At 44.3% G+C, this 288,358-nt stretch overlaps 1 protein-coding gene and 1 long non-coding RNA gene across 3 annotated transcripts; one reads left to right on the top strand and one right to left on the bottom strand.

Annotated features, from left to right (window-relative positions):
* Positions 1-78,535: 78,535 nt before the first annotated feature.
* On the bottom strand, positions 78,536-253,566 carry LOC102561001 (vascular endothelial growth factor receptor kdr-like). Of its 2 annotated transcripts, none has more exons than XM_014607206.3 (30): positions 252,740-253,566; positions 199,350-199,446; positions 194,983-195,203; positions 179,613-179,740; positions 174,535-174,697; positions 172,875-173,011; positions 171,206-171,389; positions 170,299-170,416; positions 167,181-167,356; positions 153,073-153,223; positions 148,594-148,714; positions 138,459-138,567; positions 127,950-128,243; positions 125,960-126,106; positions 123,999-124,124; positions 123,153-123,259; positions 121,637-121,772; positions 120,577-120,681; positions 118,554-118,670; positions 113,197-113,285; positions 112,178-112,343; positions 111,638-111,735; positions 110,466-110,588; positions 110,251-110,362; positions 102,059-102,158; positions 101,369-101,474; positions 99,258-99,382; positions 98,467-98,545; positions 93,395-93,495; positions 78,536-83,777 (listed from the first exon to the last, which is right to left on the bottom strand). In XM_014607206.3, the coding sequence occupies exons 1-30, from the start codon at positions 252,801-252,803 to the stop codon at positions 83,567-83,569; spliced, it is 4,011 nt and encodes a 1,336-aa protein (XP_014462692.2). In that variant the 5' UTR covers positions 252,804-253,566; the 3' UTR covers positions 78,536-83,566. The 2 variants fall into 2 exon arrangements, with proteins under 2 accessions (XP_014462692.2, XP_059588780.1); XM_059732797.1 differs by having other exon boundaries at positions 118,554-118,667; positions 252,740-253,564.
* LOC109283249 (uncharacterized) lies at positions 253,496-287,929 on the top strand. The gene is made up of 3 exons (XR_009463990.1): positions 253,496-253,583; positions 256,736-256,811; positions 283,709-287,929. It is a non-coding gene; the product is annotated as an uncharacterized LOC109283249 (long non-coding RNA).
* The last annotated feature ends 429 nt before the right edge of the window (positions 287,930-288,358 follow it).

Raw genomic sequence — 288,358 nt, 5'->3', positions numbered from 1 at the left:
AACTGGCCCCAGGACCATCCCCTGGGGCAATATATAAAATATAACTAGAAAAATAAAACAAAACTAGAATATAACTAGAAGGAACTAAATATAAACTAAAATATAAAATATATCTAGAAGAAACGAGTGTTTGGAGTGGTATCATAACCTATGTAGAATAAAAGACAATGACTTTGCCAAAAACTTAGAACGGCAGATTAAGATAGATACATGTATATATCAATTCCAAGTTTATGGAATAGAAGGCAAAGTCATTGTCGATGTCTCTATTTTATTCTATTCTGCATAGGTTCAATTACCACTCTGATCGCATAGTAACTGGCTCCTTGTTACATGATTCTAAATGATGTGACTAATATCTGTCATATCTTTGCATGTATGAAACTGTAGAATGAGACAGATAGATGTATGTATGTATCAGCTCCATGTCTATGGAATAGAATAATATATATGTATATAAAGAGAATATACATATCATTATAGTCCATAGTCTTGGAACTGATACATATATCTCTCTCATTCTACAGCTACCTACACTCAAGCACCTGACAGATTAATCACGTTGTTTCAAATCACAGAACTAGGAACCGTTGCTATGTGATCAGAGTGGTAACAGAACCTATGCAGAATAGAACAGGATAGAATGACCTTGCCAAGAACTTGGAAGTGTAGACTAGGATCGATGGATGGATGGATGTCCTTTGCGCTGCTACTTTGCAGTGTGGGTTTTTTTTTTAACCCTGGGAGATCCTGGGGTCAAAAAAATTCTATGCCTAAAAAAAAAAGGGGCAGTCCGCGCCACAGAAAACTGGAGCCTCACCAGTGGGAGCCATGTTCTGGCTGCTGACCAGGGTCCTTGCTGCAGGATTGCCATGGCTGCAGTTCCTAGAGGCCTCAGGACCCCAGGTAAGGCTGCTAGGGCAAGCACAGTTGGTGGCCTCAGTCTCCCCTACCCCACCCAGGGCAACATGCAGTGTGCCAGAATGCGCGTGGCATGGGTGTTCCCCAGGGACAAGTAGCAGTGGCACACATTATGCCACTGCTGTTTGTCCCCAGGGAAGCACACATTCCTGCTTGTGGGGACATGCCCAGTGTGGTCATTCACACCAGAGCAAACAAGGGCGCTAGCATTTTATCCCCATTATGCTCTGGTATTGTCACAACCCAAGGGTGTGATTTTGTGTGTGTGCGCTTCGGCACTGCTAAATTATTTCCCACCATGAGGAACTTTCTTTGCAAGGTGCATTTCTCAGTTGCAAAGAGAAAACCCTGGTGCAAAGGAGTTCCCGCCACCCGCATGCAAATTTGTGTCCCACTATTGGCCAGTTCTAAATTATTCCCATGTGGCGGCTAGTGATTGGCTTGCTAGCCGTATAAGAGGCTTGAGCGGTTTCCGCCCAAGTTGGAGAACTCCAAGGGGAACCCTGCAAGGGAGGACTCCACAACCATCTGGAGGAGGAGGACTTCACGTCTCGTGAAGAACTCTTAAGTGCTGCGGAGCCTAACGGACCCAGCGTGTACCTTAAGAAGGCTATAGGGGTCTGATCAACCTCTGGCCTCTCCCCGTCGCCGAACAATCCCTCAATGAACCCCTTCCCTGCACGCAAGTTCCACAGAGCCTAGCAAACTTTGTGTGAGTGTATCCAGAGTTCTTCTCCGAGTTGTTTTCTTTGGTTGACATGACGGGCTCGTGGTTTTAGAGCCTTCAGTCAGATTGGGCTAGAGTTCGCGAGATTAGAACTCTTGTCCGCTCTTCTTTCCTATCTGTAACTGCAACTCAAGCAAGTTTTCCTGCCTGCACCGCGACCATCTACGGTGTAAGTAAAATAATCTTTAATCAACCGCTAAGTGTCCATGCCTAATTCTAGTCTGCCGGCCTGCATTCCCCGACCCGCGTGCCAGGGCTGCTGGCCACAGCCTGCTGCGTGCCCCCGAGAACCTCAGACCACTCCCGGCCCACACAAGTATAAGTAAGAGGGCAGAGCCATGGAGGGCAAGGAGCACAGTCCTTATGCACTGATGTTTCTTTAACATGCAGTTCTGCTTTTAACATGCCTCCTATTAAGCGGTATGAACAGTTCTACTGCTGCTATATGAATGATGCAGGCTTTCAGGATTATCGTTCTAGCTCTCCATTTTATCAAGAGAAAGCTGAAATCTCTGAGAGGATGACCAACATGGTGGAATCCATTCAAGACACAAATGAGTATCATGATTCCTGGGTTTTCTTTTATCCATCTCTGCCAATGATGTGTTCTGTGATCTTGAGCTGCTCATTTAATTTCCATTGCTCAAACTAGTCATCTGTAGTTTGGTGGTTAGACTGGCATTTCTGAGGGATGTGGTATGGTACAAGGAGTATTTGTAAAGACCTTGTTGATCCTTGGATGAAAAGTGGTGTAGAAGTATTAGGGTTAGCAATTCCTTTTTTTACTACTTGTGAAAACAGTACTATTTAGACAACAAAAATATTTTCTGCTGTTGCAGACAGGATAGAGAAGTTAAAAAAAAAATCAACCATGTAACAACATACATCATGTCACCATTTCCTTAAGGGAAAATCTCTTTCCTTAACTGCTATTTTCAGGACACTCTATTCCTTGCATTTTTAACACCCCACAATGAGCTAGATCTCCTCAGGCTGCGTGAGTCATGCTACTTACTTCTGTGATGTGATTGAAAGTGACAAAAAGTCAGGCAACCGAACATGATAAATCACTACCCAGTGCAACACGAAAACAAAGGGCTGTGACTGGCAAAGTTTCCAGAACAAAGTACAGACGGATTCTTGATCAGTGCTCTGTGTGTCTTGTTTGTGCATCTCCAGGCCTTCAAGCCCTCAGCCAATCCATTGGTTGCCCAGAGGAAAAGGAGGAAAAGCCAAGCCTACGGGCAAGAATCCCATTGAGGTCACTTCGTATCCAATGTGCCAACAGTTCTGACGCAAAAAGGAAGAGTTTTCATCTCTGCCAAGAATCCACTTGAGTTGTGGTGGATTTGTGAATGAACTGCATGACCATAGGAGCTGGGGAAAATATAAGCTCTCATTATGATGAACTGACGTGAGTGCATAATGCTTCTCTCCACCAGCTGGGATGTCTCCTGCCTCCATCTCCAATTTCACCAGTTTGTCAAATTGGTATAAAGCCAACTTTTCTTTCTGTATAGCACAAAGAAACCTCTTTACCTTTCATTCTTTTTCTGGTGGTTGAAATTCTTTCTACTCCAAAGAGATCTCTATTGACCAGGATGCTCTTCAGCTGTGAATGTTGTTCTGTGGGCACATATGCCAATAGGCAGTGTTTGTGGTGTTGCCCAGGGATCATTAGATCCTTGTTCCCAGAGATCATTCCCATCACACTTGCTGTGGGCCCATATTATTTTTGCAGGGGGCTAGGAGGGTGTCCCAGAACAGGAGAATCTGATTAGAGGACAAACTGCAAATAAGTTCCATGTCACAGAGTAATTAATGAATTAAATAAAGGGCACTCACAGAAACAACCTTGCCTGAATCTGAAGTTCTCCACTAGATGGCACTTTTAGTACACAGCACAGGCAACTTCTGCACTTATTAGGGCCTCAAATCACCTGCTATTAGAATTAAGTTGATTACAGTCAGCAAGTGACCAAAATAAAGGAAGGTCAATTCACTGCTGCTCTGCAGCAGCTTTTGCCTTCCTGGCATCTTTTATATAAATCACCAGTTAAACCTCTGCACCCGCCTTTGCATAAAGGCGAACTGGTCCAAAATTTACATTAAAAACCATCCTGAAGGGGGAAAAAAACAATTGGTACCTACCCTCCCCCACATTGTTATAACGTTGTTTAAAGAACAGACTCTCTGCTCAAAGTGTCCAAGCAGTAACCAGGAGGGAGTTCTGAGATTCTTCATAGATGGTGGGTTCCTGAACTGTGATGGATCAAGCTTCCTTTTTGAAGTACTAAAGTACAGCACAGTGCTTTAATACTTCCTTTTGGACATACTAAAGCATGGTGCAATAAGTGCCTGTACTGCGCTATGTGTGCAGTGCACGGTTAGTTTTCACTGCTACTTTGCCGTAGCAGCGGGCTAAAATGGGGGAGTGCGTCACTACAGTGAAGTAGTTGCCAAACATGTACAGACTCACATAAGCATTGTACAGTGTTGTAGCACATCACTACGGTGGCATAGGGTGATGTGTAGACATCCCTGATAGGTAGGAAACCCACAGTAATAACAACAGCCATACTGAGAAAATACTATTTTGCTCTTTACTAATGGATTCACTCTGCAAAGCACTTTAGTTATGAAAGAGACATATATTATATACCTTCAATGCATGGGCAGAACTGTGAAATAGGCTAATTCAACCCAAGACACATGCCAGAGAACCCAATAATCTTAAAAGTCCAGTTCTCTGTCTCCTATAGCCACTGGAACTACACTGGTGGGAAATTTTAAGAGGGAGATCAATGTAAACATGGTTCAAACTGGACAAAACACTGAGCTTCCATCTCTGATTGAGAACTGGGTTGCATTGAGGTGGGTTTAGCTGTCACCTCAAGTGAGTCAGTAAATATGCTACCTCACTACTGTAAGAATGAGTCTCAGGACCCAAAAATCCTTATTTCACTGGGGTAATAGTGAGGACAAGGTGGTCTTCTGGTGCTTAAGGCACTGAATAGCAATTCAAATGAACTGGGTTCTGGTTCCAAGGGTCCTCCCACAGACTTCAGTTTGATTTTGGTAAAGACCTTGACCTCCCCTTTGTCTCAGTTCCCCATCAGTATGGTAGGGACAGTAAATTGCTACTTTGAAGTGGTGTTGTGAGAATACAATCCAGCTTGAGATGCCCAGTGACTACAGTGGTGAGGCCAGTGAAGTATCCAGACAGATAAACTCTACCCAGACCACTACACAATAGTCAAAGAAGACTAAGCTTTGTTATAGCTCTTCTAACAAGCCCCAGTTACAAGGAGAAAACACATTATCTGCTTAAACTTTCAGGCTTTTTTGATCCTAAAGCTTTGCTCATGTTCTTCTTCCTGAGCAGTCCATTTTAGGGGCCAAAAATTTGGTTAAACCCACAAAAAGCCTTTAAGCTATTTAGCTTGACAGTGTCTTATTTGCAGGAAGCCATTCAAAGTTAGTAGGCTAATAATTAGCAGGGTTTAAAATTCACTTTGAATGGGATAGGGTGATTAAAAATATATCAGATGCTTTTGCTTCATTTGTTCTGATCCGTTGAATATACTACTGCCAATCCCACTGTAAATCCATGAGCTGGTGGCATATGCAAGTTTAGTGCTGCAGTGAAAACCACAGTCACCTTGAAAGAAGCTCTGAAGTGTCTTGTGTAGGTGGTTTGTAAATGTACAGCTGTTGCTTAAAGCACACAGCATCTGCAAAATGAAGTAAAAGCCTGATTTAAAAATAGAAATGTGTGGGTAGTGAAACAAAAATCTGCCTCTCATGGAAAGTACCATACCCTTCTGCAGTCAGCAGTGAATGTCTATTTTGTTGTGGTCTCAGGTTAGTAATTTACTAGTAGCTGGTAGTTAGTTATTCAGGTAACCAGCATCTGTTCCTCACATCATTAGGGATGAGATGGAAGCCAAAAAAATATACAGTTGTAATACCTTGTGGTTTCTGGGGAAGACGTCTTTTCAGAAGGCTCTCTGCTTTGTTTCAAAGGGGCTCTGGCTTTTATATATAGGGGCACTTACCATGTGAAACCCTGCTATAAGCATTCATCTGACCAAACAGCTGTGAAGGATTCAGAAAATGATTTGATAGTTATAATATTCAAAGTTACATTACATAGGATAACAAGGGCATATGGGATGGAAGTCCCTCAGTCTTTAGGGTATAAGTTGCCTGGGGTTAGGAAGAACAGGTTTTCCCATAACTTTCTGGTGTATGACTTATTGCACCTTCTTCTGAAGCATCTGGTTCTGGGTCTTGCCTAGCCTGAAGGGTGGGGTGCTTGACATGGGCTACCAGTGATCTGGTTTTGAAAGGCAGTCCTATTTGTAGTCTATGCAATAATATGTCACACTTTTTTAGCACCTGACATTCAAGTATACAAAACTATATTATACATATTTCTGTTCTTACACTTCTATCACTCATGTAAGTATTTTGCTCAACCCTAATTTGTTACCCAACCATTACCAGGGCTGGTGAATTAAGCATGTGGTTTACACAGTTACCTGCACAAACATATCTACCGGCAGTCTATATAAATGACTTGGCATAGACATAGGGAACAACGGTACGTTGGATGTACTCAGCACTGTCTAGTGACTTACATGGCTCCCATTACTGAAGTAGATGCACATCTTAAAAACAAATTATTTTTTCTTCACAATGCCTCTCCCAGTTATGAAGATATTATTAATTTTTCATGGCTAGAGACCTTATGCTCAGTGAAACTCACTAGCAAGAAGTCAGTGACCGAGTAGGGAATGGAACTAAATGTCTTGAGTCCCAGTCCAGCGTCTTCATCACAGCAACATCCTTCTTCCTCCCTTGTAGTGGGTAACAGTCGATCCTCTGGATAGTGGTCTACAGGTAAGAGGTCTTGTTAGATGCCAGATGAATCCATTTGTACAGATTCCTGGGACCATCATACCAAGACCTTTGACACGTATGCCTAGGGAAGAGTATGGAGGAGTGGAGGCTGCCCAAGACCTACCATCCTCTCTTTAGACCACTGAGGCAGAATCCAAAGGCCAGACCGAATCCAGCTTAAAGCTTGCTTCTGAGCAAGCATGCTTCTGTCAGAGAGCAATAGATAAGAAGTGCTGTTGGCTGCCTAATGCCTCAGAGAGGGTGGGTTTCTGTCAGGGTGATGTCCCTTAGCTTTTCTCCAACCAAGGAGTACCCACAAGGCAGTGGGGGCTAGGGTTTTGAGGCACCCTATACTTGTCATCTTACTCTGGAGTTTGCAATATTGTGGCATTTTGTAGGAGCTACCCCACCATGAGTAGCCCCACTCCCTTGTATTTCTTTGCTAAGTCAGTAATGGGCACATGGCCATGATGTGCAGGGAAGAAAACCATCAGTGGCAGCATCAGCATTGTAAGAAGAAAGATAATGTGAGAATGGCTCCATTGTGTTCAGTCTTTATTTTGCTGCTAACCCTTTTGATTGAGTGGACATCACAATCCTGGTGTATGTATGCTTAGATTCCAGAACTGTGGAATTATGCTTTGAAAGCAGATGGTTTACCCTTGGCAGTGCACAAATGGAGAGATTTCCAGAAGATATAGAGATCAAAATCATGGGCCAGGCTAAATTGGCGTCAATTTTCTCTCAGCCCCTTTCGGTATGTAAATGGTATCAGTTTAGATGCCTTTAGACTCAGTGGGTTCAGCTTGGTCTTTGGAAGTTTGAGAAAAACTAAGTTGGCATAATATATATGGAAAGCCTGGTGGATAAAAATGTAGAATACAAATGGATGTAATGTTGCACACCAGTTTAGATGTACATCTAGATAAAGGTTTTTGAAGGTGCTTTTTAGGCATCACAGAAGCTAGCTAGACAGCACAAAGTGACCTTGCAGTAGGTTCATTTTTTCCTGGTGTATGTGTCTGCTCTGATGCTTCCTTGCCACAAAAGGTTTAAAATTAAACAGTATAGCCCCAACCTAGCTCAGTCCTTTGTCACATAATAGATGTTTCAAGTCTGTAACCAGCATAATATAGCTATTGCCACTGTGGCAGTAAATCAGAAGGCATTGTGTGACTTCTTCATTGCGTCTCCAATCCAATCTTTCTATATGGTCTGTTCCCAATATTTTGCACAGGCCACCGCTTCTGCTGTTGGTGTTGTCAGATCTTGTGGAGTACATTGTGGTGCTACAGGGCATCTCAGAAGATGATCCATGGTTTGCTTCTCCTGACAAACACATCGGTCAGTTGCATAGAGGCCCCATGATTTAATGAGAAAGTTGCATCTTCCGAGACCCACACATTGTCTGGTCACGCTGTGCCATCTATGCCATTTGTGGCTGGAGCCACACTCAACTAAGCTGCGCTCAATGCTGCTATGGCAGCCATTTCTCAAGAGCCATCATTATCTGGAGGAAATGCCATGACTACCATGGAGTAAAAAGAGTTATTGTGCCAGCACTGTTAGTTCTATGCAGTGTCTGGGGTGAAAGGGCTGCTTCTGGTGGATAGTGGTTTCAATTCATGAGTTACCCTCTGTGATACACTTAGCAATGAGCCATTTACGTTAGAGCAGGAGTGGGCAATTATTTTAGGTGGAGGGCCATTTAATGAGTTTTGGGGACCTGTTGAGGACCATATCCATCTTTGTCTCTCCCCTCTCCTCTCCCTCCAGAACCTGGCCAAAGCTGTAGTTTGCCAGGAACTCCGACACTCAACTATGTATCCAGATGAGGACTCCCTGCCCACAGCATCCACAGCTGATGCTGCCGCATGACCACTGCAGCGAAATCCCTGCCTGGGCCCACAGCTGCTGCCTGAATCAGTCTTGCCTGCCTGGCACCACATGGTGGCTCTGGCTGCGGGCCACCTGTGGGCCAGATCCAGTGAGTTGGTGGCTGCCCATCTGTGGGCCAGATCAAATCTCAGTCTGTGTTAGATGGTGAGGAGTCATCCCAGCTCAGAATGGAGGTAGGGTTAAAAGCTGGTTGTCAGTAAACCCGTATAGCTTTCCCAAAACAAACTTGGAGATTCCAATGAAGACCTCTGGCTGTTCCAATCATAATTTTTTCTCCAGATGTGTTCTTGGCTGTTTATGGATGTTAGCCCTTGGTGGTAAGTACAGAAACCAGAGCATGAACGTAGATAATAGCACAGTGGTTTGAACACAAACATGTAATTCTATGTTAGTTTTATAAATACAGATCATGCATCAGGAAGACTCTAGTGCTTTCCTGTACTGGGTCAGATATTTGCATGTATAAAACAATACATATGCATCTGAAGGCTCGCAAGGGTTAACTGCACAGGTAATACTGCTTATACTTTGCACTCCTTATAGCACCTTAAATCCAGGCACCATGAAGTACTTTACAAGCATGTGAAAGAGGCCATGTGCATATTGTCAGCCTCCCAAAGTGTTAAATACACAACACAATCAACTCTCAGACTCTTCCATAGTATCTTGGATCCAAGAACCTCCATAGAGATTTCCAGGCATGAGTAAGTCTAGCATTACAACACGGGACTTTGCAAATGGGAAAGCTGAGGCCTATGGATTTACATAAGGTCACAGAGTTAATTGGTACCTGTGCCAGGAGTGTAACTCAGGAGTTATGACCCTCTGCTCTCTACCCACTAGGTTCTGTTTCTGTGTTCTATCTTACACAGCTATTCAGATATTAAGCAACTATTAAAGGGTCTTCCATTCCCATCTGATGGATATCATAGCTAGTTCTCTCAGAAGTTTTTAGGACCCAGCTTGTGAATATCACCCAGTTGTTTTGTTGTTTTGTATTAGGAAACCAGCATATTGCAGTCCACAATCGTTTAATCTGACATAGCCAAAAGTCATTCCTTTTCTGGCAAGAATATTCTGAATCTGTACAGTGATCCAGCCCAGACTAAAAAGCTGCTTGAGGCATGTTTAAGACCTAAACGGGCTGGATGAATTGACAGTGTGGGAAGGGTCACATTTTCAGAGTGTTCATTCCTAACACATTACAATGAATTGTGCATTTTTTTCCTTTCTTTGTCTCAGACTAAACTGCTTCAGTTAATGACGAGATGTAATTTAATATCTTCTCTCTGTCTCTCACAGATAGCTTCTGCTTCCAGCCTTCACACACAATTTTTTGAGCTAGGGTTGGGGTTGGAAGGACAGTGAACATTGACAAGTGTGTGATGGAATACTGGAATTCAGCTGCCCAGGTAAACAGACTCTTTTTAAGAACACCTTCCTTCTCATTGCACACGTCTGTACATGCATTTAGGTGTGACTAGATTTACTGTGCAGTAAATGATATTTGCTAGGTGTCTACACGTGCAGAGATGTGGCAGCAAATTTGCCATCGGGTCTCTCCAGCCCTGCCATGCGCTCCAGTGGCCACCGGAGGAAGCTTCAGGCTCTGGTCGAAGCTGCCAGCACCTGGAAGCCATTTTTGAGCCCAGCTCCAGCTTCCAGCACTTGGAAGCCATCTTTGAAACCCAACCCCGCTCTGTGCTTTCTGGGTAGCCAGTTCCTGAGCACAGAGGACCGGCGTGGCACATACAGAGGGAGCACATGGCAGCTGTGTTTGTGCCTGCTCTGTGTCCCTGCACTATGGCTCCCCCCGACCCTGACCCTCACAGTGAGGAACAGGGTCCCTCAATCCTGCTGGTTGCCTCGCTCACCCTGCTGGCCCACCATTCTGACCAATGGCTCACCCCACCAGTTTCCCCCTCACGCAGTGACTGCCTGCCTGCCTGCTGCATGCCCTCCCAGAGCCCCCACCATTAGTGCACTGCCAGTGATGCCAACAAGGTGCTCCAGGAGGCCATTGCTTGGCCATCATCACCCTCCAGGGTCTCTTGCCCCACCGCTTCTGGGCCTACCATGCCAGTCAGCAATGGTGGCAGCACCTGGTGCACCATAACTGAAATGATGAGCAGTGAATTGATGCCTTTAGAATGAGGATTGAGGCCTTTGCAGACCTGCTTCACCAGCTCTGGCCCCACCTGGAGCACCAGGACACTGGCATGCACCTGGCCCTTCCTGCTGACACCTGCCTGGTCCTGGTGCTGCTCAAGCTTGCCATGCCTGCCAGCCTGTGGTATGTGGGGCACTTGTTTGGCATGGGCAAGGCCATCCTGAAGGTGTGCGGCACTCTCCAGGACATGCTGGTGGACACTATCCTCCATGCTTGCGACCCCCAGGTGGTGGTGGCAGGGTTCCATGCACTAGGGGTTCCCCCAGTATATCAGGGTCCTGGATGGCACCCACATACCGGTGACATGCCCGCCCCATGGAGACTGGCCCTATTTTAGCTGCAGGGGGTTCCACTCCATGGTTCTGTAGGTGGTCGTGGTCCACTGGGGTATGTTCATGCACATCAGTGCTGGCTGGGTGGACAGTGCATATGACACCTGGATGTTCCAAAACTGGACTGGCTGCACTAGTATAGAGCGGATGCTTCACACCAGAAGTGACAGATGTATAGCTGGGTGTCCCACCCCTGTTCATCAGGGATCCTCCGTACCTACTCCTACTCTGGCTGATGAGGCCCTACACTGGCCCCCTGGACCCTCACCAGGGCCTCTTTAATCAGTGCCTGGGCTGGACCTGTGTGCTAGTTGAATACACCTCTGGCTGTCTCAGGGGCCGTTGGCACTCCCTTACTGCCCGCCTTGAAGTGGTCAAGAACAACCTCCTCCAGCTTATCATCACAGCCTGTGTACTGTACAATATATGCGAGGCCCAGGGACAGTTGTTTTGCAAGGTCTGGGCAAAGGAGGCATGGTGGGTGGAGGTGGCCTGGCAGTATGAGCATGAGCTGTGGCAGCAGTGGCAGCAGTGGATCCATCCCACTGTGTGGATCCAGGCAAGCTATGCACCTGCCAGTGGGGGCCAGGGCACTGGGTGCAGGAAGCTCTGGTGGACCACCTCCTGCAGCACTCCCTCCTCTAGCCCACTGCCCACAAAGCCCCTACCCTCTGCCCACTGCCGGCACCACTCTCGTGCCAGGCATAGATCCAAAGAACACCTTCACAGTTTGCACCACTCATTCTTCTCCCTTCAACACATTAAGTCCCACTTTACCCCTCCCTTCCCAACAAAGAGTCCCTCCACCACCCTCCCCATCCACCAACAATAAAAACCTCTCTTTCCAGTTTCAAAAATATTTACAAGAGTCTGTGTTTTTGTGTCCCAGAATGGGAGGCTGTGAGGTTGGGGCACCTAGGGAGCAGAGCCCAGGGGTAGGCGGCCCTCTTGCCATTCCTCTGGCCTCTTGCCATTCCTCTATGGGTCTGGGGCCCGCGGTCACCATGGAGGGTGGGGGTTTGCCCAAGAGCAATGGCAACTGATGCTCCCCCGGGCTGGACAGCTCCCTCTCTGGCTGGAGTCCAGACCCAGCAGGGCCAGTGTCCAGTCCCAGCACTGCTCCAGGCACCCCTGGCTCCACATCCATATGGAGCTAGGATGAGAGATGGGGCTGGGTCCAGGCAGGTGGCAGTGGGCCCAGGGCAGGGGCTGGGCTGGGGGCTCCAGACAGTCTTTGGGGCTAAGAGTAGGAGCCAGGCAGTAGGCGGCACACACGAGACTGCCAGGCCCAGGACAGTGTCTAGGGACTGGTGGTTATCATGTGTGGCCTCCACTGCCTGGCCCAGGATGGCATTTTGCTCCCACAACACCTGGATGCGCTTACACTCCAGGGCTAGGAGCTCAGCCTGGTACTTGCACTCTTCCTGGTCCCACGCCTCCTCCCAGGCAGTCTCTTAGGCAATGTACTCCTGGTGCCACCTCTCCTGGAGAGTCAGTTTCTCTTGGCACCAGACCTGTACATCCACCACTCTCTCTGCAGGCACCTCCACCAGCTGCTGGAGGAGGGGGGCCTGGTCTTGAGTGAACATCTGGTGCAGATGGCATATCTGGTGCAGCTGGCACATCCGGAGGGCCCTGATGCCCTGCGGCGGTATCCCTGATCCAGCATCCCCACTGTCTGCTGCAGCATTTCCCCCATGTTCAGATGCAGACCCTGCAGAGCAGGAGATGGAAGTCTTTTGTGAGAGTTTGGAAAATTTCAGAGATAAGATGCTCTGCACCAGGGCCCGTGTGCTGTCCAGCCTCAGATCTGGGGTTGGTCATGCATGGGTGCCTAGGGACCATGGTAAGTGGGGCCAGGCAGCTGCCGGGTAAGCCCCCACCCCTGCATGCTCCCTTGGGCTGGTGGCCTGCTGGGTGCCTGCGTCAGGAAGCCTGCCTCCCCAGAACTGTTCCCAGGGTGGGACAGGCCAGGCTTCCAGCAGCACCTGCTGCTGTGGCTCCAGACCCTGCTCCCTCCCTCTGCAATTGCAAGTCATCCACCCTCCTGTGCTGCTGCTAGCCTATAGTGCCTGGGCTCAGGGCATGCAGGGCTCCTGGACAACTGGAATGAGGAACTGGCTGTGCCCCTGCCCTCCCTGCAGAGGTCTTCTCTGAGGAGGTGCCCCAGGGCTGGCTCCCTCCTTTGCCACTGCTGCTCCCTGAGTGTGCTCCTGCTGTGTGTGCCCCAGCCGGTGCTAAATGAGCTGTTTGGGCAGGCTGAGGGGTGCCCAACCCACTGTGCTCTGCTGCTGCTGATCCTCCTGGTACCCCAGGTGAACCTGCACACCTAGTATGGGACCATGAACTATGACAGCATGGGGAGCAAGCTCAGGCTGTCCCACAACCTCTGCTACCACCTGAAGGGCTACCTGTGGCAGCACTACATGTCCCTGCCCCCTGCTGCTGAGGAAGATATCACCACTGACATTGATGCCTTCCTTGGGGTGTGAGATGCCTGTGGCCACCCAACTGCAAGGGCACGGACTGCACAATAAAATTTTGCATTGTGTCCCGACACTGCATGCTGTGGGGGGGAACCCAGGGCTGGGGGAGTACGGACAGGCCAGGCAGGGAGTGGGGACAGAGGCAGGGTTGGGGAGGGGAGGGCCCCCCTGCTAATGTGGGGCTTACCACATGTCAAGGGCTAGTGAGGCTGGTGGCTCGGCGCAGTCCTCCCCCTTGCTGAAGATGTCCAGCTGCACCCGGTGTCCTTGGCCTGAGGTTCACACAGTGCAGGTGACTGGCCAGGGCCCCCCCCAGGGAGGAGCTGGTCTGCTGATGGCCAGCGGTGTCATAGCTGGCCATTTGTGGTGTGGTCTGGGGCTGCAGAGCTGGTGAGGAAGCCATTGGCCAGGGCTCCCCAAGCTGCTAGTGGATCAAGCAGCCAGAGAGCTGAGTGGGGCAGGATATTCAATGCCCAAGGAAGGGTCCCTCCTCTGGTGATGTGTCACCGGAGGGGTCAGGGCAGGGCGAGGGCTTGGGCCAGTCGCCCATGTTGGTGTAAATCGCACAGCTGTGGCCTGGGTCCCAAGGTTCCAAAATATTGGTCAACTGCTGCATAAAGGACATGGTCTTATGGGCACAGCTGGACTGATGATTGTGGTCAGTCATGGCCACCCACTGTGTCCGCAAGGCCTTCACATGGCACTGCCACACCAGTCGGGAGTGCCCACACTCCAGCATCCTGCTGGATAAGACCTCATAAATGTGGGCATTCGAGTGCCCACCCTTCTCAAACTGCCTCTGCACCTCCATGTTGCCTCAGAGCACCACGTGGTCACAAACCTCTTCCTGGGTCCAGTTTGGGTGGATGGCACAGACGTGCACATGCAGGTGGGGGCAGGCCTGGACAAGGAGGACGAGGAAGACATGGTGGGTCCTGTGCTGGCTCTCTGGTGCCTTGCGTGGCTGTCCCACTGCTGCTGGCTATGGGCAGCTGCCAGTAGCACCCAGCACAGGGGCACGGCATGGGACTGGGAGCCACATGGCTGAGGCTATGCCTTGCAGCAGGGAGGTGACCTGCATTGACCTGGCTGCAGGTGGCCCTGGGGGCTGGCAGGCCTGACCAGAGGCTGCTGCAAGCTGCAGCCAGCAGTCACAGGCTGAGCAGCACCTCTGGGGTGATGGGAGGAAGGTTTAGCAGGGCTGTGGCCTGCCCAGGGGGACACACAAGGCCTGCAGCACCCTCAGACTCCTGTGGTGTGTACCTCAGGGCAGAAAATGGCTGCTGGCTTTTATAGCCTGCAGACGGGGACTGCCAGAGAGGCAGTCCGGCCCTGGAGCAGGGGAGACTCCCTGCCACTAGCCTTGGAGCTGGCCTCTGACTGGCCCCCTAATGACTGGGCAGATCCGGCAGCAAACTTGTTGCTGGGTTGTGTCTACATGTGTGTTACTGCACATTAGCTAATCATGCTTAAATTTGCTACATGCATTTGCAGGCAATGAATTTAAATGTGATTAAGGGAATTTACTGTGCCGTAACTGCACTCACATGCAGAGGCACGTGCTTACTGCACAGCAAATTAGGCAACCGTGCAGTAATGTATCTTGTGTAGATGTGCTCAGCGAGTTAAAGAATTTTTTTGTCAACTCCAAAGGTTTTTTCTGCCGTCTGGCTCCACTTCATATACCAAACTCCTTCTTGAACATCCAGGGCAGAAGCCTTAGCAGAGCCTGATATTACAACCTGCTGTCCCCAGGTTGCAACCTTCAAGTATAGTTTTTGCACTGAGTCCATGGACACATAAACAAGATACCACAAGGCAAACAAGGGTGAGGATTTACAGCACATCAGCTACTCCACAGTAACTGCTTTTATACAGCCAAATTACATTTCACTCATTGCAGGATGAGCTAGTACAAGTTTGCTTTCATTTACTTAATTTATGTATTTCCTCAAAGATCAGAAAGCCCACAAGTCAAACATGTCTCTAATATTTATGGCTTTCTGTTCTGTGTACCTTCTCCCTCATCTGCCTCTTTCTCCCCACTTTATGTTCTGTCCCTATTTACACTGCAAGCTCTTTGAGGCAGAGAAAGTATTTTTTGTGTGTGCAGTGCCTTGCACAATGGGGTCCTAATTTTAATGGGCACCCTGGTGTATTCTGAAAACTTCACCTGCACCAGATGTGATCCATAGGTGAATCAATGTGGAGCTGAAGAGGTGGAACCGTTGGTCTAATCTGAGAATAGAGGGATTCCATAGATACAACTAAGGAGCTTATTTTTCCTTCAGAATTTCCATTGCTGGTGATGATAGAGTAAGAAGACAATTACCCCATTTCCTTTATGAGTGAAGCCTAAGTTTGCAGGGCTGCCAGTCAGAAAAAAAAATCTCTTTTTAGTAGTGTCTGAGTGATGTTGTAGCTGTGATGGTCCAGAAAATATGCTAGATTTTTGTGGGTGATATCTTTTATTGGCTAACGACATACTTGAGGTGGACTTAAACACTACATGCACTACATGCAAAAGCTTGTATAAGTCTATACCAACCATGCAGTTGGTCCCCCCCTAAAAAATCACCAAAACCCATAAAGATCTTTGCCTCACATCTTTCTGTCTTTTTTTAAAACTAACCACATCTAATATGGAAAACGTTGAGAGATGTACATAGCATCTGTAGTGCCATTTTCTGAAGATATTTTGAGAGAATTCTTCTTTTAGCCTTTCTTTTCTGGTCTCAAGACTTATTAGACTTCTCACTCAGAAACTACTACTTGTAGACTATTAAAATCTAGTGACATATGGCAATTTCGCAATAATTTAAAATTTAGAGTTTCTTGTGACACCATGCTTAAAAGACACCTATCTGGGAAGGTCACCATTAGGGATCAGTATATTTTTCATATTTTAAAAGTTTTTAAAAAATTATGTAAGGGAAATGGAGTAAGAACGTATTTTCATTCTGTGTTTATACAGTTCCCAGCACAATGGGTTCCTGGTCTCTGACTGAGACTGAGTGCTACAGTACTCAGAATAGGTCTAGTAAAATAGGTCTAACATTGAAAAGGTGCTCTTACATGAAGTACTTGGAAACTTCCCTTTAAAAAAATAACACGTACTATTCTTTTTCAAGAACTGCATTGACCTTTACTTTTAAACATTTTTTTCCTGCCATATTTCCTTCTTTACTTAGAACAGTTTTTTTTATTTCATCGAGGAGACAGGAAGTAGCATTTGAGGTCCCAGTCTCTGTGTGGGTCTTATTTTTTTTTTAAGTCTTCAAACAGGATATCCCATCTTTCAAAATAAATATAACATTTTGTTTTTGGAAAACAGGAAGGGCAGACCATGGAATGGATGGCAATAAAGATAGTTGCTCAGATTTCCAAACCTGGATCCGAAATGTTAGCAAGCACTGGATGTAACAAAACTGTAAGCCTTCTCTTTTGAAGGTCTGTAAGAAAAGGAAGCCCTAGCAGGAAACATTGAATGGAATTTGCTCTCAGTCCTTTGTCTATGGATTTATCTTATCATTCACAAACAGTGCCACTTCAAATAACAGTTCTAAGCATCACAAAAAATCTTTTATAAACACAGTTTTTGTATATTAGCTCTGCTGACTGATGCACAAATACAAACAAAAGTTTTCATTACACAGCAAGCAATCCATATGTCTTGATCCTGATTCACAAGATAAATAAATCTTATTTAAAAAAAAATCTACTGCAGAATCAGTGCAAAAATGCAATGAGCCATTTCTAGCTCATAGTATCAGCGGTTGGCAGGTCTGTCAAGTCGCAGGCATATGCTAAAGAACAGTTCTTCTCTGAAAACTGATTGTAAAAAAAGCAGCTTCTTACTCAAGAGAGTTGCTCCCTGTATGTGTTCAGGGTCATATCTGCTCATGTTGCTGACATGAATCAGGTTGTACTACTTTTTTCCCTTCAGCTTTGCACAACCATTGAGAAAAGGGTCTGGATTCCATTCTCTCCTTTGCAGCTGATGGAATTGCTAACAAGGTCCCAATTACAGGGACACACTCTGCCTTCAGCCATACCTGTGCAGCCCTGCCAGTGTCACAGGGTTTCATGGGTCTAGTGAAGGGCAGAATGTAGCTGCAAAATCCTTGTTAGTGGTGGATGTTTAAGTACTGGCTAAAGAACTCAGCTTGACTTTCAGGTCTCAGGATAGGAGCTGTTATAGAAGACTTTCGCTCCTAAGATGAGAACATGTGGGCTAATGCTGTTTTAATAGAATCACTTTTCAGAGCAGAATTTCACTTTTAAGATTTAAGGGCAAATGAAACAAGTGATGTCAGAATAAGTCCTTGTCTGACTCTAGGTTTCCATTGGGAGTTTCACCAAGGGAAGGACTGCAAGGTTGGGCCTTATAAGGAAACGTTTTCAAACGTGTTGCATTGGATTTTAGCAGCACATTCAATTTACTTAATGGTTTCACATAGTTAGAGTCCTCAGTCAGCTAAAGGCAAAAGTGACACGCACACTGCCAAGCGGTACTTGCTTCCTTTCTCACCAGCATAGACATATCACAGTTCTGATGCATTCACAGACTGGAAGCAGACAGGAACAATTATATTTGACTGTGATATTGTAGTAGAATCAGTTGCATTAGTTCAAGCATTTTTTCACCTGGCAGTAGTAGAGATTTGTGCGGATATCCCTTGTCATTCTTATTTCGCAGGAGGTTTATAACTCTGATAAAAACTACTCCATCTCATCCACTTATTTTTATACAGTAGTATCTCGATGATCTCCTGAGGTCCCTTCCAGCCCTAATGGCTATAAAGTCTATGAATACCTTCATTTGTAGCTGGCACGTGGCACATAAAGCCTTGTTTTATGAAAGTTGTGTGCACAAAATATTTTTAAGAACCATTTCCAACTCCTAGAACTTTCCCAGTAGCTCTTCCAAAAACATGTCTTGTATTAATCATTTTTTAACTTCCAATCCCCTCCAGACCTCCAGGGTCAGTTTTCTGAGTGTCAAATAAGGAGAATACAAGAGGAGGCTACTCAAGGATAACAGTCTGTTTTCTGCACAGGGGACATTCTGAGGAGAGGCCTGGAGAAGAAGCACTAAGTGGATCGGGCAGTACACAGATCCAGAGGATGAAGTTATCTTTGGACCCAGTTTCATTCCCATGCCAGTAGAGCACATGCCCAGATACTCTGCACAAGATTGTAGGTATGGGTAGATGGTATTTTATTCTCCTCCCCTGAAGTGTTCCTGCCCAACCCCATTTACAGTACTTAGATCTTGCACAAGACTGAGGAGTGGAGTTTGCCTACCTGCCTGTCTACATATCTGTCTTTATGGTTGACTAATCTAATCTAGTCTAATCTTTTGGCAGCACTAACACAAATCCAAATGATACCAGGAGGCTTGATTGTGAAAGCTGAGATTGAAGATATGTGCCCTTACAGGAGACGGCCTAGTATGATTTCCATCAAGGGCAAAATACCCTGGGCTTTATCCTTGGTGAAAAATAATATTTGGGGGGAGAGGAAAGGTCTTTCCTTGAAAAACATCAGCATAATCCAGATGAGCAATTGGTGAGGAGTCTTTACAAGACTCAGACTGAAGTACATTATTCACAAATATCATAGTTTTTGAGATGCAATCTTTTCATACTATTGTTAGGCATTCCCTATCTGAGTTTTAGGCTAAACTCTCTAATTTTTATTCTCTGGGCACAACATATCACACATTTCCACTGAGGAGAGTTTTCCTCTGGTCAAAAAACTAATGAAAAGACAACAGCAAAGATGCTTTGGAAAGACTGGGAAATCATGAGGAATCCTAATGAAAAAGTGCAGCTGCTTTGTTTGTGGATCAATGCAACAAATATATTGATCCTAGCAAAAATAAATGCGACTGAAGTATGAAGTCTTTCTCCTGTTCCTAAAGACCGACTGATTTATTAACACATGGATAAGAATGGATGTAGTTACATTGCAGGACATGCCAGAGTGATGTTCCGAGATTGCTGAAAGCATTTTGGATTTGCCTGATGAATAAGTGACAAAAAACCACCAGTCGTTCCAGCTGGCAACCTTTGCTGCTTTTTCAGCAGACAATCCTGCCACTGTGAGAGACATTAGGGAATCTGTGCTCATCACATTGACACAATTCAATCAAAATTCAGAAGAGTAGGTTTGTCCTTGCAATTTGGCACCCCCCAAGAGTACAGCAGGTGTCAGAGTGCTGACAGCACCTGTTGAAGACTTATTGCTGTAATTTTTCTTCCACTGCAGTCTTGGTGGAAATGGAAAGAACAGGCCTTACCTGTCAATGTGAAAGCATGAAAAAAGACATATACTTGTGAATGACAGAATAAAGGATTCTCTTGAAAGTGACTGAGCAAACTGTGCGCAGCAGAGTGTCCCAAGGAGCAGAGACAGCTCTACCTGCATACTTCATGATGCTGAGTTAAAGGAGTCTGAGTGCAAGACCTTAGAGTCATGAACCAAAGAGATTTTCTGGTATTTCTAAAGGACTCCATGGAAACCCTGTATGTGACATAAAAAAACAAAGAAATCTCATGTTGTTCATCTTATCTCCAACTCTGGCCAGTGATGGATGCTTTGGAGAAAAGTATAATTGCTCCATAGGCACCATATTGACCTGTCCTGATAGAACAGGTGGCTGAGAATTTAATCTTCCAGCTTTTCATCCACAGTCGCTGCAACTGCATACATTCTGACACATGTTGTCTGATCTTCTTTGTGAGTTATTGGAGTTGGTATTCACTAGGGCTGTGAAAAGCTTCGGTCCCTGATTCAATTAGGCAGAGATTCGGCCTGATTCAGTGGCTGAGTCTCTGAATCTGAATCGAATCAGGAGACCCTTTCATCTCTCTGAATCAAATCGGAACCCTCCGAATTGATTTGGAGAGATTCGGAAAGATTTGGCGGTTTGGACATAGACACAGTTTTAAATGTTTTTCTACGTACCTCAAGGTAGCAGGCAGCTCGTGAATGCTGAGATGCTGGGGCAGATGGAGCATCCCACAGGAGAGCAGGGGGCTCCCCAGACTGCTTGGCAGTGGACCCAGAAGTGGACCAGAAGCACTTCCGGTCCACTTCTGGGTCCGCCGGAGAGCACGCAGGCCCCCTCCCCCTCGCTCTGCAACTGGTGTCTCCTGGGTTTGGGGGAGCACCCAGGGTCCCTCTGTGGTCGATTGCTGATCCAGGGAGATGTGGGAGGCCCCTCAGTGCATTCAGCAGTGGACACGGAAGTGGACTGGAAGCACTTCTGGTCCACTTCTGGGTTTGCCTCTGAGCACGTGGAGGAGCCCACTGCACTCCTGTGGGATGATCCATCTGCCCCAGCATTGAAGCGTTCATGAGCCATGCCTGGTACCTTGAGGTATGTAGATAAAACATTTAAAGCTGTGTCTATGGCTGAATCACTGATTCTCTGAATCAGCATCGATTCTTCAGATTTGGATTTGGTCGAATCGAATTGGGGACAGTGATCCGAATCAACTAATCGAATCACTGTCCCCAATTTGGGCTGAATCTGAGTCCGAATTGAATATGGCCCATTTTGCACACCACTAGTATTCACTGACATTCTAGTCTCGTTTTATTTTCCAATGTTTTGACAGTAGCTCCCATGACACTAGACATTAGCCATTTTTCTTATTACATTATCTGGATGGGACTTGGTAATGGTCTTGCTTGTGTTTTTCATTTTGTTTTTTTGTTCAGGTCTCATGTACAATCACTTGCCCACTGTTGCCCACTGTTGGATAAATTACCTTCAAGATTACCAGTAGCAGTTTGGATCTGATTCAGATGAATTGAATCAGGACAGTGATTCAAATCTCTGAATTGAATCACTGTCGTCCAAATAGGCCGAATCTGAAGTGAATACTTGCCACTTCACGCAGGCCTACTGCCCAGCTATGTTTCTGCAGATTACCACTGATTTTTCCAGTCTCAAAACTACACTCAGCATTTGATCTTAGAGCAACTGGGATTTGCTGTGGGATGTGTACTGTGAGCTCCACCAGCCAGTCTACTTTATTCTTATATTCCCAAGAAAGATGCTTTCATCCACAAAATGTATCTTTACATTGTCTCATTATTCCCTTCCTGCCTTAGCAAGTGTTAGTGTCATTAAGAGCTGGAACATTTCCTGTTGTCATTATTAGTTTGATCAACTGGCTATCCAAGCGAACAGCAAGACTGACTTGTGCTTCTGTGCTAACAATGTAGAATTTTATGCTGCATCCTTATTAAGCCCTCTACAATACAGTGTTTGTACTTTCTGCATTCTCACCTCCATAATAGTGGTTGTAAGGGGTTTGGGACATTGTGTTTGAAATATCATCTCTATACAGTTTTGTGGATGTTACATTGGTCTGTGCAGCATCGTGAACAAATCAGAATGAATAAATGTTGTGCAATGGCTAGTTCTATGGGTAAAATGTACATTATGGAGAAACAACTGATGACAGCATCACTAAATAGTAAACTTGGGTCTGTTTAGCCTTCCCCCCTTCCATACCAACTTCATTTGAACTACAGAAAGTACCAACGATGCATTATTTCTAATCAGGGGAGGTTCAAACACCAAAGAAAGTTGGCTGATCAGATTCAGCCCTTGCAACTAGGTTTCATTATGTGAATTGAAACGTTATCATGAAATTGAAAAAAGACATCAATACAGGAGGGTATTTTAAAAATAGGCCATTCTCCTGTAAACATATAGGAGTGGTTCTCGATTTTTTAGAACCAAGTTAGCCCTTGTTAGACTCAAGGCTCTTGGAAAATGCTAGTTTTTAGCTTTTACTTGTTTCTTGCCTACAGGAAAAAAAAAGGGCAAATCTGCTGCTGCAAAAAAGTCAGAAAGACCTAGCAAGTCATTATCTTTTTGAGAAAAGGGATTCCTACTTGAAATCTCTGGGTTTATCCTGTGAACCATATTTAAATGTTTCCACACCTAATATTGTGTAGCAACACCCTGCAACACCCTTAAAAGGATACCATGGTTGAGAATCACTAGTAGACAGCCTGTGTAGGCCACTCAACTCAATATGGAAGCAGATTAGGAACAAAAGTAAAACTAACTAGTGAACTCTTCTAAAGACAGTGCAGTTGGGGGCTGGTAAATCTGATTTTAACAGTCTTTCATTGTTAATCACTTAAATGGAACAGCCAATGCAAAGAGTTTTACAATCAATTTTTAAAAAACTTGATGGCCTTCCCCTTAAAAAAATCAAATCAAATCATTGGAGATGCTTTAAGCTGCACATTTCCTTTTTTTAGCTGATACAGATGGTGTTTGGGAAGTGAGAGAAAGGAAGAAAAACTTCATCATGTGAACAGACTATTTTTTAATCTTGATGCTTTTACCTTGTCTATTTTTGGTTGGGATGCATGTGTGGCAATCTGCAAAGAAGAAACATTCTCAAAATTCTTTGGACTAGAACTTAGTCTTAAGATCATCAACGACAGCAGAGGCAAGCTCTCATGCCCTTTTGGAAAGGCCCCCAGCCTCCGTAGCGAAAGGAATTTAGTAGTGGGGTGAGGATAAGCTAGAATTTATTTCCTTGCATACTTGATATATCATGTAAGATACAGAAGTTATTTTTGCTTTTCTCTAGTGATAATATGAGGAATGAGACTGAATTTCTGTACGTAGGAAGGCATGCCCTTGTCAGTCTCTGATAGTGACTATAAAATACAGAAGCAGCAGGTTCTGGCTCTGAGCATGCCTATGCTTTAGAGTTTATCAGTGTTGTTATCCTGGAAAATCTCTGCAGCACATACATGACTTATGGAAGTGGTGCAGCTTGAACCAGGTCCCCAAATGGAAGAAGCTATACCAGAAAAAGGATTGTTTTGCTGATAAAAACTACATTTACATTAGAGTTTTTGCCAGTGCTGCATTGTTGGTTAGGAAGTGACTTTTTCACGCTCCTGACCAGCAAAGAGACTTGGCCTTAGACTGACCTGGTGTAGGTCTTCCGACACAGATTCTGCCTGTATGAGAGGGATCACACTAGGTTCATTACAATAAGAACTTAAGAAGTGCCGTACTGGATCAGCCCAATCTAGCCCAGTGTCCTGTCTCTGACCATGGCAGGAGTGGATGCTTCAGAGGGGCAGCAGTGAGCTGGGTGTATTTAGAGTGATCTATTCCCTATTCATTACCCACCCTGGTATCCACCATCATTAGTCCTGAGATGCCAGAGAATACATCTGTGACTTTTCTGCTTAACAGTTATTCATAGATCTGTTGTCCATGAATTTGCCAAGTCCCTTTCTGAACCTGGCTATAATATCTGCCTCTGCAACCTCCTGAGGTCCACAAGTTAACTATGTGCTATGAAAAAAGTACTTTCTCTCATTACTTTTAACCCTGTCTTCTGCTAACTTCTAGTAATCTAGTTTTAGTATTCTGGGGCTTGTATAAATAACAATTCCCTATTCATCTTTTCCACATCTTCATGATTCTATAGATATGTATCATATCCCGCCTCAGCCGTCTCCTTTCCAAACTGTAGTCCTAGCTTTGTTAGCCTCTCCTAGAGAGTGTCTACACATGAGGTTACATTACTGTAGTGATGTGCTACAATGACATAGCATCCATGGGTGTCTACATGTGACCAGAAGCTACTTTGCTATAGTGGTGTTCTCCCCCCATTAAAGTACTCCACTATGGCGAGGTAGCTGCTAAAAATAACCATTTGCCGTGCATATGGCACAGTATGGGTGGTTACTGCACTGTGTAGTAAAGCACAGCTCAGTAGCAATGTTGCCTTAAGCAGGGGTCAGCAACCCCTGGCACGTGTGCCGAGCATGGCACACAAGGCCATTTTGCTTGGCACACCACCGCCAGCCCGGGCTCTAGGCAGCTGCTGCCAGCCACGGAGCCCAGGCTGCTCCCAGCAGGCGGCTGGGAGGCTGCAAGCCCTGCTGCAAGCAGGCTGGGCTCCATGGGCCGGCTGCAGCTGGGAGGCTGCAAACAGCTACTCTGGGCTCCGGCATGTTGGCACTCCAGCACCTTCCAAGGTAGACATTGTGTTTTTTTCGGTACTCTGTCCAAAAAACATTGCCTACCCGTGCTTTAGGGCAATGTGTAGATGCACCCCTAGTATGGCAATTGTTTTATGCTCCTGGTCAATTTGCTACCTTTGGGTTACCATATAGTAAGTGGCTACAACTTGGCTAGTAGCAGTGAGATCAAAAAGTCCGTTTTGTTGGCTTTCAGGTAATAGAAAGTTTAGTGGTCAAAATCAGGGGAATAAAGCCAGGGCCCTTGTTGGGCATTTCATTTTTTTTCAGCAGGTGGGGCAGATATTTTCCCTCCTCTGTACAACTCATTGAGATCTTTGAATGACAAGGGTTATATAAGTTCAAACAGTTTGCATTATTAGTGTGTCTAAGAAAAAAGTAGAATATTAACAAAAAAAAAGAATTCAGACTACACCCATGAAATATATTTTTTACTGCCACATCTTTGCTAAAGATGTAGCAGCTGCAAAAAACATGTTGTTCCTTGAAGGTGGAGAAGGGAAAGAACACCCCAATTTAATGATTTCCAAAACAGGACTGTAAGCTCATCCACACACTGGTGAGCTAGGAGCAAACAAGATTTCCTTCCACAAGCACCACCACTAAGAACAAACCAATGTCCCTAAATGGGAAAAGACAAACTCTGGCTTGCAGACTCATTTAAGCTTCCAAAGCAATACCTTGAAGGCTGTGGTTTAAACCTAGGAATGGCCCTTTAAAGAAAAATAGGTCTCCTCCAACATTGCTATTTTGGCAGTTTCAGCCGAAACTGCTCACTCTCCCCCTCAGCTCTGAGTCACCTCCATATCCTTTCCTCCTCTCTCCACAGCTGGGTGGCAGATGGTTGTTACTGGAATTAGCTAGGTGGTGCCTGTACCACCTGCTGCAAAGTTTCTACACTCCTGCTAGCTTTACTGTCATCCTTTAGCAAAGGAGGAGGAAGGGCTTATAATGAGCCTTGGGAATTCCTTTGTACTACTTCTCTACCTGGGGATGTCACTGAGGAAAGTTGACCCCACCATGCTTGCTAGGCATCAAGCTTTCCCCAAGCCAGTCATGTTGTAACATTAACGTTGCAAAATTTTTATTAAAGGCAGGTCTAGAAGAAGCAGATACAACACCTCTGAAGAGAGTAGAAAACAGAGTTCACATGCATAGCTAAAGGGCTCCTTCTGTCCCACTGGGATATATAACCCACTGCATAAGTTCCAATATTGTTATTCAGACCAGAGCAAATGAAGACAGTCCAGAGCCCCGGTCATGCCAGACCACAGGGCTGCTTGTAGTGTCAACCCTGAAGCTCATTGGCATGGTGTGGGGATCTCTTAGTCCCCAAGAGCAGCAGAAAGATCCCTTCCAATCTCCAGAGAGGTGAGAAGCAGCAGCATGACCACAATATTTATCCTAGTAGTTAGGCTGTATCTCTTTGAGTAACTAGGCAGCATTTGTAACCCTGCTGCTATAGGAAGTCCTTTGTTGTAGAGGTGTGGACAGTGTCCCCTAGAGCTGTGGGTTTGGGAGTTAACAGGCTAGTTAAATGAATGAGGCAGTTCTCTTCTCAGAGCTATTGTTTCAGGCTGCCTGCAGACTCAGGCAGATGGCACTCCATCAGTTATGTCATGTTCATATTTTCATGATTATCGTCTCAAAAGATCACAGCACCATACAGTCAGTCTTCACCTTCTTTATGTTCCTCCCTTGTCAGGCACAGGCAGGTCTTGTTCCTATTTCATATCTAATGAGGACTTAGATACTGAAGGGTTCCTTGCATCAAAGAGGTTTGTAGTCTATTGACAAGGCAGGGAAAGAGTGGAAGAAGAAAAATCTACTTTTTAAGAGGAAGTGACACATCCAGTATTGCATAACATGGCAGTAGTAGAATTGGGAATGGAGCCAAAGTTGTTATTGCCTCTACTGTAGGCCATTATTGCCCCCAGTCACAGGATGGGGGGTGAAGTGTGTTGTTCTTCTAAGTAGAGCTCAGAATACAAGATCCAGCTGCAGAGATACCAAAGGTGGCTTTAACTCTCGTTTATGCATCCTCTGACCCTGGGCAGGTCTGCAGGCCAGAGTGATCCTTGACATACTGTGACAGTCTTGGGGAGGGCTGGGGGGTGTCTGAATTACAGCAGCTTTTCTTTAGTTGCCTTTCAGCAGAAATGCTGAACAGAGTCTCTGTAGCTTGTAGCTCTGGTCCTACTTTGAGCACGCACCTCCAACGCCCGCTGCTTTTCAAACCACACTTGATCATCCAGGTCAGTCCAAGGCCAGAAAAGGTGTGAAAGGAAGCCAAATAAGGCTTTAACTTTTAAAGTAGCATTGCTATCAAGGAGATGGTACAAATCCGCTCTTTAAGTCTTCTTTCTTGTACTTCGGCATATAGGATATAGATTTGCTATATCATGTGGGGCTTTCTACACAAAGGAGAGTCTAACCTCCCACAGCTACACATGCCACCCCCATTCTGTGTGGGAAAGTCTGTATCTATAGAGAGAGGACTATCTTTCTTTGCAGACCTAGGAGAAAGAATCTTCTTCATAGTGATTAATAGAACAGAGTCAGAGAACAGCTGAGGCTTTGGTGAGAAGGCTTGCAACTACCGCATTTAGCCAACTGTACCATCCCTGCTTTGGGAGGTAACGTGCTATCCCTCAGAGTATGGCTTTGTGTCCGGCACTGTGAGATGCCCAAGGGGCTTGCTGCTCTGCACAGAGCACTAACAGTGTTATCTGAGGGTGGAGGGGTGTGGTATGGAGCACATCTTCTGTTGAGACCAGGAGCAAAGTTAATGACCAGCCTTCCAGGAAGAGGAGACATAGCAAACAACTCATTTTAAGATGAGCTTGATAAATTTATGGACAGGATTATGAGAGATGACTCCAGAAGTCCTTTCCAACATAAATGTCCCTAAATCATGAAGTGTGTCACCAGCAGTAGCCCCAGCGCTTACAGAGGGCTTGTAAAAATAAACTCATGGTGGCATCCAGATTACATAATGGATGTTTGTATGTCAGGGGTTGTAAAGGCCCATGTCACTCATGACTCCTCCTGTTTATGATCAGCTGCATAATAGCAGCATGATAACATTCAGGGTCAAAAAAAACCCATAGCCATGAATGTTGTGTTTGGAGAGTTAGGCGTTTATATTTTTATGCAGTTTGACAAGACCTCAGTTCCCTTTTTCTTTTCCTTTTTGAATTTCCTCAGTGAGAAAAGCTCCATGGTATCCAAGCCCAGGAGCTGACCTCCCGAGACCATTTACTACATTCACAAATAATTTCACTGCAACTCCAGGAAAATGGCTTGTAGAGACTGACAGGAAGTGTTTGGCTGTGCTTCAGCCATTTTATTCTGGTAGAGCAGCAAAGTGGCAGCAAAGCCAATTCAAGGCTCCTGTAAAGAGTCCCATGGGTAGGTTAATCTCAGCTTTACCTGAGGAAGTATTATACCCGGTTTATTTCTCAGCAGTGCAATGGTCCATAAGGGTCAGCAGAGGACTCTGGAGATGAAGCGGGCCCAAAATAGGAAGGTAGGTAAAAGCCATCTTTCCTCACTGCCTGCACTATTCTTAGCACCATTCCAGGGCTTAACCCCTTCAGATCAGAAATTGCTCTTTCTCTTGCAATGTGGATTTTTTCTTTCAAATACCTTCATATCCATGCAGCTCCTCCAACAGCAGACAGGCTGCCAGCATTTTTTACTGACTGGCTCTGAGCATGTCTAGACAACGTAGTGGTTCAAATGCCAGGTTATAGCTTCCATGGGCATACCTAGTCCTGCACTGGAACATATGTAATGACTACTATCAAGCATCCAACCAGGGAGATGAGCTGGACCAGGAATTCTCAGGTCAGCTTGTGGAGGTGGTTAGGTCAAGGGACGTGGTCATCATGGGTGACCTAAACTACTCGGACATCTGCTGGGAGGAGCAGTCAGCCACATCTGATCGCTCACATAGGTTCCTAGCCGAGATACAGGACCTCCACCTAACCCAGGAGGTGCACAGTCCCACCAGGGGAAATGCCTTGCTGGATCTGGTCCTGGCCACGGGTGATGAGCTGGTGAGGAGACTGCAGGTTCTTGACCCCCTGGGCGATAGCGGTCATTGCCTACTGGAATTCACTATCCAGTGCAAGGTGTCAAAGGCCTGCAGCAAGGCAGCAGCCTTTGACTTCAGGAGGGCAGATTTCAATGAGTTAAGGAAATTAGTCAGGGAGGCACTGAGGTCCTGGAGGGTACGGGAGTTGGGAGTCCAAGATGAATGGTCGTTCTTTAAGGAGATGATCCTCCGAGCCCAAAGGGTGACAGTCCCAACACGAGTCAAAGGGGGCAAGAGTGCTCAAAAGCCCCTATGGCTCACCAAAGGCATTCAGGAATGTCTGAAAGCTAAAAAGGAGCCTACACCCGATGGAAGGGAGGGGCCATCACCAAGGAGGATTATACCTCCATTGCTTGGGACTGTAGGGGGGCTGTTAGGAAGGCTAAGGCAGAGGCAGAACTAGGACTAGTGACCAGGTTCAAAGATAACAAGAAGTCCTTTTTTAAATACATAGGGAGTAAAAACAAAGCACCGGGTAATGTGGGGCCCCTGCAGGACATGCTTGGCAATCTGGTGGTTGCACCAGATGATAAAGCTGACCTCTTTAATAAATTATTTGCCTCCATTTTTCTGAGCAGGGACAGGGACATCCCCCCCACTGGGATCCTGGATGGACTCAGAGGCCCCACCAGGCCTAGGGTCAATGAGGACCTAGTTAGGGAACTTCTGGTGGGGCTGGACGTGTTCAGGTCAGCAGGTCCAGATGATCTCCATCCCAGGGTGCTGAGGGAATTGGCAGAGGTCATTGTGGGACCCCTGGCGTGGCTTTACGAGCACTCATGGTGCTCTGGCCAGGTGCTGGATGACTGGAAGAGGGCCAATGTGGTCCCCACTTTTAAAAAGGGGAGGAAGGAGGACCCAGGTAAATATAGGCCTGTTAGTCTTACCTCAGTCCTGGGGAAGCTCTTTGAGAAAATATCCAGGAACACATCTGAGAGGGACCAGCAGGGGAGATTGCGCTTAGTGGCAACCAACATGGGTTCATTAGGGGCAGGTCCTGCCAGACCAACCTGGTAGCCTTCTATGACCAGGCCACAAAATCCTAAGATGCAGGTGTTGCGGTGGATGTAGTCTTTCTGGACTTTGGAAAGGCTTTCAACACTGTTTCTCACCCCATTCTCATTAAAAAATTAGGCGACTGTGGTGTCGATGCCTACACGGTCAGATGGGTCGCAAATTGGCTGGAGGGCAGCACCCAGGGAGTGGTGGTGGACGGGTCATTTTTGACCTGGAGGGATGTGGGCAGTGGGGTCCCCCAGGGCTCAGTACTCGGGCCCGCACTGTTTAACATCTTCATCATAGGCTTGCACGAGAAGGTGAAAAGCACCTTGTTCAAATTCGCAGATGACACTAAGTTGTGGGGAGAGGTGGGCATGCTAGAAGGGAGGGACAGGCTACAACTAGATCTGGACAGGTTACAGGGATGGGCGGATGAGAATAAGATGGGATTCAATACTGACAAGTGCAAGGTGCTGCACCTGGGGAGGAAGAACCAGCAGCATACCTACAGGGAGGGGAACTCCCTTCTCATCAGCACAGAGGCAGAAAAGGATCTTGGTGTTGTTATTGATGCCAAAATTAACATGGGTTGCCAGTGTGGGGATGCGGTCAGTAAGGCTAACTGCACCTTGTCATGCATCCACAGATGCATCATGAGCAGGTCCAAGGAGGTGATCCTCCCCCTCTACGCAACACTGGTGAGGCTGCAGTTGGAGTACTGCGTCCAGTTCTGGGCACCGCACTTCAGGAGGGATGTGGACAGCATTGAGAGGGTCCAGAGGAGGGCCACCCGCATGATCAGGAGGCAGCAAGGCAGGCCCTATGAGGAGAGGCTACAGGACCTGAACCAGTTCAGCCTCCACAAGAGAAGGCTGAGAGGGGATTTGGTAGCCATCTATAAACTTACCAGGGGGATCAGCAGGGAATGGGAGAGTCCCTGTTCTCCCGAGCACTACCAGGAGTAATGAGGAATAATGGCCACAAGTTGACTGAGAGTAGATTCAGACTAGACATCAGGAGGCGCTACTTCACAGTCAGGGCGGCTAGGATCTGGGACCAACTTCCAAGAGAAGTGGTGCTCACTCCTACCCTGGGAGTCTTCAAAAGGAGGCTAGATAATCACCTCGCCGGGTTCGTTTGACCCCAGCATCCTTTCCTGCCCATGGCAGGGGGTCGGACTAGATGATCTGATTAAGTCCCTTCCGACTCTATGAACTATGAAACTATGAAACTGGAAATCTGAAGAAACATTGCCAGTGCACACATAGCCTGTTTGTGCACGTGTTTATGTAGATATGACATAGATACAGGACATCTCACCAATAAAGGTGACACTAAATTTCCATTCTAGGTCCTCCTCTTCCCTCTCTTCATTGGTATCAAACTGATACATCTCAGTTTATATGCGAAATAGCCAGGCGTAGAGGCAATTTTTTCTTTCTTTTTTGGGGAATTTTTTTCACAGATAGGACAGCACATATTAACAGTGAGGTGCTTTAACATTATATTTATTTATGTGGAAGAGACTCAAGTGGATGCACAGAAATACTGGTCTGACAGGCAGCTTGGCTTTCAAAGCCCCTCACTCCACCCAGTGCTGCAGAGAAAGTGCCTTCTTTACAATCTTTCAAGCATCATGCTTCATGGGAAAACTTGGTTCAGCCAGCAAGGCGTAATTAATTTTGATACTTGTGTAAAGGAACAAGAACATCTGAAGTGTCGATGAGCAGTCATCAGTGAGAATGCATGTTCCCACGAGGATTCTGTCAATTCTCCAGAAATGTACATTCGGTGCTCAGGTATATTCAGTGTAGCAATGACCAACAGCATTTCCAGCACAGATGAAGGGTTTTGCTTCATCCTTCCACAGCAGGAGGTTAATGCCAAGGAAGTATTTGATTTGGAGCTTCCCTTTCCTTTAGCTGCTGAGTCCTTGGTTCCTGGATTAGAAAAAGGATATAAGATTACCCAGACCTAAGCTAGGAGCTTTACTGGTACTGCTTATAGATGTCTGACCAGCGAAGAAACCTGGTAAATCTTTCTTCAAGAGAAGCACTTTCACTAAACTTGATTGACCAGTGTTTTGAACTACTCACTTCTGCAGTCCACGTGCGTTACGTGACCAATCTTGGACCATGAGTTTAACTCTGGGACAGAAGAGAGGACATTATGGTGGCAAGGAAGTTTCATCCCTGCATGTGGCTGGCGTCTGCTAACAGATTTTTCTGTTTGCTTCCTTGCTTGTATTACTTTGTGGGACAACATTAAAGCTCATTAAGGTATATTTTGGTTAGTAAATTTCCTCTGTTTTAGCTATCCACTAAGCAAGAGGAAGAAGATAAACTGTACATTTCAGAATGACGTAATCCTTGTTTACTCCATTTTTATGGCTTATCTGATGAAACCATATTTAGGTCCCGGGACCAGATAGGCAGATGGCATAATACGCATCAGGCAGCTTGGTGAATGCAACTTGCAGTACATACAAACATTTGGCTGATTCCTCCAAAGCATGTTGCCTGTTTTAGACTTAAACAAATTGGAAGTAGCATTGACTAACTGTTGTTTTGGGTTTTTTTTCCTTACAAAATAAATACTGTAGTAACAGTCCAGTGGCAATGTTATAGGACTATCAGTGATATTGTAGTATCTTCATCATGCCATATTTTTAATATTCATTTTGGTATCTTTAAGGCTATATACAACTACATCCCAATACACACCTTGGGTTTATGTTCTCATTGCATGCTCCTTTTGTACCCACTGCTCATTCAACCCTCCCAGCTTCATTCTGTCATGCTTCTGCCTTCTCTTGTAGTACTTGTTTGCATGAGCTCTCAATTCATGTTCTTCCTAAAGAGCCACTTGTTTCTCACTGTCCAAAAACGTTAATCTATTTTGGCCCACACAAACAAACACCAGGTCTAACTGTGGTACATGTGGCTGGTAACATGGGGCTCTCTTTTTTTGACTTCCTGCAGTTTTACCTTAGGGAGTTTTTGTATTTGCAGCTACTGTGTTGCCTGAAGAGTTAACACAGCATGCTACAGAAGGGGGACTCTGTGTTCCCTCTTGGGGGGGGACTCCTTTTATTCTTGTTTTATTGTTTCCTTTAGTCATTCACTTTGAAAGGATGTAGCTGTTTTTTTATGCACAGCAGGCACCCCTTCTGTTGGGTCACCTAGTTGCTTCGGCATTATGAGTTTGTTTCTTAGGCAGCAGTAGTACACATAGACACCTATATACTTTGCTGATTTTTAATATAGGGATCCACCTACATATTATTGTAGAATTGGGGCCCTGGAACCTGAACATCTCAAGACAAGGACTTGTCTTTCCTTAGTGCTCTGTACAGCACAGACCACACACTTGGGCTTAATGAACTGAACAAGCTGCTAGTAATGCAGCACTTATGAAGCCAACTTTTTGGTTTGTAGAAACACTGAAAGACTGAAAATCCACACAGTTTTTATCGGTATCTTTGAAGTCTGCTATATTGAAAACCAGGACCATGTTTCTCTGCAGAATTCTGATGGCCTTACAAATACAGGCTCAGCCACAGCACTGAAAACCCAAGCACGATGAAAGAAAAAGGTTGTATTTTGCAGCATCAGGCAAATCTATTTTAAGGGACAAGTGAAAATTTTACCTCTAAATATATTTGACCCAAGTCAGGCTTATGTCACACGTATCACCATGTCTGCCTTTGATTTGAAGACTGAAATGTACAGCTAGGTCCTAGGGAAGTGTTACTTACGGCAACTGACAGGTAATTTTTTAAGCAGGCCTTTATCAATATGCTTCTCTGAGCTCACTGTACTACTGATGCATCAGCACAGAACACACTTTGGGTAGTGGCAAGTCTACTGAGGGATGTACAAAAAGAAGGGAGCATGCCGCAGGATGCACACAATTCAGATTCCCAGGTCTAGCTGTGCAACCTGAGCAACAACTAGGACTGACTTATTTTCCAGTGGGTTCTGGAGGGTCTGATTCTGAATAAATTAAATGGAGTAGCTTCAGTTTACCTTCAGGTAGCCCCAGTCTAATTATGGCTGCATCTCTTTTTCAGTAGCATATGGTTTCCTCTCAGGTTGAACAACATATTGGGGTAGTTTCTAGCCTTACTGGCATCTGTGCAAATGTACTCTTTTATAGCTATGTATGTGATGAAGACTTATACGTGTTTATATAAGTATGTTTAAAATTATGTGAATTGTCCAGTTTCCCCTTAAGTGAGAAACCATGCTGGAAGAATACTGTCCTGAAACACAGGAAGAACATAGGATAGTTTAGGAAGCTCTCAGGAGAAGCTCACTCAGTTTTATTATGGATTGCAAACAGAGGGCACAAAACATAACAAGGGCAGTGAAAGGAGAGTTCACTCTCTTCTTTTAAAATGGACCTTACAAAATCTGTGTCTTATAGAAATGGTTTTGGTGAAACCAGCTCTGGCTGAATACCAACCCCGGTCAAGCATGTGACTTCCAAAGCCTGGTGCAATTTATCTGTCTCACTTGTGTCAGGGCCACTACTTGGAGTGTTCTGGACCAAATTCTCTCCCACTTGTCTGAAAGATGGGAATCCCATTTGTGAGGGCTGCTTACTGTCTGCCTTTAAACTTCATTTTACCAGGACCACGCAGACATTGGTCACAAGCAGAGAAGTCACAAGTCAGTCCTTTGGAATCTGTCTGCCATCCTTCCTAAAGTGGAGTAGCTTGTGTGAGGTACTTGTCCCAAGGAAACGTTTTGCCTGGGAACTTCGTAGCTGCAACAATATTGTACATGGTGGGCACTTGGAATTTCGCTGCGAGAACAAGGGTAACGTGACCTTTTTGCTTCAAAAGCACAGGATCCATCACGGGAATAGCAGGACAATGGCAATATAGGGCATAGCACTCTGGAGTTACAGTATTTTGACATGCCAGAAGGAGTCAAAGGTTAACATACACACAGACACTAATAAGCACATGACAATAGCACAGGCAGCCATAGGGACAGATACATTAGACAGTGAAGACATTTTTCTTGAGTGTGGTCCCAGTCTCCTAAGGATGAAGTGCTGGTTTCAAGATCCCAGTCTGGCTTGGCAATATCTCCCTCCTAACCAGTTTTGGTTTTTTTTTAATTTAATTTCTCCAGTTCCCTGAGGCAATACCCACTGGGAAGTCCCACAGAGAGGGTTCCTACCCTCAGGCCCTTTAGAGCTATGTCCTTCAGCTGCAGGCCTGCTACTCGGTGGCTGGCTGAGAGTTCAGTGCTTTTTTCTCCCATGCCTTGCCAGGAGGAAGTATTAGCTTGGTTCTGCAGCTGACCACTCAGCTGAGCTATTGGCTGTGGTCTTGTGGGGGCAGCTTGCTAGTTTCCGAAGAGCGAGGTCCTGGGTTTTGGCTTCTCTGTGTCTCCTCCCTGGCTGATAGTGCCTTTTTTGGTTTTTTGGAAACCTATCTCCAGCTTCTTTGGGCATTAAAAATCAAGGAGTTGCTAACAGAGTAGGCTCCCAGGCCCAGCAGTGGTATGCTCTTTTTTTTAAATTTAATTACCCCAACCCCCGTGGGCACTACCCCAAGCTGAGCAGTGGCACCTAGCCCCTGAGTCTGCCAAACTACTGCCACGGCCAGAACGCCTGGCCTCAGGGCACTGATGGGGAGCTGGATGGGGTGCAGGCGGCTTGTCCTGTGGGTGGGGGTGATGGGGCCAGCTCCCTGCCACTGCATGCACTCCCAGGGGGTGTATGGGGGAGCTGTGTCTCCCAGATCTGTGCGTGGGGCAGGGGCAGGCTGCCTGCTGTGGGCTCAGAGGTCCCTGCCCTGCCGCCTTCCCCTGGGTGTAGCAGGAAAGAGCAGGGCTGGGCAGGAAAGCTCTTTGCTACTTTGAGCCCCATGTCACCCTGGTGGGTGCCCCTGTCTGCCCAGCAGCAAAGGATGTGGTAGCATGGGGTTGTGCCCCTCGCTGCTTGGGGCGGGCAGATGGCAGGCACATCACCAGGGCAACGTGGAGCTCACAGTGGCAAGGAGCTTCCCTACCTGGCCCTGCTCTGCCCTGCCATGCCAGGCCGCAGAAGCCCCAGGGGAAGGCAGCAGGGAGGGGAGCCCCAGGGGAAGCCAGCTCTGTGCTCTGCTCCATTGCAGCAGCCACAGCCTCCTGTGGGTGGCAGCTGGGGCTCAGGTGCTACTGTGGGGGGCGGGGGGCTTCAGACCTGGGTCCCTGGCAGCTGGAGGCCCCTTCCAGCAGGGCTGGGGGAGTTGGGGGCTGTAGGTGGAGGGGTGAGGAGCACCAGCAGGGCTAGGAAGATCTGGGCGGGGGAGTGAGGGGCACCAGCAGGGCTGGGGAGCTGTGGGGGGTGGTGGTGGTAGAGGGAAGTGAGAGGCCTGGACCTAAATGGGGACAGAAGAAGCTGTGATTTTCCATGATAAAAAACCTAAAATGAAATGCCAACATTTATACGTATTTAGAATTAATTTTATTATAGTGATTAAGGCACTGGTAGGCTTCAAAACTGCTTTAAAGTTGTAAATATATCAATAAACCATTGTGTTTAATTGATATATATATATATATATATATATATATATATATATATATATATATATATATTTATAGTGGCCTTTCATTTTAATCGTGGATTTGGGGGGTTTTATCAGATAATTTGTGTTTTTATCAGAGAATCTGTGATTTTTCTTTTATCAGAGAAAACCAGGATCCCTGCTGATCAGGTATGTAAGTGGCTCAGCTTGGGAAGAGAGCTGCCGAGAAGTCTAGTGGTCAGGAGTTATAAGGAACAACAACATGTTCTGGGACAAGGTGGCACAGGCAAGCAGCTGCTTGAAAAAGACCTTGGGTCAGGGTTTATATATTGAACTGTTGGATTGTGAATACTGGTAATAAAGCCCTGATTCAGACTTTGGACCAGTCCTTTCTGGGGGCCAGCCAGTAGTCTCTAGCTCAGTGGTTCTCAATAGAGGTGCACTGATACATTGATCCATATCATATCGGCACTGATAAAAGGAAAATTGACAATATCAGCAATTAGATGTTTTGTCTAATGTGGCTAATAATGTCACCAGTAAATGCTGTGTACATGGGTAAAGCCACAGCGTGCACACAGACAATGTGGAGAGCAGTTTCCAGCTGGTAAGGCTGTTGGGGGGAAGGGGCATGTGGGTGCATATCGAGGCCCCAGCGGTGAGGGAGGGAGTGGGGCTGGGGCTGGGGCTGGGGCAGGGGCAGGTGCTGCCCAGTCGGGCCAGGATGTGGGATGGCTCCAAGCAGCTCATCCGAGGGCGGGTGCAGGAAGGAGCGGGGGGTGGGTCCCATTGTGTGCACCCCCAGGGGAGGCATGTGCCCCCTGATCTGTGTGTGGGGTGAGGGTAGGCTGCCACTGCAGGCTGGGGTGGGGGGTGGAACTGGGTTCTTCCTAACAGGGGGCTGGTTCGGGGCTGTGCTTGGGGTGGGTGGTGGTAGTGCTGGGAGGAGGGGCTGGGGGGGCTATGGTGAATTTTTGGGTGGCTGTAGCCCACCCCAAAGCCCCTCACACTCTCACCGCTGCCACTACCCACCCTGAGGGCAGCACTAGCCCAGCTCCTCCACCAGGAAGAACCTGGTGCTGCCTCCAGTCCCAGCCCGCAGTGGCAGCCTGCCCTTGCCCTACACACAGATTGGGGGCACGTGCCCCACCATGCTTCCCCTGGAGAAACTGCCCTCCCTCCTCTCTGCACACCCCTGAATGAGCTGCTTGGAGCCATCCTGCACCTCACCCCTCTCTGCTCCACCCCCGCTGGGTAATGCCTGCTCCTGCCCCTGTCCTAGCCCCGCTCCCTGCCTCACTGCATGGGCCTTGATATGCCACCCCCTCCCCCCAATGCCCCTTCCTCCCAACAGACTTACCAGCTGGACGCTGCTCTCTATGCTGCTGGGCTGCATATCAGCAGTTGGATCAGTATTGGCTGATATGGCTTATTAATAATCAGCAATTGGTATTGGCCCAAAATATCTTTATTGATGCACCCCTAGTTCTCAACCTATTTTCCATACTGGGCCACATTTGCTGCTTGCAATGTGTCATGTGGGCTGCACCCACACAACTTACTTCCTGTGTATCCATTTAAAAAAATGTTTTAACAGGATGTCACATGGGCCCATTGAACCCTTTGCTGTTCAGCCTGAAACATTTACAACTGCTCCTTTACAATGAAGTAATGAAGCTGAAACAAAGGAGTTGTTTTAAAACACCAAGCAAAGGGGAAAACTTGTCTGACCTTCTCAAACATGCATTTTTCATGTAAATGCATCCAGACATACAACAGGGACATAGACTTGGGCTAATAATAGGACTTGAGAAAATGCCCTGCTCTACTCCTAATGCTGAATGAGCACAGGAAGGGACTGCAGCGCCTCCCAGGGATGTTGAAGTTGTTCTGTCTAATTTTGGACATGCTTGGTTTCCTGTGGTTACTGTTAGCAAGGGGCAGCTTAGTGTGGAAGTTGGAGCAATGCATGGGAGCAACGTTTGTTTCTATTGCTGGCAGGTCAACTAGAGAAGCCTGCTGTGCTGCACGTCACCTAGCACCTCTAGAGATGTTGTACAGGTGATCAGGTGTGCCAGCTGGAGTCTGTTCAATAGGAAACTCCTGTAAAGTTTACTAGGAGGAACCTTTAAATAACTTTCCCTTATCCTGTTTTGCCTGGAGTGTTTAGATGACGCAGGGACAATCTGCTTTTTCTCTATACTCCTTGTGCCCTTTAGATATCTCATTTTATCCTGGTGAGTAATGTGCAAACTGCTAGAAGGGGCTGCAAAGCCTTTTGACCCTTTGTCATGCTTTTAAATGTAGCCCAAGTAAGTAACTGTAGAATGCATTGGGATCCAGTCTGCTGATTGGAAGATAGGTGCCTCCACAATAAGTTGTCATCCTCCAGTTAGTTGCAAGTCAGAGCAGAGCTGTTGCAAAGTGGACAGGGATAGAGAATTGAGACTCAGTCTCAAGTTAGTATATACTGACAGGTCTCATGGGGAGCCGGAGGGAGGGGAAGCTTGCACTGTTTATCAAACCAGTTCAGCAGATCCAAACAAGGCGTCAGTCACGGGCCTTCCTGGTCTTGCCGTACAAGAAGATTAGGCTTGATTGTTAACACACACTATTCCTCATTCCCAGGAAAGGAGGTCAGGTTGTCTGGATTTTTAAATTTTCTGTAGATATTTCATTGCAGGGAAGAAGCTTTCTTGAAAATCAGATGTAAAATGTGTAAATCATATTTTCTAGTAGTTCTGGACCCAAATACGGGTTTTAAGAGTTCATATAAACAACATAAATTGAAAAAAAAGAAGAAATGGGAAAAAATTTAAGGCAGATATTGTAATGCTTGGCAGCGCTGGGCTAGGGCAGGTGCCAGGAAAGACTGCAAGAAAGAAGCCAAGTTGTCCATCTTAATTTTTTACATACAAATTCCTCTTGCATCTGACCCACAGCATAACATTGTAAAAGTATTAAATTATACTTGTAATTTGTTTTGATAAGATTATCTTTAGTAGCACAGGTAAGCACACATTTTGTTAATCTGGCAATGTGCTTCACACTGTGGTTAAAAATAACAGTCCCTGTTTTTATTCCTTACCTGTGTGATTTAACAGCACTTAAGACTACTTTTAGAGAATTGTCCCTCTAGGTGTTTTAATCAGTCAGTTTGGTGTGAAAGCAGCACATATAGTCACTGGTCCTGTGTGTATATTGAGGCAGTCTGAGGTGACAATAACAAAAGAAAGCCACCAGCACAGTCACTGTCTGAAAGTGTTGTCACATTCAGAAGAGCGCCTGTGTGAAAATGAGATCTTCTTACCCAACAGATGCACTCCTTGCATGTACTTTAATAAGCAGGTCCTTCTTTGAATCCAACAGACAAAGTGTGTTTTTAACACAGCCCTGGGAAGGGGAGTGGGATTCGTTAGCTGGCTCACACATTAGTAGAGTTGTTAAGTTCCAGCTGTTACGCCAAAGACTGCCCTCAACTTGTATCCCTCTCTTGACAATGATGGAGAAACACAAGTGTACATGTCAAACTTTATTTGGTTTCAAAATCTGTTTCTCATCTTGAGGAATGCTGCTTGACTGAGATCCCAGGTTGAGTTTGAAGAGCTAGCACTGCACCTTAGGTTGCTTTCATTTTGAATGCTTCTTTCTGTTTTCAGATCACATTCATTGTATATTGTACCCAGCCCAATCTGCAATTTCCAGAGTGGTATCACCCTTCTTGTGTTTTTAAAATAATCTGTATTTATGATACAGAAATCAAATGGCAAAAAGTCTGATAACCTTTTGTACCTAGCTGGAAAGGTTATACCCTAAATCAAATGCACAGATTTCCCACAAAGGACATTTAAGAGAAGGTACATCACCTGACTTGTGATAGCCTCTCAATCCGGGCACTGGCTCAGGAGAGTTCCAGGTTGTGCTCGATTCAGAGTAGGATTTTTTCATCATAATTCTCTTATCATCAAATAACTCTCAGTCAGGCAACACAGGGAGTTGAATCTAGAGCTCTTCCCAACCTAAGTGCAGCGATGGTGAAAAACCCTGGCCTAGAGCACCATTTTTCAACCTGGGCCACAAGAATCTCAAAGTGAGATGAAAAGGAATAGATGAAAAGGTTGCAAACAAACTTTAAAAATGGATTCTCCTTTAAAGGAGAAAAAACATGGGAAACCATAATTTTCCCTTGTGGGCTGGCAGAGTTCTAGCCTGTGAGGGGCTGCTTGGGGTCCCCCATTCCCCTCACACACTGGGGGGCTCAGGCCTGTGGGGGGCATCAGGTTGGGGGTGAGGGACACTGGGTCGGGACTGGCCATTGATGTTTACAGATGGGTCCTGGTACAAAAAAGGTTGAGAACCACTAGCCTAGAGGACCATCACCTGTGAATGCCTGTATCTTGAAAGAGACAAACGGCAATATTTTGTCAGTTGCATGGAAGTAATGCTCATAAAAACCTCGCTGAACCCTAACTTTGCACTGAAGAGCATTTAGCAGCTACACAGGTGACCTACTTTGATTTCAGTGGAGAAGGAAGCTGCTTCCTAGTTAAGCTAAAGTCTCCTTTAAATATTAGTTGTCCATAACATACATCATTGGAGAAGGACAGAAAGAGCGAGACTTGGGAATACTGTTAAACAGTCTGCACGTACTCAGCTGAGGTTCTCTCTTGCTCTCTGTCTGGAGGATTTTGAGCCAACCTGCCTGTTTTCCCCATTTAAAATGTAGTACGGTAGCTTGAAATAAAAGATAACACACGTCCTGTATAGTATGTGCATAGTACAGTGGTCCATAACTTTCTGCAGTCAGACCAGGTTCGCTCTTTAATAAAAGGGTGTCCACCCATCAAAGTGCATAAGGTGCTATCTTGTGACTTGAAGTCCTCAACCCTTTAAATTCAACATGGGTGAATTCCATTGAATGGTACCAAGTTTCTGTACAGAAGACCCTTCCTGCAGGATGGGCAAAATGGTAAGGTACTGAGATGGTAGTTTCCTCTTGGTTCACTGTAAAATGCCAGTTTCTGGGGGGGGGTGGAAAACCATCCACAACATAAAGCTGCCATCACAGCTGTCACTAATTGGCACTATCAGCTGAGGTATAAATGATGTAACATAGATAGAGAATCAGCCTTTCTTCTCACCCTCAGACATGCATGGAGAGTGGTTGAGGCACCTTGACAGAAATAAATACTGCCCATTTTATGTATTCCATGGCAAGGTAATTCGATGCTTAGTGCTTTTGATCAGATATCATTTACCAGCTGTAAATAAAATACTGTGTCCTAAAAGCACCATCTTGTACTTGACCCTAAGGGTTTATGTTAGGAGACCTAGTTTTTTCCATTGCTGTCTCTGTTTCTCTGTGAAGGATTAATGACTAAGACTGCAGACATATTGGGTGCATTCATGTTTTACAGCCTAGATGCAGTTTTTCATGATGCTGATCCTCCAAATCTGCCAAAAAATAAGTAAGGCACTTGTGTATATGTATACAGTCACCGTGAATCTATCTCAAATGAAACCACAGTTACCACTGGGTGTGTTACAGACCCCACACGCTAACAACTAAAGATTCTCCTTATTTGTTAGGAAGTTATGCTTTTGTAACAGAAGTATCTGAAGCCCTGGGTGCCATAGGGAAGAGTACAATGACAAATGTCATGTCCAGGATTATTCAGTGCTATTGGAGCATCATAGCCAATACAGAAAATGAATTCAGTCTCCATGCATAGAGCACTGATTAAGAAGTTGGCAAGTGATGGATGACCTTGTAAATACTCATGTTTGTTTACACTATAGCAAACTAATAAACTGAGTTTACTAGCTGGTTTATAAAGATTGTAGTGATATGGTTTAACAGTGTTGGTATAAATTGGTACTCCCATTCTGTATCTTCTGCCCTATTTGCTCACATACCCTAAGCAGGGGTAGATCATCTTGTACTAGATTGCCAAATATGTGCTAACATTCCTCATTAAAACATAAGAAGTCCTGCTACCACATGTCCTCTGTTGCCTCTTAGCATACAAAAGACTTCAAATTCTCTCTGAGGGGTAAGGCAGCCTGGAATATCACAGGCCACTTACTAAGAAGGAAGACTAAGAGGAATTGATCTCAACAGGCAAGGTAACGCAATCTTCCTAACAGGTCTTTCACCTCTAGGAACATGGTTCACTTAACACAATGTAGCACTAAGTGAAAGGAGCTCTAAGGAGATCACGTCAGCTCCACTTTGGTAGATTAGCAGGAAATTTGACAAACCTTTCACAGTTTGTGTTTTAAGAAAGGTCAAAGATAAAAGTCAGAATGAGAACTACAGCACTTGAATCTAAACCTGAAGGAAGTTGGATAGCAATCAATTCAGGTGTATTAGGTGGGATCTTATCTGGATGGTGATGTGGAGGAAACTGATAGTTTGTGTTGGCTGCCACTTTGGCAGACACCTGAGATTTAAGGCAGGATCTTCCAGAGAAGGATGCTCATTGCTTTTACAGCTTGAGCTAAAAATCACTCTAGCTAGGAGCTGGAAGATACTCATCACATCCAAATGAGCTTATTTCTACCCTCTGGGCAGAGAGAGCTCATTTCAAATGTCAGAGATCCACAGTGGTTCAAAATCCCAGACAAACCCCCACACAACTCAGGGGCTCAGATTTCCAGTAGAGGCAGAGGATTCTTTATTAAGCGAGGCTATAATTGAGAAAGTCCTATAGAATTAAACAGGGATGATAGACTTTAATGGACATATTGCAATTATTCTAAATATTTATAGACTGCCATAGAAAATATAAGATCCTCTAACAGGTTTTTTTTAAGCCATTCTGCAAAGAGGTATTGTCACCTTCCTCTGTCCCCCTCTCCAAATCAACCAAAAGTATAAGTTCAGGCTTTACTTTGTGGAAAGACACCACAAAGACTAGAGGACCAGCAAAACAGTCCATTCTAAGAGCCAAGAAAGTGAAAGCTGAGCTATTAAGAAGGAAAGAGATTTATAGTTATATTGCTTTTAAGATGTGTAGCCTTTCATTGTTAACACCGCTAACTTTAGTGGCTAATTAACATCTAGATGAAAGAATTCAGCTAAAAATTCATTCCTCTGTATGGAATTACCACTTACCATAAACAGCCCTAAGACCTCCTCTCCCAGGCTTTATCTAGTCTAGGATTTAAATGTGCAAGACATACTGTTATTTCACTCTAACACACCACTTTCTATAACTGTATTCAAGTCAAGGCACATGGCAAATTGTAATTTGATATGTGCTAAACGGAGGTTCTAACTCAATTAGCTTAGCAGGTGTTAAAGTACAACTTGCCTTGATTAGACTAACATCCTTAGTTAGATCAAACTCCCTAGCACAATATTACACTTTAAGTCCTAATCTACACAATGTTCCAGAGCTCAAAGGGACAGGAATTGATGTATAAAGTGTTTGAGGCTAAAAAGGCATAACATAATTTTAAAATCTTCCAGGCCTCTGGCATGAATACAGAATGGAGTGGGGAGGGGGTGGACACCCCAACAAGTTTAGAATTACAAAAGCTGTTTGTACATAAACTTGAATAAGGTTTTCTGAGCTCCATTCTTCTTGCCACAGCAGTTGTGCTGGTATTGCAAAGCTAAGGAAGCTAAAGGATGTGGTGTGCAATTTTATTTTTCCCTCTGCATGTGCTAGAGCAGGGGTAGGCAACCCCTGGCACAAGTGCCAGAGCATGGCATGTGAAGGCATTTTGCTTGGCATGTGCACCTTGGGATGGATGGTGGGGAAGGGGCTGGAGCTGCACTGCCACAACAAGGACTGGGACTCTTGTGGCTCCCCTGCCATCTGCCCCTGGCACTCCAACATCTTACAAGTCAAGGTTGTGGGTGTTTTTGGCACGCTGCCCAAAAAACGTAGCAAATGCTAAGGTAGAGGGTTTTTTTCTTAACTTTAGATCAAGAGACTTAAAAGTAAATAGTGAGTGTCAATAAGTCAGTTTTCTGTTGCCTAAATTGAAACAATTTACAGGGGCCTGATTTTGAGAAAGGGATGACTACTGTCCCTCTGAAAATCTGGATCTTTTCAGATGCTTTATGTTTAACAGCCCAACCTACAGACACACAACATCAGCAAGCAGTCACCCTTTCTATGAGAAAGAGGAGTGAGAACCCCAAAGATTAACAGATGTTTGACAAGATGATTTCTGAGACTCCTCTTTTTCAGTTACATAATAATTAAGCTTCTTCTAAGCTGGCTATGATGTTAGGTAGAAAAGGGGGTGCTCGAATTAACTACACACTGAAGAAAGCATTCACTTAGCTTTCTTGAGAATTCCTGAGCCAAGTCCGGCTGTGTTTGGGAACTGTCCCCTGAATGTCCTAAAGAAGCCTACTTACTGGATGCCCTTGCTTTTAAGGCCAGCCAGCTGAAGTGTGCTTATTAAGGGGGTGGGGGAAAGTTGCTGACTCAGCTGAAAATGGAAAGGGGGATTTGTACCCAGTCCCCCTTCTTCTTTACTGCCAATTTTGAGAAGAATAGTTATCGTGCGGGAAATTAGAAAGAGAATAAATCCTTCTGGTTAAAAAATAATGCATATATAGTTATATCATTTGCTTGCCTGTGCTATAAAGCCTGATGGGAGGTGGTAATTATAAAAGCTCCTGCATCAGGTGGGTTGGAGATAGGATGAGATGAGGTGATGAGCAGGGAAGGACTGAGGAAAGGGAAGGACCTTTTGATGCTGTATTGCTATTGCTGAGCATAGAGACAAAGAAGTCTTTTTTTTTTTTGTTTCTTTTTGTCTTTTACTTAGCAGTATCCTTGCCAATGATAACTTAAAGTAGTTTTCTGGTAGCTGGGGAGAGGAGATGGATAACTTGCTAGCCTTTTTTCTATGACTCCTCTGGTATCTTTCTCATTTAGTTAACAAGCTTTTTTCCCTGACTAAGGGTCTTTAACTCCTAAGTTTCTCCTTTGAAATGTCAAGCACTGAGCTCTGTTCTACAGTACACTGACTCATGGTGAGGGATTAAATATCACTTTTGTGTAGTTTGCCTAAACAGCAACCAAGTTGGGTAGAAGAACAGTATTACCTTGTTGAGGAGCAAGCCTGAAGTAAAATATTTAAGGTGGTCTAAGGGATTAATGAAATTAAACTAGCACATCTAGACCTAGTGACAGGTAAATGGCATCTGGTGTGCTTGGGAGGCACTGGCCCATCCAGTGGAAATGCTGTTTGTTTCATTGGTTAGGAATGAACACCTCTTCTAAAACCTACCATAAAAGCACTTCTGCAGTGGCTGGGATGTGGTTGCATCATAATAGGATTTTTGTTTTGCCCGGCTAATATCGATGAAACGGAGTTCCCACCCAAACAGTCTGAAAAGGGCTGTAACTCTCTATGTGCTGTCTTAGAGCAGTGAGGTAAAGCCAATATTAGGAGGTGAGCTCTGTTTTTAATTGCAGACCTCTTGTCTTCAAGATAGCCCTACTAGGTGAAATGAAGAAATCCTGTTACTTCCCTAACTTCACCATTAGGTGTCTCTGTTACACGGTCTTACTGATCATGGCTTTACTTGGTGAGGAGGTTTGAGCTAATCATTGCATTGGCACATATTCCTTTTAGTAGCATAGCTGCACACAGCACTGCGGGGCATACATTTCAGAAATGATGAGAGGGTAGATGGCTCTCTGTAGAATGGGCCAAGGCAGGTGGATTTTTTAAGTGTTTCCTTCCCTAACTTATGATGGGAGAGGCAGAGTGCAGCTCAGGAGACTGGCAAACAAGTCTGTCAATCCCAAATGCTACCAAATACTGCTCTTGAGAAACTGCTTTTGGTCTCCCTTTGCTGATGGGTGAATGTCTGCACAGTACTTTGAACTCATCAAGTAACGACTCTGCTGATGATTGAAGACAATTGTCCATCTGCCTCTAAAATCCCAATACGTTTTGGCTAACTTTGCTGCGTTTTGTCATTACCTTGTGTACAGGATAGTGAAGACCTTCCTTCTCTTTAGGAAAATTCTGAGAGGGATTATACCCCAGAAATTATATTATTACATCTATCGTTTCCCCTTGTAACATTCAGTTACATTAGTATCCATCTTTTATCCTTGAGGCAGCAACATTTCAATGAGAGATAACTAATAAGGATGTTAATACTCATATATTCCTATACATACCCCACCCCAACAGTCTAAAAGTACTATAAATATAGGAATTTCAACTCCACCATATGCCTGTAAGGTATGTTTCATAATACTCAGGGCAGAGTTGGCAATACAACTCCAAATTCATGATTCTTACATCGCAGGTTTTAATCTTATACAACTACTCAATGGTAGCAACAACAGTAGTATGTGACATCTTGACTCCTGTGAATGTCTCATGCATACAAATACATGTATATGGTAAACCAGTTAGTGTATAAAGGCAGCTGGATCCCTTCTAAATGAAAACTACTCTCTAATATATTAGTTATATGGCACTGCAATGAAGTAAAAGGTAAATTAAAACAAGCATGATCCTAGTGCTTATGTACATATTTACCAATTTGCATTTTTAAGTAGTATCCTATCAGTTATATAGTCACATATAGATCAATGACAACATGTTTGCTATGAATATACATCCATCCCAATAGTGGCATGTCAGTTCCAGAATTTGTGCATTGATACTGAGTTAACAACAATGTCAGTCAGTCATGTATTTGCAGCACATTTTTATTCTATGACCAGATGCAAAAAACAAATTCACATTTATTTTAAATAAGGGACATTTTGAGAAACAGCTAAAAAGTTACCAAAATAATTAAATAAGGCTGATAAATTTTAATCTTACTGTAACCTTACTTGTGCTCCTTAATAACTATGGTTATATTTTCTTTGCTCTTTATTTTCTTGCTTTCATGTATTTTCATTGAAACCTGGCTGTTTAGATAAGATGGCATATGTTTGCATTCATGCATTTGTATATATACTCATATGCATACACAGTATTTTATAGAATAATTTGAAAAAAAGATTCGCTGTATAGAAAATGAGGTCTTTTGTTCAGCTGATGCAATAACACGATAGCATAGTCCAAAAGAGGCAAATTTATTTTGTACCATATGCTGTTGTGTCATGCACTTTGGAGAAATAAAATAGAAGACTTTGGTGGTATAAAAATAGCATAGAGCTAGGGATTACTCTGGTTAGAATTTAAATTTAGGACACTGTAATTTGAGCCTATTGTATTTTTTTATCCAGTCTTCCTCCCTAAACTGCAGTGCAAGTCAGTTCAAAATAGCTCAAATGGTTTATCAATGAAGTCATTGCCAGAATGGTCGCTCCATGGAATTTATGGCTAATGAAATTATTAAGCCTGTATTTGCTCAGTGGACTCTGAAACATGGAGGTAAACTTACACATTGTTATTTTGTTGCCAAGAATGTGTCTGAAGTTCATTTTCTCTTCTGAGATTTTAAATCCAATATAGTAGGGCTCCCAAAAATGTACAGGCATGGCTATATGATATATGATCTCTATTGCTAAAAGAGCTTGACTTTTTGAGTAGGGTTTTTATTGTGCCCTGGGAAAAATAGCCTTCACTAAATTGCCAGCCAAGCGGGAGCTTCATAATACATAGATTGGTCCAAACCAAACCCTTGCAATAGAATATTCCCAACCTTTGGAATAACTTGGTTCCTGAACTAAAAGTAGCAGGTCAAACCTTTGTCTGATAAAGTAATCAATAATCTGTTTTTCTCTTTCCACTGAAATCTCACCCAGGAGTATACTCTCTTTTTTGTGCCAATGTCATCATTACACAACCAGACATTAAGTAGAAATGTCAGCTGCAGTTTCGTTTTGACATAGCTCTAATTTTTATAAGGCGTAGGGAGTTTTAACTTCACAGATTTTTTTTTACCGTGAGGAGTAATTTTATCCACTACTGAAGTAAGGCCATCTATAGATGAAAGGGCTATGTGAGAACTGCTTATTATTATGAAGTAGAACATAGAAGCTTTTGAAAATGTTACAGTGACACTATTCAGCAGGTTGCACTAGGAAGTGAGGAAGGAAGTTTGAGGAAGTCAAATCCTATTATGCAAGTAGGAGCTTGGTCAAGACAGAAAGTCTAGCACCCTCTTCTACCCAAAACTGCTATATCATTTTTGCTGCAACAGATCAAACCTTGATTTTTAAATCTTATTTGAAACATAACACTGCTTAACACTGTAGGGGATATAAGTATGTCTATACCAGATCAGAGCAATGGTTCACCTGTTCAACATCTTGTCAGTGAAGAGGACTAGAGCAGATACTTCAGAAGGGCAGGGAAAAAATTAGTATGTGCCGATGTACTCATAAAAGGAGTGGTATTATTAATTGCAGACAGTTAGTGGGTAGTTTATATCATTGAGTATAAGGTTTTATATTCTTACTTAAATAACTGCAGAAAGTCACATAAATGTCCTCTTTGATTCCTACTAAGTTTTAGCTCTCAATAATATGATGAGACATTGGTTTTTGAAGGTTATAGTTGCATTGTTTGGAAAACATATTTCCTTTCCTAGTGCTAGATTTGTTGTGTGCAGCTTCATTTCATTATGAGAAGAGTAAATCAAAGTAACAAATTTTTCTTATTACTATTATTCATTCTTTTATATCCCTCTATAATGTTCTACTTCCATTTATCTCCTCTGTAAATCACATGGTCATATCCTAATCTTTTTTTAATGAAGAGTGCTGGTTCCAAGGAGAGTGCTTCCTACTGAACTACCCATACTACTTTATACAACTTTTTTTCTTGAGAGATTGTTTAAAATATACATATGTATATGTGTGCGTGCGCGCGCGCACACACACACACACACACACACACACACACACACACACACACACAGTTCAAAGAATTACAGAGTAATTTCATTGTCTGTACAGCAAATCAGAATTGCTAGATTGCACGTCATGACAGATTTATTCTGCCCTCCATGTAGCTGGGTCATGTTGTAGCCAGGACTGCTTTGGTCCAACAGATATTGATTTGTTTGGCTGAGTATTTCCTCATGAGATTATTCTTCACTGGTGATGGAAGATGAGATTGTTTGGCTACCATGAATTTAGTCTGTAGGCCAATTTATTCTTTTTTGAGGTGTAGAAGCATTCTGAATTAAATAAACTTTATCTCAGAAGAGCTAAAATATCTAAAGCTTTGTTAGAAAACCAAATTTGCATTCAAACAAAACCAGAGATTACTTAAATGTTTGAGTTGTCCCAGATCTGATTACACAGACAGCAAAGCCAGGGGAGCTCTTTGGCGTGATATGACTGTCAAGCAACAACTCAGGGTGGAATCAGTATCTCATTATAGACAGTGGGACAAAACTGGTACTTACTTTAAGTAAGGTTTTTATAAGGCGTAAATTAAAGGAAAACATGCTTTTCAACACAGTATGCCATTACTGTTGTTCAGCTAAAAACTAGCTTTGTATCGCCTATATAATTGTTTTATCTAAGAAAGAACTCAGAAGTGATTTTTTTACATTTTTTTTACTGAACGGTCCCTAGTGGATATTTCTTTCTTTCTTTTATACATAGAGTTTAATTGTGGTGATGCAAAGGCAGAGAAGGAGAGATAATAATGGATAACATGTTTTCATAAACTCTTCAGGCAAGCATTATTGAATCCCCTTACCACAGGAAGGCCATATGAAATGACTGCTCAGAAAATCGGAGAGGAAACAGAACATCTAATCTGGTTCAATGGATTTTTTTCTATGAGTATAAAAATATCAATGGTGTGGGCTATTTAATTCTGGAAAACACTTGACCTGACATTGGCCTATAAGCAGTACTCCTCAATAGACTGATGTGTGGAACAACTAAACCTACTGTATAATTTTTAATTTACCCAGGTGAGGATGTTGAAATGACTCTGTGCTTAACCTTTATGGCTGCATGCACACGAGCAAGCATGTGTCTGTTGTGGTATCTCAAAGCAGTATGAGATGCTGCAGGAGGTACGCCATGAACTAAAAAATTTTCCCTGCACTGCATATTTGCAGTGCGGACTCTAAGTTTGATACCGGGGAATCCTGGTATCAAAAGAAAACATGCCAGAAAAAAATGGTGCAGGGTGCACTCCTGGAGCATGCCCTGAAGCAACTGGAGGCTGGGGTTTCCTCCAAGGAGATGCTCAAGCACCTGGCCAGTGTCTCTATGCCTGCCACATGCCCCTGCTGCTCTAGCATGCTGCCTCAGTGTGCTGGAGGAAAGACAAGCAGGTTATGCCTGACAGCAGTGGCTCGCATCTAGGCTCTGTCCCTGATAAGCAGGGATGTGGGGCTGGGAGGAACTGTGTGGGAGGGTGGGTCCCAGCTTGGTGCCCTCCCACAATGCACAGTCCTTGCCAGCGGTGGCAGCAGTCAGAAGCGGGCCCTCAAGATGCTTATGGCCTGAGCTCCCGGCACTGAAGGCAGGAGCCATGCACCATTGGGCTAGGCCAGCTCCTGCCTCCATGTGGCGGGCACCGGGATTGGTGGCCCCCTGCCACAAACCCCACACCCACAAACCCTCCCACGAGCCTCCCCACAATCCACCCACAACCCCCCCATGAACACACCCACAAAACATCCCCCCACAAACCCCATAAATGTGAAGGAGGCTGCTACAGATTTATCGGGAGTGTATGTACAGATTTATTGGGAGGGGTAACTACCACACTGCAGCCCTGCCCTGTGCCCACACTGGTCCTGGGACATATGACCCCAGCCTGGGGGTGCCTCTGGTCCCAGAAACCATTGGGGGGGTGATGGGATGGGAGGAGGGGTGGAGGTGGCAGCAGGGGTGGGTGGTGGGCGGGGGGGGAATTGAGGTGGCAGCAGGGGTGTGTGTGTGTGTGTGTGTGTGTGTGTGTGTGTGTGTGTGTGTGTGTGTGTGTGTGAGAGAGAGTTGTGGGTGAGGGATGGAGGAGTGCTTTGGGTAGAAGAGGCTGCCAGAGCCAGGCTTGGAGCCCCCCTGTCCCCCGAGGGCAGCCTGTGCAGAGGGAGGCCAGCCTGGAAGGGAAGGGGCTTGTCCAGCCCTGTCCCCGAGCCCCAGTCAAGGGCTTCCCAGGAACGGCTTAGGGATCATGGGGGCCTGAGCACAGGCACAGGGAGCAGAACAGTAAGAACGCAGATTTTGGGTACTTTAGTGAAAGAATTTGGGGGTATTTTTATTAAAAAATTTACAATTTTTAAACAGGGAACATGAGGATCCCTGCGGGTGAGGCAAATGGCAGGACCCAGACAGAAAAGCCTGCCCATAGCCAGCACTGGGGACCCAGCTGGAGGGCAGATGAGGTGGCTGACCTCCTGGCCATTTGGGGCCAGGAGGACATGCTTCGACGGTTCAAAGTGGGCCACTGCAATGACGACATCTTCCAGGTGATAGTTGCCCAGATGGCAGAGCTGTGGCACCAGGAGACATGACAGCCCTCAAAGACCAACTGTGCAACCACGGCCCATTAGCAGCTGGCCCATATCACAGCCCAGGTAGCCATGTGGTCCCTGTCCGGGTCTGGCAGGTGTGCAGCCATGGGGCTACAGGTCTAAGGGGGTGGATGCTGCCACAGGTGGCATCAGGTCACAGCCAGGCAGACTGCTGCAGCGGGAAGAGGGTGCAGGGGCCAGTCTAGGCTAGGGCTGCTTCAGCAGTCCAGCTGGCACAAGGGGCTAGTGTTCCCAGATACCAACTGGCTGAGCCTCAGAAGCTCCTGAGGGCAAGTAGCCTTGAGCTGTTCACTAAGGCAGCTTTTTATACTGCTGGCCCCAGCCTCTAGCTCCCCCTGACTGAAGATCTGGGAGGAGCTGGGTGGGGTCAATTTGCCCCAAGGGGCACAATTTGCCCCACACCAAAGTGCATGTTCAGGCACATGTGCTGAGGCACAAATTTGTGCTGTTGACACTTTAGTTGCTGCAAGTGCACGTGCCTGTATGTGTGCACATGCCCCATGAGGGGATAAAGGTTGCATATTTCTTGGCAGTGATTGCTCCATCTTATTAAAGGACTTAGAAGGATTCCAAAGAGTTCTACTGAGCTTCCTTTGTCAGGCTGGATAAAATCTACACTGTAGACGCATCTAGGATAGAAAGAGGGTGAAAGCAGGACGGAGTAGCATATTCAGAATTCCAACAGGAGGACATTTCTCTGCAATGAACACTGACTTCTGGGGAGCTATTCCTGATTTACACTGGTAAATCTGAAAGGAGAATTAGGGCTTGGTTTTGGCTGATTGCAACTAACCGTTAACTCTATTTTAAATGAATAAATTTAATCAATTAAATGATACTTTATACTTTGTTTTCAGAAAAAGAAGAAAGAAACCAGGGAAACACTCTTTGCTGGAGGGGATATGAGAATTTATGAAAGATGAATTATTTACCTTATGCTCTACAAGACACTGACACAGCTCCATTTGAAAAGCATCTACATTCCCAAATGAACTGGTGAATAAAACTCCTTTTACAACTCTATAACACCTTCCATCTAGTGATCTCAAGGTTCTTTCCAATGCTAATGAAATAAATCCCAAAACATGCCAGTGAGGTAGGGAAGTATTAATATCCCTTTTTAAAAAAAAACAAAAATGCAATTATCCCTATTTTTAAATGTGTGATACAAACTGCAGTTAAGTTCTACACAGCAGTTCTTGCATAAATAAGAATCATTGCTCTCTTTAAAGATTTTTTTGAGAATATATTCTGAGGCTAGAAAAAATGTAAAGGCAACATTTTCAAACTAGGGTACCTGAAGTTGGGCATCAAAATCCATATCTGGGCACCTCAAAAATGATCTGTCAGAAAACCAACCTACCCTTCAAATTGCCTAAATTCAAAGAGAACCTTTTATCTTGAAAAGTCCTGAAACACTTTATTTTTTTTGGACTAAAAATTTAGGCCATAGGTTTAACTCTTGGGAACAAGAGTACCGTGTGATCAGTAATTACCACAATGCTCTTAATTTTATATTTCAGGCCAAAGAAATGGGATGAACACATAAAGAAGTATCAAAGAAGATGGAAATGGAAATCTTTAGAAAACTATTAATCACATTTTTAAATTATATACATGTGTGTGAATAGAAACACACATGCATACACATATATGGATAGACAGAATATTATTATGGATGAAAATTCTGTTTATACCAAATAAATCAGAATATAGCCTTTTTCTTATGAAAATCAGAAGAAGAATCATGGCATAATAGTTATTCAGCTTATTATCTAATATGCCATCAAGAATATTGTCACTATTAGGCATTTTGCTGTGATGGACTCAACAAGACAGTTTCACTCCCTTCTTTTTCAAAATAATCTAATCTATAAGAAGGGTGGAAAAATCACATAATTTACAATATGGAGATGGAGGTAACAAACATGCCATAGTTTGCAGCTATTGTATTTTTGCCCACTACAGGATATTTTAATTTTTATCCGTCACAAGAATGATAGGGAATGTGATGTCATTCCATCTTGTGATGTCATTCCATCACAAGAATGATTAGGGAACAGGAGGAAAACAAATGGAAGCATAGGGCCATTGCTTAACAACTCAGGACAACTGGTTACCAACACTCAGGAGAAAACTGAACTCCTGAATGACTACTTTGCTTTAGTATTTCACTGGACTAAGGGGAAAATCATACTAGATAAGGTTCAGAATGGGCATGGTGGGAATGACCACCTTCCTACTGTTGACGTTGAGCTGGTGTGCAATCAGAAATTAATAAGTCAGCAGGACTGGATGAACTTCATCCGAGAGAGCTGAAGGAAGTGGCTGAAGTCATCACAGGACCTCTGGCAAAACTATTCCAAAATTCATGGAACTCAGGAGAGGTCCCTGAAGACTGGAAGTGAGCCAATGTTGTGCCCATCTTCAAGAAGGGGAGGAGAAAGAACACAGGCAACTATACGCCAATTAGCTTAAGTTCTATCCCAAAGAAAATCCTGGAAAAATTCATCAAGGAGTCTGTGTGTGATATGCTTGAAGAGGTAGGATTATGAATTACAGCCAGCATGGCTTTGTTGCGGGCAGGTCTTGTCGTACCAGTCTCATCTCCTTCTATGACCAGGTAACTCACCACCTGGATAAGAGAGTATACCTAGACTTCCAAAAGGTCTTTGATCTGGTATTCCATGATGTTTCATGGGAAAATTGGAGGATTGCAGGCTTAACTGCTTTTCAGTTAGATGGGTAAGAAGCTGGCTGTGGGGTAGGACCCAGAGAGTTCTCACCCTGGCAAGAAGTGGCCAGTGGTGTCCATCAGGGGTCTGTGCTTAGTCCAGTGCTTTTCAAAATCTTTATCAATGATTTGGATGTAGGAGTGAAGAGCTCATTGGACAATGAGTCCTAGTGGGGTCTTACTTATGCTGGTGATTCAAACATAGTTCCTTGCTGCTCCCACACCCACAGCATTGTCTGCCCACTCTAGTTGCTGCTCTAATGCTAATATTGTGGCCTTTGTGTACCTGAGTGCTGCTGCAGCAACAGCAACTCTGTAGGGCTGCTTCTGTTGCTGGGCTGCAGACTCCCCAGGGGCAAGGGTAGATTCTGGCACCCCTCCTCAGTTGGCATCCAGCACTAATGTCCCTAGTAACACTACTGCCTGCTCTCATTCTTGTGTGGCTAGCCTGAAAAGAAAGATGAGGAGAGAGAGGAACATCAAGATCTAGTTTTCACTATAGAATGCCCTTTGCTGCCAGGTGGGCGTCATATTGTAAGGAAATTGTTGAGGACGAATTGCTGCTGCCAGTGCTGTATTTCCTGTGTGGTAGAAAAGGGCTTGAGTCTTGAAGGCTTTCAGTTGGATCATTTTTAAGCAGTGCTAAATTTGCTTGGAAAACAGGAAGGCCTGCATGTCTGCTCAGCCCCAAGGAAGCAAGAGCAAAGGTTGTCTATGACTGTTCAAAAAGAGGGTTCATCTGGCCCATGCCCCTTCAATACCCCAGGCCCATGACAAATGAGAAGATATCCCAAGTACTGTGCTTCAGATCCTAGAGAAACTACTATGGAGACTATAGGGGTCTTACCAAAGATTCATTTCCTTTGAATCAGTTTGTGTAGGTGAGGTACCTGCTAATCCTCATTAGAATGTCAGTGCTGGAATAACTCGTATGCGTAGGAGCCCCAGATTTCCTCTCTGGAACGGACCACTGGCTTCTCTAGTAATGAATGGTAGCTCATGCCAATTATTTCAAAGGAAGGGCAAAAAACCCACCAGAGTGGGCAGTGATGTAATAACTTGTCTTAAGGAAACTTTCGTCCTATGCTCTATCTTATGGCTCATGCTTTGAAGTGCATGAAATTAACATCCCTTTTAGTTATCCTATTGTAGTCATTTCCCCTGTCTAATATAATTGTGGATGTTCTAATTATCCATTGAAACCTCTTATTCTCTTTTGACTTGTACTGTGCTCGCGCAGGTTGCCAGCTATGGCTCATCCTTTCATGAGTCACTGGTGAACATAATCAAACGCCTGTGGTTGGAACCAAACTTCTTAAGTTTCCAGACCAGGAATGTTCCATTAATTCCTGAGCGATGACTTCATGGGAATATCCATAAAGAACAGGGTTTGAAATGTATCAACCTTATATTTGACATTCTAAGCATGTTTTCTTTTTGCTAACGTATTTGGTAAGGAAGTGAATATCTTTCTGGAGTGATGGCAACTGAACAGGCATAACTGCAGGCAGCAATAGGTGGTACATGCTTATCCTGAATCGCCCTGTAACAAAGGACTTCTGAAGAGCAGAGGGGTTAGCATCTCTGCTCAGATTGCCAACCAGGGTGTCAGTTCATGTTAACTCCCGAGATGATGTTTGTGATGTGCTGGTGTGCGAGGGAAGCTTGAACTGCTGCTGTCTGCTGTACTGTGGACAAAAAAAAAGACAGTTTTAGTTTAATCTTTGATAGCTAGATGTTGCTCACATGCTTTTTGTTCTCAAGGATCTTTCTTTATAACTATACATGTATCAGTTGCTAAATGCTGGGATGCAGCCACTTTTGGGGGGCTGGGGAGGAAACTCATCCACTAACACTGTGTGGCAGATATTTAAGGAAAGGAGTTGAAGGGAAATGTTTCTAATTGACAGGGCAGAGGGAGTTTTAGACAGAATGTAGTCTCTTGTATCTTGATCCTACAATGGGCTGACAGGAAGGTCTTTCAAGTCAACAGACTTCCATGATTATTCTTAGATTTTGAAGGCCAAAAGGGACCGTTCAATCATCTAACCCGACTTCCTGCATAATACAGATCATAGAATTTGCAGGTGTGGTGGTCTGCCATGTGCAATTAATTGTAGGATTGGAAGCTAAACCTGGAAATTGTCAGGACTAGAGAGTTATAATCCTTTAAGCAAAGCAGCATGCAAGGAAACCGGTCCCTTGAGAACCTGTCACCCACACTCCTGAAGGAGGAGTTGCTATGAAAGTTGTGTGGCCTTCCTTCTGCTGTAGACTCAACCAGTGACAACCAAGTTCACTGTTGACACACTCGTTCTGTAGGCAGTCTGAGGTTTGGTGGGAGTAAGTCCCATCTGTGGCAGTAATATTTTTGTTGTTGCTGTTGTGGCCATGATAAGGATAGATTGGAGGGTTAGTTGGGATTTATTTTCCTTGGCATTTTATGAGCTAATAACCTCAGCACATCTGTAGGAGCTGCATATTTGCCGAGGGAGATAATTTTATCATTTGTAGACTTAATATATTTTTAAAAATGTTCTTTTAGTCCCCTCCTACTTTCTTCCTTTTCATACTCTGTTCAGGGTGATTAGTTTTTCCCTCCTGCTTCTCTGCTGTAGTTTATGAACCTGCCAACTCAACTAATAAAATTTCAGGAAAACCTAATTCTATTGAAAAGTTTGATTCAATTTTTTTAAAATAGGAATTTTATTTGAACACCTTGTTTTAATGTAGCTGCCAGCAACATGAGCAGTATTAGGGTTTGCTGCAGAATACATTTCATTTCTCATTCAAAAGAAGTGTTGGATTTTAATAATCTGAAAAGACAGGAGTCAATGCTAAAATGACATGCTGCTGCTGCTGCTGTTTCGTGCCCAGAGGCTTCTAGACAGTCTAACATAAATACTGGAAATGTGATTGCAAACAAGGAGCACGCTTTTGAACTTTGAATATAACAAAGAATATAAGCACCCTACATACACTCTCGATAAATCTGTAGCAGCCTCCTTCACATTTATGAAGGGGGTGGGGTTCTCTGCTGCATTTGACCTGGGGGTACCAAAGCAGCTCTCAGGGGATAACCATTAGCATAAGGGGGTTCTAGCATTTGCAGGGAGTAGCACTAATAGTCCTACCTCACATTTGCTGTCATGCTGGAGAGGGGTGAGATGGTGGACATGTCAGGTTCTGTTCTCAGGTATTCTAGGCAAAGGAATGGCCTTCAGGCACCATTAGAATGAGCATGTAGTGACTTTGAGCCTTTGTTAACTTATCTTAGAGCCAAAGAGACCATTGGATAGCCTATGAATATGGAGTATGTATAGGTGACCTTTCCTTCACTCTGTGCCTATTCCTTTTCAGGAACAGAGAATGGAGCCCATTGCCAATTACGGAGTTAATAAAAGGTTCAGGAGCTAACCCTGATTCTGAGAATTTCTGCACTGAGTATTCTCTGCAAAGTGCTGTCAATGGACTCAGCCTGACAGCTTGTGATGTACTGAATTTTGCTATTCAGTGCTTGATATTCATGTTGCATGGCTCGTTGCCTAAGACATGTGCCATTGTTCCTGATCCTTGGAGAGATGACTGCATGATCCAACAGAAGGTGATAACAAATGATAGATAATGAACTTTCACTATGAATGTTCATTCTTACCCTTCCTACCTGAGGGCTGCTATGAGGTTAAATTAGTTACTGTGTTAAAAATGCTTTGAGATCCTTTGGGTTTGGGATGCTATAAAAACATAAAATGTTTTCTGTACTCTCTGTATGCTGTTTAAGGTTGTTTTTTTCATTCTCCTTAAATTATGAAGCCACTTGCCTCCTCCTTACCTCCTTCCTTTTTACATCCTTTTCAGGTCTCCGAATGAGCCTAGCTGGATGGCAGGCAGATCTGCTTTGCCTTGATAGCTAATCTCAAGTTTTGAGTATGTGAGAGAGGCAGTGAAAGCCCCTCTAAGGGGCCCTGGACCCCCATCCCATGCATCCCGGGACTCACCCTAGGGATCCTGGAGAGCGGCAGCCAGGAGGAAGCGTGAGCAGCGGCCCCATGGTTCTGGAGCTGCCTGCAACTGCGGATCAGCGAGGGAAGGGGACGGAGCCTCTGAAAACTGCAAACTGCTCAAATGGCAGCCAGAAAAACAGCTGGGTGGCAAACGGAGGAAGAAGAGGTCACCGATCCAGAGATGCTGGGGAAGGGAGAAGAAGACACTGACCCAGAGACGCTGGGGAAGGAAGAAGAGGACGCTGACCCAGAGATGCTGGGGAAGGAGGAAGAGGAGGATGCCAACCTAGAGACGCTGCTGGAGGAAGAAGAGAGCACCAATCCAGGGATGCCGGCGGAGGGAAGAATGGATGGTGACCCGGAGACGCAAGCAGCCAGAAGGAAGATTACCCAGTTGCAGGCAAGGGATGTGAAGCCAAGGACCCAGGCACAGGAGGCAGGAGGCACCAGCAGGAGCAGGTACCCCACACAGCAGGCATGGCAGGGGGGGCACGAGCAACTCAGCGTGGGAACCACGCACTCTCCCAAGCCGAGGAAAACCGGGAGTGACTCCAGGTTAGCCGGGGGCCAGTGCTGGCCAAACTGAGGAGCTGGACCAGAGTGGGGCACGGGACGGCAGTCCACCCCCATAATCACCCGGGGCGCAGGGATGTGTGGGTCCTTCATCCACTCCTCCAAGTTCCTCCTTTACTTTGGATTCTGAAAAGGGCACTGGGAGGCGAGATCCCAGGGGGTACCGTCCAGTGAAAACCTGGATGTTAAGTTTGGTTGAAGGCCCTGGCTAGCCTGAGACAGGGCCAGCTTAGATACACTAGTTGGCCTGAAGCCAAGGAACTGGCTACAATGAAGGGCAGACTCACCAAGAAGACCTGACCCAGATTAGGGGCAGGCAAGCTGGGCGAGGAGGAAAAGCTGTCCAAGAGGATGCCGGCAGAAGATAATATTCATCCTGACTGTGGATGTGGTAAGGATGGGGCAAAGGGGAGGTTTGGAGCGCCACAAAACAAGAACAGTTACTGAAGCGTCTTCATCCTCGGGGAGGAGCCACTTGATGGGAACTGCCTCCCCAACTACAGCATCGAAGTCATGGCAGGCGAGTAAGGGCAGCACCCATACCACCCAGGTGGCATCCGCGTTCAAACACTACCCTGATGTCACTTGGGGGCAAGGCACCCAGTAAGAGAAGGCTGAAGCCGTACAACAGCTTCAAGTGACAGAGTAAAACAGCTCTTTGTTGTTGTAGTTGATTGATAGTAGATCTTGGCTGGGTCTGGTTGATTTTTCTATCATTGCATGACATCATTAGAATTTGAATAGGGTTGTTCTAGGAACTTCAGAGGATATCTTCTGTGATGTTGGTGAGCTAGACCATACTCATTCCTTTAATGGAATAAATCACTGCAGGTTTTGTCTCTTTACTTGGGATGTGGCAACAATCGAGGCTTCTCGCTGTAGTATCTGTGCATATGGGAGCTAAAAGATGTCTTGGCATTAAAAAAAATTGTAGGGAATATTTCCAGTGTCCTGTGTCATAAAGGAAGTTGTGCATAAACTGTGGCTGAGCTGTACATGTCCACACAATCATTATATTATCTAATACTCCTGCCTTGTGTTTCCTCTTTGGTGAATAGGGTGCTTTACAGATTATATATCAGTCTCATGTCCATCATTGCTTTGCTTTCTAAAAATGCTATGAGAGTTGTGAAATAGGAGTTAGGAATCTCTTCTGTGTTTCTGCATTCTGATCAGCTCCCTTTCCACCTCCAGTATCAATGAAATCTCCAGCAGTCTCTTCCATATTGATTTTTGGCACTGTATCAATGTGTTCCCGCAGGTGGCTGGATAGCTCTCTGTTAGCCTTATTCTTGGCTGGTGTGCGGGGTGCACAGACGTCAGTTTACCAGAGCTCCTCAGAGGGAGACTGAAATGAGCCTTAGCATTGACTGGATCGCATCCCAGTGGGATATTACTGTATCCTAATGCAGACTAAATGTGCCCCTTTTCTCAGCTCTTTGCTCTTCCTCTCACATCTGGAGTGGTGAAGTTAGTAGCTTCCTGTGCGCACCACTAAACCTCAGCAGGCTGTGGTTGCTATGTCCTTTGGACTGTGCAATCTCAGCTGGAGGCTGTGCTTCACCTTTCCAGGGAATGGTGTTCAAAGTCATCTGGTAGCCTCAAACTGTATTTTTTCCTTTAAGCATGTCATCCTGAAGGGTTTGGAATTGTGCCTTCTTCCTGGTCTGTTTTCTTCAAAGTCATTACTGATTCTTCCTTGTTGGCAAGGAGATCCCAATTCAAGACCTGAGAACTCATTTTGTATTACCGCTGATGTTGCAGGTTACTGAGAACTCCATGAAATAAAGCCCTAAGTCTTGCCAGGGTGGCATCTAACTTTGAGCCTTATTAAACATGTGTCAGCAAGTTTCCAGTGTAAAATCTGGAAGAATTCCCTGTGGAAGGATATTTCTTCCTTTAAAAAAAAAAACTTGCCTGGGAGATTACACTTGGCATGTATATTTACCTTGAATGTTTATAGCAGCGCATACCTGTCTTCACCAGTGGCAATGGGGAAGCAGATATTTGAAGCATCTCCATTTTTTGTTGCCCCCCTCTACACATTATAGGTGTTGTGCAATTAAACTGAAATCAGCTACATGTGCAAAGTATACACTATAAAAGGGTCTGACCAGGTATAAAGCTAGACCTCAAAAATGTGTATTAACTTTATAGCTGGTTACATCCAGCCTTAATTTGCATATGTAGCAGGGTCTCCCTGCAGCTGGGAGCCCTGTCAGCTGACCAGGCTCCCCGCCACAGTGGTGCACCATGCCCAGCTGGGGCTGGGAGTCTTGCAGCTGAGAAGACTCTCAGCCCCTGCAATGCCTGGCAGGTGCAGGACTTTGGGTCCTGGAAGCTGTGGGGCACAGCTGTGATCTCTCAGCCCTGGGGAGTTGTGGTGTAGTAGCTGTGATCTTCTAGCCTACCACACTCCCCACGGCTGGGAGATGGCAGTCCCACAACTGCTACGGCTCACAGTCCTGGCTGCATGTGGGGTGCAGCCAGGGCTGCAAGTCCCCTATTTGCTGGTGCAGGGGTACTGCCAATAAGGTGTGATAGTCATACGCTGAATCCCATAATCACACCTCCTGCCATTCAGGTGTGGCATGAAAGGAGGCATGACTTGTGGATCATGCGTTAGATCCTATCACACTTTTATCTGCACATGTAGAGGGGCCGTTTATTCCCCATGTTTTTGTTTTGTAATGTACTGAGGTTCAGTTTGGGTAAACTATATAAACCCATGCCTTCCCCCTAAGATTGATGCCCAGTGGCAGTGCCCTTGTGGTACACATGTGTGTAGGAAATCCAAGTTCAGGTCCTCACTCTAGTGTCAGCAGGGCGTGAGTGTGCTGTGTAGATAGAATTGGGGTGTCCTCAGCTGGATGACTGGGCACCATGATGTGGGGGCCTTGAAATGGGATGGAGGAAAGTAGGAGAAGCTGAGGAACCCGCGAGTCTAAGAATCTTTCCCACGTGAGGGAGACACAGCTGCTTCCACTTGCTGCTCTTCCCTTCTCATATTCCTCTTGGTCCTTTCCAAATCTTTTTGCCAAATCTGTTGTAGGGAGGTCTGATGTATATGAAGGTAGATGGCGATCCAGAGCAGGGGCCAGATTTCTTTAGTGTACACTGACTTTGGACTTTTTAGCTGCTGAACACTGCAGTGACCAGCACTCTGGTTTATACGTCAGAGCACTGTATGACAACCAGGGAAGTAAATAATGATCTAGTCAAAACACCAAGCAACTAGTTGTGTATGCTGAGGTAGTATGACAATGACTTCACTCATGAGATACTCATATTCAACCTGTAGTGCAGCTTTCATACATTTAATCTGCTAAGGTGATTTTGACTTTTTGCTAATTTATGCATTCAGTCCTTTTTAGGCCACAAAATCCGTACAAATGTTAAGGAAGAAATAAGTAAGGTGAGGACAGTGTTGGGCATGTGATACTATTCTGGATAAAAGCATTATGACTAGATGAAGTATGTACATAACCTTGAATGTAGTCTCTCTCTTGTCCTCCTCATAAATCTTTAATCCTGGCTTCCCCTCTAGTTCACAGTTAAAATCAACATCACTTGCACTGATGACTACCAGCTTTTTGCCTTGTCTGTGATCTCATTTTGCAGCATTGTACTAACTTTCTCTTGTTTTCTATGCTAGGGCAGCCACTCTTTTTGCCACATGTCTGAATAGAAACACAAATGTATCCCATGTGCCACATTTATTTATTAAAATGTTTGCAAAGATAACAAGACTTAAATCTGTATTCATTATAATTAACACAGAATTAAAACTGGCTGTAATCAGGGCATTGTGATGGCAATCTAAGGGGATTTCTGAAAGTCCTGTTTCTCCATGTTTTCATCAATGCTTGGATTGCTTTGCCGATGCCAGTAGAACTAAGCGAGCTCCCAGGAGAACTGGTGACCTTGGGATGATATTTATTTTTAATGAAGTGCAGAATTGGGAATGACTGTTTGTAAATATATGTTGATCCAAATCAGTGCACTCATTTTAAGGAGAAAGTCATATATCACAGGAAAATGACCCAAAATACATTTCCAGAAGATGCTAGGTCCTAGTTCCCTGGAAATGCATAGTTATCTGAGTGTACTCTCAAGTGCAGAATGAATGAAGTTTTTAAGCTCTAACTATAAATTCAGAAGATAATTGTTAACAGCAGTATCAGAAACAGTGAAAGGATTAGTAAAAAGGGCCAGAGTGCTCTTTTCTGCCTTGTAGTCTTCAAATCAACACTCAAATGAGCTTAACAATGAAGAAATTGTATTGTGATTTTTCTCATTCTTTGTATCCCTCTCATTATCACATGTGAGCTGTTTTTTAAGTGAATGAAATGGTCCAAACTATTAGGTTACAAACTGTTTTAAAAGAGTTTCAGTTTTGACATGAGAGACAATTAAATTAAACAGTGTAGCAGAGGCAGTCTTTCCCCTGTAGACAAGTATTGAGGTTGCTGAGATGACATGAAACGTCTGTAAGGAAAGCCAGGTCACTTACCCAATCCTTGTCTTTAAACAGCTTATAGTCATCCATGAACCATAGCACTGATTCCTCCAGTTTCAAAATCCCTTTGTTGAGGGCCATTCCCTCTGACAGCCAACAAATTATAGCAGCAAAGAACTCCTGCTCTTTATTTTCACCTAATAAATTATGAAATGCTCAGTGGTTTAGAGCAGGTATGTGTCTTTTGTTGATACAGTGGACAAGAGATTGTAGAAGAGCTCTCTCTGGCATAAACCTAGGAAAGCAACAGAACCATTCTTCTTTACTCGTACTACCAGGCACCCCTGTCTGTATAAATCAGGGGTGGGCAATTATTTGGACCTGAGGGCCACTTAGGGAGTTTTGGTGGGCTGTCATGGGCCAGAGCCCCCAACTGTCCCCACCACACCAGGTCAGCAAGCCCACCCTCCACAACAGTTCACCAGAACTCCCCAAGTGGCTCTGCTCCATGCTTGGCCGGGCAGCTGGGATGGGGCTGTGGGTGGGCAGGGAGTGGCATCTGTGAGCAGGACAGGTGGGCAGGGCTGGGGCTGGGATCATGGGGCTGTGACAGTGGGGGCCAGGGCCCAGAACAGAGCATGTTCTGCTCCCTGTGCGCCCCTGCAATGGGCACCAGTTCTGTGAGCAGGGGTCTGCAGGGAGTGGATTGTGGCTCTGCCCTGGCCCTGTGCTGTCACCGTCCCACAAACTTGGGGTCTCCATTGAGACTGGCCAGGACTTGCATGGACAGGGCATGCGGCCAGGTGGATGGGACGGAGCCACAGGTGGGCAGGGAGCAGCATCTGGGAGCAGGATAGGTGGGCAGGGCTGGGCCCAGGATCTTGGAACCGGTGCCCGTTGTAGGGACATATGGACAGCAGATTGTGGCTTTGCTCTGGGTCCTGGCCATACACTATTACCACCCTGCTCCTAGATGCTGCTCCTTGCCCACCTGCAGCCCGATCCCATCCACTGCGTGTCCTGCCTGTTCAGGTCTTGTCGCCAGCAGTGAGTGCAGGTTGAATGGGCTGGGGTGCCCTGGCAGTGGGGCTGGATTTGGTGGTGGTGGCAGCTGGAAGCAAGTCTGGCTGCCATGCTGCCCCAGCCCTGCTGTGTGCCTGGGGTGGTGGGACTGGGTGCACACTCCATGGCCCAGACTGTCCCCTGTGCCTGGGCCAGGTAGGACCGACGGACCTGCTGCTACACACAAAATCCCCTAGTGGGCTGGATCTTGCCTGTGGGCCATATTTTTCCCATCCCTGGTATAAATGCTGTCTAAGTCAAACATACTGAGTTTACCATTTTTATTGTTGCAGTTCCCTTAATTCTTTGGGCAACTAAGAGTCAGTGGCCATAAAATGAAGTAGGCAGAAGTCAACCAGTTCCAATTATACCAACATTCCCATTCATACAATGAACAACAATATTTAACCATGTAGCATCAGTCATGGAAAAAAATTCATATGCAGCAGTTGAAAATGTAATCTGTGCTGACGCATCACTGGACACCTCCTAAATCCTTCTCATTATTGTATTATGTGAAGTTTCCACTCTATCAATACTTTTGCAGTTTTTTTGGAGCACATTATGCAACAGATTCCCTCACTATTTTATTCACTATGTGAAAAAGGCTTTCCTTGTGAGAAGCAAGAATTCTTGTTGTTGAAATCTTTTATTGGACCAACTGCAATAGGTTGGGATAGGCATAAACAAGCGTCCGGGTAGCACAGTACCTTTCCTCAACCCTCACTTGTGTCCTGTTTGTTTTTCCTTGTGAACCATTTGTCAGGATGTTTTGAATGTTGCTTTCACCATTATTTTGCATTTTTGTGAGTTGCTGCTTTTAGACAGAAAATAGGGTCTCACAACAGATCTGATGGGATAATTTTTTTTTAAAGCATCAGTATAAAATCCTTCTCTAAACTGAACGTTTACTGTAAAGCTGTAGTGTTATGTAACAAGCACACTGGTCTGAAACATTTTCTTTCTATAAACCACAGCTGGTCTTCCTGAACTGGCTTACATTCTCCCTTTGCAGTGCCACCTTCCTATTTTGGTTTTCATGTGCTATGCTTACTAAATGACATTTTGATTATGATGATAATTATTGGCTCCATTCAGAAAAAAAGCAATGTGTGTTTTAAGTTGTTCTCACAGAATCAGATGAGGGCCTAGCTGGGCTCTGCTGTATTTCTGTATTATATTGTCTCCTGGCTTGGATGCTGCCAGAGGTGACACAATCTGTGTTTTTTGCCACTGCCTCTGACTGACTGAAAGTTGTTTTAATTTTGGGGATTGTTTGTTAGATTTATTTGAATTCTTAGATATTTTCATTTCTGTGCATACTGCCATTATTTTTAAATAGTGGTTGCTGCTACTCCTGAACCTGGACGTGTCATGGTGGGTCACCCTCAACCCTCCTCTGTTCACACCTCCTGGTCTTCCTGAACAAGGGAGGGGGCGTCTATGGAGTAGCCTTCTAAGATGGCCCATTTGTTGTCTATTTGTTGTCATTTACATATCAAACATTGTCCATTTGCTTAAGCTATTAGCAAAGTTCAGAAGTGAATTATTTAGTTATTAGTAAAAACAAAAATATGTCCACCACAAAAAATAGCTTAACCCAAAGGGAATAGCTGGGATGGTGAGACACTGTGTGAATATAAACACTGTGGGAATATAAACATCACCCAAATACCCTCCCCTGGAATGCAGCTTTGAAAGGAATTGTTCCCAGATTTCAAGATCTTCATAAACAGAGAGAGGGTCTTGGTTCTCTCTTGGGATTTACATGGTCCTTTGCTAGACATTTTTTACATAGTTTTGTCATAACTTCTGTTGTGATTTAAAAAAAAAAGACTCACAGCATTTGTCTCCTTTTAAAGCAAATTACATACACGTTCTGCATAGTCATTTGGTTCGAACTGTTGAAACTCCAGATTCACGATGGGAGCCAATGTAATGGAATGGCCCAGTGGCCTGCTTACTCTTATAGTCTTCTTCCTGCTGTGTTGTTCTAGGTGTCTGAACCAGGAGACAATGGTGTTACACATGGGGTCCGATTTACAGACTGGCCCCAATTGAACTTCCCAGATTTTGTAGGTCCACATAACCCAGAGGTGTGAAAACATGGCTGGGTGCCCAGGGATTGCACAGGGGCAGTTGTGACTTCCAGTTGCCATTGCTGCAGTGGGTACAGTGGTGAGGCAGCTTTTCTTTTCCCTCCCCCCCATCCCTGTCAAGTTGGCCTCTGGGGCAACTACCACAGTTGCTCGCTCAGCCCTTGCTACATCACTAACATAACCACAGGTACAGGATATGCCTGTGGGGATATTAAGTTCATATGAAGCTAGATCTGTAGCTACATTCTGGCATAGTGATTGTGTCTACAATTATTGTTGTCTGTAAACTAGAGGCACAAAACTTTTGTGCTTTATGCAATAAAAGAAAAGGTGTTGAACCTGGGTCTTGCTTTTTCACAAAGCAAGACCCAGCAAGACCCAGTTTCAACACCCTTTCTTTTATTGCATGAAGCACATTTCTTGGCAAGACATAAATCAATAGTGGGATTGGGCCAGTTTTGGGGCTTTTACTCCATGCTGTAACTAAGGGACTTCAGTAATGCATTTCTTTTCTCTTCCAGTGCATATCTTCCAGTCTGACAGCAGCAAGGCTTCAGCCTTCATGCTCATGTACACTTTTCCCCCCTATCTTTTAAGTGCATTTCAGTCTTACATGTATTAATGCTATGAAATCCAAGAAAGACACTGCAGGACAGGAGCTTTTTGCCTCCTCTTGAAGTTAAAGAAGTTGCTGAAGCAAACTGGGAAAGGAGGAACCAAACTGGGAAGGAAATAACCAGCTAAGCTACTGAATGACAGACATTCCTGTGTCTCATTTCAGCTTTTCTTCAGCTGTATTAGTGCTGTTGCATGAGCTGTAGAAGGAGGAAGACTTGAATGGTGAATTCATTTCAGGGTAAATTTTGGAACACGCTTTAGGCAAAGGGAAGTGATGTACCATGCAGCAACCCCAGACTGAGGTACCATTCAGGAAGAAGGCATTCCATCTGATGCCAATAGGACTGGACTGGTTCCTAGATGCAAGCAAAGTCACAACATGCAATGACTCCACCATGCTGAGGCTCTTTGCTCCCTGATCCCTCTGCTAATCTTCCCCCAGAGCAGTAATTCAAAACCAAGGGGCCACAGCACCCTGGGGTGCCTTGAGTTTCTTTCAAGGGTGCCATGGGGTGCCACTCAATGCTAGCACTGTTAGGTGTGCCAACATGATTCTTAAGATAAACCCAGAGATTTCATATAGAAATCCATAGTGTTAAAAACATTTTGACCTGCTGTGGACTTTCTTTGTTCCTTGCAACAGGAAACATGCTCTATTATTTTTCTGTGTTCAAAAAACGAGTGAAAACTAAGAGTTGGCATTTTCTGTGGGGTGCCTTGAAGTATCATAAGGGGTGCCTTGCACAAAAAGGTTGAGAACCACTGCCCTGGACACTACAACTACTCCCTGCTGCTCTCTTTAGTCAGCATTGGCACTAGCAAAGAACCCGTCTGGTGAAGCACTTGAGAGAATTTATCTGAATTAGATCTGTCCCATGCTGATGTTTCCCCTGGCCCTTTCTGAGCCTCTCTTCCTAGACATCTTTTGTGGGCTTCAGGGGAATTCCCATGATTACAAATGGTAATCGAGAAGTGTGAATTAGGTTTTCCCTTCCCATCATGTCAGGCTCCATTTTCTTTTGGCAGCCTTTTGAAGGACAAAAATGTCTTGTAGGCTGCCCTTTGGTGTGCTTCATCCTCTTCAGCCTTGTTCAGTGTAGCACACTCAGCACTAGGTCACATGGGGCTCTTTTTGTCCAGATTTAGTTTCACAAGTGTTGTTAATGGAACCTGTAGTATTGAATTTTTTTTTCTTTTACAGTCTCCTGTTGCTTCCTGGTGAATATTGAATAAGGCAGGGGTGGGCAAAATATGGCCCACGGGCTGGATCCGGCCCATGGTGGACTCCATTTCCCAGCAGCCCCTGTGATGGTGGCTCCTTCAGCTGCTGCTGCCAGACCCAGCCATGCTGCCAGGGCCCATCAGCTCTGCAGCCACTGCTGGGGTGGGACTTGCACGGGCAGTGAGTGCAGCCAGGTGGCTGGGATGGGGCTGCAGGTGGGACTGTGACAGGCAGGCGGGGCTGGGGAGACCCTAGGATCTTGGGGCAGTGACAGCGTGGGGCCAAAGCTAGGGCCGGGGCCAAGGCCAGGGCAGAGCCATGATCTGTTGCCTGCACGCCCCTGCGATGGGTGCAGGTTCTGCAGACAGGGACACGCAGGGAGCAGATCACAGCGCTGCTTCGGCCCAGGCCCAGGACCTGTGCTATCACCGCCACAAGATCCTGGCCCCCACCCCAGCCTTGGACGCAGCTCCCCGCCCAGCCACACGAGACCCTGGGATCTTGGGGTGATGACATCATGGGGCTGGGGCAGAGACGTGATCCACTCCTTGCATGCCCCTGCCCGCGAAACCCATGCCCATCATAGGGGCATGAAGCCAGTGGATCGTGGCTTGGCCCTGGCCCCAGCTCTGGCCCCATGCTGTCACTGCCCCAAGTTCCTGGGGTCTTCCTAGACCCAACTGCCTGTCTCGCTCCCAGCTGAGGCCCCATCACAGCTGCTTGGCCACACGCCCTGTTTGCACAGGTCCCATGCCCAGTAGTGTGTGCGGGGTGGATGGGCTGGGGTATCTGGGCAGCGGGGCTGGCAATGGCAATGGCAGCCAAAGGCACTGCTGCTGCTGCTGCCAGGGCTACTGGGAAGTGGAGCATGGCTGCAGGCCAGATCCACCGTTTTGCCCACTCCTGGAATAAGGTCTTATTTGTTTAGCCTCAGCCTGTTTAGCCTCAGCCTTTTCTGACTTCATTTATAAATTCAGCTCCCTGCTGCCATTGCATCTTGCAACCTCTTCTGCAGACTCCCCTAGGACCGCTGCCATATTCCCTCTCCCTTTGCTGCCATATTCCCTCCCATCCTCCCCTAGGACCGCTGCCATATTCCCTCTCCCTTTGCTGCCATATTCCCTCCCATACTCCCCTAGGACTGCTGCCATATTCCCTCTCAGTTCGTGTTCGTGTTCTCCATGCTTGCCCAAGGCCCTTAGATTTTTCTTAGTCCATCTTTTATGTTTCCACTGCTATCACATTCCCTTCTGGTGGGTGAAGTCCACCTGAAGAAACACAGAGGATCTGACACCTCAGTATTAGGTTGGGCTCTGTATAGAGAAAAAGAAAACAGTAAGGCAGCATGAATGCCTCTTTCCACTAGAGTTTCGGGACCCTCTCTGCAGTCACAGAGTACGTGAGGTAACTTGCATGAGGTGCAACCACTGAATCTGTAATAGAGGTTCCTCATCTAGCAGAGGAAGAAACTCCTGAAACCACTTTTGCAGGGCATTGTATCCCAGTCTTTAAAGCAGGCAATGAATTTATGCCTCCGTCTACAAGCAAGAAGCACAGCATTTAAATGTGTCCATGACCCGCAGTATCATGTAAGCTTATCCACATCTTTTCTCTAACTCTGTGCTAAGGAATTTTACCCCTGCCTCAGAGACAGAGAAGTCTCAGTGGCAATTGCTCTCTGGGGCAAATATCCTTGTTCAAGCCCTGCTAGTCCCCCCGAGTCCTTCTACTTCATACAAGACCTGTTCAATTCCTGCTATATCAATCAAACCCAAAAATATATCTGCCCTGATTCCTGCCTTACGTTATGGTGGGAATTGATTTTTGAAACATAAGATAGATGCAGAGAAGCACTCTTTACTTTCTCTACCAAAATCATCAGCATCTTGTAGGTGCTGTGTATTTTGTTAACCAGTAGCAAATAAACCTATCATAGAAACCCCCTTGCAGGGAGGGTGGAGGAACCTGGATAATGGGTGGAATTGTGAGCTCCTAACAGCAAACTGGAGATTTCTGGAACAGCTTGCGCTACCCTTGAAATCAGTGGGACAAGTTGAAGAGGAAGGAACTACTCAATATATGCTAGGGTGGCACAGCATGACCCTTAAACAGTTAAATGTATGATGGTCTCGGGCAGGTGTAGCCTGCACAAGCCCAGGGAAACTGACTGGCTGCTCTTTAAATAGGAATGACTTGTTCTTGTTATCTTCTCCACAAACAGGCTTCCTATTACATCAGCCACTGAGGTTCGTGCTTCCCTTGGGCATGTAACCAAGGATAAACAGGCATACTGTGGAGGACACTGAAAAGTCAGTGTCTTTCCCTGGCTGATTTGCCATTTCCCTCTGGGTTCCTGGTACTGTCCCAGGGATATAGTGCAGCAGTGGAGGAGCAGGTACCAGAAAGCAGTCATACTGTCTTACCCACAAAACAACAAAGTCATAATAGCGGCTGTAGTAGGAGTAGGAGTAGTAGTAATAGCTGGCAATTGCACTGGATTGGAAGTACTAGGGCTGGCTCCAGCTGAGGTCTGCAGGGCCACATGACAGGGACTCAGCTTTCTTTCTCAATTCATAGGTAAGGACTTAATTTGCAGTTTTGCAGAGTTCATGGAAACCATGAAATCCAGGATTTTCTGCTAAATCTGTGAAATCTATGAAATCAAGAAAAACAGAACCTGATTAAAATTAAATGCTGGCTCCCCAGTGGGAGCCAGTGGTCCTTGCTGCCAGTAGGGGAAAGCGCTGGCTGGCAGGACGGCACAAAGGGCAGCAGACAAAATGACGCCTGTCCCCTCATCTCTCCTCCCCCTGCCGGGGTCTCCCTGCCAATCAGCACCAAGGCGCGGGGCTTTCCACCAGTCAGTGACAAGGGGTGGGATCACCACGAAATGCCCATCAAATTGGTTCTGTGTGCCACAAGCGGGTGGCAAAAACCCCTTTGTCTCTCCATGATTTAAGTAGGCCCCTATTCATAGGTTGTCCCTTTGTGACCTGACAGGAACTGGGGACTCCACCAAGGCAATGTACTTTGCTTCTGCATGTCCGATTGCTGTTCTTACCCTTGAAAGCTGCTGGCCTCTCCCATTGTTATAGTGCACATAAAACATCCTGAATGTCTACAGGTCCTCATGGAAGAGCCCCATGACAAGACAGTATGATGTCTGCCCTGACAAAGTATCATTCAGCAGTGCTACATCAGCTCAGGATGAGGCTGAGTCAATCGGCCATTTCAGTGCCACCTGACTCATCCGTGCATCATGGTGGCATGTACAAGCAACTCTCAATATACACCAGAGACTCCAACGCCGGGTTTAGAGTCGGATCTTTTTAAAGACTGCAATCACTGAGGACATTATGATCTGATCTACCCCAGTGTTTGGGGAAGTGGTGTTTTTGTCTCAGTCCACCTCACTGCATTCCTGACACAAGGGTGCAAAGCCGCATTACACTTTTATCTCAGCATCGCAACATCTCAGGCGTTTGCTGCTTGCCTAAGGAGCTGTAGGGGTGAGGGGAGATAATTCTGCATAGCACAGATGATCTATTAGAGACAAGCAGGAAACTCGTTACCTCCATCCAACACATCACTGCTTCCCACCCCCACCTGCTCTACTTGCCTTACCCCTGCATTGTCTTTGTAGCTGTGCTCTTTGCTAAGATGGCTTGTGACATTCTTGCTTGGGGCATAAACAGTGGAAGACAGGATTTGAAAAATATACATGAATAAAAGGTCAAAACTCTCCCAGGAAAGAATAAAGTTCTCAGCTTGTTTTAAAATGCATAGTTATGAAAAGCAAATTAACCTTTGGATGCTTGAAGAATTCATTCTGACAATAGCACAGCTTAAAAATAAACACACGCTACTCCAAGCTGTGTGTCTGAGGATGTCCCACTTTATTCTTGTACTGATCCAGTCCTTGACCCTGAAGATCACAGAGTCTATAGTCTTGGCTTATAAAAGTCATGCTGATATTGTTTAGCCATAGCAGCCTTAAGGGGCAGAGGGCATTGCGCTATGCAGGGAAGCCTGTGAGGTGAAATTGTCTACTTATTTCAATGGGCAAATGAGGGCTGCTTTTTGCTGTTGGTTTCTTTAATTTTAAATCTGCTGCCAGCTTTGGACTCCTCCTGCAGTGTTATTCTGTGAGGGGAAACAAAGCAGTGAGAAAATAAGATATTTGTGGCAACCCAAGAAGACGGGCATTTTTTTCCATACCTGACCCAGCTCAGGGCTGGTGCATTAGTAAGCGATGCATTGTCTTTTCCTTTGACTGCAGCTGGTATGATGTAGAGTGGATCCCAGCATCCACTGCAAGCATAGGCCACAAATTTTATTTTCGCTGGGGTGGGGTGAGTTAAAATGATGGACCTGTGGAAGGTTTTACACATGTCAGCTGAAAGCCTTCTTCCCAAGAGGGAAAGCCCTCTTCCCCCTTGGGCCCCCATGGACTCAGCACCATGACTGCAAGGGTGGGAGGGGGGAGCTGTTTCCTTGGTTTTTAGTCTTGGCATAAAGATTAGGGAAATTTGACAACGAGGACTTAGCCTTCAAGGCCACTGCAACAGGATCCTTGATGAACACTTTGGAGAATGGTCATTAGGACTAGCAGTACATGGGACACTGTTTGCTACTACTTCAGTTAGTGTCACAGAGGTAATGTGAATGGCTACATGATTAAGTCAGTGGTCCTCAACCTGTTGGCCCTGAGGGCCAGATGAATGGCACGGGGCCAGTCTGTGGGCCCGATTGGGCCCTGCATGCCAGGATGAAGCCTGGGGCTTGGTGCTGCCCCAGGCACCGGGGTTGGGCCCTGGGGCTCCATGCCACCCCCGTGTGCCAGAATCAGGCCCTGGGGCCCCACACCACTCCTACCTGACCCTGCTCACTGGGATAGGTCCTTGTGATCCTATGTTGCCCCCCTGCCCAGCCCTGCATGCTGGGATCAGGGAATCGGGTCCCTGCACCACCTCCACATGCCAGGATCGGGCCCTGTGAGCTGGGTTTAGGCACTGGGACCCCCCACTGTCTCCATGCATCAGGCCATGCTCTCCAGCCTGTGGGACTCCCCATGGGTCTGGAAACTCAGCAGCAAGGGAGAGGCACCACCACTCCTTTGCTGCCAAATTTTTGGACTCATGGGGAGCCCTATGGGCCAGATGACATGGTGCCAGGGGCCAGCTCTGGCCCACAGGCTGGGGGTTGAGCACCTGTTGTTTAAATGAATGTTGAATGATGTAGTTTATGTGCAAAAGGAAGAAGGAGCAGGGTAAAAAGAAGAGGAAACTGCCAACAGGAGCTGGAAGCTAAGGTCTCAAAGCCCACTGAGAGCAGCCAACCTCGGTCATTGTTCATAGCAGGCAGAGTCCACAACAACTCCATTTGCTTCACAGGTGTCCTTAATACCAGAATCTTGCCAGGGTCTAAATGTGTGCATTCAAGGTGCTGTGCAAGTCACTAATACTTACTACATAGGATATCATGAAGCACACCAAGCTGGTTAGAGCTGCCCAGTTGGATATACATGACTGGAGGTGATTTTCTGAGTGAGGGTGAATATTATATGATGGTGACTGGACGGTGTGACAAGAGTAGCTTATACAATCAGGGGTCTGTGTTAAACCTGACTATAAATGGAAAAAGAGTCTGTCTTGGTTTCACTCATGATATTTTGAAATGGACACGTTTTGTTTGAAAACAAAAACCAGTTGTGTAGGCTCTGCCTTGCTCCCACTAAACTGGCTGGACTAAATTATTCACTTGCGGAGGTCTACCGAGCCAAGTTGAGTTACATATGGGAGGGAACTGGCCCATTCAGAGCATCACTATTGGTCTTTGGAAGCAGTATAAGCCCCTGTGTGCCTGTCCTGTGTACCTGGGGATGGATTTATGCTTTCTGAAATAGCCCACCATGCTGTATATGCCTGGTCCTTCCTGCTCCAATTCTCCACTTGAGCTGGTGAGCCCTTTCAAACTTCCCCAGCAGATTTCACTCCTGCTGTCCTAGCAGAACTTGCAGAGTGCCTGCCTGTCCTTCTGGCCTCTGCTCTTTGATTTTGTTTCCCCCCTGTTTTGAAACAACTGTGCATTCTTCTTTGGACTTTCAACTAAAATCAATCTGATGAAATCAATAACAGTGCAAAGCAAAAGAAGAATAAACAGAGCACAGTTACATCCTAAATTCTGATGAACTGCTTGAAGACTTTGTTCTTCTGGTTCAACTTCTTCCAGGGTAACTAAAGCCTAGGCACTGTAAAGGGAGTGGGCTTTCTTTCATGAACCCTCCAGGTGCCATATATCTATCTATCTAGATATAGATATATATAGATATAGCTTCTATTTAAATTGATTTGCATGGACTGGTTTTGAACCATCATGAGCCTCTAAAGCAGTGATTCGCAACCAGGGTGTTGTGGCATCCTGGGGTGCCTTGAGATTGTTTCAAGGGCACCATGGGATGCAGCACGGTTTTAGCAGTTAAGTGTGCAAACATCATTCACAGGATAATCCCATAGGGGGTTTATATACGACATGGGGGTTTAATTCTCCCTAAATTGAAGCGGCATTTTTTAAAAAATGCCGCTTCAACTTAGGGCGAAGTAAACCCGTTTTACTTGCCTCTCCAGTGGTGGGGAGGGGAGAGTGAGTTGCTGGCAAGCAGAGCAGTCCCTGAGCTGCAGGGTGGACTGGTGCTTCTATCCGCGGCAGCGGCAGCCCCCCCACCCAGGCAGCACTGGCCCGCAGACACCTGACTCAGGCACTCCCAGGGGCCACTGCAACTGTGGAGAGAAGCACTGGGGCCCTGCTCAGCTCAGGAAGGCAGGCTGGCAGGCTCCTGGGGGAAAAAAAAGATCAGTCTTGCTGATTTTTTTTTTCTTCTCCTTCTATGGAGCCTGCCTTCCTGGGCTGCTGCTGGGCTGCCTGCAAGGTCTGCCTGCACAGCCCCTGAGCCGCACGGACTCCGGTGCTTCCCTCCATGGCTGTAGTGTAGGAAACTAAAAGTCCTCGGAGGTGTTTTACTTTGCAGCGCCCCAAAGTCGTTTGCTGCATCCTAAAGTCATTGAAGGCACATTATGCCACTGAATGTGCTACAGGATTTGGAATTAATGTGCAATACACTGCTGAATGTGCAAATAGCAATGCCATTAAAGCAGTGCAAAAGGCATTTAACCTGCTTTAAACCTGCTTTAAAGTGTCGCCTACAAATGCCCATAGGTTTCACATAGGAATCTGTAGCATTAAAAAAATTCTGATCTACTGTGGTTTTCCTGAGTTCTTTGCAACAGCATGATTACTTATTCTTCTCTAGTAAAAAAAAGTGTCAAAGTTAAGAGCCAGCATTTTCCGAGGGCTGCCTCAAATCTACCAATGTGTGTTTCAAGTCTAATGTGGGGTGCCTCAAGTCTAAAAAGACTGAACTGAACCACTGCTCTAATGCTTGAACTAAAAGAGTAAATTTGATAGCAGGAAATAGTAGCAGACTGATTCCTTCTACCAGGACCAGCCACTAAGAGGAAACAAAGAGGCATTCTCAGTTAGCCAAGTTGACATATACTTTAGTATTATTTTTTTTTACACGCTGCATGCAATCCATAACAGAAGACAGCAGCATGTCCCTGTTTTGAGGTGGTTATTAGCTAGGCAGGGGCTAAACAACTGCAAGAGCTAAGCAATTCCCTTCCGTGTCCTCTTGGGGCTTCCCTGTTTGTGTTTCGTGAAGAAAATACTCTTCCTTAGGTCATGTCCAACAGAGGTCATGGAGCGAGGACTTCTCCTTTTCTTGTATCCTGCTTCACTGAGGCAAAAGATGACAGTTTCTTCTGGGTGAACAAACCAGTAATATTTCACTGCAGAGGGTCCTCAAATAAAGGTACGTCTGTCCTCATATCTCCTTTGCTCAAGCCTGACAAACAAACAAAAGCCTGTTTCAGTTTATTCTGCTGTATGATCTTCAGGGCAACACTTCTACATGTCTTACAGTTTGGTGCTCTGATATCGGCTGGAGCTTGGAGGGTCTACTGTAGTAAAAATAACATACAAACTATTCTCACTTTTACAGGTAGCAAGACCAAGGCACAACAAGGTTACTTGATCTCGCTGAGGTTACTCTTAGAAGCAGGAGAAGGTCTTGGCTCTCTTGACCCCCGTGTACATCTTCACAGAATGATGCAGCACTGGCCAGAGACGTCTGAGCTAGGTCTCGTACCAGAACAGGAGAGCTGGAAAGCATATTACAGGGTGCAGTGCTGTGCTAACGTAGGTCTACTGTTTCTGGTACTTGAATGAGCTTGGGTATTTCTATGTGGCAGTGTACTGTGGAGATGTCTTCCTAATCCCGTGCTTTACTAAGAAACCATTCTTTGCAAAGTCAAGGCAAAACTGGGCACCTTGCAAAACTGTGCCCTTTGCAACTAAAGACATGCACGACTATGGGCAATTGCTAATTTACAGTAGGAGCTAAAACCAAATCAGCGCTAATTTTCTGCATTTTCTTTCTGCTGTTTGATATATTAGCCTCATCATAAAGGAGGAGGCTCCATACCACCTAGCAAGATTATACATGAGTGATGCATTATATAAATCACTAAAGCATTTCATAGTTTACAGGGAAGAACATTTTTGCTCATTATGTGAATGCGAGGAGACTGCAGCATTTCAAATGACATGTATAATGTAGACACTTGTTTCCAGGACTATTTGGAATGAGGGCTGAGGAGAAATGTTAAAAGGTTCCAAGTGACCGAGTGCTCTGAAGTTTTTCAAACCCCTGCGATTAGCTCAAGACCCATGCCAAAAACTTTTAGATTGTGCTAATGGGGAAATGTCTCTGGAACACCATAACACAATGGTTTTTCTAATGAAACCTTTCCCTTGGAAAAATAAATAGAAATGAATCTCTGTCAGTCTGCAATAAACTGAAAAGATCTCATAGACGGCATGGCCAGCAATCATTAACTATGATTAACTATGCCACTGGAAAGGAGGTCTTTGAAACCATGATTACAGGAATCTTCCCAAATATTAAGAAGAAGAGCCCCTCATCATGAAAAATTATAATTCAAGTAAAATATTCCCCTTTCTCCTACTTTTCTACATTTTTTAGACCTACTACACTGCTCCACATAACCTGGGGGTTCTAGATTCAGGAAGGAGTTCAGTACTTTAGTTGTGCAAGGATCTCTGCAGTTTCATGGGACGATATCGTTTGGAATGAAATCTGCTTACAAAACAGTTGTTTTTAAATGAAGGGACAAGGTTTCATAGATTCATAGATTCATAGATGTTAGGGCCAGAAGGGACCTCAATAGATCATCGAGTCCGACCCCCTGCATAGGCAGGAAAGAGTGCTGGGTTCAGATGACCCCAGCTAGTTGCATATCCAACCTCCTCTTGAAGACCCCCAGGGTAGGGGAGAGCACCACCTCCCCTGGGAGCCCGTTCCAGACCTTGGCCACTCGAACTGTGAAGTTCTTCTTAATGTCCAGTCTAAATCTGCTCTCTGCTAGCTTATGGCCATTATTTCTTGTAACCCCCAGGGGCGCCTTGGTGAGTAAAGCCTCACCAATTCCCTTCTGCGCCCCCATGATGAATTTCATATTCTTTTGAAACTTAAAAAACCCTCTAATAAGACCCCAAATGTCAGCCTACCCTGCAGTTCCCATTCCTTTCTAGTCTTTCTCACTTTGCCCACTGCCATGTATTTAGGCCCTGTAGAGTTGAGAATAATGCATGCAGGGATAGGCCCCTCCTCGGCACAGTTCTGAAGCTTAACATTAGGTCTCATTGCACTGAGCATAGTTTTTATCTTGCGGGCATTTAACTTGAGCACGAGTGGCCATACTGATTTGATTAGTTTGCAAGACTGGGGCCTGTGGGTCTCATTGGCTACATTTTAGTGGCAGCTAGATTCATAATCCAGCTTGTTCCATGTGATCAAGTCAGATCTATGGATATACACCAGCATAACCAGACTGGCATTTTCTTACCCGTATGAGCTCTTTAAGCGAGTGCAGTGGATAGGCATTTTCATGCTGCCACAATGTGAAAATTTATGTCCCAAGCTTTGAAAGCCACAAATCAATTAATATAAATTCTACTCCCTGTACAGTCTCTCAACACTGTCACATTTTTATTTATATCCTTCTCCAAGGACAACTCCACACAAGACAACAGATGACACACAGCAGCCCTGGGCTGTATAAATATAGAATCTTTTTATTTTTTGGTTAATAGATACAATACAAATTTTGACTACATAAGAAAGCAGAGTTTTCAGTGCATACATTCTTCAGACAAACAGGGACTGGGTTCACATACATTCCTTGGTGATTCGAGTAATACATGGCACTTATTTAGTTTATTGTCCATAATTGCACAGTTATTGGGCTTTCCCAGCTTTTATTAATGACTTGGACAGCTCAAGGTCTAAGGAAAGACTGAATGAGGGATAACAATGGAGCCAGCACTTACGAAATAGGATTATCCAGCAGGACAATGGGACTCTGCTCACTGCATTCTACATCAGTCTTCCTATAAGCACAGCCTGTATAGACTTGGCTTGGGGTCCCAAACAGACATTTGTAGCAAACAGGCCAGAACTGAGGCAACGCACTTCTAGAGTCTGATACTTTTGTGTTAGACTCAGTTCCTGAAGGCCACACTTGATTTTTAATGAGTCCTTACTCAGTCATTACTCCACTGAATGACAAAGATCTTGCCTGAATCAAGATCAAAGTAAAAACTGAAAAAGGACCCCAGATTTAGCCATTATTTCAAGGGAAATACATGCCTCCCCATGTGTATTTTCCCTCCTGTTTATTCATAGACAAAAGACCTGTGTCTGAGCTCAGAATCTCATTTTGCAAAGGCCCAGTGCCTCGTGTCTTGCTAGGAACCGTTTGCTAGACATTTGGGAGCTAGAAAACATCAATCCAAGCTTCCACCTTGGTAACTGCATTAAAGGCAGATAAGGTTTGGCTGCGTGGTTGCAGGCTTAAATGCTAGCTTCCCCTCTGCCACGAGGCAGGAAGTGCCAAGGCCTTCCACAGTCTTCCACACAGCTCCCATGGGAGCAGCAGGACAGAGTTGTGCTCAAACTAAAGATGATAACTGTGGAGTCTGGATCCATACTGAGATTCAAATCTAAATGTCTCAAAAGCTACTGGGGGTTCATATTTTATTTCCCATGTTTGGGCCCACTCTAGAGAAAGACCTTAGGACATGAGATTTCCACTTCAATCTGATCCTCCTCATTGCCTGTGGTGGGCTGGGGGTTGGGAGCAGACCCAAGATCTCACTTGATGCCCCACTTCAGACTAAGAGAAAGCAAAAGGGCCAGGGAACAATCACATTGGCTGAGTGAAGGCATGGAGACGGATGGGATTCAGGGGCAAATCCATTGCACTTTGGCGTATTGGATACTGAATACGTAAACTCCCTGAAAAGAAGGAAGCATATGTTGTTCACAGAGGAGATGCGGTGAGATTTCTAGGTAGTACAGAATGAAAGGACTTTTTTCAAGGAAGGGAAAATTCAAGGTGGAAAAGGCCTATTTAAATCCTGTTTAAATGGTCTGCTTAATTCCCAGCAAGGTCAAGGTATAGAGGAAGCGACTGAGTGAAAATGGTTCTCCCCTTGACCTTAGCCAGAAGTCTTTGGGAGGGTCCACGAAGGGAGGCAGTGACAGGAACCTTCCATGTTCACAGGTAAATGGAGAGTGAGGAAAAGGGATGGGGGCAAGGAAACATTAGGGTCAAGAAACTCCATCTGGAATACTGTACTGAGGTAGGTGTGGAAGCGGCATGCCCCTGACCTCTGATCTGACTCCAGCAGTCATCAGGGGAAAAGATGATCCTTGCCCCTGAGAGCTCCGAGTCCCTTTGCCCTCAAATTGCAGAGTTGCAAGATAAAAAGAGAAGGGGAAAGCACCACGTAAAATAGCCAATGTAATAGAGCTGAATCAGATTGGCAAGGCAGGTGGCTGGCTGCCCTCTGGAGTCAAACAGGAATCCCTGAGAAATCTGAAAAATATCAAACATTACATCACTTCGCAATTTGGCCCCCTCTCTTCTTCCAGCCAGTAGGTCAGCCTTGAGTTAGAAGAAAGCCAGTGAAAATCTCTCCTCTTTACCTGGAGCTGCATGGCTGCCACCTCAAGGAATGCGACAAGCCCACTGGATTCCTCCTGAAGGAATCCAGCCCCTGTTTTCCAACAGAAGCTAAATAACAAAAGGCATAAACAAGAGTCCAAAATGCAAACAGCCAAAAGGAGAGTCTCTATGAAATGGGGCTAGGAAGGTGCTTTAAAAGGGAAGCCTGTCCTGCAAGCATTAGTGAAATGTTTAGTAAAGATGCTTACCTCTGTTACATCAGGGAATCTCCTTTTCTCTTTTGGCTAAGACCTTCCATACATTACCATATAAATGAATCGCTATATTTGCCTCTAGTGGGTAAACTATATACACCAATGTAAGGACAGAACAATAATTAAATAAAGTGGGGATGAGGAAAGGACAAACAAAATATTAGTAAATAAAATACAAGACACATATGTTCAATAATACTTTTCAGGCAATGTTTTTGCTGGTTGCATTTACCAACAAGGGGAAATAATTTCCCCATGCAAAAATTGGAAACACGTCTGTGTGAACATGTCATTTGCAGCTTTTTGGAAGCAGTTTCTAAATGCTGTGGCGCTGGCAGGATTAAACCAAAACCTTCTACCCACTGCCAGAGATGAATGGGTCACTGAGGAACTGATCATTGGCATCCTAGGCATGGCAAGCCCTAGAAAGCTCCTGACTCCAGGACTACAAAGAGACCCTCCATTTTAACAGGCCTGTCGGTGGAACCAGTAATTAAACTGGGGTTCCCCAGCGCATGGGCTTGTACTTCCGTGTTGTTAGACAACTTCATGTGACGCAAGAGCGGCCCTGAGGGATGTTGGCCAACAGCCATAAAGAGACTCTACGTGCACAGTTTCCTTAAGTAAAAGTGCCCCTTGGGTTCCACTTAGGTAACACTCTCCCGATGCCTTTAGTTTTAGATAAGGCCCTGCAAATTGTGTTCTTAAGAAAAAGGAAAGGGAAAATATGTTGAGCTTTCTTGGAAGCAGCTAATTAGCACAGCAGTGTTTCCAATTTTCTTTTTAAAATGGAGAGTACATTTATATACTTGCAGCTGCTATTTTTTTTTCCTGATGCTTCCTTATATTTAGATTTCACAAGCAAAGGTTTCTACACACTATAATTTCTCACAAGCTACAGAGCAAGGCACAACATCAAACCACCTCACATCAACACCATTAATGCCAGAGCTAGCCAAATTATTTATGGGCACATTTTTTTTCCATTTGTCTTGAGAATAAATAATTTGTAAGCCAAGTATTTTATTATTCAAATGGACCTATGGATGGTTAATTTAATATTCACCGAACAACTGATCTAACAAGCAACAGAAAGCTCTGTAGATACATTTTTCCTCACCAATTTTCTCTCATTATTTGACCAGCTCTAGTTAATGCATAGCAACTAAAATACAAAGAAGTGCAAAAATGACCATAAAGCAACTACAGAGCACAACTCTCTGGCAGGTCTGCTACAAACAAGGGGATTGTGAGTTACTGCATATCTCTTATCTTTTATTTTTATATAGATTCACTCTGAAGCTAAAGAGAACCAGGACCTCAGTTCCCAAGAACCCCATTTTCAGATGCTTTGCCATTCACAGTTAACGTGGTGCTGGGCCTGTCATTTCCCCTGTGATAATACCTGAGGCTTCTTTCCTATTTATTTCGATGTAATCAGTTCTGCCTAAGCATTTGTAATGTTATGAGACAGTCTGGGTTGTTTTTATAATGTAGAATAAGTTAGGGGGAGATGACCATATTGTTTGCCAAGTTTTGTTTTTTTTAAATTTCCTTTGGCTTATGTTCATTGAAAAAAACTCTCTCCCTCTGAAGAAGTCAAAACCTAGTGTCAAACCTGTGGGAAGGGAAGGGGCTGTATAGGTTCTCCCACAAAAAGAACGTGCATAAAGATCCCCTGCACAGAGTTATAATTTTAAAAGGTTACAGGCTTGACTGTCAATGAGCATCTCCCTCAGCCACGCTTTAGATTTGACATCCTAGATGCTTCATCCCTTCCTCAATTTCTAACGTCAGCTGAGATTACTTCACAGTACATTCAAATGGCAAGGATTATTTTTGTGCTTGTGAGGCTGCTGCAAGAAGGACATGGGTATACGTGCTCGCAAACCTACAAACCCTGCTGCACACGCGTCTGGTGGAGGGGGGCGGGGGAAGAGGGGGAGCTCTCTTTCAAATGTTAGCTCTGTAGATCTGTGATCCAGTCGGCTCTGACGATTAGACTTCTAAGAGCTCTGACTGGCACACGCAGAGTTTGGGTGCAGGGGGCATTGTATGCCACACTGATGTTTACCTTGGCAAGGGGGTCAGACTGTTCCCTAGGTGCACACTGAAGTATCCCAGTTTGGTACAGGCTGGCATCCCAGAGATCAAACTGTGCTTGGCATCAGCCATGGACTCCGGAGGGAGTGCTTCCTTTTAGAGACATTGGTATTCAGAAGGTAAACAGAAACATGATGTCACAGCACGTACACAATATTAGATTACCAGCTTTAAGCAAAACATGTGTGTCTATTTCAAATGCATTTGGGGAGGGACAATAAAATCCCTATCACTTTTTAAAACAATAATCTTGAATTTTACATTTGTTCCCCAAATCCAAATCAAAGTTTGTAGCAGCCGTTCTTTAGTGATCCCCCAACAACACCTATTGTGTAATCCTTGCAGGGCACAGGCATGGCTGATTCAACATTATATTCAACTTTGCTCTCCTCAGTGGTTCATATGGAACGAGCAGAATGCTCCTGAACTAACGTGCATATCTGCATTTGCCACTGAGAAGTCCTGGGAGGAGCGGAAGGAGCAGGGGCCACAGCTTTTTTTTTTTTCTTTTAGTATGTAGAATGTTAATTGACTGGCTAAACTGAAATATGCCTTTAAGGTAGTGCTGTAACTGCTTTTAAAGTTTTTCCATTCACAAAGGGATGCATCAAAAAGGGACATATCAACCCATGTGCTGAGAGATTTCCCTTCTCCCCTTTAACTCTGGTCCCTTTAAACAACCTGTACAAGTGTGGAAGAACATTAGAATCCAGCATTGTAGAAAGAGCCACAACAGGACCTGGCTTGGACTGGACTCGTTACACTGGAGGGGTGGAGTAGTGGATGACAGAGTTGTAATCTGGTGGTGGACTGTGACATTCCAGGTTTGGATCCATTGGCAGAAGAACTGAGTCTTCCAGTGTGAAATCCAAGGCGTCCTCTTCGACCTGCACTGTTGGCTGGTATTTCACAGCTTCACGCTCGTGCTCAGATAGAATGGACTCTTTGCTCTTGCTGACAGCTCTCCGCCTGTTTGAACACAAAGGCAAACGATACAAGATATAGACACTTTCCTTATAGGATTTTGCCCTTATCTTTCATTAGCTTCATGTTGGTCATTCTCTAATCTCCAAGGTACATTACACCTATTAATGAATACAACTTCAGAGTATCCCTGTATGGTAGGTAACATTTTACAGATGGGGTGCTGAAAAGGTGAGTTAGTGAGATACCCAAAGGTGCTCAGGAATGAGTCTAAAGATAAAACCCAGAGGAGACCTGATGCTCTCAGGTCTTTTTTGCCTAACCACCCTTCAGTGCACTGAATGTATCCTAGCTACAAATGCTCCTGTCATGTACAGGTGATGATATTCCTTCTCCTTGTTCTTACACCAGCTCAGTGTGATCTGACTTTTTCTGAAATCAGAACCATGGGCTATGATTTTTCTTTATGTGCAGTAAAAGATGGGATTAATGAATAATCTATGATGGACTTCAATTTGGAACTATATGGGAAGTAAGAGTGCACCTTGTATACACTGTAGGGCAAATTTCTCTTGTTTACTACATTATTGAGCAGTCTGTCCGCTAAGAGTTGAGAAGTCTGTCAGGTAAGCCTTCTTTTACTGTAGGGGCTGATGGAGAAAGAGGCACTGTTACCCCATAGCACCCCTGTTGGGTAAAGCAGACATGCAGAATCCTAAGGGAGTGTGGGTCTCCTCTTGTTAGGTACATTCACAAGGTGGTCTTGAAAAGAAGTTCACCTGTTTACAAGCAAGGTAGCTATATTGTTGTAGACTACCCTGAAACAACCCCCAACTTGAGGAATTCAAAGTGTTTTTGCGAAAGAGTTTTAGTTGATATGGAAATGGTATTGATAAGAAATCAGACCTTGATGGTGGCTCTCTGAACTTCTCTACTGGGTTTAGCACTTTTTAACCAGCATCTTTTTGCAATAATCCATAATTTCAATCTGACTCAATGACATTGCTCTAGTAGCTCTAGAAGTCTACCAGGGCATATTTAAGGAATATATTTGCTGTGGCAATGTATTGGCTTGTATCTCTGTGCACTGCCACATAGTCATGCCCCTATGTCATTGTCTATAGTGTGATGAGTTGGTGTGTGCTAAATTATATTTTGCATGTCTTAATCTATTAAGGCACTTCTTTAATCCTGATATTTTGAGGCAAATTCTACCACAATACAGACAGGTACAATTCCTACTAAGTTTGGGAGATACACCATTTTCACACCATGGCTGATTTTCAATTCACTGCAGTGGTCACTGTAATATTGGTACCTCCTGCTCATCCCTGGACTGAGAAAATGACTCCAGGATTCCTGCCTGGTGACGGAGGTAGCTAACTATTAGGCTGCCTCTTGCATCTCTGAAATGAACTCCAATCCACAGCCACATACGTAAACTCCACTGTATTGGCCCTGTAAATCCAGACTGGAGTTGAACCCAATCTCTTGTTTGGCAGTTCAGGTCACTAATTGCTAGGTAGCCTCTTAAGACTAAAATAAACTACAATCTTGAGAGTTCCAGCACAGTGGTAAACTTTTAATGTCAAAATCTAAATTATTTTCTTTTTCCCTGGTCCAGAGAAAAATACCAGTGGGAGTTGCTTCTAAATACCACACAGTTGGCAGCTGACCCTGTATCCCCACTCTCTCCATGGTCTTTAGATAAATTTTACATCTCACAGAAGCAACAGAGCCACCTTTCTGCCTCACTGTTTGTTTACGTATTTCTCTTTTTATTACCCACTCCTGTTGACACTTGTCAGCTGACTCCATGGATGCTCTGGCTTTTAATTTGCCAGGTATTAAAGTTGTCAATGGAGACTGGGAGAAGCACAAAAGTATCTGTGTAACTTGGCCCCCAGCCTGTGTGTCTTAGAGTTCTGGATAAAAGAAACGTTATTAGGGTTTAGGGAGGCCACACAATTAGAAATGTTCAGACCCTTGTCGGCTCCCAGAAAATGTTTTCGTTACATTTTTGTCCCGTCTAGGTCAGGAGATTGGATCTGGGAATGACTCTGTCCATCACCTAAATCACACCAATGTTTGAAGAGATTCTAAAACAGTGACATTTAATATTTGCTCCAAAGGCAGAGAGATGAGGAGGTAGGTCAGAAGCAAGCTGTGTGATTAACCATGTATAGCAGACTGAAATGCAATTAACTTTTGAAAAAATACCTTTAATCCAAAATGCATTTCCAAAATTAAAACAATCTTAGGTTCTTTGTATTTTTATCTTTTTAATGTTCTGTCTTTACTGATGCTTCATTCTACCCATTTTTTTTTGTTTTTGTCTCCATAGCAGGGAAAGCTCATATGTTTGGAGGATATATCAGAAGGCAAGGCTAGGGCCTTCTTGTCCTGACTTGTAATCTCATTTGCTACAGATACATCCACACTGTGTCAAGTATCACTGGTCCATCTACTTTGGTATCCTCCTTTCAACAGCAACTAGTACTCAGTGCTTCAAATGAAAGCAACCCCTCCCTTAGTACTGCATTCAAAGCCAACTGCTGTAATACTGCACATTAGGAGAAACAATCCTGAGCCCCACAGGTAAATAGTTTATGGCCCCAAACACAAGATTTTATTACTCATGGCATTACAGAGCTACAAAAGTTAATAATTGTATTGTGACCTAATCCTATTTAAAATCCAGCCATAATATTTGACTCAATGAATTCCCAAGTTGACTGTATGCTATCTAAATAAATATTCCCTGTATTGATTCTTCTTTCACTAACCTTCATTTTCAAATAATCTGTTGGTCACATGTGATGGGAAAAGGTAGAAAGGAGGCACTGATCAATGTCACAACACCCTTCATAATTATTCATGTCTCCATTAATTCCTGCATAACTCGTGTTATCACTTGAAATTGTGGAGAAAGAGAGACAGACAGACAGACAGACAGAGACAGAGAGAGAGACCTAAAATACATTGAGAAATTGTTCCAAGGTAGTGATAATAATTCAGAAATTCTTGAATTAGTTTCCACATGACCTTGTACCCTTCTTAGGGGGGTTTGAATACTGCAGTTTGCACATTAAAATAGATTTTTCCAATAATATTTAGTGTGCACCAATACTATGGCTGCAAACGAGGGAAATTTGAAAACAGAACCAAAAAATGACTGAGGTGTTGGCGGGATTAACTAGTGAGGGAATGAAAAGAATCAGTCTGAGCCTGGCTAACTGGTGACTAACGGGGATATAATAATAATCTACAAATGTCTTTGGCTTTCGTTCTATAGTGCCCCCAGCTCTGAACCTATACATCAGATGTAAATGCCACAGGAGGTTGAGGGATTGATTGGTAAGGACCAAGTCGGTATACTCAAAGGCCTGTTTAGTCTATAAACTTGAATTAGAGTAGCTACCAACACATGTCTGCCTGTCCCAGTTACAGTACAGTTAAAATCCGTGGCATGGATCAGCATGAACATTGCTAATGGGCCATGTGATCTGGCTAAAGACAGAGAATTCTAGCCTGGTAATGAGACCTGGTTACATCTACAGTGAAGTCCCACCATGCCATTTTCAAATTCTTCAAGTGTTTTGCCCAGATCTCGCAGCATGATACAGACAGGTCTTGAGACTAGCAAAGGAAAAAATAGGTTAAGTATCAGGAAATACATATAGACTGCCAGAATGACTACCCTGGAGAGGGAGTAGAAGCTAGACAGAAGATGCTGGAAGGGATAATTTGAATCAGTTAGAAGGAAACAGACTGGATGACATAATTGGTCTTTTCCATCTCACTCCATTAATCATTGATTTTTGGCTTACAGTAAGAGAAACATCAAAATCAACACCCCAAGAACTGGGAACTCATTGCAGGGGCTGTTTATTTTTCTGTATAAGGGAGCTAGTTTCCAACGGCTTAAAAGTCAGTGTCAGATGACACGAAGAGGAATGTGCAAGTGGAGTGATGACTGTAAGCATATGTCTTAGGGGAGGGAAACAGGAGCGGAGGCAGTTCTGCTCTGATCAGTGAGTTCTGAAGTGCAAGACAGAACGCCATCCCCACACTGCTGCCCAGCCACCTTGCCCTAAGCAGAGGGGAACAGACAGGTGTCTGGAGTCATTTAAAAAGCTGGGACATGTTCAGAGGCTGCATTTAAAAAGCTGCATGTAAGAAATGAGCAACTGGGTTCTGCAGTGTCAAGTACAGCAATTTATGCCTTATGCCTACATCTTGTAACAGGAAGGGAAAGTGAGCTTCAGGGCTTCAGAACAGCTTTCACGAGGTGTTTAATGAGGCACTTTTTCAGAGTAAGAGTGATTAAGGCTACTGTATTTTCCCCCCAATGAAATATTACATACTAAGCCTGGCTTTTTTCTAATAGTTACGAGTGTAATTCTGTTTGCCTCAGTGAACTGGCAATGAGTACAGGAAAGTAAGAAGCCAATATTGCTTTCTGGCAAGCTCAATGCATCTCAGTGTCTGCTGACACAGGGACCTCAAAAGTTAGGGTCAAAAGATCTTTTTGCTTTGAAACATTTCTAAACACAAAACAAAGCTAAATTCAATTCACAATCAGGACTAGTCTACCATGGGAGTAAGTGACCATTGGTGAGTATTTATTCACCAAGGCGCCCCCAGGGGTTACAAGAAACAATGGCCACAAGCTAGCAGAGAGCAGATTTAGATTGGACATTAGGAAGAACTTCTTCACAGTTCGAGTGGCCAAGGTCTGGAACGGGCTCCCAAGGGAGGTGGTGCTCTCCCCTACCCTGGGGGTCTTCAAGAGGAGGTTAGATGAGTATCTAGCTGGGGTCATCTAGACCCAGCACTCTTTCCTGCTTATGCAGGGGGTCGGACTCGATGATCTATTGAGGTCCCTTCCGACCCTAACATCTATGAATCTATGAATCTATGACTGCAACTCTTAGGGCTTCAGTGGACTTGTTCCTGCTGACGCCAGTGATAACTTCGGACCAAACATCTCAGATATGCAGCCAAGCCAAATGAAAGGCTCTGGCAGAAAACTGCAGCACCACCAGCAATGGGCAATTCCCAATAAACACATGAAACAGCGGACTGAGAGACAGAGAGCCTGAAAGAATGAGCTTGGAGACCAAGTATTCCTTTTCTCATCTGGGGTCTTGTCATTGCATCACTGCATGACCCTGGAAAGTTACTTGCACAAGATTTTCAGAAGCTGGTTACTAATGCTTGAATGCCTTAAATTTGGGGTAGTTCTAATCTAGCTACCTCTGGTACAGAATCATAGAGGTAAATGTCACTAGTCAAAGGTGGCTAGCAACAAAAAAGAATGTCTTCCATCCTCCCAGGAGAAAACATGATTGTACAGATGTTCAGAATTTTTCTTCCAGAGCAAAAATAGCCACTCCAGGAGAAAAATAACCTGGGAACAACTAGAGGTAATTCAATCCTGGGAAAGTTTTCCCTAGGAGATCAAATGTCTGTACACATTCCCTTCTAAGAGAAGCCACAGCACAGTTCTCCAGTATCCCAGGGTACATTGCTCCCCTCTCCTGCCAAGAGACAGTGTGTTGCCTGGGTTGGACTCTACTGCTCCAGCTGAGTGGGGAGCAGAACATGCCCCTTCACAATCACCACGTTGTACTGCAGGGAGCCACAGGCTGACTCTGAACAGTCTGGGTCAACCAATCAGGGCTTCCCTGTGCACTGCTGCCATCTATCTCTAGGTAGACTGAGGGAGCCTGCAGAGTACTCTGAGATGTGTACACAGGGCCCACTGGCTATGCAGCATCACAGTGTGAATACTTTGCTCTTCAGGGGCTCACCATTCAAATGTCTGTTCCAGGGTCTCTGGGTAGGTTTTTCTACCAGGAAAACAAAACCAGGGGAATTCTCCCAGATCATTTGAGTATGTGTATGGAGACTTTATCTCCAAACCCCATTCATATGGAAATAGGAGGCTGCAGCAGGAATGCTGATCCATTTTCCCTGGGTGCATGTATAGCACAGAAGAACCCACAGGTAAACTTGCATTATGAAGATGCGAGTTGTATAGCTATTTCTCTAGCAGCTACTATTCCCTGTATTTTCCCCATACACTTCGTATTTGAACTGGAATGCCTGATGCTGCTAAGTGCAATTGTCTTACTTTCACTCTTGTGCACATAGGTTTCCTTAGACCCAAGTGGATAGCTCTCAGCAACACAATCCCAATGCAGCATCATGAAGCCTGCGGCACATCTGCTAAGCCCCAGTCAGCTGGGGTCAGGGCACTCAGCCAAAATTAGCCAAATAACTGGAGATCAGCTAAGCATCATTAAGTCAGACAAGAAAAAGAAAGCCAAACCTATTACAGATATTAAATAGTAACTTGATTAGAGATTCTCCATGAGGAGTTTAAAACTTGGCTTTGTAGTGGCCTGTTAACATTACAAGATGAAACCTGACACTGGAGTACTCACTGTTATGTCCCACATTGCATCTCCCATACACTTTGTAGGACTCTAATTCCACCATGGTGCCTCTGTTCTCTCTCCTTGCTATGGCAGCGTATAATGCTTTGACTTCAAAAATGGTTATTACTTGTCTAATAGAACTCCCAGTCCCAGGGTATCGGATTCATCTTCAATAAACTCTTGACACCGGCATTTGCTGGTGTGTAGTGTTGCCAACTTTTAAACTCAATGGAGAAAGCAAATGCAAGATAAATAAACAGCGAGATTTTGGCGAAAAATAATAAACTCAGCCACCCTGGTTTAGAAAACATGCTAAGCCTTTGAAAGGTTTTGTGTAAGAAGAAAACGACTGTTTGAAACAGGTCCAGGGTAAATGTTTTTGATCAAGAGAGATATACAATTAACAAGGGTGACTTTATCTCCCCTGCTAAACCAACACTCTTTTCTGACCTCTCCAAGCCATTTAGAGACTATCACATGTGTTTCTTGGGGTTGTTTTTCAAGTTACGGGTGGGGGAGGCCAAGGGATGACATGTCCTCAACAGAAAGGATAGCAAGACTCTCTGCAATTAATATTTAAATAAATATGTTCTTGGGCCACAGAAATTCTGCAAGATCATTTAAAAAGGAAGCCAACTGCTCAGCTGGACCTCAAACACTGAGTGGAAAAACTGACCAAGTAAAAACACACCCCTGTTCTACCCTGTAGTCACTAAGGTCCTGGGAAAAAGAATGAGATGGACATTGTTTCTCCAGGGCTTGTGCCTACATTAGATTTCTAGGCAGATGCCCTTTGGTGGACTGACTGCCCCAGGAAGAGCCAGGTGCATAGCAGGGAGTGGAAGAGCAAAGGACATTTGAATTTAGCAGGCTTAATGGATGTAAATCATGGCATAACTTCACTGAAGTGAGTGGAGCTCCGCCAATTTAAACTCTGAGCTAAACTCCCAATGTCCAGCTCAGGTTTATTTGAGGCTTTATCCTTTGCAGAGCTGGGATTGAAATGTCAAAAGAGCAGGCTATGTCATGGAACGTCTACATTTCTGCTTCTGGATGGAAATGCCATTAGATCCCCTGTCTGGTGGGAATTTGGTCTTTTGGTTCTCGCTAAAAACTTGAAGAGGGAGGGGGAGTTGAAAAACAACCCAGAAACTACTTAGTCCAACTCTTCTGAATCTCAGAAGGGGGAAAATAGATGCTTCAAATGTGATTTTTTAAAATCTTAAGAATGAACGAATATCCACAGGAAGATTATTTTATTTTTATTTTCAGTTCATCTGTCCCTAGAGCAATTATGTACTTGTGGCTCAGGATATGTATACATGGCCCAATGTACAGAAGCAGGGTAAATCAGTTCTAGCAGACTGCTGTGTTAATGCAACTATACTGCATGTGGTACCTGCATGAAGTCGAGTATCTCTACACAGGAATGCACAGAGGGTAAGTTTCATACACGATGGAGGAGTGATACAGATCTTGGTGGATCTCTGTTTTTCTAGTACGGGGGCAGTGAATGTAAACTGCCTTGCTGAGGGGATTTTATTGGAAACACTGCTCCCAGAAACATACCGTTTCTATAGACTAGGTGGAATTTGAAAGCTGCACCCTCCTGCAACAAGGCCAACATGAGTCTGATCTCTAGCTTTTGTCACTGAAAACTGCATATTGAATGTACTCCAAAAACTGTAGGAATTCATAGAGATGAAGTCGACTTCTCCCATCTTTCCTCTCCCTGCCTGTCAGAAACAGATAGCCCTTCTCAAGTACTGACTGTGCAGTGTTAAAACACTGTTCAGTGCAATCTTCTTCCAAGATACCACTCTTCAACAAAAAGTTCAGTGTGTTCTGTCAAAAATGATAGCAATTACCCTTGCGAAAATCCATAGTGAATTTAATAGGGTGGAAGCCAATAGAACTATCTCTGTCTTGGATACTACAGAGAAAAAAACCTTTGAGAGAGAAAGAACTCTAAAAATATAGTTAGCTGAATTGGAGGTCTTTCCTGTAAAGTTTTTTGAAGAGTTTTGGGTGAGTAATCTCCATGAGATTTTACAGGTTGATCCCAGAACCCCTATAAAAGGGTTACTGTTTTTTAGTATGATTTAGAGGATCTTTCTGTAAGGATACACATGGAAAAGACACACTCCATCATCAAAGCCATCTCCCTCTTTCTGCCATTGTCTGATTGTTCTTTACAGATTGCTAAAAGAACATGAAACTCTGGAAGCCAAACTCCATTTGCTTTCTGATGACTGTGTATTTTGCTGTGATCTGGTTTGGTGGCCTGTGCTATGTATGACTAAGCACAAACTCAGCATTGGCACAATTCCTGAAAAGGTGGATCAATTGGTTCCTCAGACTGGAGAGAGCGTTAAGAAGTGTTGGACGTCCGTTGAGGGTAGGAAGGGGTCAGGCAGAGAGGGGCTGTCAGAAGTTAGAGAGAAGGAAATCATAGAAGTTATACAAAAGAAAGTTTAGAGATCTTCTGGATGCCTACAAACCTTTTAGTACCTATCCCATCATCTTAAGTTCTTCCTCTGCTATTCACCTGGAAAGTCCCTCTTGCCCATTATGTTGGAAATAGGCTGATGCATGTCTGGTATGTATCGATACAGATGGGCTCTTCCTCTACTAGTCTCTGGATTTATAAAGTTTTCTTATTTCTTGAAATTGTTCCACCCCTCAGTAGGAACTTCAAATAGAGGCAGACAGGATAAACCAAACATAGTCTAAATGCATCCTCAGTCCTTTTGCTTCTATGCTATGTTTTCCACATATGTACAAACAAGCCAATGCTAGGCAAGAATCTTTGCTCCTCTTTGATATGATGAAAGCATGAGACCACTTCTTGTTGGACACCTGATGCATCCAGTTCTAAGGCTGATGAATTAATTATTATCCAGGCTGTGGGGAGAGAAGCACACATCCATTTGTAAGCACAGCATTTCTTTCAGAGGTCTAGGATTGTGTTTTATGTCTAGTTTATTATATGCCAACTGGCATGGCTTTTCTCTCTTCTGACCAAAACTAGATTGTTTCTATTAATTTGAAATTTAGTAACCGTGGCCACTCTGCTGTAATCTTGAAAATCCGAGCTGCATATGGTCTGCCTGTTCAGACTAAAGTGTGTCATTTGGAATCAAAACCTGCTTATATTTTTCATGAGCTTTTTTTGACACAACACCAACTCCAAAGAAATGTACTCAAAGTACTCACGCCAGAGCCATAATCCCGTAGGGCCAGGAGCGGATTTCCAGCCTCTTCAGGCTTTTCATCTCATCAGAAGTCAGCACCATCCCGCTGTCCGACTCACTTTCCTGTACAGCAAAAGAAACAGGACATCAGCAACATGTTAACTGAATATGACAGCACTGCAGATTTCTCAAGTTAGAAACACCACAGCCAGGGGAGAGTGTGTGATGCAGAAGTTGAGCTGGGCAGTAATTAAAGACGAGAAAGAAAGAAGAACAAAGGGGACAGTTCAAACAGTAAATTCCAGCTGGCGTCTGTTCTTCTTCCTCCTACTTTTCTAAAGCATGTTTTGTGCTATAACACAGAGTAGGCTGACTGCAGACTTAAGTCCTCTCTTTCTTCACAGAGCAGGTAAAACACAGGCAAGATCAATTCAAGTTTTCCCTAACCCTGGCATGAAGTGGCCACCATTAGGTAGGGTTGAGGCTCCATGGTGATTCAGCTGTGGGTCTCAAATTATGCAAGCCAACAAGGAACCCCTCCACAGTGGCAGTTCATTTTTAATCTAGAGGCTTCTTTATTAGAACAAGGGTGAGATCTACTGACTTATTCCACACAGGCCCCAAAGAGACTCAGCTGGGCATTATCAAGCAGGATTAGACTTCAAACAGCCTTGGCAGCGGTTTTTAAACTGGGGTTCTGCAACAGGTCATCAGGGGTTCTCCAAACAGATTGGGGGTGATGGTGGAGCAGGCCAGGAGGCCACCATTGCCTTGCGGGGTTGCCCAGCTTTGTTTCAATTCACATGGCCCATGGAGCTAGGGGTAGGGGTTCCACGGCAGAAGAAGTAATATAAAAGGGTTGTGTAACTTTAGGAATACTGACAACCTAGATCCTAGAGCAAAGGTTTGCTTTGCAGCCCTGATTTGGCAAGTCACTTGACCATCTAAACCAACTGTCGCATAGCAAACCACTTTCAGAACATATACAACTCTCATCAGTTTAGAAGTTAAGTTTAAATTTATATGCTTTGTTGAATCATGGCTTATATTACCAATCCCTTTAGCCAGCCTGTCTCCCTGGTGCTTTTATTTTCCCTGTGAAAATTGCCTTGTTGGTTTAATGGAGATGAAAGTTATGAGCTGCTTTAAAATGAATATTAAGATACCATGGGAAGTGCAGGGATCAAAACATGTACACAGTTGGAAGATTGTGTGAAACCACAAAAGTAATGCTGACGATTTTGCCTTTCTTTGGTTTTCTCCAATTTTTAAGAAGAATTCTGGTTGCATGTATAAGCAGCAGTTTTTTGGCATTGTAGAGCTTGAAATCAGTTGTTAAACCTGATAAAGGGGTATCAGGTAACTCAGGATGGCCAACCTGTGGCCTGAGTGCCACAAGTGGCATGAGCAGCCTCTGTGGCAGACCTGAGGTAGATGTGCAACACCACGGCAGAAAGGGCAGGAAGCAGAAGTAGAGCAGCAGATTGGATAGGAAAAGGGGATGGGAGTGGCATTCAGGGACAGTGGGCATGCCTACACATTTATTGTGCAGTAACCAAAATTACTGCACAGTACGGGAGTGCATCTACACATGCACACCTGTACAGTGCAGTAAATGTGACGACTTATGCTGACTTGAGTGTAAATGTGATACCTGCATCACGAGCAGTAAATTTAAGCTGGTGTAAATGCTCATGTAGACATGCCCAGTGCAAGGCTAATTTGTGGTACACCTGCCATAAGGTTCATCCCTACTGATCTAAATGGCATAGCTGCAATCTGAATGGATAGAGAGACAGGGAGAACATATACAATTGTAGGGCTGCATTCATGAGATAAAATGTTACCTAAAATACTTGGTGGGGAGACTGGTGGATGTGGTGTACCTTGATTTTAGCAAGACTTTTGATATGGTCTCCCACAACACTCTCACAGGAAAGCTGAGGAAATATGGACTGGATGAATAGACTGTAAGGTAGATAGAAAACTGGCTGGAGTATTGGGCTTAGAGAGTAGGAATCAATGGTTCAGTGTGTAGTTGAGAGCCGGTATCAAGTGGAGTGCTCCAGGGACTGGTCTTGGGGCTGGTTTTGTTCTGTGTCTTCATCAATGTCCTGGAAGATGGCATAGAGTGTACCCTCAGCACATTTGTAGATGACACCAAGCTGGAAGGTAGGGCTAGGATTCAGAGTGACATAGACAAATTGGAGGATTGGGCCAAAAGTAATCTCATGAGATTCAACAAGGACAAATGCAAGGTCCAGCACTTAGGATGGATAAATCCTGTGCAACCGTGCAGGCTGGGGGCCGACTGGCTGGGCAGCAGCTCTGCAGAAAAGGACCTGAGGGTTACATTGGACAATAAACTGACCATGAGCCAGCAGTGTGCCCTTGCTGCCAAGATAGTTAATGGCACACTGGGCAGCATTGGTAGGTGTGCTGCCAGTACGTCAAGGGAAGTGATTATTCCCCTCTATTCAGCACCAGTGAGGCTACATCTGGAGTACTGTGTCCAGTTTTGGGCCCCTCACTACAGAAAGGATGTGAACAAATTGGAGAGTCCAGCAGAGGGCAACAAAAATGATGCGGGGGCTGGGGGACATGGCTTGAGAGGAGTTTTAAGAGCAGTCTTCAACTACCTGAAGTGGGGTTCAAAAGAGGATGAAGCTGGACTGTTCTCAATGTTTGCACATGACAGAACAAGAAGCAACAGTCTCAAGTTGCAGCAAGGGAAGTTTAGGTTAGATAGGGAGGTTTAGGTTAGATATTAGGAAGAATTTTCTCACTAGAAGGGTAGTAAAACATTGGAACACATTACCCAGAGTGGTGGTGGAAGCTGCATCCTTGGAGATTAAGACCTGGGTAGACAAAGCTTTGGCTGGGATGATCTAGTTGGGGCTGGTCCTGCTTTGAGTAGGGGGTTGGACTAGATGTGACCTCCTGAGGTCCCTTCCAACCCTAATTTTCTATGATTTCTATGATTTCTATGAAATACCCAGTATTGGACTTCTATGAAATATCCAGTATTCAGCACTTACTGATGTTTTAGGAAAGTGAAAATTATTTTGAAAGACTCATTCAATCACTTTGCAAGGAAAGTGGCATCATACATGTGTTTTCCTGGCCTCTATCCTTGAACTCCCTTATATAAGAAAACCCTTTCAACCATCCTGCTCAGTTAGGTAGCTTAGGTTTAACCTATTTAGGTGTTAAAAAGGGGGCCTAGTTTTATCAACACTTTTTCAGTTTTATCAACACTGATAAAATTGCTGTTCACTATTTGCTTTGAGGTCATGTCTGGTGGCTATGAGCAGAACCAGGCTGCCACTGTGCTGGGTGCTGCACAGATTCACAGGTAAACTGTCCCTGCTCTAAGTACCTTTAAAGACAACAAAATCAAATGAGGGATTTGGGGAATTCCTTTGTCTCTTAATTGCTCCTCAGGAGAGCTCAAAAGCAGCAAAATAGCAACTGTATAGGGCATAACAGGAAAAATAAAGGAGATGTAGGAAACAAAACTGTGATCAGTCTTATCTTGCCATCCAAACCAGGTACTATGGAAAAAGCTTGAAGAATTAAAGGAAAATCGCATTCTTAAATATTTTAATAATCCCTGGTGTGAACAGGCTCCAGTTAGGGAGCTTGTTTATAAATACACACAGTGAAGTCCTGACTCCACTAAAGTCACTGCAAAACTCCCATTAATTTTATAGGATCTGGATTTTCTTTACACTGTCTCTTTCGAAAGGTGGCCAAGAAATAAATGACCTGTACTTCTGCTTTCACAGTATCTTGAAATTATTTAAAGAAAAATAACTGTTGACAACTCAACAAAACATTACAAATAATTAGCACAAATATGGGACTGGGGTAGCGCTATCTTTTGAATGTTCTTGAGTAGCCCTTTGAAATTGTAACCTAATCCGTTGGCATTTAAGGTAATGATAGTCATCCTGATGCACTTACACTGCAAGTAAGGATTATATTTATGCAAGGTTTCTACTGCAATCCGGCACTGAGATGCTACCAATATTTCAAAGTGTCACCCCTTTCCAAAACTTTGGGAAAATACCCCTACCATGCATGTACTTATTTTAGAAAGGCCTCTAATAATGAGATCTTTGGAACGTGATGTACAGGCACAAGCAACTGCAAAACAGGTGTGCAAAATGGCACAACTATTAGCAAAACAGACTGTAGACTAGAGATGAAGCTGTATAAACTAAGCATGACAAAGCATTGAGAGAATAATAGGCATCAATTCTGCATGGGCAAAAGAATGAAAAAGAGATCTGTTTCCTATAATAAGCTATAGTTACAGACATTGTCCGACATAGAATATATATCCGCTGGCTAGAGAAGAGCTTCCCCGTGCAGATCAGAGAGTGAGAGAGTTCCCTGCTTTGGAATTGCAGTGTGAGGCAAAACTGTGTGCAGCCTACTTTCCTTTTGCTGCACCACAGCATATAGGTGCTCATTTTCTCCCTCAACCAGAAGGTCTCTTAAGGGCTTCATGCCTCCTCAGGCTTCTTGCCATGTAGATTTTGAGTGGAAAGGCTACCACTTCAGTGCTAGTGAATCTATCTCTGTAGCAAGCACCATACAGGGGTATGCTTGCAAGAAGCTGAAACACAAACACAGCCCCTGAGTTATTTTGTAAGGAAGACAAACAGAAGCCATCCACGACCTGAGAAACCTGTGATTCTAGAAGTGGCCAAACAAAGCGGGGCTGGATGAAAAACTGGAATGCCACATTTTGAAAGATGTTGAGGTTCCAAATGTTTTGGTTTTTTTCCATATTGAAATGAAAGCAAGACCTTTCAGGGGTTCTTCCCCGACCTTTTTCTAGGGGGGGAGGGGGAAGGAATTCCCAAGCAGCAATATGACTAAGTGCTTCGCACTGAGCACACCTGGGAAAACCAGGCCTTAGCTTCTCTTTGAATTGTTCTATTAAGCAATATGCAGACCTGTATTCGCTGGCACGCAGCTCCCAGGCCAAACTTCCATCTCCCTGAATGAAGCATACACATGCTTCAGAAACTCTTTATGGGCCTCATGAACACTGGTGGAAAGAGACATGGTCACCTCACTTACCTCATGCATGACTTTCTCCTTCTCCACTGGCACCTCATCAAATGTCTTCACACTGAGTGGTCGCTTCTTACTGTTAATACTGAAAACAAGAAGAGCAAGACATTAGTGTATAGCAGGGGCGGGCAATTATTTTGGGTGGAGGGCTGCTTACTGAGTTTTGGCAAGTCATCAAGGGCCGTATAACAGGCAACCAGAGGCAGATAAATATTAATTTTCTAAATTTTTAGGGGCCCCATGGGCTGGATAGAATGGCCTGGTGGGCCAATGGGCCGCACTTTGCCCACTCCTGGTGTATAGCCAAGCATAATTCTGTCATCTTCCTTCTTTCCCAAGTGACTCCTCTGTAGCTCAAATTCAGCATCTTTCATTGAGTTTTCTTCTACGTCCCATTACCCAAGGGGGTCAAACATCTGCACTGTGGACCAGATCTAGCCTGTGCAGCTGAGTCATCTGGCTCATGGACTTTTGCCTGCTTCTGCAGTCAGAGCCTTGGCTCTACCTATGGTGGTGGGGCTTCCTGCAGCAGCAGGCAGAATTATGGGTGGTGTAGCCTACAGGGACCTGAAAAACAGGAAATACAGCCCTCCAACTGATCTGAGTCTGATACCCTTGCTGTAACCAATAAGCAGAACCTTGACAAGCAGAGTCATATGAGTCATAAAATAAGACACTACCCTGAAGCTACTCACAAAGATCATCTTCCCAAGTGATACATGACTTATTTCCCAGCATGGACTCTGAATTATCTAGTTTCTTAACTTAAACCAAACATAAGAAAGCATTTTCCTCACCTTGCTTCCACTGCACTCCAGCGGTTAATGCGGCTGCTCAAATTGTCTTCCACTGGGCAGGTTTTGGGGTTAGATTCTCCATCAGGGCATAATGTGATGTTCAGTGGAATATAGTCTTTGCCATCCTACACGTTTCATAATACAGAAGGAATACATTTGGTGAGGATCAACTCTTCCTGTGTTACAGCTGGTATATTAATGACTGCCACATGCCATAGGAACCATTTCCCAAACAGGGCTCTGTACCAGGAAAGCCAGTGGATATTGGTTCTGGGTCTGATTGTTTCTTTAGGATAGCTGCAATGTGCTAAAGCCAGAATTAATGGCCTTACTCCAACATTTACTACCCTGTAGTCTTTGCACAGGGCTGTCCTTTCACTTTGGGAGATCTTCTAAGAAGAATGGTTGAGAGTGTTATAAATCTTGGCAGTAGGGTGTGAGACCTCCAGATCCCCCCATATTCTAGAAAAAGGATGCTCAACCCCAGGGCTGCATGGCTCCCCACAGGCCTGAAAATTTGGTGATGGTGGGACAGTGGCATCACTCCCCTGCTGCCAAATTTCTGAACCAAATTTCTGGAGCTGTGGGAAGCTCCAGAGCCCAATCCAGCCCAGGGACTGGCCCCACACCACTCACTGGGCCCACAGGGCTAGAAGATTGAGCACTATGGTTCGAGATGTAGCAGGAGTTCTGCCAGTTCTGCTCATGCCGACTTAGAAGACCAAGCAATCCTGAGCATGTGGTGCCAGTGACTGGTTTCTGCTTTGGGGACACCATGATGTTTATTTCAAATAGCTGCAAGCAGCTGGCCTTTACAGGCTCCTAATGCTGCATCCTTAACAAGTCTGCAACCACTTATTATTATTACTATGGCCTAAATGAGCAGCCAGTGAGCCTTCATTACACAGAATGAATCCACTGATGGGCACTCTCAGTTAAACATTCAACTACATTTGCATTGCACTGCCAGTTTGGGGGATGCCCTAGGGCTCCTGTTATGGAACTGAGGACATCCAAATCTCCATGTTTTAGCTGTGGGGAAACAGGGACAGAAAATCCTGGAACACCTGTGGCTAGCAATGCTTTTGCTGAGCTGGGAATTTGAAATGGACGGTGCTTATTTTATAGCCAATGTGCTTACGTGCAACTTGTGCTTAGCAAGACAGTCCTTCATACTGCCTCCTTAAAGCACTTTTCTTTCCTCATTACAACAGATGCCACTGCAACCTTAATAGTCAGCATCTATCATAATAAGCTATGAAATGTCATCAGGAAGCCCTAATTATTACAGTTGCATCTAGAAATAGCCCTTTGTTTAACTTCTGAAAAGCATTTATCAAAATTCCCTTCGCTTGATTTCTCTTCTGAGACTCAATTAACTGCTCTGTCCCTGATCACAATCCCTACATTCTCTTTGATTTCCTTTGCTGGACTATAAGCCTCACAAGTTCTTCACATTGCAAACTAGCCCTTCCTCTCCTGAGCTTCCCTAACTCATTAGTTTCCACAACAGAAGGGGCATGAAGAGAAACCTTGATTTCTTCTCCTCATGAATTTGGCAGTTACATAACAGATCTGTGGGATCTTTTTAGTCTTGAACAGAGAAAAAAGAGGTTGATTTAACTATTATGAAATTGACAATTACGTAATTGACTCTTTGAGCCTTAAACTGCTTCATTTTAAAGTTTCTAAAAGTAACAATGAACAAACATGGGGAGAAAATGAGGGAGAGAGAAAGTTCAAACTCGCTGTATGAAACGAGCCAAACTATTGGAAGGTTGCAATGTTGGAAACTAATTAAAAATGTTTGAGAGATAAAGAGCTATTGTTCCTCTAGGGGGCAACTGAACCTCATTTTAATTAATGTACTGTAAGTTTCTGTTTTGTTATGGGTGGATAAACAACTTATTTTTGAAACATAATTCCCTTTGAATATGTAGCATTTCCCTTGCCCACACGCACCCAAATAGGCATTTTCATTGTGCTTCATTACCAGGTTACATCTAATATCATTGCTTGACATAGTTGGATACAGTCTGCATATGCATGTACACATATACCCAGACACATGTGCAGCTTCTCTTCATAAATCTCCTTACAAACTGGCATACCTGCTGAACATTTGCCTGGAGGAGGTCTCCTAAGCGTTCAACCAGCTCTGTGAAGGTGGGCCTCTCCGTGGGTACTCCATGCCAACAGTCCAGCATAGTTTGATAACTATGGGAAAGCAGAGGAATTGCAAGAACCTTAGATTTCTCTTTCCAAATTTTTTGGTGCCATGCCTTATCCATCTGTCTCCTTATTTAGATGAGTGCCCACCCACTAGCTCCAGTGAAGATGATTGTTTGAATGAATTCCAGTGTGCTGAAGGACTTTAACCTCCAGGTTGCATATCTTCACTATTTGTTGCTGTGTTTCAAGTGTCCCTCTGGGTTGCTGATACTCAGCTAGGTTAACTATAAGTTGCAGACCTGACTGGGTCACTGAAAGAAGGTCAAGGTTATGAAGATCTCACGAGACCTGATAGCCCCTTAAACAGACATTTCATACACTACAACCACCCTTGAACAATCCATTAACCTTTTAAATGAACAATGGCTTGGCCCTGTAGCTGACTTGGTGTTTTTTGTTATTTGACTGTGGTATTAATGCACCCACTATATTTAACAAACAAAATATAGAAAACAGATGGTGGCAGTGTAAGCAATCCCTCTTTCCACCTCCTGTTCAGCATACTACTAGAAGTCCCTCTTATATGGGTTAAACCCTAGCAGTTGTCCCAGGAAGGTGGGATCGCTTACATTTCTGGGGTAGAATACTCTGGCGATCTCATCCGAGTTCCTTCTTTGAGGCGGCGGCAAAAATCCTCATCAATCTGCACCCCTGGGTATGGTGAGGCACCTGTTGGGATAGATGAAGAGAGGCTCTGTCTTTTCTGCTAAATCAGTGAAATCAAAATAATACCCCAGGTAATGGCCAATTATTCCAGCTCAGGTGGAAATGGGAAGCCGGATCCCAAAAGGTGCTGCAGCAATGGAAAGGTGTTGCATCTCTCAGAATCAGACCCTTTGCAGAAATGACACAGTGGACCAGATGAACAAAGGTAATGAAATGCCTAGTGGGAGTTTCAAAAGCCCTTAAGCAGGTTAGGTGCCCGACTCTCCCATTGACATCTTTGTGTACCAAATGCATTTTTAGTGAAGGAACAAAAGCTAAAGCGAGGCTCATGGGCCAGGCCCAAACTCTTATGTCATTAAGTTCCGATTGGTCAAAAGACAAAGTACCTCCATTGTAGACAAAATGCCTGGAAGCCTAGGTGGGTCAGCCCCCCACGCTTGCCTTATTTTTGTGAAGCAGTGCTTCCAGCAATGACTTCTCAACCAACACAACAATGGCATTTCAGCACACAAAAATTCATGCTAATACAGCAATCTGGGCACACGAATGGAAATGAGCAGCCCTGTTACAGCCCCGCCTTCTCCTTTAGAAATTAATTCTACCTTGGAGCATCAGGCACAACAAAGACACTCTTCTGCTTTGTCTGAGAAATCCGATTACCTTTTGAATAGCACATCCCTTCTCAGCCTTGTTTTCTTTTTTAACCATCAGTTTAATGATGGCTACATCTGCTGATTAATGATTTATCTCTCCCAGAGATGGAATGGAGAAAGCAGCATCAGGGCCAGCTCTCTACCCCACCCTATTACTGTCTCTTGTTTAATGTACGCCAAATGTATCTTCAAGGGACTACATCTAAGAGAGCTCTGTTAAAAGGCTCATTCAATCCTAAGCTTGCATCCAGGGGTGAATTAGTGCCAATTCTGATTTTTTTTTAGGCACTCTAGGAACTAGACTGGCACCATCATCTCAATCTGCATAGCAGCTTGCCCAGCAGTCATCAAATGGGAAGAGTAAGTCTAGTTCCATATAATGGAAACCTAGTTCCATATAATAAATGGCCATCTTCAGTGCTATTCCATTACACACAAATGTGGACAGGAGAAACTCAAGAAATTTTATATAATTGGATATGCAGTCAAGTTGGAGATCTCTAGCCATGTTATGTAGCATTTGCCACTTTTATTACAGCACAAGACCAGGGGGAATAGAGAGTTTGTACAAAGGTTTTGAGGCTTTTAAAAGAGAAGAGGATTGAAAATAAGTAGGTTTTACTCCTACTGAAGTCAGTTTGTGCCTGCTTATTTTCAAGTGGGTCTGTGGCTCTAAGAGGATCCCTCTTTCATTATTACAGATCCAGCCCAGATGGGTGAAACTAAGGATATTTTCACACTACAGTCAAAGGTATCGCTATGGCCTACATAGATGAACTTAGGCTAGCTTTAAACCAGTAGTGTAGAAATCAGCAGCTTGGAGTTCAGGACAGGCAAACTGCTCCAGATTTACCCAGATTCTTGGATTTTGTAGACTGCACTAACCTCCATGCTGCCATGCTATCGATACCAAAGCTAGCTAGTTTAAAGCTTGCTCAAGTCTGTCTATACAACCTACAGAGAAAGATCTTTGTGGGTGATATCTTTTATTGTACCAACTGCATGGTGGGATAAAGATAGACAAGCTGTCAAATACAAGGCATCTAATGAAGAATGCCTTTCATTTGAAAGCTTTTCTATCCTAACCATGAAGTTGGTCCCATAAAAGATGTCATCCACAAAGATCCTTGCCTCTCACACAATCCCTGGACCATCACAGCTACAACCTCACTCCAGTTCTACCAATACACAAGCTACAGTCACTCCCCTGACTGTTGTGTAGATAATATAGTCTACGTTTTGGAGCAAAGGCAAAGGAACTGCTTGTCTGCACTGCAACAGTTATCCGGAGTTAGAACACCAGGTCTTCCCAAGCTAGCTTGACAGCCATATAGTTTTTATAGGCTTTAATGAATACTGAATCAATGTTTGAGCTGCCCAGAGCTATATGGTAAACCTCACACACTGCTTAGCATCTGATGAGTTACTGCTTAGCATCTGATGAGTTGTGGTAACTTGAGCCACTGCATACCCACGACATTCCTAGCTTCCAAGTCAGCAGGCCTCAGGCTTCAGCCCACCCACTTTGGCCAGCTGGCCAGGCATGATTTGACTCAGACTGGAGGTCTGTGTGGATGGGAATCGAGTGAGGAGCAGAACTTGTGTTGCACCTTACAACAAGGCAGTGAAGACAAACTCATAGGGGAGCAGAAGCTAAGAGCCTTTCAGGATATCAGTTTCTACAACCCAGGCTTCTTCAGGGGCCTCTCTGGTATTCCTCCAGTTGGAGCAAGGGAGAAAAGCATAAGTGAGTGAGAGCTTGTGTTTATCTTTTTACTGCAAAAAATGACAGAAATTCCTGCTCCTCTGGCACCTCTGGGTTCCCTCCTCTCCAGCAAAGACTATAATACACAGCTCTTTCCTTTCACAATTTGGCATCCCTGAGGCTGAATGATGAGTTTGGAAGAACATCTAATCTAGTCTTAACAAAGGAGATTTAATGGAATCCAAATCTGGGTCCAACTCTTGAGGAATCTGTATATAGTTTATTTACTTTCTATAACATTTCTGTCTGATTTCCTGCTCTCCAGATCAGGATTGCCATTATGTGCTCTGCATTTAAGGGCAAAACAGGCCCTGCAGAAACAGTCATACAAAAGAAATGAAGAGGGCACCAAGCACTGAGAGTTCCTCAAATCATTGAGTTGCATGGGTTTTGCTACTTGATCCCCCCAAATCCTAGCCTGGGATGTAGGAATCCTAACTGTTTGCTAAAGGGGTATGTCAGTTCAGCAAATAGGCTCAGAAGGCAGTCAGAGGCTCAGATCCATGTAGTCTTTACAGGCTTTCATGAATTGACTCACTCAGTTCATAAAGTCCTTTTGAAATAGATAAGCCTTATTATAACCTGTTTACAAATGAATAAATGGAGGCACAGAGAAATGAACAGGCTTCCCCAAAGTCGCACAGTGAGTAAGTCCCAGAGTTGGGAACAGAACCCAGGAGGCTTATCTCCAGCTTCTCCTGGAGGTATTCGATGAAGGCACACCTGGACAGGTCAGTTTGCTGAACTTTGAATTTCAAAGGCACCACTCTTTCTGAATGTATCTGTCGTTACAAAGAAAGCCTGCTGCTTTCTCCAGGGCAGAACCAGGATTTGAATGATAGATTCATAGATTGTTAGGGGCTGGAAGGGACCTTGTAGAGCTTATTTCACAGTCTAGACACCCTGACTGTGAAGAAGTTTTTCCTAGGCTTAAGCCTGAAACAGTTTTCCAGGAGTTTGTGGCCATTACTCCTGGTTTTCCTCAAGGGTGCCCTGGTGAACAATTGTTCGCCAAGCCCTTGATGTAGTGGTAAGCTGCTACCAAGTCCCCTCTCAGCCTTCTCTTTTTTAGGCTGAAGAGACCCAAGCCTTTCCTCGTCTGGCTTGCCTTGCAAGTCTCTCATCATATAGGTGGCTCTTCTCAGGACCCTCTTGAGTTTTTCTACATCCTTGTTGAAGTGCGGCACCCAGAACTGGATGTAGTACTCCAGCTGTGGCCTCACCAGTGTGGAGCACAGTGGGAGTATCACTTCTTTAGTTTTGTATGAGATGCAACGGTTAATGCATGTCAGCATGTTGTTTGCCCTGCTGGCCACAGCATTGCGCTGCCAGCTCATGTTCATGCGATGGTTGATCACTACCCAAGGTCCCTTTCAGCTGTGGTGCAAGTCAGATTGTTGCCACCACGCCTGTAGGTATGTCGGGGATTGTTTGCCCCCAGATGGAGCACCTTACACTTCTGAGTGTTGAACTTCATCTGGGTCCGGTACATCCAACTCTCCAGCCTGTCCAGGTCTGCTTGTATCTGCAACCTATCTTCTGGCACGGCCACGCTCCCACATAACTTGGTGTCGTCCACAAACTTGGCCAGAGACCTTTTCACCCCTACATCCAAATCATTGATAAAGATATTGAAAAGCACTGGACCAAGCACACACCCCAGAGGGACACCATTGGCCACTTCTCGCCAGGATGACACAGATCCATTCATGAGAACTCTCTGGCTCCTATCCCGCAGCCAGTTTTCCACCCAGTGAACTGTTCAGCAGTTAAGCCCATAATCTTCCAATTTTTCCACAAGGATATTGTGGGATACTAGATCAAAAGCCTTTTGGAAGTCTAGGTATATAGTGTTGACCTCCTCTTACACTTTGACTTTTGGGGGAGGGGGAAGTCTGCAAAAAAAATTGGGCTGCCCTTCACAATGTCCTAATAAAATCAGAGACTCCCCAGGTTATGATTTTCAAATCTTACAGGGGGGCTCTTGTTTCTTATGGGCAGGCTGAGCCCCCCGCCCCCACAAGCTCCCCTGTAATTTGCACCGTGGGCAGAACTGATTGGATCCATTGATTCCCCAGTGATCGCATCCAGCCTCCTATATCTATTAAGTTGCCAGCAGATGTGGGTAGAAGCTCATGACTTGGGACAGTTAATGCTTACCTGGCCAGTATCTGTCCTGTATTAATGCAGACTGCCTAACATTTCCAGTTCTTTGCCAAATGATTTCTGTGTCTGTGGTGTCACCAGCAGAAGACTATGATGCCAATAGATCTCCATGTGGAGAAGCTGAGCAGGATAACTGAAGGGTTACTCTGGCTGTTCTATACCGTTCAGTCTCTCCCTACTAAGATCTGCCTTGCTGAATTGTGCTGGTTGTTCATGTTCCTGCCTTCCACAGCTGAGTTTGATATTAAAACCTAGGCTTCAGTTAAGTACTAGAGTCATAGCCTGGAAAGTGATGGCTGGAGACACTTAACTCAAAGTATCTTAGATTATTTGGCAGCATTTTCTAGTGCTGATTGACATACATTAATGTGAAGAGCATGGTATGTGGCAGATAGTTGGGTTGGAAATTTGAGCTTGCTCCACTTGCTTATAGTATGTACCTAAGCCCTCAGCATTTGAGAGGCTGCTATCCTTGAGACCCTGCTGCAATACACTGGTGAGAAGGAGAGTAGAGGGAAGGCAGAGAGATTTGATTCTTGACTGCAAATTTTTTGGCACTCAGTACTTTGCCCACTGCTAACCTCAGCTCAGATCTCAAATGGAAGGTGTTAAAGCCCCCTCCGCACCACTGTAGATCATCTAAACTGTGGCACCTGCATAATGAATTTTGGATTTTTGCCCTTCAGACAGACTGAGAGAAAAGTGGGTTCAAATGCCTAAGAAAGGTCAATACATGACATTTTCTTTAGAGGAATTCTCCTGCAAAATGCTCAAAGATGTGGCATGTGCTGGATATTAAATAACTTTTTTTGATCTCACTTTTATTCTACTGGGATAATACGATGCTGATGTTACGCTACCAAGCACTGATTGTTTACATAATTACCTTTGATTGCCTTTCGAACCACTGCAAACTTAAATTCCAGGAGAGACTGACATTCTGTAATGTGCCATGTAATTGATTTCAAAATGCATTTAAAATTCCTCGCTTTCTGTCCCACCAAATGCATTGACCCCATTTACATAATTAGTAGCAAAGCCCAATGCAAAACCAACCACAAAATCAAGATTAGCAGTCCCTACTGTCCAGGTTTCCCTGTTCATCAGCAGCATTGGTCCGGTCTGCCAAAAGCTTTCAGAGGAAGCTTGTAGTGCTCCCTTTCCCGATTCAACTTTTGGCCCTCACAGGACCCACGTCCAAACCAAACTGTGCATTTTTCTAGTCAATCTCTCTTCCTTTTCTAAAGGTACTTCATCTTTGGGACCCAGTAAAAGCAGTGATTGTGGAACAGAGCCAAAACATACCCTGTAGCAAAGACAAATAACTTTCCGTACTCCGACTCTCAATGATCTGTAAAACTTTTATATAAGAAGTTCAATCAGTGACACAAATCCTTAATTAAATATTTATCATGTGAACTGCAGATATGAGTGGTGCCAAACCACAGACATGCCTGGATGATCCTTATGAAAAACCCTCTTAGGGAAAATGACTGGTTTTTGAATCAGTGCCATGGATTGAAAAAAGTGGTTTGTGATCTACATCATAACAAGGGCAGAGGAAACTCTCTGCATGGTGAACCTTGCAGAAATTTAGTGGATTCCTCTGAGCTCAGAAAAGACGGTCTCGTTTCCCAATTAAGTAGTTTCATTAATAAAAGGGGGCATTCAAAATAAAAAAATAAAAATCAGAAAGTAACTTAAAATGATTTAAAAAAAAGATCCAGAGAAATAAAACAAAATAACTAAAATATATACCCACTGAATTTCATCTTAATCTTTTAACCTTTATTTGGCACCTTCAGTATTAAAAGGCCAAGTTCTTAGAATTTCATGCTGGTTGAGCACCACTCAGCCTTTGGGGAGTGGCTAGTTATTTCCCCACACAGCAACACTTTTGCTTCCTGAAGCATTGCTATCTACCCATGTTCAGTTCACTGGTTCCTTGCAGACACTCCCACAGAGGGGCTGTCCCATTAAATACCTCTCCGCATGCCAATATACTTCCCTTAATGATATGCTGGCATGGGGCCACTGCTGAAGCTTTTGGGGCTAGAAGTTCTGAATTCTAGCTTTCGTCTTGTTCCACATTTCCAGAGTGTCTGAACCCAAGGGCATCCCCCAGTACTGTGAAGCCCTTTGGCAGCCATGTACATGTTACACTAGAATCTCATCAGTGTAAATAGATACGTGGATCTAAGGCCAGATAAATAGCAGAACTGGAGAAAGCCGTGATTCCCTGTCCTGTGTTGTACCATAAAGTCTCTCTTCGGTGTAGCAGGGATAAACTCGAGATGAACCCAAACCGAAGGCTTTTGGATTGCCAAGCAACCCTGAGATCTGAAGCAATTCAAATCAGGTTCTGATTTCTCTACCCCCACCCTATAATTTGCATAATTAGATTAACCACAGACTTTGGCAAATCCTGCAGTCTGCACCATTCTGGGCTGGACACCTTAGTCACATAATTGTCTCCGTAAACCAGAGTATTTGGAGGATCACACAGGGCTGTTCAGAACCCAGAAGCATAAATGCATGGGCTAGTTGTTTGCCCTTAAAATGTTTATGAGGAAACCACTCACTAGCAATCCCTATACTCTTTGAGGAAAAAGAATATGCCACTCCGTAGGGGGGTGGAGGGGAGAGTTGATTGAACAGCTGGATATCACTGCCTAGACGTGAGATTGCTTGTTTGAGTTCAGAGATTTTATCTATTGGATTAAGAAAGGATCATCCATTGGATTATCAAAATGGATTAAGCTTTCAAAGAAGTCTTGCGCCCTCTAACTACAGGATGAAGCAACTCAAGAACTAATGTCCTTATTCAACACAAGCTGTGGCTCGAAAACAGTGCAGCCATAGGAAGATGCAACCTATGCATTGCTACCAGAATGACTTGCACGTAGAACAAACACTGGTTCTCACGTCAGCACTATAATGCCTGCATCCAACATGTGGCATCATGGCCTTTTTTTTTCTTACTAGCATTGCATGGAAAGGCATAACCAAGCCAAAGGTAAAATCCAGCCATTACAATTGTTAACTCATGCCCACAGACTCCTTTGTGGTTTATGGACTTCCACTAGCAATACCAGACCACTGTGTCAACAATGGTATAATTCTCTGCAACCTATAAGTGGTGTGGTTTCTGATTTGAAGGCAGAGACTTCTTGTGAAAACATAGTGTTTGAAAGGGAACCTTCAACCACTTTAAAAACATTTCAGTCCAGGGCAGTAGTGGTTTATATTTGCTGCCTGCTCTTCTGGTTTCAATTATTACAAATTTCAAATCCAAGATCTTTTAATTTTTTTTAATATCTATTATAGGTCAAATTTTGCCAATCAGAGCCACTGTTGGCTTTGATTGAATTATTTCTGATTTACATCTGGCTTATGCCAGAGATCTCACCATAACTGAAATCAGAGTGTGCCTCAGTGCCCTTTGCTTTTCTGTTAAAACTCTGTGTGCAACAACTGTTCTATATATATGAAAAAATAGTTGTAATCTTACCTAGTGAGAATATTTCCCACAGTAACACTCCAAAAGACCATACGTCACTCTGGGTTGTATAAATCTTATCAAAAATAGCTTCTGGAGCCATCCATTTAAGAGGAAGTCTTGCCTAGGAATGAAAAAGACACATAGCCAGAATCATTGTTATTAATCTGCCCAGTCCTTTGGGGGAGTAGAGTTCTAGCTTGGCCCTTCAAGCCCCCTTCACTTACATCTCCTTTCCGGACGTAGTCAGGATCTTTGTAAATGTCCCGTGCTAGGCCAAAGTCACAGATCTTAACTACATTGTTTTCAGACAAAAGGATGTTCCTTGCTGCCAAGTCCCGATGAATGCACTATGAAGAAATGAGAACAAGTGAGATCACAGGGCTTGCTTGGACAACAGGCTGTTACTGACATGAAAAGCACTGGGCCTCTTTGAAAACTGAAAGAAAAATGACCAGGCTGGAGAGGGAAGATGTGTGTGGGAACCTACCATAAATATACTGGTTTGTGATACAGAGGAAAAGAACTCATCAGAGGGGGGAAAAACTGAGAAGCACTGTCATTTCTCACACTCCTACTCAAACAGCTAGGATCTGAATAGAATTGTAGCTCCCCAGTTAATTGTTAAATCTTATGGGCCAAAAGCCAATGCAGCTACATTTGCAAATGCAATTACCACGTGTGTATGTGAAGTTGGACAATTGCACATAGACAAAGCTGTGCACAAAATTCAATGTCTGAATGTGGTGTTTTAGTAACCACATGCATACATACAAGCCAACAAGTCTGTAGATAGTTTTGCACCTGCATCCTATTTTACCGTCTTTAAAAATGTTTCCTACAGACTATGGACATAAACGCAGTGGCACGACAATAAGGCATTCATTTGGCTGTCAGTCACCAACAAGTAAGTACTGGCAAGTTAAACTTACACACTTATAAACATATACACTCCCATTAAACTTTCAGAAATCCCTTTCTTCATGCAGAAGCTCTCTCTCTCTCTCTTTTCTTCTCTTTTCCCTGCCCCAACCTCCCTCCACTTTGTCTTCCTCTCTCTCCCCAGGACAGATTTCTTCATCTTAAATGTGGATGATGCCTTCTTTTTTCCCCTCTCCTTCCAGCTAAGGCCCCAGGTCACAAATGCTGTCTATCCAACTATGCACCAGATGGGAACTCTCTTTGTAGGCCTATCAATATTACTAATTTATTCAGATCAGCCAGAAAAGTTGGTGGAGGTACAATAATGCAAGATAAGAGAAAGTGAGAGGAGAAATCAGGCTTAATAGTATGTTCCAATTCCTTCATCTCCATGCTATGAAAGAAACTTAGTCCTAAAGTCTTAATGAATGAACCACAAAGGCAAAAAGAAGAAGGATGGAGCAGAAGGAAAGCTTACTTTTCGGGAGGCCAGGAATTCCATGCCTTTTGCCACTTGGAAACTATAGCAAATCAGATCCTCCAAGGTCAGAGGTCGCTTGTACAGATCCTCAGTATCTAGAAGAAACCACAGAAATGTCAAAACCTAGAGGATGCAGGTCAGTTGCTTTGGAAAGCTCTTGTGTAAACCATATGTCCCAGTTCTGGAGACCCTATAAAAGTGACATTTGGGGAGAAAAGTATGGGTGCCCTTTTTAACTCAGCTGTGTGAAGATCACTTTCTGGAAGGACAGCTTGGCCATAAAAACATTCTGCCACAATATTGCTAATATCCCTCCTACATGGAAGAAGCAGATGGTCTGAATGCATGCTACCGCAGTTCTACTCTACTGAGTCTAAGGGTAGGGGTACACATAAAAAAAAAGGAATCAGCTCTGACTTACAGGACCCACCCACAACTAAAGCAAGGCTTCTCTCTAAAACAGGTGTGCCTTGCAGAAACAGTCAGAAACAACAGAAATCTGTAAGAAAGGACATGGGAGTAATGAGTTTCAATTACCCTCTTCATCCTCCTCAGAGTCACTGTAACTCTTGTCTTCAATGAACCCTGAGCTAGCAGAGCTTCCTGTGCTGGCTACACTCTCAAGGCGTCTCTTGATCAGCTCTGTTAAATCACTGTTGGACTCATCCAGACTCTTCTCTCCTTGGTCAGAGTTTTCCTGGGACTAAAAATTTCAAGAAGAGAATAAGAAATGATTTTTGGGTAACACAATGCCTGAGCACTCATGGGTATTTAATGGAATGACATGCTGGAATTTGGAAAAGGATCTTGCGATGGGGTCATCATAACAAGGATTTTGCAAGAGCACTGAAGTGCAGCCACATCTAGGAAAGGAAGCCACAACCAGTCACTGGAGCCCATGAAAAATAAGAGTGAGAGAGGAATCTCAGGGGAAGGTAATGGGGAAAATCCCCTCCTCTCACAAAGGCACCACCTGTGTTTTATTGTAGATGCAGAGCAGATGAGACAACACTTGTTAGAGTTGTCTGGAAAACCCACATGCAGTGAATTGTGTGGTACCTGGGAAGGATCCAGATTCCTGGTAGGATCTAAATCAGTGGTCTCTAAGTTTTAGAAACTTTGGGCTCCCAAAGGTGCTATCTGCTGTGCTTTGTCCTTTGGTAGAGATGGCTGGCTTCGTATCTCCTTTCACAGTGGTTTTGACCAGTTGTTCACTGTTCTTTTTTCCTCCTTTGTGCCTGGTGGTGGCAAGGTAGCACCCTAATGTGTCCCATTTCAGCCCTCGAAGTTTACATGAGCATTTGTAATGGATTACACAGTAGAGGTTGGAGGTGAATGAAAGGAGGGAACTAGAATAGGATCCTTCAGAGAAAAGGGTCTATTCTCCCCCCTTCCACCCTGGACAGGTTGGAATTGGATGGAAGAAGAAGTTGGGAGCTCAGATAAAACTGAGACCCCCTGTAGCAAGTACAGAACAAAACCTAATTGTAAGTAGCTGCAGTCATATGATCATGAATTAGCTATCTCGTAACTTCATGAAAATCTAGTTGCTTTACCTTGCATGCAATGAAATCCCCACGTTTGCCTCTTAAGTAATTGGACAGATTTCCATACTTGCAATATTCAACTATAACCATCAATGGACCTGCAAAGAGAATGAAACCAAAGGAGTCTTCAGACATGTAAAAGTGCAACACTGTACAGTGCAGAGTTCCTGCAGCAGAAAGGCTTTAGAGCAGGGCAAAGTGCTTAACATCAGTTCAGCTTCACAATTCCTGCTGTGAAATATGTAAATGGCATTTCCCTGATACAGATGATGAAACTGGGGAATAGAGAGGTGAAGCACACACAACAAATCTGTAGCAGAGGTAGGAAGTTGGCACTTGAACCTAGGAGTCTTGGCTCCTAAGCTTCCTCAGTTATTAGGAATTGATTCCTTTTTTCCAAAAAAAGGAAAGTCCAAGATGACAAAAGAGACCATATCATCCCCCGTGCTAGTAATCCTTTTATATCTGCATGGATCCATTTTATTGAGCAACTCCCTAGCTTCTCCAGTCTGTTTGTAAGTCTGTTTGTGTAATTCAGGGCTTCATGCCAGCGGAGGTAACAAACAGTCAGCTGGATCTCAAAGTCTTCAAAAACATTTGGTCTAAGAGTTTTGAAATCATAAAGGGACATGTCAGTTCCTTCCTTTCTTGTTCCTCTGCAGCATTTTGTTCTGTTCCACAGAGATGCTTTTTCATAACCACGGGTGATTTTTTTGGACGTATTTGGAAATGTTTTTGGATCTCAAGGTGCAGCGTGACAAAACTGCACTCTGGGCCATTAGCCTGCACTGTACCATCACCAGATTTTAGAAAGCAGCATATAAAATGTCTCAGATGTAGAAGAAGGTGAAGTCATAGTTCTAGAATGCATGTAAACACCTATTATTACCCATCCAAAGTGGTCAGCCTTTTATGTCTATAAACCCTGTCCTGTCTGGAAACTTCAAATTCAGACTCGTGAGCTCTAACTTCAAAGGAAAAATGCCAAGAGCTGAACCAGGCCATTCAACAAAGGGAAATCCTAAGCAACAAACTCTTATCTTCATGTCAGAAACAAACACCCAGGCTTGTGCTGTGGTCTGCCCATTCGACTCAGTCTGACATAAATAATTTTGTAAACACAGGGCTGGAAGTAGGGGAAGCAAAGGAGGGAAGAGAGTTTGTATTTGCTTGCTGTGTCCTGGCTCAAAATAACAAAGTGGATGGAAATGAGCACTTGAAAGTGGCCATCACAGGCAAAAGGGAAGAAGAGTCTTATTTACTGACCTATAATAACACCATATATTTCTGTAACCCCAGTTCATTCTAAGGATCTTGAAGTCCAACTATGGATATAGCATGCGCAACAGGTCTGCTCAATACCTGCAGTGCCCACCGACTACAGTTGTGGTCAGAGATGTTCAGCAACTCTGAAACACAAGCTCACGGTTCAACAGTACTCAGTATAGAGCTCCCTGAGGTGAAGGTGACAACTGATCTGCTGTGGCACCCAATACCCCTGCTTCAGCCTATCTAAAGGAGGTGCTGGGCTGTCAACCTGTGTAGGGGCTGAAACGGGAACCAGCATACAGCAGCAAGCCACTTAGAGCTAGGCAAGCTGCTAGGGAGCCTGCAAGATGGGAGGATAGAGAGATACTGAGTTCCCCTCTGATCCTGTCACTAGTTCCTATTATTTTTATGCATATCATCACGTTATCTCTACCACCAATCCTCCACATCACCAAGTTACTTCCTGAAACTAGCACTGGCTTCTGACAGTGCGAAGAAGAGATCAAATGGAACATTTTCTGAAGAAACTGAAGTCAAATGTGTCTAGTGGATTCTCCAAGGAAATGCAGATTCCAGCACAACTTTAAAGTACCCCTAAGTGCTTTATTCACGCTTCTGAAATGTTTCCTAGACCCAATCTCTTCATATTTTATTTCCTTATTTTAAAGCACAGGATAGTATGCATTAGTGCTGCCAACATCAGACACGGTGACAAGGTGTTCCAAAGCAATGTTACAAGAAGCAGATATTGTTAAAATAATGTATGTGCATCCTTAATATCAGTCATTATCCAACATACTATTATGGGCTGCATAAAACTTAACAAGGAGCTGTGCTTAGAAATGACATTTTAATGGTAAGTCTTATTCCAATGTCTAGTTTGTGAGCTCTGCGCTTTCTTACTTCAGTCTCCTGTAGCGTTGTTCAAAAGCAAACAAATCAGAGCCTAGCTGGAGACTACTTAGCTAATGTTCTGCAGTGCCTTCTGGGAAACCTGGGTTCTACAACTTATTTCCCACTAGTGGCTTTAACAGTGACTTCTTTGGGTAACTAATCAGGAAGAACTCAAAAGTCCTCTTCTCCCAGAAGGATGTTCAGAGAGGTGTAAGATGGGGAAGGAAACTGTAGGCTCCAGCAGTGATTCTTAACCAGGGCACTGCACAACCCTAGGGTGCCATTAGATCCTTTTAAGGTTGCTGTAGGGTACCATGCAATATTAGCACCACCAAGTATGCAAACACCTGCACATGATTCAGAAGATAAGCCCAGAGATTTCAAATAGGAATCCCTAGTGTCAAGAGACCTGCTGTGGTCTTTCTGAGTTCTTTGCAACAGAAGAATTGCTCAACTATTTTCCCCAGTTAAAAAAACAAGTGAAATTAGTTTTTGAAATGAGGTGCCACTAAATTCATAAAAAGTTGTGGACGGTACCTTGAGTCTGAAAAGGTTGAGAACCAATGCCATAGAGAAGTGTACATTCAAGCAATGGGCACTCACAAAAGGCAAAGCTGAGCACATGTATTCAGACAGACTTTGCTACATGATTAGGCCTTCATGTGCAAATGTTCTGGCCATATTTTTGCCCTGGTTAAGGGATAGTGATCTTAAAGTAGCTCTGGGCTGTTCTGGGCATCCACATGCAAGTCACCACTCTGATGTACTATGCAGTACTATTTCCCAGTTCTCTCAGTGACAGCCATCCCTAGAGGTGTGTGGGGCCCAGGGCATATCAACCTGTGCGGGGCCAGGGGGTGGGGGTGGCACCCGCCTGCAGAAGCTGATGGTGGTGGCAGGGCAGTGGGGGTGGTGACCACCGGCAGAAGCCACCAGCATTGGCGGCGGTGGGCCTATATGGCACTGTCTGCGGGGCCCCCGAAGTGCGGGGCCTGGGACAGTCCCCCTGATTTGCCCCACACCAGGGATGGCCCTGCTCTTAGTGCTATCTGGTAGGAGGTGATACCTTGCTTCCCCAATTACAGGGCATCCTCCTCCTTGCCCATTCCTCTGAGCCCTAGAACAACATTTCCCAACCTGTGGATTGCAGCCCAGAAGTGGGTCACAAGAATATATGAAAGGGTTGTGAACAAACTTTAAGAATGGATCAAGGCTTTTTGGGTAGATGTGATATCTTTTATCAGACCAACTAATAAAAGGTATCTCATTTACCCAAAGAACCTTGCTTGCCTATGTCCTTAGACCAACATGGCTACAACCAACAATCCTGCAAGATCAACAAACTTTAAAAATGGATTCTCCTTTAAAGGAGAAAAACTTGGGAAACCGTGGGTTTTCCCTGGCAGGCTGGCAGAGTTCCAGTCTGCAAGGGGCTGTTCGGAGCCTCTCATTACCCCCAATCCCCCCACCCTACATACCCACCCCCTGCCCCACACACTGGGGGGGCTGGGGCCTGGGGATGATGGGTTCTGGGTTGGGACTGGCCATCAATGTTTACAAATGGGTCCTGGTACAAAAAAGGTTAAGCACCACTGCCCTAGAAAGCCATACAAATGCGGCTGCGAGCGGATCAGACTAGTAGCTGTTGCACAGCTTCCAGTCTCGTCTCAGCATTCTGCAGATTCCACATCTGTACCTCTCCCCTGGGAGTTGAGAATGTCTAATTTGGGGGAGAATTTATGTCCTGTCATTCTGACAAATTTGCCTTAATAAAATTTCTTTCTCCTTTTACTTGGCAACTACATGTTCCTTGAGAAAATGATAGCTTTAATGTCTCAGGGAATGACAAATGTCTGCACCATCTCTCTCTCTTGCCGTCTCTCCCGCCTCCCCCCTTAATATTTATCCTGGTTTCTTTGCCCTCAGCCCTCCTCCATCCTCCCTCCTAACTGTTTTTAAGATTCAACATAAAGACAGCAGATAAACAGATTATTCCATTATGCTTTTAACTGCAGGGCAAGGGAGACGAGGATGTTTTAAATGGGATGATGAGACAAGGAACAAGGTTTCTGTGACAGGGAACATCACTTGAGTGCCAGGTTTTTGGAGTCCTTTGTTCAAGTCCCTGCTGTGCCACAGACTGTGTGTCTACAGCCCTAGAGAGCTCACTTTGGCCCAGATACCCAAATGCCTGAGGTACTGCCCTACCCTTGGTTTTACATTGCCTAACTCAGAGATGCCCTGGCACCCAGTTGAATTTTCAGACCCAAATGAGGGCCCAGCCTCCCTACAAAATGCACAGGCAGATTCCAGATCCTAAGAGAGGTACTTTCAGGTGCAAGTTGAAAGGAGACAGCCGCAGTACTGAAGCAGCTGATCTGCTGACAGGCCAGAGGTAGGTGGTACTTTCCACTGCTCTGGATCCATAGTGCTTTCCTGGCATTAGGCACCCAAGCCCAACCAGCCACTTGGGTAGCCCAGACCTAGAGGCTGATACTCTTTCTCCGTCTCCTCCTTGTGCTGTTTTACACTCACCCTAAGCTTCCTCGTGCGACAGCTGGCTTTTGTGTAGGTGTTCCACTATGCCTTTACCTTCTGGTGCAGGTACAAGGTGTTAGGTGCTCTGAACACACCTGAGGCATCACAGGCCAGGAAGTCATTCCCCTACCTCATTAGACAGCCCTGCTTTGAGATCTCTGGGACTCAGGCTTGAGGTAAAGCTCTAGCAGATCATTACTAGTAGGCCAGTGCTTAGGTGGCTGTGGGAACTAAGGTGCCTGGGCAACTCTGGGGCATAAAGAATCAGGTGGCAGCTTTGAAAATGTTCAAAGGGTGACTAAGTCCTATTCCTATGCTGATAGAGAAGCTGCATGGTGTTCTGTGTAATATTTAGGGTGCTGGCTGATTTCTTTACAGTGCTGCCTTTTGCTGAAAGGAGAGTCAGAAATATCAAATGTGTGCAGTCATGACACACCAAGGGGTGCCTCACCTCCACAGAGCACAAACCCTAATACTGTTACAGGTATTGAGAGACCCTTGTGTTTGCTCCTGGGCCAAATGGGCATGTTTCTGGACCAGAACACCCTTTTCCTGATTCCTGCTGATGATAGCAGGGCCAACATAGCTGCCAAATTTGCACAGCGGTTAATAGCAAGCAGTACATGTGAATTTGCCAAGTGCTTTGTGAGATGCCAGTTTCTTACCTCCTGCTTTGGTGCAGGCGCCCAGGAGGTTGACCACGTTGAGGTGGTGTCCTATGTGGATGAGGATCTTCAGTTCCGACATTAAAGCTTTGCACTCATTAGTAGTTGCACATTCTGCTTAAGATAAACAGGACAAGGCCATCTTTCCACAACAGGATATTTTTAAGACACAGAAAATCCTGTTTACACTTGAAAACCAAACCCACCCAGGTTCCTTGTGGTATCTCTGCCTTTCAGCCTTCTAAATGGATAAGAACTCATCCGTCTTGCTGTCTCTTGACCCGTATGAAACAGAGTAATGCTTTGCCCTTTAGAACTCTCTTCCTTTCTTTTTCATGACTTACAAAGTATTAATGTCCTGCAGTAGAACTTCACTGGTTCATGTACATACAGGGGATCCTTTGTGAAGGACTGAATATTGCCAATATAACAAATGAACAGATATGCCCCAAATGCAAGGATTAATGCATTAAAGCTGCATGAATAGTCATGTAGGAAATAATTTCTTGCCCTAAACTTTTGCCTCTTTTGGAAGAGTTGTAGAATTGTCCTCCAAATAGATGTCTGATCACTTTTGCAGTCTCAGGTCTTGTAAACTGCTCTGAGTCCCAGGTGCCTTCAGTTAACATCATTAATAACTTTAGTGACTTCACTAGATCTACCACTGATCTATAATGATACGAGTCCCATGCCTAATCATACCTAAATTGAACATGTTCTGAAAATCTTCACAATTATCTGTGCTTAGATGCTGCCTTCTACTCAGAAGCCAACAATAATGTGCTTTATGGAAGCGAGGTAGATGGCAGAACCAATTCAACACAGTCTATGTAATCCAGGCCCTTTTATTCCTTGAATGAACTGTCCCGCACTAGAGACTTTCATCTGGTTCCTCTGGGAGTAAGGTGGAAGATTAGATGGAGGTACTACCAAGGCACTTATTGAACAGTGAGGGGGTGGGAAGGCAACCTGGGAGGCACAGGGTGGAGACAGGTGTGATTAAGTACTGTGGGTGCTGCAGGAGTTGGATGGAGGGAGTAGGGGAGCTCTGGATTGATCAGGAGCCTCTGGGAACTTTCCAGGGCAGGTTTTGGAAAAGGGCATGGCATGGAAAAACCAGCAGCATAGGGAAGAGGGCTATGAAGACCCTATTGGACAGCTGCATAGGAGGAAAAGCAGGTCCAGAAGAGGTGCATAAAGGTGGTGCTGGCAAGCAGAGAGAGTTTGGCACTGGGGGAAGTGGCAGCGAGGGGAGTAGCAGAAGAGGCAGCGGGCAACAAAACCCAAGTGCTGTGCTCTCTGAGCACATCCTGGATTTTGGAGTGGCAGGGGTTAATGCCATCACCCAGCAACAATCCATAGCAGTGTGGGCCAGGGAGTGGAGACCCATCCAACAAAAATCAGTAGTCTACTGGGGAGGGAAGGGTGTGGAAAACATGCAAACAGTTGAAAAACCCAAACCCAAGCAACCAGCAAGGCATAGGAGGACTTTATTCATAAGCTGTCTGTAGAGGCTTTGTATATAAATGCCATTTGGAAGCATCTTAGGCTTCAAGTTCCCTTTCTCCCCACTGCTGGCTGGTAAAAGCGTTCCCTCATTTCAGTAATTGCCAGAGAGTTGTTCCTAATTCACTCCCTTGGCACTGCTCTTTTCAACTGCATGAACCTTTCTGCATCTGGAAGGGCTAGGATCGAGGGTTTAGATCCAATTTCAGACCATCGTAATGCAATTACATTCTGTAATCTGTTTCCCTCCTAACCCCACAGACCTGGAGGCTGCTGCTTTTGTCCACTAGGAATACAAGGCTTAATCAGCAGCACAGTGTGGAGCCCACTTGTCATTTCCTACACGTTAGCATCCACCATACAGCAGCTAATTGCTCCCATATGGCAAGCTTGCTCCCTTCTGAATGCAATGAATGAAGGAGAAGTGGAAGGGGATTGCCTTAGAGCTGAGAACTAGAAACCTCATTGCCCACGTGGTCCCAGCAGAGTCTCCTGAGAGTCTCAGAGAGAAATGTACCTTTAAGCATTTTAACAGCAACTGTTTTGCAGGTTGAAGATTTATCTATGCCAAAAGCAGACGCCTCCACCACTTTCCCAAAAGCACCGTGACCCAGTGTTTTACCTAGAGAAGCAAAGAGTCAAGAATGAGCCAGAGGGGACTTATGACAGTCTGCATCAGATAAGAGAGAAACATGCTTTCTCAGCTATGCAAGAAATACAAGACACTGGAGCCTAGGTGCAGCAAGGCCTGACAGTCCATAGAAGCCTGTATCACATACTTTCCATATATGTATATGCAGAATATAGTTTATATACATATAATTTCAGTGTGAGGCAGTATGTGATAGGTTAGATAAAACAGCATTAAACTGGAGTTCGAGTTGAATGCACATTAGGGACTGCAGTGTAAAAACATTACATTTAATTGTCTGAACACCAAGTTTTCTAAACTTGGGAAATTCACAGTTCCCTGCATACAAGCACCTTAGTTATCCTTCCCTCCTGACCCACAGTCCCTACAAGCCCACACCTAACCAGCGCAACATTCCTGCCTGACCCACAGTCTCTACATGCCCCTCCTCTTTATTCTGTAAATTCCCCTGTTTCTTCACCTCCCATACTTTCCCTGTTGAAATTTTTTTTCAGTTGGTCTTTATTACCTATTGAACAGTGTTTCTGGTGTGAATAGTCATTTTTGCCCTTTTTCTTCATAATTGGAAGTTGCACAACGTTCTTGTACAAGGACTTACATGGAGAACCGCCCTCTTTCAGACCTGCTTCCCTTTCCATTGTTCTCTGTGCAAGTGATGTAAGATATCCAAATGGTGTCCCTGGAAGGTACTGGGAGCAGTCTTCCTTCCATGAGGATGCTATGCCTTCACTTCTTTTGGGAGGTGGTAGCCATTTCAAAAGATGGCTCTTCTAAATACCCCTTCAGCATCCCTCCCAATGAGACCCACTGTCCAAAGATGAAAGTGTACTGGCATTAGAGCTAATTGGCTATGCTACACCTCCACAGAAATTCTGGATTATAGGATATTTCTGTTCTTTATATGATGGATGCCTATATCACTTACCCAGCCGCAACCTGTCTCTTGGGAACTCCCATTTACTGCTGTCATATGGGAGCCGATCACATTGCTCGTCAAGAGGCATTTCCTCTGGATCCATTATAATGGACAGGTATCCTGTTTTAATATCTGTGGCATCAGGCTGCAAATGGGGAAAAATGAGTCAAAGTATTTGCTGTGCAGCTCTAACTTGAGAGAGAAGCATGATATAGTAGAATGAACACAGGCCTGGGAACCAGCACCCCCTGCATTCTGATCCTGGCCCCAACACCCATTTCCATCTGTGGTGCTTGGACCTATACTCTTGATATCCTGCCTTAATTTGCACATATGAAGCCTGGGGAAAAAGAAAACTTACATATGTGTATCTTTCGGGGGTGATGAGAGAATTGAATTAGTGAATGTTTGAAAGCACTTTGATGACGTAAAGCCCCTGCTATTATCATTCTCAACCTGTACTCCTTTAAAGAATTCAGCACTGCTTCTAGAAAATCCTTCAGATGAGAAATGCCTTTTAAAGGGATGCTTATCAAGGCATCCTTTGTTTTATGAATTAGAAATGTGTTTAAATGGCTTTTAAATTCTGGGACAACTTGGAGCCTCAGTCTCTACACCCCTATACCTCATATTGCCATATATTCTAATACACAATGAATGAAAACCTCATGACACTGTGCATAGAATTATCATCTGGTGTTACCATCTGCCCTCTTTGAGCAAGTGTAAAAGATGACATAAGATTCAGAGGGTCTGGCACCTCTGCTGTCCTGGCAACACACTGGGAACACATGAACCTTATGGGTTCACATTTATAAGAGGAGTAGGAATTAGTCATTCAAGTTACAGGAGATTAACATTAGGACTGTGGTTTGGGCTGTGGCCAGGCTAGAGTCCTAGTCTCTCAGATCATATTTATTGTTTGTATAAGAAAGAACAAATCTAAATTTGATTTACTTTATCAAATATTCTTCAGAACTAGTCGAGGACCTACCCTACTCCTTGGAGTCTCATGAAAAGAGGCCAAGGAGTAATGAAGCATGAAAACAAGATGAACTTTGTGGTTTGCGCCCATCTCTAGAGCAAACAAACAGATTCTAACATCTTTCAAGCAGCATTCCCTCCATTGCCTATGTTTTAGGGAAAACCTTATTAGAGATGGGGTGAAACCAGAACTTCATTTTAGGGCCTTTAGATTGAAAGCCTGTCTCCGAACCTGCTTTAATGCTCTTGGGATCAGTTTGAATCCAAAGGTGGAAGCAACCTGCTTTTCCTGATCTCACTGGATGCCGAGCAAGAGGGTAAAATTCTTATAGGTAGAATTAATTTCCTGAGATTACAAATAATTAATCAACAGAAATCTTTGCCTGAAGTTTTACAAGAACAGCTCATACAGTTTTTCACCATCTGTCCCCAACCCTAGTGCCAGCACGGCCTCAGTTCTGAACTCTGAGGCTTGGCTTGAATTGGAGTTGAGCTCGGAGGCCAATTGTGTCCCATTTCCACAATATGGAAGACCTCTTACTTTTCTAAGTTTCCGAATGAAAAGAGTCAGAAGCAGCCAAAAGAGAGTAGCTGCTAGACCAGTGCAGACCAAAATGATAACTTCAATATTGGATTTCTCTTCAGAACCTGGAAGTTAAACATAAGAACAAATTCTGAATTAATTGCACTGATAAAATAATTGCAATTCCACAAAGCGTGCTTTATTTCACAAAAGAGGTAGACATGAAATCCATGAACTGTGCTGGTGTCTTTTATTCACTAGCAGTAGGCAGTACTTAGTATATCCCCATAGGTAACCGTGTATCAAATATGGGGAACAATATGTGAATAGGCTCATGGTTAAAAGGTATTATTTTATAGTATCAATGCCAAGCACTCAAGGCATTAAGTGAGGGGTTCCGAACATGAAAATCATAAACAGAGGCCAGGAGGTTCCAGCCATCCTGCTCTTCATAGTTGACTGAATGGGAGATGGTCCCAGCTAGATCCTGGCTAAATAGGAAGGAAACTTAAAGAAATCTCAGTATACAAAGGTTGAGAACCTATGCATTACACAACTCCTTGCATGAAGACCACACTGAGTCTTGGGCAGGGCTCTCATCAAGGTGTTCTAGACATAAAGTGCTAATGAGATGCTTCAGGCTCTTCATCATCATGGAACTATAAGCTTCCAGGACCAAAAAGAGGTTCAATTTAATTTTTAAGTTTTACTTTTAACCAAACCTGTTGTGCGTATGTGTGTGTGTTTATTATTTTAAAATGTATTCCCCAACTCTTGAAACAATTCTTTGCCTTGGGATAGTAGAAGGATATCATTCAAACTATGCCCGTATCACCAAACTTGTGCATTCGTTTGCAGCCTCACCTTCTATTTTAATGAATGCCATTGTACTGTCACGGCCCATTTCATTAGAAACCCTGCACTCGTAGAGGCCTTCATCATCTTTTTTCACTCGCTCAATGATCAGGGTATTATTTTCCATGGAAATTCCTGCATTGGGGGATAGTTTCATTTCAGTACATAAGGTATTTGTAATACATAATTTCTAAATGGAATTCTGTTATAAATGACTTCCCAGGTCCCTGCAGACCTGGTACAGTACTGCTGGTAGCAACCAGAAGACAATTTTGAACAGTGTATATATTACATGCGCTTTTGTTTATGCAGGTATGATGCAAACCCATTCCTTGCCATGTACTCTCAACTCATTTGTCATGCAAATTTCATGGAGATCACTCAGCAGCCTCTGTATAACAAATATATTTATTCATTTATTTTAAATGTGGAGCCTGAGACTGCTCTCATGGAAGTCAGTGGGGAATATCTAATCAACAGCAGTGCGGGGCAAGACTGGGCTCTTTTTACACCTGCATAACTCACAGCAAGATTTGATCCCAACCCCAAACTTAACATGATATGAGGGAAAGGTCATTAAAATGTATTCATCACAGCTCTGTGGTTAGACAAAAAGGCTTTGAAGACGACATTGGAAAGGGCACAGCAAGAAGGGAATTTTTTTGAGTGATCTGAGGTGCTACAACCAGTGTGTTAAATTGGATGCAGCAAAGGAAGCCTGAGGAAAAATATAAGAGAAACAGCAAAGTTTATGAACTGTGGAACGGCCTCCAAAAAGAAGCAATGGAAGCCCCATCATCTTGGGTAATTAAAATGGGGTGTCTGGGCAAAGCCCTGAAGTACCAACTGTCTAAAACCATCCTGCATTCACAGGGAGGAGAGATTACCTAGTTGTGACCTACCAGCCACTTCCAGTTTTCATTTCTCTGACTCTGTAAATGGGATTCCAAGCTAACCGGCTTGCTAAGAAGATGCAATTAGCAGAGCAAGGGAATTATGCTGGGCCTTGAATCCAAAGGGGAGTGTGCAATGTGTTCTGCCCATGAATCCTGTTGTTGTTAACAAGAGCTGTACACATAACTCGCCATGCACAGTACTGAAATATTTACCCTGAGGTGTTTTTTTCAGATATTTTATTTATGTTTCCATTGGTTGGATGAGTTACATGCTTGTCCCTCTAGAATTATTTATGAAATTTCAGTAGCTGTAAAGAGTTTCTGCCTGGAACAGTCTGATCTGAATTATGGATGATCCTAGATTTCCTTCCTACCCAAGATGAAAAATTAAAGTCAGAGGACTGGCTACTGATACCAGTTTCTCCGTGACATGAAGGAAAACTCGGGGTAGAGACACTTGGAAAGACTTCCAAGCTCAGACAAGGGAGTCCATGCTGTCTTGCAGCAGCCCTGTGCTGCTGTGCACTGTTTGATCTAACAGCCACTCCTCTGGATTGTTAGTCTGAGGGAAATAAAGAAACACAGTAATTATACTGGACAGCAGACTAAGGGTCTGACTCTTAGAGAAGAGATCAGCACTGACTCCAGCAGACTCTGGATCATGCCCTAAACACTTTAGCAAATGGATCCCCCTGTCTTGCTCACCTTAGTACACACAAGCATTTATCTTGGGTAGCAAGGGGTTCAGCATCTTGCAAGAGTCAGTTTTGTATATGTCGAGAAAGCACATAGCCAACGCTGTGGGCACAATCAGTGGCACCGGAGAAATATAAATCAGGCCCTGGCTGCCAGTCTGGGCCCTTAAAATCCAATATGCAGACCACATCAGCAGTCTGTAAAGGTCTTCCACCTGCTGGGACCTTTCTATGGTTATTTGCATCATTGTAAATGACTGCCCAAAGTACCGGGCAGTGGAAAATTGGGCCAAAAGTGTGTTGCAAACCTGTGACTCCTTTCTCATCACCACCATGTCTCTTTTCTCACATCCAGCACTGCAGCATTCCCCAGGCTCACCTGAAGCAGGTGAAATGAGATAGCCATTTTTCCACCACGTAACGTGAGGTGTCGGGGTTCCATTTGCTTTGCACTCCAGCACGATCTTGCCGCTGATGTTAACCTCCAGGTCCGTGAGGTTTTGAATAATATATGGCACGGCCTTTGCTGCATTCACAAAGGAAAACAATTCACAGTCAGCGTTAGGAATGCCTCTTTTACAGATCTACCTAAGCATCTCCAAATAAAGGCCTTGTCTTACCAGCCTGGAGGCAGCAAAGGTTTGCTGTTGTTGGGGGAACAGCACTTGGCTTAAGTTTGATACAGAGCTGAATCATAAGCAGACAGAGTGGGCAGAGCAAATATAGAAGGAGTGTGAGGGAAGTAGGAAAATGGAGAAATTCTAAGGTTTTTCTGTTGCCCTGCACCTTGTTATGTATGCTTGTCCCCTTGTCATGTATGCTCCTGCAAAGCTCAGGATGGCAAGGTTTCCTCAGCAGACCTGGTGTGAATGATTAGCAAAGGGCAGAACAAATCTGAATACACCTCAGATTATATCATTTAAAAAACCCAACCAATCAACCAACCAAAAAATCCAGTTCAAAATGTGCAGGGCAGTCACGGAAGAGGAAAAGCTGTGTGCATAGTATGAAAGGGATCCTGAAAGATCCACATGGCTAGTTTTACACAGAGAAAGTTTTTAGTGGCATTTCACATAGCATGTTTTCAAGGAGAATTTCTCCTCGGGCACTAGAGGCCAACGACAGAAACTAAGTAATAACTCACAGAAGGCACATTTAAAATTCGAGTTCTTTCATACATGTACTAACAGCTTAGATGCATTTTTTCCCTTAGCCACTGTGTGTAGGTGTCTGTGTAGGTGGAAAACTGATTAAGTGAATAAAAATATCTGCAAGGGGAAAAGCAAGTGAATCGTTTGGATGCAGCGTGCAGAAAAGGGCCCAGTGTGTCAATGTCTAGCTGTTCTGGAAACTAGTTATGAAACTAGTTATCAGTTCAAGGCCAGAACAGGCATGAGGTCTGGGTATAACAGGACGAGTTGGACTCTGCCTTACGTCTTTGGAAACAGAGAGAATTAACTGACTTAATGTCACCACCCACACACCGAACAAAACCATGGCAGCTACAGCTACAGTTTGGGTGGCAATTTTCTGTGTGAGTGGGTAGGTGGGATCACAATAATTTTTCTGTCTGCCCTGATCAGGGCCACTGCACTGGAGCAATGTTAGCAACTACTTCATATAAACACAATTGTGATCAAAACAGAGTGGACTGGCCCTAGCCTCGGCAGCAGAGAGAAGAATCAAGTCCTTTGTATTTCAATATTCAGAGGTACCAGGGATGCTGGGCCCTACAATAGTACTGATATAAGATTAAAAGGGAAGAAACAGGTTCTTGGAGTCCAGATATAGATAAAATTGCTTTTGCTCTAAGCTGTCCACTGATCACAGCATGTACATAGGAAATGCCATTTAATTATATGTTCCTGCAAATGTATTTAACTAGTCCAAAGCTAAATAACATTACACACAACCATGGCAGTCTCCTGGGATGTAATCTCATTAGATGTTTTACTTGCAGAACTGGGGTGGGCCATTTTAAGGGATATGCTGTTGTGTTGTTGGTAATATAGCCAGTGGGGCTATGTACTTTGAGTCAGCACTAAACCAGGGTCCCAGTAGGGTGTCAGGAGCATAAAATGTTACTGGAATTCCTTCCTTTCTGCAAAGGATGCTTAAGGTCCCCTGACACTTTTTACAGACCAGGGGTATCTGAAACCATTACAGGCTACACTTATAAAAATGTTTCAATGTTCTCAACTGCTTATGTGACTGAAAGCTAAATACTGAGCATTTACATGCATATTAGGACTGATCTGGGAAGTGCTGAGCACCCACCACATCCAAGGACATCAGTGGGAGTGATATTCAGCACCTCTGCTTATAGCACCTTTACATCATCTTTACCTTTGTCCATTGGCAAAACCTACCTTTGACAACAAGCTGGGTAGTTTGCTCCAGCATGTCAGTGGAATTATGCTGATTCTGAGCTTGGCACTTGTACAACCCGGCATGCTCTTGTGTGATGTTAGTAATGACCAGCATCAAGGAGATGGAGTATTTGTCAATGCTCTTATTTCTAAAGGCACTGGGGACAACCTCTGAGGAGGGGTAATACCAGTCCAGGTGGTTGTAGATGTACTTGGAGGCTTTGCAAGGCAGCTGAATGTCACTTCCCACAATGGCAGTGATCTGGGGCTCTGCCTGCAGACCAAATGGCACATCTAGGTGGAAGAGAAAAAGCAGGTTAGAATTAAAGCACAATGAAAAATATATTTGGCTGCTCTTCTGTAACCCGATGGCCAAATTTCCAAGACCTTCATCATGGAATGGGCTGTTAAAGAGTGCCCTCAGAAAGCCATGTGTGAACAACTATTTGTGCTTGCAAACTGGATAACTCTACATGCACTACTTGCCACTATACCTTTAGCCAGTGGTTCTCAACTCTTTTACACTCTGGACACCCCTTAGAAATGTCAGCTTTTAGCTTTTGAAACTTTTTTGACTATGGAAAAATAATAGGGTAATTCTTCTGTTGCAAACAGCTTCAAAAGACCGCAACAGAATTTTTTTGACACTATGAATTCCTATTTGAAATCTTTATCTTACAAATCACATGTAGATGCTTGCACACCTAGCAGTGCTAATACTTCATGGCACTCTTTGGTTTGCCACCATTAAACACCTAGCAGTGTTAATACTTCATGGCATCCCAGGGTGCTATGGCAAGTCGGTTGAGAATTGCTGCCTTAAGCCGTTCGTCCATGAATGTTTTCATGAATAAGTTACCAGTAAGTAATTGAAAGCTATCTGTAGAATTTGTTAATAGGCTGTGGCTAATGATGCTAACTCAGAATCAAGGGAGACAGATATCCAAACAGACTGATGTGTGTTCATGGGTTGTCTTCCTTCTGTCTGCAACAAAAGCCTTGAGATATTATACAGGAGTAAAGAAACGCCCTCATTTTGTTATTCACAGGTAACATTGCTTTTTTCTACAGTTCTACATTCTCCCAATCTTATTTCTACTATGCCAATATTTGTCTCCCTCACGTCTGTCACAGCGGATATTTATTTGATCACTGAATGGATTAATTGATCCAATGATTTAGAAATCCTAGTCGTCTTAACTTTTAATAGATTCAGATAAAGAAAAAGCAGGAAGCACAAGCCCATTCCATCTACAAGAGAATCTTAGGGTTCCTATATTGTTGTTACCCACTTTTTTACAAGGGACCTGGCTGAAGGCAGCCTGGTCTAACAGTTAGGTTGTAGGCACCCTGGCCAAAAGACAGAAAGCAGGGTCTGGGGCTGGGTCAAAGAGCAGGAGACGTACCAAAACTAAAGGAAAATCTGGAAGCAGAGTCCACAACACAGTTCAGGGTCCGGTCTGATGGGCAATCCACAGGGCAAAGTCTGAAAACAGCCAAATCAGGGGCAGGAGCCAGGACATAGATACACAGGGAAATCCAAAGCCAAAGTCCAGAAATAAGCGAAAAACCAGAGTCAGGAACTAGCACTGTTGAGTGGCCTGCAAACCCAGGGTCCCAGCTGGTGCTCAATGGATAGGCAGCGTCCCCAGCAGACAGGCAGGATGCTCGCTGCTCCTGAGCTGGGCAAGAGCTCATGAGCTGAGGCTTACTGCAAGCCTGACTGCCAAGGTACTTGACTCAGGCTGGCCTGCCTGATTGATGTCCCTGACATCTTTCATCCAATCCAAACACCCTTTACCTGATGTGTCCGTGTGAATAGCCCGGAAGTTGAGAGAAATTATGCCTGAGTAATGACCCTCAGATCAGATCGGGCCTCGGGCCTCCCACTACCGCATAAGCCCTCCGAGCATCAGAATGGAAGGAAACGCCATCTCCTTTCCTTCCTTCCATTCTGTGATTTTCAGTGATCCACCCGCTCCCCCCCAAGAGGACCCGAATTTCATGATTAGGTTTCATCACTTCTAATAACAAACTCCTTCATCAGTACTAATAACAAAGTCCCTGTGCCCTGGAGCTGTTTCTATCTATCCACCAGATCAAGATTTGGGAGCAACAGAGGCAAGCATTTATGAAGAATCCAGTCTGGGTTTTATTCCAGACCCAGCATGTGGTAGATGAGGCCTTTGGGAGTATCAGTTTGATGTAGTCCTCTGGCCAGGAGTAATGCTCCATGCTGAGTTTTAATGATTAATTAAAGGCTTTCTGCAAATTAGGATGTAACAGACAGTTCTTTGTGGAATGACAGCACTCGGGGTAGGAGAAGCAAGTAGTCAGTCACTGCCCGCAGAGTCTGGCAAGTTCCACCTGGGAGCTGAAATGTGGCCAGGAGGACAGGGACAAACACTGCAAACTCTTGCAAAAGTGCAGTGGAAGCTTTTATTGCTCACAAGTGGTCCGGGTGTTGAGAAATACCCACTTTGCCTAAGAACAGAATATGTATTGTGTGTAATACAGAGCCTTGAGGGGGTTCACACATAAGATTTGAATCTCTCTTTTGCAGCTCAGCTAGAGTGAAATCAGTCAGCCTTGCTTCATGGTTTCTAGAGATTGGCACCAGTGCTATTTTATGAAAGATTTGAAAAGAGTCAAGTACCCTCTGGCCACCAGTATTGAAAATGATAGTTTTCTTTGCTTTCTTTTTTATGGAATTCTTTTCCTATTTCATGCACTGTTTTGTTAGGCTCAAGTCTGCTTTCTCTTGCTTACTGTGAGCAGGCCATTGGTTTGATGAGGTGTAAATTGACTTTGGTACTATTTCTATTCTTCACATCTTGTATCCTGTGTTTCCAAAATGTCAGCAGAATGCTTCATTTGATCAGGTGAATAAAAATAATTAGAAAAGGCTGAGGCCAGCACAATTTTCCTCAGTGGGGAGAAACCGGGTCCAGTTAAAACTCCTGTATGGGGCTTTGGTAGCAACTGGTGTGAATCATAGAAAATTAGGGTTACAAGGGACCTTAGGAGGTCATCTAGTGCAACCCCCTACTCAAAGCAGGACCATCCCCAAATAAATCATTCTAGCCAGGGCTTTGTCGAGCTGGGCCTTAAAACCTTCATGGACGGAGAGGTAACTTGTTCCAGTGTTTGCCACACTCCTAGTGAAAAAGTTTTTCCGAATATCCAGCCTAAACTTTCCTTCCTGCAACTTGAGACCACTGCTCTTTGGTTTGCCATCTTCCACTGCTGAGAACAGTCTCGTTCAGGGGCGGGCAAAATGGCGGATCTGGCTGGCAGCTGGACTCCATTTCCCAGCAGCCCCTGCACACATTGCCGTGGCCAGTTTCCATGGAAACCCCAGCAGCAGCAGTGCTGTGACAGTGTGGGACCAGGGTTTCCATGGAGACCGGCCCCAGCAGCACTGGGACAGCACATGGCTGGGCAGGGAGCTGGCAGTGGCGACAGTGTGGTCCGGAGTGGGACGGAGCCATGATCCACTGCCTGCATGCCCCCTGGCCAGGGCATGCAGGCTGCACATCATGGCTGTACCCCAGCTCCAGACCACGCTATCAACACCACAAGCCCTGGAGTAGCTCGCTACCCAGCTGCACGCCCTGCCAGCACGGCCTGGGCCGGTCTCCATGGAAAACCCAGCCCTGCGCTGTCACAGCACTGCTGCTGCTGGGTCTCCATGGAAACTAACTACAGCGATGCAGGTGGGGGCTGCTGGGAAATGGAGTCTGCCAAAGGCCAAATTCAGCCCACGGGCTGGACTTTGCCTATCCCTGGTCTAGCTCCATCCTCTTTGGAACCACCCGTCAGATAGTTAAAGCCTGTTATTAAATCCCCTCTCAGCCTTCTCATCTGCAGACTAAATAAGCTCAGCTTCCTCAGCCTCTCCTCAGAAGTCATGTGCCCCAGCCCCCAAACCATTTTCATTGCCCTCTGCTGGACTTTCCAACTTGTCCACATCCTTTCTATAGTGTGGGACCAGAACGGGACACAGTACTCCAAATGTGGCCTCACCAGGGCAGAATAGAGAATAATCACTTCCCTCAATATGTTGGCAGCACTCCTTCTAATGCAGCCCAGTATGCTGTTAGCTTTCTTTGCAACAATGGCACACTGTTGGCTCATATTAGCTTACTGTCTAATGCAACCCCCAGATCCTTTTCTGCAGAGCTGTTGCCAGCCAGTCAGCCTCTAGCCTGTACCGGTGCATGGGATTGTTCCATCGTAGGTGCAGGACTTTTCACTTGTCCTTGTTGAACCTCCTGAGATTTCTTTTGGCCTAATTCTCAAATTTGTCTATGTCACTCTGATTCCTAGCCCTACCCTCCAGCTCATCTGCTACACCCCTCATCTTGATGTCATCTCTGAACTTGCTTAGCGTGCAATCCATCCCATCTTTCAGATCGTTAATGAAGATATTGAACAAAACCAGACCAGGACTGGCCCCTGGGGCACGTTGATCACAACCCATTGAGCCTGACAATCTAGCCAGTTTTTTATCCACCTTACAGTCCATTCAACTAACCCAGGGGCGGGCAATTATTTCAGGCGGAGGGCCACTTACTGAGTTTTAGCAAGCCATCAAGGGCCTCATGACAGGCAGCCAGGGGCAGATAAATATTAATTTTCTAAATTTTTCAGGGGTCCCGCAGGCCACATTTTGCCCACGCCTGGTCTAACCCATACTTCTTTAGCTTGTGTGCAAGAATGCTGTGGGAGTCCATATCAGAAACCTTGCTAAAGTCAAGGTTTATCACATTCACTGCTCTCCCCACCTCCACAGAGCCAGTGATCTCATCATAAAGGCAATCCGGTTGGTCAAGCATGCCTTGCTCTTGGTGAATCCATGCTGACTGTTCCTAATCACTTTCTTCTCCTCCAAGTGCTTAGAAATGGATTTCTTGAGGATCTGCTCTATGATTTTTCCAGGAACTGAGGTGAAGCTGACTGGTCTGTAGTTCCCTGGATTCTCCTTCTTCCATTTCTTAAAGATGGGAACTATATTTGCTATTTCTCAGTCGTCCGGGACCTCCCCCAATTGCCAGAGTTTTCAAAGATAATGGCCAGCAGCTCTGCAATCACATCAGCCAACTCCCCCAGCACCCTCGGGTGCATTGCATCCAGCTTCTCTTCTGAACTTTTTACGTGCATGTTTTTCTCTCATCTTAACATTCTGCGGAACACAGAACCGGGCTGTTTTTCTTACCCATTCCTTCGACTGACATTTCTTATTTAGCATTTTGAATATTTTTAGCTAGGACTTGAGCTATTTTCTTCCATCTTGTTAGCCTTTCAAGAAGATCTTTATGCTCTGATAGAATATTCATTGATTTTAGTAACCATGGTAGGGAAAAATCAGTCTCTCTTCCTCTCTCTCTCTCTGTTTCTCCTTTATCCTCCTCCTACTGTGTCTGGAGAGTAACCGAAGCTCTGAGAGCATGTTATGGCTTAGCTTATCCCATCTCTTACACTACTTTTCTTACACAGTCTTGACCCTGAGAAGTGATTAACTTCCTCTCCCTGAACAGATGCAGTATGTCATGAGATTCCTAATAAATGCTCTATATGAATACACCATGTGGCCTTTTCTCCTTTACCAGCAGGCCCCATGCATTTGTCTTTTTCATTGTATTACAGGCTAGTAGCAGCAATAGTCATTCAAGACCATATAGGATTTCCTAACAAAATAGGAAAATGAGCCTTTGGGGGAAGGTAGACCATCAGAAAAAAATCAAAAGGGAAGTCTGATTCCATTTGTATTTACAAGGAATTAATTGTTTTTAATTTCCTGTGTTTTGCACAATAATTGGTATAATTTAAAACTTATGCTCTTTCCTGAATTCTATGTCAGAGTCTGTCAAGATGACACAGTCTCCCCATGTCAGACCTAGCAAGTCAGATGCAGGCAGAGAGAGGGCAAGCTTGACAGTTTGAAACAACACCAGCCCTTTCATGTGTCCCATAAACTTGTCAGGAAGGAGCAAACTGATGGTGGCAAACAGTGGTAGAAATGTTAAATTCATAAAGCATTACAGCTTTTGACAGCAGATCCTTATCTGATATCTGAAATAGAATATTTTCTTTCCAACCAAGACATTTCATTGAATTTTGCTGAGCTCTTGTTACAACCAGAGAAGGGTTGTGAAGGCGCTGTTGTTGTTTGCTATTATAATTATTATGATTATTGTGTATGACAGGTGTCTTCATTGTTGGGTGCCTCGCAAACACAGAGGTAGATTGGAACTGTGTAGTGGATGCACAGTAATGTGTAGCTGCACTGTTCTGATGTGTAGCTGTACTGTCCATGGAGCAGATCAGAGACCAAATGCTGACTAATATTTGCTCAAAGCTGGAAATTCCTCAGGAGTGGGTATTTGCTGAGCTTTTGTTAAAATGGATTCAAATGTAGTTGGCTGCAATGTGTGTTCTTTGGCATTTGTCATCAATCTGTGGTTGGCAAAGACATGAGTCAGTTCCAAAGACGGGCTGACCACTTGGCTCCTGCCTGCTATGATTTACATGGGCTTGTGGGTGTCAAAATTGGGACAGACAGTACACACTGAAACAACTGATCTGTAGCTGACCCTGTAAAGAGGGTTTGGGGTTTAGTTAGCTGGAATCAAAATACTGGAGCAGGTGTCTGGCCAGAACAGCAGGGATAACACACCTAGCTTGCCTAAAGTACTGTGGGGGCTGTAGTAGGCTACGAGCAGAGAGAACATCTGCAGGAAGAACTGAACAAAGCTTTAGATCTTCCATCTAACACTATCACTTTCCATCTAGATACAGCCCTTATATGGTTTGTTTTCAGAGTAATCTCCAAATGTGTCCTGCTGACACTGAAATGTTTTAAAATAGCTTTTGGTGCTATTTCCAGTGTCTCGTAGAAGATCCTGAAGAGCTGCCATGTAGAACAGAACATGGCTTGTGCTGATATTCCACTGGGACAAAGAGAGTGCTTTCCAGAAAGCAACTTAATGCTGGCAAACGTGCCATGCTGGGAGCCCCAGGGACTCAGGAGCTGTATTTTCCCACAGAACAGGTGCAGCCTGGGTAGTGACAGCACAGGTTTCCCACTTTACTCCCCATTCAGTGCTCCACTATATCATCTCAGTCCTGACCTAAAGGGGCAGTCTCCTGGGAAAGAGGAGAATTTAGCCTCTCAGGCCCCTTCAGCACTGGGTTTCTTGGCACATACTCAACAAGGGGACCAGCTCTGAGGGATGCTTTAGAAGTGACATGAGTCATAGATCATTTCACATAGGACAGAAGGAGATGAGGCGAGATCAAAATTTTCCTGACAGCTTCTGTGTGAAGTGCAGAGTCCCACCAGCAGAAGGTGACTTTCAGAGCACAGTTGGGTGGTTATGAAAGGCAGGAAAGATTTGCCAGAACTGGTCCCAAAGGTTGCGTGTTTACTTTTCAATCCTGTATTCAACCTAAGTCAATTCTCAGATTCACCTGAATGAAGCTCATCAGCCTCACAGTTGTAACATGAGTGTCTTCTTCTGTCCTCGGTCTCACTGTTCAGCCCCCAAGCTATCAGTTTTATAGCAGCTGCTGTGGCATATTGGACAGACTAGGAAACTTGCACTTTGAGGTTGGATCTGACCTATTTTGCTAGGGCATCCTGTTCATACTTGCTGCATAAGATGCTTTCCCTTTAGTCACTTGCAGTCCAGCTTCTGTAACCAGGGCCAAACTGCTTGGCCTTCTATGTGTTAGGACACTGCATGCACAGCAGGAAACCCAAAAACCACGTTTGCCCAGCAATGGGACTTGATAGGGAAGAAACTTCCATGGGAATCACCTAGGTGCTCTGCAGATAATAAGCTCAGCCACGTCTACTCCACAAAAGGTTGACAAGATGGTATGGTTGGCTCTTCACCGATCTTACACTGAGTGCAAGGTGGATATTTGTGAACCAGCCCAAGAGCTGCTGCTCCTATGAGGTCTACAAAGGAACTGGCCACTTGGCTGGAGTAACATGTACCACTCAGCAAGGACCATCACATGAAGAGACAAAGCAGCAGGTCAGCCTAGGGATATTTTATCAGTGGAATCTAAACAATTCTGCCTCAGGGACTGTGATGTCTACATTTAGAACAATTCAGTTTCCTCATCCATAAATGCCACTTTTGTTCCTTAAACATGTGATTTATGCTATTGTTTAATGCTTGTCCTTCTCTTAGGATGGCATGGAACTCACTTCCGTTTCAGGGTTGAGAATGTTTTCCCTAGGTTTGTTCATGATCTGGTCTATCTCAGATGGAAAGAAAGCAGTTTTGTGTGATGGGAATAACCTTACATGGCTTAAGATAAGTAGCAGCATGGATAAGGAGATCTCATGGCACATTGTCCCAGGAATGTTAATACACTCTGTCTTACAAACTGTTCTCTTTCTCTCTCTCTCCTCCCCTTTTTTCCACTGTCTGGAGAAAAACTTGTGAAGGGAAACTCATGGTAGTGTAAAAATCAAACTTCACCTTTCATATCTTTTAATGCCAAAAAGGACCATTGTAATAATTTAGTCTGAACATCTGCATAACACTTGGAGCATCTATACGTGCATTTTAATGTGCAGTAGACTATTTTACTTTGTGTTAAAGCATCATGTAAAAAACCCTGTGACATTATGCTTATGTGCAGTAAAACAGTCTACTGCACATTAAGTGTCACTAGAAAAGTATGCAAATGCACTACTACTGTGCATTAGTGTAACATAATGCGCATTAATGTATTACCTCACACTGGAGGCACTAAATTTAATGCACATTAGAAAAGGCTCATTAATGCATATGTAGATGTGCCCACAGGCTGTAGGACTTCCCTCAATTAACGTATGTTTCAAGTGTGATAGTTATGGTTGAACTAGAGCATATCTTTTTAGAAAAACATTCGCTCTTGTTTTAAAAACTTTCCAGTGATAAAGAAGCCGCCACAGCCCTTGGCAAGTTGTTGCAATGGTTAATTACAGTAATTACTCATGCTGTTGGAAAAGTATGCCTTGCACATTTGCATCATACACATATGTCAAAACATATCGGCCTTCAAAAAAAATGAAATATTTGAGGTATTAAACTTCCAATTAATTGTGTGGAAAAACACCATTTGTGTCAACTCTGTTAACAAGTATCTCAATGCAAAAAGGGCTCATCTTTCTTAGTGGGCAAAAGGGTTTTTTAGCACTAAAAGGCCTATAGTTGGGTACCACTCTTTGAACCTCATTCTGCTCCAGTTGTATTCCCACACTAACCTGTTGTAGTGTCAGGTTTAGTAAGGGAAGATGGAAGGTATTATAAAGTCTTGTGGCTTGACTGGTGGTGGTAATAGACTGATTTGATCATTGAGGAACCTATCCAAATACAATATCTGGCATTGTTTGCTGCAGAAGTAAACCTTTATGAAGGCCCACACATAGTAGTGGGAAGTGTATAATTCATAATGGATCTCCTGTCTGCTTGGGCTGTCTCAAGGACCTCAGAGATCGGTGCTGTCTCTCAGAACTGCATTGCAAGAGGAAGAGATTATATTCTCCAGACCAGCACTGTTGAAGTACAGAGCACTCTGCCCTCTTCTCCTCTGATCCTACAACCTATCTCTGCACTCCCCAACATGATGGCTCATATATATATTGGTCCAATACTTTTTTTGCATTGGACAAGGTCCCCTGCAGCTGTACTTGTCCCTCCCCCTCTTCTAAATACCAGCTTCTACATATGGCATAAGAGGTCTTCACCGTCTTCATTATCATTTGGTGACATTTTTCATTGTTAGTTTTGGGTAACAAAAATGACTACATGATACACCATTATTATACTGTACTAAAATGCTTCACAGGCACAGTCCTAGATGATACAGAATATTACAGAGTCACTGTGGTGCTAGCTTTTTCTTCAACTTCACTTCCCATTGCAAATTTTTACAGATTGTGACATTTACTTTCCAGTCAGCTTGTTTTTAAACATGCTATTTCAATGGTAATTCTGACAGGAAACTTTCTTGGATAGAAAGTATCTAGAAAATGGGTAGAAGAAATGGGTACTGTTAAGGTTAATTTGGTTAAACATTTAATCAAATATTCCTGGACTCTTTCTTTTTTTCATTTCTATTAAAAGCAGCTTATGAGATGTGATTTCACTGCAATAGGGTTCAGCATTAAAAGGTTTGGCGGATATTTGTTGGATTCGTGTTATCTGGAGGAATAACATGTTGACCCCATTCCTTTTTAAAGAGCTCTGTAAAGGTTAATTACTTGGCCTTGATCCAACGTCTACTGAAGTCAACAAAAAGACTTGCATTGACTTTGGTGGGATTGGATCAGGTCTCGATATTGCCCTTGTTTACTTGCACACACTCCCTTGACTTCAGTGGGAAAGCACTGCCGTAAGGTAGGGCAGAATTTAATACTTAGGAAGAGGTGCCAGAGCAGATGTTCAGCAGTATAAAAGCTTAAGGTAGGAAGTGTGTCCATCATCTGCAGTGTTTGTTGCTTACCAGACACATAGAACTTGATGCTCCTCTTCTCTGTGCCAATCTTGTTTGAAGCCACACAGTAATAGATCCCTGATGCACTGCTGCTCTCTGTAGTCAGTGTGCTCACAATCTGCCAAACAAGGGATGAGAAAGAAAGGGTTTTGAGTGTACCCTTAGCAGAAGGAGTCAGTAAACCCTCTAGGTAAAGGTACCCTGTCATGCAATAGAAAAGGAGTTGGTCCCAGTAATGAATGAAGCCAAGCAGCAGTCAGATGCTTCTCCCCAGCTCTTGTAGTCACTCATTGTCCCCTCATTGCAGACCCGAGTTCACTCCCCTTTCCCACCCCTAACAGGCCCCCACTTTCTCTTGACAACCTCCTCCCTTTTCAGTGTAACTCTCATTCTGCCAATGCCCAATAAACACAATATATGACAAAAATCAAAATGCAAGACCGCAGATTCATATACAAAACTAATAATGCATCGTAATTTATGCAGCGTAAAGAACCCTTTTTCACAGCCTCCGATGCGTGGCTGCTATTTCTGAGATAAACAATTTTCACAAAGGAAGGTGACAGGACACAAAGATTTGTGTGGGAAGTGAGTGACTTGAAAGTTAGCGTGAGTGGTGTCCCTTGAAGTGAGAGAGGTTTTAGAGCTATATTCTACAGGGATATTCCACCAGGACAGGAAGTTATAATGCCTATCTCTGCAGTTTAGCTTGGTTTTAGTGAATGCTGGGGATTTCTTGGGTTGGTGGTCTCCTAAACTCATTAGATGCATCCTCTAACTGTGATGAAAACACTGAGACTTGTGAGGACCTGAGGCAGCTAGCAAGATGTTAGGACACCACCTGTCAAAACTTCCATAAGATACTTAGCATTTCTGTGGAGCCCTTCACCTGAAGATCTCAAAGCAGATGCATTTGGAACAAATAGTTTTCCTTGTAGTCATTTGCAAGGAGTTTGAGGGTCAAAACTTAAAGCACCTTTTGGTCCTTTATCTTTATCTCTGGGAGTGCTTTGATGTGTAGAAAAGCATCCCCAGATTTTTGTTTAATATTCTAAACTAAATGCACATGAGGCATTCCTTTGCTCCTCATAAAGTTTCACCTTGAACGTGTTTAGAGCAGGGAGGGATGTATTTTCAGTGAGTTATTTAAGATCTTCTCAGCTTTGGTGCTTTAAATCTTATGGGGAAATGAGTTTCAGAGGTTTGATCCTGTGTGAATTCTGTATTTTAATGGGGATGATTTTCTCTTTCACCTCAGTAAGGTAACAAGTAAGGACCAAGGTTAAACACATTTCTCAGGGGCATCTAGTGCTGCAATTAAGCAAGAGGGAATAAAACAGGTAAAAGGTGAGACTACAGAACAGGGAACCCAAAGAGCCCCTCCAGTGCCATCACACTTCATTTCTGATGTGAAAATAGCTAGCTCTTGGGAGCGCAATATCCCCAAAGTCAAGCCATACCTTCTATTTTTTTCCTCAACATTTCCGCCCTGCTATTACATTTAATAATGGCCCCAATTCAGCAACATAGTCAGGTATCATGTTAAGTATCTCAGTAATACCTTTGACTTTGCATTTAAGTACCTTTCTGGATCAGGACCAATCTCATTCTCCTCATCCCAATGATTGGCTCTTACATCTTCTATAGGATTTTTCATTTCTAAATCATAAAACTATATGTACTAGAATTGCCTCTTCCAGGATTGAAAGGGATGGAACTGGACAGCTGCTTACAACTCAAAGACTTGGTATGTGATGATTCTGGACAGGGAGTCAAGAAGAATATTGTGTATCCTGTTAAAATGGCAAGGGGTGGAATTTAGACAGGCACACAATGTAATTACCCACTCAGGAATTTGGCCAGAACTTTAAAGGTAAAAACCCAACTCTTAGGAATACAGCCAGGAGATCTCTTAAATGTTCACTTGCCAGTCAAATATATATAATAAGATCCATGAGTGCAGAACTACCTAGAAGTGTCCCTCATAGCGGAAAAGAGAGAATAGCAGATTGCATTAAGTTAATCAGAGACCTTAGCTTACCTGATCTCAAAAGTGCCTGCATGTGAAGGTGAGGAGCTTGGTAGAATAATGCATTAGAACAAGCTTTATTTGGGGGTAATTTATTGGGAAAAGCTTACTGCAGGAAGGAAAAAGTAACAGATTTTCTTGCCTGCAGAATTTAAGACAACAGTGTTGTGCACTCAGATGCCAGGTGGCTGCGCAGAGTGTACACACTTGGATACAACAGACAGCTCTCAGTTTATTGTCCTATCTCTGAAACAGTGCCTACAGAAGCCCTCCAAAAAGTGATTTTCACAACAGCATTTTTCAGCTGAGAAATGCATGGGATTGTCCAAGGGGAAATGAAGGATTTGGAGTGATTTTCTTTTAATAAGATGAATCCCTTGAAACTATTATGCACCAGCCTTTTGCTCTAGCTGTTCACTCCTTGAGTAAATCCCCCAAGATCAGGAGTCCAATTATTTTTGCAGCATCTTAAATAAAGTTCTCAGTTGCCAGACTGCCCTAATCTTGTTTCAGTTTCCAATAAAACAAGGCCTTGGAACACACAAATATAACATGGGGGGAGGATGGGAGGGGTTAACAAGTTTGCACAAATCTCTCAGTCCCACTCCCAGCAAAACTAGACAGTTTTCTCTGCTGCTCAGAAAAATAAACCAGAATTGACTCTGAACAAAGTGGTCAGGAAGTGATGGTCCAGTGATGGTCTCTGTATTTTGAAGTATCATAGACATACCAAGCAAGCAGATTCCATTGACAAGTAACCTCTGTTAACCCAGATGGTGGGAAAAAAATCATTGCCTACGTGATACAGATGTTTCCACAGATGTTCATCGTCTGTTAGACTAGATGGTCAAAGATCCAAAGTTTGAATAAACTTCATCCACATGAAATATGTCTGTGCTTTGCCTCAGACTGCAGGTGGAAATTAGAGGATTGGTCTTGTAAATCCCATCCCTTGCTGAAGTCATTTTAATGCATGAGTTTTAAGAAAAAATGTGCAAGAGGAGGATGAATGTGGTGAGTGGGATGAAACTAAGCAACTGAAAATTGTAAGGAGAACAATGATTCCTACCAGCAAACATTGCTGGGTCAGAGTAGTGATTTTTAACCTTTTTAGATTCAAGAAACCCTTCAGAAAATGCCAGCTATCATCTTTCACTTGTTTTTTGACCACGGAAAAATAATAGAGCAATTTTTTTTAGACCACAATAGACCAGAAGGCTTCCTCTGTGTTCCTATATTAAATCTCTTGGTTTATCTTGTAAATCATGTAGACATGTTTGAACATCTAATGGTGCTAATATTGAGCAGCACAGAATCCTTTCTTAAAGCACCCAAATTGTCATGGTGCCCTGGTTGATAACCACTGGATTAGAGTCATCATCTCTCAAGTGAAGTTTAATGTCCCCATCATTTGGGACATGTAATACTAAAAAGGGAAGAAGAAAAAGCACTCTGAGGAAGAGCTATATGATCCTGTAAGTCCTCTCTATCTTCTTAATTTCAGTGCTTAATGCATGCAACAAACATAGGCATATATGGAAAGTTGGACCAGGAGTAAAACAGTTGTATACATGTCAGCGTTTACCAGATGTAAACTCATCCCATTTTACTTAAAAAAAACTCTTCCCAACTAGACTGAATCACTCTCTGTTGAGCATTAACAATGGGAATGCAGTGTGGCCTGCAGTGACTATAACAGTTATAGTGATAGCTCTCATGAATGGTGGCAGACAGGTGCCTGGAAAACTTGCTGTTTGTGTGTAGTTCGGCCAACAAGCCCATTCAGGCCTTTGCTTTTATGCAGATGCTGCTGCTAAGTAGTGGCAATTAGTGTCAACATATGATGGTGGCATTTGCCCTCTACACCCTTATCTAACAGGAACTGCAGTGATAGCCTGCCAGCTTGATACACAGAGGCCACCAAATGCCCTTTGGAAGGTAACAATTTTACACTGTCTAGGCTGGATTTGGAACTAAAGTCTCCACCGCCTGTTACTTAAGCCCTGGGCCTTCCAACCCTTCCAGTCCAAGGAAAGATTAATTAGCTAGTAAAGAACTGCAAAAAAAGAATAGACAAAGTTTAAAGGTCAAAAATGAAAGCAATGAAATGACAGTAATCTCTAAAGAATAGTGATGGCAAATACAGAGATTGTTATTGCTAGAAAAAGATACAGTGGAATAGTTCCATAAAGTCCATATGTCTAACCGTGTAACATGCCTGCGCTGATAAAAAGAGCTGGTTTAGAGGCTGCCAGCCTGCATTCCACCACCGTCCTGCGTGAGTGTTCGTAGATGTTTTATAGCAAGCACAGTGCAGCAAGGCCTTTTCTCGAAGCTGCAGTAAGTTGGAACTTGCACAAATAAATATGTTTTGCTACTCTTTGCTGTTCAGTTCCTAGGTCTCATCCCTCCCTCTCCTGGCTCCGGTTAACAATTCTTCCACTTTGTTAGCAACATGTGGGCGAGGATGAGGAGGAGAAGTGGTGGGTGGAAAAGTGATCAGATGTCTAACTCTGGCAGAGCTTGGAAGCAGGTGGCTGGAGGAGGACACAAGTATTTGGAATGTCACTAGCAACCCTGCAAATACATTCAATTAGCTCCTAATGCCCCCCCTTGAATGGCAACTGCATCACATTTCTATCTCACTGTCTGTCTAGGCCTGACAGCCTCCAGCCTGATCTTAGCTCACATACTGCAACACCACCGGGTGTCCCTGGACAGGTCATTTAAGTTTTCCATGCCTTGGTTTCCCTATCTGGAAAATACCCGCTTACCTCACAGGGGCGTAGGGAGGTTTGTTGATCGCAAAGATTATATGAGGGCTTCAGCTGAAAGGTGCTGAATAAGAACAAAATGATTAAAGCTGCCTGTAAACAATGAATTAAACAAACCTTGCTGGAGCTGTCTGTTTTGTGCTGTGATTTGATTTACCTTCAGTACTTCTTTTGCTCTAAAATGCTCCGCACTGAAAGCTTCCATCCCCTCTCCACCCACTGCTTGTGCTCACCGGGAATGGTAGTTCATGTTTCAATTGAAAAAAAAAGGGCCCGAAGGGTGAAGCTTCACATCAACATTTAAAACCCAGCCGGCGTTTGGAATCTCCTCACCCTGTCAGAGATGCAAGGGAGCTAGTGCTTCCTGCGCCATCCACGATATGATCCTTTCAGGCACAGAGGCCCAGATTCGAAGTAGCAGTTAGCTGCCACAGTGTTGAACACTACAGTGCCTAGCTGGGAGGTACCCACCCAATGTCAGCATGGAATCCAGAGCCCTGAAGTAGTCCTGGAGGCTCCCTAATAAATGCAAGGTGAGAGGCAAGGCAAATATGTATGGTCCACTCACAGTGCTCTTCAACATGCCTCATGGCTCTGTGTGGGCTACCTCCTAAAGTAGAAGTGGCATAGCCACGTCCATGTGCCACTTTGGGTGATCTAATCAGTGCTGGTGAGTGACAGGGCCAACTGGCCTGCTCACAGGGCCTTGTGGATGTTGCCATGCTGCTTCTGACTTGGTAGGCAGCTTGCACGGAGCACTGTGGCATGTCTGAGGGTACTGCTGCCTGGCACAATGTGCCTGATGTGTAGACATGGCTTTGATGCCTCCACCCAGCCACGCTGAATAGGGAGCTGTCTAGAGCTTGTCCTCTTGGGTTGTACTTTGATCAATCCCTGCCCTCTCTGGGTTTTCGGTGCCTTACTCAGCACTACTCAAAGGCATCTCCCTCCACTTGGCATTCACAGCCCAGTGTGATATCACCTACCTAGATATGATCACTTTTGTCTGAGGGGATTCTTCATGCAAACATTGGATAAAATACATAAAGCAGGGACTAAAAACCAGACTGCCTCTTCTAAGTGAGCTCCTGATCTGTAGGCTGGATGAAGGGGAGATCCCAAAGCAACCAACACACTAGTGGAAACTTTATTTCAGGGCCAAGTGAAGCCATCTCTGGCAGCTGCATAGCACTTTAAAAATAAGAATTGGAGACTACAGTGTCTGTCCAGAACGGCTGGGAGAAATTAGGTGGGTAGAACATAATTGCTGAAACCAGAGTTTTGGCCAGAACAGAGTTAACACCCTGATTCTCATGAAGAATGTTGTGTTATCAACGATAGCCACATGCTTTGCCTTAACAATGACATTCACTCTTGAGTCCTCAGTCTTAGGCAGAGAACTCCACAGAGGAAGGAGGGAGAAATTAACTTCATAATAATAAATATAATTCTCATTTACCCTGCGAGGATAATGTAGTTTAATGTGTAAATGATGCTTCAGGACCCTAGTATGTCATCATTATAAAGTGGCCACATGTGTCAGCTGAGTAAAATCATTGCCAGTAGCATAGCAGCTCTTGGTTGACTACTGACCCATAGCAAATTCAAGGCTTTAAAAATGCAGGGTCTACAAGAAACTTCAAAACCCAGTACAAAATTCTGGCTCTAGGCAGCAGCTCCTCACTCGCGAGATTTCATTGTGGGGGTCTGTTTACGTGTCTTTAGCTTCCACAGAACTAAAAGGGTTACCATATTTCACGGTGTATAGGTCGACACAGTGTATAGGTCAACCCCCGGCTTTCTGATCTGAAAGGTAAGTAGTTTTATAGGCATGGATAACTTTGGGCCAGGCTTGATGCTTGGCTGGTGTGGCCTCTTCCCCTGCGAGTAGTGCTGGTGTGGCCCAGGCAGTGCTGCTCACAAGGGATGGGGTCATGCCAGCTGAGCACTGAGCCCAGCCCCGTGCACCATTTTTGATGTGGCACGGTGTATAAGTTGAGTTAGATTTTTACACCCCCAAAAATAGGGCTTCAAAACGCAACTTACACACTATGAAATACGGTACTCTATTGTTTTTTTTTAAATGTCGCTACACAAACCTGCATTGCCGGAGCTCTCTGAGACTCTGAAATGCAGAGAGACTGGGAGTGACATGACTGATGTTCTAGAGACCAAGGAAAACTTCACCCTCCTCTCCGCAGGCCTTCAGCAAAAACAGGACAGGCTCAAGTCACAAAGGAAAGAATAACCAATCTCCACTGATCCCAGCTTCAAAACACAGTCAATAAAAGCCAGGTTAACCCAGTCTCCAACATCTTTATTATTTCATTTGGCTAGTCAAACGCAGATGAATTACTTGTTAGGACATGGTGGGAAAGGATTGGTTTATATCCTGTATGTTTCAGCTCTGGTGGGAAGAATCACTGATAAAACACAAGAGTCCGAAGGCTCAAGATTTGATCAGTGTGCTCCTTATTTTACATTCTAGTATCTCCACTAAACTTAGCACAGATAGGTTTAGACTTCATAAAGCTGGGGGAGGGGACTGTCCAGTAACATAAGCAGGCAGACAAGAGAGCTGAAATCTGAGATGCACAGAATCCAGTTTTATTAATAGGAATAAATCTTAATCAAGATGCACAGTTATTAGGAGAGACATCAGAGTGCATTTCCAACCAACGGGTCAGGGGAAGAAGAAAATAATGAAGGCTTCATAAATTGCAAGATGATATAATTCATGGCAGTATCTTTTTATGGCAGCTTCATAATGAAACATTTAACCACTGAAGTACAAAGGATGTGTGCTGAGCTTTTGGAAATGAACAAAGACACAAACTCAAGACTGAAATCTAGAAAGGAACAAAGGAAGGAGAAGGGGACTGAAGCCTGGGATCCAGTCTGCTACAAGATTGCTTCAAAAACCCCCAGAAGGACCAAAAAGGTTTGCCTGCCAGAGAAAGAAATACCTCATGGAGAGCCAGAGAGGAGAGAGGGAAATCTGGGTGGAAGGTGCTTCTATTTTGGGAGACTACATGGTCCCAATGCCACAGTCTCGGAGCACCTCATGCTCCTTCATGGCTCTCTTCTCACAGCACCCACCTGTATTCAGGCCCCAAATTCCCAGTGAGCGAGACTGAAATTTCACCCTGGAACAAACTGTCAGGCACCTGCCCCTGGTGAGACATTGCACAAAAAATATTTTGTTTTTGAGTTGGAGGGAGTGACTGTGTGTGTTTGTGCATGGGTGTGTTGTGTTAAACAAAATTAAATGGTGATTCTTACAATTTTTTTTTTTTACCTCTGTCTCTCTGCCATCCAGGCCTGAGGCACAGCTGAAAAACTATTGGAGAGGAGGTTTTGGAACCATTACAGCAATTTGCACTGTGGGACCAATTCAGTGTTTTAAATTCTCTCTCAAACAAAAAGAAGTCCCTGGACGCATAAGGGCCTGTGACCTACTCACAGACACAGGGAGCCTGGTTTTCCTCTCAGGCTGTTTTCACACTGCTACAGTGCCGCATGCATCAGTAGTGCTACTCCTGGCTTCCATGGACATGAAAAGACGCTAGAAACCTGGGCTTATTAGCAGGAGATCAGCAGACCTGAAATAGGCAGCAGCTCTTAGAACCACAGTTGTCTCTATTTTACACAGGTACCAAGCAAAGGAAGCAGCTTCATGGGTACAAGTTGCTTTCATCCCAACTGAAAGAAATCACCATGAGCTGCCAGAAGAGCTTAGCTTACCTTTCCCCCCAGAAAGGGTTTCTGTGGCCTTTTTAACGATAAAACCCTGTACCTCAGGTTTGCAATGGTTTGTTATGTTCTCTGCCCCATTAAAGGCTGAGCCAATGGCCCCTTCTCAACACCAATTGCTGAGATTCTTTAGAAGCAACTGATTGTGTCTTATCTAAAATTATGGGACCGAGGGAGTAGGTAAAGACAAAGCGTAAGGGACACTGTGTTACTTAAACACTTAAACACTCCATAAATGTAGGGTAGCCATGGCACAGAAACAACTTTGGGAATTAAATGACAGTTGTGGTTTTCTCCCCCACATGCACATTTCAGAGCTCTGCTTTAGATTATGTCGATCACTGGAAAGTCTCCATGAGAAAGACCAGATGGCCAAGGACTCGATCCTGCCAGGTGCTGATTGTATTGGACCTGAACCAAGGAAGCACATCAGCATGTGCTTAAGTATGTGAGTAGCCCATAAGGAGAACCACATGCTTAAGTGCTTTGTGGGATCAGGACCAAGGCATTCAGTACCAGGCAGGATCAAGTCCCGCAACATCCAAGGCATCTCTGCTCCTTTTCCCAGGCATGTGCACATACGTATCCTGGAACTGTGACAGCACCCCAAGACCAGTAACCCAACGTAAGTATAATGACTATGGGTTAAACAACTGCCTCAGCCAAAACACAAACCTTCTTTGGGGCAGGATCAGAAATCTGTATACCTAGAGCCAAATACTCACAGACTCAGTTGCCACTGATTGGAATGGACATTGATAAATGGCGCCATCTCAGTCTTTGAAATGCACAAGTTTGTTCAGCTAAGGCATGTGCCTAGGTAAAGCTATGTAAGATGCTGCATCAACTGGCTCTTTTAAGTACACAGAGGGAGTATACTCACTGTGCCCCTTCTTTGCAGTCTGCAGGAGGCCTTCTGTGGCTAGCTAACACAGCCAGCCAGGGCAGGAGAGACAGGATATAGCCTTACCCTTACAATCCACCGTGGGGTGGCTGGTGCCTCAGGGGTAATGAACAACCACAACTCAGGGAGGGGATCTGCAGGCACTTGGAACCTCAGCAAATGAGGCCAACCTGCCTCAAACTGAGCACCCAAGAATTGGAGGTACCCAAACTTAGTGGGCCCCTTTAATAATGTAGATCTTGAGCTACTGTTGTTGGAATGATAATGCTTTCCCCGTCACAATGGTATTGGTAGCCTATCTGTTCAGCCCATCATAGAGCACTTTGCACATGGAAAGTACTACCAGCTTAGGGTTATTATTGCCTCTGTGCTCTTAAGCCCCACCTTGCCCCCTTATCCAATGCCTGCCTTACACTTTCTCAAGGCTGAGTATGACCAAAAGGTTTTTGACCCCCAGGTCTTTGGAGAGCTTCAAGAAGAAAGAATGACATCATTGCCAGAGTCCTAAACATTCATAAACAGTCAAGAGCTCAAAATGATCCCAGGGCTGTGGAATGTAAAGCATGTTAACAGTTAGCAGTGAAAGGGAAATCAGTGCCTGAGAAACATGGGGCCTGCATCTCTGCTTGACCGCATCATCTCTTCCATTCTTTGCCCACGATATCAGTGCCACCAGAAACATACCTTTTTTCTCTCTCCATGTATGACCGACATGGTTTCAATGCTCTCTATTTTGTTGCCCATGGACCTGTCTTCCTCAGTGATGTTTTTCCGAACCATGATTTTTTGCTGATGGGGTCTGCATCTGGAGGTTGAAAAAGGAGGATGGTATTGAAAAGCATGATTCATTGTAGGTGGCAGAAATAGGCACCGTTCAAATAGAGGTGGCCTCTTTCTGTAGCAATACCCCTGGGCTCCTTGGAAAGCGCCGATGACAACTGAGTGATAAAAATGTCTGCCTTCTGGTGGAGATTTTCCACCATCATAGCATTTCAGACTGATTTGGGAAAACATTTTAAAATCTGGTTTAAGCTTTTATCCAGAAAATGTGATTTAACCTGCCAGATTACATCTAAACTGCAGTCCCCAAGTTAGCAAACAATAAGAACAAAGAGTTTAATTAACTGCATGTTAAGGAGGGAACTGCAGCCATGTGCAGGTTAATGCCCGAACCACAGACCGGTTCATGCTTTGTTGATGCAGGCACTCCTACAAAATAAATAAAGATACCGCAGTCTTGGGTAGTTGCATCAAACCACACAAGTGTGAGCCACAGAACAGGAGTTACACCTGCAGATCATTACAGCCGCTGCTCATTAAACATATCAGAGCCTTCCTGTATGTTCTGAAATTCAGAACCCCAGTCACTTGAACAGCAGGGAGCAAAGGGTGAGACTGTCTGTATCTCAGCCTAGAAAAGCCAAGCAGTCAAGGTAATTGCAGGAGAAGGGTTTGGAGTAGATGCCTCTGAGGAGAGTGGAGGAGGGAGAAGTGACAAAGTCCATGAATAATAATAATGCATATTCCCTGAAAATTAATTCAGTATTTTGCATGCATTCAAGAATTAAAATTAAGGCTAGATAATGAAGAGAGAACGTGGTGTCCTGTAATCATATAAGGAGAATTTGCTCTATTTAAGACTTTCTGGTTTGCCTAACTACAGCCCTGCACATTGGGCAGAGTTGAACACACACTTTACAGAGCATAATAGCCCTTAAGTTCCATCTCTAGCCCCCCCTAAAGGGTCTGATAGCTCAGGAAATGCCTGTCTGTGCTGGACTATGGTGTATTTCATTTAAAAGTTGTCCGTTCAAATCCAGCCCAGGTTGGTTATTACCATGCGATGGTGGGTTAGTAAATGGAATTCAGCTGGCAAAAAGCGATGTGCTCTGATCACAAAATCCCCAGCACACATGACTGCAGTTTTGGTAGAGGTGCCAAGGTTTCAATGAGTTGGGCAGGAAAGGAGGGAGTCTGAACTTCCCACAGGAGTTCAACCTTGCATCCAAACAGGATTAGAGAAGGTAAATTTAAACCACAGTGTATACATCCTAATTTTCAGAGGCAGGGAGCACCCACAAATCCTGCTGATTTTTCTCAAGAGTTGTGGTAGCTGCACTTGTGACAACCAGGACCTTAATATGGAAAGTCCCTGTGGTAGTGCACCTGCTGGAGCAGTTGTGTTTTTGCCATACCACCAAAGGGCATGTGCTGAACTCTGAATCAGCAAAGGCTTCATCAGCATTAGTGTCCTTTGGAACAAAGTGCCCTTCACAGTTGCCTATAAGCAATTCCATTTTATGGCCATGAGGGCTAGATCTCAAAGGAAGCAAATCACATTACAGCTACACGGAGAATGAACAATGATAGCATGGTGGGGCTCTTGAGTACGTGGGGAAAGAAAGGGAGAGAGAGGAGGAAAGGAAATGAAACAACAGGAGGAAATGGGGGGCGGGTGGGGAGTGTGTCATTTCCCACAGGAATCCTCCTACAGCTTCTGCTTGAGAGAGATAAGGCTGTCCCGGAGGCTTGCAGAAGTAGACACCACTCTGCAATTGTATTTAAAGTGATAACATCAGAGACTGGATGGCTCAGGGAGCACAGAGAACAGGGTTATGCAAGGTCCTTTGCTGCCTGGTCAAGTGTTTGAATCTGAATCAGCTCAGTGTTTATGCCCTTACCATGTGTGTTGCTAACACAGGGACGGAGCTATTGTACTTCCAGTGTAGAGTCTACAATTCCACCCTGGATGGAAGGGACTGACAGATATCTGAAGTCACCCAGTCCAGCCCTCTTCCTGAGATGTTGCCCTATAGTATTTCCATTCTGGTTTAATCTAAAGCCCTTTAGTGATAGTCCCTTGCACAGAAGCTAGTGCAAAGACTAACAAAGGTCTACAAATCCTCAGCTGCTTCTTTCTGTGTACATGTATGGGGAGGAGGGAGGGTAAGTGCATCTGTGAACCAGCTCAAGGCCAATTACTGGGCTACTCTTTCTTTTACCACTTGGGTTGACACAGTACCATTGCTGAGACTGAAAGTTTGGGATGCTTAGAGCTACAGAACCAGGTAGGCGTAAGGGGACATAACTTTTTGGGGAAGCAGCTGCACTAAGCTAGCTTTGTCTGGGCGCTGCTCTTTGCAGCCTGTCTGTGTCCGGCAGCCTGTCATCAAACAAGACCTTGAAAAAGACTTGAAACTGCAACCTGAGCTTCAAACATTTTCCACTACTACTTTGCAAATGAAAGAGTAAAAGGAGGGGGCGGGGAGGAACCAAACAGCACATTTCTTCCCATATTCCCACATCTGCCTGTGGAAGGAAAATCTGACTTCAGCTTTCTCATGACAGAAGAGAGTTAAACTGCAAGCAGCGTTGTTAGGTTTGGCTCCCTTATTTCCCATGGGAGCTCACCAAGCGAAGCCCTCCCCTTTTAGGTCTGCACTAAGGCCTCTCCCTGTAGGCCGCTCTGCTAACTTCTCCACAGGAACAAAGGAACTTCTATGTATGAAAGAAACATCACGAAGCACCTCACTTTAACTCGCTGAGTTCCTGTTTGACAGATGCAGTCTTGGTGGATTTCATCTGCTTCTATCAACCCTCCTGCTGCTGCCAGTTTTTTAGCAAAGACATGTTCACAGCCAAGCACTTGGTTCATGCTGCCCCTTCCATCCATACAACACAGGAGCTTGGCGTGGGTGGGCAGCCGCTCAGAAGGAATCAATGAAGAAGGCCCCTAGGATCCCACTTGCACACGTGGGACTGGTGTGGATGAGCGTCTGCTTAGACTTTACACCAAGCCTGAACCTCAAAGGTTTTGCCCTTCAATAGCCCCTGCAGTGATAAGAAGGATGCCTTTTCTACACTAGAGGGTACATTCTTCCATCCGATCTGCCCTTGGGGGGTTCTCACACAAATCCGTTGCTTCCCTGGTCTACACCCAAAAGACACCAGAAAATATACAGAAGCAAACAGATAAATGAAAGGGATGCTGTCAGGTAAAAACAACCCCACCTGATTCTAGTTACAAGAGGGGGCCTGGGCCCGTTCTGACAACACAAAGGAGCCGTCAGGTGGGTGTTGTTTACTGTCAGAACAGCATAAAAGTGGTGATTAGTTTAAGTGAGAATCAGAGCTTCTGCTTTAAACAAGTACATTTCCATGGTTCTGCTACTCCTTAGACTACTGCAGCTGGATTGATTTGGAAAATCCAATTTTCTTTTCACTCTTTGCCTCCTGCTCATTTTCTTTCTTTCTTTTTTTTATTTCTCAGCTCGTATAATGAAAATCAATGGAGCCAGTTTTGTTTCCGTTGGTACACTTCAGAACCTGGCTAAAGTCAGACCGGTTGATTATTACGGCTCCTTTGGCCCCAAGAATCTAGGAATGTATGAAACCTGCAGTCGTGGCTGCAAATTCTGCAGGGGAAAGTCTGTTTGTTTTCGAAGGAGCTGCTATTACTGGAATGCAAGGATTTGGAAATTTCTCCGTGGGTCACAGGTCTTTGTAGAAGTTTATTTTTTTACCAAACCTAAATTTTGAGTCACGTGAGAATTATGAATGCCTCTTTAAAACAACCAGTAACGTCTGCCTTAAAAAAACAAAAAACCTCTTAAGATCCTTATCCCACAATGCATCATTATTATTGCTCACAAAAGCTGTAATGGGGTGATACAGTCTTTCCCTTCTTGATCACTTTTCTGAATCTACTGTAGCTTCAGGGTAATCATCTGCTGTGTCAAATGAAGTCCTTGGTCTCGGAACAGGATTGTGGACAGACATTCACAATGCACAAACCACCTCCATGCTTGGCCCTAAAGATCTTGCCCTGCTGCTAATAAATTCAGTGGCTAACCTCCCACTGATTTCAAAAGATGAGATGAAGAATTCTGTCAACACTGTCAGCTTAGGGGATAAGGGCTGAATAACGTAGGCCAAAGGGGACCTCTCTGGGTTGGGATTGATTTAGAACACTTCTGCTGTCCATGCTGTGGGCAGGGGACTTGCCCTTTGAAATGAATAAATGAATGCTGCACCGAACCCTTGAAATCTTTCAATTCACGGGCACCCAAGCATAGTGAGGAGACACTGTCTTAGAAAAAGAATGTCTCAAGCTGCTCGTGCTGAACTTCTCCTTCGAAGACAGCCCCATGCATAACCACTTACTGAAGTCCTGTCTGGTTGCATGGTTGCCACTCCCAGTGGATCTTGGGCTCAGGGTTGCCACTTGCAGTGCACTGAAGTCTGTGTTTACTTCCCAGTTCCACCCGCTCAACCGTCTCAAAATCAGTCTCCTTTTCATAGATTTTCGGTCTCTCTGTAAAAGAAACATAGCCAGTGAGCGAAGTGACATGATAAATACTGGCCATTCAAAGCTGGAGAAGAGCCACGAGCTTGGCATGCCCAGTCTTTACAGGCTTGCTTGAGGCTGTATGAGGTGAGGAGGCCCAAACATTAAGAGGAGCATCAGGGGTGAAATAACGATTGCAAGTTGATGGTAATACTGAAAGGACACTCCTTGTACAGTCATCAGCCTGGGTATTTCATGGGATTTTTAAAACTATGTGAGCTCTATCACATTCATTCTAGCTGTCTTCAAATGTTGACTACTCCTGGATAAATTTATGTAGCAAAACATTAAAGGATTAGGTCTATCCTGGGTGTGTCTACACCAGATGCTTAATGTGCAGTAGCCTAATAACACTGCGCAGTAGCCCTTCACAGCACAAGCCATGCTAAGATGCTGCTGCGTAGTATTGTTAGGCTACTGCACAGTAGCGTTACTAAAAAGGCATTCGCTGGCACTACTGCAAGGTAACTCTAGTTACTGTACATTTATTTAGTACTTGATTATACATGTACTAAATTAAATGTGCAGTAGCTATTGTGCATTAATGAACATGTAGACATGCCCCTATAGGTAAAAACTGAAACTCTCCCCTAATTCCTATACTCTGTTGCCGGTATTTCCAGGAAAAGTGTAGTTGGTTTAGAAGACTCTTATCTAACAGCTGGAGCCCTGGAACATTGTTATCATCGTGCATGGTCTCTCCTGAGACCTTACAACAAAGTCTCTTTGACTTGGAAACTGCTTTCCTCTTCTGTTATCTTGCACTATGCGCTGCAGAAAAAGAGGAAAGCAGGGCAGGGGTTGCAAAGCAAGGGGCACACAGAGGGGCAAGGAAATAGTGGGGTTGTGTGAAGCAATTTCTCACCACAAGCAGAACTATTAAACAAAGCCACTTCTTATCTGGGGCCAGAAACTGTACACCCAAACCTTTTGGGTTGGAAATCTCATGAGAAAAGGCTTTTGTGAGACATTTCCACTACTTCTGGTTGTTACTGGTAAGGAATAATTTGTCTCTCTAATTTCCAGCTCCCTCAGAAAAAATACAACAGTGAAAAATAAAGTCCCCCCCACCAAGTGAACTGAACTTTTCCTAACCTTGGAGAGGTTGGGTTTGGGTTTGGTGTGAAAACATGGACTCTTCCTTTATGCAGACAGCTCTGCCCATCCCTAGCCATATCTCTTTGTCTGTCTCTCGGAACAGGAAATCACACAGATTTATTGGCCAGGGTCCTTTGCTGGAACACCTCTGCATAGCTGAGTGTGGCTGCTTTGCTCGAAGGCTTTTGACAAGTCAGCAAGCCTACAGTAGATTAGATTTCTATTTTTTTGGGTTAACTTATTTTTTCTCCTGTCAAACTGGCCCCAGATATGTAAATATGAGCTATTGCCCACCTCATCAATCTTCAACCCTTGCCCTTCTTCCCCCTCAGCCCTCTTTGGGAACTGGGGAACTGACCGGCCTTGCTTTTTAGCTCCAATTCCATGTCTCCATGGGATCCTCATTTTCCATTTCTCATGGCTGCCAGGTCAGACTCTGAAAGGTCTGCTGACCTCATCTCAGCCTGAAAATATATTAGCCTCCTCCTCAATGAGATAAAAAGTGGGGCGTTGACTATAGAGGCTTTAGCAGTGCCCCAAGTCTTATGCTATAGTGAAACATTAGCTGGTGTAAATACCCATCATTAGTCTCTGATTAGAGTTTGAGGTAAAAAGTGGTTGACCTCTCTTGGCTTTCAGATGTCTGTAGCATAGGTTGCACTATGTTCCCCTTTCTGGCACTAAGCACAGGGCTGGGGAAGAGCTGGGTCTTCTGAGTGTGTCTCTCTGTGTGACACTGGACAAACTACTTCAGTTCTCTGTACCCTGTACTCCCCATCTATAAAATGGAGGGAAGGATACCTATTCAGCAGAGGGGCTAGGAAGGTTAATTCCCTATTGCTAGGCAAGTGCTTTGAGATACTTGGATGTACAACGTGGTTCATAAAGGCAAAGCATTGGGAACTATTGACTCATATTTTGCCAGGAAAGGCCATTTTTACCTGGCAGCTCATTTCCTATCACCAAATTATTTGCAGTCATAGAGATCATTGCTAATTCCTAGTAGACAGAAACCTATTTTCCATGACCCGAGAACATTTTTTTCTTCAGTTTCAACTCTTTCATTCAGCATGTCTGGACAGAAGTTGTATGCGATTTCCATCAAAGAAAAAAGGTGTCAAGGTCACTGTTACGAAAATATCATGGCCTTTTGGTTGGGGGCTCAGATGCTGAGTGTCTGCATGTGCATGTACATACACTCTGGTAATGCATTTAGATATTAAGACAATTTGCTGTACCCTCGCTGAAATGATGAACATATTGAATGTCACTTAAATTATCTTCCTAAAAAAGAGAGAGCTTTTTTTTACTTGATCTAATTAAAATAATAAGTTACATGAGTGACAAATGAATTCCTAATTCCACAATTACTTTACTGTATGGGACTATTAAATATTACTGAAACCTAAAATGAGTTGAAATGATTCATCAAATGAAGTAATTATTTATGAGGCTAAACCAATTATTTACTTAAAACTAAAGGGGTTTGCTGAAAATACCTCCCGTCGTTTTTCTTCACAGTGCTACATAACAGTTATTGTGGAGATAGCAATTAGTTATGGGAATGACAATCAAAAGTTAAAACAAGTTTTAGAAAAGACTTCTCCCCTCTCCCCCCGGGAGCTTAATATCTTTAAGCATTACTTTGTTTTCAGATGACTTCTATTTGTTTAACTCGACTAGCTTCCAAACACTCAGGCACTTGGCAGAATTCGACTAAGCATTTATCTGCGTTTTTGGCACCTCACTGGGTGCGTCTACATGTGAATTTTAATGTGCAGTAGCCTGTTTTCTGCGCATTAAAGCATTGCATAAAAACCTGTAAATACTCTAATGCAGGGGTTTTCAACCTTTTTTAGTCAGGGTACCCCCAGTGGTCAGTTGAGAAGCGGGAAGTCCCTTGGCGGCTGGTTGATGAGCGGGGTGGGGTGGGTCCCCTGGTGGCTGGTCGACGAGCAGGGGGAGAGGGGATTTCCCTGTGTGGTGCACAGCAGCAAAACTGGAAGTGCCGCCAGTGAAACCGGAAGTACCACCAGCAAAACTGGAAGTGCTGCTGGCTTCTCCACGCCACTGCCGCGTACCCCCAGTTGAAAACCCCTGCACTATTGCACAGTAAATAGGCAACTCTGTGCATTAAGTGTCACTTAAAAAGTGTGCACTTTCAGCACTGTGCATTTGGGCAACCTAATGTGCATTTATTTAGTACCTCATATTGGAGGTACTAAATGTGCATTAGGAAAAGCACATTAATGGATGTGCAGAAGCACCCAGTGTCTTAAAAAAAAAAATCTGTCCCCAGCTACCTCAGTTTTGCCATCTATAAAGTGGGGACACTCTTCTGGTGCTTGGGGGGAGTTTGGAGGATAAATTAATTATGCCAAGATTTTCAAGTAAATCTAGTGATTCAAATAAGTCTGGTCAAATAAGTCTGGGCATCTTGAGGGCTGTGGTTTTCAGGAGGTACTGCTGGAACCTGGCTTACAGGGGTTTGCTCCACATATTCAAGCAATATAATACCTTCCCACAAGTCTCAGGTTGGGCATCCAAAATCAAGAATCATAGCCTTACTGTTTGTAATTGGAGACCCTCCAATGAAAAGGTGTCACAGCAATGCAAACATTTTTCTGATGACTTTTCTCCTAGATTTTCTTAGGAGTAAAGGGGCATGGGTGTCTCTGATAACTGACAGGCCTAAACCCTCAGTGTCCTGGAGGAGAACCAAGGTGCCTTTAAGGCACTATTGCAGACTTGCCTAGCTGCCCTGTGGCTTATAGGGCTGCCTTGAATCTCCAAAGCACCATGTGATGTTGCCCTACTCTGACACACCCTTACAGATCTCCAGCCTGAACCCAGTTATCTGCCCTATACCAGGGCATGGAAGGGGTCGTCAGGGGACAGTCTGGAGTCATCGTTTTCAGTTCCTGTATTGGAGAAGTTCTTCACTGACAGGATCCAAACTTCTAAACCCCTATAAGCCACTCTCATTTACTTAATGAAGTGCCCACTGAATCCAACAGAACCCTTTTCCATTCCCCTGAGTGGGCACTGCATCAGAAACCCCCGCTCTTGCTAAGTATCTCTATCAGTGGTTTTAATCCCAAGAGCTCAAGTGTAGCCAGGGCTTATGCAGCTACTGATGCTTCTCAGCCAGACCTGCTCTGAACAGAATTAGATACATCAACATTAAAAGGAATAGTGACAACCTACATCTACCCTAGGGCTCTCACTCAGCAACAGAGGGAAATTTTTACCAAACACCTCAGTGTAGACAAACAATATATTTCTCCAGTAACTCCCTCCCCATTAACATATACCTGGTGTGTCTACATGAGAAGTTTACTATGGAGCTGACTAATTAGCTCCTCAGTAAAGTCTCCGTGTCTACACGCGTGGCCCTATTAGACCACAGTAAACTAATAAAGGCCTCCGTAGGTATAGTGTCAATACAAGTACTACCCTGCAGTAACATTATTTAGTGCTCCATAACACACGTGTAGACACAGATGGGGCTGGCCAGAGCACAAAGGTGCTTCAGTGTTGGGGCTGCCAGCTGGCTAGCCCCACATTGGAGCACCCTCGTGCCCCAGCCAGCCCCTCTGCAGCACAACTGAGCCAGGTCAGAGCAGCTGGCAGGCTGACCCCCAGGCCTTCTGCCAGCCGAGGCTGCTCTAACCCGGCTCAACGTGCTGTGGTCTGAAGGTGCACGTGCAAATGTGGCACCCAGAAGCAGTAAACTCTGACACAAACTGCACCAGGGTTTATTGCCTCACATTGCGAGCATGTGTAGACAAACCCATTGTTGTGTTCTTCACATTTGCTTTACTGCGCAGTGTTTTATCTTCTGGCACTCCATACAGCTTTGCTCATTGGTATGTGTGAGGGACGGCAAGGGGCAGGAATTCATTTTTAACAACTGCCAGGATCCAAATATATTTCTGGTCACACTTTAAATTATGCATCTCCAATATGGATGTAATCAGGCTGGGCTGCATGTGGGCTTTTTAAACACTGAGAAATAATTAATTGGCATGAATTTAGACCTTGTGAAAGTGATAGACTGGCAGTGCTGACAAAAGCTAAGGAAGTGTCCTGGGCTCCACAGTACTCTCTGCTACTGTGTGACACAGGACGCAGAGCAAGATGGACCTATGATTTGACCCAGTAAATGGCAATTCTGATGTTCTTATGCTGCTCTGCATGGAGCTATCCAGGACCCCGCACAGCCTGCAGATCTGAATCCCCTCTCTCCCCCTGCAGCACACGGCTGACCCGCAGCCCCTTTGCAAGAAGAATGTGTTGCTCCATCAGGTAATGTGCCTCAGAGGTGACCTGCAGCCCTGAGGGCCATACAAGTCCTCAACCTAGGGGAAGACTGGAAGCCTGGCACCTGATCTGCTATCTCACACCATCACCTCCCTCTTTCAGTGGCCATGAAGCCTCTCCTTCTGCTCCCCTAGCCACTTCCCTCCCATACTATGTTTCCTTAGCTCAAGCAAAAGTCACCCAGACCAGAAAAGCTCTCTGTTCTGGGGCCATGTTTCGAACCTGTGCTCTTCCACTGGGTTCAGAGTGCATTGAAATGGGTTTTCCTCTTCAATGCATCTGCAGCCCCTCTTTACGGAGATGCTGTTGTCAGTATAAGAGCTGACCTGAATATCGAAAGACCCCCCTGCTGCTACATGGCTGAAAGCAATCAGAAACAGTTCCGCTTACTGTTCATTTCCAATTGATCAAAGTTATGTTAATTTTACCCTCCTTTCAAGTGCCATGTTTAAGCCTTTGTATTAAAGGAAAACAATCTGTACAGGGATTTGGGGCATTGACCACAATCATTCCCCACCTGATAGAAAAGATTTTCTGTGCTTTATACTGGCATTCACACTAAGAGTGTTGTTGGGGGGGGTCACATGCTCTGCCTATCACCTTTAAGTTTGCCTCTCTCCAAGTCTGATAAGATAACAAAGGATAACTTCTCTTTAATAGTAAAATATATGGACACTGCTTTATTTTCAACGACTGAAATGATACTCATATGCTTGCGCGATGGGCAGGGGTGGGCAGCTTCTTCCACTGGCCACTGATATTAATGATAGGTCTGATCCAGCAAAGCATTTCAGCAGGTGCTTATTCATTTCTTTCAAAGGAACACTTACAACTTTCATAGTTTCTAGGGTCAGAAGGGACCTGAGCAGATCATCAAGTCCAACCCCCTGCCATGGCAGGAATGAATACTGGGGTCAAATGACCCCGGCTAGGTGATTGACCCCCCATGGTAGGAGCAAGCAGCACTTCCCTTGGAAGTTGGTTCCAGATCCTAGCCGCCCTGACTGTGAAGTAGTGCTTCCTGATGTCGAAATGTTAGTGTGAGAAGTGGGATTCAAACCCACACCTCCATACAGAAACCAGAACACCCACCCACTACAGAAGGCATCTACGCCTTAAGTCTGGCACCTTAGACTACTCAGCCATCCTGACACTTCCACTTACAGTGCCTCTCTAATCCTCCACAACACACACACAAGTGCAAACCTGTGTGTCTAAACATTTCCATGGATTTGTCAAACAGACACAAAACAAAAATCAAAACCATTTTGGGTTGACTGACTTGGAAGGGGTGAAAATGAAGGATATAATTTATACTTCACAACCATCATCCATCTGAGGAGCTCACAGTATTTTATGCAAGAGGCAAGAGTTTTTGTGGGTGATATCTTCTGTTGGACCAACTACATGGTTGGGATAGATTTAGATAAACTTTCTGGTATCATAGTAGCCTTCCTCAGATCTTTGAGGGGCGGGGGGAGAAGCAGGCACAACAGAGCTCAGTAGCAGATGGAACAAAGGCTTGTGTAAAGAATAACAGGACAGAAAAGAAATTATCAGAAGCCAATGGACGCTTAACATGACAAGGAGAAGCTTGTGAATTTTTCTTAGCAAACAGAAAATTCACTAAATGAAGCATGTTTGATCAAAACTACTCACAAAATTCAAGTCAAATTTGGTGGAGAATTTTGGACAAAGGGAAAAAGGGAGAAAGAAAAAACCTCAGTTTTTAAAAAATTTTCATTTTGTGATTGATCTCAAATTTAAAAAAAAAGGAGCAGATTAAAAAGGGGTTAAATAAACTGAGAACAAAACATTTTGGTTCAGCTGGAAGGAAACATCTCATTCTACCCTATATGAATATTTCTAGTTTTACTTTCGGGGTTTTTTGGTTGTTTTTGTTGTGTCTGTTTTCGTTTTGAGGTTTTGTTTTTCAGAATGTGTTTTCTATTTGCTCGATTTGTACCTGCCTGCAGAGCAGGTCTGTATTATCACCCCCATGGGCACAAACAGAGGCGGAGATGAAGTCGAGGACATGCTGCAAAGTTGCTCAGGGGGTCAATGACACAGCTGGCAGGATCCCTGGGCACTGATTGCCAGCCCCTTCCCTCTGCTGATCCTCCAGCCTGGAGCACACTCTCTCCTATGTAACATGAAGGCTGGGAAGGCAGAATCACTGGACTATAAATCCCCGCTTTTCTGTTACTCTACAGCCAAATATTTAAGCAGTTGTAGGGGCTTTGAACCATCCACAGGGAGTTCTGTGGTTAAAACCGCAGCATAACTTTGGGTGTGTGTGGGGAGGGGCCTGCTTTTTAAGATCCTGGTTAGACGTGTCTCTCCCTAACCTCCCCCGCGAGAGAACGTCCCGCCCAGGCTTCCAGGCTTCCCCGCACCCCGTTGAACAGCTCTGCTGTCCAGCCCTGATCAGCGGAGCCAACTCTCTAGCAAAAGGATTTTTTTTCTTTCTCAGTTCAATAGCAAACTGCTTAATGCTGATCTGTCTAATTACTACCAGAACAGGCCATTTTAGATATCTTGTTTTCCCAAGTTGTGTCTGCCCTCTCTGCCTGATTTTTTAAAGGAAAAAGGCACCAGCTAATCTACCTGCAGGCTTGAGTGGCAGACAGCATGCAAACAACATGCTGCTGCCTTATTTCCCCTTACCTCTCTGCTTTAAAAAAGTTGTTGGCGAGACACTGCCTCCAGTCAAGACCTGAGGTGAATGCTTAGGATTTTTTGGCAGAAGCTGACTGCCCTTCCTGCCCCCCTCCTTCCCCTTCCTAAAATTGCTTTGGCTACTTCCAACAAAATGAAAAGAGCTCAGATGACTTTTTCATTATGGCCTCCCCAGGGAGGGCACGGGGCTAAGTGGAGGGCTGGGGCTGGAAGCATGTGGAGAACACGTCATGTTAGTGAGAAAATTACTCATGATTTGTGAATAATTAGTGCAGCCCACTTGTTGCTTCTTTCACAGAGTTCATGTAAACTCAGTAGCCTCCCCTCCCTGCTCTGTCTGGCGACTGATGTTTTCTTCTAAGGGAAAAGATGGACAGAAATCATGCGTGATGACTTCTTTACTGAGGTTCTGTATTTTAAACCAGATGTCCTCTCAACCCTGACTCAATCAATAATCCTGACTCACATCCCTCCATAGCCCCCGACAAGGTACGGGACAGACAGTGCACAAGCAGAAAGCCACGCAGCGGACTCCGATGGCAGGCTGTCAGAAACAGCCCTTGGATGGGGCCCATCACTATTGTTTACTTCTGTGTTTCTGGTTTGCTTCACTGGGCCAAGTGATGGAAAACAACCAATTCTGATTCTGCTTGGCTGCATGGACGCTTTCCCCAAAGGACAAGGAAGAGATGTCTTTTTCAAGTAACTCCAATACTGCGGGGAGGGATATAAGGTAGGCAGACAGAGACACATAGGGGAGACAGAGGCAGTTTCACTGGAGGCGATCCTGCTTTCACATATTTGGCACAGTCCACGCAATCCAATCATTCGTTGGAATGGAGTAACAATACTGAGAAAATGTGTGTACACATTTTCTCCAACAATGACTCCAACAATGTCAAACCTCAGGGACTTCAGCAGGAGCTCCATGTAATGTGTCCTGATTTAAAAGCTAATTAAAGTCAATGGGAGTCTTTTCAGTGACTTCCAAGAGCTCTGGATGAGGCCCTTCACTCTGGAGTTCACTCCCCCTGTGGTCTGGCACAGTCTAACTTTGTTGATGTTGTCCGGAAGACTCATCTCTTTCGCCAGACCATTGCCTGCAGGGCTTGTAACTGGGCTGAGGCCCTCTTTTCACTCTGAGGAATGCCATTTGTATGATGCAAAGAGAGCAAGGGGCAGGGGAGAGGGTTGTCTAGAACAGCCTGAGTTTATTGATCTTGATGCAGGTGCAGAGTGTTGTGCTTAGCAGCTCATCAGGCATCACTGGCAAACACAGGCATACAGCGTCTCTGACTTGGAACCAACGACAATAAGGGGTGGGAAGGGAGTACTGGGGAGCCAGGTTGACTCTAGTCTGGGAAATAACCTTACGCATGGCTGCTAAGCTGCTCCTACCTTGTAGCAGGAGTGACATTTAAGCAATGCACAAGCGAGCATAGCAAGGATAGCACTGATGTGCATCTGTGCACACCTATGCATTCTCCTGTCAAGACCCATTCCTTATTTTACCCTTCACCTTTCACCGTGTGGGTGGACTAGGAGCTTGTGAACTGACACTAACATGCATGGGATTATTCCTAGTACTTAATGTTGCATTTACATGCAGTCTTTACTCCAGCCGCATTCCCTACTGCATTATCACCACCCCACAGCTTGCAGGTTGGCAGACTGTATGATGGATCTAATTCCAACTGCCTACAGCAGCAGTAAGCAAATGCAATGCCTACTAAGAAACAGCAGAAGGAACCTAGGAAAGGAGCTTAGGGACAGGGAAGAGAGAGGCAAGATGGTGGAAGGTCATTTTGTCCCATTTTATGAGTTTGCTTCGTCTCCACTACAATCTTCCATGAAAATATAATGGTTTAAGAGCCTGCTGACTGCTGCATAAAGAGCTCAGCAAGAGCTTAGATACATCCAGATTATTAGTGCACGGCTGAGAATGAAACACAGCCTGCTTGACCATAAATAGATTTTGTTTTTAAAAAAAATTGCTTTGTACTCTCGCCTGGAATAACTCCATTTCTCCCACGTTTTTCATTCTTGGCTGGCTTGGATGTGCAGTCACCAGCTGTTTGCTAGGATCACCCCTTCTCTTTGCTCCCTCCCCTCTGAATTCTTCAGGACATTATTCTGTTGAAGCTTTGGCTCTTAATAAGAATTTAATCAAACAAAACAAAAACACAGCAACCCGCCGCTTCACGGACAGTGTTTGATGTGTAAATATGTAAAGAAGGAGTGGTTTGAAAATGCAATGGGCTCCCTCCCAGAGACCTAAGAGTCCCACAATGAGCCAACAAGACCGCAAGGGATGTGTGCGTCCTGTGAGATTCGATACCATCTGACTCCATGGGTGTTAGGAATATGGGAGGTCAGAAGCACGGGCTGAGCTGTTTTTTGAAGGGACGTTTCTAGTGAAATCCCAGTGGTCAGTCATCTACACGGCAGTCAGCCATTCCTCTTCGCCCATGGAGTTCCTACCCGCAGCCAAGCTGGTACTTACACCTACCAACAGGTACTGCCCCTACAGGCTCCTAGACATAGGCAGTGGGAACCATGCTGCAGTCCTCTTGTGCCTGCCTGTGATGAGCTGACATCTAACAGGGATTCTGCATTACCCACCTCTGACTTGGAGGAAATAGCTCCCGTTTGTGCACTTGTCACCACTGTGCTTTCTCTATGTGCTGTGTGCAGTCCATGCTGTAATTATACTGATTGCTACGGTATCTGCTATATATGGAAGATGCCTCTAAGGGAAGCCTACAGGAAAAGCTATTAGGACTCAGTAGGGGGCATTCTTTCCTGAGCCAGTGCCCCAGCATGATGCATGGCTAAAGATGCTGTTTTTCAGACACGATGCAAAACTGAAGCTCTGATCACTGCATTCGCTGCTGATCCAAGAAGAATTTCACAAAGCGTATTAACTCCTGGGTCCAAATTACAAGTGCAGGACAATACATCTGCCTGCAGCCCCAGCTGCAGCAGTTAATATCACTTCCCTAAACATGGCCATTTCTAGCTCAGTGATGTTTGCAATTTAGGGACAGGCCACAATATTGGCAGAGAGGCCCAAAGTATGAATATTTACTGCAGCTCTTGGCAATCTCTCCAATTCTTGTGCTCATGACCTTCCCAGGTGATTAATGGTTAGAGAGACAGAATCAGGGTACTGGTTTAGGAGCTTAAATGCAGCATGATTAAGATGCAAGATAAGAAAAAATACACTTAATTTTTTGGAGAGCAAGCAGTAAGTGCCCAGGTCTGAAAATAAAGGACAGGCACGGAGCTGCTGCTGAGCACGCTTCAAGAATAAAGTCTTTCTTGATCTACTTCTGCCCACAAAAATCCTCCCCTTTAATTCAGTACTTCAGCTAAAATGAGCTGTGGAAGTGCACAAGACAGGAGCGCTAGCCAGAGGCAATGGGTAAAGGCAGGGATGATTTGCAGTGTCATTCAAACCAAGGGCAGAGCAAGTTCCTTCATTAAGTTCAGACACTCAATTATGGACGACTGGACTTTTGGGCATATATTTCTGCGAACATTTCTAGGGCAATCTTTGGCTACCAAAAAAAGGGAACACTTATTGTTTGTTTTTCCTGTGCATCTCTCTGCATCTTTGTGTCTGCACTTTACCAATTAGGAGCATCCCTGCAGCTGTCGGACTTTGTGTAGTTTGCTAATAGCATTTTTTATGACACAGGAATTACCCCTGATTAATGCCTTCTGCCTTCTGTTGTGCTGAACTGTGACAAGGGCTAACAAGCATGATCTGCATGTGAGTGCAAGATGGAGAATGATTGTTTATGAAACAAAGAGATGAAAGACGTGCAAAGCAGTTAATAGAATCCTGCAATAAAATCGTGTCCTTGGCTTCTCACAAGCATTCACAGAAACAGGTTTTTGTTTATATAAATGTTTGGGGAATGGCTGTTCTGTATCTGAATGCCCTTTTCACATGCAAACAATCATATGTGCAGCAGCAACAACAACAACAATTGCTATTTGTCATCCCTAATTTTCTCCTCTTTAAAATATTCCAGTCATCCAAACAGACAGAACAAGTAATGCTATGCAACCCATACCACACCCACAGAGTAACCAGTGTTGCAAACAGTCATAGCGAACGCATCCTGAACAACATATATAAACCAAAACTTGTCCAAATGATTCAGCTGATAACTAGAGCTGTGCAACGAGGATTGATACCCAAATGATGAACTTCATAATGACAAAAAAGAACAGAAATCAGAGATGGGAAAGACCTAGTCCACTGCCAATGTAGGTGTGTTTGTCTCAGCCGAGGAAGTCATTGGGATAAAGGGGCCTATATAGTTTTGGGGACAAAGATTTAAGGTAAAATCCTAGCCCACCTTAAATCAGTGGGAGTTTTGCCATTGACATCAATGGTGTCAAGATTACTCTTTGCATCTCCTCATTTTTTCCCTTGCTTGTGAGGCAATGCTCTGTGTGTGCAAGGTGAAATGAAATGTATACAATGACTGGAAGTTGCATGGCACAGCAGCATACAGGCAATGCAATACAGCACAATGGGGAATATTTTTAGGCATAAAGAATGTAAAGAGAAGGGGGAGAAAAGCCCATTCACTATTGAAAAGAAAACAAACCAGCATTGATAACTTTATCTTTTTTACTGCCTGACTGAAACTCAGGAAGCCCAAAAGAAAGCAGGGTGAACTCTCACTAAACTCCTATTCTGCTTCATGGTTTGGTCTCTCTGCTACTGTACTGAAAGGATCAGGAGTGAGGTGATGAGGCAGTAGGCAATAGTGTGATAAGAAGGCCTTTCTTTCAAAACTTCCCAGAGATGGCGATTAAGTGTGGTTTGAATCTCTCTCCATCAGTCTCAAATTAACCTACATCAAGTCACATAGTTTGCAATTTTCCCAAGACTCTTGAAAATGAGTTTCTCTCAAATGCCCCATTAGATAAATAACATACAGATCTGTGAAGTATTTCTGTGAAGGATGATTAATAGGCATCATAGACAGAAAAGGCCAAGTGACCCATCTAATTTTGCTCCCTCAGCTAATGCAGGGCTTCCCTCTTCCTTCTGGGAATGCTTCGTCTAGACTGGTTTTAATCCCACTGGATGGAACTTCCACCATTCTCCTTGATGGTATATTCCCCAGATTAATAGTTTGCTTTTAGATATTTTCCTTATTTTTTTTCCTTTGTCTGCTGTCAGACTATTGCAGTCCTCCACACAATATTACAGTGCTGCTCCAGAGCAAGTGGAAAGATCATCTGGTCTATTCCTTAGAAGAGAGGTGGCCAGCCCACGGCATACTAGCCACAAGTTGCATGAACATCTGGTGCGTGTGACATTTGAGCCCCAGGCACTCAGTAACAGGAGGTGCTGGAATGGAGGCAGAGAGAAGAGCACTCAACCTACCTTTTGGCCCCTCGTACAGCAGTGTCCTTCCCCCACAGTGCTTGGTGTGGCTGGAGGCACATGCCCCTCTGCCCAAAGAGCCTGTCCAGCTTTACCTAAGGCAGGGAGCCATAGGAGAGCCCTCAGGAATGCACTCAGGTGGGGAAAGGACTTGATGCCTGGGGCTGCATTTGGTAATACTCACCTTTCCATTTCTCATGAACCTCACACCAGCCCTTTGCTGGTACTGCCTTGCCCCAGCCTGAACCCTATAAAACCTGATCATTCTGTTTCAGTGCTATGCATAACATCATATCCATCAACAGAGAGAAATGCCACAGACAACTCAATGTGCCTAGTGGCCTGGCAAGGCAGCATCACAAAAGAAACGCAAGAGAGCAATGGAAATACTTAGGAACATCAGGTGCTTACCTGTCACGACCAGCTGGAGAGTGAAGTTCTCATATAGGCCATGCTTAGCATTGCTCAGGACTATGGTGTAATTACCAGCATGCTTCAGTCTCACATCTCTTATGCCTAGCTTGTATTTCATTGGATCAGGTTCATAGCAAGTATGGTTCTCCTTGATTGGCTTGCCATCTTTGTACCTGTTTAGAAAGTCCCAACAAATGCTGTCAGCTATGCATACAGGCAAGCCCTTGTATATGACAGAAGGGCAAAATGCTATTAGCTTCTGGTTTTCAATAGGAAAACAGATAGGTATTAGCCTTGGAGAATACCTGAGATTAGGGCTTGGACTGGATAAAAAATACACAATATATATTCCCACCACATTGGGGGTGCACAGACCATCCTGTAAGATGCTTTCCATTTTTCAGCCAGCAACTATGAAAAGAAGAGATGAGAATGGTATCCGTTTGGAGCACTCCCAGTTGTAGAACTAGGTGGCTTCTGGACCAGCAACACCAATTTTAAAGTGCAAGTTATAAGCCATGTGCAGTGTACAAGTCAGTTTTTGGAGCTCCTGCAACTGAGATGGACACAAATCACCACCATCTGCAAGTGCAGATTGAGTAGTTCACAAACAAGCCAACAAGTAGGGTACATACTTTGCATAAGCCTTGCAACAGGCACAGTAAATGACAGGTTGGCCTGAACTTGAGCCACTAGTTTTGGAACCAACAAATTAAGTGAATATACAAACAATAACCATAGGTACACATGACCTTTTACAGCTGCAGAATAAGCTAAAGGTTGTGCCCTGAAGAATTTACAACAACCGAGCCCATTTTGAAAATTTAATTTTGTCGATGGATGGGAGACACTGGGCATCCTACATGTGCTCCAGGAGGTGGGGGGGGCGGCTCTTTAATTAGCAAGCAACACTAATTAAAAGCACCTGAGCATCATGTACATCAGTGTTCCTGTGCTGAAAATGGCAGCGGGTAGCTTTGAACTAAAAATCATTGAACGAGCTTTAGCTCAAAGTGCCCTACCACCATTTTTCAGCATGGGTATGCTGATACATGTAATGCTACAGTCTGCTGGAGCATGTTAATTTTAACACTCTAGCAGACTTGATTAATTGAGTCTGATCCAATGTGCTGGATTTCGAGAGTGTCGGAGCTGGCTCCCTGCACATGTATAGGAGCCCATTGTTATTCTGTTCAGACAAGCACTTTGAAAACCTTTGTTTCCTCCCCATGAAGCATCTGTGATCTTAAAATGACAAGGAACAGGGCAGGAGAACCTGGATAATCTCCCCCCTCCTCACAGAAAAAGGCACCTGCAAATAGCATGCAATACTGATTGGATACTTCTGAACTTCACCCATTTAATGGGCAAGATACTATCTTCAACAGGTCAGTGCCGCTGAAGGGGATACACTGAATGGACTCAGTGAAGGAAACAGCCAAGGAAACAAGACTGTGTTCATTCTGGGAGTTTTAGAAGTCTCCTGTACAGCAGTTCAAACAACTCCACTGGCAAAGCCTCCAACATCAACATCCCTAGAACACCCAGGGAAGGCAACTTTGGTGGTCTCAGACTGCTACCAGAAATGGCAATTTCCTCTCCCACCCTCTGCACAAAGAATGACCCAAAAGGGCAAGGCATAGTGAGGGTGAAAAGGGGCACAGTCCCTATTTTAGCTCTAAAAACAGAATCAGATGGCTGTGTTCCCCTGGAATTTAATCTCCCAAAACCAAGCTAACCACTAGCCGCTGGTGCTCACCAATCCAGCTGCCCAGTGACTCTGACTCAGACCTCCTTTATTGACTCAGCCAATGGAAAGTGCATCACAGAACTGCCAACACAGCTCAACCTCTGCATAGAATAAGTGAAGTGTAGGATAATTTTGAGTGTGGCCTCCAGTGCGTGTTGAGGATATTCTGAACACTGAGGAATGGGGAATGGAGCAGGAAACAGAATAAACTGGTGGTCTTGGCCCATATTTCTCCTTTTTATCCAAAGAAACACGGAGAAAGAGGAGGGAGAAGGAGAAAGGAGACCATGCCTGTCTTTACTTCCTGTGGCTGCTGAAGTACTGCATGGGCTATTAAACTGTGGTTTGTTATAGTTATGCTGGAGCAGCCAATGATTGATCCTTGACCCACAGACCAAGACCAGTCTGCCATTCTCTCCTTTGTGTGCTAGAATGCTATGTGCATGTAATGGTTTGAGATGCAGACATAGACAGGACACTGGTGGACCAAGGATGGTGACATTCTTGTGGGTGACTGAAAACGTTGCCTGAGTCCATGATTGAAATGCATGGGAAGCAACGTGCCAGAAATAAGGTTTGTTCTTGCTACAGACAGCACTGGACATTGGGAATTATCCTTTAGTAGGAAGAAACAGATTAGAAGGTCTAAGAGACCTTCTCCATATTTGATTTTATGAAATATCCTAGGAAAGCTTGAACAACGTTTTATGTCACACATCAGTGATTCTGTTCACACATCAGTATTCCCTTCACTTTGCTATTACTTTGTTATTACTGCATAAAAACAGGATCTTCTGGGTTGCTAGGCTCTTGTCTTCCTGTCCGGAGCTAAAGTCCAAATCCCTCCCAGCTGGCTGTGATAGAAAACACTCATGTGTGCATTAGGACTTCAGGTGGCAAAGCAGCAGCAGACAAACCTTCATGAAAAACAGATCCATTTGGCATGCCGATGTCCCTACTAATATCTGAGGCAGGGAGGAAAAAAATATCAGCTAAAGAGGAAGAATTCCTTGTGCAGAGAGTGCTCCTTACAGGTCTCTTGGAGGCACCGGCTCCTTTGAAGATGTTCCCCAACAGTGCTGATGCCACTGGTACTCCTGTTTGGTGCTTTTCAGGCATTTTCTGCACACAGCTGAATGAATGACTATGTTCCCACATTGCTTTGCATAACTAGAGAAGGCAAGTCAGGCACAGAGCAGGGAAGAGGCTTGCCCAAGATCATTCAAGGGGTCTGTGGCAGTGTAGAGTATAACACTTGGATATCATTAGTGTCAGCTTTGTTATTTAGAGTAGACCACCCCACTTTTGCAAGCTGAGAAAGAAAGGTCCCGCATTCCTGATCACATGTGAATGGATGATACTCACCAGGTAATATTTGGGCGGGGAAAGGCTTCCACCTTCACAGCCAGTTTCAGTAACTTGTGTCCTGCTGTCACTTCATAGTAGTGGCTTTTCTTAGAGGAAACCCGAAGGAAAGCTTTGTCTAAAAGAGACAATAAAAAACAAATTAAACAATAGAAGATTGCCAGGCTACAAATACTTGCTGCCCTGGATGACTGGGTTTTAGCACCACAGCTGAGGGGAAGCTGCAGACAGCCAGAGGAAGTGATAAGTTCACGGCTATATTGCAAAACTGTGCAGTGGCTGGATAGTTTCAATCATGGTTTTCTCTGCAATTTCTGATCTCTACCTGTGGCCATCTGAACTCTGAAAGGGCCCAACTATCAAGGGGATAAATTAGGACCCCAGTTTAGCCATGTTTTCCCAAATGCTCAGATCCCAACTTTCGGAGTGTGACTGAAAACTTGGCTGCATTGGTGGGTGCTGGGCCATTTACAAAATGTTGGTGCAGTTGTACAAAGATGCTGCCCCTCACTCCCACCTCCCCAAATATAACCAACTCACAACCAAGCAGTAGAATTCCAGCTTCCATGGGTTTCCTAAATGTACTGACTTTTCAGAGACAGTTAAAACATAACTACCAAACCAGGACAAGCTAAGGCATTTCTACATGCCGTGCCTCTTTTCTGATAGGGACACCATTTGTTTAAGCAGAGACATAACCTTTCCATAATTACATAGCATATTTTGAGGAAGACATTTCTTCCTGATTGTCTGGTGATCAATGTGTATGCCCTACAGCATCACAATCTTCTGACTGCATCCTAGCCAATATCATTGCTGATTCCATTTTTACGCAGACAGATTAAATGTGGCTACACTTAACAGTGCTAGTTCCCAGATACTGCTGTCATGCAGATATGGACCTTACCATACACTGTGATTGTGACATTGGTTTCCAGCCCCATTGCACTGGTCTCCAGGCCTGTTACATTGACCACTCGGCAGATGTAGCGGCCTTTGTCTTCCATGGTAACATTCTGGATAGTCAGATTGCTGGAGCATTTATACACCAATGAACTTTTGTCCATCGCTGAAACAGGCTTATAATCCTTCTGGGAATCAGAAAAGGGAAAATGTAGAATCAGCTTTTAGCTTATCCTTTTCACTCTTTCTAACAGCCTCTCAGTTAAGACATATGAGTTATAAAAGCATTATATAGAATATAAAATAAGCTAATGACAAGCCCTCTCTCTAAGTTTCCAGTGTGCAGTCTATTAGGAGGTATACATACACATAACCTAATACAATTCTGAAGTTCCCTCATTAATGTCTAGGCAGATGGGTAATAAGTAGTCATACCACAAAGCCAGTCCCATTCATAGCTTGTAAGGTTTTCAACTATGGTATTCAACTTCCCCAACAGGGATTTATTTTCATTCTTCCTTAATTTTAGGCTGACTGGAGAAGAAAGACTAATACTTTAAATCAGCAAAAAGATCTCTTTGGCAACCACTCCTCAATGAAAAAAACCCTCCAGAATTTCCTACGGATTGATAAGCTTTTGACAGAATTTGGGATCTATAGAAGTTATTAGGGAATTTTATACCCGCTACAGAGAATTCTAAAGGATGATGCAAAGAAAAATGATAGAAAGAAGATAATATTCTCATACTTTATCTAGGTTTTAAAGAAAACAATTCTGTAAAACCAGGTTTTGGGTTGCAGATTTTATATTACTGTTGCTTTTTTTACTGATTTCAACAAGAAACCTCGAAAACTGACCAATCATCAATTTTAGAGGGCTACACAGAAAAGAAATGGACTATGTTTTAGTTCAACTGAACTGGGATGCTGATCTCTGGGTCATATCCCCCTCTTTCTTCAGAAGGTTTAGACATTTCTTAGAAATGCCTTTTCCTCCTCATTTTAACACACAGCAATGGTAGGGCCCAGTCCTATAGTGGAGGGATTGCACACAGTGCAGTGAGCACCTAATAATATCCGAGCCTTAGACAGATGGAGTTTAGGGCATCTCAAGGAAGTCTCAGCACCTCACTGAATCAAATCACAAATGAATCCTCCCTGTATTGTATGCCATAAACAGACCCCAGGACCTTTCACTTAACACTTGAGCCAAATGAGTAGTGAACTTTGGGAAGTGCAGTTTACTTTTGCTTCACTGTTACATGCCACATAAATACCAACATGGATGGTAGAAAACTGGAGAATCTGCCATGTTTGTGGCTGCCTCTGGGAATATCCCATTGTCAGCTGGGAAGAGGAGAGGTTGTTCTGATATGGGAAAGGCTATTCTTTCCCTTAAGAAACTATTATTCATTGTCATCTTACAGGAATCCATTTAGTATGACATTTTGCAGGTCAGTTTTGAAGAGCCCAGAGAGTCAGATATATATATCATGTAAGCATCCAGATTCTTATTTGGTTTGAACTGAAAACACAACTATTTGTGGATTGCTTTAGGAATGATGAATGAGAATAAGATTGGGGTCCAATGAGCCATAATCACAGATCTTTCATTTCCATCAGACTGACTCCAGTACTGAATGAAAGACAGGCTGGAATTGTCATCTACTCACTCTCCTTTTGGGATACTGCCACTGAAACTCAATCCGTCCATTGACAAAGGTCTCTGCGGTGCATTCCAGATTGAGGGCTTCTCCAACCAGCAGCCTTCTGGGAGTTGCTTTCAGAGCCAGGCTCTGTACTCTACCCTCTGAAACAAAAAGTGTCAAAGGTAAATTTAATGCCACATCTCTTCAATCAAATTTAAGATGAGACCCAAATTTCAAGATCCGCTGTTTCCCCAAACTTGGCAAGAAATTACGTTTATTAACTGACCTTTAGGGAGCTGTTGAGTGATATGGCATTTGGAAAAAAATGAGGTTACTTACTGAAATGCCTAAATAGGGAGTAGCCTATTCTCTGTGCTGTGTGTAGGGGGTCAGACTGTAGTCCCATCTGGATTTAAAATCTATGAATTTATTAATTTAGTTAACTTTCTTTCCTCTGTCTTGCTGGGCTCCAGCCCTCAGTTATTAACCACATACAGAGATGGCCCGGGTCCATCCTTTCTTAATTCCTATGCAGAAAGAGATTTAAAAAAAAGTCTGGTGCTTTTGAAGGCCTTAGTATTTATAAATAAAAAGGGGCCAACTTCCACGAAGCACAGGACATCTACTTTCTGAAAACCAGCTTTCCTCTAAACTGAGCTCTAAAGTCTCATGTCTTTTTGAAAATACAGCCTTATTGCTCCCTATCTGAAATGAAGTCATTGAGCACCATTGGATAGGAGTAACGACTCTTATGTAGAGTGTACGGTATTGAGGAGACTGTAAGATAATAGCAATAAAAAGGAGCTTGTGTTGCCCTTATGGGCTAGGTGACCTAACAAGTTTTTTCTGTCTTTGATTCTGTGGGTTAAGTAACAAATAACTACTCTAAGTGATGGAAAAAAAGATGTCCAAAACTTCTATTTGGCTGCCAGACAAATTTGCCAGGCTGTTGTTCTGAGCCACATGCTAATTGTTTAGCAGGATGTCATGACCTGAGAGAAATGATGTCAGAATGAACTTTCCTTATTAAAATTTGGAATTTATGAGTAGGCAAAAAAAAATCTTCTACATACAAAACAAAAGGGGAAATTATTAGAAAAGCATTTGGAGCCCCAAAGGCTCTCATCTTTGGGGTCCTCAAAATCCAGATGTGAGCTCTACATCTGGAGCCCAGCTCTAGATGTAATGAAGAGTATGTGGGAGAGTGCCAGCCGAAACCAAACAAAAACAGTGAGGTTTGCAAATGAGCATTTTCATGAGATTTTATACCATGATCTTGCATGTTCAGTAAATACCATTAATGGGTAAAGGAGGCCACTGTTTGGGTTTGCAAATTCCAAACCAGCGGTTGTTTGAATTGAGGTCCCACTTTATCCAAACCAATGAAGCTTTGGAGAGGTTTGGGTCAAATATTATAGTTCTGTCTCATCTCCACACCTGGCAAGTTTTCAAAACCCAGGGTGGATCAGAGCCAAATTCCATGTGATGTGAACCACCAAAGCTCAAGTTGTGGGGGAGGGAGTTTACACAAAAAGTTCCAGTTTGGGCCCTACAGCTAATACACACCAGTTATATATACCAAGGTGAAACTGGGAATTAGGCTAACCAAAGAATAATGTACCAGAACATTTAGTTATGTAACAGAAACATAGCTATCACTTGTCAGCACACAGTGGTTACTCACCCACTTTCTGTAGCATGTAGTAGGATGTGAACACATTTCCATTTACTGTGGCGATGCACTTGAGCAGGCCCTTGAAGAAGCGGGAAGGAGGAGAGGGGATGACAAATCCTTTTTTGGGGTCCCAGGTCATCTTCTCATATCTGAATTCTTCTGACAAAGGATGCTGAAAAAGAGGAGACCGCTGAAACATGCCTTTCCACTGCAGACCACATGGAACAACCCAGATTCAGTCCAGCATAAGCCAGGTGACTTCAGTGGCTTCCTCCATGCCCACTCTGGAGCCAGGCAGTTGGAAGCTGCACTAGCATTGCTGCTTCTCCCAACCCTCCAGCTGTGGCCCAGGCACAGCTTCCAGCCAGTGGGGAGGTGCCAGGCAGCTGGAAACAGTGTCTGCACTGCTGCTGCTTCCCTCTGCTCCCCCTCTCCCCTCCCCTGCCTCTGGCTTCAGTGTGGGAACAGCTGGAAGCTTCCTGGCTCCAACATAGCTGCCCACTGGCTGAAAGCTGCACCAAGGCTGTGCAGGATGGGAGAGGAGAAACAGCAGCAGCACAGATGCAGTTTGGAGATGCTAGGCCCTGGTGCAGCTCTCTGCTGCCTGGAAGCTGTGCCCATGCTGTACCAGGGAGCAGAGGGCTAAGGGAAGCCGCAGTGGCATGCGTACAGATCCCAGCTGCCTGGCACGGCACCCTGCTGCTGACATGCTGCCAAAACCACCTGGGCTGTGTTGAACCAGAACCAGGAGGATGGGGAGAAGCAGCAGTGACATGGGTGCAGCTGGAAGCTATCTGGCCCAAGTGTGGACCCAGATAAAGCCCCCCAGCTCCATGGGCTGCATCTGGCCTGGGAGCCATATATTGATGCCCTCTCACCTATGTGCTTTGGCAATGTGTGTCTTTAATACATTTATGTTTGCAAAGTGTTCTGAGATGTTTAGGGAAAAAGATACACATTTGAGTGCAAAATATTATCATTAGCACCTTGGAGCTAGGCACAAGATACAGACCAAAGAGTTTTAGGCTTCCTTGCATTGCTTCAGTAATGCTTCCTTTGACAAACAATCTTTGCCAACCGCTCTCTGATTTTTAGAGTTAGTTCACTGTTGTTATGACTTGCCAGTGTTAAAGATAGCTAAACTCTACATTCTGAACTACCCCAGATATTGCAGGCTCAAAAGTTTGCCTTGAATGCTATCACAGCTTGTTCCCTTGCCCTGACAAAGGAGTGGGAAGGGAGAAAAACTCAGTTAAAAATAAAGAAAGATAATCTAATGAAATAAATGAACCCAATATGTATGCTGCATTTGCAGGTTGCATATGCTGCACAGCACCCATTTAGGCAAAAGGAATCCTTTTTGGTTGGAGAAGATTAATTTGTTACTATGCAAGCACAAGACCAGCTTTACACTAGCTAGGGGAAAAATGAGATTTATTTTTTAGGCAGCCTTGAAAATTCTTGGATTTAAATAGCAAAAAAACCCATAATAACCCCCCCCCCCCCCCAACTTTAAATGTTCTGGTACATCTGAGAGGGCTGCGTAATTCCAGCCCAGTTTACAGACAGGCAAGCAGAAACACCGAGTGATAAACTGGGTTGTTGAGTCTGAAATCAGGGGTCTCTAACAGAACTGGAAATAGCTTTCAGGGGGCCAGACTCCAATTTCCAGCTCTAGCCAATAGACACATTTAAGATGCAACCTCTGAGAGCAGGTAGTCACAATACTGGGGAATCACTGGGTCAGTGGCTACCTGTAAAGGTCCCTTCTCATCCTGTGCTCCACCAACTAACCCAAGGAAGGGTGCTTTGTGCACAGGAGCTTGTCTAACATCTCTCCCAAATATACAGTTGGTCCAATAAAAGATACCACCAAAAAAACCTTGTTTCTTGTTGTTTTTCTGGACCATTATGGCTACAACAAGACACCAGCCCCACTACTACTTGCCTAAAACTGTACATGGGCAGGATTTGGGTAGATGGGAACTCCAGCAGATGGATATAATCAAAGCTCTGGGACAACCACAGAGCACCTACAGGTACTACATGATAACTAACTTCTCTTCTTAAAGAGAACTCCTTCCTCCCGCTTACTGTCAGCATGTCCTTTGGAGAAAAGAAGTGAACTGGCTTTTTTTACAAGCCTTTCAAAACTGAATCAAGATGAAAGCTTCACCAAGGAAGACTTATGGAGCTTTGTAAGCCAGGAAGGGGGAACAACACCAGTGACATCACCAGTCCTGGCATTATTTTCATGATTAGACTGTGTTCACTTTAGCGCTCTTCACCAAACAAAGGATGCTCCTGTGCAGGGTGAGAGTTCACAGCATTTGCGAGGAATCCTCCTGCTTTGAACAAATCCCAGCTCCAAGCCATTAGAGCTGTTATTAAACAATACTGGAGATGAAACTGAGGTGTTGAGCTAGCTAGCCTCATTTTAGATCACTTGCTATGAAACATTCTTCATGGCAAGGCACAGACTTTCTATGAAGGCACATCCTGTCATTGCAATGTAGCAATTTCATTGGGGAGCAAGAGAGACAGGCTAGACAGCAGCTCCCTTTTAAAAGAGTGGTTCCAGTTAGATTTCAGAACTCCCTGGAAGACATTCAGATTTGGTGAATAGGTTCAGGATCATTACAGGGGCCGATCTGAAACCTTCAGGAATTGATGTCTGCAAAGGTCAGGGCCATCCATGACAAACAGACACAGCCACTTCTCATGCTGTCCCTGTTCAGTGATTAAACAGTTCTAGAAGTGGCAACCCTCTTGCCCAGCAAGAAAGGCACATAAGGAAAAATAAAAGCTTAAACTGCAAGCCGTACCCTGGGGTCCTTATAGCAAAGATAATATGTAGAGCTAACCAGAATCTGTTTAGTATTAGCAAACTGTACCCTTTCCCATAAATATTTAAAGGGCAGAGAGTGCAATCATTTTAAAGTATAATAGTAACATAAGAAACTTAATTTATGGTAGAAAAAAGGACATTTGCTACAAGAATAATAAAATGTGATAAAGCTGAATTTCATGGTTTGGCAGCTCTGGTCCCTCATGGCTAAGAGATGGGGAGAAAAAAAAATAGTCCTGCTCCAGAGATGCCTTTCAGCAGTGCACATATATTACATTTCTTCATAAAATATTCAAAAAAAATTATTTAAACAACCAAACAAAAAGTGTCCCTGCCACATGAAGGGGAATCGCCGTATTTTTCTGTTCTTTGAAGTTTATTGCCTATCGGAGATTAAATTTGGAAAAGGATGTTCTAAATTTGTCTGGTCGCTTTATTCAGATCCCCTGTCCCAACCTCCGCCCCATAGCTTCCTCTTTGTGCAGGAAGCAGCCACTGTGGCTCCACACGGCAGTCTGGATTTCCCAGACAAGGAAAAACAACGAGCGGGTTTCCATATAAGGTACTTCGGGATGGTATGACACGCTCCCTAGGTAAACACACACCTACATAAGTGGATGCATCCTCTCTGACAGCAACGTCTCCCTGACCTGCAGGCACCTTCCTTCTGGGCTATAAATTCCACTTCCCCACACCCATCCGCCCTGCCCTAAAGTGGGAAAATCCTTGGGTGAGACTCCTTTGCCATTCAAGGGGAAGCACACTGCAATTTCATTCATCTCCTTTGTCACCAGCTTGTAGCAAGATGAAGGATATGCATTTCTGAACCTAGAAATAACTGGCAGAGACAGACTGCCTCAAATGGGATAATACTCCAGAAACAGGGGCATGAAGTCTGTTTGGGCCAAGGTTATAGGGCCATGTTCAGCCTGGAGTAATCCAACTAAAATCAGTAGAGATACTCCAGGGAGAACTCTGGCTCTCTAATCCACAGGTAAAGTGAACTGAAATAGGATAGTTCCCTAGCCAAGGGGGAGCAACTGGGGAAGTTTTTCTGAGTCAGGGAAGTGAGGTGGGAGCTCTAAAGGCAGAAGTGGGAAAGATCAACCCCAGCTCTACACTCCTTCATTTTAATCTCTACCCACTAAGTATGGAACAAGAGTGCTGCTCCCACTAACAACACCTGAGGTCTGCCATTGATTTTGGTGGAAAGAATCAGAACATCACCACCATTCATGCCTTCTAGAAATAGGAAGCACATGGCAATTAACAGGCACTCAGGACACCCTCCCCACATCAGGATGCCCTAGGGTTGGACCCTATGTCTATATTCTGCTTTCTGAACAGATTCAATCAATGCAGCAACATGAATGCAGACATTTGTATCAATAAAGCCACCATGCAGGATAGGATCAATTGGCCCCTGGTGGGCACCATCTCAGGAGAGGGCAAAGACTTCATTGTCTTGGAAAAATAACTCCTCTCTTATGCCAAAGAGAGGTCCCTTTAGGGCAGGCAGCAGAAGACTGAGAGGGGTAAAGCCAGGGGAATAGCACTGTATGTTTTCAGTGGATAGTAGGACAGATGCACATGCTAATGTTTAGAGTACAGGAGCCAGATGCTCTGTGTACTATCGCTGGCTCTGCTACAGACTTCTCTATGGACTCAATCTAAAGTCCCCTGAAGTCAAATGGAGAGACTCTATTAGGCTTAATGGCCTTAATCCTTCATCTCTATATTTCTTGTGGAAAAGGTTTCAGGATCCTTGCACCAAATGCAATCCTGGCATAAGCAGGTGAAAGTACTCCTGTGGTCCATGGAAACAGTTTTGTTTCAGTTGATTGCAAAATGTGCAATAAAACAGAAAGACAGTCAAGGAGGAGCAGGCTATAAAGTGAACAGTTTTCATTCAGATAGAAAAACCCTTCACAGGATATTTTCTTTCAAGAGAAATGGCTTCTTATCATCTCTCTTTGCCAAAATACTTAGAATACTTAGCCAGTAAGGAAGAAAAAATAACATTTATAAACCCATCCTAACAAAGACAGGCCACATGTGGGGTTCAGTAATACAGCTATGTGAAGAATGTAGGCAGATTAAGGTGGATTTCTGGAGGGCATTATTATTCTTTTGTCCCTGCTGGACTTGTTCTGGAAGTTAGTTGGCCCAGCATGTTTGCCACCTTGTGTTGGCTATCTACATCTCTAAAGAGTTTGGCTGATGTGGAATTTCCACTTACCTGGAAAAGCTTGGGTCTGATATCTGGTGAAGTGACTCGGCAGGGCACAACCACCACGTCTGTAACATTCAGTACATAGATCACGTCGGGATACTCATGGAAAATCTTAACAAATGGGTTCCTGCTATCTGCAAGAGACAGTAACAGATTGAGATGTTGAGGACTTGTCCCATCAGTGGAAAGAAATAACTTGTTCAATGATCTATCTGGTGTTGTGTTGCAGGAGCCTACCTGAGTGGGTACAACAAGCCCACACTGTGGTATCCCTTCCTTAGGCACATGAGGAGCTGCCCACCATTAATATGAGTCATTCCTGGGAGGCAGCATAGGTCACAGGCTATGGCCTTTGATCACATCTCCCAGCTGCTAATAGTGTCTGTTATATATCTGCTGTGTGACATCAGGCAGGGCACTTTGCTCCAGCATTTCCCATCAGTAAAACCCTGTTCCAGGATGGTGGTGGTACCTCATATTTGAAGTTTGCTTTTCATACTCAGTTGGAAAGTAGTATGCTGACCCAATATTCAAAGCTGGTTATACTTTCACCAGCATCCTAAAAGGACTGTGCATGATTACCCAGCTAACTAGTGATTTGCTTCACACAGCTTTTCAGATTAACTTGCCAAAGGGAAAATGCCCATGTACCACAATTTTTCAGAACTATGGCATACAGGGATACCCTCCAAAGGATGTGAACGAAGTCTCAAGACCTGAGATATTCCAAAACAGACTAGAAGGATCTGTTTGACTCATACAAAGGGATGGGTTTGTTGACCTTGCAGATCTGTAGGATTTTCTCTGCATTTGCTGCAATTGCTCAGGCAAGAGTTAACTCAAAAATAGCAATAAACACATTTGGCTTGTATTATTCTGAGTTCTGAGCTGGTTGGGGCTTTATGGTTTATGAACTGAAGGTATTTTGATAACCACCAGAGGGCCATGAAAATGTGTTTGATTTCTCTTAGAACATCCATTTATCTACTAAATTTCTATTGGAATTAGGGTGTTTATTTTTCACTGCTTTTATTTTCCTGTTAAGCAGGTTCAGAAACTACTCAGCCAATACTACGCTACGTAACTTAGATGAGCAAACATGCTTGACTTGAATTGTAAAATCTGTGGGGCAGAAACCATCTTTTTGCTATGCATTTGCACACAGCATTGCAACCTGGGTTCCCCCGTCTTTGGCTGGGATCTCTTGTTACAAATTAATATTAAGTGCCACATCTGATGAACAGTGAATAGCTGACACAAAGAGCCTGGGAATAACCTACAGCAGTTTGAACCTCCTGCTCCCAAAGCATTCTGAAAATGCTTATGAATGATGAATTTTCTCAAGGGAAAATGAGATCATTCTTCAAATGAATACTTTGCTATCCAAAATGGGCTAAATCTGTGATGAATATTGTTTGTAATAACCAACACACGGATCACCATAGTTTGGTATTCTGCCTGTAGCAGTGGCCAAATGCTTTGTGACCAATAAAAATGAATACAGTTGTCCCATGTTGTATATTCCTTCCTGAACCCCTTGAGATCATCTATGCATATCCTGAACTATAGGGTTAGTTTAACCTTTAAGGCTCTGCTTTCTTCTCCTTTTAAGTTGAGATGTTAGTTAGATGCTTTGGAAAGCAAAAAATAAAATAAAATAAAATAAAATAAAAATCACCAGTTCATTTGATGATCTTCTAATGCTGTTTGTCTATACCTTCCCCTACAACCCCATGGTTCTGCATAAATGCATGAGCAACTCACAACTCACAAAGACCCAGAAGAACATATATCCACCTTCAGTTTCCTCTGTGTAAAAATGAAGTTTTTCTACCTATGGGGACCTTTTACCATCTTTAATTTTCCCTGAACCTGAGGAAGGGCATCTGTTCCCAAAAGCTTGCAGAAAAAGATAATTTTTTTTTTGCAATGTTTTATTTGGTGTAATAAAAGGTATCTCTGAACCAAGACTTCTAGATTATTGCATGAAACAACCCTGTACACAGTTATCAAATCAAGATGGCAACATTATTGGACTTCTGGGCCTCTTCCTACCTTCACGAGTAGAAACATTTTGAGGAGAGCTGAAAAATTATATTATGGCCCTGGATGTAGCCACTAGCTGACACTTTAAACATCTCCCCTGGAAGGATTGCAGTGTTGAGGCTGCAATGTTTTTTCAGGAGGTGCTTTTGTTGGACAGTTCCCCAACAACGCGATTGCAGTTAACCCACCTCCATTGACTTTGGTTGAGATTATAGTACTCAACACATCCTTTGTAGCAGAATTCCCAGTGACATGAGTTAATACCCCTGCAATAAACGGTGTGCTTTGTTTATTACAGTCTAGTTGCAGACTGCAGAGCTGTATTGCAATGCACAAAGCAAAGACTGCACCTGTTCTTTTTCACCCTCTCCTTGCTCCAATGTCAAATGCAAGAAACATGATTAGGGTCTAATTTTGAAAGGTTTGGAACTGTGAAATAGTCTAGGTTTTGGCAGAAAGGCATTTAACGGACTGATCCCAGGAGCTCATTTCTTAAGGCCCTACAATGGTCCTTGATCATGATGGCAACACTTGTTGGCTGATGGGTTTGTTTAGAAAATTGTAAAACTGGAGGTTTCAATAAGAAGCAGACAGTTTCCCCTCCAGTATACAGGCAGCTGTTCAGGGAAGTCAGAAAAAATGACAGATGGAATAACATGCTCCATGTTTTCCCTTTCATTTTTGACCAGTTCCGCTAATACTGAGGAGGATTTGATGAGGTAAGCTTAGGAAAAAAGCCCCAGAGCCATCCCCTTAGGTACCCAGTCCCAAGCACACAGCTCTTTGGTTCTCTTGGGAGATTCATTTTGCTCAAAATTGCACAGAGCAATTCTGTGAACTTAAAACTAATATCCAACTGCTGCACTGTGTGCACTATTAAACAACTATTGCCTTAGAACGGGCTGAAATTAAATCATGGGAGAAGGGACTGTCATGTTGAATATTTTAGTTAATCAATGCTAGATGAGTATGATGTTGATAGGTCTTCTCTGTATTTTGGCTTTCAGTTTCTAGTATTCCAGCATATTTCATGGATGTTTTTAAAGCTGGATACTTTTTAGGATTGGAAGAGATTGACTGTCTTCAATTTTTCTGTCAAGAATCTGGTTAGCATATTCCTCATCATCATATTTATTAGATCCAGAAGCTTAGTTCTCCTGCTGATGCTTGGTGTTGGTCATTAATGACCTTCAGAGCAGTACAAAAAACACTAAGCACGTAGGAAATGAGGTTTGGGATTCTCTTTTCTTTCCAAAAGCAAAATTCAGGTGGCAAAAGAGCTCCCAAGCATGGTCTTATATTTTTTCACCTGGTTTGGGTTTTCTATCATATGACTATGAATTCATTTGGGAATATCAATATTGGCTTCTTGGCTAGTGCAATTAATCTTTGCTTAGCATGTCATTGAAAAACACAAGTGCTACTGTGACTCTAGGGAATTAATCTTCAAATAAAAACCAGATCTCTTCTGAAGGCAGAATTCCTTCCACCTACCACTGGAGAGAGTTTCACTCTCAAGAATATGAGCGTGGGTGTCTGCGAGAGAGAGCAAGGATTAAGGGTTATGCAGCAAAGTGGATTTTTTTTTTACAGATTACTTAGTTTAAGCATTTAACTTGCTGAACTGACAGCAGAATTCCTAGTGGACCAAACGGAGTATCTGAGTCAGTCACCTGGATGCACAAGCAGAAGATATAATGAGATAGCAATTTTTGTGTATCAAGAAAGGCCAGAAACATAATGACAAAGCTTTGTAAAAGGCACTTGGGTCACTGGGCAAAGGCAAAAGATGCAAAATTTGCATCTTGGGAGCCACCACAAACAGCTGATCGGAAGCACTCTAAAGCCCCATCTGCATGCTTTCTGTGCCACAGTAAGCTGTATATGAGGCATCAGAATAGGAAGCAAAGACCAGAAAACCATAAAGGAGTCTTCAATTCAAATAATTTAATTTCAGCTTCTGTTCTATGACAACAATGGAAATAACTGATCCATCCTCACTGCTGGTCTATAAGGAGATACGTACTTTGGAGTTGAGCAAGGCTATTAATTAGAGCCAAAACCTAGGCTCAGAAGACCTCTGACATTTGAAAATTTTAGATACACACCTGAATTTCTCATTAGCTTTTATCACACTACACTGGTTCTAATCAACCCTCTACCATAAATCCTGAGGAATTTGAGGTCCAGATCAGAACTCTAGGGTTTGTGCTAAACTAATATTAAGAAAAGCAGCACTCTGTAGCACAGCATGAAAGGTTGTAACAATAAGTTTTAAAGACTCATAGTTCATTTTGTCTGTTGCTGCATTCATATACTATGTTTCAATAATTGTCTGTGGGTGCTAATCCTGTTTGACTCTTCTGCAATGTCAAACTCTGGCTAATCCATACTATACGGAGTATAAAATACAATAATAGTTTAAAACCAAAGACCTAGTTGAGCTAGTTGTGGAACTTGGCTAGTTTCCACTTGCTGGAAAACCTTGCTCTTGGACATATTAGCTGTGATGAAAACAAAAGGAAATTAATTCACAAGCATTTGTATTAAAAAGGGGGAATAGGGACAAGGTCGTGTTATGGAGGAAGGAATTTGCACCTTTGCAGAGAGGATAATAGCACGAAAACATGCAAGTGGGGCCAGGTGAATTTCTTTGCCAGTGTTGAAGTGATGGTACCAGGATGTTTCAGGAAACATGCAATAGGCAAGAACTCTGGTGGGTGATATATTTTATTTGTCAGATAGCAAATTAACTGAGAAAAAGGAATTTTAAGGGAATTGCAACTATTCATAAATTAAAACTAAAACTAAAACTGAACAGTTTGAGCCAAAAACAATAGATTTTTCCCCATTTTTAAATGAATGTTCCAACAGTTTGTTTCAGAGCTGCATGTGTTTAAAATTAGCATAATAGACAGAAAAAAGGTTAAAAAAATTAAATAACCCCAAACTAAAATAATCCACTTCATTATGGCTAGTCAAATAAAACCCAAAGGGAATTCTTTCTTTTCATAAGGAAAAACAAGTTTCTGATTCAGTTTAAACCAAACTGAATTATTTTGCCTTTTTTATTATTCAGACACTGAACTGAAAAAATCCATTATTTGCTTAGGTCTACATGTGATAGATGTTAGTCACTTTGCTTAATGCATTGTGCTCAGAGGCAAAAATAATGAGTATGGTATAGGAATCTATATAATATAGTCTAAAAATTGCATCTGATTTCTAATTGATTTTTAATGGCAGTCCTCACTTGAATTGCCAATTCATGTAATTTGAGGCAGTGGCTAGTATTACACTATCTCTGAGCATGAGTTTCAGCCTTAATTTGAAGGTGAGATATATTAAGCTATTCTCTTACGATCGCTGTTGGAAATTTGCATAGAGTGGTTAAAAATGTCTTTGCAATTAAGCAATAGCTACTTTGGCTGAAAGACAATTTCTGGGTTATGATTGATGATTCAGTCCCGAAAAGCATTTATGGCCCGAGTTGCAAGAGGCTGTTAATCCTGAGTGCATACCTTGTCTCTAGATCATAATTTGTGCAGTCATTAGAAACTGAAAAATTAGGGTGTTGCTTTTTTTAAGGGTGATTCTGTTTCATGTGCTCTGCAGAATACAGAGCATATAAAACAATGAGACTGCTGGCACACAGCACAGTCCTCAGACTGCTGGGATTTCTATAGATGAGTACTTCAATCAGCCTAAGAAGAGGTTTCCCTCCATCATAGCACTCCTTTCCCCCTTGTCTCACACTGCAATATGTTCACAGGACCCAGTCCCAATTCTTAATCATGTGTTGGCTCATGGGAGCCTGTGGGATTACTCTTGAGTAGAGGATACCAGTGTGGATACAGCTGACAGAATCAGGGCCAGACTATTCCTTGTATATCCTGAAACCTTAAACACATATTGCACAGCTTCAGTCTGGCCAGCAGAGGAAAGGTCAGCTGGGAATGGAGAAGAAAATAATTACAGGCATGAAATCAAGCACTAGTAGTATAGTAGTACCAGGAAGCACAAATGGAGCTAGCAAGCCAGTGCAGAAAGCCTTAATTTTCCAAGTGTTAAAATCTCTCTTGAAAGCAGAAGGGAAAAATCAGTTCAGATCCTTAAGCCCTGGAGACTAATTGCATAAAGGGACAACAAAGCAAACCTCCATTGTGTCAGGTGCTGATCTATCTTCTCTTGCACTGGGTTCTGATTTTTTCATTCCTGGGAAAAGCTCTTCCTATGAAACAGTGGGAAAACAGACTCCCTCTGCATTTGAGTGGTGATGTCCTTGTGCAGGAACCCCTAACAGAGAGCTGGAAGGCAGATTTTTCACTGTACAGTTCAGCAGAGTTGGGAAGTTTTAGATCTGTCTGCATTTGCCTTTATTTGTTGCATGGTGCTAATGAAGTCAAGATAGTGTGTGCCTTTCTAAAGGCTAGGAGTGCTACTCACGGTGTGTTTGCAGCTTGGAACGTATAGAATGTCCATTCCAGCCTTTACAAAAAATGTGAACCACCTCAACTTAACTGGCAATCAGCTACCTCTGCATAAAAAAATCCAGTGGAGATGTACCTTCTTGAAGTACAGAAGGTAAAGACACCTTCCTCCAAAATAATACCATGCCCTAAAGAAGGAGCTCTATCTCAAACCTGTGGCTGCCAGTCTTAACTGATACCACTTGCAAATCAGAGGCAAGTGAATTGTGCCCACCCTTTTAGAGCAATAATGGAGGCACCTATGCTTCCTCACCCATCTAGCCCTGGGACCAGCTTCACACAGAATACCTGGTAGTGGAATGACCCCTGCGCTCTCTATGATTAAGCTCATGGAGAGAATAAGTACTTTATCTTTTCTGTCAACAGGGAACGTTTTTCCTTGGAGCTTGGCATGTCAGCTTCCCTTGGGCTGAGAAGGTGATTTGCAATGTGGATCCCATCCTACAAAAACACTGTTCAAATCCTACAGGATCGTAAACGAAAAAAATAATTTACTGCAGGCTCCAAAGCTCTTTGCATGTGAAGAAAGACAAATGCATCAGAATGGCGACTTATCAGCTGCAGCAGCAGCCTCAAGGAGAGGGAAAGGTCCGCAGACTGGCTGTCTAGTTCTCCAGGTCAGTGGAAGTTTGCAGGAAGCTGCTGTCAGGCCAGGGTGTTACTGTTTACCCAATATGGCTCAAGGAGGAACACAAACAGAAGAGCTAAGGAAGCAAGACAGCAGGAGAGCTGAAGGGAAAGGGGCCTGGAGTCCAGCTCTAGACAGAGAGCCAGGCATTGAAGTCCAACAGGTTGTACACACACAAAAAAATCAAAGGTCAAGTGCTTACAAGATGCTTGTTTACCTTAAATCACTGAAGCCTTTAGTGTTCAAAGCTATTCTGTCTCATGAGAGATTAACGACTGCTCGAGATGAGTTTGAGCACGGTCCTTTTTAACTCATTTGGTAGAACAGCCTATTGCCTAGGGAACCCAAATGTTCCCAGTTCAAGCCTCTAGCATGCAACAAGGCATCAGATGTGGCGAAGGAGTCCTCCTCTGCCCATCAGTGATATTTATTCTGGTGTTTGGTACAGGTGTTCGGTGGCATTTGCAATGGAGGTGAAAGGGGACCGGAGTAAATCTACAGCGAGCTCTGTATCACTTGATGTCCAAAGCAGATTTGGAATCTCCCTTTCTGGAGGACTCAGCCAAATCCTGCTAGCTGATGAAGGCCATAAGGGCTTGAACTCAGGTAATGTCTCACAGCAGAACCTTTGTGTTAGTGTCTTGCACAGTCCCTAACAGTTACAAATTAACTGCAGGCACAGTGGTTTCAAAGCTTCTTTTTAGAAGCACACACAAGCTTCTCTGCAAGATTGCCTGTACTCTCTGTTTCTGCTCAGGCTGCACGTATCACACAGGTTGTCTTGTGATAGTTATGTCACATTTAAAGCAACAGGGATAACACTGCATCTTACCTTCAATTGCCTTCCATCATGCTATGCTGATGTTAAATACTAAACTGGTCCTGAGACATGCATCTGATTTGCTAGTTATATTCCATTCTGGAACGGCCTCATTTCACCTGATTGTCTTCCTGTTAATGACAGATCTCTTACCATTGCTTTTTTGCTTACACAGTTCAGATACACTTAAACAGGAGGCTAAGAGGACAATTGATAGGATCAGAATTTCACAGATCTCTCTGAATTCTTTGCATATAAACTTGGAACTTATCTTTTCAAGATCACTCCTTTTAAACTTGCTGTGTTCAGGGCCAGAAATACCGAGACATTTCCCTTCTGCCAATATACCGATTTGTAGTTAAACACTATTTTAGTTAGAAGATTCTGGAAGTTTTTTTTTAAGGAAAATGCCAGCTACACTAGTAGATGAAATAGCACCCGATGAAGGAGGCTGTCACCTACAAAACCTCATGCCTCTCTGAATGAATTAGCCTCTAACCTGCCACCCTGCCCTGCTTTCTGCCTGACTTCAGACTAACACAGCTAAACTACCTCTCCCAGCTCTACTTGAAATCCCATCAGGAAGAACTAGTCAGCAGCAACCCAACCACCTCTGGACCTAGATAAGTTATAGAATTTGCTAATTACTTCATGGACAGATAAGGGAACTGTGGAAGGGATATGGGGTGTCACTTAGGACTTCAGTGAGAAGCTCCTGCTGTTTCCTTAACTCAGCGCACTGACTTAGTGCCAGCAGCTCATGCTGTGCTGAGCCGCCTTACTGTACGAGCTAACCCAACTTGTCAGTGCTGCTTTAGGGCATGATTCTACGAGTGATTTCATTCAGAATCAAAGGTGCTCTGCTTTTTCCTGATCAGACCCCGAAGGGCTCAAGAGAAAACATATTGGGACCTACACAACAAAGGAAGCTGCACCCTCACTCTGGGTGGATCTAATCTTCCCTGAGCAGGACGTGCCTGCCAAACCCTTCCATCCCTGTCTGAGAACCAGCTACTTATCGGCTCCACTAAGGACTGAGTGAGCAGGATGGGCTGAGTGCTCAGCCTATCTTGGTGGGCTGAGTGTCTGACAGAAAGTGCAGCTGTCTCATAGTTTCCAAAACAGAAAACAAAAAAAAAATTGTTTTAAAGAGAGAGAGAAGGAAATCCAGCTCCCAAACACTGCTCTTGGTGGCATGTGCTGGAAAGCAAGTCAAAGCTGAAGTCAGTCTTGTCATCCTTGTCTGCTTCTCACATTTGGATTATCACTGTGAGCTGTCAAGGGAATTAGGGAGGCAGAGATCTGTGTCACAGAGTGTCAGAAGCAAAGATGAGCTCATGTGACCATCACTGTCCTGCTCTCCCATCCTCCCCAGACTTCTTTCAGTGGGGAGGGAGTGAGGAAGGAGGCAGATTCCATTTGGGAACTGAAATCATCTGAGATTTAGCAGATACAGAAGAGACAAAGGACAGATAGGAGACTTGGTTGCCCTGGTTTTGTGTTTGCAGCTGCCCCCACCTCCAAGTGATTGCTCCTCTGACCAACTGGCCAGTCCCTGCTATCCCAGATCCTGAGCAACAGCAGAGGTGAGACCTGGTCTGGTAGCAAGCAGTGCTGTCTGGGTGCTTCCCTTCTCCTTTCCCTGGAAGGGAGAAGAAATGGTTGGACGTTCCCTAGGAGGCTTTTTACAGGAGGTCCATGTCCTCACAGCAGGCAATATAGGGTGTCACTTTGATCATGAGTCCAGTGGGATTGAAGTCCTGAGATGAGCAAGGGAGGTAGGACACCAAGCTTTTAACATGCCACTGATCTGAATAATGGGCACTTCTGTGTAAGGGGAGTGAAAACCAAGGGGGACTTTGGAAAAGGGGCAACAAGAGGCCACATATTGATCTTCTCTGTTCCTACTTCCAGATCCATTTTGGTCAAGAATTAAAGGCTGATTTATCTAGCATCTGGTCCTGGCAACCCTAAAAAGCTTGCTCTAGTCTCTGAAAGCCAGGCGGGGCTCCTTATGATTCATGGATTATCAATGCCATTGGTCAAATTTTGTCTTGTGAATGATCTTCCTTGTGTGTTTAGCCCTTCTGCTCTGCCCAGTCCCCGTTCTCAAGGCAATTCTGCCACTGTGAATGTCTTCAATATTTATCAAGGTTCACCAGCCAGGCAGTTTGAATGAACAATTTTTTATGAGTTGTCAGTGAGTTGTTTGCAAATGGGTTCTATTCAGCCACTCACTTTTCATGATCAGTGACTGGCTACCTCATGACATGAAATAGGTTTTTGCTCCCTGATTAGATGACGGAAACCATTTAAATAGGAGAACAATGAATAGGGAACAACGCAAGTTGTTGCTCAGCGTAATTGCCCTAATTCCCGCAAAAGGAGAGGTGTGCTCGCATGTAGTGCAGACCCTGCTTAAAAACCCATTCAAGTAATTGTTCATGGAGGGGAAATAACAAAGGGGCATGAACAGGGGCTATTCTATTCCATGCTATTCTCCTTAGTTTCCCATGTGGTGCCCAGCCCTCTTCTACGTGAGCCTGGATCTACATGCCGTTCATGCTGATTTAACTATTTTGGTAGGGAGGGAATGTGATTTCTTTAACAGAAGAGGCAAAGCACTACAGTGTAAAATAAATGCAGTTATATTAGTGTAGCATTTACAGGAATGAGCTATGCTGGTATAAGTACCTTTAAGTGGGGTCCCCAACTGTGTGTTGCCTCCCTTTAAATGTACCAGTTTAATTCAACAATACAATTTTTGTTTTGTATATATTCTGGTTTGATTCGGTCTAATCTGAACAAACCACTGGTTGGTTGTATTTTACCAGCTCTGATTATCACTAGTAATCAAGTTTTTGCACTGGCACCCATTCAACACTCTTTTGTGTCACTAGCATAACTAAAACTGGAGACTGACAGCAGAACAGCAGAGCAGGTCTCTTCTACCATGATTCTGGGGTGGCATCTCTGATGTTACAAGGAGCTTCATTGGCTGACACCTGATGAGACCCAGTCCTATTGTTTGAACAAAGCCGCTATATTCCAAATGCAAGACCCTTCCTTTGCTTGGGCTGGGTGATTTGGGAGGCTGAAGGAAGTTGAAAGGCTTGTGCTTTGATTATTAAATCAGGATAATTTTAGGCATGATCCTGGAGACCAAGCCAGCAGCTCTTTATAAACCAGAATCTGCTCAAGATACCCTTTGAGGCCTATATTTACCTCACTGTCCATAGTAATGTCTGCATGGTAGGATAAGCATCTCATATGAGGTCATCTGCTCCCGTTGTGTATTTCCCACTCAAACTCCCGCAGTATCCTCTATTTGCATGCAGGAGAGCCCATTAAGAGGAAGGTGAATCTTGGATAAATTCTCTTTCCAGACTAATGCTCAGAGACTAACTCAGAGTGTGGGACTAAGGCCCCCGCTGCACATCATATATACTACACAATTACTGGTTAATCACACAATAAATGTAGACCCGTCAAACATGCAAAGTAATTATCCTTCCATAAAAAAGTCCACCCAACTCTAAAAGGAGCCAACCAGCTACAAGGTTAGTGCTTGAAAACCTGTAACAACTTTACAGCTGGTTTCTATCCAAGCTTTAATATGAATGTATGGTAGGGTCCTCTCATACACATTTCTCCTTAGGAGGCAGCATGGCTCAGACCATGTCTACAGAGCAAGCACACCCAAGCTAGTTTAATCTGCTTAGTTCAGGCACCAACAACAGGGAGGCCACAATGGTGTGGGTTTCAGCCCTGCCTGTACAAGCCCACCTGGGACCCTAGGTCCTAACACTGGCAGGTGACCTGCACTGAAGTCCAAGCCTGTTGATATCCAGGCTATCCTGCACTCACATCTTGGGCTGGGGCTCATGTGTTTCCTCAGTGGGCTAAGAATGAGATTCCCACATACCATCCTAAATCCCTTAACCCTTGTGTTTCAGTGCTGTAGCTGCTGCACTCCCCTTGCCCCCAGAAGCTGCACCTTTGTCTGGAGATTGCATCTATTAGCGTATTACACCAGTGAAGTACTTAGACTGGCCATAGGGACCTGCCTGTTAATACTGTCACAGGGTGTCATGAGGACAGACTATTCATGTCCTAATCCTTAGTCAACTGTTAGCTCCAGCAAAAACGGTGGCATGAGACAACTGTTTGGGGATTTTTTTTTTGTAGTAATTTACTACAATTACTCTTCCTAGTGCTTGCAGCTGCAGCTCAAAGCAGCCAGGGCTTCAGAAAGAAACATCCGGAATACCAAGCCAATCCACCCTGCTTTTAAGTGCACAGCCCCTGCAAGAGGCACAGAGGCTGACCCCCCACTATTGCCAGGTGCCCTCCAATCTGACTGATGTGTGGAGGTCAAGGCTCCATTGCAGCAGGAGGAGGGGAGAGCTGCCGAATGCCAGATCCTAGCAACGATGTGAGACTCCACCAGGGAGGCTGTAAAAACAGAAGCGAGCGCAGGAAATAATAGGCAATAAGCAGGGCTTCCGATACAATCGTGCTCTCATTTCAGTGTCAAGCAGCAGGCCAGGAACGAGGGGAAAAAATACCATTCCCCTTCCTCTCTGGTAATAATGGCTTTGTAATCTCAGAGGAACCTCCAGCCTCCAGGATCCGTCTCAAAGTTTTCTCACCCCACCTGGCACGGCCCCATAAACATCCCTGCTGCATGTGGACTCTGCACAGAGACTGCCAGAGTCAGGCATCAGAAGTCAGAGCCTCTGTTGGGTAGCTATAGTGGGAAGCTTTGTTCCTTTACTTAGAAGTAACTGATGTCTGTCTGAAGCCATCAGATACAGCAGGGCCGAGTGCTTTAGGAATACGTGTTCCTATGGTGAGGAGGAGGCTCCCAGCCAGTGAGTTGGGGAGTCTGAAGCAGAGAAGTGGACAGCATCAGACAACCCAGGGCAGGACTGTGGGCCTCAGCAGCCCTCCAGCCTGGCAGGCCAGACCCCAGGGGCAGTAATGGGCACCAGACACATGACTTGAAATTCTGGCACCCGGGAGGGGGGAAACGAACACTTATCTCTTCGCACAGGGGCCACTGCCATTGTGCAAGGTAGTGGGTGTTGCATCAGCATGAGCTCCCTGAACCTGGGTGGCCGTAGCAGTGGCACAGGCTCTCTAGGAGCTGCCATTCTGGGTGCTTGGAGCTAGTGCCCCACTAGCCCACCCCATGTTATGCTACTGCTGTGCACATTGCAAGAGTGGCTGAGCTTGGGCTGTGTTCACTGGTAGATGGGAATCCTGCTCTGTCAGGTACGGTAGGGCCTGGGGACTGTAAAGACTTCCCTAATACTCTTCTTTCCCTAATCAATGCATCTGTGTAATGCAAAGTATGAGTTCTCTATATACTTTATGGCTTCATTTCCTTTTAATAGTGCAGGTGGATTTTGGATGAGGGCTTGTAGAGTGAAGAGGGGACATGACACAAGTACATTACATCTCAGTGTGGAGACAGTTTTTTGAGTGATTTGGATAGAATAGTAATCGAAAGTTGATTTCAGAGGGGGTGCCAGCACAGCCAGTTTTGAGTAGTGCAAAAAGACATCCTGCAGCTTTTACAGATTAGCTCTGTGCTGATTGCTTCCATCGCAGGCAGGAGTTTCATAACCGTAGATATTTTCTTAAGGAGAGAACTCAGACAGTCCCAGAAGGGTGCATAAGATTTCCTGCACGTGCTGCCATTAAAGCATTTTGCATTGATGAAGTCCCGGTAAGCCAGCAAGGGCACTGAATCAGAACAGAGAATTATGTTTTCAATGCACTGCTTCCTGCTGTTCAACCATTGGGTTGGGTCAACAATATTATATGGGGGCATCTGAGCAATGTATAATGAGAAAAGGAAACAGCTCAGCACAAGATTCAGGGCAGATAAAGAAACCAGGGCATAGGCCAGCAATGGAAAAGAATCCCTGACTGAGCTGGAAGGGAAACACAAAGGGAAAAAGAAAATGAACATAGGAACTAAACAAGTAACGCAAAGAAGCTACTTTTGGACTCTTGAAAGGGTAGAAGATGACTTTTTAGTAGAGAAAACAGAGGCAAGAACAATTCAAGTGCATCAAGCTGTTGTAAGTCAAAGAGTTCAGAACTGGGGCTTGGAAATGTATTGTACATCACAATCCTTTCTGGCTGGAATTCAGGCCTTTTGGGACTCCTATATTTCAGCAGAATTCAAAATATGTGAGATGATCAGAAGTGGGCAGCTATTGCAAAATATTTTCTGTGAATGCTTGAATTTTTAACTGAACTGCCACTCTTATGCCTGTTAGCATTCACTTGCCATGAATATTTAAGCAACCACCTGAGAAGTGGATTTCAATACCTGCATGCATATTTGTGAGAACTGAAAGATAAATGAATCAGTATAAGTATCTGCATCATTGGTACTGGGTGCTCTTGCCCAAACAAGGTTCAAGAACAATACCACAACCTGTATCCAACTCAACAACATGGCTTGCATTCAGACTATCTATGATTCACCCATAAGTGGATGAAAACATAAGTGTCATTTGAATTTGAAAAAGTCATAATTTTCTCATGGCTATTCCATTATTGGAAAAAGGCTGATCTAATTGATCACACTACATATTGTGGATTATTCATTTGGCTTTAGAGAATAACATGTGTTATCTTACAGGGTTATTTTCATATGCTGACCCAAACCAAGAGTGATACAGAAACTGAGGAAAGTTAAAAGAAGAACAACAAAAAATGAGCACTGGGCTGGAAGGACTGGCATTTGAGAGACAGGTTTTAAAAGCAACATTGGTATGTCTTAGTTAAGTGATGCTTTATGGGGAGCAGAAGGCAAAGAAAAGTCTACAAACATCTAAGTACCAGAGCTGGAAAGAAAATAGTATAAGGGAGGGCAGGCATGGTGTGTGTGTGTGTGTGTGTGTGTGTGTGTGTACACATGGAAATGGGCAGATATAAGGAAAAATGAGATGGAATTAACAAAAGAAACATGCAGGCTGCATCATAGGAAAAGTGTCCTTGATAGCAAGATCAATTAGATTGTGAAATAATCTCTCAAAGAGTGTGGCAATCGAGGAGTAAAAGGGATTGCGGATGTCACTTGGGACACAGAGTAGAAAAGGCACTGGTCTTATCTAAGAATTGGACAAGGTAGGTCTTTTCCTTCTGCAACTCCTGTGATCCCATGATGCCAAGAGGCGCCCCCCAAAATCAAACCTCCTCAGGAACTTTCTGCAACAATCTATTTGCTGCACCTTTGGCTTGGAGGTAAAAGGGAGCTGTTAATGCACCTGACTGGTGTGATGTGGCTGGTAGGTAGCCAATGGTTAAATTTTAGCAGACGTTGTTAGTATGGCAAAGTGAGCCGGAGCTCTGAAAGAAGGAAGCTCTTACCTTTAACAAACACGTATATCTTGACCACTGAAGCTTTACTAGAAGAGAAGCTGCTGTAACCACAGGTGAAGTAACCGGTGTCATTGGCGATAGCATTGCTGGTGTTAAGCGTGCTGCAGGTTTCCCATGGGGTGCTTCGGCATGCATGGCTGTATACGTGCCATCTGCTGTCATCTGTGTGTGGTTCATTTCCTCGCAGCCAGGTCAAGGCGGCTGCTCCCCTGTAAGCACAACACATTGAAACAAAAGTTTCTGTCATGGCTTCAGGCAGCATAATCTATATGTTTTGGCCTCGGTTCTCTGTGGCCAACTGCTGTCGGTGATACCAACTTTCGTAAAGCTGGTGATGAATGATAAAGACTTTTGTGGTGTATTTTATGAGCTGCTTGGGTTTCCAGCACCTTCAGGGAGTTAAGTGTAAGATGGGATTACCCTCCACCCTTCTCCCATGTAGGGCAGGTTTCCTGAGAGAGGCTAAAAAAATGCAAGCCCAATTCCTGTAAAAAATAGTTTTTCCCTGTGAAGGAACAACTTTTAAATGTGAGCTTTTCTGAAGTGGCTAAATTTATTGCTATAAAAACATTAGAAGGCACCAGGTAAACCTATAAATTTCTCCTGAATTGGGGCACTTTGCATATTCTGCCAGTTAAGCTGCAATAGATTTTCTTTCCACTCTTGAGTCTGGAAGGAGAAAAAAAGACTGTTCATATAACTCTGAATCACGGCTCTTGTTTAATCAGCAGCAACCGTATCTCGATTATGGGAAGCATCCGGAACAAACTGGATTTCAGATCTCATGCTTGAGAAAGACAAGATTTCCGCTTGCCTCTTCCCTGCTATCAAATGTAGGAGTTACCAATGCAGGGCAGATACATCATATCCTCTGTTTAATCTTGTGTCCTGTCTATAACGGTAACTAATGTTAGATATACCCCACACAGCGCATATGAATACAATGGGCTTTGCTACAACCTGATCCAAAGCCTCCTGCAGCCAATGGGAGTCTTTCCATTAACTTTATCTGGCTTTGTGTCAGGGTCCCTATTGTCTAGTGACTGCTCCGGTGAGAGCTCCAAGAGGCATTGTATCTTAGGGAGGCACTCCAGGACTTCTGGAAAAACTCAGGCTAGCGTCACTCTACCCCTGCGCTTTTATAGGTTGTAGCCTATGTTCTCCTTGGGTCAGTGTGGAGAGGGCAAAACAATGGACCTAACTGCCCCTGGAGACCTTTGGGAAAGGCAGAGCTAAACTGATGCTGCTCCCCTACCCGTTGGCTGCTTGGGCTGGGTGGAAAACTACTTGTGCTCCTTTCCTCTCCTTCACCCCCGCACTAGACACGGCGTTCTGGCTTGCACATTTTAGAAAGTACACTCAGTTCACTCAGGCGTGAGTCAGAGGGAATCTATTGACCTGTGATGGTTTCTACCCCCATGGAGAAACGAGTAAAAAACTCTGAATTTTTCTCACTGAGAACAGCAGCAGAGACAAATTCTAATCATCCTGTGTCCATTCAGAAAATGTGATTTACTGTACTCTTTAATACATCCTGCTGGGACTTTGCGGCAGCTAATTTCTCCTTCAGTGGGTCAGTGCCAGGAACTTCCTGACCGCATAGTGGGTGCAAAAAGGGTGGACATGACTGCCATCAAGCGCCCAGGCATCCTTAGCACAAACATCCTCTTGGCTCTCAGCTCTGTCTTTCCTTCTGTCGCCTTCCTGATGATGCTGGTGCAGGGCTGAGGCCTCGAGGTGGCTCCCAGCAGGCGTGAGAATGAGGGTGCTGGGAAATACATGACTGTGCTCTCTGAAGTGCAGCCTCTCCCACAGCACTACCGAGCGCTGCAGTGAGGGTGGAGGCCCCAGCCTGACTCATCCCACCAGCTTCCTGTGCTTCAACAGGACAGCGCAAATTTACTGTCCAGCCATTTTTTTTCTTGGGCAGGACGCTGCAATTGTGAGCTCTTCCTCTTCTCAATTAATTAGCAACGGCAGGATTTCTGACGGCACACAGCAGCATTCCTCTGCACCACCGGGCACTGCCAAGCAACATGTAATGCTCTCCACCCCCAGGGGTCACCCTGCTCTCAGGGAAATGGTTTCACCGCAAGGTTGGGACACTGGAGGAGTGGCTCCAAATCCCAAAGGCAGTCACATCTAACGGTTACTGCAGAGATCTGAGTCATAAGCTTTGCGTGCCCGTCCCGGCCCAGTGCACAGACACAAGGTGATGGCTGTGGAGTGGGAGACCTAATTTCAGCAGGAAGAGAAGTTTGCTCTCCTCTCACATCTTGCAGCCTCTGTAGGTATTACTACACAAGCCTTTCTTCTCTCCATTGCCCCAGTCTGCCCCCGTCTAGCTCTCCCCTGTGAAGCAGGAATGATTTCCAAAGGTATATTTTATGTCAGCTTTCAGGAGCTCTTGCATGGTGGACATGTATGTGTATGCAAAAGGGGCCAATCTGTGCCTGCTGCTAACCTGACATGCAGGATTTCATATTTCAAGACAAGGAATCAGAATTTAGGCTTCTGTTCCCAGCTGGGGCAGAGAGTTGTCTCATGGCTTTTGGCAAGCAAACTTCTCTCCCTTCTACCTCAGTTTCCCACATGGATGTGATGAGTTATACTTCTCTCCATCACAGGCATGTTGTGGAGATGTATTACTAATGTTCATGGGGCAGCTTGAGATCATGGTAGGTGCTACAGAAGTGCTAAGCACACAATCGTTTATTTATTCCTTCATCTGACAATGCCAGAACACAGTTCCACTTTGATAAATTGAAGGGCAACGAGTTTAAAAAAGCGAAACAGAGACTCTCTCTTTCATGAACATACAGCACTACGTGGAATCCATGCCTGCATGCTGTGCTAGAAAGAAATCATGTGGCTAGATTTTTAAAGGACAGTTTAAACTTTACAGCCATCGCTCATGTCTGTGGCTTGCCAAGCTAAAAATATCCCAATAAGGTTATTTTGACCTTTGGAGCCACAGTGCCAGCTGCAGGTAGCAGGAAAAAATCTTCCTGAACTATATAAAAGCTGCATTTTACAGGGGATGAGCGTTACAGTTTTAAACGTTGTGTCCTTCCATGGCAGAAAGGGCAATACTGGGTTAGATGGACTTACTGGGATGAAGTCAGAGGGGACCGATGTCTTTGTGTAAATTCCAAGTTTGCAAGATAATGACATGGCAAAGTGAACCTGAGCTGGCAGTAACCTGCACCCTAGGGGAAGGGCTGGTGTGGGGAGGGAGTGGAGCTAAGGGTGGGTGACCAAGGCACCAGCCCTCGGCACTGATTTTGAGGGGCCAAAAGAATGGTGGTGGCTGCTGCCACCACCCAGGGCACAGAAATTGCTTGTTAGGTCTCTGGGCAGTAGGTGGCAAAACAATCAGCAAGAAGATTGAAAAAAAAGATTGTGCGTGGCTTGCTTAACACTTCCTGCCCCTTGGGCAAAGCCCTTCAGTCTTCTTATGCTTGCATCTGAGTGGAGCGTTTTTTCTGCTACCGCCTTGGCAAGTAGATCACAATCACAATGATTTATGCCCACTCACACCACCGTCTCCAGGCCTCCTGTCTGCCCTGCCATTATGTTTCCATACAGCTACGAATTCCCTTGTTCCATTTGGATTTGCTGCTCCAATTATCTGCCAATCAGAGCACCCAGACACTTTACAACTCAGATTTTTAGAGGATCATCTCCCCATAATCACAAGCCCTGACCCAAAATTTGGCACTATCCCTGCAGAGCTAGTTTTATGCACTGTGGCAGTGGATAAAGAGCCTCTATAATTTATGATCAAGAGTCTCACTTTTATGAGGCCTTGCTACCTTTGATTTAAAGGGTAAGATTTATTCCAGCAGGATGGGTCTTTAAATATACACAAACTGCCTGCTGTTTATTTGTCATCTATAGGCTAAACAGTATTTAGGGTTGCAAAATGTAAGGGCATAGATTGAAAGGGGGTGATTACCTGCTGTGGCAATCTAGCTGTCAGTTACCTACACAAGGGGAGCGAAAGAGTGAATCCGTATACAGCAGAACTGAACTTTGGCTGGGTAAATCCTAATCTGAATGTGACCTGTGAGGTCTCCAGCTAAAATTATGGATGCCTTCCCATTTGATTCTTTGGGAGCTGAACGAGGCTCCTTTGCAATGTAAAGCTGCAAAAGATTTATGCTGTCTCCTCACTGTTTCATTGGAGTAGGTAAGATACTAGTCCATACGGAAGTGCATGGGAGAGGAAAAGTAGTGCAGCTTCCCAGCTATGGCTAAGCAGTGCCCTTTTCATTTCTCCATTCTGAGATACTTTGGTGCTCAGGGAGCCAATAATTATCAGAAAAATCTGACACTGCTAGAGCAAGCCTTACCTGCATGTTATGGTGAAGGGATCTCCTGCTTTGATTACAATCTGATCTTTGTCAATGCTTAACTTTGGTCCCCATACAGTTGGTTTCTCAGCAAGACCTGGGCCAAAACAAAGGAGAAAATGTGCATTCAGGCAGGATACTCATTTACATCAGACACAGCTAGATTCAAGGCAGGTTTTCCATAGCTTGTACTGCTGGGAGTACATTTCTATCTCATTTATAGGATGTGATGCTGCTGCAGCCTGGGGTTACATGGTGTTAAGTGACAGCAGATTTTGGCCCTTTAGATTTGTTTTTCTGTCTGCAAATCACATTTTTCCCTGTTGATTTTCTCTCTATTCCTGTTTCATTTGAAGCTGGTTTCCCCTATGGATACTGTAGGTTGAGGATACAGTAAATCCATTCATTTCACAGGGCTTACACTAGCAGAAAAGTGGGGTGAATCAGATCTCCAAATAATCCAAATTGACAGATAAGATACAGCTTGTGAAATGTGTATTTTCCTTTCACGAAGTAGAGAAACAAGAACACTTCTAAGGAGCACCTTTCTTTCCTTCACAAGTCTGAAATATACACTATATATAACCGCCCCCCAGCTGTACTCCAGAGCAATAGGTACAAACACTGCCATACATTACTAGCAAGCTGTTTTGTTGGGGACTCTCTAATTGCATGCTGTAATAATGTTTCACAAGGAAAATTTGCAGCTGTGTTTTGCATTCCCTTACCACTGTCACTCTGTGACATGGTTAAGTAGGCGGAGGTTTTTCCACAGAAGAGCTGTCATCCTCTCTTCCAATCAGTCAAATTTCCTATGACTCTAATACCACAAGAGAGAGAGGATGCTAATATGTTGTGTTTTGCTCTCTCAGTAAATCACTTGATTAATAAGCATCACTTAGCCCTTTTCACCTGTTGATCTCAAAGCATTTTACATGGGATTGCTGAATGCTGTTGCCCCTCTCTTAGGGATGGAAAAGAGATGTGCTCACAGGCATACAGTGGCCATTGACAAGAGCACAGAGACCAGTCCACGGAAGAGAGATGTGCTCAAAGGCACACGGAGATCAGTCCACTCTTGCTGACTCCTAGTACGGAGCTCTGCTCAGGGAGAGTCACTGCTTCTCCCTTTCTGACAACACTGAATCTTGCTTTAAAAATGATTCTGTCAACTGGTTTCAGGATCCTAAGTTTAATTTTGTGGGGGTTTTTTTAGTGGGTTTAGACAAAACTGCTTTGCTGGAAACGGTCTCCATGGTGAATTAAAAAAAATACATTTCTAAAAAAATGCATGTCTCACCCTATTGTGCGGTGAAGCCAAACAGCAGCAGAAAGTGAAAGTGACAAGAAACAAAAGTGAAACTGGCCAGACTACTTGTCCTGTCCAAACAGCGTAATCAGTGAAACCACAAATATACTGAGATACGTTTCTCACTTTCCAGGGCTAGGACATTAAAGTCTTAGGTTTTCTTTCCCTTCATGCACTTCAAATCTTTATCTTCCCCCTCACATTGAACTCGATAAGTCAGAAAGCCTTAGCTGGGCTTATAACAAAGGCATTTTACTCAGCAGAATAGCAATGATAACATATCTAACTAAAGAAAAATATGCATTAGGGTTTAACTTTTCAACTGGATGGAAAAGTGATTTGCTTCCACCCCACGCCCCTCCTTTTCCTTTTGCAAGATACATGCAAAATGTTCTCAGCGCTGCATGTTCTCTCTGCAAAAGGAGTGAACTGAATCACTCCCACTTAGAACAATCCGTGTTCCTATGTGAGCCATTCAGATTCCCTTCACAAACCCAGCAGACACCAGCTAATCACTGGTGGGAGCTCTGGCTTTCTAAATGGGGCTCCACTTAAAAGTGCTTTGCTAGAAATCCTCAGAAGGTGGCACTGATATTTCCTGGCCTGAAATCTCTCTAGTTCAGACAAGATCCTAAGCCTGTCTTAGCCACTTTTGGCTGTTGCTAGAGATGCCCTGGAACTTTTTGTACAACTATAGATATTTTATCAGTGTCAGTCAAATTTTGTATCGGGCCAACATCAGATGTGCTCTCCGGTTTCAAGTGTGGTAATTTTCCCCACTCTTTCTCTAAAAATTGTTACTGTATGTAATGTGACAAGGCCAGAATAAACTGCTGTGTGCCACTCCAGAGGTGGCTGCATTTTAATAGCAAGAAAAGAGAGGTAGTTAGCTTCGTCAGTCGCAAATCAGGCAGAAGGCAGGGTAGAGATGCAAGTGATTCCTGAACAGTAATGGGCTGTGCATTAACATATTTAGTAAGGACTCAGAGGGAAAAGGGGCGGGGGGGGGGCAGACAGAAGACCCAGCACTTTTAACTAAGGACACAAGCATTCAGCTCAGTCTTCTGCAAATAGCTCACACTGAGCATGCCCTGACATTTAACGCAGAAGCCCAGAACAACATAGCCTTCATATGCAACTGGCTACTGAGCGTTTGAGCTGTTTCAGTTCCTCTAAGACAGCACATTTATCGTGGCAATAACAACCTGTAAATAGCCAATAGCACTGGAAACACTTCTTGGTGTCATTTCGTTAGCCATCTGCAGTTTATTTCAGTCCTGTTATGTACATGGCTGGCTTTTTCTTAAGAAGTAACCACTAACATGACTCATTCCTAGCTGTTTATGTTCTGGCTTCAACCAGGTGCTGCTTGGACTTGAGACCTTGACTCTACTGGGGTCTGTAATAGCCCTGCACTTGGTGCCTGCAGTGCTTATATGGGGTTTCAGGGGTGCATTATTCTGGCTTGGCACATGGGGCAGCATCATCCCACCAGATCGGTAGCATAATATGGAGGAGCTGGCACTGGCTGGTTAGATGTGAGTGACTGTTGTAACAGGAGAGCAAAAGGAGTCCTTTGGCTTTTATATTTGAAAGTGTTTTTGTAGACGGGCTGGGGGCAGTGTTTTTCAGTCCCGGTGTTTATATTTCTGAGCTACTTCTTTTACCGAGTTTGCTTTGGCCTCAGGAAACTGAATAAAAAGAACAAACACTGTGTAAATTCAATGCTTTTCTGCCCCATGCGGGGTTGGGGGCAGGAATCCCTACCACACACACGCTTCATGGCTGCAGCCAGGTGATGGGGGGTATTATAAACACAGCGTGTGTCCTCATCTGTGTGCCAGAGTTATAATAGACAGGACAGGAGGAGAAAGTGAGAGTGAAATGGAGAGATGGGGGCAGGGAGCCAGGGGGGAAAAGGAGGCCGCTCTGATTTCCGATTGCCAGGTCCCAATCACCTGATGGGGGGACATTAGATGCCTCCCAGGGCCCCACCAGGGCCTGACTTTGCTCACGTGCCAGATCACTGTGCCGTTGGCCCTGAGATTGTTTTTCTTAGAGGTGGGGTCAAGGGCTGCCCCAGGATGTGATGGGAAACAAGAAAGGGAGTTACCCTATTTTCATATTTGTTTTATTTGTTGGAGGCAGCTCAGGGGGCTGAGAAGTCCGTGTTATTCTGAAAGCAACTTCCCGCAGAGTGGCAGGCCAATAAGCTAAATCATCCTTAACAAAACATGCCATCCTCCTCCACAGATCCTGCATCCCAGCATTTCCTCACGGCTGGGTTTTGCCACTCATATTCAGGCTGAACGACTCTGTCAGTGGTTCTGCCCATGGAAGTAAGGCACCACACAGCTTGGACTCATAGGAAATCATAAAACAGGCTAGGAAGGGATTCAGAAGGTCAGGTGGTCCAACCCCCTGCTCAAGGAAGGGGAGTATCCTGCCCCCTTGAGCAAACTTGAGGCAAACTAGGAGAATAGACCCCTTTTGGGGCTGATGTAGACTTAGCGTGATTAAATCTAATGTTCTCCTGCATTCAGGCAAGTTCCTTGGTGTTTGTGGCTTGACCAGTACATCTCTTGGCACTAAGCAAAACCATTAATACTGCCATGCACCTCCATTCACATGAGGCCAACAGATAAGACCCTGGCAGACGCTTGAGAGGCTCTGTTGTGCCTCCCCAGTGGAGGCTCTGATTTCAAAATCTGATCTGCTCTGGGCAGACCAAGGCGCCCTGCTGAAGTCAATGGGCTCCACCCGCCCAGCTTTGGTGGCAGCCTTTGGGCCCAGAACAACATTCTCCTCTCCCCCAGCAAACAGTTCTCATCCTGCTTCTCAGGCTATGAGGGTCATAAAATTGAAAACAAGTGCTGGTGCCAACCACCTCATTACCATAGCAAACGTACAGCGCTGGGTAAGCAGGAAAGCAATCTCCTCTCTGCAAAACGATACATAAAGGCAACATGAAACTGGCATCTGTGTTGGCGGCTGGCTACGCGTGCCATTTTCTCTTCCTTACATTAACGGTAAGGACGTGGCGCTGAGAGGAATTTCTGGGAAGCTGTGGGTGGCTGGGGTCCATGCTTTCCTGACTCAGGATCACGCTCCTGGGGCCCAGAGTGCTCCTGCAATGGGTCTACGAGAGGAGTAAGGAAGCACATGGCTGCAGAATTAGTGTGCCCCTGTGGCCTTCTGAATGATTAGAGTCAGATCTGTGCACAACATCTGCTTTGGGCAACTGTGTCCACACACAAAATTCAGAGGGTTTTTTCAATCAGAAAATGGCATTATTTGTATGAGAGGAACACGAAGGTAAGATCAAAGGCTCCAGTGGACTCAAACAACAGAGTTACTAAGGGCTGTAAAGGCTTTGCCCAAGGTCGCAAGGCCAGTCAGTGACAAAGGCAGGAATAAAATTATGTCTCCCTTGATTCTGTATCCATTTCTCTGACTACTGGGCCTTGCTGGGTATAAGAGCTTAAAATTCATAAATTGCTACCTCCTCCCCACCCTGCTTCCTTTGCGATGCAGCAAACCCAATCATGATAATGCCTGGAGACCAAGCTGAGTGTATTGCAAGGGCTGATTCGGGAATTATAATGTTGGGGAGAAGGGGAGGTGTAGGTTTACAACTCTTTCACTTGTAATAATCCCTAGCATCATTTGCAGCACTGATAGAACCAATTTTCTATCTATAGACTTTACCATGACAACCTCCCTTTAAGCATCCTCCACGTGGTGTAACTACAGTGATTCCCTGAAAGGAAAACCCGACGTGCCTGGCGAGACAGAATACGCGTATTTGTTGCACACTAACAGCAAATGTCAGTGCAAAAACTGAAGTGAGGGCCTGTATATCCCTTTCACACAGTCGAGTGCAATGAGGAAAGGAAGCTGCAAAATGATATCCAAGATGGCATCAGATGCCAAGAACAATTAACAAGCAAGCAGAAAGCCTTTCTGACACTAAGAGATTTTACTCTGAAAGGACTGGATATTTTGTACAAATCAGAAACGGTTTTTCAGAGTTACAGCATAGATTAGATACGTGGCTCTGCATTGACAGAGGACTGCAAATACAATGACCTCAGCTAGCAAAGATAACACACTTGGTTCTGACTTGAGCATCATCACTGAGGATAGCAATTCTGCAACTAAAAGCATAGTTAATAATTGTATAGCTGAGGCAAGAGACAAAATCAATCCCAGCTTCTTTTCTCATAGCAGCTTTCTCTTTGCAGGGCTCACTGAAATAAAATGCAATGCAGTATATTTTTGTCAGAAAATTCAGCAGATCCGATTTGGAGCCCATGGAGGGAGCTCACTGGATGAATCAGAAGATGTTAATTCTAGCTAGTTGTGAGTAACCACAAGCCTGCAAATCATTTGAAGGTTTAGGGTAGAGGTCACCCTTGGCAGGAGGAACAGAACCAGCGGTGTTAACAGCTCTTTTGAGGTTAGCACAGCTTTTGCAATATTTGGTGCATTTATTAAATCCCCTGCTCCTGGATGTATGTGATGATGACAGAATCTCAGCTTTCATTGCTTTAGAAAAAAATCAATTTCTAGCACTTTTGCTTGTGAAAGAGGCTCAAACATGACCCAGACATGCTGAAAACCACCAGAATGGAAATAGATATCTTGTCTAATTTTTTTTCTTAATTACACTATTTTGGTGCATAGTGAGAAGTGGTTTTTGGAATCCCCTCAGCTGACAATACTGACAGTAGAGATGGACATACAGCTAGGTGAGATGCCATGTCTGCTCCATTCAGAACACACAGTGGCCATAACTAGAAGGATCCTGGACTGCATGTAGGAAACCTGGGTTTAATTCCTTGCTAGGGTGCAGACTTCCTTAATGACTTTGGGCAAGTCACTTAATCTCCCTGTGTCTCCGTGGCCCATATGCTGGGAAGAACAACACTCTATTAGAGCAAGGGCTGCCCTGTATTGTGTGTACAGTGCTTACCGCAATGAAGCCCTCATTCCAGCTGGGACCTGAAGGGGCTTCCATTATATAAATAATCATCATAATGTTGGTTGATGTACATATTGCTGTGCTGAATGCCTCTGTTTATATTAAGGACTTGGATGCACATTAAAAGCTTATGATAAAAGCTGCCATACACAGAGGTGGTAGAGATGGAGCTTAACATGTGGCTAAGACTTATCTTAATTCATTTTATGAGAGCCAGTGATGCCAGAATAACAGTGCCCTCTGTGCTTGTGCTGGCACTCACACCATTCCCCACGTGTCTGAACTGGGTTATCTTGAGTCACACAATGATTCCAGGATAATTGCACTTCTGGAAAAAAATCCACTGAAACATGATGTAAAAATAAATGAAAGACTCTTCTAGCCACCTTCCTTGAGAAAATAAAGCTCCTTAATACTGCAAGAGCAGGTCAGCAGCCACCTGTCAAACCATCAGCCCCAGGAAGAGATGTTTCAGGCACACTTGTTTATAAGATTGTTGGAACAGTGGAAAGTTTAGACAGAAGCCCTGTGCCAAATACAACAGAGGCAAGAAAGAGATTTAATGGCCTTCAAAAAGGAGGCCCTGGCTGTGAAGTAAGGATTCAAAAGACAAAAAATATTGCTGATAAGTCTGTCAATACAAATATTGCCAAGGAAATGGATGTGGATCTTTGAACTATATCAGCTGATGCCAGGCCCAAAACCACTTCTACAAGCCATCCCTAGACTCCTATACAGGCTCAAAGCAGGCTGCTTCTTCACTGCCACTGCCTTCACAGCTCTGTTCATATTATTATCTTAACACTGATCTACTTGTTCTGTTTGCTACTGTCTGGGACAGCAGGAAAAATCAGGGCTGATGCCACACCACAAAACCAGAGACTGCCAAATAAATCGGTGTCTCTGTCTTTCTGGGAGAACTCCCACCAAGAACTAGGATTGAAAGCAGATGGGAATGTCATTGTGGCAACAGTGGAAAGGGCAGTGATTAAAGCTTTCTCCTAACCACAGGTTAAATTAATCCCCATGTTGCTATTTAGTATTCCAGGCATGAAGAGTTAAAATGCACCTGTCCTGCTGCTGAATATCCCAGGTACCTGACAACCCACTGATTTCAGTGCAATGTTAAGTGGACGATGGCCACACACCAAACCAAGGTGAAGATTAGCAACGAAGAGGTAAAGTACCTGAGAGATTTGTGAGAGAATCTAAGTCATGCAGTAGATGATTTGCAATGGACAGTTTCTCTTTGTTACAGAAAATAAAAAACTGCATTTTCATCATTGCACACTTCATTTACTGGAAAGGAAGTCTTATATACCCACACTGGTAGCAGCGATTTTAAACCAACCACTGCACTATGTACTGAATTTTCCCAAGTGATAAGCTCCCACATCTCAATGAGAAGTAAGTGGAAGCTGGCAGTGCTCAACAGGAAATCCCCTGAACACTATAGAGGTTTTAGAGCACTGAGACTGAGAGTTAAAATCACTATATAACTATAAGCAATAGACATTATATCCATTGTGTCCCCACACAGCAATTCTGTTCTTATTGTTTCTATTACAATACTGCCCACAGGCCCCAGCCAATGTCTGTTCCCAATGTGTTATAGAGACACATAACAATACAGCCCTTGCCTTGGAAAAATTACAATTTAGAGAGTAAAGACTGAAAATGGGTAGGAGAAATGGAGATGACATACACAGAGCACATGAGGAGTGGCGTGATCAACACCTTTGATCAGGGATCACAGAGAGTCTGTAGCAGAACCAGGAGCTGAACCCAGGTAGGGGTTTGCGAAGCGAGCCCTATTTGATTTGGATTCAGATTTGGCCTGAATCAGGGACAGTGATTTGATTTGTTGATTTGGATCACTGTCCCTCATTCGATCTGGCCGAATCCAAATCTGAAGATTTGATGCTGATTCAGAGAATCAGCGATTTGGACATAGACACAGCTTTAAAAGTTTTTTTTTACATACCGCAGGGTACCAGCATGACTTATGATCGCTGCAATGCTGGGGCGCATGGAGCGTCCCACAGGAGTGCGGGGGGCCCTCCATGTGACAGCGAACCCAGAAGTGGATCGGAAGTACTTCCAGTTCACTTCTGGGTCTGCCGAGGAATGCGCAGCCTCCCCCGACTTGGTGGTCGGCCACGAGGGGACCCTAGGTACCCCCCCGACCCAGAAGGCATCAGTTCCCAAGCCGGGGGAGGGTGGAGGGCAGCATGCTCTTCACCAGACCCATAGTGGACTGGAAGTGCTTCTGGTCCACTTCCAGGTCTGCTGCTGAATACACTGGGGAGCCCCCCGTGCTCCTGTGGGACGCTCCATGCGCCCCAACATCGCAACACTCATGAGCCACCTGCTACCTAGAGGTATGTAGAAAAAACATTTAAAGCTGTGTCTATGTCCGAATCTCTGAATCTTTCTGAATTGATTCAGAGGGTTCTTGTTTGATTCGGAGAGATTAAAGGGTCCTCTGATTCAAGTCGGATTCAGAGATTTGGCCACCGAATCGGGCCAAATCTCTGCTGAATCGAATCAGGGACCGAAGCTTTGCACAGCCCTAAACCCAGGTTTGCTGAATTGCCATTCGGTAAATTGCTCATTTGGTAAACTGGTAAAGACCCCTTTTCCCCCTCATCGTTCTCCTGCCAATGGTGCCATTGTTGTTCTACAAGCTGAAAAGTGAACGACTTTGAAGGAAAATATCTGATAATATTAATATAAAGAAGGCTTTTTCTTTTTTTGAAAAGAGCAACGCAGAGTCACATATTCCTTGCTCATTCATACCTAGAAATACTCAGGGGTGTCAAAGGGAGAGCTCTGTGTTGGAACAGCATTGGCAGCCTCAAGTTGTAGATCCAGTCCCTAGGAAAGGTTAATAAGCTAATTCCACCCAAGGTGGAAACATCAAGAGCCCTTCTGTTGAGCTTTCATAAATACACTAATGGTAGCATTAAACCATAATACCACCAAACTGCAGGCTTCTGTTGATTTTCCAAGCTGGAGGAGCTAGCATTTGTTTACCTGATTCATGAGAAAGTGGCCCAGTTTCCCCCATTTTTATTTTCTGCACAAACAGGAGACTTGCACAGCTCAAGCCACAGACAGTAGTTTGGGCGTGCCCACCACTAGTGTCAACACAAATAAAATTATTAGTGCTGAACGGCTGGGAGAGCTATCCTAGCACAGTAAAAACAGCTGTGAAATACAGCCAGCATTTAAAGATAAGAAAAGAATCCATAGATTTTCCTGGGATTTATTACCGAGACTTCCTCTAACTTTGTCTTGTCCACAAATGGCATTTTCCGATGAAGTGCCACGGGGTCACTCTGACTTCCTCCTCTAATCAACAGAAACCCTTCAGAAGGGTCTCCCACTGCCTGGTGTGTTGATATTTGGCACCTCTGAGTTAATGACCAGGGCCCATCGGCCTTTGTCTTTTTGAATTAAAAGCATAACCTTCATGTTCGGACCACACCTACTCGCAGAAGGTTCCCAGGGCCAACAACACCATACATATTCCTGGCTCTCCATCTTCCAGATCACTGTATCAATTGCAGATTTATGGAAAGGGGCTGCAGAAGGCAACATTAGGTCAAGCCTGTTTGGTCTTTAACCGGAGCAACTCATTAATCAGAGCCATTGTTTTCTCCTTGACATGCAGTGTAGGGTGCTAAATAATGACAGGGATATTACTGCCCAATGCCCGGTTTGAATTATGGAAGGAGCACAGGAGTGTCCTTTCTTTCTAACTGTGTGACAAGTCCACGATTTAGAACTACAGACATAAAATAAACATGAGATCTGGGAAAGGAGGTGACAATGTCTGCAATCGGCTGCAATGTGATATGCACTCAAGCGTGGCTTAGAAGTATTTGGGAAATGCAGTAATCTTCTTGTCTATGGAAAAAAGGCTGGGAATGTTATTTCATGGCCAAAATAATGGAAATTCCTCTGGGAAAGAGAAGACCTGGCATGCCTCCATGCTGTACAAATATGCAGCACCAGAAGGAGGGAGAGCAGAGGCCATGTTGATTGGAGGTAGGAGGGTCTATCTAGAAAAAGCCAAAAACAGGCATAGGCATGGAGGAGCCTGAGCCCTCCCTACCCTCATCCTCCTAGAGGAAGCTTAAAGGTTTCATACGTTCCCTAGACACTATAGCTAAATCTGAACTCCAGACATGATCATGCGAGGAGCACATTCTAGGCTCAGGAGTTTAGTGCCAGAGACAAGACTAGTGTTCATCTCTAGAGTATATTGTGTATGGGCAGCAGTAGAGTGGATCTTACCCTACAGCCCTGCCAATGGCCTTGCCCCAAAGCCCATGGACATCAATGTGGGTATCTCCCCATAGTGCACCTATTGTTGGACTTCAGTAATATTGTGGAGCAAAAACACCGGTACAGGGGAAGCAGGACTTCAGACTCTGTCCTCCCAGTACCACAGAAATGACTCTCTCCAGCCAGCAATGTCCACAGCTAGGGCAGTAAAGGGCATTTCACAGAGCACCCTCAAAGGATGCTGCTGTCTCAACCTCACCTCACTTGAATTGTTCCAACTGGAGTGGGGAAGGGGCTCTGCCATGGTCTGCCAGAGACAGGAGTAGATTTGGACCATGATTTCTTTCTTTCCCCTGAAGCAGTGGGTGTTAGCCACTAACAAATGCAGGATAGAGGACTTGACAGGTGTCCTATGGCTTGATTCTCCATTGAAAGTCCCACGTCCCTGTGTTAACTTCAAATAAATTCTCCCCAGAGATGAGCTCTTGGAGGTGTGTTTGCACATTGATGGATAAATCATTTCTACTGCATATTAGTCTGACATATTAAAACTTGCACAGCATATTAGGTTGTCTACCCTGCCAGAAATGCTGTATTCAATTTGTATTAATCTAATCAGAATTGCTCCACACAGAATCATTTGTACGCCATGCAGAGTTACTTAAGAAAGTTTTGGATGCAAAGGAAAGAATGTTTTAAAACCCCTTTAATTAAATTACTTTATTATTTTGAGTACCTATTAGCAGATTAGCTCATTTATCAAAGGTGACATGCCAGCCTGAAAAGTCAACAGCAGTAACTTGTGATTTCATGTGTGTCATTTATTGTAGCACTAAATGCTGTGTTCACTCACACATCACTGGGATTAAACTTGGCACCTCTTTATATTTCTTTCAAACTTGTTTGTTTTATACAGCTGCAAATAATGAAAGCAATAGTTGTGCTGACTCCAGTCCAAGAAATATTTCCCAACCTGCTAATATGTACCAAAAAGAATAAGTCTCTAATGAAACATATCTTGATATAAGCCAGGACCTTTTGTTAAAAAAAAACCCCAAAAAACAGATAAGTATTAAATGTGTACGTGTCCAAGCAATTATTTCTCTCCAGTTCCTTCCTAAGGTTAGTATTTATATTGGACTTTTACACTTTACTGTTTCTTTAAGAAGAATGGCTGGGTTTTTTGGTTTTTTTAAAAGGAAAAGCATTATCAGGAAAGGCTGCTTACATTAATATTAGGCTCCAGTTGTGTATTGCAGAGGTTACACCTTTTAAATTTTATTTCTGTTATAGTAGCAAAAATCACTACCTTTCAAAAAACAGCAATGGTTTTCCTACCATTATATGTTTCTTATTTCAGACACTTGGAAAAACTTTGTCATATCTTATGCTATATATCATTCTTGACTCATCAACAGGTTTAGAAATTTCCTACATACCAGTATATACAGTTATACCAGTGGCTGTCAGAGGGTTGTGATGCCCCCTACTGGGCACCACGGGGTTAGAGAATAGTGGCAGTGCACATTACCTGCATATTGCCCTGCTAGAAAGGCAAGGTAGAGGGGAACTGTGATTTATGTCATCTTTTTTTTAAAGGGGAATCTGTTTTTAAAGACCTGGAAGACTTTGTTAGTCCTTATCAGAAGCAGTGAATAAGTCACCTGCAGCCAGCAGAGGTCAGACTTTATATTAACAACATCAAACACTAAGGAAAGTTTTCTCTTGGCTCTTCTGAAGCAGGTTAATGGTCCAGATCCTCAGTTTGTACAAATCAACATAGCTGCACCGAAGTCCATGAAATTATGCCAGTTCTCATGCACTGAAAATCTGGCCAGGTATCTTTAATTGCCATATACAAAAGAAGAAGAAAAAGATAATGATATAGGTATAAATCTCATATAACTGCACATCATCTCCAAATTACCATGTAATTATGGAAAAAAAATTATATTTGGTTGGTCTTGTTTTAAAAAAAGACTGAGATTTTTACTTGGTCCAGAAGAAATAAATATTCAAGGGAATTAGAAAAAAAATGTTAGGATTAAAAATTTGAGGTGCACAACTCAGAAAGTTGGAAAGCCTGACTTGGGCAATATGTAGATTAAAGCATTGTTCAACATTTATTTAGAATAGTTCATAAATGGCTACTGCTGAAGGACTTTCAAACTGAATCAGTTTGGGGAGTTTACATTCTTAGCTGGAACACCGCATTAATCCAGGTTCTGCATATAAAATACAGTAATGTACAACACAATAACTAAGTAAATAGAATATAATAAGATACTGCACTCTCACGGGACTCATTTAACAACAGAATGTAACAAAGTGCTATACATATTCATATTCTAGACATTCAAGAGTAGTTTGGAAGAAGAAATGAAGCACTGAGACCTTAAAGTGAAGTTGAAGGGATGGCAGGGAAAATTAAGAACCTGATTTAGCTGTCCTTAGGCAAAAGTGCATCATGGTAATAAAAATGCAAAGGCACTGCCTGTTCAGTCCTGCCATGGGTATGAAAAAGGAGAGAGAGAGGCTCCTTGTTCACACTGAGCCTTCAGACTACTGATGGGCTCCCATACAGTGCCTCCCAAAGTTTATTGCTTCACATACCACATTCCTGAAATATCGGGGGTGGAGTGGGGTGGGGAATGTGTCACACACATATCAGGTTCATGCATTATCACTGGGGAGCCCCTAAACTAAGCACAACTGAGACCCAAATGGAAGTGCTGTTTAATGGCTTCAGTGCAATATGAGACACATCACTAGTTCAGTCTTTGGAAGATGGCTTGATCAGGAAAATACAACATGGATGCCTCTTCTTCCTAGAAAGCTTTCACTACTGAAATTATTTGTTCATGGTAGGGTTCAAATCGGTAGAACCAGATAAGGAGTAAGAGGAACATTGACCAATAGTTTGCTAATGGCGTGTGAAAATTCTGGCTTGATAGCTTGGTAAGCCAACAAAGTCTTACCTGTGCTAATGTCAGATTTCAGCAGGAGCACGAGGCTGACTCACGCCACTAAGTAAAGGAAGCCAAAGTTCAAAACTACTGAACAATGACAGCTCTCCAGACTGAGCTTGTTTAAAGAGAAAACAAAACCTCCAAGCTCACTTGCCTGTTGCAAACTATTATTAAAAAGTCTCTTTCTTTTTCTGGATTCTTTGATGTTAATGTGGAGACTGATAGGTTGATGTGAAAGAAGGAAACACTCAGGCTCAAAGGATGCATTTACATGTGCATGAATGCACCTTTTCTAATGCACATTAAATGTTGTACCTCCAATGTGAGGTACTATATAATTCTCATCAGACTGTGCTAATGCACAGTAGCGCATTCCCATTATTTTTTAGTGATGCTTAATGCACAGTGGAATATTTTACTGTGCATGAGGGTAATGTCATGGCTTTTTACATGGCACTTTACTGCACAGTGAAATAGTCTACTGTACATTAAAGCGCATGTGTAGATGCGCCCAAGGTGCAAAGTTTGAATCCAGATTTCCAACACTTCAAGCATGAGGGATGTTTTCTTATAGGATTTTACTTCACACCCAGTGTGATAGTTTTGTCAAGCTTCTTAAGATTTAAGTAAATATAGCAATGCATTTGTCCTCTATTCCCTCTCCTACTAGTTTCCTTATTTACCTAACATTGCCATTTTGTATAAATCTTAGATGACAATCTCTTCAGACTGTGAGTTATTTTGTCAAGCAGTACCTTCTGTGACAGAGTACCTGGATCTTACTATACAAGTAATAGTCTGAGTAGGAACGGTGTCATTCAGATTTCTCTGCAGAGGCCTCAGGAGTCTGACCACAGGCAGCCATCACCTGCTTTCACTGTTGCAAACTGTGCAATTATTCAGAGCCAGGAGAAAATCTCTCCCAAGCTGAGCTGTATCAGTATCTCCCAAAGGAAGTGGTCCAGCCCTATCATTAGGGATATTTAAAATTAGACTGAACAAAGGTAGCCTTTGGGGAGCATTCATCTGCTGGCCCTAAATGACTTACAGGGATCTATCTACAGTCTCACGTGTCTCAGGAGTCCCATTGAGGGTAGTTTCACGGCCTCTTCGTATCTCAGATAGCCTTTCAGGGTCAGAGCGCAGAGAAGGAACTGGCCTATTGCGTCTTTTCTGTCTCTGCCTTCTGTATTATGTGGCTGATTCAAAAACAGGATGGACTTTCTGGTGTGCTCAGTGAATTTGGGAAACCCAGACGTCAGGAAGGAGGCTCTTCTCTCAAATCTGATGAGACTGTCTAAGGAGCACAGTGCATCAAGAGATGGATCTCTGCTGTGTCCTTGCTTCTGTGGCAAATTCACCAGGAAAACCAGAAGTCCTGTACCAGCTCCAGACCTTCTGCCTGCCAGGACCTCTGGGAAGAATTTGCTCTTCTCTCTAGAGCAAAAAGGCCCAGGGATACTTACCTGGAGTTTTCCACTATCTGGGATTTTTGGTCTTGTTCTTCAGAGCCCTCCCTCCGTGCAGTGCTCAGCTGCCTCCTTTGGCCTGGACCACAGCCAAATAGCTCCCACTGGGAAAGGAAGGAGCAAAGCCTCCTTCCTCAGCTCTTTGTGCCTGTACTGGAGTGGGCTGCATAAAAACCTACCACACATGCAGCACTGGTGGTTAGGTAACATGGAGCTCTGCCCTTTCTGCATCTGCAACACATTTCCCCATTCTCTGGATCTCTTTCCAGACAATGTGGTTACTTGATACAAGTTCAGTAAGGAAAGAACCCTCTGAGTTCCCTCTATGCCCTTGCTAACTGGCCTAGAAAAGTAGCAGGCAAAGGAGGAGAAAAACTAAAAGGAATTATGAATCAGGCCATTAAGTGTTACATAGAAACCAAACGATAATGCACCCTCAATTAACTTTCAACCACTGTTGTTGTTATCATTCTTCAAGTTATAACAACAGAAGCAAATGAGCCAAGCCCTCCTGGGATCAGTGCTATTAATTCTGCACACTAAACTGAGATGTATTTGATCAAACTGCCCGGATCATCTTTGTCGGAAATGGGAAAATTCTAAGCGTAGGATAAAATCCGCCCGGTGGGTAATTCTTTCTTTTTTAATATACCCATTAAGAAGAGCAGGCTTTAAGAAGAAATCCCAGTTGAACTGACACCAGATCTGTTTTCGATCAAATCTCTGCTCCTTTTATGTTTGCCTCATCTGTGACTGTCTCAAACAAGGGTTCTTTTTTTTTTTTTAAAGGGACGGGAGATTGCTATTTTAAAAAGACAAGATACAAGTTGTTTGTCTGAACTGGAGAGAGAGCAAGGACCTAACAATATTCTTAAAGTACTGTCGCCTTTTCAATTACAGCTCCTGAGCTGCAGGCTCTGTGTGTTATCTGCTGCTTGAAGTTGCAGTGCATTGCTTGGTGTAAATGGATCTGGAAACTGGTCTCTTCCCTGGTTTGCATTGAGCTGGAAAGCGCCAATCAAACACTGGAGATGGCTGCAAATCATTTTCAAAATCTTTCCTAATGACAAGCTCCACTATGCCACAGAGCTGTGCTTCAACTGTTTTCTTGTTGCCTCAGCCGCAATGTTACCCTTACATGACCCCGATGTCTCCCCTGTTTGTTAGGCTTGTGACATAATGTTTTTGATGGCAGGGTCTAGAGGAATTCTGCTTCTGGCAAGGCAGGAATCTGCTTCGCATTAGCACTGCACATATTTACTGAGTCTCTATGCAGCAGGGCTGCTTGTTGACAAAAGTCCTACTCCCTTGCTGATACCCGAAATGGCTAACCTTATGTGGAAACACTGAGAGGAGGAGCAGGTAAATGGGCCATCTGTTATTGAAACAAAGCTTGACATTTCCCCAGAAACGCAGCTGTGGATGGGCGGCGTGCTGAGCCTGAAAGCCAAATACAGGTCTGCTTCCTTAATGCTCAATCCTGAGCTGGGGATCATCATTGCAAGGGGTTTCTGAGACAAGAGCAGGTAGAGGGATTCTTCCCTGTCCCGGTGCTGCTCTGGCCTCTCTAGGTCAGTTTGGCCAAGCCACCCTCAAGGAAAGCTCTCCAGGCACAGAAGCAGCAGAGAGACTCATAGGTTTGGGGACCCAATGGAAAAGGAGGTGTCTAGACCCCTGTCTGAGCTTTGTATCCTGTTTCCATCCATTCTGCTGTAGTCAATCACTTCCAAAGCTCCAGAAGGCACAGAGGATTTGCTCAATGGGATCCTTCTTTTTAAATGTGTTTTGTTGCAAAAGCACTCATGAAACAAAAATGTTTCCAGGTGCCCACTACCTGATCCTGCTCCCTTTGGAGTCAACGTGGCCTTTTAGTTACACCATTTTCCCAATCCTGCGAGAGTTTCAGCATCTTCCAGTTTTGCCTGAGGATGAAATCAAAACCTTTCCAAGTTTTGTTTTCATGGAAGAGCAGAGATAGATTCATCCCAAAATGTCCAGTAATCGAGGTGCTCTGCTGGAATGTAGAAACCTCAGCTTTAAGGTCTTGCTACACTGTTCCTACTTGAACACTGGCCTCCTGCTTACGAGGCCACTGCCTTTCTTCCAGGCTATTTTAAAAACATTTTTTAATAGAAATTTCTCGTGTTCCAAGCCAAATCAGCCAAATCAAGTCCAAATCCATGAATCAGTCCAGAACCATACATGGCCCTACCACCAGCAAACATCCTCCACTCCCACCAGGGGCTTCAGATGTTTCCAATGTCTTTTGGCAGGCATCCTACATGCAGGCCCAAGCCTGGAGGCTTGGAGTTTGGATGCCCCCAAGTTTTGCCTGCCCTCAGTGATATGTCCACAGGAGCAAGCTAGGGAGGATCCTCCCATTTCCATAAAATGGGCTTTAAGCCCCAATACCTCGACGGGTACTAAACCACGCCAAAAAACAGTTATCCCAGAGAGGGCTTAAGGAAAACTGCCTTCTTGGACCCAGACACATGGTGTTTCCCCTGCCACATAAGTATATGCCTATTCCAGGGAGATATGTTCTCTTTTTCTGCTTTTGAAAAAAGTTACATCTGGCTTTCTGCTTCTGAAAAAAGTTGCATGTTCCTGACAAGCCTTACTGCGACTCTAGCAAATTTCCTCAAAACATTTCAGTTTTGCCATAATGAAATCTTCTGATGATCAGCTGCTTCTCTGGGAAATTGCTCACCAACTCTACTTTTAAGATTGACCCCAACAAGAACTGAGACAAGCTTCCTGCAATATGGCCCAACCAGCGATTTCATCTTCACACCCCCTGTGTTCATTGCAATGCCTGTAACAAGATAAAGCACGTGTGTCACGATGGCTCAGGCAGAGTCCCTGTGGTTTTCAAGCCCCACACCTGGGATTTGATTAATCCTTACCTTGGCTTGTTAATAAAGTCAACAGAAATGGCTCTATGAACAAATTACTGGAGAAAACAGCTTGTATTTTTTAGGATTCTTTTTTTTGATCATAGCTACAGTTTGTGTTATGGACAGAGGCACTAGGAAGGACTACAATATTTTGTTAAGCATCAAAAGAAAAGGAATCGTGAAAATTAAATAAGCAAAAGGTGAAACCCAAATATGGGCTCTGGTGTGAAAGAAAAATTTGATCCATTCAGTCTAGTGGAGAGACAGCTTCCAACGTGAGGGGCCAGGATAGCAGATGAAAGAAAGATTAAGTAAGAAGTAATTAATAAGAATCCCAGATGCGCCACACTGAATATGTCCGTAAGATGCTTCATTATGAATCCAAAGAACTAATCCTGATAACAGAAAACAGATCTAAGACACACTTGTAGAGTAACCAAACAACTTGGAGCACCAGAGCAAGCATCAAATGTGGGGTCATTTATTTGATCTCCTTGAAGGTCTGTTTTCTCTTAGGCTTGATTAGACAATAAAATTCTTCGTACAGCAAATAAGCTTTGTCCTGGCACAAGCTGCCTGCTGTGTTTGAGCATTTATGCATGAGGAAGGAAAACAAACAGGTTCCTTATTGTCTCTTACTGAATATGTTTTTGTGTATGTGATACAAACCATTGGAAAGAAAAAATACGCACTAAAAGAACAAGTATTCTGTATCGCGGGTAACGCTGGTTTGTTTGGGGTTTTTTTGGGGGGAGGTTTTGGGGGGGGGGTCTTCTCAGAGTTGGTCCTGCCTGATCCAGCAAATTAGAGCCTCATGATCATGCCAAGCTGTGACTGGCTACCACTGCCCACTTCTGGGCCAATGACCTGCAACATTTTTGTTTAAAGACAGTCAAGAATGGAGAGAGACACTTGTTTTCTAGGCAAAAAGGATGTTCAATTATTTTCTTGCACTTTCAGGACTCTGGAAATATTTATATTAATTTAAAACATTCTTGGTTAGGGTGGGTTCCCAGGCCATGGACTTAGATGCCAAGATTTAAATCCCTGACTAAAAGATCTTAAGAGTAAAAACATTTGCATGGCATTAACTGCATAGCAATGGCTCGTGCAGGAGCTGTAATGATAAAAGAAGAAGTTAGAGATGGGTGGCGCATTTCATTCTGGTTTTACTGGGAGGTAATGGGATGTGGGATATCAAGGGAACCTAAAAACAGGTTCCTTCTGAATGTAAAGAGAGTTGTCAAACCAGGTTCCAGTCTTCAGGGCAACAAGATTGCTGGTGCTGCCTGGAACAGGGGGTGAGTGGAACCACTTACATATGTTAGGGTTGCAGAATTGGGCTCTGAAGAACTGAAAACAGAAGACAACATGCCAGCACAGCAGGGAGTGAACTGAGTTTAATTATCGGTCCTGCCAAACAGTTGACACCAACATAGAGTCCAAGATAAAGGAGATGGGCTGAGTAAGGGCTGGGCCAGCAACTCCATAATTAAGGGTTAGTTTCTGCAGGCAAAACCGTATGCACGCCACATGTACACAATGACAGAGGAGGGGGAAGTGTTTGTGTTCCTTAACAGAGGTTGTGGTTAATTAGGCTTGCTGTTCTCAAGTTATGGGTCTTAGAAAATGTCTTTGTTTGGGGTTTTTCAGTTATTCTAATGTGTAACAACTGTGGGGGGGGGGTGTTGTTTTGTTTCTTTGGTTGTTTGTTCTTGGCTATTATAAAGCGTCTCACTTTAAAAGCTTTAACAAGCTTTTACTAGGATATCATAAAGTATAATCCCTTTAGAAAAAGCCAGATACGCAGCTAAAGAAAGCAAGATCCATGTTGTGTGTGTGTGTGGTGGTTCTGTATACATGCCATAACTACTATCAATCTTCAGGCTAAAACAGCAGATGTGCCGTATGACTCTAGTTCAGGTGTGGGCAAACTATGGTCCATGGGCTGGGTCCAGAATGCTAATTGATTGTATCCAGTCTGCGGCTGAGCCCTCCCTGCTCTCAACTGGGGCAGCCTGCACTGCACTTCCTCCTGCACCTCCCCTGCATCCTCTGACAACACTGCCCTGGCCCCGGTCCTGGCCCTGAACCCAGCCAGCATGCACAGCTTCCCAGCAAGGATGCTCTTGCTGCAGCAACTGCTCAGATACTGCTTGGTTTCCCCCACCTCCAGCAGCTGCTCTTCTTTCTTCTGCCCCTGCTGCGTCACTCTGGGGAGAGTTAGTGTGGGGAAACAATGGCAGTCCTGGGGATACAGTCCAGGCACCATATGCCCAGTGAGGTGTGGGGGGGAAGCTGCACCTGGGTGGCTCATGCCCCAGTGTGTGTGGCTCCAGCTCCAGCTACTAGTTGCCTTAGTTGCCTTCTACCCGCTTTGCCCACCTGGCATAAGGAGCACTGGCTGGGGCTGGGGCTGGGGCTGGGGCCACGGCAGGTGTGGGTGGGAGTGCATTGTGGGCTGATCCAGGTCAGAACGGGTGGGGCTTGACCCCATGCAGAGCTCTGTAGTCTGGATGGGTGAGGTGGACTGCACCTGCACCAGCACCATACCACCTGGGCAAGCTCTGCTGCATGCACACCCCACCCCCATGCCCCCAGCTGGCTCCTGGGACCCTAACGTGTGGGCAGCCCACCACACACGTGTACACACCCCTGCACCCACCCTCCCACTGCAACACACATCTTCACCCCAATATATACCCCCATGCTCCACACAATATACAAGAGTAAGACTATATTTTGAACTACTATGCAATCACCTATACACAGACTACTCAAACAACCATAAATCAGGACAAAATTATTTTCTGAAATAAAATTAAGATATGCTACAGCAGATGTTTGATTGTTAGTATATGATTTGTTTTTTATTTACAATTTGTTAAAATTATATCTTCTGAAAGGGTTTATGTGTGGCCCTTGAAAGCTCACCAAAACTTATTAAGTGACCTGCCAGCCAAAATACTTGCCCTCCCCTGCTCTAGTTTGTGGCGTGGTTCTGATCACTGTTGCATTGGTTCCATTGTTGGCATCAGTAGAGTTATCCTTGGTGTGAGAAAGAGGGGAATCAGCTTTTACATCTCTAACACACCTACAGGGTCACTCTACTAAGCCTGGCTCTCATGCACATCCAATTTGTTCATTAATTAGTCATACTCTGTGTGGGTCATTTAAACATGCTCTTTGGCAGTTCCACACGGCTCATCAGACTTTATCTAGAACACATATTTCCCCTCTTGCTCCATTACTCTAGAGAAGCAAGAGGGCTTCTCTTCTCAAGTTGACTTATCTTTCTGAAAATAAATGTTGAGTTTGAATGGGAATGAGGAAGAAGAAAACAATCTTGTGTTTTTCATTTTTGGGGCCCCTCATTCTGAAGCTATTTAGTAATTTTCACACTGATTTTATGACCTTTGAATGCCTCTGGAAGGATTTATAAAGCCTGAGAACTCCTGTGTGGGACTTCCAGGCAGTTTTGTATGCCACCTCTCCAGCCCTTCCGTGTCACTCCACTGGTTTGGCCATACAGAATGTCCACCCTGAGTCTAGTAGGACAGGCAGCGGTAACCAATAAGCTAGGGACAGACATTACACATAACCTAGTATAAGGGATCAGAACAGAAGTTCAGTGTACACAGACTGGTTTCAAGATGGCTGATTCCAGTTTAAGATAAACCTGGGTGGAGGTAGTATCAGATGTACCTGCTATAGCTAAACCAGTCTACAGAATTTCTGTCCCAGATTCCCACCAGACTCAAGTTAGGTTACAGTCCCCAAGCATCCCAGGATGCTTTGTACCCCCGGGCACCATGATGGGGACCCCTTCTCCCCCTGCGGAGGAAGCAGAGAGTTGGGGGCATGTGCTGGGCAGTCTATCAGGGATGGCCCCAGCTTGGCTGGGCTCAGCCTGACTTAGCAATGGCCAGCAAGGTGGAAGGTATGCTCTAACCTTCTGGCCTCGGCCAGTGCAGGCATCTGGCTGCCTTTCCCAACTGAAAACTGAACGCGAGTTCAATTTGTTATCAGTTCAATCTTTGCAGTTTAGAGAAACCTACAAAGATTCCTCCTCAGGCTTTTTGACTGTCTGACATTAGCCACAATGGCCAGCAGCCTCCCACCTGATCACAAGCTGTGGGTACGTGGCCACCAGGTGCCATAAGATTTACAACCCCAATACTGGACATATCCTTATCATTCTGATCTGGGATCTCCCTGTCAAGGACACACTAGGGAAGTCTAGGTGCGATTCACCTAGTTTTATAATACACATGATAGTTTATAATACACATGATAGTGCTGTAACTCGTATATCCAGAGCAAAATAAGAGAAGGCAGAATTAAGGCTTATGGAGGAAGTTTGGATGCCAGTTTCCCCATTTCAGACTCCTGTGTCTAATAACTTTATTATTCTAATAATGTTGCACTAAAGGACCGTATTATCGAAAACCTGAATTCTAGGATTTGGTGAAGATTAATGACAGGCAAGCCTCCTTTCCACTTCTCACTGACCCCTGACTTTACCTGCAAGGACTGACCTGCACTGTTTGCTTAATGTCTAGTTAGACAGTGGGCAGTGGGGGGAGGAGGAGATACCCCTTTGCATTCAGATGCAAATATAATTTAGGCTCAAGCGCTAATTTCTCCTGATTTCAGGCCATCTCCAGTCTGTCCACCCCACACCTGGGTGCACGTTTGTGAGTCACTAATGCAAAGTGCATCAGTTCCTACTCAAAGAACCTTGACTGCCTCAGTTCTTATGTCACGTTCTAATCCAAGGGCTGCAACACTGAGGGCTTTTCCAGTTAGGATACAGAGTGGTTGCAATCTGCAGCTCTGGTTCTTCTGAACATCTTACCTTTGCAGAATTCGATTAGGGACAGAAGAAAATCTTTCATCTATATATGAACGTGTTTGTTTCTCACCTACCCAGATCTTAGTCCCAAGCACAAAATGAAGTATGTATCCAAACCCTTTCTTGACTTTCTAAACTATCATCATCCATGTTCTGCATGTCTCCTACTCCATCCTGGGAAACACACATCCCAGGGAACACAGGGACAGAGAGTGAGGTTTGTTCTCATTTTCCTGGTTTCTATTAGAAGTGGGAAGCATCAGAAATCTCACCCCGGCTACTTCTTGGAGGAGTTCCTCCCACCCACGCTCTAGATCCAGACACCTGCGTTAAGGTTCTGCCAAACCTCTGAATTTTTGGCTGCCTCTCAGAACTGAACTTCTAATCCATGAAGGACAATGCATTTGGCTCCTGTACAGTTGATCTGAGGCCTCTCTGCACCACTTATGCCTTGTTCCAGTCCTCTGCATAGGTCTGAATGTAACCTTCATTGATGTCTCACCGTGACTCATTTTCCAGATGCAATTGGCTTCTCTTGAGATGTGTTTTCAGCTCTTCTCTTTTTAAAAGAAATTAGCTCTCACCCCACCCTATTGCACAACAACCTTCAGTCTATTTACCGCTTCGAAAGGAAATCCCATGTCACAACCCCTTGGAGCACAAGGAATAATGTCCGGAATTCCTTTATCTGTGACAAGGCCTGGTTCACGGGCCCCTTCCCGTCTCTTAAGTATACACAAATGTATTCTTTTCCTTTTGTTAAGGCAACAGGCCCAGCTTTTAATGATGGCTTATTAAAGAGAAAAAAAAAAAGTTGGCTTGGCAAGAGTCAAGAACAAACGTTTTCTGTCTTCAGGCCCTTTTTTTATTGTTCAAGGTGAAAAGTAACTATAAAGAATAAGGAAAAATGAATCACTGGTTTTTGCCCTCCGTAGTAAATTTGACCTCCTTTGTACCTAAAAGCTATCAGAGAAATACTCTAATGAGTCTGCCTCTCTCATTGCTCTTCACAGTGATGTTGTTTGAAAGTGCTCTAACAAAAAGGCTGTTTTTTGGGAATCGAGTGTATTTCTTTATTTGTACTCAAGACCTTTAGGTTTAGGCAAGCTTCTCTATAGCAAGTTTTGCTCAGCTGGTGGTAAAAGATGTGCTGGTTGCTAGGGATCACACCAGATCTGTACAGTGATGGAATAGCTTGTAAGTACTCTCACACCACTCTCAGTGCTGGCATCCCAGATTCAATCTGGATGCAAGTGCTTCTGGCAAAGCTGTGATGCTGCATTTAATTTAAGTGGGCATTGTGCAAGTGTATTCCTGGCATGTGCATGTGCGCACACACATGTGGAAAGTTGTGTTGCTGCATTACAGCCCTGACTTGCAAAACTAGACTATCTGAGCCCTGGCACTTTCTTTAGGAGAGAATGCTGATCATTCCAAAATGCAGGGCCAAGTTCTATTACAGCCCATTAGGTGTGAAGTATGATTTTTCCACTTTGCTCAACTCTCAGAAAAACTGTTAACAAAAGATATGGGTGGGACCCCCTTCCTCTTGCTGCCTTTTTAAGGCGCAGTCTTTAAGGGTAAGATGGCAGTTGTTACAAGAGTAGTTGCATTAGTGGATGTTCAAAGACTCCAGCAGAATCACACTTCGGTTCTTCAGTTCATTTACACGCCTAATAGGCAGAATACAACCTGGCCCATAGTGTCTATATGAGACTAGTATTACCATGTAGGACAAACTGTCTATGTTGGTTGGCTACCACTTTTCATTTTTCAGACTGCCTTGGACATAGAGGCTAAGAACAGACAGTCAAAAAGCCCAAGGCTGAATCGATTCAGTCTTTGCAAATTAGTCTAAACTGAAGAGATTAAACTGAGAAACAACTTGACACACATTTACCTTTGATTCAGGAAGTGCAGCCACATGCCTGCAGTGGCTCAGGCCAGAAGCCGGGAAGTGTTAGAGCAAGCCTCTCTGGCACATAGTTGGCATGGATCATGTTTGCTTCCTTGTCCTGCTGCCCCCAGATTCCCTAGCTCTGGGATTTGCAGTCTAGAATCACAGAAGCAGGACTCTGCAGGGTTACTCATCACTTCCTGTGCCTGCTTCCAGGTGCTTCTGGGATTTCTAGTCCACAGTCACAGTCAGCACTAAGTTTCAGTAAGTTTAGTAGAGCAGGGCAGCTCTGAACTTGGGGGAAGGTGGGTTTAACCCCCCTCCCTGGCTCCAGACCCCAGCTGGGGTTTGTGTGGGGAGAGCAATTCCTGCCCCGTCACCCCCTGCCGCCAACCCTTCTCTTCTGGAGCAGACAGCACAGCATAGCCCAGGCCTGGAAAGCATGCTGGGATGCTGGAGGACTGTGATTTAACTTGAACCAAGAAGAGGTCTGAGACAGAAGTTTCATAAACTGGTTTGACCAAAATCAGTTAAGTCTGATACTACATCCAACCAGGTTTATCTTAAACCAGTTTCAGTCATTTTGAAACTGGTTTATGTACACTGAACTTCTGTTCTATTACAGGTTTAAATCAGTTTCTGATCACTTAAACTGGTTTATGTGTAACTGCTGTCTCTAGCCAAAGAGCCATAACTTGCTACGATGTTCCTGAAGTGGTGTGCAGGAAGAGAAAGAAAGAGCACAGTAATTGCTGACTGTCAGCCCTCCCAGTAGATTAAGGAGAGAGACAATGACAACTTTCATTCTCAGGATGGTGGCAGCAGCCCGGGCTATCAGACTGAGGGATTTAAATTGGGAAGTTCTTGAGAAGAAGGAAGTTGCAACAGATCTCCTGACATTAAAAACTCTGAGTAGAGGGAGAATCTTTCCAAGAAAAGAAGTGGCGAGCCAGATACTTCCAAACATAAACCACCACAATGTCAGAGCACTGTTTAAAATATTGGCAGCACTGTCAGGCACTGTGGCTGACCTGCTGCTCTGTTCACCGAGACCCGTTTTCTGGAAGTTCATTTTTAAGAATGAAAGATCTAACAATCTTTCACTTTTTAGTCCCTTGCATAGAAAAATACCTGCTTCCCAGTGAGCTGGTCATACAGAAATACCATTTCCAGTCTTAAGGTCTTTAGTGGCACCCTCTTCCCTCTGGCCAATAATAACAGAAGGATGAGAATGTTGCGTGAAAATAGCTCACCAGCTGGAGTTCACTGCCCCTTTTATTTATCCTTCAATGCCAGATGTGCTGTCCCTGACTCATGTATGTCTTGTTTGATGTCCCTCATCAGCATCAACCCTGGGCTGAATCCAGAAATGGAGCTGTTTTTAGAAGCAGGAGAACAGAGCTAAATATTTAAGTCTGACATTGACACGGGCTTTTCCCCCTTTAAACTAGGTACAGACATTCAAAGAGCCAGAGGCAGAATCAAGCTAAGTTACGTGGTTTTCTGTAAGCAGTATAGTTTAGATCAGTAGTGAACAGAACACACATTCACCCTTTGGTGGGGGTTGCAAATTTTAGACCAGATTCCACCATTTTTAAACCAGTCTGTGTGTGCCGAACTTGTGTTCTGTTATGGGTATGGACCAGTTTCTGATCACTTGTACCAGTAAAAGTGTAATATAGCTGGCCTTAAACTGGAAAATGGTAACAGCTTGGAATGCACAAACATCTGAGGCTTCATCTGCCCTGGAAAACTTGGTGTGCTTTCACTAAAAATGCAACACAGTAGCAGCCGTTTAAAAAGCCTCCAAATCAGAAATTACTTCTCGGATCATGTATACAATGCTGCCTGTGCCACATTGCACAGTGGCATCTAATTAATTCCTTGCACTTATCTGCCTAAAGTCACTTTAATTTTCTCTCCTTAATGCATAAAAGGCAAGGCCAAACCTATTTTGACAGCAGAGGCAAAAAGTTACCAGAGACCCTGACAGAAGGCAGAATACATACAGTGCCTGTCCTGCCTGCTTACACGTGGAGGGTACAAATCTAGCAGACTCCAATTTATCTTAGCTCTTTTTCCTTATCCTCTATATCTGTGTACCTAAACCACGTACAAAACAAATGTTGCAGCCTTGACATCCTATCTGGGAGTAAGAAGAGGGTATAAATGCATTTTCCGTTTCCACATAGGCTCACTCAGCCTCTCCATTTACAAAGGTTGTTCTCCCATATCATCTATATGAGCAGTTTTAATGCAGCTTTTTTCCCCCCAAGATTTATTAAATGAGTCTTTCTTTCTCTTGCTAAAAATCTCTGCAAGATCCTCTCAGAGTACTGGTTCATTCATATTATGTAACCTTGGTTAGTCACACAGCAGTGCCCAGTGCAGGCCACCCCCTGCAGAGCAGGGAGACAACAGAAAATAGTTTTGAAATAACTAACCAAGATTATTTGAACCTCAAGAGCATTTAAGCAGAATTAGACTGTCTCATCCCTAGTTAGTATACTGTATTGCAGTTCCATTAAATAAATGGTGCTCATGATTATTGCAAGGCAGCTGGACACTTCACTGCCAATAAACACACCCCGTGCCAAGGCTGTGCTCACACATAGCCACAGTCGTACTGCACACAGATTTTGCATGCACAATTCTGCAAACTTGGGGACAGCATACAATGAAGACTGGTGGTTACTGAGAATAACAGGAAAGGTCCCTCCATTTTCACTCCAGTGCTCCTTGTTTGAGAATCAATGCCAACCCCATTTCCAAATACAGGAAGCATAACAACACCTAGGACCTGTTTCCCTTCTCCCTTACACTAATGCATCAATGAGGTTTCTCCTTATTTGCATCAGTGTGAGATTAATTCCCAGAACACATTCAACTCAAACCGAGGTCTGTATACACAGGGATGTTCAGCAAAATGAAGGCAAATCAACTGAAAGTGTGAAGTTAATGTACTTCTGTGAAAGCATGGTATCCCTTATGTGACGCTCCCATTCAGGAGTGAGCTGTAGAGCTCAAAGACCTCTTTAAGCTATGGCAATTGGAGGCTACTTTTCTACAGAATAAGAGTATCCCAAAAGGATGAATTCATTTAAAGTTAAATGTTCTGATTATGCACCTATGGTCTAGTTTGCTTTAACTTTCCTGTCTCTGTGTAGACAAACCCATACACTAAAAAGAGCTTGGGTCCTATTATCCATACAGATTCATAAATGCTCCTGCTTTCTATGGCAAGAGGAGATTTTGTACCGCACTAGCATTGCAACAGTTTGGGAAGCACCAGAAAGGAGATAATCTGGTAAAAAGGCCCATTAGAAAGCGGGGTTCAGTATTGCTGTAAAAAAGCTACATCCATGTGAATATGCCAAAGTGACTACACTGCGGTGGTACAAACCTGGAAGACGGCTCTACCAAGAAAAGCACTGCCACATCAGCAAGCTGACAGCTCTCATGGCACTCTGGATCACTCCATGAAATGCTGGCTTCAAAGGCTGCTACTATGCAGTCTAAAACCTGGCAATGTTTAGATGAATTGACAAGGCTGGCAAGCTCCAAAAATACTTATTGCAAAGTACCCAAAGCCCCGGGCAGTGGGGTTCAGAAATACCTGCTTTTTTTTTTTCATCCTGACCAAACTCTGATTTTGAAAGGGGCCAGTACAGATTGTTGTTCCCTGGAGAATTATCGCTGTGTTGAAAAGTGGAATTTTTCAGGAATTTTTCATTAACATTGGCTCTGGCAGATAAAATAATGACTGTGCCAAAGACAACAAGTTTGGGAATATGCTGCTCCTGAGCACAAAGATACTGAACCTTTAGCACTACAGTTCACACAGCAAATGGGTCACCACGTCTGATAAATGGAAGAAGAGCAATGAAAACCGATAATGCCCAGCTATTTTTTTCCCTCTTAATTAGGTGCCAGAAGAGAGTGATCCAAGGAACACTCATTTATGCTATTTCCCTCTCCAGCACATGACTGCTTAGTAAGAACTTAACAAATGCTTAGCTTAGTCTGGAGGCAAAAATCTGCTTTCTAAACAATTTGATCTTTTTAGATGACTTCACAGCCTACATAAAGTGCCAGATTATCAGACAGGTTTATCCAAGGAGTGGTTGACTGAGCTACTGCAAGCTTCTCCCAACTACCTCTACCAACATATCTCCTATCTATTGGGGAAGGCCATATTGCTTCAAAGGATTTCATTATCTACTGCCTATTCAGTCCTTAGCCTTTCTGCTGATGCAACGGAGAAGGCAGTGGTTTGTGGTGATAATTCTGTAATGTGGGTATCTGCCACTAGAGAATGAGACTTACCAACGTATCTAATGTATCTAGTGGAGACGGCCAATAGAAATGCCTAACCCTTAAGCATCTGTCTGCCTGATAGTCTAGAAGGGTTGTCTAACATTTGGCACTTTGGACCAGATATAACTCTGCTGTCACTCACCCCCGCCTCACCCCCCATTCCCACTTTCCCCTGTTGTTCATTTTAGTTGCTAACTGTGACTGAAGACCCCAAATTTAGTGGCAGGCAAGGAAGCTGCAGGGGGGTGAGTGGTGTGGTGGCGTATGTCTCGGGTTCAGGAGCCATGCCAATCCAGTGACTGGCAGCTGCACAGACAAGCCGCAGGCTGCAATCTAACTATTCACGGCTCCAACAAGTCCTGTGGGCTGCAGTTTAACCACTTGTGGGTCACATGCATCCCATGGGCTGCCATTTGGTCAGCCCTGGTCTAGAAGATCCCAGAAATCTGAGACAAAATGACTCTCAAACAAATTGGCTCAACCTAGTAGAAAATAAGTGTGGTTTAGCATCCAGTTACAGTTATAGCAGCTGCATAAAGTAAGCTGGTTCATGTATATATGTGGGCCATACATTCATTCATTCTTCTAAATGCCTACCTTCATATGCTAAGTTCCCTACGATGCATGTGGAATTCCAGTACATTGTATCTGCAAAGTTAGAGGGTCTTTTATGAAAATGAAACCTAAAATTATGGGCCAATTATCAGTGTAGTTTGGGGAAGGTGCTTCTGTCAGATCAGAATGAATGTACTGGCAAAAATACAATCCTAACATGACAATGAGAAATATAATAATTTGTACACCTTCCAGTCAAGGATCAGTTGCAAAGTGCCTTACACATATCAAGGGATTTAACCTTGCAACAAGATTGTGAAGTTGGCAAGTAATCTCTCTTATACACACTTAAAAACTACAGGATAGACAAGCATATTCCCTAAATTCATAATGAAACTTTAACCGTAGGATCATCTTTGGAAAGTCTCCCTTCGATTTCAATGGCTAGGGACAGACATTACACATAAACCGGTTTAAGTGATCAGAAACTGGTTTAAACATGTAACAGAACAGATGTTCAGCGCACATAAGCCAGTTTGAAAAATGGCTAAAACCAGTTTGAGATAAACCTGGTTGAATGTAGTATCAGATTTAACTGATTTGGGTCAAACTGGTTTATGCTATATCTGTCCCAGACCCCTTGCTGGTTTAAGATGAACCAAACTCCCCCAGCATCCCACATGCTCTCTTGGTTGGGTGGGGCTCTCTGCTTCACAGCAAGGCTGGCCCCTTCCCTCTGCTCCTTGGCTGCAGCTCCAGCGGAGACTGCAGGCTGCTCCGTCCCTTCCCCTCATCACTCCCTGCTAAGCAAAAATTCTCCCCTCCCCTCTGCCTTGCTGAGGAGTCTGTGTATTCGCTAGCAGACCACATGCTTGCTATGGTCCATGCTGAGTCAAAAGGTAGAATCAGCAGACAGAATCAACAGGTGGCTAGTAATGTCGCTCTGTTGTTTTCTTAATAGGGTGACAAACACTGACTTAGGGTTGATCATTCCCTGATGGGCTAATTAGAGCATCCTGCCAGGGCCTGGCCATGACCCCCCTCAGCTCAGTACTGTAGAAGGGAAGGGAGGGCTGCTCTAGCACCCCTTCCCTCCCCAGCTTCTAGCCTGAGCCACTGCAGGCATGTGCCTCCATGTCTGGGGTGTCTGTTCAGTTACAAAATGATTTAATTTCTCCAGGTTAGACTAACCTGCAAAGATTGAATCAATTCAGGCTCAAGCTTTTGAATGTCTGTCTCTTATGGGACTTGTATTGAGTTAACACTGGAGTCTAAGACCCTGGCAGGGCATGCTCCTATTTTGCTGGCATCCACGTGTGCAGTTACACAGGGTAAAGAGAGGTCATAAAAAAGGAGCAAATGAAAGTTGCATAATGATTGGCTACAATTCCTACTGCGCGAAAAGACATGCAGGTTCAAGGTGAAAATGATTTTCTTCTTTTGTTTCCTCAGTTGTAGTAAATACACTATCACTTTACAAACTTATTGAACAGTCAGACGTCAATAAAGCATTAAGGTTTTTTCTGTTAGGATTAATACATTAGACAGCAGGGGACTATAGATATGTGAAGGCCCGGGCCATCTTCTGAAGGCACTATGGGAATCCTATTCCAGGGGTAGCCAGAACAAGTTGATCACACTCCAGCATCATTTGATAGCTCTTCATGAAGCACTTGGGTACAGAAGTGTATGGAGATGAATAAAACAGCTCTCCAAGTGAAGTCCTTTAGCTCTAGCTGATACTCAGCAGGAAAAACCCATTAGAAAGAGCTAGAAATTAGGACTATGGACTTCCCTGTGTTTAGAAATATGTTCAAAATAAAGTCTTTTCAAACAAGCTCACAGTTGCAGGGACTGCATGTCCCCCTGAATCCATTCAGGCAACCCTGTGAAACACACAATGCTCATTGTCTCCGCTAGGAAATTAGTAAACAGCATTGTATCTACAGGCAGGGATCTTAGAGCTTTGGGTAAAAATAAATTTTAAAAAATCCTCAGTTGTGCAAACTGTGGGCATCACTGCCAGGCACGTGGTGCAGCACATTACCAGGAATCTGGGTTTTCCGTTTCCCACGGGAAAATGGAGTAAAATGGGGATTTCCGCCCCCTCCCCACCCTTTTGGAATAAAATGCGGATTCCCCCCACCCCTTACCAAAGTAAAATGCGGATTTCTCATTTTAGCAGAGACACTCGTGGACTTTGCAGTTTTGCAATGAGCCCTCTGCAGGCGGGCAAAGTTCCAGCCTGCAGGAGGCTGGGAGGGAGCAGGAAGAGGGCAGTCAGACACGGGGTGCCATGGCTCCAGGCAGCCTGGAGAGAACAGCTCCCACAGATAAGGGTGGGGGGAGGGAATTGAGGCCCCCAGGGTGGGGGAGGGAGTTGGGCAGGGCTGGGTTGGGGCTGGGACTGCTGCCCAGCCAGGCAGTGTGTGGAGCTTGGTGCCCGGTGCCATAATACGCGGCCGCAGGGAGCAGGACAGGGCCATGGGTAGCTTGTCCAGGGACTTGGGGGATGGGGCTAGCTCCCTGCCAGTGCACGGATTCCAGGGGGCAGGGGGGACCTGCGTCCCCCAGATCTTTGTGCAGGGCAGGGGCAGGCTGCCCACTGTGGGCTCAAGCTCCTGCCCTGCTGCCCTCCCAGTGGGTGCGACCCAGCGCTACAGGGCCGAGAGGGCCTGCTCAGGAAAGCTGCTTGCTGCTGCGAGCTCTGCAGTGCCGTGGCAAGGCATCCACTGTTTGCACAAGGCTGTAGTGAGAGGTACAACCCCATGCTACCCCAAAACAGGATCCCTGCACCTGACATGTTGACAGGATAACAGTCAATGGTGGGAGCAGTATGTTAGTTTGCACATACATAACCTATGGCTGGTTCATGAGGCATTTTATAAACAGTGTTGTGCATTTTATAATTGGCACAGAGCTATTTACAGAAGAGAGGAGATAGCCATGACACATCTCAGCTAATGCTTTTTCATCATTTTGGCCCCTTTTTCTTTTCAACGTAGCTTGCAAACCAATAAGTTAGGCGCAAAAGCCACCTAAAAAGACTTGGCCAAAACCTATTCAGAGGATGGGACAGATCTTACAGGAGAGATCTGGCAGGCCAAAATGGCACAAGGAACTAGGTAAAGCACTTTTGCATCCCCTATCGCTGTTATATTTGGACTCTGCTCAGTTTTCAGTGTGCTCATCGTCCCACACTCCAGTGAGATAGTGATGGGCTATTACCCCATTTTACAGGGCCTCAGTGACCTGTCATAAGCAAGACTGAACCCAGGTACACCAGTTGCCAGGGCAGTACCCTAACCAGTATCTTGTAGCACTATCTATGGTCAGGAATTGAGCTAGCTTCCCTCACACAGTTCTGCCAATGCATGTCAATCCACGTCATACAGCAGCCCCTGCTCTTGTAGTCCTTGCTCTTCTCCCACTCAGCCCACTGCACTTCTGTCTTGGCCTGTAGCACCTTTCCTACTCAGGGCCCCTCCCTGCCTGGTTAACATGAATATGTTCAGCAAGAGGCTGGCCTGAGTGGAGCATATCAAACTTGTTTAATTTGTGAATAGATAAACTGTCTCTAAACCTGTGTCTCTGGATGTGTGATGCCCTGGGATACTATTATTGGGCAGTCAGTACATTAACTGGGGGAGCTCTGTTTCCTCTCATGACCTGTAATGAATAGGCCTATAGAAGAGTGTGTTGTGGTGTTAGTATGCTCCTTTCCTACTATTTAAATTAGAACAATGAAGAACATAAAAAGGCAGACTTTCAAAAATTAGCATTATGCCCCACTCAAACGACACCACTTCAAACCTCAGGTACGTGAGAGACAGAGCTGTGCTAATTTTCCTACCACTTCTCTTGCCATGTACACTGCCAATAGAAGCATCCTATTAGATATCCTCTTCCACACCCAGCCACACCTGAAGTGTCATACAGCAAGCTCCATTTGGCTTCCAGACCCCAGATGAACCCAATGGATAGCACTACGATAGGAAGAAAAGACAATTTGGAGATTAAGATATACAGGATTCTATTTATGGCTTTTTTGTCACCTCCCTTGTTACACATGCCAAGTCACATAGAACAGTATTTTCAGAAGGGTAGAGAGATTTAGGATATCTTATGTGGCATTCTCATGACTCAAGAGTCGTCCTAAAAAATCTCTAGCCACTTTGGGGAACTGATTTTCCTGTGCCCATGTCCTGCTCCTTAAAAAGGAGCTAATACAGTAAAGCAGCTTTTCTCATTCTAAACCAGAATTTCAGGAGAAGTTGTGTTGACATGAGGCACCAACAACTACAATAGTCAACCTGGGAAATAAAGAACCGGAGAGAACCACAAAGCTTGTTACCAGCAGCCTGAGAAAAGCATCTTCTCTATATTCTATATATCCAGCCTAGTCACACTCCATCTTTGCCATGACAGACACCCATCTCAAGGCTACGACAAAATTAAATTCACAACATGCAAAGTAATAGTGCTGTTGTGCTTTGGGGCAGGCATGCAGCATCAAACCAGACACGAGGGACCAGTAACATTCATCACATTCTTCCCTGAGAATGCTATTCCCCCTTGGCTTGTAATCCAGCCTTCAAGATCATCTTGTTTTTAAAAGCTCCTTCAGACATAGGCAAGTTTTTCCTAAATCCTCTTTTTTCCCCCCCATGTAAAAACAAAACAACAACCTGTCATTAAACCTATAATTTCCTGCTCTTAACCTATTTGGTGTTTTTTAACGTTTTATTTTATGCTCACATGTATTAACATTTATATTAATATTTTAATTGGCCTTTCTTTATTAATTCATTGCAGACTAAAAGAAATTTCCACTTGTATTCAAGGAATAATGTGTATTCACTGTGAATAGGATATATTTTAGAGTGTACTACTTTTCACTAATTATTGCTTCATGTACATTTATATAATTATAGTAAATCTACAAAGCAAAGTGTTCATTTGTACACAGGGCTGAACTGGATTTACTTACAAGAGCTCAGCAATCTGCTATTTTATTTTTGGGCAAATGAAATATTGTGTTGGAAAATCTAAGCTTTAATAAAAAAAATTAGTCTCCATTCCTTGTGATTGCAAGGCAAGGCTTCAAAATGTGAGCCAGCTGTAAGGCAGTGCAAGGATGCCTGCACAAGCCTGCAGATGTGGCATGACATCTCTGGGTAGATCACTGGCGGGCAGAATGGAGCATGAGAATTCCCCTGTCTAAATGCTTCAACCTCTATTGTCTACCAAAAGGTTGAGCTCTGTGTTGGTCAAGGGTGCCGCAGGATCACCAGCCTCCCCCTGTGGCCCAGCCTCCCCTCGATGGGAGTGGAGCACCAAAGTAAGGGTGGGCTGCAGCTTAATTGCTGGATTCTTTGCAGCAAAATGTTAACTCTGAACCCTAATGCTGTGGCAATGTTAATGATGTCCTTGCAGCTGCTTTACTGCTGGTCAAAGTATGCATTAAGGGAAAGAGAGAATCCTATTATGAACCGCTGTGAGTTGCGTCTTGATTTGGTATTTCTGGTGGATGAGCTTGGTTTGTGAATATAGACAAGCACAGAAAAGTACCAATATCAGTACTCTTCACCCTACAGTGAAATTCCTACTTTTACATCAGCAGCATAGAGATCATTAGTATCTTGTTTGGTACAGCAGCATAGGTTGCCCTGCCAGCACTCAACTGCCTCAGTTCCATGACCTGGGGAGAGGTTGTGCCTTAAGTACAGGGGCAGGAGTCTGACTACTACTTACACTCTCCAGTTATTCTCCCTTTGCCAAGAGCAGATGTATGCTACAGAGATTTCCTGAGCCCAAGCAGAAAACACAGTGCCTTACCCTCTGCCCACTGGGGTTTTTCTACTGCAGAATGTTGCTTATTAGATTATAATCTGAATGCTATTATCTATCTGTCCTTTCATTAATCAAAGGATGGGTGCTCAGTTCTGCTGGACTCTCCACTGCTCATTACATGGGATAGGGGAGAGAAAGGGGCTGATTTGGTGCCAAATAGTGCAGACGTGGAGATGGCAGCATCTCCCCACTGGAAGGTCTGTTCCTTTATACATTCTCCTAAGACCTAAATCACTTTAGGACAGCAGGAAGAGTGCAGCTCAGTGAGCCTCAACCAGGGTGCAATGATTCATAGATTGTACGGCTGGAAAGGATTTTGCAAGTTCATCGGGTCCAGCCCTCCTGCACTAGGCAGGAAAGACAACTGGGGTCAGGTGACCCCAGCAAGGTGAACATCCAGTCTCTTCTTGAAGATTTCCAGGGAAGGCAATTGCAGCACTTCTGGAGGGAGCTTATTCCACAGTCTGGACACCCTAACTGAGAGATCCTTTCAAGGGTGTTGCGGAGTGCCCTGCAATGTTAGCACCATTAGGTGTGCAAACATGATTCATAAGATAAACAGAGGCAGGGTAGATTGATGAAGAATTCCCAAATAGGAATCCATCAAGTTGAAAACTTTCCGACCTGTTGTGGTCTGTCTGAGTTCTTTGCAACGGGAGAATTGCTCTATTATTTTTCTGTAGTCAAAAAAAGAGCTGGTATTTTCCGAGGGGAGCCTTGAGTCTATCAAGGGGTGCCTCGAGTCTGAAAATGAGAACCACTGCTGTAGCTGCTTTTTAGACAACAGCACCTGGTGGACACTCAGCAGAATTGCATTTGCAGCATATACTGGTTACTACAGCACACTTATGCAATGCCATTTCAGATTATCGAACTTCTCCCAGGCATAGCTCTAGTAACAAATGGGCTTGATTTATATTGATGAGACATTCATGCTGTCAGCATTAGACCTCATCTTCCTGACTTGTTTAAATAATTCAATTTAATCATTTCTCTGACAATGATTGGTCATCATCGTCCATCATTTTCCAAGCAATATGCTGCCTATTTCCGAAAGAAACCTTTGTTGTATGAATGTAAACTGCCTTGAGATGAATATGTTTGGTCCAAAATTCTCAATTCAAGTGGGTACTTTGAAGGACACTACAATGACGGATGGATAGAAAGATGGTTGGATGAAATTTGCCCTTTTGGTATCAAACTTACATTGATTAAAATTAGATGACAAATCCATGAAAAACTTCAAGAGGAATTTTTTAAAGCTTGCTGGTCATGTAATGTGGAAGCGTACGTGGATCTGAACAAGACCTATTCAAACATTTCTACACAAAATCCCATACTAACAAATTTTTCATTTTTTCCACCTGACCTACCTTGGGTCTGAAATCTTGAGCACTCTTTGCAATTGACAGCAATGGGTTATAACCAGAAAACAGATGCTTTTTTCTTCCCTCATTCTCCCAACAGAAAATCTCCAGAAAGTCTCAGGCTGTGTGGATTCAGACATAAAGAATGTTACAAGGAAAAAGAAATGTGGTGCACATTCTTGGGAGGATCACAGGAGATCATATCTCCAAAGGGTATTGGGGTAACGGGCTGTTGGGCTAGTGGAATATCTCATGGTTTCTTTCTGTCTGGTTGTCTGCCTGTGATGGCACTGTGTAATACAGCTCTAGGAAAGGCAGCAGCTTATTCTGACATGTTGGACAGCACAACAGAGCTGAGAGCAGCCAATACTTACGAAAATAATAAGACACACATACATATTTTGCACCAGTAGTGTAAGTAGGGATGAGTGAGTGGGACAATCCAGAGGACTGGAAAAGGGCCGATGTGGTCCCTATTTTCAAGAAGGGGAGGAAGGAGGAGCCAAGTAATTATAGGCCAGTCTGTCTCACCTCCATCTTTGGAAAGGTCTTTGAAAAGATTATGAAGGATCATATTTGTGGGAGTCCAGCAGGAAAAATAATGCAGCAGGGAAACCAGCATGGATTCGTAGCAGGTAGACCGTGCCTGACCAATCTGGTTTTGTTTTATGACAGGGCCACAAAACGCTTAGATGCAGGAGTAGAGGAGGATGTCATTTTCTTGGATTTTAGCGAGATCTTTGATACGGTATCTCATCCCATTCTCATAAATAAATTAAGAGGCTGTGACATAGATGTTTACACAGTCTGGTGGATGGCAAACAGGCTTAGCGGTCGCACCCAGAGAGTGGTAGTAGATGGGTCGGTATCAACCTGGAAGGATGTGGGTAGTGGGGTCCCACAGGGTTCGGTCCTTGGACCCGTACTCTTCAATATCTTCATCAGTGACTTGGATGTGGGTGTGAAGTGTACTCTGTCCAAGCTTGCAGATGATACTAAATTGTGGCATGAAGTGTACACTCTGGAGGGTAGGGAATGATTGCAGGCAGACCTGCACAGGTTAGAAAAGTGGGCAGTGCACAAAAGGATGCAGCACAACAAGGACAAGAGCAGAGTGCCACACCTAGCATGCAAAAATATCCAGCACATCTACTGGCTGGGACGTGACCCTCTCAGCAGCATAGAAGCGGAAAGGGATCTTGGAGTCATAGTGGACTCCAAGATGAACATAAGTCTTCAGCATGACGAAATCATAAGAGCACACACCAACTGCCGAAGCTTCCTTAGCCTGACGAAGGGTTTTTGAACCCGAAAGCTTGCTTAATAACTATTCTCCAACCATTTGGGTTGGTCTAATAAAAGATATCAAATTCACCCAAAGAACCTTGTCAGCAAAGCTAACCGCACTTTATCATGCATCAGCAGATGCATGACAAACAGAACCAAGGAGGTGATACTTCCCCTCTATGCGGCTCTGGTCAGACCGCAGTTGGAGTACTGCATGCAGTTTTGGGCGCCGCACTTCAAGAAGGATGTTGATAGATTTGAGAGGATCCAGAGGAGGGCCACTCATATGGTTAGGGGCTCACAGGACAAGTCCTATGAGGAAAGACTGAGGGACTTGGACCTCTTCAGCCTCCGCAAGAGAAGGCTGAGAGGTGATCTTGTGGCCGCCTACAAATTCATTAGGGAGATGCAGTAAGGTATCGGAGATGCTCTGTTCACCAGGGCACCTCTTGAGGTAACAAGGAACAATGGTCACAAACTGACAGAGAGCAGATTTAGGCTGGATATCAGGAAAAACTTCTTCATGGTAAGGGTGGCCAAAATTTGGAATGGTCTTCCAAGGGAGGTGGTGCTCTCCCCTACCCTGGGGGTCTTTGAGAGAAGGCTGCACAGGCATCTGGCTGGGATCATCTGGCCCCAGCACTCTTTCCTGCCTAGGCAGGGGGTCAGACTTGATGATCTGTTGAGGTCCCTTCCAACCCTAGTATCTATGAATCTATGACACCAGCCCCAGGCACCAATTTAGGAGGGGCTCCAGAATCACTCCCCCCCCCCATGGAGTCCAAGCCCTGGCAGCAAAAGCAGCCTTATGGCATTGTTCTTGCAGCAATAGCCAGGTGTGTGGACACCATGCCGCTGTTGTAAGAGCAATAGCCGAGCTGGGCAGACTATGCAGCAGTGGCTGCAGAAGCCAGGATCGTTTTTAAGTCCCCTGCTTAGCTAAGGCCCCTGCACCCTCTCCTCCCTCTGCTCTCAAAACCCACTAGCTCTGGCACTCTCCCCACTCCAACCCAACCCAACCCAACCCCCCACTTCTCCCACAGGGTCTGCTCAGGACCAGGGCACCAACCCTGCTAGTCATGCCTCTGTTTGCACAACTCCAAAAAGGAGTCAGCTACAGCACCGGCAGGAGACAAGCCATGGTCTCCTTCTTGGTCTCATTTATCAAGCAGAAGAAACTGACCTTGGAATGAAAACTGTTGAAATACCTATATTTCTAATAAATCAAGTATGGCAGTATGAAAGCTTATGTTTAAGACAGATCAATCTGGGATGTTCTATCCATGGTTTAATTCATGGTTTAAGCCAGTGCTTTTGAACTGGGGGTCCACAGACTATGTCTAAGCAGTCTGTGAAAGATGATTTTGATCAATCAAAAATACGTGAACACCCACACATCTCCTTTCAAAATTTCCAAAGGGATCCACACCTCCATTTGAAAATTTTTCAAAAGTGTCCCCAAATGAAAAAAGTTTGAAAACCACTGATTTAAGCTGTTGGAAAGCACACTTTAATCTTTATCGGACAGAAGGCTTCCTAACAACACCTGATGAGATATACATCCAAGGACATAAATAACAAAGTACCGGACTCTATTCCAGATGCTCACAGTCACTACAAGTGCATTTGGGTCAGAAAATCTCAGTGGCTGATTGGATGCTTCTGCATAGGTAAAGGGAAAGAGAAGGGAGAAGGCCTTGTACCCATCCTCCCTCCAGCCTAATGATAATGGCTGGTGAGGAGGATGGGGGCTTGCAACACAGTCTGACCCCATATTTGTAAGGAAAAAAAGACCTGACAAACCCTTTCAAATTCCCTCTTTTTGCCCCAGGTTGATTCCTGTGAACTCTGCCTGGAATGCGTCACACCTTACAGTCTCTCCCTTTCACCCGCACGTCTCTCATTAACATAATGATGTTTTGTGTCTGAAACCGGGGAGGGAGGTAAAACCTACAAAACCACAGTTCATTAAAGAGTGATACCAACTCTTTTTATTTGTCTTAATGGGAATGCCATGCGGAAACAGCCCAAACATCAGTACAACCTAAAATACCAAAAGGAATTCCCAATCATAAACAAACTATCTAAGGTCTAGTTTGTCTCCCTACTGGATAAAACCAGAGCTCAAAATACCAGTGGATCAAGTCATTAAAAGTCATAATTAGCAACTTCATGGTAATAGGCCCTTCCATTCCAAGAGACATGCAGGGTCATTATACCTTAAAAAGCTGTCATTAGGCTGAGATGATGAGCCGTGATAACAATGCAACTAACTTTCCAAGCAAGATGGGCTAATCAGATGGAGATTGTGACCAAAAGAGATGTTGCCCCAAGGGAATTCCTCACGTTGCACACAGAGCTCAGTATATGCTGAAGTAAGACTTGGGCATCTAGTGCATCTCTGGATAGTCCGACAGGGCCCAAAACTGACCTTATTACTCAGTCCTGACTTGGTGGAAATTTTGTTACAGCAAAACTGCTTTAAGTGTAACAACCTCCAGTAGGGTAAGCAAGGACTGAGTGGGAATTTCAGTACTAGAACAGGGATGAGCTCAAAGAATAACTCCATTAACTAACGACAACTAGTAGGTTGTTATCCTTGATGTGGACTAGTCACTAAAAGGAGGACAAGATACACTTTACAAGCATGTTACTTAAGCACATCAGACATGATCAATGCAGACATGCCTGATGAAAATCATCATTTTGTTACCCCACTGGGAAACAAAGGTCTTGGCTTTAAAAAGAGCTCCCATTTGAGCTGCCTTCTCATCCATTTATGCCTAGAAATGTAGCATCAATTGTAACCTAAAGGTTGCTCTCAGTTACACTAAAGTAAACCCAAAGATGCCCCACTGTTTTTAGCCAAGTTACAGCATTTTACACCAATGTAACTGGGGACAGAATCCAGTCCCTAGGCATAAAGGTGAAATAAAAAACAACTCAGATCACATCCAACTGTAAAGGAAAATGGGCAGAAACTAATAGGAAGATTTGCTCTCCCTCTCACATAGTAATAGCTTAAATTGTGTTTAAAAAGTTTAAAAAGTTCCCAGGGTGACATCATTGTTCACATTCAGTTCAATCATTTAATTGTAACAGCAGAAAAATCTATTAAATGAGCCCTGGTTGTTATTTCCTGCTGTCTCCTGCAACTGAAGCCTAATGAATTTATTTGTTTTGTATCATCTAGAGATGGATCTAGATAAAATGTTCCCCCACCCTCAGGTATTACATTATCATTTCATCTGGATATTCATGATAGAATGAGGAACAAAGCGCTACCTGTTCTCCCTCCAAGATGTGGCAATGGGGCTTAAAGACGCAGCAAGCTTGTCTCCACCTGCACAGAAGCTCAAGATGTGCGGGATGGAGTGAGTTGCTTCTTTGGCAATCACAATCTTTCAAAAGAAGCCTCCCAGGATACTGCATTGAATGGAGACCTAAGTTCTTTGAGAGTTCAGAGAACAATTATCCTAGACATATTCCTTTTCTCAACGTGATGACAACTGGCAATAGAGCACAAAGCTGGGAAATCCAACGTGGAGGCTTTATTCTCTTTGTTCTAGATGTTGGGACAAATCAGGCTTTTCCTTAGGGTGATTTCAGGTCCAGGTTTAACATGCCAGGAAGTACCATGAAAAAATCCTCTCTTGCAGTGCTTTGATCAGTCTGCTAATGACTGAAAATGAACAGTTAAGATGTCTGCAATGGGTGCAAAGATGTTTAAGTGTTTAATGGTAACTAGGGCTGTACATGCTGCCATGGACTAAGAATTGCTCCATTTGGACTTTAAAACTACATTTGCCCATTCTGAAATAAGAACATGTCTTGAAATTATAGGGTTCCTCCTGCAATCTTTACTTCAGCAATTCATCCCAACTTATGTAAGTGGACCTATTAGTCTACTTCTCTGGGAGACCTCACAGCAAGTAGCTAGATTGGGGCAGCAGGTTTCAATCTACATACCCAACAGTGTTGGCTACAAGCTTGGTTACAATTATTATTTATTACCACCATAGTGTTTGTTAAGAGTTGCAGAAAACAGCCAGAAAGATAGGAGGAAACATTCAACAGAGCTGCACTTCTTTATGTCAGTGATGAATCCAGCCCATTGCTGCAAAACTATCACAAACTGAACAGACGTGTAAAGACGGTGCAGAAACACCAAGCTCGATTCTCCACCCACTTCCCACTGATGTGAATCTGGAGTATTACCACTGAACGAAATGGCATTAGTCTGGATTACACAGCGGTGATGGCGAGCTGAATCTGGCCCAACAGAGTTGCATCATCGCAAATGAAAGGGAATTATGGCCTGTAGTGTACAAGATAATCTGAGGACAACTGCATTACAAATTGGTGTGGGAGCTTCTTTTCAAGGAATTAGTAAATCCACTCTATCGTTCTTTGTAAGGTGGATTAGTGAGGAAAGGCATCACAGAAGAAGTGTGATTTCAGGAGAGATATGGCAGGGGAGAGAATTGGTCGGTGTTTTTTAAAGGATGGGAGGCTAGCAACAGTGGGCCAAAAAAACAAAAAAAAAAGAACTGCTGACAATATACATGTGTGGGGTTTATTTTTCTGTCAGGAAAGACAGAGACCTTGAAGTTTGCTACTAACAAACCACCAGGCTTTATTCTCTTCTTTACAAACACAGTCGCACACTGCTTCCTGTTAAGGATTCTGGGTGATTACTTCCAACAGGCATTTCCTGTAAGAAGAATACCACTAGAAGACTTTCCAAATACTACAGCGTGGGCACCTATTGCAGCCCCACTGGGAGGCTTTCCAAGTAGGTGGAACACCACCTGACAAAGCCGGAGAAAAATATTTTTATAACTTCTGGTACATAAATTTGGTATAATTCTGCCTGTTGCAAATGGGCCTGAATTACAGTCCCATATCTGACTAAGCCCAAACACTGAGGATGTTCAGATTCAGGTTTAATTTTTGTAGACAGTCCCTCTATCTACATGGGGCCCAAATGAAACCTCACTATTAAAATCTGGAAGGAAGTGGGATCTGTTTTGTGCATCACTAGTTCTGATCCACAGGTTAGCTCCCAAGCCTGAAATGTGCAGACCAGGAAATGGGTGCAAGGCAGATATTGCATTCCAGTTTTTTTGTCAAAATGTTAAAATTTTTGCACTCAGCTCTAATTTTAAATCAGTGGGATGTGATGATCATAGGATCATAGAAGTAGGGTCAGAAGGGACCGTGTAGATCTTCAAGTCCGACCCCCTGGCTGGGCAGGAGGGAAACTGGGCTCAAGTGACCCCAGCCAGGTAGGTATCAAGCCGCTTCTTAAAGACCCCCAGGGTAGGAGCCAGCACCACTTCCCTTGGAAGTTGGTTCCAGATCGTAGCCACCCTGACTGTGAAGTAGTTCTTACGGATGTCTAATCTAAACCTACTCTCCAACAACTTGTGGCCGTTATTCCTTGTTATCCTGGGGGGCGCTAGAGGAAACAAGGTCTCCCCCAAACCCTTCTGGTCCCCCCAGTGAGTTTATAGATGGTCACCAGGTCCCCCCTCAGACTTCTCTTGTGAAGGCTGAACAGGTTCAGGTCCCGTAGCCTCTCATTGTAGGGTCTGCCCTGCTGTCCCTGGATCATGCGGGTGGCCCTCCTCTGGACCCTCTTGATGGTGTCCACATCCCTCTTGAAGTGGATTGCCCAGAACTGGACACAGTACTCCAGCTGTGGCCTGACCAGTGTCGTGTAGAGGGGGAGGATCACCTCCTTGGCCCTACTTGAGATGCATCTGTGGATGCACGATAGGGTCCAGTTAGCCCTGCCAACCGTGACCTCGCATTGTCAGCCCATGTTCATCTGGGAGTCAATAATGACTCCAAGATCCCTTTCTGCCTCCGTGCTCTCAAGAAGGGAGTTTCTCATCTTATAAGTGTGTTGCATCCTGCACTTGTCAGTATTGAAACGCATCCTGTTTTTGTTAGCCCAACCCTGCAACCTTTCCAGGTCTTTCTGCAATCTTTCCCACCCTACTAGCATGCCCACCTCACCCCAAATTTTGGTATCATCAGCAAATTTGAACAGGTTGCTTTTCACCCCATCGTCCAAATCACTGATAAAAAAATTGAACAGTGCGGGCCCAAGCACCGAGCCCTGGGGGACTCCGCTGCCCACTTCCCCCCAGGTCGAATATGACCCGTCCACCACCACCCTCTGAGTACGACCCTTCAGCCAATTAGCAATCCATCTGGCCATGTAGGCATTGATGCCACAGTTGCCTAGTTTTTTAATGAGGATGGGGTGGGAGACAGTGTCAAAGGCCTTTCTGAAGTCCAGAAAGACTACATCCACGGCGACACCTGCATCCAATGCTTTTGTGACCTGATCATAAAAGGTGATGCTTGGCATCATGCAGAATTGGGTCCTGAAACAACAGTGTCTCTGCCTATTTGCTGCCATATTCTGTTTACAACGATAAGCCAAAGTTGCCCATGGAAATCAGCGTCCATCCTCTGACTTCACACGAGTGTAACTATGAGGCAGAATTTGACCAGAGAGATGACATTTGCTAACTCCAGGCACCAAGGAAGCAAACATTTTGGCTGAGATATTTTGGACCCATGGTGATTTAAAAAAAAAAATGATACAGGTAATGGATAGGTCAACCCTCCTTGACCTCCAAATCAAGAACAATTCAAGAGAGCCTGCAAACTCCCTTCTCCACTTCCTTGGTAATCTCTTTCCCACAGTTAAGAAAAACACAGGAAGATCTAAGGAAACCTATGTGGAAACGCAAAAGACAAAGGCATGGGATCTGAAAATAGAAGGCAAGTACATATATTTCCTTTACATACTGGGTCCGAGTCTAGTTTTTGGCTGAATTTTCAAATCTCTGGGACCATATGCTTTTGCCATTCCCTGTGGGGTACAAAGGAAAACTGACTTGTTCAGCTCTTTATCACTTACAGGATTAGACAAGTCTGTTTTCCTTTTGCCCAGTAACTTAAAAAAATCCTACTCCATGCTAAAAGCTTTACTGTGTCAGAACCACAACAAAGGCCTCTGCTTTGGCTCTGTACTCACCACCAGCTAACTGTGAATCCCTCTGCATTTGTACATATTAGGGGAGCTTGCAGAAGTCACATCTCATAAAGTTCAGCATAGGATGAAGACTTACTGCACCCATCTGCAAAAAGCCAATGAAATTCAACTTCAGACCTCGAGCAATCCCACCTGGGCATGCCCGGTCTCTGCATTAGTCACAACTTTAAAGGGAAAAGGCAAAATTGATTTGGGCACAAGGAAGAGAAACTGTCCAGACCTCTGATCACAGCACGTCTGAAAAATTCCTTTCAGCCTTTCAAAATGTAATAATTTTAGGAATCCTGAAACCTGAGGGTGGATTGGGAAATGTCCAAACAGGGAAGGAGGAGGAGGAGGAGGATGTAGTGAGGGTAGCAAGTAGGTTCTGTGAGAGCAAAGTAATCTGAGGATTTGTGCAGAAGGGTAGTGCACTCTCTCTCAGAACTGCTCAGCATCCCACGCACTGTCCCCTAGAGAGCTCAGCAGAGTGTGTGGCTTTCATTACGCTGTTAGAATGACTGCAACGTTTGCAAGGATCAAGAGAGCCACGACTGAATTCACTACTTAATGACTTAGTCTCTTACCATTTGCACAGGGCTTGAAAATACAGGGCTTGAATCTGATCGTTCTTTATGCTTCATATCAGTGACATTCTGACAACTAGTCCAGGAGGTAAAATAATTACTTAACGGTGCTAGAGTGGATTTGACCCAGAATGTCCCTTCTGTCCTGTGTTCTCATCAAATAAAAGTTGGGTTTAATGCAGGTAGAGCAGCCTGGATCAGGACATTGGATGAGAACCATCTGTTTTGGCATATTATTTGACGGTTTTAGGTGAGATGTGTTTTCCTGCACAGAGATGCTGTATCATCTCCACAAAATGAGCATCACACATTGTGCCCTCACAGGTTCAGAATGTAAATTGTATTCATAATTCTCCATAAGATTTAGAAAGGTCTCCCTCAGGTAGTTACTCAAGTACAAATCCTAAGGGGTGTAAGCACCCACCCTCTCAGCTCCAGCATAGCTCCCTAACCTTGCAGCTCTGTCTGGAGCAACTGTGGGTGCTTCTGGAGATACAGAAGGGGAAACTCTTCTCCAGTGCATTCTCAGGCTGCTCAAACACCCTTTGCTTCTCTGGGAATAGAGTCTGTGACCCTGCCATCAGCATGACCACCCAGCTGAGCTCAGACCAAATCCTACAGACAGCCTTTTCTTCAATGGACTAGCAATATCACACTAAGGAAAGACAGGGCATTACTTTCAGATGTGCTTGACTGTATTTGGACAGTAGCCACTGTGTGCCTTGAAAACACGGGCTGTTCACTTTTTACCTCTGATGATCCCCCCCCTCCCAATACTCTCTAGCCCTCCCAACCTTTCTCCTTGCCTCCTTTAAGGGAAAATGAGCCTGGCTGCATTTTCAGCATTCCATCTGTTGTACAAAAAAATATCTCCATATGGTTTGCTCTAATATAGCCCTGCTCCCTGTGATCATAAGCTGTTTGCTGCTGCAACACTGCTCCCATGGTAAACTTCTACCATGTGTTTCTATTGAATGGCATTCCCAGATAATAGTCTGGACCAGTTAATTTGGGCAAGTTCTGCTATTTTCCCTATTGACTTACAAAAAAAATAAAATAGAAAATAAGTGCCTCACCCAGGGAAGAGAGAAATAAGGTATTCTATTGAAATGTAGGTAAGTGTATGTTATAGTGTCATTTATTAAGGCAGCCTATCATTTTGGACAGAGTGCCTGAATATAAGGGTAAGCTCTCAGCCCTATTTCCCTCCCATATGATGAGGTGTAGGGGAACAAGAACACCTTGATTAGCCTTACAAAGCTTAATGTCCGGCCAGCTATTTGCTATGGGCAGCGAAGGAAAATGCTAGGAACTGTGATCTCTTGGTCTTGGCCTGTTTGCATGTTTAAAACATTTTTAATTACTTCCATTTGAAATTCCTATCTCTGTATCACTAGAAAGATTTAGGTAGGCTGCAGGAGAAAGAAAAGGCACAGCCATATATGAGAAGGTAGAAAATGTCAAATGAATTATATATTGTACCAGAGTCAGGCCCAGCCTTTTATGTGGCCAGCAAAATCTGCCTACCTGAAATTCCCCATGCAGGTTTTAAACCGCAACATTATACTGCTGGCCTGAAAACTGTTTTGCAATAGAAGCTGAAAAAAGCTTCCTCATTCCATCTACTTTCTGTTGATGAATCAAATAACTCCAGTTGCATGTACTTTGTGAAATACCATGGGGTGATACTATAAGAAGCACAAGACCTTCAATTTAACCCAATGCGTGCACACAGCACATTGCAGATTTCCTGTCTTCTACCTAAACAGTGACTGGAAGACAGACTAAGAGTCCTTGAGAGAGCCCCAAATATCCTATGACTGACAGGAACTTATGCATTGCATTCAGGAATCTTGTTTTAGTCATGGATTAATCTACTGGCATTGTAATGGATGTCCACAATGCTAAACTGGATGAAAGACAGTTTAATCATGAAACAAGTTCAGACCAGTTGGAAAAAAAAAAAGGAAAATAACACTTATTTTTAATAAATAATGCAACTTTACACTTAATACTCTCCCTTAGATTTAGATATTCAGAGGATAGGAATGGAGAAAAAAAAATATATATTATATTTTCAATTAAACAAGTGTTTTAGAAACAAAGATTAGTTTCTTACAGAGAGCTCCCGAGCAAATCATCTGTTCTGTGCATTCACTCTCCTTTTAGTCTAATTTTGCTTTCTAGAAAGTATGTGATTGCTCAAAAATACTTTTCATTTTCACTTCTTGAATATATGAACCACTAGAAAACTATTTCTGTTTAGTTCTGAAGGTGACAAATTCAGCAAGAAAACTAGTATTTTCCAGTCTTTAAAAAGATGGTTTATATTGGTTATAATACCTAACTCACAATGGAGGAGACAATTAGAAAATTAGTTTAGCAACAGGACATAGACTTGCTTTATAAGAACAGAATAATGGTCCTTTTTTGTCCAGTAGCTCCCAGCAGTGACCAGCACTGGATGCTGCAGAAAAAGGGAAAAATATCCACAATATTCTAAATATTGCAATATTATACTCAAAGCAGCAAATTTTTTTCCTGACCTTAGGCAGTATTATTTTATGCTGTGTAGAGCTATGATGATTGATATCCCTTTCAATGGGGTATTAGCCACTGATGTTGTGATGTCTTTGAAACATAGACGGTATGAAAAAGCTGGTTGAATAATGAAAACTTGTTTTTCACAAAAACATTTTAAATTTCAAAGTTATTTTCATTTCAAAGGCCTCCAGATGGATCCCTATTTCATTGTTTAAAAGTTGTCGTGATTTGTTTTCTTTAAACCTGTTTATCAAGGGCCCTGAAAAGTTATGGTGATGTTTCCTACATCAAAAAGTGTTTTTGATCAAAATGACAGGGGGAAAAATAATCCAAAAAAATACTCATTTTTATATAACCCACCAATTTTTATCAATTCCAGCACCATGCAAAATTGTGTTTTGGGGAAAAAAATTAAAAATGAATTTTTGTAACCCTCTCCCCCCAATAACTCAAAGTATTTGGAGAAGAAAAAGTGTAAATGGAAAGAACTCAGACACATTTTTTTAACTTTGCACTATTAAGAATCAGTGTTAAAATATGCAAAGTAAAACCAGGAGGACAGGCCTGACAAAAATGGGATGGCCCAAGGTGATTTCAACATCTTCATAAAGGAGCTGTTTTTTGTGAAGCAAGGCTGGAAGTGGTTGGGATACCGTCCACCGTTTTTCATGGTCTGACCATTATCCCTTTCACCTGAAATCAAGATTTGACTTTGTTTTGATCAGGATGCAGGACCTGGTCCACTGCCCGCCTGCTCACAGTAAATGATGGATTATAGATTTCTCACTCTCTATCAAGGGGCTAGTATGGCACTATGATTAACTTCTATCCTCCACCATCAGTACAGGAACTCCTAACTGTTCTCAGCTTTCCCTACACGTCACCTACTGATATATAGGTCACCTGTGTAGTTTACTTCCCTATGACTTCCAGGGATGGGAGAGTGCAGGGGCAGAGTACTGGTGGCAGTCAGCCCATTGCCGTTTCAGTCAGCTGTAACTGAGAGAGTACATGAAGTCCTCTGGTGTCATCTGAGAAAGTTTCCTTTTCCTAGGAGACCTGTGAAGTCCTAAACAGGAGAGCAGGTCATGTTTACCCAGAAACAGAGAGGAATGTGGTTCATTTGGGGACATCTGCCATCTGTTTTGCAGGGAATCGTGATTGGATTTGTGAATCGTGAAATTTAGTGTCTTTGGTGTCTCTCTGACTAATTTATTTCAGTCACAGCCTGGAAGATACCTCTGTGACTGATGAATTCAAGTGGCATTGTACAAAGTCTGATAATGCAGAAAAGAAACATCTTCCTTCAGAGAGAGCCCTGTGCTCCATTCAGAATAGTGACAAGGCAAGACCCAAGAAACCGGTCCCTGAAGCCTATAGGCCGACTAGCTCCACCATGCTAAGCAATGAGGATAAAGCAAGTGAGGAACTGATGTCTAAACAGGCTGGCATTAAAGTCCTCTGACTTCTAGTGCCATTTCCAGCTGGCTATTAGCCTGATTAGAGTATACAGGCACTACATGCGCTAGTTGATGAGCATCTCTTCCTAATGATGGGTGAAGATGATATGTTAAGATCCACCCTTAGTCTTTGCTAACAGGGACTGCGAGATCTGTGGTGGTGTGCCAGTGTTTGACTGGACATGGACACAATGACATTTCTTTGGCCCTATTTGTTTCATTCAGGGGTGATATTATGCCACAGATGCTGTTTTTATAACTAAAAAGTACATTATGAATAAATACATTGTTCATTGTCCTCAAGCACTTTCCTATACAGTATTGTGATCCCTCCTTTTTAATATATAGGCCATGGTGTATTTGGTGCTGCAGCAACATCAGTATATGAATGACAGGCAGCTCTGCCTCTCTCTATGTTATCATTAGTTGCTTTCTTGGTGTCTGGCTCAGATTGCTAATATGTGAAAACGAGCCTGGATGAAACTCTCTCTAAACACGATGGGTCAGAAGTATAGTTTTTAGGTCAGAAAACAATTTAAAAGGATGCAAGGGGCATGATAACAATATTCTCCACCTTGCCCATTTTTGTAGGAGTTCATTTACCCTTTTCAGTAACAGTTTCAATGTGCTTCTGCATGCCCAGCTTGTTTTGGATTCCTAGGAAGAACTGATGGTCAGAGATGCTTCCTATCATTTGTGCTTGGTCAGGGAATTATTATCAGTTCGCTGATACCAAGATTTCCATGGCAATCCATGCCTCTGTGACTTTCAGAAATGATTGCCATAGTCTACCCTACATGGACAAGCCTTCACAACACATGCAGAAGTTATGGTTAATGCAGAATACAGCTGGTTGCTTCTTTGCACGTGCCAGCCAGATGGAGCACATCACTGCTATTCCCTGAGGACTGCCCTGGCTTCTCAGCTGCTTCCAGGTGCAACTCAAAATGTTGATACTGATTTCCAATCTGGTACAGAATCATGTCTCTACATGTGCTCTCTCTAGCTAATGTACTGCTATTACTGGTCCCTCATACTTGATGTAGGGGATTTTTGATAGCATAAAATTCACTTCCCTTTTTGATTCAGCAGAAATCAAACCAGTTCTTTAGGACTTGATTTAAGACTCATATGTTTAGTCCAGTTGTGACAGTGGGGAATGTATGAAGTTTCACTCTTTGTCTTGGATGACACTTGCCAAGAAGTTTTTAATGGGTTGGTACACACACCAGATTCTGTACAATGGGATCATTTAATAAATATCTGAATAAACCAAACAAAATCTGTGAGCTCTGATGATTTACAGTATTACCAGAATCTTTCAGCTGACCTGTAGTCTGGATATGGATGGCCATCCATGATTACTGGGAGAAACTAACAATACTCCTAGTGTCTAGAGAAACCCTGAAAAATGACCATAATACGTTAACAAATCAACAATCTTGTGTTTTGAAATACACCCCATACTCAAGGAAAACCGCAGAACACTACTGACTGAACAAAATCTAGAGCAACTAACCCTTCATTTCCCTTATGCAAATCTCTGTGCTATGACTGAATAGCACGGTAATCCATATGCCTAATGATACAATGAAAGCCCATATGGCACGCATAGAACAGCTCTTCTAAATCTTATTCGCCTCATCCTTCCCTTACTGGAATAAATCCAGAATAACTCAGATATTGGAGTTACACCAGTGTAAAACAGGGATGAGAGATGAATCAGATCCAACATATCCATGTTTAGAAAGATAACACAGCACTGAAACACAACAACAAGCAAAGAAGGGGAAATTCCAGCTAGAAAGCAGAAGATAGTTATGACTTTTTTACCTGAAGAGTTATATCCTCAAATTAGAGTAATATAATCATTTCCCCTTCTAGGAGATGAAGGAGGTGCCTGGATTTTGTTCTGCCCTCTCCCCATCCACAGGGCTTGTGCAGCCCCACACACAGCACTCACACATACTACAACCTTGGCTTTTGAAGCATCATCTTCTTTAGCTGCATTTCAAATAATCAATTAGGGATTAGAAATGTTCCCACATAGAAAAGAGACAAGGATACTAGGGCCTGCAAGCTGCTATTTTTAACCTCAAGGAGGTCTGATGTGTTAGCTGGGAAAAAATTTACCCTTCAGATGCACCAAACTCCAGAAACATTTTCCTAAAGATAGTTTTTTTCTATTGCCAAATTGCTTTGCATGAAACAGTGACCCCATTGAAGTGTCCAAACTAGAGTTGCCATTGCTGTTGGTAAAAGGCCTGACCTCTACATAGCCGGCTCTTGTAGACTCAATGTGAGGGACTCCAGGCCCATTAGGTGCCAAGTGAATTTAGGTTTCTTGTGTGGGATTTTGTTGGAAGTACCATGTTGGCAAGAGAGGGTGGGTCTGCCAGAAGAAAGCCATAGTCAAGGGCAGGGAGCTGGTTCAGAGGTACCTACAATGCTTGTTCCTTGCACAATGGCAGCTCAGAGCTGCAGAGAGGACTTGAATTCATGGGGGATGTTCAACAAAGCTCAGTTATGTCCGAGAAGCAAAGACCCCAAATGGGTCTGCCGAGGATTAAACAAATGGAATTAAAGTTAGTCCCAAGTAAACATGAGGACTGGAGGAAAAATGTGAGACATGGGATGACTGCAGACTGCTGGTGTATGTGGGCCAGGTTGGGTAGAGCACCCTGGGGGGAGGGGGGCAGCAGGGACAGGCAGGCTCTGCAGCAATGCACTCTTAAGGTTGCCCTTCATGGTTGACATGCAGGGGGAGAGCCTGCCTCTGTCCATAGCGCTCCCAGGGCTCATCATGCAGTGCATGGGAAGCCCTTTCCAAGGGTCAGCAATATCTATTCGCAGCTGCCATCTAGCGGCAGCTGCCCAAAGCTGCTCCCTCAAAGCACTTGTCTACTTGTGATGTCCCAACCAGAGAAATAATTGAAACCATATTCGGGGGAGACTAGCCCAGGCAATTAAAACAACAAAACAACATATTTGAAATAGTTGCATCCATAAAGGAAACCAGCTTGAGCCCTGTGACAAGTCAGGCTTTGGGAACTCTTCTTTGGGGGCTCTTGCTGCTAAGGTCAGAGCAGGGCTGCAAATGTTCCCCTCCAGCAAGTGCCTTCCCATTGAGCAGGTCCCCTACTTGGCTGGGGGTGGATGTCACATCTCAAGCTAGCTGGATCACTCCCCAAGAGCCCCAGAATTAGCCCTAAAGCCTGGCTGTTGTTGTCGCAGTCAAGTAAGGACTTGCATTCAGCAGAGGGGAAAAACCCACATGCCTCTGGCTTAGAATAAACGGAAGGTGCAGCCAAGCAATACCCCTAAAGTGTTGATTGTGGACCTTGTGGGGAAGCCAGGCAAGAAACCCAGGAGCTAGTATGTGACACAGGGGGCACCCGCCAAGATCAGCACTCACTGCTGCAGTCGGGGTTGCCTCCCCCAGAGACACTGCCTCTCTGCCTGTGCTGGGAAGCCCGCCGCCAGCGCCCGGGAGCGGCGTGCTCGTGTCGGAGGATGAGAAGTGGCCCCAAGCCAATCAGGTGGGAAGGGGGGAGACGAGGGGGAAGAAGCAGTCCCGAGCCGGCTCCTGGGGAGCAAGCACAGAGCAGAAAGTTGTCTGCAGAAAAGGAAGGGGAAAAAAAAGAAAAAGAAAATAACCCAGCAGAGAGAAAACCACGTGTAAACTGCTCTTACCTTGTAGCCAAAGCAATCCATGTAGGACACAAACAGCCAGGGCGGTGCGAGGCTTGGGAATCATTTCTCCCGCAGATGTGAACTATGATTATATCCTTTATAAACGGGCAAGAAGGGAGGTCTCTAAAGAGGGGCAATGTCTTTCCAGCAGCAAGTTGCAAAGCCTGAAGCCTGGCTGAAGGGGGGCGGGAGGCGCAGAGCGGGACGTCCAGGAGGTCGCACTTGTTGATCCCAGCGCAACTGCTCGTCCCGCGGCCACTGCTCCAGCCCTGTGCTACACAGCTTGTTTTCCTCTCCTCTTCTCGAGGTGCAAGGGAGGTGTGTTCTCCAGGGTCAGTGTATTCCTTCTTCCCCCCAGCCTTTTTACTTCAGAGGCTGAACTGAAGGTGGGTCCCCCCCCTGCTTGCTAACAACCCCTGTGCAAGGCAGTAGCTCCACCACCAACCCAAGGGGTTAAAAGGCAGCAAAGCCCCAAGAGCAGTCAGTTGGGGGGGGGTTTGCACCAAGTCTCCCCAAGTCACTGAGCTGCTGCCTCTCAGCGGCTTGCCCTGGGCTGGGGTTTTGTTTCAGGTGTCTGCACCTGAAAAGCCTCCTGTGAGATGTATTTCTCCAGGGAGGCGCAGGTGCTGCAGGGATCTGAGGAAGGAGGCTAAACTTTCTCGGGTTTTGCAAGACGGGAAGGGGGAAAAAAAAAGTAAGAGAGAGAAAGAGAAACTTCGCTTCTCGGTAGCTGTTGCAGCAGCTCCCACCAGCCCACGGGATCCCTGCTACATGCTGCTCTGGAGGTCTCGGTCCAGGAGAAGGCGAGCAGCTCTGCTTCCTGCAGGGACTGATCAGAGTTTAGGTATTTCTCTCTCTCTTCCTTCCCCCCACCCCTCCCAGTTTGATTGCTTTTGCTGGGAAGTTTGATGCGAGCCTGGGATTCTTTATAGAGAAAGAAAAAGAGGAAGGAGAGACGTCAGCAGCAGAGCCAGGGGGACTCTTCCTCTCTCTCTCTCTCTCTCTCTCTCATTCTCCCCCCCTTTCCCCCGGCCACTTTTCCAGGCGAAGCTTCTTGAGTTTTTTTTGTTGCTGCTGCTGAGATGAGGCAAAACTGCAGGGCTTTCCAACTCGCCAAGCCCTTGCATTGGTATTTGCCTGCCCCAGGAAGGGCAGAGCTGATCAGGGCAGCCAGGTGAAAGCAGGATCAGGCTTTAGTGGGAAGTGGGGAATGGGAGCCCCGAAGTAAAACCCTCGAGGTCAGTCGTCAAGGTAATAACGTGCTCTCTGATCCATTTCCACGGATCCCTTCAAGGAGAGTGAAGATCATTAGTTTGGGGTACCTGGCACCTAGCTGTGCCCTTGCGCTCAGTGCCACCCCCTGTGCGCCCAGATAGTGACAAGCCCCTGAAATCTACCAGGGAGAGGAGAGGGGAGGAGAGGGACCTCTGTGGGGACTGTGCTTGCTGTGAAGGACTGGGACTCTCCAGCTCCTGGGGTGAGCTACTTAGAGGCATTTGAATCTGTCGTTTTGCTTCTTCCCCACCCCTGCCAACCAAAGTTATGCGAGCGGAATATATGTATTTAACAAAGCGGGCATGTTGGTTTCCTGATGTCAGTTTGATCATGTCCTTTTGGAATCTAATTGGTGTTTCAGCGGAGTGCAATTTTAAAACCACTCTTAAACTCCTAGTTTTGATCTTGAGGGATACAGTTGTTTGCTGATGAATGAAAACATATATTAAAAATAAAAGCTTGTGGGTTGGCTGGGTCTGAGAGTGGCCTGAAGGAGCAGCTGATGCAAATGGAGCATCACAGAAAAGCCCAGTTTTGCTTTAGCTTAGGGTTGAATTTCACCGGGGCCCTCTGCATACAATCAGGAGACACTGAAATGCCTTCAGGGATAACATTTTTCCTAGCTTGGCCCTTCCTTTGCTGCTGCAATCTATGCAGATAGCCCTTCTTTCTGCATGTAAAGAGGGCAATGGCCTCATTGGAAAGGAAATATTTAGAGCGAATGTATTCATTTGGGTGTAGATGGTGCCACCCATGCTTTTGATTCTGTCAACCTGTCTGTGTGCCTTTGCCATTACTCCACCAGTGTAGGAAAGCAGCGGGCACAGAGTAGTTCTCAATGGATGCCAAAGTAGTGCGGATTCTATAAAATGGATACAGATTGAGTTCCTTCCCACCCTGCCCTGAACAAACACAGCCTCTCCAAGATGCTGCTGATTTCCCAGGGGAAAGGAAGCTGTCAGTTCCCCCTAGATCCAGGTACCTCAAAAGAGTGAATGTAGGTGCCTGTGGTCTGCCCAGCTGCCAATAGTAACAAAGCTGACATGTACCTAGCGCCTTGCATCCTAAAAGGATTTTATAGTCTTTATATGGCAGAATCACTCACCCAGAATGGCCATGTACCCATCTCTGAGAGTACAGGAAAGAATTGTTCGGCATTACTCAATGCCAGTAAGTTACAGATCAGTTATATTTATAAAGCATTTCAGAATCCTGAGCTTGTTAAACTCTACAGCTTCTCTCTCAGTCAAGTAAGTACATAGAGGTCCAGATACTATGCTGGGGGAGACCATAGATGGTTAGGCTAGACCAATGATTCTCAACTAGGGTGCTCTGGTACCCTCAGGGTGCCTTGTGATTCTTTCAAGGGTGCTCCAGGTTTCCATGCTAGGTATGTGAATATGATTCACAAGATAAACCCAGAGGCCTGGTCCAGATGTGCAGGGGGGGTGCTCCTGCAGCAGCACAAATAATAGGGGCACAAATTTGCGCTGCTACTCTGTGCTGCAGCGCACGCCCCTGCACGTGCGCTTTCTTGTGGAATACTGAGCATGTCTACATGAGACACTGATTGCACAGTAGCTGAAAAATACTGTGCAATAACACGTCACAGCATGGACAGTGCTAATATGCTACTGTGCGGTATTATTAGGCCACTGAGCAGTAGCGTCACCTAAAAGACGCTCATTGGCACCACTGCACAGTAACTGCAGTTACTGCACATTTATTTAGTACTTGATAATACAAGCACTAAATAAATGCACAGTAATGACTATGCTGTAGTGTCGCGTGTAGACATGCCCGCTGTGTCCTGTTTTTGGGCAGACTGCTCTTGCCCGGCTCCTCCTGGCTCCCAGCATGCTGGAGCAGCCAGGGCACAAATGGAAGAGTAGAGACACTGGCCAGCAGCCAGAATGTCTCCCTGGAAGACCAAGCCTCTGTTTGTTTGGTGCACGCTATTGTGGCATGTCCTGTGCAGTTTTTTGCTTTGTTTTTTTTTTTTCTTCCTACCAGAAAATCCTCTACAAACTGCCCATGCCTGCATGTGGGGACGTGGCCAGAGATTTCAAATAGGGTTGTTATACATGTTCTAAACTTTTGTGGTCTTTCGGAATCCTTTGCAACAGAAAAACTGCTCTATTGCCAAAAAAAATGTGAAAACGAAGAGCTGGCATTTTCTGAGGGATGCCTTGAGTCTAAGGAGGGATTCCTTGAGTCTAAAAAGGTTGAGAACCACTGGTCTAGACTGTTACTCCTGTTTCATTGATGAGGAAAATGTGACTCATGTTGAATGGATTCGCCAAGGTCAAATTGCAGTTCTCTGGAAATCCTGAAATTCTAACGAAAGTAGCTTTGATTTCACCCCATACTCAGCTATTTAGTCCTTAGAGGATGAAGTGGAAATATGTGCACTGGCCACTTGGAATTTGATACAATAGGGGGTGTAGTCCAGACACTAGAGCTTCCTGTTCCTCTGCATAGACGGTGCAGATTTTCTTATTAATTTTGATGTATGTAAGAAATACGCAAGCAGCACTGTAATGGAGTCACAGCATAGCTAGACTTTAATAAAAAGAGTGGATTTATAGATACAGATTCTAACCTGTATGAAAGTAGACCAGCTCACGGTGATCAGAGCTGATATGCAAAAGTCACACATGCTAATCCTAAAGTATTATAAACTAAGTCTGAATATCAAGAGTCTAATGCATCTTTTCACAGAGCAATGCATACTGTACAGTTAGGACCCTGGGGTCTCAACATCTCAAGAGGATATTGGGATGATATCAGTGTGCCTGTAAGTATTCATGCCACTTCAAAGCTGTTATAAGAAATGTATCTCTCTCCTTTTGTACTTCATTAATTCATTTCAGAATATCCATCTTTGTATAAATTAGTGGCACAATTCGGAGTGATGGGGTGGGACTGAATTTTTTTCTTCCTGTCAGAAAGCTGTGGACAGTCATTTTCAAATTTTACAGTAGTGGATAACAGTAGTAGGAGACTTAACTGGGCTCTACAAAGGAAATAAAAATTAAAGTTCAAATTTACAGTGTCTAACACTTTGCAATCATGACTACAAATTTTATACCATGATTGTAATATGCCACATGGGCCAAATTCTTTCTACACTTAAAAGCTACATCTTTCCAGGCTCTTCAGAGTCCTTTAAATTCCATGCGATATCTTATCGTGTATAAGCTATGATTTTGCTGCCTTCCTACTAATTTTATATTCACAATCCAGAGTCCTTTTCCCACTGTTTGGGAGTACATTGCACTTTTAAATCAGTTTCTCATCTAATTTTCAGTTCTTTCAGCATATACTAAGTCTTCAAGCAGAAGCTAAGACTTGGCTGCTGAATGGGCCATTCCAGAAAAATTCATTCATGTTGTTGGTGATGATAAAGTTTGTAGGTGCGCCACTAGGGCTAGGGACAGAAATTACACATAAACCAGTATATGTGATCAGAAATTGGTTCAAATCTGTAACACAACAGAAGTCCAGTGCACATAAACTGCTTTCAAAATGGCCAAAACCAGTTTAAGATAAACCTGGATGGATGTAGTATCAGACTTAACTGATTTAGGTTAAATGGTTTATTGAACTTCTGTCTCAGATCCTTTCCAGATTCAAGTTAACTGAGTCCCACGGCATCCCAGGATGCTTTGGCTCAAGCTGTTTGCTTGATTTGGTGGCTGAATCTGCAAATCCAAATTGAATCAGGGGACCAATAAAAAGGTCTGAATCAGTTCAAAGCTCTCCAAATCTTCAGAAAAGATTCGGAGAGCTTTGATGATTCGGGCAGGGAGCTGAAGCCAGACTTGGAGCTGCTAAGTAGGGGGCAGGCAGCGGGGGCTGGAGGAGGGGGGAGAGGACCATGGGGGGACCCTGCCAGGCCCCATCCCCTGCCTGCTCCCCCAGCCCTCCTCCCTGAGTCCCACCCACTCCCACAGCACCCGGTGAATCGGGGCTTTTTTTCCCAAGTGCCAGGAGCTGGGGCAGGAGGGGCAGCCATTGCCAGGGCTAGGAGGCTAGGCGGGGATGGGCCTGGCCTGGGTGATTCGGCTGAATTGATTCAGGACAGTGATTCAAATCACCGAATTGAATCACTCTCTCTTGAATCAGCCGAATCTGAATCCTAAGTGAATACTAGCCACTTTGCACAGGCTAGTAATTTGGACATGTGCTGATATATTCAAGTTATTGGAAAATTTAAGTTCTTTATTTTCTTCTTTGAAATTGATATAAACAAGTAATGATAGCATAGGGTTCCTGATCATATTAATGCACAAGCAGCAATGCTATTAAAGCTTTCACAGAGTACAGCAGATTTACAGAACACAATCAAAACTTTTATCCATGGAAAGAGAAAAAGCAATTTACTACCTGGAGTAATATTTAATTATTCATATCATTATTTTTGCCAGCAAAAATACTGTGTCCAAGGATTTCAGGGTCTTTTATAAATATTCAAATCAAAACTAATTCAGCCTCTCACTCCCCTGGTGAATTAAGTAAAGACTAGAGGATTGTTTCATTAATGAAACACAGCCATTTTTGGGATAGAACCTATCAACTGAAGCTATTGGCCCATCAAATAAATCAAACAGTAATAAGGACATAAAGGAAGCTGTGTCTAACTGAAACTGCTAGGAGACTGACATGGGGAGAAGACAATTATCCAAACTGTGCCAACTTGCCTTGGCATCTTGCCTTGCATCCTGGTCATAGCCAAAGGGTCTGGGACTTACATTTTACAATTAGTCAGCCCTTCACCGGAAAGACGGCACCATCTAAAACAATGCTGTCTTGGATGGAGAGGCATTGTACATTGAGTCACTAGTGTGACTTCCTTCAACACCCTCAGAGTCTCCAAACCTACTTTGTGGCCTTCCAGATCGTGCTGCATATCTACCAGATTCACAAAGTGGGAAAGCTGCCTGCTAGGCTAGCGACCGTTGTCTGTGTTAGAACAAGACCTGTATCTGAAAACATGAAAGATGGTGTGAAAAACAATATGCCTGGCTATAGAATATCATATGAAGGACATGTTTGCATGCTTAAGGTCCCTGGTATATGAGGCCAGGAGTGGGAAAAGGGGTGGTGAATACCATGAGCAGTATGACCTGGAATGACCTCAGTTTTACTGCCTTATTTGTGCCAGTGTTTAGGAGCTCTGTATCATTTTCAGGTGAAGATTCAGAGCCCTTTTTCAATAGGAGCCTTCACTTATCCCATACCATCTAAATCAGAGATCACAAAACAGATGATAGCAAATAGGTATGATGCTGCAAATATATATTCTACCCCACTACCCTGGCATAAGCCAATGAATGTCATAGTTTCATAGTTGATAGGGTCAGAAGGGACCTGAGCAGATCATCAAGTCTGACTCCCTGCCATGGGCAGGAAAGGATGCCGGGGTCAAACAACCCCGGCTAGGTGATTATCTAGCCTCCTTTTGAAGACCCCCAGGGTAGGGGCGAGCACCACTTCCCTTGGAAGTTGGTCCCAGATCCTAGCCGCCCTGACTGTGAAGTAGCGCCTCCTGATGTCTAGCCTGAACCTACTCTCAATCAACTTATGGCTGTTATTCCTTGTTACTCCCGGTAGTGCTCAGGGGAACAGGGACTCACCCATTCCCCTCTGATCCCCCCTGGTAAATTTATAGACGGCTACTAGTTCCCCTCTCAGCCTTCTCTTGTGGAGGCTGAACAGGTTCAGGTCCCGTAGCCTCCGCTCATAGGGCCTGCTCTGCTGCCCCCGATCATGCGAGTGGCCCTCCTCTGGACCCTCTCGATGCTGTCCATATCCCTCCTAAAGTGCGGCACCCAGAACTGAACACAGTACTCCAACTATGGCCTGACCAATGTCGCACAGAGGGGATCACCTCCTTGGACCTGCTCGTGATGCATCTGTGGATGCATAAGGTGCGGTTAGCCGTCCTGACCGCGTCCCCACATTGGCAGCCCATGTTCATCTTGGAATTAATACTGACTCCAAGATCCTTTTCTGCCGCTGTGCTGGCAAGAAGGGAGTTCCCCAGCCTGTAGGTATGCTGCTGGTTCTTCCTCCCCAGGTGCAGTACCTTACACTTGTCAGTATTGAAACCCATCCTGTTCTCATCCGCCCACCCCTGTAACCTGTCCAGATCTAGTTTTAGCCTGTCCCTCTCTTCTAGTGTGCTCACTTCTCCCCACATCTTAGTGACATCTGCGAATTTGAACAAGGTGCTTTTCACCCCTTCGTCCAAGTCACTGATGAAGATGTTGAACAGCGCGGGCCTGAGGACCGAACCCTGGGGAACCCCACTGCTCACATCCCTGCAGGTCAAAAATAACCCGTCCACCACCACCCTCTGGGTGAGGCCCTCCAGCCAATTTGCCACCCATCTGACTGTGTAGGCATCAACACCACAGTCACCTAATTTTTTAATGAGAATGGGGTGAGAGACAGTGTCGAAGGCCTTCCTAAAGTCCAGAAAGACTATGTCCACCTCAACACCTGCATCCAATGATATTGTGACCTGGTCGTAGAAGGCAACCAGACTGGTCTGACAGGACCTGCCTCTAATGAACCCATGTTGATTGTCTCTAAGCATAATCTCCCCTGCTGGTCCCTTGCAGATGTGTTCCTGGATAATTTTCTCAAAGAGCTTTCCCAGGACCAAGGTAAGACTAACGGGCCTATAGTTTCCTGGGTCCTCCTTCCTCCCTTTTTTGAAAATGGGGACCACAATGGCCCTTTTCCAGTCCTCTGGCACCTTGTCAGAGCACCACAAGTGCTCATAAAGCTGTGCCAGGGGTCCCACAATGACCTCTACCAATTCCCTCAGCACCCTGAGGTGGAGATCGTTTGGACCTGCTGATTTGAACATGTCCAGTCCCACCAGAAGTTCCCTGACTAGGTCCTCTCTGACCCTGGGCCTGGCTGCGCCTCCCCTGGGTCCGTCTGGAATCCCAGTGTGGGGGATGTCCCGGTCCCTGCTCAATATGCCTGGCTTTAGAATATCCCATGAATTCCAGTCCTAGTGAATGTCCCATGAATTCCGGTCCTATTTATTTGACATGAGGTATATGATAGATTAGTGTCCCTTGTGGGACCAAATAGGGGGCTGATGATAGGTGTGTGCTACTCCTGCGGGTGGCAGAGTTATGACTTTGCCTCTGGGGTGATTCCTAGACTTAAGTAGCAGAGCAAAAAACCCTCTGTAGTATGTGCATCTCTTAGCCATGCTAGATGGAAACACACCCTTTCCCTTCTAGTGTACCTTCCCCATCTTGTTCACCATCACCATTTCCATTCTACATTTGATGTGTGCATGCATACAAGAGGCACAGAGTTCTGCCAGTAGCAGCTGTCCTGCCACAGAAGAGCAGCCATTAGCAAAACAATTATTTTAATGCTGGCTGGGACTAAGGGCTTATTTTTCTGTAGACAAAACTGACAATTTTTGCCTGATCTGGCCCCTGAAAGTGCTCTGCAGCCATGACCATGATACAAGTGCACAGCTGCAGAGCGCTTTAAAAGGGCCTGATCCCATGACACCCTCATTACATGAAGCCTCACATGAAGGCACTCCAAAGTGGACCTCCCTCCCCCGCTTTCTCCCCTTCCCATCTTGAGACAGAATGGGAACTGGGAGATGGGGGGCAGAGCTGCGGGAAGAGGCTGAAGAGACGCAACCTCTCTCCCTGGATAGGCTTCAAATTGGAGCTTGGCCTCCCACCCTCCCAACCCAACAGCTAATGTCTGTTGGGTCAGAAGGTGCTGTGAAGCATCATGAGTTAGACCTGGGAGCTGCACTTCTGTCTGTGCCTTGCTGTAATTTCTTTTCTTTCTAGCAAGGGCTTCCTCCTCCCAGGGTCTTGGATAGTTTTAATTTTGTGTGTGCATGTTATACATGTGAACAGGCGCCTCCATTTCCAGAAGAATGTTTGAGGGATCCTGCTGAGGTGGTGGGGAGAAAAGCATCTGTCATTTTTGGCTCTAGTAGCAAGGAAATCCCCTCTTACCCCAGAGAAAGAAGGATCTTGAGGTCAAAATCCTAATTAGAATAAGACTGCATTGTTTGATTGCTCAGTCTGAAGGTGACAACTGGAAGAATCCCATTTCTTTTACACTCTGAGACACAGACTAGCTGAGGAAAACCCTTTATTTGAAGTCTAGCTTCTGGCTGAGGAAAGTCAATACATTGTGAAGATCTGGACAAAGGGGTGTCAAAAGGGCAAGGTGTTTTTCTTTTCTCAAATAACATGTATTTATGAACCCAGTTCTTGAAGTGGTCTAATTTGTAACGGAAAAAGTTAACCTAAAATAATGCCCCTTGTCTGGGCTTTTTCTGGTGATAGCTAATTAACTTTTACTTTAACGCTCCTCTTCTTTTATTCACTTGGCTCTCAAGACTCTAGAGCTTTGAGCAAGTTAATTCTTTCTTAGACCTGTATGGACCTAAGACTAGGTTATATTCATAAGCTGCAGGTATCTTCCTGGGCAGTCTGACTTCTTAAAGAATTATTGTCAATCATCTCCAAAAAGGTGCTCTCAGAAAATAATCTCTAAGAGGCAATACAAAGATCTGGAATGTCTGGCATTTCCTCCGTACTGTAATTTAAAAACACGCAAGAGATCAAAAGCGATATAGCCACAAAGTAAGAGGACAACAATCTTTGTTTTTTAATTTCTGTGGTCTCCATCACAATGATCAAACATGCTGCTTTATCGCATATGTGAAGAGGTATTCTCAGTCACAGCCCTTGTACTGTATTCATCAGCTGAGTAGTAACATAAGCTCGAGTGTAAGTTCAGTTGGCTGAAGGATAGAAAACAGGTTGGGTTGAAACCAAACAGTGATGGAGTTAGGCTGGAATGAATGCAAGCAGTGACGGGCAAGAGCTGAGATGAGTAACAGGCTAGAAGGGGAGAGGTTGGAATGGGTACCAGGCAGGGATTTCTTCTCATTCCTTTAAGTATAATAGCCTACAGGATGGCATTGTTTTTCTTATCCTGCTCTTTAAAAACTCTATTAAATAGCACAATGTTGCTATAAATGTGATAGTTGAGGATGCAGAAGTCAGGAGTCCAAGGATTTGGCTCCTGACTTCTTTTGTGGCCTTGGGCAATTCATTAAACTCTCTCTCTGCTTCATTCTCCCCATGTGCATTAAAGGGTAAAATGCTTTGAGAACCCATTAGTTACTGCAGCCTCTTCCTAACTGGACTTCTCTCCGGCTCCTTCTTGGTGGCAAAAAAAACAGTTTTCTACATTAGCCTTTTCAAGGCAGTTAGTCCAGGGGTTAAAATCCAAATAAATCATAGCCACTGCAACACCTTCTGCTCTTTGCTTACCACCCCCTCACGGAAATGAAGCCTGGTTTCTAACCAGTCTAACCTGCCCATTGGCTTGAACATTGTTTACTTCCTCTAAGCGGCTATAACCCTAATGAAAGGTGCTAGTCTGACAGCACTGGAAGGTATAGTGTACTGCATTTATCCACTGAATAGGTAGCACAGAGGCAGGGGCTATGTCAAATCCCCTACTCAACTCTGACCTAGAGGGGCCAGCTCTGGACCCAGAAGTCTATGTTACACTCAAGCCTCCCATCAACCAAGCACTTTGAGAACTGTATGAGACAATCTGCAAGGATGTCAAAAGGACTGCTCCAGGAAGGACCATAGTGAAGCAGTCTGCCCACCTGTATGTGTTACACCCCTCACAGGTGTAATACAACTGGGAGCCATCACCTCAATCTCTCAGGAGGGCTTGGTGATGCATGCCCATGCCTCAGGAAAGCAGCTACTTTACAGGGATGTTGGGATGCTGTGCATACCCAGGGGTATGGGCTGCTTCACTGTCATTCTCCCTAGTGCAGTCCTTTGGCTGTGTAGACATCCTCTTTGCACCTATAGCACTCCTCAGCCCCACAACGTCTGTCAAGCAACTGGCTGGTGAGTAGGGCCCTGCTGGTAAGGAGGGCCAGAGTATGTTCTTATCTCACATTAAGGTGAGAGTCACTGCATTACAGCATTACTGTCTTTTCTTACCACTGGCCATGATAAAAGAATATGTTCAGTTTTCCCTTCCTCAGTCTTCCATCTTCCTGTTAAATTTCTCGTGTAAATGCTTCATTTCCACAGACTGCATTGAAATGATTGCCAGTTATACTAGCTCCAAAGTAAACCAGAGCCACATGACTAAGTGTAGCTGAGCCTGTATGGTAAAAATAGCAGTCAAGCATACAGAGATGGCGGAAAGAATCAAAGAGACACTGTCAACCAGAATGACAACATAAGCATTCAGCAAACTGCAAAGCAAAAAAGGGTTATTTCCTTGTTTTTTAATTTGGAGAAAAGCAGTTGCTTTTGAACAAGCCAGCATTGGCCTGCAGCGCTTGGAGTACAAGTGTGGTTTCACAAAGACTCTGCTCATGAACCTGACTTCACTGCTTTTTATTGCCCAGGATAGGATGTTGCCAATAAGGGCTTGATTTAAAGCCCGCTGAAGCCTATGGAAGAAAAAAATACAAACAGTAATGCACAAAGTAAATGATAAGACTCTCATAGTGCTTTAACAATCTAAGGTAGCATCAATAACTTAAAGGCATTTGTTTAGATTGTGATGTTTACGATGGTAGTATCCCACCTTAAAACACATGCACCTTAAAATACATGCATTATTGTGCCTCTGTTTAGGTCATAGCAGCAGGGATTGAACATGATGGGCGTTCTGGTCCTAAAAAACACAAGCATTTACTAAGTATGCTGAAAGACCCAATTCTGGAAGCCTAAGCTGCAGCAGATTTATCAACCTCTATATGGGCATGTTTACGTGTGCTTTTATGCATGCCTAAACTTAATGCACATTTGCCTAATGCACATTAAGGCAACATAGGCACACGTTTACCTGTGCACATGCTAAGGCACATTAATGCAGTGTGCAGACCAACTTGGGACTCAAGTTAGTCTCACATCAGTCGACATGCACAGAGTTTATGGGCCTTAGCCCATCTACAAATGTGTTAAGGTGCTTTAACTATTTGCACCTAAATTTGATACCTGCAAAAGCAGGTATCAAATTTAGGTGTGAATAATCTAAAACCACCATTTTTAAAGTACATTAAGGGCATGCACATGTAGACCCATAAGCTTAATGCACCTTAAAAATGACTAATACGCCTTAAATCTGCATGTGTAGACATGCCCTATATTTCCTAAATATTCCCAGAGAACAGAGTGCCGGGCACTGAGTCAGCACAGGTTACAACACAAGGATCTTCAAGACAATAAGATTGTCTGGCAGGGGCTATGTCTCTTTTATGAAATGCAGTCCTATAGCATGATATAAACAATACAATAGCTCATTAACAAAAGTAATTGTGAAATGAAAGAAGGGGCAAAGAGAGAAGTTATGGAGAGGTGATAGGGCAGCTTCCTCTGATCAAGCCGGTCTGTGCACAGGCAAGTTAAGGGAAATTTTTTGTGAATTTAGTAATACCATGCACTTAAGCTAGAGAAATGCTTGGGAAATCTTGATGGCTGTTACAGCTGGGAGACCTGGAGTTTACAGATTCTCAGCAGTGAGTCAGTCTCCAGGCCAGGAATAGGATCCAGGAGCCCTGTTCTAAGCAATATAAAATGTCCTTGGCTCTTCATAAGTCACCATTTTTTTGGTATGTATCTCTATTTATGAATTTATTTCTGCACATTCCAGCCTCTGGATATGCGGAACTAAGAACACAAACCTTTGGATGTCTTGTGCTGTAAAAACTGATGAAAGGCTGTAGTTCTCTGGGGGCACCCAGCTCTGCTCTGTGGGCATGTTCAGTACCTTTGGATGCTCAGTCATTTTGATCTCGAGTCATATTTAATAAAATTACCCTTTTGCTGTTGGCCAGTCTCCAGGCTTGCGAGGTGACCATTGTTGACTACACTCTTCTGAATGAAATAGGGTGTCAGAGCAGGCCCGGCATGGACAGGAAGGATGATCTTGTGGGAAGGGCACTAATTTAGGACATGAAAAGTGGGTGATGCACACTTGATCTTGTGCATTAAGAACTGGTACTCGTGAGTATAAAGTTTATGGCAGATCAGTTCTACCTGCCTGTTTCTGAGGTTACTAAGCAATAAAAAAGTAATGTAGTATATGAAAAAAGCCACTTGTTTAAACATTCTTTTAATAATAGGTCAAGTTGCTTTCTTCAAGGGTACACGGTGACTCAGAATTGGGCTCCTCCATACTTCAGGTCTGATTCTGCCACTCTACTCCCTGTGAATAAAGGCAGGCCTCAGCTGTCTGGCTGACTCTCCTATGTATTTATTATCACTTATTTATTAATAAGTCTAGGCCTACTCACTGATTTCACTTGACAAGGGGACCTTTGGTTTTGTTCTCCCTCAGTTCATGCAAGCTTTTGAACCCCAGAATCAGTTATTTTTATTTGATCTCCACCCTGGTCACCTTCTATGGTAAGGACAGCAAAAGAGAAGAGCCTAGCTTTGTTTGAATGAGCTGCAGACTGCAGGTATTATAGACGAGGTTTGCATTATTAGTAATAATGATATGAATATCGATATTGTGAATGCTATTACTGATATTAATGATAAAAACAAACACAAAGTTAAATGTGGTGCAGAATCACAATATAAATGTATCAGGCCCCAAACCAAACCCAAATGACAAAATTCACAGAAATCACCCAGTTATGAAACAAAATGCTGTTGTTCATTTTTCTTCCCTTCATGTTGGGTAGGGTAAACCCCTCTCATGTGCTGGGCTATTTGCTACACATTCAGATGCTCATTCAAGCATATTTTTCTGAAAACATACATTTTCTTGGCAGTAACCTGTGGCTGTTGTGCACAGAGGAGTCCAAACTTTCTGGCCAATCACAAAAATAAAAAGCACTCAGGAGATTTCAGAGGTGGGACAGCCTTGACTTCTGAGCATCTGAGCTGTGGTGTGTTCACAAGAGTTTTTTGCATTTCATTGTCTAATTCCTTTTTTGCTGGTTTCTTATTTATTATGGCTTACAATTAGGATGCAAACATCTGCTCAAAGCACCTCTCTTCCACAAGGTACATAAACTCAAGTCCTCCTTTCAGATAAGGGGTAGTCTAACAGTCTAACTGGCTCCTACTCTGGGGGTCTTTAAGACTGGCTCCTACTCTAGGGGTCTTTAAGAAGTGGCTCAATGCCTACCTGGCTGGGGTCACTTGAGCCCAGTTTCTCTCCTGCCCAGGCAGGGGGTCAGACTTGAAGATCTACACGGTCCCTTCCGACCCTACTTGTATGATTCTATGATAACAGACAATGGTAAAAAGTCAGTCAACAACACAGGGCTGTAAAAGGAGTGCTCAGCATCTCAGGGAAGTCACTCACTTTTTTGTTGCACCTCTCCCCCCACTAGTTTGAAATTTGTCTGTGTTAAGCGTAAACTCTTTGGGCAGGAATCTTCATGGATGTCCATGGAGCACCCTGCAGACAATGGATGCTATGTAAATCATGATCTCTTGGTAACTGGTTTCAGAAAAGTATGAATCAGATTTCATCTGCCTGTTTAGAAATTGTACTGTAGATGGCAAATGAATAAATACTTTAGCAAGTCAACATATAAGACTTAGGTAATTGCCTGCCTTTACTGGTTATTTTTGGGCAAGGCCTATTCTAGGGATTTATGAACACATAAACACCGTCATTACCATAGATAAACAATTACTACACTAGATAAACTACAATAGACAAGACCACTGATCCACCAAGACTTGCATCCTGCTTCTTGCAGGGTCCAATACTTTGAGGGTCCACAGAAAACCAGTGTCACCACTAGAATACAGCTGGATTGTGGTGCAATGTTGCGTGAAGGAGAGGACAGGAGTAGTCCCGTACTATTTACATAGAATTAACTGAACACCAGGAGATCTGACTGGCACCATCTTAAGCTATAGAACTACTGAGATTTTCATAGACATTAGGGCTGGAAGGGACCTCATCAGATCATTGAGTCCAATCCCCTGCCCAAGGGGCAGGAAGTCAGCTAGGGTCAAGGGATCCCAGCAAGATAAATGTCCAAATGTTTCTTGACAGCGTCCAGAGTAGGTCCTTGCACGACCTCTGGGGGGAGTCTGTTCCAGGCCTTGGGGGCTCAGAGTGTAAAGAAGTTTTTCCTTAAGTCCAGCCTAAAATGGTCTTGCAGGAGTTTGTGACTATTGGACCTTGTCATCCCCAGGGGTGCTCTGGTGAACAGGTGCCAGATCCTGATGCACACCCCTTATGTACTTGTTAGATCCAGATATAAACTCCATGGCCTGAGTCTAACTGTAAATTAAAACTCAGTTGAGCTTCCCTGCTTGAGTATGGATTCTATACATAATAATTTAATGTCACTTCAAACCCATGCCAGCTGAGACACTTCAGTGTTTATGAAACAGATGTCACAGAATGGAATCTATCTAAAAATTAATTCGTGGCCCATCATGTTAAGAAAAACTTGATGATTGAGTCCTGCTTTAAACCCAGCCTCACTATATACAGGCTTTCACTGTTATTTAGAAACTCCATCTCAGAAAAAAAAAACATTTTGCACACTTACTCAGACTCTAAATATCTCCTCCTTCACTGCCCTGTATCATGCTGCTAAGGGATTAAGGAGTGCATTTGGCAAGGCACATAAGGCCTTTCTCGCTTTCATGTCCAGAGTGCTATGGATGCGATGTTTGCAGAATTGTTTTCTTGGCTGAACGGATGCCAAGGTGACTGGTTGCTGGTTCTGGAAGGAAATGTTTTACATTGGCAAGGAGAGGTGGCTTAATAAAACACATGAGAGCATTTGGTGTGAAGGCTGATTGTGCCATGGACGCATGGGAAGTGCTGCGGGTGGAAGACTGTCCATGATGATTCAGGCATTACAAGGAAGGGAACTGTAAGCAAATCCCACAGAGAATGTTTATTCTTTAGTTTGCCAGAACACACAAAACTTAAAAATTCAAAAAAGGATGGGATGAAAAAACCCCCACCAACCTACCTCAACAGGAGCCAGTACTTAGGGTGAAGGAATTGCACTTCCCTCTGTTCACACAGTGTGTCACCCTTTCTCCACTCCACTGCTCAGTTGGGCAACACTCCTCTGGGACTATAATGACTCCTTTAAAGAACCAAACTTCACAGACCTGTTTTCTGGTCGCATACCAGCACTGCACCAACAGCAGACTGCACCTTTAGGCCATAAGAGACTCATCTTTTGGCCACCTTAAAAACAAATCATTGGCAATAATCAGCTTTAGGAAATAATTCATTTTGGAATGAAGGTTTGGGTGTAGCACAGCTGTTCAGCTCAAATAATGGCAACTTTAGAACTGTCTCTCCTCTCTGAAGGTCATTTAGAAGATGTAAGGTTTTTTTTTGCCAACCAGTAAAACAAATGATTTATTCCCCTCTAAACTTGACTTTTGGGGGTTTTTTCATGTATTTTTCTGTAGTGTATCATCAAATTCCTCAGCTCTCATTGTGCCATGCTGTCTGGCAGTGCTTCACCTGTTCCGGCTTTCCATGGCATGTTGCACTGCTCCATGTCATTGTACCACTCTTGGCATCATCTGGCACAAGGCTGTTCCATTGCCATCTCGCTTTGCAGTGAGCCATGTGGCACCATGCCATTCCACGACATTCGTGGCATTTCACTATACCATGCTTTTCCATTGCTTTTCTGGCTTAGCACATAACTAAGCTATCCCATTGCACCAAGCCATCCCATTCCCCTCCTCCTATGATAGCACTTCCTGCCCCTCCCTGCTGTGTTGTGCACCGTGTTATCCCATCACATTTCTTCCCATCCACTTTATTTTCCAATGCTGCCCAGTGCCCTGTTGGCATCTCCCAGAGCTGTGCTATCATATTACTGCTTTGGAAGCCCATTTTGATTAATTGCATCCAGCTGAAGTATTGAATTCACTGTAATGCTATGGAGTGATGCAATGTTAGATGTTGGGCACATCTTCCAAAGACATGGATCAGCTCGTGTGTAGCCAAACCAGAGGGTACATGTTTTGTATAATAATTATAACCTCATACTTGCTTCACTCATGTGGAAAGAAGCAAGACTCTGGACTTAAGATGTAAGTGTCTAAATTGCAATTGGGAGAAGTGGTGTTGTGTTGATGCACCCTTTGGGACAGATTTCAGTGCATCTTCTGCTTCTATAGCTAAATTGATTACTCCACTCTACAGTTTGATCCTTGCATTACAGGTCTTTATAGTTAGGCTCAGAAATCGCATTAATTGGGACTATTTAAGGAGAAAGGAGCTATTCAAAATGGTAATTTGAAGCCAGTCTATGGAAGCAGGTACAGGTACAGGAGGTAACAAAGAGTTTGTTTCAGAGGGAATCCTTTGACAACTTTAGGAGTCCTTTTAGAAATGAATAGGCCTCAAGCCAATAGAGTTCTATAGGAATCTGACAGTACTTCACATAAATTATTAAGGGTCACATCTTGAATAAGCAAAAGGATAGAGTGTGACCAAAATGGAAAGCCTCTGAGTGGCAAGGCAGCAAATCCTCACTTTAGCCTCAGACTCCCTTCTGCTTCTTCAAAGGGAAGGGATATAGCTTCAGCAAAGCTGTTGCTGTGGGACTGGGAAGAGGGGAAGCTCCAGGACCTAGTGGGTCTTTCTCTGTACCCCAGGAAAGTCCATCTGAGGATGCTCCATGAAAATGGGGCTCTTCATGATTTTAGGGCTAGGGTTGGGTGGGGTCACAGATGCTGTTTGCAAGTCTTCTTGTCAGTGACTATCTGTCTCTAATGTGATGCTGATACAACCAGCATTAACATTTAATGTCACTGCAGTGGCCAAAGAGGGTATGAAAATCAGCATAGGTGGCCTAATTTTCTGGAGAAATGGGGGTCTGTGGGTTTGGGAAAGCATGACCTTGGCCTGTTATAGCCCTCTGATGGAAAGACCTCTGGAAAATCAGCAAAGACCTATGTATATTAGGCCTGTGTGAAGTGGCTAGTATTCGCTTCGGATTCAGATTTGGCTGATTTGGGGGACAGCGATTCGATTCAGTGATTCAAATTACTGTCCCAAGTTGATTTGGCTGCTGCTGAATCTCCGAATCAGCCAGGCCCATCCCCCGCCCTTCTCCCAGCCCGGCAATGGCTGCCCTGCCCGCCCCAGCTCCTGGCATTCGAAAAAAAAAGCCCCGACTCAGCGCGTGCTGCCAGCTCCCCACACTGCCCCACGCTGCATGGGGGGTTTTGCACGAGGCCCCAACCCCCCATGGGTGCCCCACCCGCCCCAGCCCCCCGCCCGGCAGCACCCAGTGAGTTGGGGCTTTTTTTTAAAACACCAGGAGCTGGGCTGGGCTGGGCAGGGCAGGGCAGCCATGGGGGGCGGGCTGGGGGACCGAGGAGGAGTCATGGGGAGGGCTGGGGGAAGCAGGCAAGGGATGGGGGCTGGCAGGGGTCTCCTCATGGTCCCCTCCCCCTGTCCCCTCTCCTCCATGCCCTACTTACCGACTCCGAGTCCATCTCTAGCTCCCTGCTACAGTGGGTGGGGGCTGCCCAAATCATCAACGCTCTCCAAATCTTTTCTGAAGATTCAGAGAGCTTCAAATTGATTCGGACTGTTTTATTGGTCCCCTGATTCAATTTGGATTCAGAGATTCGGCCACCGAATCGGGCCAAATCTCCAAATCGAATCAGCAGCCAAAGCTTCGCACAGCTCTAGTGTATATCTCTCAGTCCACTAAGCCAGTGGTCAGCAACATTTTTCTGACACTGGGCTGGAATGACCTAGGGAGGTCCAAGGTGGGTCAGTGCTGTGACCCAGCCACTGTCACCTGGTGCCTGGCCACAACACAGCACGGGCAAAGCTGCCCCAAGCTGGCCACAGTACAGCACAGGTGACACTCTCCACTGATGAATGCTGCCAAACCCCCCTGGTTTGGGGCTGTATCCAGTGTCTCCAGACACTGAATCTTATCCAAGGTCTTTAGGTTGCCACCCCCCGCACTAAGTTATGCAGCCCCTTTGATTTATACAAGGTATGACACAGATGTCTGGGTTTATGTCCCTCTTTAATCTTGTATGTTATTAAAGTCATTAAGTATCGTGCTCTAGATACATACTGTCAAGGGCTTCTTATTACCCGTTACAGCATTTCTTAATTATGGGCCTGCATGTTTGAGGCTCTGCAAAACAGTGGAGGCCCAGAGGGAACCAAACTCCAGGTACAGACAGGATGTCTGTTTATTTTCTTTTGTGTAAGGGCAATTACCATGACTAAGATGGTTTTAGCTTGGGTTTTGTGTATTGCTTGGTTTGTTTGGTTTGTTCTGGTTTTAGTTGCATGGCTAGTGGTTTTATAACATATGCAACATTTGGCCACTTTGAAGATGCGAGGCTTCACTATGGCTGTGGAAGTTTAAGTTATTCTGCCACTAACTCCTGGGGGATTAATCATACATAGGTGAGGATTCATTTAATGTACTGAAGAATACAGTTCTTATGCCAATAGAGGCTAGAAAAATGTGGCGGGGTCAGATGTTCTTACTGCAGTTTGCACCGTGGTTTGGGTGGGGAGGGATGACTAGGATATGGAAACGAGATGCATCTACATATGCAATTAATGTGCCTGAATTTTCTTCACAGAAAATTTAGGCTCATTAAAGTGTTCTGGGGCACAAGTCTACATGGGCACCCCTCTCGGGAGCAAATTGCACCTGCCCTGCTCTGCCCCACTGGAGCATCCAGGGGGAGATGCAGGCTCTCCTGGGTGCCAGCCCGGGGTCTGGCAGGCAGCATGGGGGCCAGCCCTGATCCCCACATGGTTGGGAGAGCCATCCCCACTGGGTGGGGATGTTGCCTGCTAGCCATGTGGGAATTGGGATTCGCATGTGACTAGCAAGCAGCATCCCTGCTGAGCAGGGACAGCCACATGGGGATCGGGACCCTCCTGATCTCATGTTGCTGGCAGGCAGTGTCCCTACCCAGTAGGGATGGTTCTTCTGACCACATGGGAATCAGGTCCCAATCCAGTCTCCATATGGCTGGGACACACTAGTCCTGGCTGCTGGGACAGCTTTCCCGATCACGTGGGGATCAGGACAGGTCCCGATCCCCATGTGGCAGGGAGACAGCTGCCCTTGCAGCTGTTACAGCTCCCACCTATATCGGGGCTTAGCCAGGCAGGCAGCACTGGACCCCCTGCTGCCTGGGCTGGCTGGGAGCAAATTGCTGAGCCCAGGCAGCAGGGGGTCCTGGTCAGCATTTATGTGTGTGCTACTGAACAACAGCTAATGCACCATTAATCTAGTACCTGTATTTCCAGGTACTAGCACATGGTGCATTAGCCTAATTTACTATGCAGTAAGTCCCATGCACATGGAGATGGTGACGTGTTACTGTGCATTAGAGTAGTCTAATGCACAGTAAAGTGCTTTGTGTAGACATGCCTAGGGATTTCTGTAATGGATCAGACCAGGATCCTGTCTGTGATAGGGTCCTGTATCAGATGTTTTATGGGAAAGTGAAGCATAACCCATATGGGATGGTGATGGACTCACCTATAAGATGACAGTTTCTGATCAGTTTACACCACTGGACATGAGACTTTTAGGGTGTTTCTGCTTGGTAACATTACTGTGCCCAGCAGCAGAACCCTAAAAAACACTGTGCTTCTTTCAATAGGCTGTGTCCTAAAGCAGGAAGAGTGTAACCACAGCTGTGTGGTACCACAGGTAGTGCCACAGCCATGCTAATTTGCCCACCTGAACCACAGCATGGATGTGTCTGCACTGCTTCTGGATTGAGGATGCCCAGGGGCAATAAACATAATAATGAACTAATGGCCTTGTACTTATACATATTTATCTGCTTTCTGTAACTGTGGATCCTCCCATTATGCACAGAAATATCCCATGCTTTTTTTCCCCCTCTACTACTAAACTCTGGACTTGGATGATATTTTGTGGGAGAAAATTCCATATTTCCCTTATTTACTGTATTACTGTGATAAATAGTGGCTAGAGCTTCAACCCAGACATTGTAACCTCTGAGCTGCAATATTAGGATGAGTTAGAAAACACATTGCAGACTCGGCTTAGAGTAGACTTTGGAATGTAAAGACAAAACTCTCATTCTCTTTGCCAGGCCCGTGGTAAATGGGTTTGGCTTAGGCATGGGTGGATCTAGGATTTTTAAAAAGGCGGGGTGCAGGGAATATGGCACATTATCCCATATAACAATTTTTTTTCTCCATTTAGAGAGAAACAAGAACCTTTACCAATATACTAGGGGCTAACAATATATTATTAGCCCATTTTAAGATCAAAGCAAAAACAAATATGACTATTGGAAAATCACTAATATGCTAGATAATACACTTGATCTGAGCTTTCAAGAGGCCAAGAAGCGAAAAAGTTAAAAAAACCCACAACAAACTAGGCAAGATTAGCTAAAACAGTCAAAAGACACAGTGTAATTCCTGTAGTCATTATAGTTAAATGTAGGTCTCTTACTACTATTCACAAAACAAAATCTAGCATTCTTGAGCATCTTGACAGTACCCCCAATACTTCACAGTCACTCATTTCTACACCTAAATTTAGTATTGCAACACCCGAGTTAAGGTTTTTAGCTAAAGCTAAAAACAGTTTGTAGAGCTGTGAAAAAGAAGAGAGACATTACCAGGAATGGCAGCAAAAATTGCAGAAAAAAAAAAAGAATGACAGCAAAATCGCAGAAGAGAAAATAGTTTGAATAATGAAACATCAAGACCATTAAAAAGGATAGAAGGTCATTAACACTTGTGCAGTGGAGAGAGATTAGCAGGAGCCATAAAGTCAATTGACTGTCTCTAGTGCTGCCTGAACAGAAATGCTGCTGCCCTTCCCAGGCTGCTGTATTGCCAGCTCTTACAGTTTCTTGTCCTTCTGCTTCTGCTTGACAATCCAAAATGCTGTAAAGTCCAGGAGGCAATTGAAAATATCTTTTGGGAGCTGACTCATGGGACCAGCTGTAGACACCTGAACTCTCTCCCTGAGCTGGAAGTACTCACCTATGTGGTGGTTTTGGTTCAGTTCATTAACCTGTTGTCCATCTTCTTCTAACCTCTCTGTCTGTCTCACTAGTCTCTTCCTCATTAATCAGACCTAAAATAAAGAGGTACAAGACCAGCTGGAAGAAGTCCTTTGCCTTGCATAACAATTTTCATTGGTCCTACAAAACCTCAAAATTATACTACACATTCTTAAGCAGCATCCACTGGTGGTGAATTTATTAACTATTTACAGATGCAGAAGGGAGTCCTGTAAGAGTCACCATGTGTGCTGAACTCAGTCATCCCTCTGTTTCTTCAGTTCCCATGTATCAGCACAAAAAACCCAAACAGGATTCACCTTCAAAGCATCGTATCTGCCATCATTCCTCAAAAGATGCTACAGTAATGTATTCACTGAAGTTTATGGCAGCAGGGGCCTCTCTTCTACTCCAAAGAGCCTCAGCTTTCAACTCTGGGAGGTGGAAGGAGGGCCATGTCTCCATCATTTTCTTGGAGAGATTCAGGCCTAACTTTGGCTTCACCTTAAACCATCTCATGATGAGCACTCACAGAACAAACCAGCTTATCAGCCTCTATCAATACCCAGGAGCGCTGTACTGTATACATTAGCTGATATGTTAACTACATTTCAGTTAGATACATTAGCTGATTAGGTTCCTTCAAAATGGGCTGAACGTGACAAGTCAGTCATTTTAGATAATGCATGCATGTTTGGATGAGCTAAGTTGGCAACTTCCCCAAGACAAGAGAGGAAAAAATATTTCAAATGCAATAGAATAAAATACAGCTTTAGGTAAGTACTGTGTTTTGCCCCTAGCCAGATGGAGCCAGAGACTTCAGATTGAATTTTAAATCTGCTAATGAGATGTCTAATTCCTGTTAATGCAATATGAAATTCTGCTTTGGCAGGGGCTGTGTAGAAATGCAAGAATCATTTGGTCTGAAAGAACCCTAAATTGTTGACCATGGGCGCAAACCCATAAACTACAGCAGCCCTCAGGGATGCTCTCATTTACCTCAGCCTGATACAGCCTATAGTCTACACCAAAGTCCGCATATTCCAGAATGCAGAGCATGCTGGGTACTCGCCACCTGCTGCCAACATGAGGCCAGTCCTGTCTCCAGCAGTCCATTGGCAGGGCTTCCCGTGTGGAGATAACATAGGGCCACACATGCCGACACGATGCCACTAGCAGAATTCTCAGGAACTCTATTCTGCTTCACCCCTATCCGCAGAGGAGCACGAAGGAGCCATCAGAGGCGTCCAGGCAGGGTTGTGGTTTAAGTCTGTGCTGGTAACTTACTGAAATAAAAATACAAGTTCCTTTTTCCATGCTGCTGTTTTTTGGCAGATGCAGCAAGGTCCTGAGTGGGAGTCAGTCTGTCCCCTGTTTGCTGATGAGAAGAGGCTAGGAATATGTCTCAATGGGCCATGCAAATATATCCCACATCCTGTCTTGAACAGATGAAGCAACTTCCCAGTTTTGAGATAACTAGCTCCAGTTTAACGTTCCAGAGTACCTGAACGGGGTGATCCACAGTCTGCAAGATTCATACATTCCTAGATGTTCGGGGCTGGCAAGGACCTCACCAGATTAGCAGGTCCAGTCTCCCTGCACTTGAGCAGAAAAGACTGCTGGGGTCAGATGACCCCAGCGAGGTGTGCCTCCAGTCATTTTTTGAAGATTTCAAGGTTAGATGATTGGAGGGAGTCTGTTCCAGACCCTGGACATTCGAACCATAAACATTTTTTCCTTTATGTCCAATCTGAATCAATCTGCTAGCAGTTTGTATCTATTGTTCCTTGTCTTCCCCTGGGGTGCCTTGGTGAACAGATGCTCCCCAAAGACTTAATGTACACCCTTTACATAATTGTAGGCTGCTAACAAGTCCCCTCTCAGTCTTCTCTTCTCCAGGCTAAACAGCCCCATGTCTTTCAGCTTCTTCTCATAAGGCCAGCTCCCCAGCCCTCTAATCATACATGTAGCCCTCCTTTGGACTCACTCAAGTTTCTCCACATCCTTCTTGAAGTGCGGTGCCCATAACTGGATGCAACCGCACCAAAGCCAAGTACAGCAGGAGGATGACACCCTTAGTCTTGCTTGATATGCGTCGGTAGGTGCATGCCAGTGTTTTATTTGCACTACCAGCTGCTATGCCATCCCATTGAGGGCTCATGTTCACTCTGTGGTCTATCACAACCAGGATCCACTGGTGCCAAACAGAACATCCGGGGAATAAAAAACCTCAGCCTTCTGGGAGCTAAACAAATGGAGAGGTGGACAGGAAGGCATTTGATTTGGGGGACACAGCTAGGAATCTTTCGTCTTCCTTCCCTCCAACTCCCTGCCCCCAAAAACAAAAAACACAAAACAAAAACCAGAGTCGTCCCATGAAATGATTTTTTTTCTTTCATTCTGAAGGCACTGATGGAATGGGATGGGAGAATCAATTTTATATAAGATATGAAACCCTCAGTTTTGAACTTGGCGATTGTCTTAGTGCAAAATAAGCATGCGTCATATGGTCAGATGATGTGCAGACCTGATTTCTCCTGAAAAGACATACCAGAGCAGTATTGTCACAGGATCTTAACAGTGCCTAAACTTGTAAATCCCTGGTAAAGCCACCTCAAAGACCAATGTATAGTCAGAATAGATAGGGAGGGAAGATTAGGGGCCTGATTCTGTATCAGATAATGGCTCCCTTGCCCCACTCTAGACCAGGGGTGGGCAAAATGAGGCTTGGGGGCTGGATGCGGCCCACCAGGCCATTCAATCCATCCTGCAGGGCCCCTAAAAACATTTAGAAAATTAATATTTATCTGCCCTGGGCTGCCTCTCATGTGGTCCTCGATGGCTTGCCAAAACACAATAAATGGCCCTGTGCCCAAAATAATTGCCCACCCCTGCTCTGGACCAAAACCTGGAAAATTGGGCTAGCTAGGACTTCCTCCTATGCTGGAGAAATCCTTGGAGAGCAGCTCTGTGGCCTCTCCTCATGACAGGAGAGTAGTGGGTCTGCCCAGGGGAAAAAGGCAGGTCCTCATAGAGATATCATGTGGGAATATCTTTGATAACCATATCCAGGTGCTGAAACTTATGCTAAGGTCTTTCCCAACCTCAGAATCGATGAACTGTAGAAGTAAAAACACTTTGCCCCCAGCTTCATTTCCAGTGCTGAGCAGGACATAGCCAGACCTGAGAACTGGAACAGAGCCTAGTCAAAAACTAGTGTCTGCAGTGCCAGGGCTGAAGCTGGGTAGTTTCTGGTATGACCCCTGAGGTACAACACCTGAGCCCCCTCCCCGTCCCTGCCGATGTCTGTATTCTGATAACCGCATTCGTCTCCATTCTCTCTCCTGCTATCTTGTGAAAACCCCACGCACACAGAGCAGGGGGAGCAGCCGAACCCTCGCTACATGGAAAACGGTGACAGACTATGCACTGTCATAGTACACAAGGCAAACCTGGGGGGGAAAAGTCAGAGGAAAAATATTTTGTCTCATCTCTATCCCTAGCACTCATCTTGGGCATTACATGAAATTACATAAACAGCTCTTGGAAAGGGGAGCTCTTTGCCCTCTAATTGGGCAAGTGCTCAATAAATAAGAAGTACAAAGAGGTGGGATAGGGAGTGAGCAGAGGCTGTGTACTAGTCACTGTAAACTCTGGAAAAGGTGGAGCAGGGAGAAGGCAGGGCCTGAATAAAGGTGTAATTATATGTTACTCATGAGCTTTGTTACAAGACAAAACGAGTGTGCCAAAGGGCAGTTATCTTATCATGGTTGCTGTAGGGAAGGACCTGGTGTATATATAAGCCAGAGTATACAGGGGCCAAGTTTGCCCTTACGGAGAATTCTTCGCTTATTTGTCTTGTGTAGAGGGAAGGTCCTTGGCAGCTGCCTTGATTCATTGTGCTATAGCTGATTATCAAATATTCTGAAGCTGATGGTTAACCAGTGCCTTTGTGAAGCAGGTTGTTTTGGCCAGAGGCAGGGTGTGGTGTATGAGTTGGCAAGTTTGATAATGAGATATTTATAGAGTCAGCACAAACCAGCAAATGTACTGCATGCTGGCGTGCCTCTCTAGAATGACAATCCACCTTGCCTTTGTTCCTGTGTGAGCTGCTGACCCAATCCAAATGGACTTCAAGAGGGCAGGAACAGGACCTGTGTCACATGGCTTTGTCGGTGTCAGACTGCCGTGATCCCCCCGCTTTACTTATGGCAGGTTAGAGCATTAATGTTTGGTGTTGTGTTGGGGTTGACTGTGTAGTTTTGCTAAGAGGTTAGACAATGGATTTGTTTAGGATGGTTTGAACAGGGATGATCCTGCCTTGGTCAGGGCATTGAATTACGTGATCTATGGAGGTAGGTCCCTTCCAGCCCTACTTCTCTATAATCCTATGATTCCACGTGTATCATCTCTCATCATCGTCTCATCTCATCTCTGTCCACAAACCTCATGTGTCTGGTCTCTTAAATTTTTTTTTAAAACCTTGAATATCCAAAGGAGGCAACCTAGCTTTTGGGGTTACTGAATGAACATTATCTAGTTGCAAATTCCCACTAGTGCCATGGCATAAGGTATGCCATGATCAGGGCTTCCAGGCCAGAATCCATCTGCTAGCCATATTAATATCTTAATTAAAAAATATTTAGCAAGAATAGCAGTTCCTAGATGCAGGGGAAAGGCAACTAAGGGAAATGGTCAACTGATATCAGAGACTAAGTGTAACTAAAGATCTGGGCCCTCACAAAACAGGAGGAAAGGGCTATACATAGTTCTGTTATGTTTTTACTGAGGTTGTTACCTATGCTAGTCTGAAGGCAGCAGAAGGTAGGAGAGGATGGCACCTTACAGACTAACTGATTCAGAGAGGCATGGGCTTATGAGAGGCTAGCACCTCATGAGCTAGTTTTTTGCCTCCATAAAATCATACTGCTCTGAACCAGTTCATCTCAAAGATGCCACCAGGACCTACCTTCTGCTTCTCTTTCTACTGTAGGTGCAATTCATCCTGCTCAACCAGGACTAATGCGAAAGAAAAGAACTGATATGAAAGCTTTGCTAACTTTAGGGATAAGTATAATAATGCCATACCTAATCCCTTTGAGTGCAGCAAAGGAGCATGTCTGATGGGTAGTGATTCAGAAAAGCAGAGCTCTGCCACTGACTTGTGTGAATTTGGACAAGTTGTTTAACTTCCTTGCTCCTTACTTGATGCATCTATATGAGACACTTTACTGTGCAGTAGACTAATTTACTGTGGAGTAAAGCATCACCATCTACACAGGCATAGCATTTACTGTGCAGTAGGTTAGTCTACTACACGGTTGGTTACTACCTGTAGATACAGGTATTAGATTGACTACACAGTAGCTACTGTGCAGTAGTGCATGTGTAGACCTCTGACCAGGAGCAGTTTGCTCCTTGTCAGCCCAGGCAGCAGAGGGTAGGTGAACTGTCCCCTCCCCCAAGCAGCTATTTCTCAGCCCTGTGCCCCAAGCTCCTGTTGGGGGTGGCAGCTGCTTTGGAGGTGGGGCAACAATTTGTGCCTGGCACCTGGAGCTCCCCCGGGCTGCGGTAGGGGGACAAAGTAGGGCACGTGTAGCCCTGCACTGAACTGCTCCCATCAGGAGTCAATTTGTTCCTGATGGGTGCACATATAGACACAGGGTGCTTGCCTGCCTCATAGGAGACTTCTAAAGCTTATCTGTGCTTGCATATCTACAGATCAAGTTTACTATGGAGATGTAAAGTATCAAGCATTACCTGAGAGGTTTTAGAATCTGCATGAGAAGTTTTTAAAAGTAGGTTACAGAAACCCTTGGATGAGATGGTTTACACAAGTGTGATCCTGCTTTGAGCCTGGGCTTGAAGTCGATGCCCTTTGAGGTCCCTGCCACCATAATGTTTGTATGGATCTAAGGATGGTCTTCAAAGGGTGGTGTTTCTGAGATCACAGGAAGAAGGCTAATCGAACAATGAGACAGCAGTGAAGAAAAGACATTGTGTAGAATTATTTGCACCAATCCAGAATGAGCAAAATGAAGACTCGCAAGTACTGGTATAGGTCTAATCCATTTAAACACCTGTTTAGAGACGTGCTGTTAAAGCAAGTGTGCCTCAGAGGCCAAATTCAGCTGCTGATTCTCAGTGGGTTTTCTTTTTTTGGTTAACATCTGTGAGGAGATTTCGTCTGCCAGAGACATGTATTATCTTGGAGTAGATTACTTCTGGGGTTCTTAAATTAATATTCTGTATGAGATAAATAGGCATGAGTTAAATATATAGAGGATTTTAACACATGCAGTAATAAGCACTAGACATTAAAGCACTTGTACTAAAACCAATTGTAAATTGGAGTGTGTCATTTTTACCCTTCTTTACAGAACTGTAGAACATACCTTCCAATAACATGTAAGTCATTTCTGTTCATCTTTACTAATAAATTATTACTGAAAAGGAATGTACTGTGAATAGTACCTTAGCCTTACAAGGCACCTATAGCCTTTTGTGATAGAAACTGCCATTTTATTGCTGTCCCTTTTCCCTTGAGCATTTAATAGTTTTCAGTTCCAATTCCAACTCCTGCATTAGCCATAGCAGACGTGCTCATGTCATGGCCCTGTCAGACTCTAACGAATCTGCAAATTCTGCTAAATACCTGTCATCAACAATCTCAGACGGGACACAAGAAGAAGTTGTGTCAAAAGAAGGAAGGAGAAACAGAACCAGTACTCAGGTTGGATACTCACCTGATGTCTTCTTCATAAAAGCAAACTGAACATATATTCCTGATAACTACTACAAAATATATTATAATGGTTTTACAGATCACTATAGGCAAAGGAATTGGCTGCTGTATTTAACTGGAAACTTCAGACTTTTATATAACCATGAGACCTTCTTTAACTTACTTCCTCTTTATTTCTTTTTAAATTCTTTTACTTCTTTTTATTTTATCCTTCAGTGCCTACTTGGTTCATTTCACCACCCCTTCCCCCACCACTATTTCCTTTCCACCTCCCATTTCATTACCCACCCCCATCCTGTTAACTATCCACCTCCCAGCTTCATGTTCCCACCCCAACCCCTCTCTCACCCCTGCCACTGGAGCAGAGATAGAAACCTGTCATGGCTCACCAGCCCTGCAGTGGCAACTCAGCTGTAGCTCCTAGTCCTGCCCCTGCCTGCCAACCCCTGCCTGCCAACCCCTTTAGTGGCAAGTCACAGCTGTGCAGGTGGGAGACAGTCAGAGAAGGCTTTTAGCCTTAAGTTGTGACAGCTCCAAACTCGAGCTAGCACTAACACCAAGCAACATTTGAGAAGCTCGAAGTGCAGTGTGTAACCAGGCCCTTACATGGGCACCTTTTCTTATTTTTGGTATTGCAAAGTACTTGGGATTTTCCTGATGAAAGATGCATGCTAGACCCAACTTCAACTTCTGGGTCATTACATCAGAGCTATGCCCTTTGCTGTATGCCTGAAAATCACCTGTGTGTTTACTCTCCATTTTGACTGCATCACATTTACTTTTTTGTAATCAGGTTTTGGCTTATGAAACCAAGTTACTGTCTATCTGCAATTCCCAGGGGAACCTCTCAATAATGCTACAATCAACACGATGTGGTTTTGACGGAAATATAAAATGTGCCAATGAAGCCTCTCAGAAAAGCCTTACCTTCAGATAGCTATTTATGGTAATAACAGCTAAGGCATTTGCACAAATTCTTTGATTGAAGCTAAGCAAGATGAGCTATTCTGAATAATCTGATTTTCCTTCTCTACTTTCTGCCAAATTCTGTCAAAACACATTGTGTGTCAACAACCTCTTTTCAAGGGAATCACACAAAACAAGTGATGCTGGAACAGGAGCAGTTATTTTTATGTCAGCTTCAGATTCCTGAAATTTGCCCAATTGGTGGCCACTTTGGCAATGAGGTTAATTTGCATTTTATGAAACAGTTCAGTTTTCCCCAAGATTAAGACAGAAGTGGCCTTTGTGTGTCCCCGCAAGTAACGCTACATCTTGATCTGTGGATGTAAGTCAATCCATGGAGACAGGAGGTCCAAGGATGCAATGCTCTGCTTGAAATTAAGCAACCTGATGGTAGCCCAAGAGGAGTCACGGGTCCCGCAGTGTGCCTTATCTGGGTGCCCAATGCTATATGAGATGATGCTATACTACAGGTCCCAAAATAAAATGTTTTATCTTTCTTTTTGGCCTATCGTGGCTCACCATAGACTCTAAGCTGGATGGTAAATTTTTAATGGTTTACCTACCTTTTTAATGCAAACTTTCTTAGCAATTAACAAGAAATTAGAAAATTACCTCCACCACCAGGGTATCATGACAGGGGACCTAGGAAAGGGCACAAATCATATTTTCCAGAATGTTCCTTATAGTATTAGTAGCCACGACCAGGACAAGGAGAAGGTCTCCAAAGGCAAAGCAGGATTTCCAGCAGGAAGGGCAGCGTGTCCTTAGATAAGGAATGTACTAGGAGGGGAAGGATGGGAAGTGTTGATTCATCAACATCCATTACAAATAGAAACATGAACAGCTAAAACCAGCTAAAGGTTCTTGTGTTATTTATAAATAATTGTATTTTTGTTTGCATGTCAACAGGGTGACAGCGGTACAAGCCAGGGATGGGATTCCTGGACAGTCTGGCAATCGTGCTTGCAAACCAGAACCTCCTTTATCTGTCAGAAGTAGAAAGGGCATGGGAACCTTTGGAGCCAGCCTGACCCAGGTCCAAGGAGCTATTTAGAGGAACAGTCTAGGAAATTAGGACTTTAACAGGGATTGCCTTGTACATTGTCTAGAAGAGATACCGCACCCAGTGGAAAGCAAGGTTATGCCCAGATGAGTTAAGTATTTTCTCAAGCACCTGAAAGTGAACAGTAGCTCCAAACAACTGTAGGAACAATTTGCTTCGAGTGACCAAGATCACCAGTATAAGCGTATGTAATGAAAAGAACTGAGCATACACAGACAGTCAAAGGCTCTTTTCCTGCGTCTACAAATTTACAAAAAGATAAAAATTGGGATAACGGGCTTCCACCTCTACTGGGGAGCAAAGTTTCATAGATCTGAGGATGATTCAACTAAAAGGGGAGAAAAGTAATGCTGTCCTGCAACTTGTACAGTCAGTGGCTTGGCCTGTGTGTGCAACACCACTCACCAGCTAAGCAGATCTGGGCTTGGTCTATAGCTTGATGAGTGACTGGCCAACATTTGGCATGGGGACATTTTTCTTGGAGCCTGTATGGAACAAATAAATGCCCAATGTGACACTACATCGTGTTGTACAAGTCATGAAAGTGAGGTTTTGGGGTACATGGTCAGTGAAGATCCTCCTTACAAAAGGAGATGCTAGCCCCCAGTTCCAATCCAGGCAATAATGTCCATGTCCCTGCCTGAACCTCCTCAAGCAGCTTCAGCTGGACACAGCTGGGTCTAATTTTCCACTTGGTTTGCAATAAAAAAGAATCACCTTTGCTTTTGTGTAGGGCAAGGGAGAATTTGTTTTGCTCCTGGTGCCAAACAGCTAGAGCAGCATGGTTGTAGGCTAAGACACAGCCAGCTTTCCTGTCAAAGGTGGTTGTTTTCCAAGAGGTGCGTGAGTTCTGCCGAATGATTTATGAGTCTTTTGATGAAAAGAACAAATGCAAAAGAATCATCCTATTTTGAGGCGATGTAAAACTAGAGGACTAGGTAATAGCCACAAATAATACATTTCCCCATTGGCATGCTTGTCTAGGAGAGCCCTCAAATGATAAATGTTAAGATCAAGGAAAGATGCATTAAGAACCATTAAAAGGATGAACAGATGGCAGGCAGAATGGCTAGAAACAGGCACGGCCAGCTATTGCAGGTTGAGCTGTGCCAGGCAGGATGCTGACAGGAAAAAGTAGCTATGAGAAGATGTGGGATTGCTCAGAGAAGGATCAGGGCTGCACCAGCACTACAGGATGGGGATGTCCCCTCTCCTTTTCATTTCCATTCTTAAATGCAGGAGATCCTTAGTGGCTATGTCAAACCTGTCTGGTCCAAACCTATTTCAGAGGAGAGGTTTGCATGGCTGCTGGTCTTCTACCCCTTTCTTAGAAGGAAGCAAATTGTTTTGATGAATCTGAAGCTGAAGCTGTGGAGTAAGGCTGGTGTAGGCAGGACCCTATGGAAGCAGAAAACATAGAATATTGTATGCATCTGGGAGAGAAGAGACAGTGTCTGGGGAGGATGCCAGTGGCAAAAGCCACAGAAGCAATTTAACAAATGCAAAACACTGAGCAGAGCATTCAGAAATCACCTCCAAAACTGTTTAGGTCTTAATGACTGAGCGAGCCACAGAAATGAACTGAGCAAAAAAGAAAAACAAGATGCAGCCAAGAGGTCACTGGCCTGGGCTTCCTTGAGCTGATAGTCACAGACAGACATGGCTTCACTTCAGTGTAAATCTTGTCTCCTCTCCTGAAAGCATGCTATTAATGTTAGTACTGTTCCCTCTTCCTGTGTCAGCTGGGTTGTCAGTGTGCACCTAGAGTGGCCATCATAGAGGACAGTCCTGTTGTCCTCTGTCCTCTATTGATATGAAACTGGATGCCTTTATGTCCTCTATTTTTCTGTTGAAGAGAAAAATGGAGGACATAAATGCATTGGGTTTCATATCAATAGAAGACAGAGGACAGAGTAGCAGAAAACCGGCATGTCCTCTATGATGGCCACAGTGCGCCACCCTTTGGCATGGCCCTTTCTCCCGGCCAGCCTGTGGGACTGGCTTTTTGCCATTCAAGAGAAGAAACAGAAGATAAAATAGGACAGTAACAACTTTGGCCTTCTCATCAGTACTGTGGGTGCCAGTCAGACAGTAGCAATGTGAGTTGCCACCAGCATTATCTAGGTAGTCAGCATGCTGCAAGTTCTCATCACAGTAATTAGTTTCATATTAGTTCCCCTCTCTGCCCCTGTCTCTTTTTGTCCCTTTTCTTTTCAGCTCTTCTCATTACATATGAACCAATGCTGAACCCAGAGGGACCCTGTTGCTGGACTAGCACTTCCTGCCTCTTTTGCAATAAATGCATTATTGTTATATTTCTTATTAAAATGTAATTAATGTAATTAAACTTCTGATGAAAATCACAATTTTAGCCAAGGAATCCTGATAGCCCATTGTTTGCTGTCTAGCATCAGGAAAAACAAGGTTTTTGACATTTCCATTTTGCCATTGAGGGACATCTTTGCAATATCTACTCCTGTGCTCCTAACCAGTGTGTGAGATCATTCAAATAACAAGGAGTGTTCCTATTTGTTGCAACTTCCATTTTTCTCACATGTTTCAACTTCAAAGCACTGTGAACAAGAAGCAAGTAATTCCTACCACATCTCAGCGACGTGTAACCACTCGGCAGTGTGGCAGTGAGCATGTCTGCATGCATAGGTTGAGAAGAGTAGGCAGGTCAGTCATTTCATCCCCATTTTACACACTAAGGCACCAATGTGGAAATGATGTACACCAACCCCAGGAGACATAGAAGCTGTCAGCAGTACAGCTGAGGTTAACACACAAGAGTTCCTGGCTCCCGCCCCAGACCCACGGTATGAATCCCTAAACTTTGATTGACCTTTCCTTATCAGTTGCATTTCTTTACTTTCTTGCCTCTTGCCCTTGGGCAATGAAACCAGGTTGCTCTGTTCCACTGTTAGTGGCCAGTTTCATTTCTCAATTCTTATACACCAGCCAGATCCCTTTCGGTTGGGTTCGCAGGATGTTTAAAAGTGACCAAAATAATTTCCCCTGAACTCACTTCCCTCTCTCCTTGCCCTGTTTTTTCTGGGAAAAAAACCCTTTTAAAAATATAACAGCTAAAAGCGGGGACTTACCCCTCTGCCCTGACCCTTCTTGGTAGAGCTGAATTATTTAAAAACAGATGCAGGCTAGACCCCTCATATTCTTGTCAGTGGCTTTATTTGCCTGACTCTACAGAGGCTTCACCTGCACTGATCCTGATGGGGAGGATCATAGAGCTATGTTTGCTTTCTGAACTGAGCAAAAAGGACTAGAGAAAACACTGCGTAGGGGCCCTAGTTAGAACATCACGGTCCAGCTAATGCCAGAGCTTTTAGTGAATCGTGCTTCAGTAGGAGCTGCACAGGTGGGTGCTCAAAGCAGTTCAGCAGCTGTGGCCAGTGCAGTGCACCATACTGTTCCATTTTGCTCAAGTGCCTTTTCTTGGACTGAAACTCCCAGAGCGCCTCCTTGAACACAGGGTGTGGTACAGTGTAGCTCAGAGCCCTGGCAGCTTCAGCGCCAGACAGTTCTGTTTGGGAACTGATATCAGGTGAGCTTGTTCCTGAGAAGTAGTTTGCATGAGGAGGATGATAAGTATCATTGTGAAGCTGCCAACTTCCTTTCAAGACCCAGGGGAGTGGTGCTTTCCCCCACTGGAAGAAATGAATGAGGAATTGATGAATAGTCAGACAGAGCCATGTGCAACATTTTATGGGTAAAATCCACTTGGGGAAAGCACTTGGGGTTTTCTTTTTCCTACTGGATGGAGACAAGTGCTTAAAGTCTGGCAATCAGGTCTCATAGTAGAGATGATATCTTTTATTAGAGCAACAACATTTTTGCAAAACAAAATCTTTTATTGCAAGCTTTCGGGCACAAACACCCTTCATCAGGCATTGGAGAAAAGATTGTAGAAGTCGTAAAGTCTGGAGCACTTTGCACCTCTGAGGGAGGATGGGACCACCAGGGGAGAGTTTGTGGCTTCAAGTGTTACTGCAGCATTGCTATTAAATAAGAACAGTAAATAATAATAAAGCCACCTTTGCATTCTTCAATCCTGGGGCTGTTTTGTTTCACTGCCCTGAGAGCTGCTCTAATTTATCTGAGGGGCTTGTTTCCCCCAGAGGGTCCTTATAGCCTCCAGGGATCACTGGGACACAGTGGTGCCCTGGCCACATCCCCTAACCCAGACTGGGCCCCCTGGCTGAAGAGGTGGAGCTGGACCTTCTTTAGCACTTCTGGCTGTACGTCGACACTGACTGTCCTGCAGAGAGCAGTGTTAGGTCATTTTTGCATTGGTGCAGTAGTGTGCAGGGGAGGATGCAGAGCAGAGGGTTTTGTACAGTTTACTGTGCTGGGTCAGTAAAGTGCCATGTTCCTTTTTTCTCAAAAAATTGAAACACATCATGCAAATGTGTAATGAGAGCATGATGATAATAGTATGAAAAACCGGAATGAGATAATCATCCAATTAATCACACTGG

This window comes from Alligator mississippiensis, chromosome 8, assembly GCF_030867095.1.
Source record: "Alligator mississippiensis isolate rAllMis1 chromosome 8, rAllMis1, whole genome shotgun sequence".
NCBI classification, from domain to species: domain Eukaryota; kingdom Metazoa; phylum Chordata; order Crocodylia; family Alligatoridae; genus Alligator; species Alligator mississippiensis.
This window is presented reverse-complemented; position numbering and strand designations above follow the sequence as displayed.

Bases quoted from the DNA above. Each gene is read 5' to 3' on its own strand.
- LOC102561001 (XM_014607206.3), bottom strand. From the start codon at position 252,803: ATGATTCCCAAGCCTCGCACCGCCCTGGCTGTTTGTGTCCTACATGGA. The intron at 124,125-125,959 runs GTGAGCCTGGGG...CCCCCAATGCAG, and splicing joins TCTCATTTCACCTGCTTCAG to GAATTTCCATGGAAAATAAT. The intron at 113,286-118,553 runs GTAAGAAACTGG...TTCTCTTTGCAG, and splicing joins CGCCTGCACCAAAGCAGGAG to GTCCATTGATGGTTATAGTT.